Source organism: Ahaetulla prasina, chromosome 1, assembly GCF_028640845.1.
Source record: "Ahaetulla prasina isolate Xishuangbanna chromosome 1, ASM2864084v1, whole genome shotgun sequence".
NCBI lineage: Eukaryota > Metazoa > Chordata > Lepidosauria > Squamata > Colubridae > Ahaetulla > Ahaetulla prasina.
The window spans coordinates 321,118,629-321,402,996 of record NC_080539.1 but is presented as its reverse complement, the minus strand read 5'-3'; the positions used below and the strand labels follow the sequence as shown (position 1 = coordinate 321,402,996).

Genomic DNA, 284,368 nt, shown 5'->3' with positions numbered 1-284,368 from the left:
TATCTAATCAGTGTCCAGTCCATCCCGAATCCGAGCGATTTTATCCGACAGATACTGTACAAAATCCTCAGCAGGCCCCTGTAACATTTTCATGCTTATGCTTATATATACTGTTGTGACAAAATAAATAAATAAATAAAGCACTCACACTATCTCTGAAGTTGTTCAGAGCAGTTTATTAATAGCACCTGCATTATTTGTTGTTGTTTTTTCAGCCAGATTTTGGAACAAGCTCCATAGGAAGGTATTTCTTCTTCTTTGTGCTATGTGTTCAAGCAGCAACTATAGACCTGCCTGTCTCAGAGCCTTAATTTGCCTTCTGCAATGGGCTGGATTCAGTGGCCCAACTGGCCAGTTTCAACTTTGTGTGTCTCTGTTTCTATGGCATCAAAAATTTTCATTCATGCTGTGACAAAATCTGATTCCTTCTGAAGATAACTATTGGAAGGAGACTATTCCAGATTGTCATAATGCTAATAATTAAACATATTCTTGGAACCAAGTTTCTGGTTATAGAAAACTTTCCATTTCCTCCCATTTCACCGAGTTATATTTTCCCACTTCTATCTGTTGTTGTTAAAGGGAGGTTATCCCATCTAGAGTACAATGATTAGAAATTGTTAACTGTTTTGGACTTGCAATTTTAGATAAGAAATTAGCCACTTAAACACTTTAATTTATAACCATTTTTCAATAGGTTTTTTAATGAATCTAAAAACCTTTTAGTGGTGATGAGCAACATAGAAATTTAATAAATAAAATAAAAATAAACATAGTAAATAAATAAATAATCAGACAATGATTTCTCTTCATATCAACCTAGAAAAGTCCTTCTGATTTCATTGCAATATAGGTGGATGCATATGTGGGTTACAAACATTGATTAATTATGTGCCATCAAATCCTATCAACAGTTAGATTACAAACATAGAATGTTTAATATATTTAGAATTTAGTTTCATGGGTTTTTTTTGTTTATTTTACAAAGAAAGGGGTAAAGGAAAATCTAATATGAGTTTTCCTGTTTCAAAAGCAGGCAGAAAACATTCTGATGATAGCCATAATAGCTTCTTTTCCTCCCTTCCCCTCCAGTCTGCTCTTTGCATCTGTGGAGTCTCCAGCTTCATTCCCATCCCTCTTGGAGTTGACACATTTCATACTGGACTCCTCAATCTTCCCCATTAGGAGAGATTGCAGGTTGAAGGGACAGACATAGGCACCTGTCACAGCTGCTGCATATCACCTCCCAGCCCAAGCAATGGCCTCATCTTGTTCAATCTATCACCCCAGCTACCTGCCACACTCACTGTCATCCAAGTGCTGTGAGGTTCCCTTGAGAGCTTCCAAGGATCTGCAAACAACTCGCTCCTCTTTGCTCTTAGATTGATCCTCTCCAGCCTTATGGCAGGTGGGGTAGATTGATGAGAGGGAGGGATTCAGGGGTGACTGGAGAAATTGCTGACTAGCTGGCACAAAATATGGTGGCACAACAATGACAATATTATGCAGGAAAGACAACATGAGAAAACATGTTGCGTTAGGATACTATTTTAGCACCTATAAACTAGCCTGGGGTTTCTTTCCAGCAGGAAAGGTGAAGGTTTTTCCTCAGTAATGCTCCTGCACTTGGACTGTATAAACTTTTCCAGTCCTGTTACGTCCTTTATGTACCTGATATTAGACCATAATAAAGCATTGCTGAATATTAGTCTTATATAAGAGGATTGCAATCCTGAGAGTTTCCTTCTTTAAAAAAAACTTCACTAATAAAATTGATCAAAAGAGCATAAAGCACACTCCTGATATATTTCTTCATCTCAATGCCAGTTTAGATTTTGCAGGGTACATGAAGTTAGGTTTTTCTTTCTTTCCTTAGTGTGCATCATGTTACTAATTCATTGACACATGCAATTATCCTTTTGTTGTCCACCTACCAATCTGGTTTCTTTTAGAGCTCTGTAAAATCTGTTGGGCATGTGCCATCCTGAGTATTTTGATATTAATTATAAATGCTGTTCATTCCTAACTCTTAGACAAGTCATTTTCATTTCATCTTCATTTCAGGATGTTGAAAGTAGAGACCGGCGCTAAGGACCAATCAAAGACTTGGTGGGACACTGGCAAATCTTGCTTCACAGCAGCACCAAACGATCTCATCTGCATATAACAAAGGAAGGGATAGGCTTGCTAATGGAAATTCGTGTTGCTAGAGGGATCTGTCTGTGCTGCTGTTAGCTCTCCTGTCCGTCCTGAATTTCTTAGAAGGAATTTATAGATTATTTTTAACTCAGCGAAATCAAATACAATTTCTTCTCAATGGATGGGTTCAACTGAACGAGAGTTGTTTAGTAGCCCTGGAATTCAGCATTAAAATTGTGCAGTCATGCAGATCCAGTTGTTATATTCTTCATCAGTCATGGTGCACACAATATCTGTTAAGTTTCCATATTTATATCTACATGTTTCACTGAGCAATGCTAGAAGTAATGACTGAGCACTGGTCCCAAATCCCTCCGCATTCTGAGGGCTAAGGAAAGGCTGTCTATCTGCATTCTCAAGGTAGTATGTCAGTACTGGATTCCACAGATAAGAAATAAGCTAAGAAGCAACTATGCAGGCAACCTCTATGAGAGCCTTGTTCACCTCGTAGGCTGAGGTGGTCTTGGGAAATTCCGTGGCAATAGCACACAAAATGGAACAGGACATGCCCTATCCGTTAAGTAGCTTCCAGTGCTTTGAGTCACAGAAATAGACCCCCTCCCTACTGCCAAAGTGAGTTGGATTCCTGCTCTTGAAAAAGCTGTTAGCTGTCAGGCGCTCAATAAAGAAGTTATTGAGAGCAAGTGTATTTTTCTCCTTTTGCCCTCCAGACAAGAACTCAGTGGCCAAGAGAGACCTCTAGTGATGCTGGAGGGAAGCTGCTTCCTCTTCCACCAAGTTCCTTTAGAAACTGCACTGTACAAAAAGCACAATTTAGCACTGGGATTTTAATTTCTGCTCAAGAAAATGAGACTGGAAAGATCCTTAACATAACTAAATATCCCATTCAAAGTGACCGTTTCCTGATTGCTTTGGAACTACATCCTGAGGTTACAGTTGCTCTTTTCAAAAAAGAGTATTGATCTATTTTCATATTAGTTAAGCCCTTCTCTACCATACAAAATAATTTGTGTGAAATTTAAGCAGCCTAAAAAGAACATAAGGCTGGAGGACTGTTGTCAAATTATAATGCAAGATATTTTTGTGCATATCTGAAACTACTTCAGGCATTCAAATCTGGATTCAAATGTGTATTATCTAATATAGTTGATAGCTGCTGTATAAATAAGTAAGTTTCATCATATCAAAATAGTTAGAGAACTATAACTGCAGATTCCCTGGGCATATTTGAAGATTCCATCCCACAAATGGCTGTGCTTAGGTATAAACTTTAGTTTCTTACACATGATAGTCAGAAGAAGTTTCAGAATTGCTTCTGTCCACAATGATACCACTGGAAATTATTCTGACCCTTACAATCTAGTTGTAAGAACATGGGGAGATAGGTATGTGAACCATAAAAATTCAACCAGAGGCTTCTGCAGGGGGGGATATGAAAAAACTCAAGATGCTGGCAGTCATGTTCTATTATTTCACCTGTGAAGCACACAGCTGAGATTTTGCCACCCACATACACACTTTGACATTCTACCTGCACCCTTATATGTTTAAATGACATTGATAATAAAATAAAGGCGCTAATCAGTCTTGATTTAAAAAAAAAAAAGTCTAGTAAGTCTAGTATACCTGTGCTGGCCTTGGTGCTGATGTCAAGCATACATCCCAGGACTACTGTCATCAATTATTCTCTGGGTGCTTGGATGGCTGCCAGTTCCATAGTCAAGGCTTTACCAGATCACTGCAGATACTTGTATTGAACATGCTGATATACGTAAGGTGTTCCCATTTCTCAAGAATTTGATAGATCTTAAGATATGCTGCAAACAGCAAACTTCAGACCTGCAAAATCTGTATTTTTCCCCTAGAATGTTGAGATCCACCATCACAATTGCTTAAACAACTACCCATTCAAGAAGAGGTCTTGTCTCATAAAGCTGTTTCCTACAGAGCTCTAGTGCTGGTTATCTGTAAGAATAACAAGATAACATTGACAGAGGTATGCAGGAACTTTTTCCTAGGACAACAGAATAAGGGGCCTCTGGTGGCTCAACAGACTAATGCAGTCTGTTATTAACACAGCTGCTTGTAATTACTGCAAGTTCAAGTCCCACCAGGCCCAAGGTTGACTCAGCCTTCCATCCTTTATAAGGTAGGTAAAATGAGGACCCAGATTTTTGGGGGCAATAAAAGTTGACTTTGTATATAATATACAAATGGCTGAGACTATTGCTTAACACAATGTAAGCTGCCCTGAGTCTTCGGAGAAGGACGGGATATAAATGCAAATTTAAAAAAAATAACATTGGGAAACTGTGCAGGTAAATGCCTTCCGTCATCAGTGAAAGAGAAGTAGCACAATATGACTTGCAAAATTCTGATGCAGCCAATCTCAATAAAAGTAGTTTTAGCCTTCTCATGGAGGTGATTTCCTGGCTTGGTCTCACTTATGATATAAATTAAAAATTATTTATTTATAGGTTATTCTTTTTCAGATCTTTTCCAGATATTGTGACATCTTTGTCGTGCACTTAAATGATTATATTCTAAGTGTAATGTACTATCAGTTGATTATGAAAATTGTATGCATACCTTCAAGTTGATGTTGATTCCTGGCAACTACCTGGAAAAGTCCCTGCTGTTTTCTTCCCTATGTTTTTGTATTTACCATTGCTTCCTTCCTAGAGCTGAGAGAGAGTGGCTGGCCCAAAGTTACCTAAATGGCTTTGTACATAAGGCAGGACTAGAACTCACAGTCTCCTGGTTTTTTACCTGATGCCTTAACCACTGCACCAAACTGTCTGATTATGCAAAAATAATCTTTATTTAACAAAGTATTGATATTATGACAAGATAGTATAAAATATGTCTCTTTAAACAATTATAACAACACACTCCTGTATGCTTATGGTTTCTCCCAAGAATAGCAAGTAGTTGGCAAATAAAAATTATAATTTTTTAGGCTTACTCTAAAACAAAACCCATAATATTTCTTTTCTGGACATAAGACATCACTAAGAGCATAAATGTATTAGTTCCTGTACAATCTTATAGACCAGCTATGCACTTAATGCTTAACAATTTATTTATATGGTGCAAAAGTTTGAGCCCCTCTCCCCACTACCACCACCACTGCTACCGTTGCCCCTCTACCTCTACTTGCCATCTGGCCAGTCATTTGAAAATCGGCTTCACTTGACCGCTAGCTGACCACAGCTGCCCTGTTTCTCCCTCCTGCCACAGCTTCCTCCACATGCTCCCAGCTCACCTCCGGCACTTTTTGCTGAATATGCAAATTTTCCCCCAGCCAGCTGGCATCTACTGCCCAGAAACACATGTTCACAAGCCCACCGGACTGCTGGGGAAAAGAAGGGGGCACCCTCTGCACCCAGATCTGGCGGCTGTGGAAAGGAAGTGACTTTGGCACACAATTATGCAGAAAACAGATGGGAGAACAAACAAAGATCCAAGGCGAGAATGGGGGCAGCTTGTGTGCGTGAAGGGGCGTGTGTGGGTGCACGTGTGCTTGTATGTGTGTCTGTACACATGCAAACCCACAGCGTTTTGGACTTTTCCTATTGTGTGTGAATTAAGTGTCCCCCTCCCTATTTTTTAAAGGGGTGAGAACAATCTTGTTGAGAATAGTCACAGGCCATTGATGAAAAATGTGATTCTTTTTCAAAGCCAGTACAAGGCATAAGAGAAACAAACACGGACCTTTTGAAACATGAGTATGGTATTACCTTTTCCTACATTTGCCTGAAGAACAAGGATTTATAGGGACGTCAAGTTCTAAAATATAATCTGCTCAGTGGGAAACTACACACAAAAATTAATATAAGGTAAATGCATTTTTAAAAAAGTGGGAAGGAATCTCCCAATTCCTCCTTGAACTCCTGGCCCCACTCACTCCCATGGTTTACCATAGTTCCAATTCTTTTGATTGTGAACCTATCCACACAGCCCTTACTCCCATTTTCCATTTCTATCCCTACTATAGAATAAGAGCTGAAAGAGCTGCTGAATGCTTTATGTTTAGATGAAAAGAGCAGATGCTTTTCTTTCTGATCGGAGGCAAGAGGTATGAAATCCAAAATCTTCAATCACATCTACACGAAGAGACCAGGGAAATTGGACAAGAGGAAATAGAAGCTGGAAGGAAGCAGAGGGGTGTGGCTTTCAAGGTCTGGGTGATGTGCTAGACAAAGGTGGTATTCAGCCGGTTCATAGCGGAAATCGCCTGGCACTATGCCATCCTATTTAGCTTCATTTTCGAGGCCAGGCATATGCGCGGAAGGCACTTGTGCAAACAAAGCGCATGCACAGAAGGCTGGGCGCATGCGCGGAAGATGAGTGTGCGGGGCGAACCAGTGGTACCAATATGTGAAACCCGCTTCTGGTGGTAGAGATTCATTATGAACCCATATTGCTAATCAATCTGTTTAGCTAATAAAGATAGTTCTCAACTTACAAGCTACACTAAACAATCTGTTTAGCGGCTGTTCAAAGTTACGATGGCACTGAAAAAAGTAACTTATGGCCATTTTCACACTTATGACCATTGCAGCATCCCCATAGTCACATGTTCAAAATTCAGATGCTTGGCAACTGCTTCATATTCATGATACTTGCCGTGTCCCAAAGTGTTTTTGTGACCTTCTCACAAGCAAAGTCAATGGAGAATGGATTCACTTAACAACTGGGTTACTAACTTATCAACTGCAGTGATTTACTTAACAACTGTGGCAAGAAAGGTCATAAAATGGGTCAAAACTGAATTAACATCTGTCTCACTGAAAAGAAATTTTGGGGGTCTATTGTGGTTGTAAGTCAAGGACTACCTGCGATGGAGAGGATACAAAAAGAAACCATGTTTTTTTTTCTTCCCCAAAGGACAGACAGTAGAATCAGTGGCTCCATCAGATTGTGGTATTCTGAAGCTACAGCTATAGCAGGCAGATGAGCAAGCTGACTTAAAGGATGTGCACAGAGATGACCTGGGAGGTCATACTTCTCAGACTGCATCATGGTAAAATTTGCTCAGTTGGGGGTGGGGGTGGGGAATTAGAATAATTTTTCACTGCTGTTCAGGTAAGTTGACTTCAATTCCTAATGGGTATATAGACACATCAGTGTAACAGTCTTGGCAGCAACATGGAAGTGATAGCCTGAAGGGTGCTATTTATAGGCGAAATGACTTCCAAATAATGCCATGTGAGGTAATGAATATATGCTGACTTGCCAGCATACAGCCAACATCAGCACATATTCACTGTTCCATACGGCATTACTTGGAAGCTGTTTCACCTGTTTGGAAGTGGCCTGCCATTGCCTGCTTCTGAAAGACAGAGATGGAGACGGATCTGACCTTGCTTTTTCTTTCAAAATAGGACAAAGTTAATTAGCTGCTGTTTCCCAGCTAGGTACTGAAGTTTACAGATAGTCCTCAGCTTATGACCATTCGTTTAATGACTGTTCAAAGTTACAATAGTACTGAAAAAAAAATACTTATGCCTGGTCCAACCATTTCAGCATCTCCACAATCACATGAGCAAAATTTGGGTGCGTGGCAACCAACCTGTATTTATGAGAGCTGCAGCCTCTAAGGTCATGGGATCACCATTTGAAGCCATCCCAGGGGGATTCGAACAAGCAAAGCCAATGGGGGAAGTGCTGGATTTGCTGTAAGACTGCAGGAAAAAAAGGTTGTAAAATTAGGGTGCAACTTACTTAATGACTGCATTGTTTGGCTGAACATTCCAGTCTCAGTTGTGGCCATAAGTTGAGGACTACCTGTATTGATTGCCAAAACACTGAAAATTGTCCTATTTAACACTTTAAACCTTTATTCAAAAGCTTTAAAGGGAAGACATAAGAAGACTATTTAAATAATAATTTTATTCTTTTATTTTATTCTATATAAAATAATTTTATACAGTTATTTAAATGATTAATATGTCACAATCTAATATTTCTTCACCATGCTAGCTGGAGAATTCTGGGAGTTGAAGTCCACAAGTCTTAAAGTTGCCAAAATTGGACACTCCTGTTCTAGAATGTTGAAAGAAAGATAGGAAACGTAACTATACAAACAAGAAATCTTTTACCTGAAGCAGAGCAATCTGTACATAAAGCCTTCCCAACTTCTCAACACAGGGACATATTCCAACTACATTACACCACTAATGCAAGTGTCAGTTCCCATCCTAGGCTGAATTACAATTGCTGAACAATACACAGTAAATATACCATTTTTAACAAATTTGGGAACAATGGAAGAAATTGGCCTGAAGTTGAATTGCAACAAGTGCAGGAAGTTAAGGCAACTCCAACAGAGGATCTACAACAACTCGCTGAAGCTAACTTGCTGTGGCCAATTTGCCTGTGGCCAAGTACTGCAGGTTCTAGTCCCACCAGGCCCAAGGTTGACTCAGCCTTCCATCCTTTATTAGGTAGGTAAAATGAGGACCCAGATTGTTGGGGGCAATAAGTTGACTTTGTATATAAATATACAAATAGAATGAAGACTATTGCTAACATAGTGTAAGCCGCCCTGAGTCTTCGGAGAAGGGCGGGATATAAATGCAAATAAATTAAAAAAAAGCAACTCGCTGTAAAACAACTCACCACGGGAGAAGAGTTACACTAATAGTGAAGAAACAATGGAATAGAATCATTAAAGAAAGGATGCCAAAGGAGAGACAAAATGAAATGTGAATGACACAAATTAAAATACTTTTCATATTAGTGTTGGAATTTAGTGACCAGAAGATGCTCTTCCACTGTTATCTTGCTGGTACTCTTCACATAAGTCTTAAGAAAATCACTGTGGGAAAACGAGGTTCACAATTCTGAGAGCTGATCTTGCATGGTTCTCTTTATATTTCTTGTTTATAAATACAAATAACTGTGCTTCTAGGATGCATTATTTTGTATAACTCTCTGAATTGCCAGGTGGCATGGTAGCTCCAACTGCTGGGTTAGATGTGGGGAGAGGAAGATTCAAAACCCCGGGCAGACTTTAGTCCTATTACTGCCTCTCAGCACAATCACTTCATAAGGTTGTTGTAATGAGTACTTTGAGGAGTAGAAGAGGGAATCCAAGTAAATAGAAACAGAAACATTGACCTAAGTTGTGTGAGGTAGACAATATTATCTGGACCTGATATCATCTTGATCCTAGTACAGTTTTGGAGACCACTTTCCAAACAATGAAAATTCATATCCTTCCATTTTCTTAACTTAAAAACACAATTATTAAGATTTCTTTCAGCAATCACATATTTCTTATGGTTTTTTAATGTATTTATTAAATTTATTTTGCCACCCATCTTGTCACAAAACAATTCTGGATGTTTTCCTTCCATTATAGAAATTACAGTTTGGCTGAAATAATTTGGAAGGCAGTGGGAGGTACATTAAAAGATTTCAAGGGCTATAGGTTTTCTTCTGGTGAAGAAAAAAGGGGCATTAGTACAATATATAAAAATATATGATTCTTGTCCTTGTAACATCTTACACTATCTGATGCCATTCATTATATCCATCCAGGCATTGCATTGACCATCCAATTTCTTATTCAAAAATGGGCACATACGTTTGAAATGATCCTTCTGCCATCTAATCATACAAACTCACAAGGTCCAGAAGAGCAGGGTCCATAAAAGTTGGAAAGAGAGAGAGACAGAGACAGAGACAGAGAGAGACAGAGAGGGAGGGAGAGAAAGAGAGGGAGAGAGAGAGACTATTTCTATTGTAATTTCAATTACAAGCATCTATGTCATCTGGAATGACCTCTGCTCTTCAGACTGAGTCAGAGCCTTCAGGAAAAGAACATGTTTTGGAGTTCAGCAAGTCTCTCATTGTAGAGTACAATTCAGGCGCGATTCCTTCTCCCAGCCCTCCCTTGCTTCTCACCAGGGGAACTGTAGCAGATCCAAGTGTTGTCCCACCTCCCAGATGAAAAGAGAGCTCCCTTTTCAGGCCTCTCTCTTTTCCTCAGAAAAGGCTGTGAGGCAAGGGAGATGCAGACTGAGTTGCTGCAGCTCATGTCTCCTCTCCCTTTGTACGTACCTCCTGGAACGATTATTAAACGCAAATTACAGAAAGAGGTGACCCAAATGATCTTTATTTCTTCTTTCAACAAGTGCTACCCGCAGGGTCCTGATTCCAAATTCTGTTTCAATTATAGCTGCCATTAAAACAGAAAACAAAACAGAAACCTCACCACTTGTCTCTGCAATTACCAAAAGCAGAATCAAGAGCCCCGTGGCACACACACAAAGCTGGCATCTTTTCTGTCTGTGTGAAAACTTCCAGTTGCCAAGATTAAGGATAGAAACAGAGGCACTGCCACACTATGGTTCATTCATTTTATAAATGAAGTGCAGAGCACATCACTGCATTAACCTCCTACAGCACTATGTTCTCAGAGGTGTAGCTCAGAGGAACTGATGGCTCCCGCACTCTTTTGCACGTAGGTTCCTCCACCAAAAACACTGATGTGTCATAGGAGAAACACCTTTGACTTTTCCTAGCCTACAGAATTATTCCCTCATCCCGGAGGGAGTGGTTTCTTACAAGACAAGTGTCAAGATACATCACATTCCTTACTTGTCTGTCAAACATTTTTCTCTAGCTTAAAGAATCTACTATGCAGGTAGTTCTCGATTAACAACAGCAATTATGACTGGAATGAAACAATGTGGTCATAAAGCATGACAGCGCTGCTTAGCAATGGCAGTTTCAGTAGTTCTGGTTGCTATAATTAAATGAATCCCACAACATCAAATGTGACACCATGTGGTCAATATTTGTGACCACCTGCCAGCTTCCCCACTGACTTTGCTTGTCAGAAACCAGCAGTGAAGATCATAAATAACAACCATGTGAAGATGGGAGTCTGCAACAAAATAACTGCAAGCTCGTCGCCAAGTGCCTGGATCACAATCATGGGACTGCAGGGATGCTGTGACGGGCAGAACTCTGAAGACATAAGTAGCACTCCATTGTAACTTTCAATGGTCACTGAACAAGTAATCATTAAGTGAGGACCACCCCAATGTTCCTGCTGATGAACCTTACAGGAACGTGAATAGGCTGAAGTTTCAACAGGACTGGATATAATGATGTACATGCTTGGTAACATATATATTTTTTCATAATTCATATGTAGACCATGTTTTGGAACTAAAAACCAAATAATTCTGTTGGTTCATTTTGTTTTGTTTTGTTTTAATGATTGGACTAAGGCAGGGGTCTGCAAAGCTGGCTGAGGAACTCTGGGAGTTGAAGTCCACAAGTGTTAAAAGAGCTAAGTTTGCAGACCCCTGGACTAAGGGACTCTGAGTATCAGCAGAGTGTGGGTCTGTCAGCCTCTGCAAATGGTACAGAAACCTAGGACTGGTTTCTTAGTGAGAAGTTGATCAGTAGAACAAGGCAGGAACATTCAAAGTGACTGCTTAGGAAGCAGTAAAATGCCAGATTAAAGGCTAAACTTGGCCATTTTAAGAAACTACCCACATCAGGGGAATTTACCTTTACTACTGGTCTGCAATGGTTATTAATAGAAATCTCTCCCCCTCTGTCATCCAGCTTTACTTTCTTCATTCCCTCTAATTACAGGTTGAGACTTAAGAGAAGCATTGATGGCGCCCATTTCTGCAAAACCCAGTTGAAACATAAAATCACAGTGAAGAAAAAAAAGAAGAATGGCATAAATCTCGATTGAAATTCCACCCTCACTCTTTCCAGCATATCTTTCCAGATTCTGGTCTTTGTCAGTAAACCCATATATTTTTGTTTTGCAATTTAAGAACCAGTCTCTGTTAATATACCACCGTACGGGTCTGGATGGGGAGAAACAGACTCAAGCTCAATCCCTCCAAGACGGAGTGGCTGTGGATGCCGGCATCCCGGTACAGTCAGCTGCAACCGCAGCTGACTGTTGGGGGCGAGTCATTGGCCCCAACAGAAAGGGTGCACAACTTGGGCGTTCTCCTGGATGGACGGCTGTCATTTGAAGACCATTTGGCGGCCGTCTCCAGGAGAGCTTTTTACCTGGTTCGCCTGGTTCGCCAGTTGCGCCCCTTCCTTGACCAGGATACCTTATGCACGGTCGCTCACGCTCTTGTCACTTCTCGTCTGGATTATTGCAATGCTCTCTACATGGGGCTACCCCTGAAGTGCACTCGGAGGCTTCAGTTAGTTCAGAATGCAGCTGCACGGGTGATTGAGGGAGCCACACGTTGCTCCCGTGTAACACCGCTCCTGCGCAGTCTGCACTGGCTACCTGTGGTCTTTCGGGTGCACTTCAAGGTGTTGGTTACCACCTTTAAAGCGCTCCATGGCTTAGGGCCCGGGTACTTACGGGACCGCCTGCTGTTACCTTATGCCTCCCACCAACCCATACGCTCACACAGAGAGGGTCTTCTCAGGGTGCCGTCCGCCAAGCAATGTCGGCTGGCGGCCCCCAGGGGAAGGGCCTTCTCTGTCGGAGCACCTACCCTCTGGAACGAACTTCCCCCTGGTTTGCGTCAATTACCTGACCTTCGGACCTTTCGCCGTGAATTGAAAACGCACTTGTTTATCCAAGCGGGACTGGCTTAATTTTTAAACTTTTTGGATTTTAATTGGGGTATTTTTATGAATTTTATGGGTCAAATTTGACGGTTTTAAATTTTCGGCCATTTATAGAATATGTTATTTTAACTTTGTCTTAATTTGTATATTGTACTGTTTTTATTCTGGCTGTACACCGCCCTGAGTCCTTCGGGAGAAGGGCGGTATAAAAATCTAAATAATAAATAAATCAATCAATCTCGTTGTGCGGCCAAGAAATAGCTTGGGACTAACTGGTTTAAAGACTGCAAGCTCTGGATTCTGGCACCACTATGGACTAGGGTCCATGAGGGTCCTTTGGCTCCTGCTAGAAACTGAGGTGAACTTCAGCCCTATTCCAGCTTCCAATTGTCAACTTGAAGTAGGTGAGCAAGGAAGATTTACGGCCATGGTTCCCCAGCAATACGTGAGCAGTTTGTCACACTGAACCCTGGCACTTTGTCCTACCTATGTTGTGTGTATTTTATTGGTGTTGAACAAGAAGAGGTTGGAGCAGAAGGAGACTGGAGAAAAGCCACTCAGGTGAAAAATGAACCAAGTCAAACAGGATTGAGAAAGAGAGACGTGGAGGGGAAGTGGGTGGAAAGGGCCAGAATATAAAACACAAGATAAATGTCTTCACTGGCGGCAAGGATAGGGAGAGTTGGATGGGCAGACAAGATGGGAAATAGAGATGTGGCCTGCGATGGAATCCACTAATGGAAAAAAAAATTCCTTATTTAACAAAGCCAGAAGTTGTGGAGGAGCCATGGCAGAGACACGCGGAAAACTTGTGTCACAGACTAGCCTGGTGGGAGCTTAAGCAAAACCTCTCATCAAGCCCCATTCCCCATGGGAAGTGCTCCCCCTATCATCAAGGAGGGTGGGAGAACAGAAGGTCTTTTTAAAATCTCACATGCCTCCCATCTCCCAAATGCTGAAACTTCCAAGGCAAAAAGGAGGAGGGGAGGAAAACAACAAATAAGCTGTCTTTTATTGGCAAGGCAGATCCTGAGATTTTCTGTTAGGAACAAGAAAGGAAAGAGGGAGGGAGAGGGACGGAGGCTTGCTTTGTGCTGGCAACAAGCCACTGAAGGTGCATTTTTAATTAAATTTATACAAAATGTGTCAGTTTTATCTCTGTATTTCAAACCTGACTCTTTTCTATCAAAGTAAAGTATTGATCTTCAGTACCCTGAAGCTACCTGACTGAATTAAACAGAATAAATAGAAGGAGGACTGCAAGGGCTTAGAAACAACTGCAGAGACAGAGAGGCGCATGTTTAATGGCTCTGCAGTCATTTGCTGCAATTAAAAAACAAAACCATTTAGAGGAGCTGTTAACACCTTGAAGTCTGAAAAATTCTCACTTCAAAAAAAAACAAAAAACCCAAACAGCTCACAGGCAAAACATTTTAATTGCTATAAAAACTTCTAGCCACAGCCTCTCGCTGGTGCGTATGCACACAGCCGAGACAGGCAGGCGGATGAAGCCTAAAACAAGGGAGATTTGCGATCTGCAGAACCAACAGGAAGCAAAAAGTATTATTTTCCTCATGCAGTAGAAGAAAAATAATGGGGTCCAAGAAATGATAACCCACGTACACAAAAGACTTAAGTGATTACACTACAATGTGGGAGGTTATCATATGCTTACAACTGAATAGGCATGCATTTCGTCCCTAATAATGTCAAAATTATTTTGACATAATGAGAGGGATGTGTAGGGGTGTGTGTGTGGAAGGAGGCATTTTGGCATTAGGTTAAGGTTCCCCTCGTACATAAATGTTAGACGTTCCCGACTCTAAGGGGCGGTGCTCATCTCCATTTCTGTGGTCTTGTGACTGGCATGACTAAATGCCAAAGGAGCACAGAACGCTGTTACCTTCCCACCAAAGGTGGTCCCTATTTTTCTACTTGCATTTTTTATGTGCTTTCGAACTGCTAGGTTGGAAGAAGCTGGGACGAGTAATGGGAGCTCACCCCATTACATGGCGCTAGGGATTTGACCCGCCAAACTGCCGACTTTTCTGATCGACAAGCTCAGCGTCTTAGCCACTGAGAATAGAATAGAATAGAATAGAATTTTATTGGCCAAGTGTGATTGGACACACAAGGACACCACGTCCCATCAAAGACACAAGGCTAGAATCTGGGAAACCATAAGGTTTCCTCCTCTAGGTGGGTCACCTTGGGCTACTCACTCTTCCTCATCCCTTGGTAAAAGTCAGTAGAAATCACTTCTGAAAAACCTCCCAAGAAAGCTGCAGGGACCATCCAAGTACAAGTAGTTCTCAACTTACAACAGATCATTTAATGACCATTCAGTTACGACAGCCCTGAAAAAAGATGCTTATGACCCTTTTTCACACTTATAACCATTGCAGCATCCCTACAGTCACATGATCAAAATTTGGACACTTGGCAACTGGCTCATATTTATGATGACTTAAGCCAGATTCACTTAACAACCCTGTGATTAACTTAACAACTGCAGGAAAGGTTGTAAAATGGGGGTAAAACTCACTTAAGAAATGTCTCACTTAGCAACAGAAATTTTGGGCTCAATTGTTATCTTAGTTGAGGAATACTTGTCACAAAGGAGATGTGAGCTAGATTTCAGGAAGCACAGAGGGGAACCTGCCCCACTGTATATTGAGGGGGGCTGTGTGGAGAGGGTTTCCTCTTTTAAATTCTTGGGAGTGCTCATTAGTCAAGATCTCACCTGGAAAAGCAACACGTCCCTGGTGGTTAGTAAAGCTCAACAGAGACTTCATTTCCTTAGAGTTCTGCAGAAAAATCAGGTGGAACAATGGCTGATGACTTCTTTCTATTAGTCCACGACAGAAAGTGTCCTCACATACTGTATAACAGTGTGGCATGCTGGTCTAACAGCTGCGGACAGGAAGGCACTACAGAGAGTGATCAATTTGGCACAAGAAACCATCAGTTGCCCTCTTAACACCACTAGATGACATCACCAGGTCTCGCTGTTTCAGCAGAGTAAGGAAGATACTTACGGATGATTCACACCCTGGGCAGTGTCTCTTTTTGCTTCTACCATTGGGCAGAAGACATTGAAGCATAGCCAGCTGGAGAAACAGGTTTAAAAACAGCTTCTACCCATAGGCTGTCAGACTCTTAAACACAATCACAATCACTCCATGCACATACGGAAACGTATGACTAGTCTTTTTCCCCCAATTACTTGAATAGGGATTATTCTCTAAACTATTTATGTTGTTTTGTATTTTCTGTTATGGATTACACCAGAGAAGCTAAACCAATTCTAAACAGAATTTTGCTTTGCTGGAAAGAAATGACCAACTCAGTCTTAAAATACTTGATTTTAAAAAGTGTGTTCTCTCTTGGCCTTTGGATTGGCTCTTTATCAACACAATAAAAAGAATAATCAATGCAATGTTGTGTAGCCTCTTACTGAGTAACCATTGCATACCTATAATAATATATAGGTGTGTGGGAGTGGGTTTTTTTCTTTTCTGTTCATTTTTGGTTTTGACCCACAGTATGTTCATATTTGTATACTGTAGATTTTTTCTCCTTTGTATATTATAGCAATAACAATAAATAATTCAATTGTACTCATCATTTAATCAATGCTATTTTGCGTTTTATTCTGTTCACGTATTTTAATTTACACTATATATATAGTGACCCAGGGTAACACACGACACCACCACCAATCATCCTCCCTAGATTCAAACCCAAACCCATCCCACAGATGAAACACAACCACCATCCAGAAGTCAGACCATGCTGGCACCACTGGCTGCTGTGCCCCACCCCCCAATCCCCACACAAAGCAAGCTGACACACACCAGGAACACCTGACAAGACCTCGGACTTGGAGCCAAACCAAAACCCGGGATGCTGCATCACAGCCATCTGCTCTAGACATCACATCACAGAACTCCAGAAGCCACAACACCAAAGCTCAGGATATTACAACACAACCTACTACCCAGGATGTTACAGCACAAGACTCAGGAGGTCACATTCCCAGAACTCAGGATATTTCCAGGAAGCCCTTTACCACTACAGGAGGTCACATTCCCAGAACTCAGGATGTTTTCACACAGCCCATTAACCAGGTCGTCACAACACAAAAGACTAGGACCACACCCACACAGGATGCTATCTGCAAACACCCACTCCATCTACCAATCAAGATGCAACCACACAGCCAACCAACCCGCTCACAGCAATACTCCCCACCTCCCCACCAGTATTTATAGAGAGATGGCAGCTCCCACCACGCTTTGCTCGCACAAGCACAAAGCCGAAAGCACCAGCCTGAAGATGATGAGTGAGATGTCATCGAAATGTCGCCAAGATACTCTCAACCTTACATCGGAAAAGACCCGAATAACCAAAGACCTACATACAAACACCCGCGAAAACCTCAGAATAAATATATATATATATATATAAATATATATATATATATATATATAAATATATATATATATATATATATATATATATATGTAGGTCTTTGCTTGTTCGGGTTTTCTCCTGTGTAAAATTGGAAATGTCTTGGCAACGTTTCGACGAAGTCTCATTCGTCATCTTCAGGCTTCAGCTTCGTGCTTCTGGGAGCAATGTGTGATCGCAGCTGTTTCTTCCTTTTAACTGCTAGTGGGGGTTTGAACTATCCCAAAAATATCCACCATCCTAAGAAACCCCAAAGACAAAATTGAGTTAGAAAATCAAGGAGTATATGAAATCCCATGCACCGCCTGCCCCACCACATACATCGGACAAACCAACAGAAGAATAAGTGCACGCATTGAAGAACACAAGAACTCAGTCAAAAAAGAGGAACCAACTTCTTCCCTGGTCCAACACTTTAAAGTCACAGGACATGATATTGACTTTAAAAAGACCAGAACTATTGCCAAAACTGAACACTTTAACAACAGAATAATCAGAGAAGCCATTGAGATAGAAAAACGCCCACACAGCATGAACAAACGAGATGATACCTCTCACCTACCAGCCATTTGAAACCCGCCTTATTGACAAACGAGTCCCTAACACGAGGAATGACACCAGACCCACACTCACGAGGTCCACACAGGATGTCACCACCACACATCCACCCAGAAAGCAGACCCAAACACACACTGATCATGAAGCACGACCAAGGACCAGAAGCCAGACCGCAGCTGCAACATTAGCCATTTCAAACCCCTCCAATCCATACATGCAGCAGACTGACACCCACTATGAAGATGTAGCACCACCACAAAGCCAAACAACAGCTATGCAGCTCACCAGCTCAAATCCCCCTGCAACACAGACTAATCTGAGCACAACCAAGCCCCCACCCAAACAGGACACACACCCAGCCAATCAGAGCACAAAAACCCCATCCAATCAGAGCACAGCCAAGCTCCCACCCAATCAGTTCAACCCCCCACTAGCAGTTAAAAGGAAGAAACAGCTGCGACCACACATTGCTCCCAGAAGCACGAAGCTGAAGCCTGAAGATGACGAATGAGACTTCATCGAAACGTTGCTAAGACATTTCCAATTTTACACGGGAGAAAACCCGAACAAGCAAAGACCTACATAAAAACACCCGTGAAAACCTCAGAAAACAAATATATATATAATATAAATATATAATATATATATATATATATATATATATATATATATATATATATATATATATATATATATATATATAGAGAGAGAGAGAGAGAGAGAGAGAGAGAGAGAGAGAGAGAGTATACACATATACATATATACACTCTCTCTCTCTCTCTGTGTATATATATACACAGAATGAGCGACTATGCCTACTAGAAAAAATGTACAATAATTACATATTAGAAAAGCTCCCCTTGTTTGTGTGCAAGCTGTAAATGGCATTTGTAGAAGACCCTTTTAACCTGTAGGTAGCAGTGATTGCACGCAGGATTCTCACATGAATATGGCTGACCACACACAAGAGGTCTGATCCTAGTCAGAAGCCTCTTTGGGGTGGGGGTTAGCAGCAACACCCACATGACTGAAGTTGCCATCTTGACTTTTTTGACCCCTCTCCAAAATGCCTGGTTCAAATGGCAACTATCAAGATGACCTCTACTGTCAGGCTGTGGAAGATTATCTAACCTACAGCCTGCCGATCATTTCCTATCTATCAGGAGAAGCCATCAGCTTTTTCCTCACACAAGGAAGAGGGCAGGGCAGACTAGATTTCTTTTAATTAAAAGAAAAAGGATCAGATTCATTTCAGATAAGGAGCAGGATTAAAACAAGAGGAAAAGAATTGACAAGAGGCAGCTGTCAGCACTCTAACCAATCCAGAGTGATAATTAATAATGATAAGCAGAATAATAAAGGGATAATTAAGTGGTCTTGAAAATGACAGGAGATGGGCCTTGATAAAGGTCATTCAAAAGGCTTATAGGGAGAACTTGGGGCAAAAAAAGGGGAAGGTAAATGGAGATTTGAAAGGAGAGAAGGAATTGTGTCCATTGGTTCAATTTGTCATTGTTATCAAAATAAGCCTTGCTTCTGAAATGATAGCAACATTTTTGCCAAAATTCTCTCTATTGGGGTTACTATTAAAGGCATAGAAGCAGTGCCAACTCAGATGCTATTTGCAGTCCCCAAACAATTGAACTTCAGACTTGCAAACTATAGGGGTGGTTTATACAGTGTTTTTAATGTATAGTAGAGAATTCCTTGGTGCCATGCAACTCCATAGATTACATTAATGCAGACAAAGCTGCAAGCAAAAATTGCAAACCCATATACTGTATTTGCAGCTAATTGATCAAGCAGGATGACAACCAAATTCCATAGTCTATAAGTGGCAACACACCTTGGCTCTTTGGCAAACTTCCTGCACAATGTAATCATGAGCAAAAATATTAAAGAGTTGAAAACCTCAAATCACTCATCAACTCTTAGTTTCAAGTGTGAAGATCAGAGTTGGTGAAGAATTTATATTGTCCTTCTTGGTATTCTGAAGGGATAACCCGAGAACAACAAACTTAGGACTGGTACTTCATGTACTTTATTCCTTAAAGCTTTGTAGTTTAACCTTTCCCAGCCACATCTAGAAATTCAACTTCCAGAATTCTCAGCATAATTTCCTATGGGATTCTGGGAAGGTGCCCCAATTTTGAAGACTGAGCCCCTCCTAATCTGGGTTGTGGGAAACAATATTTACAAAGTACAAGATCCTATGACTTTCCTAATAATTAAAGAGACATTTGTGCAGTATATAAAAGTAATTCAATAGCCAGTTCTTTTCCTTACTCACAAATTGAGCTCCAGGGCACTTTAGATGCAGCAGGCACCACACCTGCTCTCCTGCCCAGCCAATGGAAACAGGCTCCTCGCCAAGCCAGAGAATAAAGGAAGGCAAAAGTTTGCCTCTTGCTCTTTTGCCCTGTGATCCTGCCATTGCAGGCCACAGCAACAGATGCTGGGAGCATATGCCATGAATTAATTTTGTTTTCCCTGAAACCCTCCAGCTTGAGGAATTGGCATAGTCTTTCTAAGTTATTAACATAGTAGCTCCACTGATCTCTAATCTCTTTGTCTCATTTAATAAAGTGGCCATTTCTGGGGCTTGCAGGTGGCAAGAGACTTTATTGTGAAAGTTGTTTAGAAAATCTCCCAGATGTTTTTATCCTTAATTAGCAGATTTCTTAGATTGATTGTTGTACTGCATTAAGTAGCATGCATGGCATTCTCTCCATGTATTGCCATCTAGATTTGAAAGGACAATTTTAATACAGAAAATTATGAACAATGTATCAGAGAATTGTGTATAAAGAGAACTGTTTCAAAAAAATCTTCAATGCAACACAGAAAAATTACACACAAAAAAGTGCTCTGTAGTTGTCAACAGATGCAATTAGTTTCCAGAGAAATCCCTTAGAAATCAGTGTTTGTTGTGCAACTCTGTCTCACCTATGACACCTGGATACATTCCAGCACACAGCTGAGAACTTATTTATTTTCATTGTTTCCATTTGATTATATAACAATCATGCACAGCTCATTCTGGAACATCAAGTTATTTGAAAGAGGAAGTAGCCACTCCTAGCCACCTTCCAAAAGGTATAAATGGAGATAAAAGTAGGACTTAAAAGAAAGGGAAATAAACTGGATAAATCAACTCTTTGTTCCTACTGATTTGCATAATTTCAGTTCCTGGTGTGGTGTTTCCAGGTGCGCGGCGCTGATTGGGGCGGCGGGCAGCCTTCGGCGTTTTCCCGGCGAGGCCAGTACCGCTGGCGGCAGTTTGTTTTGCCATCAGCGATGGCTGAGGGCAACTGGGGCAGCGGAGGAGGCTGGACGGTCGTGGATGAGCCGAGGCGGTGTGCGTGGGCGTGCCGAAGTGGTGAGCCGAGGCAGAGAGCTAAAGCAGCAAGAAAAGATCGGAATCAGGGCACAGAGGGAGGCTGCGGGCCTGTGGGCCCAGTTGGGGGTGGAGGCCGCCGAGGACTTCTCCCGGTTGTTTTGGCCCATGCCGGCATGTTTTGCTTGTCAGTGGTGACTGAGACGGCTGGGGAGACAGCAGCTCCCACCCCTGGGGAACCAGCAATGGCCTGCAACCCGGATGAAATGCGCCTGGAATTTGAAACAACTTGAAACAGCTTTTGGAAGTTGGAGCCCTGCGGTGTTTGGTTGTCCGGCGGATCCCTTTTGGGCCTTGGAGCCCTGTTGTTGGGGGGTTGTTATTTCGGGGTGATGGCTGCACTTTGGACCATCTATGATGCCGGCGACGATGATACCCTTATGGGGACGGCAGCGACAGTGACAGTGGCTTCCCCCCCCCCATGGAACTTTGGTGGCCCCTTGGGGATTTTGCTGGAGGGTCCCGGAGGGTTCCTTGAGTGATTGCTGGATGTCGAGGTGGTGATGGCGGCGATGGCAATTGCGCTATCGTGGATGACATCCCACGGCGGCGACGGTTGCTGCTCTTTCCCTTTCTCCATGGAACCTTCGTGAGAGCCTGGGTGGCGGACCATCTTAGTTTCACCCAGGTCCCTACCGTCTTCATCATGTACTATTAAGAACTTTCCGTTCTCAGCTGGTGGGCTGTCTAGCCTAGATACTGTCGTTTAACATCTCGACATTCCAGGACCCTACCATTCCTGAAGACTCTTATGACTTATACGTTAAACCAGCTTCTTGCACTGTGAGATGCCCCCCTCTCGCAGGTGTGGCCCTCCTCTCTATTGAGGGCCTACCTCGATGACGGATTTTGGAATCCCGAGAGGTGGCATGCTTCTAAGAGAGGGTTAAGGAGGTTTTTAAATGTATTTTTTAGAAAACTTTTAATTAAATCAAATAATGAGTTTAGGGGTGGGGTGGGTGTGGGGGGACACCCACAGGGGGTTAGGCTGGTCCCTTCTAAGGTTCACGATTTGGAGGTCTGCAAAACGGAGGTACTTGAGAAGGTGAAGACTCGACCATGTATGGGCATTCCTATCTGCACGGTACGAGGGAGGGGCAGATATGGCGGAAGTGGGGGCTCATATCATGTTCAGGGAGTGCGCTCACGCTGTTTGCAAGCGATTGCGCACTCCGGGGCCCCAGACTTTACTCGGGCCCTGAGTGGCTTTTTCCCTCGGAGCCTGGACCTTCGGCTGATGCTATGCAATGCCAGGTCTGTTATGAATAAGGCCCCCCTCATAGCTATTCTTATTCAAGAGGGGGGTGCGGACCTAATGGGCATTACAGAGACCTGGTTGGGCACAGAAGGGGGGGGTTCCCCTCACTGAGATGTGCCCACCAGGCTTCCGTGAATTTCATCAGCCGAGGGCCCAGGGTAGGGGTGGGGGGGTGGCGGTTGTTATTAACGAGAGTCTGGAACCGAAGGAGGTCGCTGTCCCGCAGATAGCCGGTTGTGAAACCCTTTTAGTGAAGTGGGGCTGTGGGGTGCAGGTGGGCTTGCTGATTGCGTACCTGGCTCCTTGCTACGTAATGGCAGCCCTGCCTGAGCTGCTAGAGATGATAGCCGGGACGGCAGTTGAGACCCCCAGACTTATGGTTTTGGGGGATTTCAACTTGCCATCGGCGGGCGACTCATCAACGGCAGCTCAGGAGTTCATGGCTTCCAGGACGGCCTTGGACCTGACCCAGTTAGTTACCAGTCCCACTCACACTGGGGGTAACACACTGGACTTGATTTTCATCTCGGGACAGTGGCTAAATGATCTGGAGTTAGGGGAGTTATTATTTAAACCCTTGTCATGGTCAGATCATTTGTTCCTTCAGCTAGACTTTTGAACCGCTGCACCGCACTGCAGGGAGACGGAACCAGTTCGATGGTTCCGTCCCAGGCGCCTGATGGACCCAGAGAGGTTTCTGACGGAGCTTGGGCCGTTTCCGAGGGAATTAGCCCATGGCTCGGCTGAGGAACTGGTCGCCGCCTGGGAAGAGGTGGTGGCTGGGGCTTTAGACCGTGTCGTGCCTTTGCGGCCTCTGACCCGGCGACGAACTCGACCAGCTCCTTGGTATAACGAGGAGCTGAGAGAGATGAAGCGCCGGAAAAGACGCCTAGAGAGCGCCTGGAGGTCCAGTCGCTCCGAACCCGACCGAACACTAGCGAGGTCGCATATTCAGACCTACCTAGTGGCGATCAGAGCGGCGAAACATAACTATTTTTCCGCTCTCATCGCATTGGCAGATAATCGCCCAGCCACCCTGTTTAGGGTGACCTGCTCCCTGCTTACGCAGGAGGCTCGGGAGGACCCCTTACAGGGGCGTGCTGAGGATTTTGTACAGTATCTGTCTGATAAAATTGCTCGGATTCGGGACGGACTGGACACTGATTGGATAGATCCGGGTGGGTTGGCGGGGACGAGTCTTGAGAGTTTTATCTGGGCTGAGTTCGATCCTGTGACTCCCGATGACATGGACAGGCTGTTGGGTAGGCTGAATCCCACCACATGTTTATTGGACCCGTGTCCCTCCCGGATGGTACTGGCCACACGGGAGGTTACACGAGGCTGGCTCCTGGGAGTTACCAATGCTTCTTTGGTGGGGGGCATTTTCCCCACCGCCTTGAAAGAGGCGGTGGTGAGGCCCCTCCTCAAGAAGCCCTCCCTGGACCCAGCTGTATTAGCGAACTACTGTCCAGTCTCCAACCTTCGTTTCTTGGTGAAGGTTGTTGAGAGTGTGGTGGCATATCAGCTTCCTCAGCACCTGGAGGAAACTGTTTATCTGGACCCGTTCCAGTCCGGTCTCAGACCCGGGTACAGCACCGAGACATCTTTGGTCGCGTTGGTGGATGACCTCTGGAGGGCTCGGGAAAGGGGATGTTCCTCTGTCCTGGTCCTGTTAGATCTCTCAGTGGCTTTTGATACCATCGACCATGGTATCCTGCTGCGACGGTTGGAGGGATTGGGAGTGGGAGGCACCATTTATCGGTGGTTCTCCTCCTATCTCTCTGACCGTTCGCAGACGGTGTTGGCAGGGGGGCAGAGGTTGACCCTGAGGTGCCTCACTTGTGGGGTGCCTCAGGGGTCCATTCTCTCGCCTCTCCTGTTCAACATCTATATGAAGCCGCTAGGCGAGGTTATCCGTGGTTTCGGGGTGGATTATCATCTGTACGCTGATGACACGCAGCTGTAGATTTCCACCCTGAACCACCCCAACGAAGCCATCGAGGTGATGGGCCGGTGTCTTGAAGCCGTGCGGGTCTGGATGGGGAGGAACAGACTCCAGCTCAACCCTTCCAAGACTGAGTGGCTGTGGGTTCCGGCGTCCTGGTACAGTCAGCTTACGCCATCGCTGACTGTGGGGGGAAATACTGACCCCCAGGGGAAGGGTGCGCAACTTAGGCATTCTCCTGGACGATCGGCTGTCCTTAGAAGAACACTTGACGGCCGTCGCCAGGGGAGCATTTTATCAGGTTCACCCGATTCTCCAGTTGCGCCCCTTACTTGATCGGGACTCCTTACACACGGTCACTCATGCCCTCGTCACTTCCCGCCTGGGCTATTGCAATGCTCTCTACATGGGGCTCCCCTTGAAGAGCACCAGGAGGCTCCAGCTAGTCCAGAATGTGGCCGCGCGGGTGATAGAGGGGGCACCACGTTGCTCCCATATAACACCCATCCTGCGCGGCCTGCACTGGCTGCCGGTAGCTTTCCGGGTGTAATTCAAGGTGCTGGTTACCACCTTTAAAGCGTTCCATGGCTTAGGACCGGGGTATTTGCGAGACCACCTTCTGCCACCGATTGCCTCCCAACGACCTGTGCGCTCCCACAGAGCGGGCCTCCTCAGGGTGCCATCGACCAAACAATGTAGGTTGGCGGCCCCCAGGGGGAGGGCCTTCTTTGTGGCGGCACCAGCCCTATGGAACGAGTTACCTCCGCCAACTCCCCGACCTCTGGGCCTTCAAATGTGAACTGAAGACTTTATTATTTCACCGAGCGGGACTAGCCTAAGAATGTATTTTAGCGAAATTTTAATGGGTTTTATTTATTTATTTATTTATTTATTTATTTATTTATTTATTTATTTATTCGTATTTGTATACCGCCCTATCTCCCGAAGGACTCAGGGCGGTTCACAGGCAAATAAAAACATTTATGTACAAATTAAAATAACCATTAAAAAACTTATTCTAAAAGCCAAATTATTAAAAAAATAATATAAATATTAAAACCAATTTAAAACCCCTATAAATTTAAAATCTAGTCCAGTCCTGCACAGATGAAGAAATGTGTTTTAAGCTCGCGACGGAAGGTTCGGAGGTCCGGAAGTTGACGGAATCCTGGGGGGAGTTTGTTCCAGAGGGTGGGAGCCCCCACAGAGAAGGCCCTTCTCCTGGGCGTCGCCAGATGGCATTGCCTAGCTGACGGCACCCTGAGGAGTCCCTCTCTGTGAGAGCGCACGGGTCGGTGAGAGGCATTCGGTAGCAGTAGGCGGTCCCGTAAGTAACCCGGCCCTATGCCATGGAGCGCTTTAAAGGTGGTTACCAAAACCTTGAAGCGCACCCGGAAGGCCACAGGTAGCCAGTGCAGCCTGCGCAGGATAGGTGTCATACGGGAGCCACAAGGGGCTCCCTCTATAACCCGCGCAGCCGCATTCTGAACTAACTGCAGTCTCCGGATGCCCCTCAAGGGGAGCCCCATGTAGAGAGCATTGCAGTAATCCAGGCGAGATGTCACGAGGGCGTGAGTGACCGTGCATAGGGCATCCCGGTCTAGAAAGGGGCGCAACTGGCGTACCAGGCGAACCTGGTAAAAAGCTCTCCTGGAGACGGCCGTCAAATGATCTTCAAAAGACAGCCGTTCATCCAGGAGGACGCCCAAGTTGCGCACCCTCTCCATCGGGGCCAATGACTCGCCCCCAACAGTCAACCGTGGACTCAGCTGACTGTACCGGGATGCCGGCATCCACAGCCACTCTGTCTTGGAGGGATTGAGCTTGAGCCTGTTTCTCCCCATCCAGACCCGTACGGATTCCAAGCACCGGGACAGCACTTCGATAGCTTCGTTGGGGTGGCCCGGTGTGGAAAAGTACAGCTGGGTGTCATCAGCGTACAGCTGGTACCTCACACCGAACCCACTGATGATCTCACCCAGCGGCTTCATATAGATGTTGAACAGAAGGGGCGAGAGGATCGACCCCTGCGGGACCCCACAAGTGAGGCGCCTCGGAGCCGACCTCTGCCCCCCTGTCAACACCGTCTGCGACTGATCGTAGAGATAGGAGGAGAACCACCGATAAACGGTGCCTCCCACTCCCAATCCCCCCAACCGGCGCAGCAGGATACCATGGTCGATGGTATCGAAAGCCGCTGAGAGGTCTAATAGGACCAGGGCAGAGGAACAACCCCTATCCCTGGCCCTCCAGAGATCATCCTGCGACCAAAGCCGTCTCAGTGCTGTAACCGGGGCGGAAACCGGACTGGAACGGGCCCAGATAGACAGTTTCATCCAGGTGTAAGGGAAACTGATATGCCACCATACTCTCTACAACCTTCGCGCGGCGGGTTGGAGACCGGACGATAATTACCTAAAACAGCGGGTCAGGAAGGCTTCTTGAGGAGGGGTCTCACCACCGCCTCTTTCAAGGCGGCCGGGAAGACTCCCTCCACCAAGGAAGCGCTCGTAATTGCCTGAAGCCAGCCTCGTGTCACCTCCTGAGTGGCCAGCACCAACCAGGAGGGGCACGGGTCCAGTAAACACGTGGTGGCATTCAGCCTACCCAACAACCTGTCCATGTCCTCGGGAGCCACAGGGTCAAACTCATCCCATAAAATGTCACCAAGACCACCCTCAGCCATCTCACCCGAGTCACCGCAATTTTGATCCAGACCATCCCAAAGCTGAACGATTTTATCGTATAGATAACCATTAAACTCCTCAGCACGTCCCTGCAGCGGGTCATCCCGCTCCCCCTGGTGAAGGAGGGAACGAGTCACCCGAAACAGGGCGGCTGGGCGGTTATCTGCCGATGCAATGAGGGAGGAGGCGTAACTACGCCTCGCTTCCCTCAATGCCACTAGGTAAGCCCTATTATAGGACTTCACTAGTGTCCGATCAGCTTCCGAACGGCTAGACCTCCAGGAACTCTCTAGGCGTCTTCTCCGGCGCTTCATCCCTTCACCGATTTTAATCGGTCTTTGACCGTTTTAGTGATTCGGCCACTAAATATTTGTTTTTAATTGTTTTTAAATAGTGTTTATTTATTATATTTATATTATAGTGGTATGTGTATTTTAATATTGGCTGTACACCGCCCTGAGTCCTTCGGGAGATGGTGCGGTATAGAAATGTAATTATTAATAAATAAATAAATAAATAAATAATGAATGAATGAATGAATGAATGAATGTTGAATATGTTACATATTCTTTACTGAGGTAATTGCTTATAATTGACATTGAGGCAAAACTATAATTTTTAGGAATAAATAAGGCTGGCTTTCTTACACCAAATCAAGACCATTTATCTAACTCGGGTTGGCAACTGGCAGCCTTAAAGCTTCTTGTACTCAAGTCTTTTTTTGTGCTCTCCCAAATTTCCCCTACCAAAATGTCAATTTTCAGCAGCAGCATATTTTTTTCTGTTCCAATTGCTGGCCATGGATAGTCTATCTATCCCAACCTGCAGTGGTGCTTCAGAGTTTCAGGAAAGAGTTTTTCCACCTTTGCTATGTTGAATTTGGGGCTACAGTATTTATACACCTTTGTTTAACTCTGAATAAAACATTTAGCATTTATGGCCTGGGAAGGTAGAATGGTAGGATGTTTTCCGTTCCTCTCTCAAAAGATAAGCATGTTCCTAGTCCCTTCCCTTAAACATTGCCACCTTGTAGTTAGGCAGTGTGCCTTTTCTGTGGTAATGGCTGCTCTATGGAACACTCTTTATCTCTGAAATTTGGCAGGCCTCAACCCACCTAGCCTTGTGCACTGAAAATGGCTTCCCCGCCCCCTCCACAAGCACTGGATAGGATGGGGTACCTGCATATTGGAAGCTTGATTTGGTGCTAGGTCTTGAATATTCTGGGTTTCCCTAAGCTTTATTTCAGTGGTATAATTTTGTCAGAGGGAGTCCTTTGGTGCTACTATTGTTGCAGTAACACTAAAAAAAATCTTTGCTGATCTGCTGCAAATTACAAAGGCTCTTATTAAGAGTCTCAGATATATCTGCTCCATCATGCTCTTTCTTCTTTTCTCTGTTGTAGCTGATTGAAATAAAGTGAGAAAAATTAACAGAATGACAAAATCAAGTCGAAGAAAGTTGCTGGATTCAACAGATGAATGCAACTGAAAAATATGCTACACATATCATTTATTAAGATCCTATTTAGGATTTTCTGTTTTCCTGCTCGTTCCTTGGCTCAAACCTGTGTCCTTGAAACAATGTCTAAGAAATTGAGTGAAATAATTCCTTTTCCTGATTCAATTTCAATTGCCCAGGTATTGGAGATCTTTTGTTTTCAGACTGAAATGAAATAAGTGTGTGCATCAGAAGGGAAAATCTGCATAGCTGGAAATATAGGCCAGGTAGTCTAAGGAGATTTAGGGTCCATGCATCAACCCAGCCCAGAGGCAAGATCCCTTCAGGTTTTAGAACACAAAAGCAAACAACAGCAAGACAGAAACACAGGACGCAACTAGAGGAAAGAACAGGTCCAAATTTGACCCTAACATCAAAGACAGAAAGCATCCTTCCCTTCTAAGTCCCACAGCTTGCAATTAAAAGTGAAATACACATTTTCTTTCTGTGTTTTTAGGTACCATTGCCTGCTATATTTAATCATCATAGGTCAAATTATATGTTTCATTAAATCCTTACATGAACAGAAGAAAATACAATCTGTATATGGTACAAAATTAAACACAACTTTCTGCAAATTTTAAAACATATAAATTCAAAATTTAAAAAATACTTAATATGGCAAGTGCAGAACTTTAGACACCCATTTTGGAAGTGCTTTGGACTGAAGAAACAAATATTGAACAGTTTGCCAAGAGATACTTAGAGAAAAAAATGACACAGCTTTTGAAGAGCACCTTAACAACAGTTAAGTGGTAATTCCCCATACCAGTTTCCAATTCCCATACTGTACACTTATAGTGCTAATGATTCTATGCAGAGATTTCATGCATGCAACGAGATATATGTATATTTCTGAGAGGAATTCTGCATTATTTCTGAGAGGAATTCTGCAAATGGAGCTGCGAGCAAATGCCTGGCTACGTGGCTCAGTGGCTAAGACGCTGAGCTTTCCAATCAGAAAGGTCAGCAGTTCCAATCCCTAGTATATAGGTCTCCTGTATGAGTAGGGGGGGTTGGACTAGATGACCTCCAAGGTCCCTTCCAACTCTGTTACTGTTAGGAAGCATAAGCGCCTGATGCTCATGCAAATGGAGCTTCAAGAGCAAGTACCTACCACTCTCTCAAATGGAAGCTTTGAGCACAATTGTGAGCACCTGACACTCATGCAAATGGAGCTGTGCATGCGAGCACCCGCCACTCACACAAATGGAACTGTGCCCTCACAGGTTCCAAACAGGCTGTGGCCTGGGGGCTGAGGACCCCTGGTATAGGGTTTCCTGTTTGAACAGGTTAGAGTAGAAGACTTCCAAGGTCTCTTCCAACTCTGTTATTCTGTTAGAAATCAAATGTAAATAAGTGTATATCATGGATGCAATCCAACTGCATTGCTTTATATCGGAAGGTGACTGCTATTTTTTCCCCAATTTACATATCTGCGTGCATGCTGTCTATGCAGCCATTGGTTCTATCCTCCACGACAGTCAGTTTCTCATGTGGCTTCTTGGGAAAATTAATTGACCAGCCCTGTTCTAAAGGAACCAGGAAAACCTGGAAAAAAGCCATGACCGCTTTGGCAATTTGAAACAAGGGGCTTCTTAGATGCTTTTACACATTCAGACAAACCTCTTTGAAAAGATATGCTCATCCCTGCTGCTTTCACTACTATTGTGGCTCAATAGTTTCTAATATTATGTTCCAGTTTTGGAGGGGAGTTAGACTAGTCCAATTCAAAATAAAAAAGGGTTTTAATTTTCTTGTCTTTGTGCTGCTTATGCACAAACATGGGTTTTGTTGTTGTGATAGCTCCATTTAACTGCTCACTATACTGCTAAGTGTACTATTAGCTTGGGTGATAAGCATAGATAAATTCACAAATTATGATATTTGGAAAGCAGTCAACCTCCAGCATATTTTAGAACAGGAAACTGGTACTCCCAGTTCACTTCCAAATTCAAAAAGCTCATGTGATGTATGGTGCACTTGTGTTGCTTTTTGTTTGTGTAGCCTCTTTTCTTTACACATTTATTATTCATGTACATTTAAACAAATTTGAATATGTTAGTCGCCACTTAAGTGAGGAATGGTAATAAATCAATTTAATATTCCAGACTATAATAGCTCTGAGGATAAAGCATAACATTTTACAAGGAGGCATACATGTATCTAAGAAAAAAACACACCTTAAAATGGGCCTGTAAGTACTTGGAAAAACATTACCTACTGAAGAGAATTGAAAGTATTGCCCAGTTATTAAAAAGTATAATTAATTAACTTGAATATCAATACAAAACTTCTTTTGAATTCTGTTATAGATACATTTCTGAAACAGCTATTGTTATATTGTGTAGACAAAAATAATATCTCAAATAAAAATCATACTAAAAAGGAATGTTTCTACAACTTTTATGCAATCAATCAAAATTCAAGCATTCTTGTTCATAAGGTTCTCTTCTTTTTCTGATTGCCCAGAGTCCCATTCACTTAGAAGTTCAGAGGCAACCTCTGTATAGAGATGGTTCCAGTCCCAGATGACATCATCCTGTCAAAGAACAATAATGTAAAATGTAAAACATGTACCAATGGGGGCAACATGTTTCTAAATATGATGTCACAGTTGAAATGGGGGGGGGGGGGAAACATTACAGTGAGGACCCAATCCCTAAGTGCTAATAAAAACAAATTGCTACCAACCTGCCTTCCATTGAGGACCTGTATACTGCATAAGTCAAAAGGAGGGCTGTGAAAATATTTCTAGATCCCTCGCATCCTAGACATAAATTGTTTCAACTCCTACCCACAAAACAACACTATAGAGCACTGCACACCAGAACAGCTAGATACAAAAACCGTTTTTCCCCAAACGCCATCACTCTGCTAAACAAATAATTCCCTCAACACTGTCAAACTATTTACTAAATCTGTACTACTATTAATCTTCTCATTGTTCCCATCACCCATCTCCTTCCACTTATGACTGTATGACTGTAACTTTGTTGCTTGTATCCTTACAATTTATATTGATATTGTTTCCTGATTGTAATTATGACTATCATTAAGTGTTGTACCTTATGATTCTTGATGAAGATATCTTTTCTTTTATGACAGAATATGCTGACAGCATATGCACCAAGACAAATTCCTTGTGTGTCCAATCACACTTGGCCAATAAAAAATTCTATTCTATTCTATTCTATTCTATTTCTGACAGTTAGAACAATTAATAAGTGGAACGACTTGCCTGCAGAAGTTGTGAATGCTCCAACACTGGACATTTTTAAGAAAATGTTGGATAACCATCTGTCTGAGATGATGTAGGGTTTCCTGCCTGGGCAGGGGGCTGGACTAGAAGGCCTCCAAGGTCCCTTCCAACTCTGTTGTTATTATTATTATTATTATTCTAAGGTAGCGGAATCACTTGTCTTTGCAGGAGAAGGTCAGAAGAACTCCTCAACTGGGTTTGTCTGCAGAGATTGCAACATCCCACTCCATGGGTTAAAAGAAATTCTGTCTTAGTGGGTTTACCAATGAAAGGTGATCTAAAGAGGTTGACTTCTGAGAGTCCCTTTGGCGGCCCAGGCTTGTCTTCATGAATGTTTGGAATGTAACAGAGGAAGAACAATTTATTTTTGCTATTATCTTAGTAACAGTCGCTGACTGTTTTAGGAAGATGGCGAAATAACAAAGTTTTGTAGTAACAGATATGGAAGGATGGATAGACTGGTAACCAGTCTCTTCCAAGTTGTAGTCTAATCAAGGAAATCCAGGTGACAATCAAAGTGGACCCGTCGCCCCTTAAGCTTCTGCTTTTTAATGCTACACCAGTTGCTGGTAAAACATTTATTAACCATGATTTAATTCTGAGTAAGTACTTGACATGGTATATATTTTAAAACAAGAGAGGAATGTTAATCTCTCTCAATTCTACCCTCTGGAATACTGTGTGATGCAGCAGGCTAGGGCCAGAAGGTGCAGAAGTGGGAATTCATCTCATTGACCAGAAGCTCCAACCAACAATCTTCTAATGTTGAATACTTGCTTCGGTGTTTAGGTGGCCACAATAATGGAGCAATACTGTATGAATATTGTCACCCCATCACATAATAATCTATCTTTTTAAGCTAACTGTGATGACTGCTGGTGCGTCAATGCGCTATTCTATATTTTTTGTCTTGATGGATTTCAGGCCCTGTAATAGGAAGAAGGAATAACCTTGAAGAACAGGAGGAAGAGCCACTACTGGTTAATAAAAGAAATATGAGCCAGAATTGTAATCTGAGAATGCACCTCAGATTAGACCCTCCTTAGAGAGAGGGAACACATCCAGACCTGCAAGATTCTGTTTATTATATTTTTATAATAAAAGTAATATTAGCCTGCATGATTTTGATTCTGCATGACTTTGGTTCCCTAGTCTGATCTACCTCGAAAGTCTGACATCAATCTTACATCACCTCATCCCCAGTCCTACACACAATGAAGTTGATCACCAGTTCAACTGATAGTGATATGAAAGTAAGCTTTCCAATGTCACAAAAATCACTCCCTGGTGTGTCTTAGATTGGCATCCAGCTCAGAAAACAAATGGATAGTTTCTGGAACATGTTAGCCAATAAGGAGTCCTATTGAATCCATGGCTACTCTGTTGAACATCATTTGAAACCATCACTAAGTATTCTTTTCCATCTAGCAGAGCTCAACTGGCACCAGAAAGCTGAGAGCAAGGAAGCAATGTACTACTACAGTGATGCAATGGAGGAATGTCTGGGTTGAATCAGACCAAACATAGATTGGGGCTCTTGCAGGCACAGTAGTAATCCTACTTCATGGAACTGGGTGCAGTGATAAGGGATCACTTCTTTCATTCCACTGCATTTGCACAAAAAAGTCCAACCATCTCCTTCATCAAAATACTAGGGGAAGGAGCACTGAAACAGTTGGGGATTTGTTGTGAGAATATTTTATCATTCTTTGCCTAGATGATCAATCTCATATCTGTTTGGACTTCCGGTTTATGTGGGTACTATCTGATTGCTTGATATGATGGTCCCCACCCCCAACAAAAAACAACAACACAGAGAAGCATTGTCCATGCTACGATTCCAATAAGGCAAATTCCTAAGGAAACTGAGAAGAACTGAAACAGTGGGGTGAAACAAACATTCTTAAATTGATGCTGACTTTCAGAGCAGTCCTAGCAAAAATAATCAGAACCAAACTCACCTCTCGTACTTCTTGTTCTGGTGCTAAGACTTTACTGAGCAATTTGAGATCAATCTCTCCATCCTATGAAAACACATTAAAATCATATTTGCTCGAAGAACAAGTAGTAGCAGCATCTGCATTTTATCCATGATAGCAGGACAGTCCCATTCCTTCTTTGAAAAACACATATACCCAGAATGGGAGCAAAGCAGACCAAATGCACTAACATCTCACCCAGAAAATCCTTTCAAAAGCAATCACAACATACATACATTTGGAGAATTGTTTTTTTTATCCTTGGGCGAGGCTCTCTGATGAGTGCACTGATTCCAAAACTCAGTGCTTACCTCCCAAATATAAATAAGCCTTGAAAGACATTCTGCCAAATGAATTATATGATTACGGAATGTCCAAAGATGATTAAAAGGAACATCAAAAATGTTTCATAGAAAATAAGAAAATAAACTCACTAGTTATTTATTTAGGCTTCCAAGACCAAGGGCTCTATCAAAGCAACAGTGAAAATATACATATATTACATTAGAATAAAAAGGGACATCTAGAATGTAACAAATGTCAATTTTATGTAGTACTGTATCAACAGAAAAGTCTTGCTGCTCCCTTCTTCCTGGAAGAAATATAAATAAATCTCAGTTTCCATCTGACTGCACTCACCAAGGTTTGGAATGCAGCGTACTTCATGAGATCATTGTCCAGGTCACGGTAGGTCAGCACTCTATTCACTTGTACACTGTGATTGGGGTTAGAGCAGAAATGAAATTAGCACTCTCCATCCTTCACTAGAAAGTCTAAAATATGGAACTGATCCTAATTTTAAAAAGTCTTTTATTAGCTTTACTCAGCAGCTACTTCCTCCCTTCAGAAGAGTTCATTTCCTCTTATTATAACATATGGCACAACAATCAGCCATGTGGGGCAGAAGTTGATCCCAGCAGGACAACTAACTAGTAGAACTAATTCTGGGGTTACAATACCTAGGGGGGGCTGCCACTTGCATGGCGAAGTCCTCCTCTTGTACTTCCTCTAAGTCAGGGATCACTGGTATATCTGCAAGAGATAAAAGATGAGTAAGAATGAATTACTACAGATTTGCAAAGTTTATTTTGGGAGAGAGACCATAGTTCATTGGTAGAATGTAGGCTTTGCAATCTGAAGGCCCCTTGTTCAATCCCTGGCATCTCAAATGAAAAACATCAGGTGATGGGGAAAGCCTCTGCTTGGAAGAGGTTCTATCAACTGGAGCAGACTATTCTGGATCAGATGAACAAATAGTTGACTTCAAAACAAGTACAGCACATTTATTTGTAGAAATTTTGTTTCTGCACAAAAAAATAACTTAATACTGGTATATGAAATGAAAATACTGGTATATGCAGTGGAGTACCCCAAGGCTCTGTTTTAGGCCCAGTACTCTTCAACATCTTCATCAATGACTTGGACAAGGGGATAGATGGGGAACTCATCAAATTTGCAGATGACACCAAGCTGGCAGGAATAGCCAACACTCCAGAAGATAGGCTCAAGTTACAGAAAGATCTTGACAGACTTGAACATTGGGCGCTATCTAACAAAATGAAATTCAACAGCGAAAAAAGTAAGGTTCTACATTTAGGCAAAAAAAACAAAATGCACAGGTACCGGATATGTGGTACTTTGCTCAATAGTAGTACCTGTGAGAGGGATCTTGGAGTCCTAGTGGACAACCATTTAGATATGACCCAGCAGTGTGCAGCAGCTGCTAAAAAAGCCAACACAGTTCTGGGCTGCATAAACAGAGGGATAGAATCAAGATCACGTGAAGTGTTAGTGCCACTTTATAATGCCTTGGTAAGGCCACACTTAGAATATTGCATTCAGTTTTGGTCGCCGCAATGTAAAAAAGATGCTGAGACTCTAGAAAGAGTGCAAAGAAGACCAACAAAGATGATTAGGGGACTGGAGGCTAAAACATATGAAGAACGGTTGCAGGAACTGAGTATGTCTAGTTTAATAAAAAGAAGGACTAGAGGAGACATGATAGCTGTGTTCCAATATCTCAGGGGTTGCCACAAAGAAGAGGGAGTCGGACTGTTCTCCAAAGCACCTGAGGGTAGAACAAGAAGCAAAGGGTGGAAACTGATCAAGGAAAGAAGCAACTTAGAACTAAGGGGAAATTTCCTGACAGTTAGAACAATTAATAAGTGAACGACTTGCCTGCAGAAGTTGTGAATTTTCCAACACTGGAAATTTTTAAGAAAATGTTGGATAACCATCTGACTGAGATGGTGCAGGGTTTCCTGCCTGGGCAGGGGGTTGGACTAGAAGGCCTCCAAGGTCCCTTCCAACTCTGTTGTTATTATTATTATTAAATCTGCAGAGACTGTATTGCTGTACTACAGTTCCAAATATCTTTCATCGTAGCCATGATACCTCTTGACATTAGGACATAAGTTATCAACATCTTTAGGGACACACAATCTCTGTCCCTGTCCTAACAATAGTCCTAACCTATGCGACAACTAATATCCTCCTCCTCGTTCTTTTTTAACTGTTTAAGCAGACAGATATAAGCTTTGTAAGAAAATTAAGTATATTCTACCATCAGGCTAGAAATTGGAAGTTATACTCCTGCTTTAGGCATGAAAGTCAGCTAAGTAAACTTGAGCCAGCCACTCTCTCTCAGCTCAACCAACCTCCCAGGGTTGATACTGTTGGGAACATAGGAGGAAGACGTATTATATATGTTTGTTGCCTTGAGTTATTTATAATAAAGGTAGGATAGGATAAAAGGTAGGATAAAATAAATATTCCAACAGATAAAAGCAAAAGAAAAATAGTTGGATGTTTGAATGGAAGAATAATCTTTATTTATCTTGTACAAAGACATGCACATGTCATAGAAACACAGGCTCCATTTACCTTCTAGTACAATGAATTCTTCCTCAATCACAATATGCCTTTTTTCAATAAGCTAGTTCTTGAATAGTTCAGTGCTAAAGTCCTTAAGCATTGAGCATCATTGTTCTCTGAGCTGTCTTGATCCCATTCTGAAATTTATTAAAGTGTCCCAGATAAGTTAGATGGCTAAGGAACTGGCAGGCTCAGCTGAATTTTTGATTGTTAATTTTAAAAATATTTTCAATCTGAGGATTGCTTTGTGGGTGACCTACCAGCGTGATTAATAAATAATGAATAAATCATGTACACACTATTTTAACTAAGGATGGTACCTTAGGATTGCAAAGCCCATTTCAGATTTTGTCTGTAGCTGCTTTTGCATCAAGCCATTTGGTTTTTTAAGCGCTGCCTTGTCTGAAACCTTGTCTGAAATTAACATTTAAGAGCAGGAAAAGTGCCCGTCCTATGACGTCTAGTACCCATGTCCAGGTCTTGTTTAAACTCCCCCCTCACAGTTCCAAATGCACCAGCCACATCTCCTCCTCCACATTCCTCCTCCTCCTCTGCAGATTCCTCTGACCTTGATGGAAGCAGGACTGGTCCATCTGCAGTAGGGCAAGGGTTAGCGTGGACTTTTGACAAGGGTAGTGTTTGGAGCAACCCACACAGTGGGAATTCTCTCTAATTGGATGCCTGGTGAAGAGGCTGAATGAAAGAGAGGCTGAAAACAGAGCCAAACCAAAGCAAGAGACAGTGACAGCTTGGACAGTCTCTGCAGAGTTATGCCTTCCAGCTCCTCAACTATCCAAGGACTTGCTGCCTAAAGCAGAGTGGTTTTTTTAGCTCATAGCTAAATGAATATAAAAGAAATGGGGCTGTTGAGATTCCTTCTTTAGCAAATCTATGCCATAGTGATAAAGTATGTGCAGTAACAGAATTGAACTTTTACAAAATTGCATTTTGCTCACAAATGCAACAATTGCAGCCTCCGGCCGCATGTAGACCAACAGGTTGAGTGCATTCTACAATGATTCCCTGCCTTTCCACAGCCTTCCCTCGCCTCCTACTCCCACTTTCCACTGTATTTTTTAACTGCACTCTTGCTATACTTCCCATTACCACATCACCTTTTTTTCTCTGTCATTTCTATTCTGCCTTTCTGTTGCTTGTAATTTAATAGCATTCAGCATCAGGAGAAATTTGATATGGCAGAACAGTATCAAAAGAGGTACACTTTTTTTAGAGTAACACATTTCATTAAAAGGCACAAGCTTTCATGAACTACCTGAGTTCACTCTACCAGATAGCACAGAATGTCTAAATGAACTAGGGTTTAAGCTGAGATGGGGAGAAAAGTGAGGGAAGATAGGATAGTTATGCAATACAAATTACTGTATATGTGTGACAGATTACAAGCACCATATTAATAATAATTTTAATGTGTTAAAATCCCACTATGTTTGTTAATAGCTTCTCTCATAGTATGAACCTTTTTGATGTACACTATGAGAGTCCATCGCTTCCTTACTCAATTGTGCTGAGGATGTTTCTTTGTTACAGAATTTTGAAATCTGCAATGGAGAGTCCTGGAGGATTAAAATGCTCCACTTTTACTTTGTCTTTTTTATGAGTTCTGATGTCAAACTCACGTCCATTAATTATTTTGTGCAGAGTGGCCTGTTTGTCCTACATAGATCCCAGAGAGGCATTGCTGGTAGAAAATGGGATCGATCAATTAAAGGAACAGCATGTGAAGACATATCTTATCTTGGGTACAAAATTGTTGGGACTTGTAATGGTGCTGTTGGTACAAAAAATGGTACAAAAAGATGGTGCTGGTAGTAGACATCTGTTCTGTTGCAAGCTCTAACTCCCATGTTACCATTATTTTCATGTTTCTTCAGACTGTCTGAGAGAATCTACTTCATGTAGGATGGTTGAATCTATACAAGTTTGGACCTACCAACCAATCCTGAGAAGTGCAGTACCATTATTCAATATGAGTTGTAAGTTATTATTAATAACATATTTGAGTGGCTTGAGTTTTGATATATGAGACAATTGCTGTTTTACTTTTCTGAACTGTCTTTTAATAGGTCTTTCCTGAGGACTGATCTGAATTACTGCTCTTCTCCTCTTCTCTATCTTGCAACATCAATCTGTCTCTTCCTGTCTTTTTTGTTCCCAAAACTCAGTGTAGTTTCCACTTCCTCAACTGTCTCCTTTTTGCATTTCCACCTGAAACTAAACCTATTTTAGCTTATTCTCAGCTTGCTGTTTCTCAGCCTTGATCATCAATATTGTTCCTTTGCTTTCTTTCTCTGGCTTGCCCCTTTCCAGCCTTTTTTTAAAAAAACAATTTTCAGACTTGAGAACATCTGAATATCAGCTCCTAGGTGCTGATTTAGCTCCCTCTACTGGGCTTGGAATGAATTATAAATGGAGAATAAAGTACCATTTTTTGCCAAAAGAACACAAAGTGTTTTCCTTGAATGAGAGGAGATTATCTTACAATAACTAAGAATAGATACTGCTATTTAAAAACAAACAAATGTAAAGAAGGAAAGTATATGGTATATGCCTTTGAAGATTAACTGCGCCTAAAATGGATTACCTGCCTGCTGACTTTATTGGATATAATTGGAGAACCTTATTTTAAAGACAATGAATTTTAATCAATAGTTATTAATACAATTTATATTTACACATTTTTGTTATAGCCCTGCTTTTTTTGGAATGTGGCTTCTAATACGTATAAATACTTTTAGACACATGTACATACAAGTACAACACATGTACTATATACATTTTTATGAGGAAGAAAATCTCCATGACAGTTTTACCTAGGAGGACAGGAGGGGTAAACTAATTATGATAAAATGTTTTTTTTTCTCTGTCTATATTTTCCTTTTGAGGAAAGACTTTTAACTTCAGGGTCATCTTCCTGTGGGGTGATACAGTATATTTCAGTTTTTACAACTTAATGGTGTGAGTGGCTGGGTGTGTTGGAGGATAGTAAGTAAATTATTGAAAGAAAATGATTTATTTAATATAGTATGATTCTATCAATATATGTATGTCTGAACATATGAGTGCATGAGTGCAGTTTTTGAATTAGGTGTGTACATTATTTTATAGCTGAGCTTGAGTGTATTATTTATATTTAACTTTTTATTTTATATGACTATATCCACTATGAAGTACACTCTCCTATACCGCTCAAAACTATATGTGGCCATTAGCTAGATGAAAGTTTTCTGTTCTAGCTGAATAAAAATATCAGTTGGCAGAAATAGACAACAGCAAAATTATTAGGATTCACCTATCCAATACACGTAGTCCTTGACTTACAAATCAGTCACTTAGTGACCGTTCAAAGTTACAATGGACCTCTGAAAAGGTGCTTAGGATCCCATTCTGATGGTTGCTCTCCCCTAATCATGTGATCACATTTCAGGCAATCACCAACCGGCCCGCATTTACAGCCGTTTGCAGCATCCTGTGATATGCCCATGAATTATGATGCTTTTGCTGAAAACCAGTGTTTAGTTCTGGTTTTACGCAAAACGCCACAGGGCAAAAATGGATTCGCTTAATGACTATGACATAACTTAATGACTATGACATAACTGTGGTATTTCTTATCAACCACAGCAAAAAGATAAAATCAGTTGGTCACATGAATGACCATCACAACTTACAACTGTAATGGCGGGATTCAGCCAGTTCGCACCACTTCAGGAGAACCGGTTGTTAACTTTCTGAGCAGTTTGGTGAACTGGTAGTTGGAAGAAATCATTAAGTCATAGAACCGGTTGTTAAATTATTTGAATCCCACCACTGGGTAGGTTCAATTACAGGTGTCAATTGAGGACTACCTGTATATAAGTCTTGAATAAGTCTGGTGTTTAAGACCCAATTCTTTCATAGAGAAACTTGGTTTCTGAATGCCTTTAAGACGCTCTGAGTGTCCAAAAATGCTGGATCAGAGCAGGAATGCCTGCACATGCTAAGAGCCAGAAATTAAAACTAACAAACTCAGCAGCTATTAAAGAAAACAGACAAAATTCACAGACCACAGGGCAACTTCTAATTTAAGTAATGAATTGAGGTCAATTCATACAACTCATTTAATGTTGCAAGGCCTGCTGTGAGCACTGAATACAGTGATGGCTACCCAACTGTTTCACCACAGGACTGAGACTGCCGGTTGGTCAAGGCTGAACTGAATTTATCATATACTGGTTATTCTAAACTAGTGGAATGAGTCCTTTACAATAAGCCAAGTCTCACAAAACATGAAATGAAAAAAAAAATCAAGAATAAAAAAAAGACCATGTTTACCTGCAAAATATTGTTTAACAGCTCAATATTATTATTTGGAGGCTTTTACCATTTTTTGAAGTCAACCATATTATTTAGTAAAAAAAATATTGAAATATACACTATGATTAGTCCTAAAATTAATTAATAAACCTACTGTATTTTTCTTAGTAATGATAGTGAAACTTTACCCTGATAACTGCTGAAAGGCAAATTTTGCATGATTCTTCCAGATTCTTTTGCTGGCAATTTTCTCATTCAGAAATTAATGACCAGTAGAAAAGACTTAAGTTAAGGAAGTAGAAACAAGAACATTGGAGGAAAATGACCATATAGTGTCGAGTCCTTGATTTTAAGGGAAATCAAAATAAAGTGACAAATTTGCAACATGGACATAAAATGAACCCTGAGCAATAATAATTCTAAAGTCCATTGCCAGAAAAACTAATGAGGAAAGGAATTCAAAATGGCTTCAAATGTTTTTAAAATCTTGCAAATGGAAAAAACATAAAAGCAAGAGGAACAAACCAACATGGCTGCAGATAATCTAGTTGATAAGTGCAGAACTGGTGGAAGACCCAATGCCTGAAATAGATAACATATGCCTACATATGGCATTCTAATTAACAAGCTAGTTAAGTGTGAGATGAACAGCATGACAATCAAGAGAATGCATAGCTGGCTCAAATCATATATTCAAATAATGCTTAAACATGTTCAACATCAAATTGGAAAAAGTATTCAAATTAGACCATAGGATTAAGTCAATGGCACTGTACTTTCTATTTTTTAAACAAATGATATGGAAGAAGGAATACTTTTCCAAATTGCAGCTGATACAAAATTGGTAGGACAGCTAATCTAGTCAGAAACAAAATTCTAAATGTTACTAATAAAGAAATGGGCTAAAAACAATAGGATTAAATTTAGCATAAACAAATGCAAAGTTTACATGGAAAGCAATAGTTTATCTTTCATTAGGCAAGATCCAATTTAATCTACCTTCCAATAAGGCAGGCAGATTCCAAATGAGTGGTAGAAGAAACATTTTCTAGTGATAACTTCTAACAGTTAAAATAAAACAGTTCAAAAATAAAATCAATCACCAAGAGAACATGTGTTTCACTTTACTCGATGTGTTCAAGTAGAATCTCTGTACTGAGTAAAAGAAAAAATTTGACTTAAATGGCTTTTTCCAACTCTTTGGAAGTTCTTCCACAAATTAACTCATTACAGATTAACTACACAGTTCAGACTCTGCATGCAGAGAAAGTAATCAGTACAAGATGCAAATTATCAGGAATGCTGATCTAAGGCAAAATGTTAACTTTCATATTTTTATTTAGTTCTCAATAATATCAATAGCATTTACTTCTGAAACCTTTGCATTCAAACAAATAAATAGCTTAGACAAGTGATTCTAGACAGAGGAACAGAGAAGTCTAAGAACTGCATCTCAAATATACGCATCTCAAATTAAGCATTCCAGAACTGTCTAGAGAATTTCTATTGTTAGGCTAACTATAATATATTGAACAATAATTAAAATATGGAAAATGGTACTTAGTTGAGCTTCTCTGAATCAACAAGTGTCTAGATTTTCCAACTATGGTTTCAAACCCTTCTAAATGAACTGGGTGACACATACTGAGTACAGAATAAGACTGCAAAAGAGGACTAGAGTTCCTTGGCAAAAGATCATTATGATTTATATTACTTCATTGGGAATGACTACTCTCTTTGCCTGAAGCTTGTTTCATGGCATATAATCTTATGTTAGGAATGGAAGAATACAGTACGGCTCTCCAAAACACTAAACTCTATCAGTCTCAACAAGGAAAGCCAATGGATTAATACTGTAACATCTACAAAGCTATAGATATCCCAGCCATATTTTAGGATGACAGGACACATCCAACACCCTATTAGATTAATAATCAAATTCTCATGTCATATATGTTTATGAACTGAGTATATTTATTTATACATAGGTTTGCTCATATTGTCATTGTTCAAATCAATTCCTAAGCAGTTATACTCCCACATAACATTCACAATGATGTTGATCTATGAGAAAAAGACAAAACCTAAATTATGTTTATATTTATATAACATTATTTTTCTGCCTTATTTCTATATCTTCAAATTACAGGATCGTTCAATTTTACAAGAGGTTGTGGAGCGATATTCAAAGCTAAAAAACTATTAAGTATCTTGCAGTACTTTTTCAAATTTTCCCAATAATCAAAGCCTGCCTCAAATAATTTATGAGATAGGCTCTGATCCTACTTTATTGACTTGCTGTTTTAAGTAGTCAAATTAGAATGAAAAAGTCTCTTAGTAATAATCTAGTTTTTATTATAACTACAGAGTGCAAGAATATAAATGATAGTATTTATGTATAGTGCTGTGTTTAGAATGTTGATGTACAAAACTAGGAAATCAAAAGACGTAAAATAAAGAGATTTGAAAAGTTAACTGGCCTGTTCTGTGCAATGAGAGTCTTTAAAACAAAAACTTTCTTTATCTAATTTATATAAAAGAACTTGATTTTTAAGACATGGAACTTCAACCACATGCAATTCTAATTTCCTTACGACTGCAAAACTTTTTTTTTTTTTACTAAGCACTGTTACCTTCTGCATCACGTTTAGGGAATTTTAAACAGGCAAATGGAAGAGGGTCTGATTGAAGATGAAGTTAAATGAAAGAAATTGGTCTCATTTAGCACATGACAGGATTCATCTGTGTTCTCAAGTCCACTGAGGTAGCATCATGGGCGTTTCATATTCATGAGCTGCTGCGACACTGTGTTCCTGCATTTACAAAGCACCATGTTCAGCAAATTCTGTCCCTATAGACACCCCATGCATTTCATGGTCCTGTCAGAGAGACATCAAAGACTACAGTAACCAAACACTAGAAAATGGTTTTAATTAGCAAATTTCAATCTGATAATTATTTTTCTTCTAAATAGATATAAGAAAAATAAAGCAGAACGCAACAGGCTATAGCCTTCATAAACTACAAGGAATCAGGAATGAAGGCAGACACAAATAAGGCTGCTCATTCAGTTTTGTAAGGATATTAAGGAAGCTGATGAAACGTATGTTCCATAGCAATTGTGTACTGGCTGCCATAACAGAAAATTGAGTTATAGTTAATTTTTCTGAGATCAGCCTAATAACTACTTTTGGAGTATCTGGGAAGTGGGTTTCAAATCTCTTCAGTAAAAACAAAGCCAAAGCTTTAGAAAATTCAGGAGATGACTAAGAAGTCTTCAGAAAGCTGGAACTATACTGCAACACATTGACTCCCTAAAGACAGAGATTAGTCATGTCAACATATAACATTAAATTATGATTTATATTAACCCTGGTTTTATTCATGAAATATCAACTCATTCTCAGCACCCCAATTGCCTTTCTCCCATCTCCTTTGCTTGTTTACCATTGAACTTAATACAAAAACAACCGTATTAACAGTATTAACTTTTAAACTTGAAGAGCCAAAGAAAAAGAGCCCCTCTCCCCTTGAAGCAGCCAAAAGAGGACTGACTCAGCATAAGCTGTATTTGACAGTTACCTTATTTTCATCTTTTTGCCTTTTCCCAACCTCTCAAACACATCTGCTCTGTACAGACAGAGCTATTCAGCTATTACAGCAACAAGTAATTTGGGTTTATTTGGATTGATAAAATTACCAACGTGCACAGTGTGGTCAGTCTGAACTATTTTTTAAACTGAACTATTTATGTAAACAAATTTAAGCATAGTACCTTTCAAATCCTGCTATCCTATTTCAAAAGTGTCAATTTATTTTTAAACATTTTTCCTTAAAATATCTTGAAATGGTATAGAAGCTCTCTGGATACTCCTTAGCACTTCCAGAAATCATCTTTACAAGCCAAGTGGGCTGCTGGGCAGTTCAGTAACAACTGGAGACCTACAACTTCCTCATTCTGGCAGAATATTTCTACTTTGTTGACTAATCTTATCCCAAAATGTATATTAAAAAGTTACTTCTTCTGGATTCACTGATAGTTTGACAGTGCACTTACAGCCACTCCTGTCTTCTCATGAATTAGTGCAACTCATTTGCTCTTTATTTGTTCTCCTTGGAAGCATAGCTACCAAAAAGACAGGAAAGCTTCCTTAACACAGCCCATTTCAACAGCACTGCTCATAAAATAATACTCCAAGAGGTTTTTCATACATTTTAATTCTAACATGTTTATGAATGCATGCTTGGTTTTAAATTATAAAGATTATATAGCTATCATTTCTGAAGTTTTCTTCCTTTAAGTAGTATAAGCATAAGAAATTTAGATATGTTTTTTATGATGGTTTGATGACGAGTAGCAAAAGTATACATGCTTTAAAAATTAATTGGAAGCAGTGTTTTAGAGGCCGTTCAGCTTTCAGGAAAAAAGAGCAAAGCATGAGGTTCAGATTATTTTCAAATGAAATTGTGTCCTAATATACTAAAGAACATAGCATTGCCTTCTTTTCTTGATCATAAATGCACTTAAGAATAATAGAGGCTGAAAATAGCATGACTCATTTTGCTCAGAGGTCCTTAATCAGATATAGTTAAAGTTTTGAAAACACATTCTAGATACAAAATACAGTAGTTATCATGGTGGGTTTGACCAATCACAAAACATTCATTCATTTGAAGGCAAAGTTGTCCATCGTCTTATACTAGTAGTACTTCTCTGTCTATGAAGGTTCATAGATATAGCATAAATAAAGATTATGCTTGAGGCTAATGTTCTGTAGCATGCTATTGCCCATGTAGAATTTCTGCAAATTCTTCCACACTGTAAAGTTCTTCTATTTATCATTTAGTTATTTGCTGTAGGAATGAAGTACCAGAATACAGCAACAAGCTAATTATCCCTTTCATTTTTTTTAATTACTGGAAACTGACTCTCTGGCACTAAGTACAGCATGTGTGATCCTTGTCCTCTTAGACTTAGGCAAATCTGAGACATAAAATTTCCTTCATGGCCAATTCAGAATTATAATATATCACTATTATGCTATTTATTGGAATATATATCTTCATAGACACTATAACATTTCAAGTAATCAGACTTCCTAAAACATACCTATTATAATTAACTGCACTCTTAATGGCCTTATCTGAGCAATGTTATATAGCCTTGGAAACTAAACTGGATTGAATCTAAGTGACTGCCAGGAAATCCCAAAGCTGTAGACTGAACTAAAAAGTAAAAAAAAAAAAACCCACAGAAGAAAGCAATGGCAAATCATTTCCTGAACACATTCTTCAATCATTAAATTTCCAAGAGTTGAGCTTAGTTTGAAGGAAGAATTTAGTTTAAGTCTCACTGTCAATGGGCATAATTTTTGCAAAGTACAAACTAATCCAAAAGCCTCATGGATCTCTGTACTTTTTTCACTTGTCACCCACCTACCTGATAAAAGGAAATCAGAAACATATGTGAGAATTGCAGCTAGAAATGTGTGTCTGAAAACTGAAATTTCATCTAAAGAAGAAGACTCAAATCCAAAGAAGATAACATGAAATACCAAAGAGAGAAACTGTAGCATCAGGGTACCAAGAGAAGCAGAAATAGATTTCCAATAAGATATGATGTGCTAAAGTGCAATTTATCTCTTTCTTCCTCCCCCCCAAATAAAACTTGTGAAGATAGTAAGCAAGAAATTAATTCATACTATTTCTGCCATTTCCAGTAGTTTGGGAAATTGATCACATCATATAAGCAAGGAAGTGGCTGTTTTTTCCTCTGTTCATGTGTTACAGTGAAGATCTCCCTTGGACAATCCTCTACACAACTTCAGCTTCTAGAGAAATTGTCATAGATTTGGGGTATGAGACTGAACTGGAGTTTCAGTCACAATTTCTAAATAGTGAGAGTGGTGAATAATTGTTTATTCATCCTGCCTAAGCAGGGGGTTGGACTAGAAGACTTCCAACTCTGTTATTCTATTCTATTCTAAATAAATTATTTATCAACTTTATTACAGTAGTAGAAAATTGTGGCTGAAACTCCAATTCAGATGGGAACTTACAGAAATTCCATCTAATTTATAGTTTGGTACGTTAGCAGTTTTGAGGTTCTAAGAACTTTGAGCTGGCAGTCAGCGACAAACAAATTTAATAAATTATTACTACTATTTCTTGTCTTTCACAATATAGTGAAAAATTTGATAAGATTAGAAAAAGAAACTGTTTAAAGAAACCAAGAAATTAATTGTAGTTTTAATTGTACAAGATACAATAAAAACTAAAGAGATTGGTATCATTTCTTTAGAGCACAAAGAAACATTAGTACAAACTATAACAAAACCTGTTTCAGTTCTGGACATACTGTTGAACTGACTGAAGCATCTTATTGTATTCCTTCTAGTTCTTCAAAGCCCCCGAACATGTTACTAATTTTTTTGGAGTTCAAATTAAAATAAAATATTGCAAGTATTCTAGAACAACAGCACATTTGGAATATGAAGAAAAGCAATTGATATTCCTTCCAAATCAACTTTACAAAATGAAACAGAAGCACGAAAGTTTCACCAAGCAGACCTCCAGATGAGGCATCAATAAATAAAATATTTTCTTATATTTGGATACTGGTATAAGGACATTTTGCAATCTAGAAATGGCTATTCATTACCACAAGGAATGTCTGACTATTCAGAGAATCACAAAAGGAGCACAACAATCTATCTAGAAACAATTCATTGGTTCGGAAGCTTGATGAATCTATCAATTGAACAAATTGGGGGTTTACTCCCTTTCTTTTCTTTTCTACCCTTCCTTTCTTCTTCTTCTTCTTCCCTCCAACTGTTAGCTAGATTTTAGGGAATGGAGGTTAGTTTACTTTTTTTAATTACATATTTAGAGTTCTGCATAAAGAGTTTTGTTAGTATTTTTGTTAGATACATTTTGTTTGGTGTAGATTAAGGTGCTGTCCTAGAAAACAGGAGAATGTGAATTATAGTGCCACCTTAGATATACAATATATCTAATTTAATATATATTAAAAAAACACTGTATGTAAAATGTAAAAGTCATTAAAACATAAAAACCCCAAAACTATTGAAATTTAAAAATATATAAGCTGCAGGAGAGCAGCATTCATTTTCCCAACAGTACAAACACTTGGCAGGTTCTTAACCAACATCACTGGATATCCAGGCCCGATGGCAATCTCTAGCTTCACTTAACAGACAATGGAAATGATAAAAACTGAAAGAGCGTTAGACGCATTTAAATTCAGGGAAGTTAGGAAACTGACACAAATAAAAGGGATTCTTGCTTTTCAACAGAGTAACATTTTTAAAGGGAAACTTGGTATAGAAAAATCTTTATAGGAAAGTAAGAAGACAAAAATATATGTTGTTCCAAGGTTTCTACTGAATAAACTATGTTACCATATATTTAAAGTACAGAGGAATAATATATAAATTCTTAAACTAAGCATTAATTCAAATTAATATTTGCAGAGGCATAAATCATGGAAATACATTTATATATCTAGGAAGAACATCAAAATAATATGTGTACAGTTACCAGAAATGAAACAGTTATTTTATATGTATAATTTTTGAGCTTACAAATACAAGTAATACATGTAAAATTGGTCATTTACTATTTGAATTGAATAGCAAATGCTACATGTATTAATTATGCAATTATAAAATTACTTACAAAATGATGAAAAAGAAAAACCAACTGAGTATGTAAATTGTGGTGTATTAAACAATTTAATAACTGTAAAATAATAAAACCTCATATTTGAGAAACCAGCTATATAAAATGGTTTCAGCCAAACAATATTCTTTGGCTTAATATAGCAAACATGTAAGAATTAATGATTGGCCATTTGCCAATAATGGTGATTCTACCCTGAAATGTTAACAGACTGCAAAAGTTTAAAAAAAGCAAGGCGATTCAGTTGTCTTCCTATTAATTCTATCAATGTTGCCTCAGGGCATGATACAAAAATGACATCTGTAGATGCCACACGTTATTGCTTCCTACAGAACAGATTTTAGATTTAATTGTACACTAGCTGTAAGTAATGCAAGAGAACTGAGCTTTACAATTCTTACATTAAGAACACCAGAGAACAGGATTCTAGTTTTTCTATAATATATATTTTGCAGATGGAAATTTCCTACAACTACTCAATTATAAAACACAGAATAATGCTTGGTAAAGGGAATAGATGAACTGAAGGAAAATTATTAGTTAGGAGGTTATAAAAACTACTAAGAACTTGTTTTATCCTAGGGACTTCAAATGTTCTGCTTCACGAGAACAAAACAATTTTTAAAAAGCAACAGCAACCAAAGTCAAAAACATTTAATTAAAAACCAAAAACAATACCCATTTAAACCACATTAATTGTATTATGTGGTTAAAACATCTTGTTCATAATGTTACACCACTGACAAGATAATATAACAAAATTTGGATCAGTTTTTATTTTGATAAATATTAATAGAAGCATAAGTTTTAGTATTTGTACTATGTATCATTCCTCTACAGTAAAAAAAAATGCAGCTGCAAAGCAGTGTAGCCTACCTGAGGAAAACTTCTCTTCAATGCAGTGTACCTGAGAAAAGCTTCTGACGGTAAGAAGCAAATAACAGAGATGGTATAGGAAGCACAGTAAAAAATCTTTATTGGATAGAATATGTTCAAAACTCAGAATGTGAATTAGTAGGAAAAACTAAGAAATATAGAAAATATAGAAAAAGCTACTTTAAATATATTACTTTCTATATTACTTTCATATAGAAAAAGCTACTTTGAAGTCATCAGGAAATATAAATATTAGAAGTAATACCAGTAATTATAAAGCTCTAAAATGTTTCTAAAATAAATAGTGATTGTTATCATGATTCTATTAAAACTACCAAAACTAAATAATATTAAATAATACTAGTGCCTATTTATATATAATTGTGTTGAGATATAGTCATATATTTCCTAAGTAGGGAGGGAAAGAAAATAGAAACTCTGTATTATTATACTATAATTATTAATGAGGACTATTTTAATATATGATCAAAAAGGAACTTCTTATAAATATCTTATTCAATACTGTTAGAGCACAGATATATCTGTTTTATTTAATCCTTTTCATAATTGAGTGGAAAAAATAAGACAAACTGATTTTCTTTATGTTAATTTTTTTACTGTGAATATGTATGATTTTATACATATATATGATTAGTAGAATTCATGACATTTTCATATCCAGAAACTTCTCAGAAGCCCCTTCATTGCACATGAAGCCGTTATAGCTGACAGCCACTGGGACTGATCACAGTCACTCAGAATCAGATTTTCATAATTCAGACAAGGACTCCAATTGCTGCTTTCTTTCGTGCTGCTATCAGATGAGAAATTGATGGGGGGAGCAAATCCTGAGGGAAAAACACTACAATTAAGGGCTGTGCAGTTCTCTTGCTGTCCCTCTACAGCTGCAATTTTCAAAGGAACTTGCCTTAGGCACTTTCAAATGATGGCACCTCAGTTCTGTAATCATATTTCAAGAGCTTTTCTTGAAGGGTCTTTTAGATAAACTTAGTCCATCAACCACACTTAAGGACTCAACAATCACAGCTACAATATGACAATGTACTGTTTTTCAGAATTTTGGCATGAAAATATCAAACATTTCAAAACACATGCACTTACCATTATCCAACACCTTTACACAAATGATGCACATTATTGCATACTGTTTTAACCATTTGTTTCCAGAGTCATAAAGTGTAAATTTTTTTTAAAAAGCATTAAAACATTCAGAAACAAACTTTTTTGATGCCTCATTGCTGATTGCCGATCAAGCCTACTGACTGCCGATCAAGCTTACCATATAAATTAGTAATTTTTATAAATATTTTCTTTGCTCATTTATAATAATTTTACTCTCTAGCAATTGCTTGACTAGTGCAAATCTATCATACTATCAGACCTACATAAAATACTAAGTTAAATTAAAACTTAAAATAATCATTTTTAATTTGTTCCTTCTGTTAGAAGAATAATTTGGGGTTCCAACTCAAGCTGTGGTTGTGCAAGTATAAACAAAAATGAGATGAAGACAGCTGTAAGGAAAGAAGAAATGTTTATTCCTAAAAGCAAAGTGTCTTTAAGGGCAGCTGCAGAGAAATGGGGTACAATGACACAGTTATATAGGAAGGTTTGTCCCGAATGTGGAAGTGTCTAGGTGCTGATTCTAGGGTGACACTTGAGAGACATGTGTATGTGTAGGTATGTCTATGATGTTTATTTTTGTGAACATGCAGTTCCACTGGGAGACCTAATTTAATTAACTCTATTTGTGTTTGCAGACCTTATTCTTTGATATGTGGATTAGGTCTGGGTAACTTTGGGGGGATTTGAGGAAGTTTGAATAAAAGATTTTCTGCCATTTGCTATTTTTAGTTGATTAACTTTGTTTCAGCATAACTGTCAATTATTTAGTGGAGACATCAATTTCAGTCCATTGTGGATTCTGGTAATGTTTTAAGGAAAGATGGAAACACTATAAAGAAAAAAGTATATTTTGATATAAAACTTCTCACACTTTCTCCTTTCAATCTTCATTTTATCCAATCTACAATGTCCTTCTTAAGCAGCTGCATCATATTTTCCTCACCGCTGACCATTAGAATTCTAAATATTCCATAGTTTTAGTGGTTAGTATTTGCAAAGACATCTCAGTTTTTTTGTTTTTTTAAAAATTTGAATTTATATCCCGCCCTTCTCCGAAGACTCAGGGCGGCTTACATTGTGTAAGGCAATAGTCTCATCCTATTTGTATACTTAAATACAAAGTCAACTTATTGCCCCCAACAATCTGGGTCCTCATTTTACCTACCTTATAAAGGATAGAAGGCTGAGTCAACCTTGGGCCTGGTGGGACTCGAGCCTGCAGTAATTGTAATTGCAGGCAGCTGTGTGTTAATAACAGGCTGCATTAGCCTGGTGAGCCACGTCCCAGCCCTTTTATTATAATGCAAGCACTTTGATCGGCACTGAATGCTCATGTTTAAAACTACAGTAGCTAAAAAAACAATATTTCATGTTAATTGTTTAGGCAGAATCAATTGTAGTTCTGTGAATCTCAAAATAATTAGTAAAGTACTCATCAGTGAGAAGGCCACATCCAATTTTTTCAAAAGAATAATGAACAGGAATTTCAGTAAAAAACATAGCTGGCATACAGACTGAAGAATAATGAACCCCTCTACAATGCAGCATCTAGTTTAAAGTCCTGTTACAAATAACAAACATAATAAACACACACACACACACACACACACACACATATATATATACACACATACATAAATATTTGTTTTCGTAGGTTTTCACAGGTATAGGTATGTAGGTCTTGGCATATTTGGATCTTTTCCTGTGTAAGGTTGAGAGTATCTTGGCGACATTTCAACAAGGTCTCACTCATCAGCACCAGCCTGAAGATGATGAGTGAGACCTCATCGAAACGTCGCCAACATACTCTCAACCTTATGCGGGAAAAGACCCGAATATGCCAAGACCTACATACATACATACATATATACACACACAAGCACACACACACATATACACACACAGACTATATACAAAGACAAAAAATATTTTCTTTCAACTCAGTTGTCATATAGATTGAGTAGAACTTTTGCCTTTAACTTATCCATGTCCTCAGGTACATATACAGGTCCTCAATTTACAACCACAATTGAGCCCAAAATTTATGTTGCTAAGTGATGTGTTAAGCTATTTGTTAAGTAAGTTTTGCCCTGTTTTATGACTTTTCTCACCACATTTGCTAAGTGAATCATTGCAGTTCTTAAATTAGTAATACAATTGTTAAGTGAATCTGATTTCCTCATTGACTTTGCTTGTTGGAAGGTCGCAAAAGGGGATCACATGACTTCAAGACACTACAACCATATAAAATGTAAGTCAGCTGTCAAGCATCCAAATGTAAATCATGTGACCATGAGGACTTATGACCAATGGTCATAAGTGTGAAAAATCACCATACATCACTTTTCAGTGCCATTATAACTTTGAATGGTCACTAAATGAACCATTATAAGGATATCTGTACAGCAATTAGATTCCATTTGTAGCAACAAGTAACACTGAAATTATGCAATTCAAGAGAAGTACTAGGTTGACCTACTCAGGACAATCAAATGCAGAGGAGCATAATTCCTGGTTTTTTTTTATTGTATAGTTAATTTCCTAGCTGTATTTCCCATAAACAGAGCTAGTATAGAAGTCTAGCTAGTCTTTAATTTAGAAAGAAGATGAATGAGGAGGACATGATTGAAGTGTACAAAATTGTAGATCAAGTGGAAAAGGAGAAGCTGCTTTTCTTTCCCCAAAATACTAGAACCAGAGTTCAAATAATAAAATTGAATACTGGAAGAATCAGGACAGACAAAAGGTGTCTTTATATATACAATCTGTAGCTAAGCTTTTGAATTTGCTTTCATGAGATGCTTAGCCTTGATGAAAGGGTGATTGCCTCTGAAGTCCTTCTGCTTGGAAATTGGTAGACTTCCTTGTACCGTCAGTTGGACCACTGTGAGAACAGACTGCTGAACAAAATGAGCCAAGGGTCTGATTCTGTAGGGCACTGCTTATGTTCTTAATAAAGAACTTAACAAATAAAATAAGGTCCTAATGAATAGCAGGATATAATTGCAGTCAGATTGAAGATCTTAATTAAGTTAGCAATGATGATATTGCACAGCTATAACTATACTCATTTGTTCTTAGCAAATCAAGAAAAGTGAAGAAATAAAATATTTCCAAAGAATAGGATACTACTTCTTGCAACTTGATTATTTTAAAAGACTTAATATTTTTTATTTAGACCCATAAAGCAGTTTGAGTTTGGAATAAGTGAAAATTCTTAACAGATAGCATTTTTTCAATTCCCATTTTAGCCTGGCATCTCCCATCTCATCCAGCTCTATTATTGAGCTGAGCTCAGTCACTTCTGCCCATTTTCCCTGTTGACATGGATAGAAAATTGAGCAATTACCCTTAAACGCTTTTCTCTTAGATCACCCAGATTGCTACATACACAATATTAAGTCCTCAATTGCCCCTGGCCAAAAGTGGTTCAACCAGGTCTGTCTTTTAGGAATTAAACAATTTTTGTTGCTTGCAAGAGTTTATTATTCCTAGGGTTGTCATCTACTAAATCCTATTAAAATAGCTTCCCGTGGTGCAAGCTACTCTGTCTCTAAGTCTAAAAACAAGATAAAAACAAGACAGAAATAACTTAAGTCATTCCACTAATCATTCAATGTACATTGGTTAAGTATATTCATATACATACATGTGCCACAAAGATATGCATTGATTAAACTCTACTATTTCATCTATGCAAACTTTGCAAATGAATCCCATAGCTAAAACAGAATTTGAATTCAGGAAATCTGTTGGATTTTTTTTAAAAGTGAAGTTTTGTATTTTCATAACTGTATTAGAGCTGAATGAAAAAGTGCAATAGCAATGTCTAGAAAAATATGAAATGTCAGATATTTTTCAACAATAGGGTTAGCTAGTGCCATTGTTATTTGTTTAAATATTTTCAAAAAGATACAGATACATTGAAAAGATGCAATAACAAATATACATGCAGTACATACAAATTTGGGATAAATAGTGTTATGCAATAAAGGGGATAAGAAAGAGTAAGCAAGCTACCATTAATTTTTTGACCTTATGTTTTATTTTACCACACACAATTCCCATTATATTTACTTTTATGTTTCTCTTAACATACCAAAGTCTTACTTCCATGTAAAAGAAAAGTAGGCATGGGGCCAGGTTCTCGGCAGGACCAACTCCCCATAAGGACATCTACCTGTCCTAACATGATCAGAAAGGATGGGCATGCTCCTAGACCCTTCCCTTAAACATTGCCATCTTATGAAAAGTAGGAAACGTGCCTTTTCCATGGTAGTCCCTGCCCTATAAAAATATTTTCTCTTGAAGTTTGTAGGCCTCTACCCCTCTAGCTTTCTGAAAAGCACTAAAGATGTGGTTTTTCCCAAAAGCACTGATAGGGTGAGGTGGATGAGAGATTCTAAAGAAGATCTATATGTTAACTTTAGTGACAGTTTTTTAAATGTTTAATTAAATATTAAGCATTTAATAAATGTATATATCATGTTGATTTATTATTAATTTTTTAAAATGTTGATTGGTAGCTGCCCAGAGTTCAATATAAGATGGGAGGCTATATAAATGTTTAAAATAAGAAAGATCAGCCATTTTTCTTCTTTCAACAAATTCATTCTTCACCACAGAACCCACATTTTTATCACCATTTGAATGTCTTAAAATGTTTTCTTATATTTCCCCATCTTTAGTGAGCATTTTACCAAGATACAAAAATTCAATTAGTTACTCTCATTTTTCATTAAACTGTATTTTATACTTTATATTTGGGGAAGCAGAGTACAAGAATTTATTAAAATGCTTGTCTTAAAAACATACGTTGAAGAAAAATTGGGTATTAAAATATTTAAAAAGTTTAAATTAATAATATACATTAATATTCTAATGATTTTTTATATCAGAAACAAAAACAAATAGAACAAAATGCATAACATACAAATTACATTAGAAAGATATCCTGAATTTCTTTGCTGCCTTCCAGCAAAAGAAAAGGTGTCCGAAACGTAAGAGTACCTTAATTTCAATTAAAAAGGAAATTTGTACCTTCTCCATTATCTGCCTCTATGCTCTGTTGTCTTAGACGATGACTGAAAAATATTACAAAGTGAAGTCACCATTAGCTACAAATTATTAGAAAAGAGAATGCATCTTTGCATATCTTTTTGCTGATATATATATATATATATATATCAGTGTTGGTGCTTTACAATTATATTGACTCCAGTAAAGACCATGTCTGAAGATTGAATCAAAAGTAATGGCTTCAATTCCATAATTTTAGCTTAAATAGGGATATTTTAATAAATGGAACAAGAAAAAATATATTTGAAATTAGCTCCAAATTTCAAGGGTTTAACAAGCTTATTTTGTAGATTTGATGAAAACATTTTCCAAGTTATTCTCTTAATTTGCCATTTATATTTCCCCTGTAATTTTTAAAACCTCAGCCATTTTCTTTAATATATTCAATAATCCAATAATAAAGGACAATAAAAATTTGTCCTTTTCTAAATCATTCTCTTGGCTTATCATTTGTAATTCCACTTACAGTACTTTCTCTGTCTTATCAGACAAAATTCATATCTATTGTTTCCTCCTTAACGTATTTTGGACATAATTGTCCAATGTTATGACATTTTGTGTCATTTTGTAAGTCCCAGTAAACCAGTACCAAAAGCAGGCTTGTATTTTTCCAATCGATTTAGAATGTTTAGTTGTCTCTAGCATCTAGTTTCTAAAATCATAAAGTCATTTATCTTTTGTTATAAACAAGGATAGTCAAAATAATTCTGTTTACATGGAAAAAAATTATTGTTGTTTTATTGTTTTATTGTTATTATTATTTAGCAGTTTTGAAGAGGCATACCTTCAGGCATACCAGCAGGTGTGCTGCTTAAAGTGTACTGACAAGTACTCTCCACAGGTTCATATGTCACAAACAATAGCATCACAACTTTTTCTTACAGAAAATTCTCACCAATCGAAGTGAAAGAACAGATGCTAAACTACACTTCAGAACTTCTATTGCATCTGTACTGCCATCTCTTGGAGATTTAATATTGTCAGTGCTACTTTCCTTTCATCCGGAGTCATGGGCAACCATATAAATTTAATGAACAAACAGATAGATAGACAGACAAACCATTGTAAAAATCCAATCCACAAGCATCAGCAATGAAAGCAGCTTTTTAAAAGAGTGGCTTCCAAATGTCCAGTTCTTATTTTAAATTATTTATAATACTTCAGATGTTAAGTTGAAGTTCTTTGGAAGATCAAAAGACTTCAGTCTAATCTATTCCTCTGACATTTAAGAAAATAGTTCATAAGATTGTACAGCAATCTAGTTTCCAAGAAAAAATGATTTGGAGCATGCATAGGTACATATCTTTGCACATATTACCAACCCTGTACCTTTTCCCAGGGTCATATAGTATTTGAACTTAAGCAGTTATCTTTGATCAAAGGATGAATATGCAGGTGCATCCATATGTGCTGTGAATCGCCTTTTCCCTTTTAAATTTAGATCGCTGCATAGCCCAACAGCTTATAACAATTTCAATACACGTGATCAATCTACAAAAATATTTATAGGGACAGTAGCCACAAACATAAAATGATGAAAATATAAAGTTTTTCTTAACATTTATGTGGAAACATAGTAGACAATGAGGGAGTCACTTACTCTTCAACTTCTTGTTCTACAGGTTTCTTTTTTGACCTAAAAGACAACAAAGGGCTACAATGAACAATGGAAAAAAAACAAAGCTCACGATATTCAAAGTTATTCAAAGTTTCAGGAGAAGTACATCTTGATTCAATGCATTTATCTGAAAGGAAATCTACATTTTCTCCAAATTATTCATCTTTCAAATAAAAAGATCATATTTGATTCATTGAGGGTATAGCAAAGAAGCCTGATCAGTTCTTTTTTCTTTCAGCTTCTTTTTTAGCATTGAGCTAGTCACTGTTCTGACCCAGCCTTAGTAGAAGCAAAAAACAGACTCCTTGTCACGAAAACCCCCTCTTTATTTACCTCTTGTGAATTAATTGCATTCACCCATCGAAAAGTCCAGGCAATAGTCCTTCAAGGAGTTAATGGCAGCAACAGACCTTATAAGTTCCTTGCGATAATTGCAAGGCTGTGAGCTCCTAGCTGAAAGGCTGAAAATTAAGTTCTGGCAAGCAGACTTTGTGGCATGAAACACGATGAGCAAAATCTTCAGAAATACGAACTGTTGTCTCCTACGACAATCACTCCCCTTTCCTGCTATTTCTTCCACAGCCAAGGAGGAGCCATTCAGTGTCCATGTATGCTTTGCTTCCCAAGTCAACTCCTTGTCCTCTGTTGTTTCCCTTTCCTAACTGCTCTGTGCATATGAGCATCTGGAACAGGCCCCAGCTGTTCTTCCTCCTCATTCATATCAGCCGCCAAAGGCAGCTGCCTCTGCGGTGGCTGGGAAATGTCTGACGGTCCTGGGTCTGACACAGAGCATCCATCAGAGCCTTCCCCAGACTCCAGAACTGGTCCAAGTTCCTTCCCAACCTCCTCATTGTCCAAGTCTGCCGCCAGCTCTGCTGGTGGCTGGCAGGCCACAACATCACTCAACTCACAGAGCTGCCATTGTGGGGGGAAACTGAACACAGTCTTAAGCTCATAAGAAAAGGCAGGATATAAAGGTAACAAAGAAACAAGTAAAATGATAAAACATATATAATATGTCACATATTACCCAAGTGCTGAGGAAGGCAACAGTTTAATAACTCTGGTTTTAATTCTGAGATCTTAGATTGTTTGGCTGAATGGAAATTTGCAAGTAGGATGTGATCAACGTGGTATATGGTGGCTTGGTCTCCAATGATTCCCACAAAGGTTCTCCTAACTTTCCTCCAGCAACCGCCTGTACTCTCTCTTTAACACCTGGGGATTAAGTGTGCTGCTACCAGTTACTTTATCCCAGATCAATGACCTCTTTGTCACTGATTTATCAGAAGAGGAATAATTGGGAAATTCCCTTCCTTCATATCTATAAAAGTCAGATACCTTTGCTAGAATGCACACCACTGGCTCATTAAGAATTTTAAATCTTTATTACATTTTACAATGTAAAAGACCTAGATAGAGCTGAGGAAAAAAATAAGAGGAAAGGAAAGAAGAATGAACAATTGCTTTATGGAGAACCTGATCGCTGTCAGTTGCTCCTTCCAGCCCAGGAACTTATAGAAAAGCATATATTCAAACACACAGCCTGGAGAAGAGTCCACAAATTAAATTAAAACATGAACTCTACTGCAACTAGCCTTACTGATCTGAGCTGGCTGTCCAAATTCACTACATTTCATTTGATTCACTATTGACTGTGGCTTTGTTCTTAGCTGCTCTTATTTGGGGTTAAGTAACCATAAGCAGGTAAAACCCAACTTTATTCCTTGACTCCAGTCCGAAAAGAAGATATTAAGAAAGCCTTGACCCAATACAGTGACTGTAGGCTATTTAGATGGGGTGAACTTTTTAAGAAGTACCCTGATTGTATCATCACTGTCTATTTTATTCTATGTCACTAAACATTAAAAAGCAAACAGAATCCAGTCTTTTAGAGAATATTTGTACTTATCTCAAAGCAGCTGCAGTTTTGTTTTACTCTTTTTTTAGAGAGACACTGTATCAATGAGATGGGCAGCACAGAAATTTAATAAATAAACAAATAAATATAATTTTAATATCTATTGCTATTTGATTCTATAACTTATTTTTATCATCTTATTGATGTTTTGACTCTTAAGTTGTTAATCATCAAAAATGAAAAGATTAAAAGATACAGTTGAGAAAATAATTAAAGATAAATAAATTAAAGATCAAACACAAACTGACACAAAGCATCCTCAATGTTTTGCTTGTTTTTCTTCTCAACTCATCTGTACCGATAGGTCAGCAACTTTTCTTTAACCCTTTTAGTGCGAAATCTCTTGTAATGGAATTTCCCCACATTCACTATAAGAATCTGCATTCATATGATCTCCATTCATATATAGCTTTATGAAAGAGATGCAAAAATTCTCATAGTTCATTTTATACAAGAATCAAGTGAAGACACACAAATTATTCACAATATCACTATTACTATTCTTCTGCAACATCTGAAATTGCTCTCAAGGTTGAATTGAATACATTGAATCATGAGACAAAAATAGGTCCTGGGGAGATATTTTTTAACACTATTACGTGAAAAGGAGCCCCTGAATATTCTTCAAAATTAAAGCAATGTAAGAATAAAGCTTTTTTAATTCTCAGAGGAAGATTATGATACAACTTTACCTTTGCCCTGCTACTTTTAACTATAAACGATTATTATTAACCCCAGCTATCTCTTATAATCCTGGAAGTATTCATTTTAGGTGCCCTGGAGATCAGGCAAAATCTGGTTGCATTACTATCAGTTTTTAATAATCTTTAAATGTTATTAAATGAATATTAAATATTATTATTATTATTATTATTATTATTATTATTATTATTATTATTATTATTATTATTATTATTACTATTGCTATTATTACTATTATTACTATTTAATGATATTGTGAAGAATGGGGCAGAAGAAGATACCAGACAATTCACTTGTTCTTCACCACCCCAGCAAGCCCAGAACTAATTCAGATCCGATTAGGAGTCCTTGTTCAATATTCAAAATGTAGAACATAGAGGTTGCTGAACCAGCACTTTGAAAAGTTAATTAAATGTCAGGTTTCTTTTTAACAGATACTCCATCATTTGCTGATTGCTTTGACTGTTTCACAAGATGAAGTTTTTTAACTCTGCACATTGGGAAATACTCTTTCCCCACTCCCTGGAGCAAAGAGCACAGCATGACAAGGTACATAATAAGGCTGTACTCTACCACCACATGTTCTGCTTTTACAAAAAAGAGATCACTGAAAATTTCAGAGATAATGCCTATTTCTTTAAGTCTGTGGAAATTGTCTCATTCTCATTTTTAAAAAAGCAGCCTTCATTTTCAATTATACAAACAGTGCAAACTTTTCATGTTTTGGTTCAAATCATTTGGTACTAGTCTAAGAGACATTTGAGGACCATCATAGAAAGTATACATCACCTCAACTGCAGTATCTTTTACTACAGAAGTCAATCAAACAAACAAATATAAACTATTTATACAGTCATCTGTGAGTCAGTTTGGCAAAGACAGTTATTCTCACATGCACACAAGAGAGAGAAAAGTAGGAGAATGGTACAAAAAGTTTGAAATCAGTCCTTTACAAAGCATGTTAGTGTGAATAAAGGCCTCTTCCCTTAACTTTTAAGAAGACACAAACTTTTAAAAATCTTGTGTGATTATCTGAAGCCTGTCCCCAGATGTTTGTCCCCAAATGAAAAGTACTTCTTGCAGATCAGCTAAAAGTGTGAAACATAACAACTGAGGATAGACACACAAACAATTATTTGGGATACCCCACAAAACCCCTTTGCAAGCCTTCCTGAAAATACAGTTCTTTGCTTGAGGGAGAGCTCTGTTCTCACATACTACTGTATTTTGTGAAGTATCGCTTTTGAATAATTTGTACGGCTGTGATTCAAAAGCCATCAAATCTAATGATAAAGTATTCTGATTCTAACATCACATATGTAAATTTCTTCCCTCACAAGTGGTATCTGTTCTGATGGCAGAGAGACATAGGAAAGTCTTCCCAATTTGCTCAGACTAGAGTTTTTTTTTTTTTTTGTTTTTTTTTTGCATTTATATCCCGCCCTTCTCCGAAGACTCAGGGCGGCTTACACTATGTCAAGCAATAGTCTTCATCCATTTGTATATTATATACAAAGTCAACTTATTGCCCCCCAACAATCTGGGTCCTCATTTTACCTACCTTATAAAGGATGGAAGGCTGAGTCAACCTTGGGCCTGGTGGGACTTGAACCTGCAATATTGCAAGCAGCTGCTGTTAATAATAGGCTGCATTAGCCTGTTGCGCCACCAGAGGCCCTGGAGGTTAACTCCCCAACCCTTCCCTAAGAGTTTCAGAGAACTCAAAAGCTTATATCCTCTATTCAGCCCTTTGATTAATCTTAATATGAATTAGAATCCACAAAAATTGTTTTATAAGTCAGCCACGATATAATGGTTTTAATGTGTATATCATATCTATTTCATAAAGAAAATACAGATAGTCCAGTTCATTTAGTGACCATTCAAAGTTACAATGGCACTGAAGAAAATGAATTATGACAGGTTTTCACACTTATGACCATTGCAGCATTCCCATAGTCACCTGTTCAAAATTCAGATGTTTGGCATCTGGTTCATATTTAAAACAGTTGCAGTGTCCCGAGGTCATGTGATCACCTTTTGTGACCTTCTGACAAGCAAAGCCAACGGGGAAGCCGGATTCACTTAACAACTTTGTTACTAACTTGAAGAGCACCGGGAGGCTCCAGCTAGTCCAGAATGCGGCTGCGCGGGTAATTGTGGGAGCATCACGTTGCTCCCATATAACACCTATCCTGAGCGGCCTGCACTGGCTGCCGGTAGCCTTCCGGGTGCAATTCAAGGTGCTAGTGCTCACCTTTAAAGCGCTCCATTGCTTAGGACCGGGCTATTTACGAGACCGCCTTCTGCCACCGATAGCCTCCCAACGACCTGTGCGCTCCCACAAAGCGGGCCTGCTCCGGGTGCCATCAGCCAAACAGTGCCGGCTGGTGACCCCCAGGGGGAGAGCCTTCTCTGTGGCAGCACCGACCCTATGGAATGAGTTACCTCCAGGGTTACGCCAACTTCCCGACCTCCGTACCTTCAAGCGGGAACTGAAGACTCTGCTATTTAATCGGGCGGGACTAGCCTAAATATTTATTTTAATTTAATATTTTAGTTTAACTTAATTTTAATTGAATTTTAATTGTATTAATCTATTTATAATTTTATATTCTAAGGGTTTTATATCGGTCTCTGACCGTTTTAGTTTAAATTGGCTGGTTAAATATTTCATTTTAAATGTATTTTAAATTTGGGATTTGTATTGTGTACCTATGTGTTTTAAATAAGGCTGTACACCGCCCTGAGTCCTTCGGGAAAAGGGCGGTCTAGAAATCTAATTAATAAAATAAATAAATAAATAAAATAAACAACTGCAGTGATTCACTTAACAATTGTGGCAAGAATAGTCGTAAAATGGGGCAAAACTCACTTAACAAATGTCTCACTTAACAATAGAAATTTTGGATTCAATTGTGATTGTAAATCGAGGACTACCTCTAATCCAGGAGAATTATTAAAAAGAGAGAAAGCTATGCCATGGATTGTCCTGAAATGTCAGATAAAAATATAAATATTTTGTAGATATAGAATATATCTTTAGAACTCCTTCTTTTTCAGATACGTACTATAGGACAAATGTTTGAAATGGAAGCAGCTTTCCTATGTATGCAACAGAGATGTTCAGATTTTCTTCTCTCACCGCTAAGCAGCTTTCTAGATTTGGAGTGAAGAAGCAATTCTCCATAAATGCTATATCTCTGAGGTTAAGTGCTGAAGGGTGAAAGACAGCATTAATGTAGACATCCTCTTTGTTAAAACATTTTATTCCTATTTAATGGAATATTGAAAAGATTTAATGGAGATAAAATAGCTAAGCTTCAAGAAGAGCCAGGATACTAAATTCATGCAGGATGACAATGTTCAGCGGTTAATTAGACACCGTTAACCTGTTTTAACAGGTGACATAAGTGGGATAAATGTGGGCAAATGCCCTTGAAATTCGTTAATATCTGTAGCCCACAAAGGCTAGTTTTTTCTTGTACTTATATTTCATGTAGCCGCAAGTCAGTCTACTGTAAAAGCATATAACAGAAAATGAATGTATTTCATATTGTTCAGGGAAAGAAGAAAAAATAACACAAGGTATTATGAGGAATACTGGATAAAAAAGCATGAACTGAAAAAGACTATGAGAAAAAAAAATTATTAGATCATACTAAACAATTCGGGGTGCTAACTTTATTTTCCTGAAACTTGCTTAAGAACTAATTATTTATTTTTAGATCTCCTTAATACAAAAGGGATTTCAGGGCAGTTTCTAAGCAAGAGAAATAAAAAATACACATTTACTACCAATTCCAAATATTAGGCGCAAAATATTAGCCTGGTGACACCTTTACACAACAGCCATCTCCTAAGGAAATGTATGTAAATAGCATCATGTTATTTATTGTCTTGGCACAACCAAGTGCAATATGTCACCGTTGGCTAAATGCTGAAAACACAGTTAAATAGCACATTCAGTTCAAAGGAAGGAAAAGAAAGTAGAATAGGCAAATAATCTATAAGGTTAAAATTAACTATGCAAACAATGTGCAGATGAGTTTTGAGGAAAGCAAAAAGCTCCATTAAGGTGATTTTCCTACAAAGTGATCAGTTTGGTTTCTCGTTCTTCATTAGACTAACATACTTGGAGACCCAATCTGGCTTAGTGGTTAAGGCACCACTTAGAATAGAAAGCAAAAGACTGAGTTCTAGTCCCACCTGAGCCATGAAAGCCAGCTGGGTAACCTTGTGCAAGTCACTCATTTTCAGTCCAACTCACCTCACAATGTTGTTGTTGTTGGGGGGGGGGAATAAGGCGAGGAAGGTGTGTTGGATATATTTGCTGCCTTGAGTTATTTGTAAAATTAAAGGCGGGATATAAATAACAAAGTAAAATAATACCCTAGCAACACATTATTCTCCAGTTCTATTACAGACTGATATTTTCTGATCCCATTTGCACAACATACTTACTTAATCAGCTATTAGTATAATGAAGTCAAACCTCCTTACTGGAATTCTACTGGCACTCAGGCACACTGAATAAGACAGAATCACAATTTTAAGAAAAGAGGAGCCTCAACTATTTTCTCCAATCTTGGCTGTAATCAATGAGGAACAGAGAAATACAGGCAAGCTTCATGGTATCACCAATCTCTTTTTCATTGATCATTTTTTTATTTATTTGTCACAACATTATATACAAGCACATATAATGAAAGAAAACAATAGGACAGGAACGGTAGGCATGCCCCTTATAGTCCTCTTAGGAATGGGGTGAGGTCAATGGTAGACAGGTTTTGGTTAAAGCTTTTGGGAGTTTGAGAAGAGACCACAGAGTCAGGTAGTGTGTTCCAAGCGTTAACAACTGTTACAAAAGTCATGTTTTCTGCAATCAAGATTGAAGCGGTTAACATTAAGTTTGAATCTATTGTTTGCTCTTGTATTATTGTGACTGAAGCTGAAGTAGTCTTTAACAGGAAGGACATTGCAATAGATGATTCTGTGTGTTAAACACAGGTCATGTTGGAGTCGGCAGAGTTCTAAGTTTTCTAATCCCAGGATTTCAAGTCTGGAGGTACAAGGTATTTTGTTGTTTACAGAGGAACGGAGAACTCTTCTTGTAAAATATTTCTGGACTCGTTCAATTGTATTAATGTCAGAGATGTGGTATGGGTTCCAGACAGGTGAGCTGTATTCAAGAATGGGTCTTGCAAATGTTTTGTACGCTCTGGTTAATAGTGTAGTGTTTTTGGAAAAGAAGCTACGCAAAATTAGGTTTACAACTCATAGAGCCTTTTTTGCTATGTAGTTGCAATGAGCTTTGGCACTTAGATCATTTGATATGAAAACTCCAAGGTCTTTTACAGGGTTGGGGTCATCAGTAAGTTAATGTCCATCAAGCTTGTACTTAGTGTTTGGGTTCTTTTTTCCAATATGTAAGACTAAGCATTTGCTGGTTGAGATTTGGAGTTGCCAAGTTTTAGACCAATCAGATACAAAGTCAAGGTCTTTTTGAAGGGTAGTAGTATTGTTGATGGTGTTAAATAGTTTAACATCTTCAGCAAAGAGAACACAATAACTTGAGATATGGTCGCAGAGATCATTTATGTATAGTATGAAGAGTGTTGGTCTGAGAACGCTGCCTTGAGGAACGCCACTTTTGACAGGAACAGGATTTGATAGAGCATTGCCAATTTTGATCACTTGTTGTCTGTTTGATAGGAAAGCAGTTATCCAATTGTGAAGAGGTCCTGAAATGCCATAGGATTTTAGTTTTAGGAGAAGTTTATTGTGTACTACTGATTCAAAAGCTTTGCAGAAGTCTATGTAGATTGCATCTATTGCTTTGCCTTGATCAAGATTAGTAGTCCATATGTTTTTGCAGTGAAGAAGTTGTAAGTTACATGATAATTTTTCCTGAAACCAAATTGTTTATTAGAGAGTAGGTTGTTTGTTTCTAGGAGGAGGGTAATGGATTGGTTGATGATAGATTCCATTATTTTGCAGGTGACGCAGCATAGAGAGATTGGTCTATAGTTTTCAACAAGGCTGGGATCTCCTTTTTTGAAGATAGGGATGACTGTGGTTAGAAACCAAAGTTTGGGAAGGGAACCAGTCGTGAAAGCGTTATCAAAGATTATGCTTAGGGGTTCTGCTATATTAATTGAAAGTTTTTTTAAGAAGTATGCACATAGTCCATCAGGCCCAATAGATAAAGATGGTTTCAGGTTGTGAAGAGCTTTTTCAATATTATCCTCTGTGAAGTCATATAATCATACAAGCATTAGTGTATGAAAGGAAGATGAAAAGAGTAATGGGGAATAGGCAAGCCCCAGTTTACAAAAACGCTTACAATTTTCTCTACTTGTCTATCCCTGCTGTTTGCTTCCCTTGCAGCAACACCATCCTTCTCTGTAACACAAAATCCTCTTAGGGAGTAGAAGATCAGCTATAATGATTCCTGCACAAGTAACTCTGACTGACAACTAACACACACACACACATACACCATGTGAAACTCATAAGAAAGAAAAATTATTTCTTTCTGCAAGGAAAACAAAACTAATGAAACAGAAAAGTAACAGAAAAGGAGATAAGCCTTTATAGAACCCAGAAAAGGGACAAAATGGACGTGACAGAATTGCCTTTAAACCGTTTAGAGCACATCCTGGAGATCCATAGCACCTAGTGAGGGAATATGGTGTAAATAGTTTCAGATTTTTGGCATAAGAGCCTCTGATGAGTTTTTTCCATTTGGCAGTTCCCACAAAGAATCTCACTGAGGTAGATAAAGTAAGTAGCTTGATTGACTTCTACGGCCAATCGTTGTCAAAGAATTGTTCAGCAGCGAATAGAACTTGACTTTTCCAATGGGTCTGTGCCTTTTACTCAGAGGACTGAATAAATCGGACTGGGCAACTACCTCACTTTGAATAGGGTAACCAATGTTTGCATGGGGGATGGCATCTAACCCCAACAAAATCTGGGACTATTTTGAATGAAACTGTTATCGTTAGCATCTCTGATTTAATCTTTAGCTGATTGGATTTAGGTGTTCACATAATGGTTCCTCCCCAATTAAGCAAGTTGTGCAAGCAAAGCTTTTGTTTATACTACACAAACCATCACAAGACAAATTAAATGAGTAGAGAATGGCATGGGGCATAATTCTGAGTGCCACTGAAACAAAGACTGGAATGTGTACTTATTTCTGTGCAATGTTTGCCCCCTTCTGACTAAATTTATAATGGTATTTATTTTTCCTTTTTTTCCTTTATCTCCACTTTAAATTCCTCACTACTGAAATTCTGCTTTAGAAAAAGCAAAAGCAAAAACCTAATGTACCAGTTAATAGGAATCACACAAATGTAAAGAAATCTCATTTTTGCTAAATATTTATCCAAATTGTCATTTAGCTGAAAATTCTTGTTCAATTTTAAAAATCTATATAATACAGAAGGTTTGCATTCAGTGAGTGACTGGAATGATACGGTTACTATACTCTGCAAGCCTTAACAATGACTTTTAGCTGAGATTCTGAATACTGAAGACTTGACTGAACTCAGCAGCAAGCAATGTTGTACTCAAGGAATCTTATTACTTTGAAAATTTTCAGAAATAAAAAGCATATGAATATATGTTCATAGAAATACACTGCTTGACTTTTTACTTCTGGAAAGTAACAAATAAAAATTTCCTCAGTGCTGCCACTTATGAAGAATGGGACCGTCTGAGCTCTGCAGGAAGTCAGTGAGTAGAATATCAAAGATATTGAAGGTCCAAATGCAGAAGACCCATCACAGCTGAAGGGGATGTTTCCAAATGGAAGTGAATGCACTGCTTAGCCTAAGCTGTTTCTCTTTTATGAATGACCTGCAAAACGAAAGCTCCTTGAAGATGCCCTCTTGCTAGAAGAACAGAAAGGAAAAGAAAGTACTGATGTTCACAGAAATTCTATTTTTGAAGAAAGGATTCATCAAAGGAAAGGTAGACCCAGTTGCTAGGCTTATCATATTAAAAATCCCTGCTTTTGAACAAAACTACTGACAATATTAGGGGTATGCACTGATAACCCCCTACTCAAGGAATTTGGGGGGGGGGAACAATTTCGTCTCTGGTATAAACTACAATAGAACAATTTGCAAGGCCAAAGTTTTTAACTATCATGATACACAATCTGGGCAGTAATTTACTGTACATTCAAACTAAAGAATCAGGGCAGGATTCCCAATACCTAAGAGCAGGAATACTGCACTTAATCTACTTTCTAATACTCTCCAGAAAATTATTTTGGCCTATATATACATGGATTTCCATTTCTACTTATAAACTTCATATCTGCTAAAATTTCAAACGTCTGGCTATTATACACTATATTTTTATTTAGGAATGAATGAAATAATATACATAAAATACATATATACATAATTTTTACTGCAGAACTGAATACCCTGCCAGAGCTGTCTAAACTGTGCAGGATTTCTTGAAATATCTCTTTTTATTGTGTTTGCTTGAGTTTCAGAACAGAGAATAACATCATGGATGGGCAATTTCCCCCCCAAAAGTTATATTCATGATTTTTATTTGTATTAAAAACTAAACAGAAACAGAAAGGATTGTTCATTTTTAGATGGGATTATTATAAATTTATGAAAGATAAGACATGTTAGCTCTACCTTAATTGTGTATAAGTGATGTCATTCAACAGAGCAATGTATTATAGTCTTTCCAACAAAAATTGTAATCTCTGTTCTATTTGAATATTACCATTCCTAAAATCTTGGGAAGGGAATGCTGATTACAAAATTCAGTGAATAAGTGATAAGAGCCAGTATGGTATATGGGTTAAGTGTTGGACCACTAATGGTGTGGGCCACGTACTAATCCACTTTCAGTGGTGGCAATTCTCTAGTTGACTTTCTGACAATCACTATCTCTCAGCCCAATCTACATGCAAAGTTGTTCTGAAAAAAAAAATAGGAAAAAGGGCAGCATATACCACCCTGAGCTCCTGGATAAAGATGAAGATAAAATTTAATAGCAATACCTTAATAATACTTAGTTCCTTATTAGATTTAACTTGATGAATTGAAAACTATCTTTAGATAGATTTTTACTCCAAAAGCATTTTATTAAAATAAATTTGATAAAAATAAAAAAAATACGATTTAAATAAAAAAATACAATTTATTTATTTTTAATCCTATTTTTTTATTTTTTTAAAAAAGCATCAATTTTTATCCACTTCTGGGACTTTAGAATTCAAACAGACAAGCATCAGGGTATTGATTGCTGGTGAGGAGGTGTTTTGGTCTTTTTGTACCCTTCTTGGCTTGTTGATTGTCTCCTGCACAGTATGTAGATGTTGCTTATGTCTATGTATCCCATTGATGGCCAATTTGTCAGAATGTCAAGCTTTCAGAAGAATTCAAATACCTCCCCAACAGCAATCAACACCCAGATAAACATAGATTAACTCCAAGATTAATATCAGACCAATAATCATGAAGTAAATAATATTCCAACCAAGGAACTGCTTAAGAAGCTAACAGTAAACAGCCCAAGCAAAGAATTTCCAACACCACTCCCATCAACACTGACAGGCAAGCCACTAGAATAAAAACTGAGAGTAAATTATTTTACTAGCATTGATAATGATACCTACTTAATAATATAATAATAATAACAACATCCCTTCCAGAGTTGGAAGGGACCTTGGAGACTTTCTAGTCCAACCCCCTGCCCAGGCAGGAAACCCTACACCATCTCAGACAGATGGTTATCCAACATTTTCTTTAAAAATTCCAGTGTTGGAGCATTCACAACTTCTGCAGGCAAGTCGTTCCACTTATTAATTGTTCTAACTGTCAGGAAATTTCTCCTTAGTTCTAAGTTGCTTCTTTCTTTGATCAGTTTCCACTCATGGCTTCTTGTTCTACCCTCAGGTGCTTTGGAGAATAGCCCGACTCCCTCTTCTTCGTGGCAACCCCTGAGATATTGGAACACTGCTATCATGTCTCCCCTAGTCCTTCTTTTTATTAAACTAGACATACCCAGTTCCTGCAACCGTTCTTCATATGTTTTAGCCTCCAGTCCCCTAATCATCTTTATTGGTCTTCTCTGCACTCTTTCTAGACTCTCAGCATCTTTTTTACATCGCGGTGACCAAAACTGAATGCAGTATTCCAAGTGTGGCCTTACCAAGGCATTATAAAGTGGCACTAACACTTCACGTGATCTTGATTCACTTTAGGTAATGAAACATGTGGAAGAAAACAAACTAGCCTGAGCTACAAATATTCCCCTTTACTGAGATAAAAAATTGGAGAAAATCACAAAATACAAAGACCTACAAATAGAAATAGAATGACTGTGTCAAAAAAAGCAAAGTGAATAATAATAGTAATGGGCTGCAATCCCATTTTGGCTGCAATCCCAAAACAATTGAAGTTTCACTCGAACACCACTGGCATTAACAAAATCATCATCAGTCAATTGCAAAAGTCAACTTTACTTGGAACAGCTTACATCCTGAAACAATATCCTTAACACCATCAAACAAGATCTTCCTATCCCAGGTCCTTGAGAAGGACTTGATAGGTGGATAAAAATACAGAAGTTAGTGTAAACATCTGCCTAAATTATGTGTGCTGAACCATAATTTAATAAATCTGTATGCCACCCAACTTCCAATGAACCTGGACAACTCAACAAAGAAAGAAATTAAAATTTATTTTTTTATTTTTCACATTTTTGAACCACCCATCTCCCTCAAAGAGGGAGTTTATTAGATTAAATTAATAGATGATAAAAAGATAAAAGGTGGCAAGAATGACAGACCAAGTGGAATGAAGCAAGGGGTTTCATTCTCCCTTATCAAAGGCCTGGATGAAATTGGCATAGTTTTTCAGTTATCTAGCATAGTATTTCAGTTATCTAACAATTGTAAAATGTATAAACAAGATATAAAACTTACTAAAATGCTATTTGTTTCTGCAGGATAAATCACATTCTTAAATGGATTAGAAAATGTTAACCAGTCCTTCCAAAACTTTTATGAAAAGGCACGCTTCAGAATTATGCCTCTATTTGTTAACACATATTGGCATGCTAGTTCCTATAGCTTGCGTTCACCTTGACATTCAGTACTCTTAGTCTCAAAATTTAGTTGATTAATCTTTTCTTATTGCTATCTGGAAAACCATAGTTTGGATCAAAGATATTCGTTAAATACAATTTCTTCAGGCTTTTTTAAAAAGATAGAAAAAAAAACAAAAGCTTACAGTCATCACTGTACTTTTAGGAGCACCTTAAGACGATGTTTCTTTTTCTTGACTCACAAAACCAACCAGCCTGGCAATGACAGTGAAGGAGAAGAGGACAGGAACTGGTTAACATTCCTGAAACATCTACTTTATAAAAAGAAACCCACAGACTGCAGCTTTATCGCCATCTTGATGTCCTTGATGAGTGCTGATGCTGTGGAGGCGGCTAGCACCAGAACAGCCCAAGAGAAGGAATGAGAGGCCAATGGAGATTTATGTGAAGAGAGTGAGATGGACAAGGTAAAATTGTCAGGAGGAGTTGTTAGAAAGTAAAATATATTGTGACAATTCCACTCCTGCCGTTCATCAATAAACTGACAGATCATTTAGTGTCAATTAGGTGTGATAGATGGACAAGTCCCCATGATCCCAGGCCAAAATTAATAGCTGGGAGGGAGAGGGTGATTGAAAATGACATCTGACATTGAGAAGAAAGTCCTGAAGGTCCCCAAGGGGCCATTACTTGCCTCATTCCCTTGCAGATCAATGCAGGAACAAACCCAAAAACTGACACTTCAAGCCAAAACTTAATCAGACTTCCTTTTTCTCAAGTTTTGCTTCCTTATACTGCTTCCTCTCTTCTCTCTCACCCATCAGGTGAACAGAGCAACAGGTCACAATGAAAAGTCCAAAAACTCTCTTTCAACATTTAAGAGTTTAAATTCAACAATTAAAATTCAGGCTTTATAGATATACTACATCAAACCAGTTCAACTAGTTATTGTTTCCCATTTAAGGAATTGGATGAAGAAATTATGTATGAACCAGCGTGTATTCATATGGAGTATTCTCCTCATACTTCTTTATATTGAAAGATCCTGTGTGGTTAGAAATATAAACAATATCCAAGTTCCACAGATGAAATAATCCTTACACTGACAATAAAATGTTTTGTTTCCATTATACCTCTAAGATCTTTTAAGATATAGAAGATAGAAAAGTACTGTGTTTATGAATAATTAATTGTTTTGTTCAAAACCTACATTATGTTAAAGCTGTAGGATGGACAATAATATAAATTAGAATTTGTACTAGTTTAGTCAATTTTTCTTCAATAATGTAATTAAAATTATCATAGCCCTTAATTGGAGAATTCAGTCTCCAGGTATTATATTTCTAGTTCCTGGATATCAGTTTTAAATGATAAACATTCCATAAGTAGTTGAGTTAGGGAACGTAAGCAGCAGATTGGTTATCACTTAGGTGGGAGACACTACAAAACCCCAGGACGTAAATTAGACTAAACTTTTAAAAAATCTGGAAGAAGGCAATAAGAAACCATTCTATACCATTGCCAAAAAACCCCAGACAGATGTTTTTATGCAGTCACCAGTCTTAAATGTCAGTTTTTACTTTTGTAGAAGAGAACTGTATCCCAAAGCATATACTGCCATGTAATATTCTAAGGCAGGGCTCCTCAACCCAAGGGTCCATGGAACGACATCAGTCCATGGCACTGATCTTGAAACAGGGCCATGCAAACAAGTGAAGCCCCATCCACAGGATGCAGGCAGCACGTGAAACCAGCCTGTTTAATTCCTGATTGGCATGCAAATAATGGAGAAACAGGAGAATCTGAAATTTTAGGAAGATTAGGAGTGAATAAACACAATCATGCAAGACACTGCTTAATAAAGACGCATTTAAGACGCATTTATTCATCTGTGCAGGACTGGCTTAGATTTTAAATTCGTAGATTTTAAATTTATAGGGGTTTTAAATTTGGTTTTAAGATTGATATTTATATTTTTAATATTTGGCATTAGAATAAGTTTTTTAATAGTTATTTTAATTGTATATACATGTTTTATGTGCCTGTGAACCGCCCTGAGTCCTTCGGGAGATAGGGCGGTATATAAATTTGAATAAATAAATAAATAATAAATAAATAAAGTTTTCTGAAGACAATTATTTTGCTAACACGAACGTAGGTAGCATATATGGACATCACTAGATGGACAATATCAGAATTAAACTGATTAGATAATACAGGAAAGAAGATGTAAAAAGCAAACCAGTCAGTCTGGATAAATCCAAGCATAGACTATGAAATCTCATAATTTATTGGTGTCAAATATATGGATTAAATTTGGTAACCTAGACAGACTAGATGCACCAAGCAGATTTAACCTGGATTACATAGACTAAAATTGGCAGATCAGTGTATTAGATTCAGTGATTTACATGAAAGAGAATCTGAGGAATTCTGAGAAAAGATGAAAGAAATTGGGATAACTAAAACATAAAAAATGCTCCCAAAATTTCAAAGAGAAAAAGATCCAAGTGCCTTTCAGAACAAATTATTATAAAAGCCAAGAAAGATAGTGATGAAAGCCTTGAGCAACTAGAAAGATGTATGATGACTGAAGACCAACTTTCAATATCAAGTAGGAAAGGATAAGGAAAAAAATTCAATCACAAATGTTAACAAATAGAGATAAATAATAAGAAAATGGTTATAAGATTAGAGAAAATTTTAAAATCACAGAAATATTTATAGATAAGCTATAAGCATTCAAAAAAAGTTACAGATGAGATATAATAGAGGCAAAAAAGGCTAAAACAAGATGGAAAAATATGTTGACACTTTAAAAACATTAAAAATGGCAGAAACATATGTATAGAAATCATATTCAAGAACAACTCCATTATAAAGTAAGGTATCAGAGACAAAGACAAGCTGTCAAAAAGGAAACACCAGGAACAAATGAAATACTCTGAACTGTTTAAAGCTGCAGAAGAAAAGGTAGTACCAGTACTCATAAGTCTATATCAATAAATATGAAGTAAGTTTGTGACCTAGAGATTGGAAAAGATTAGTACAAATGGCTATACTAAAAAATATAGATGGCAAGAGAATATGCATATTGCTGAGCTATTAGACTCAATCCTCCTATGAGCAAAGTTTTGCTTAAAATCTTAGGGGGGAAAGTATAGCTATATTTTTTATTTATTTATTTATTTATATGACTGTCCATCTAACAAGAAGCAACTCTAGGCAGTGTACAATAATCAATAAAACAACAATATAAAATAATCATTATAAACATATAAAAAGTCATATTAAAATGAAAAATGCTATTTAAAAAATTAAAACATACAAGCCACATAGAAAGAGTAAAAAGTTCAACCGTAATGGAGCAATTTAAGAATGCTTCCAGCTCCCTGGCCCCTGCAGATCTGGTGATATAATCAGGTTTTGAGTCTTAACCACCTCCAAAATGATGACAGGGATTTATTTTTATTTATCTATTTCATACCGCCCTTCTCCGAAGACTTACCTGACTAACCTGACTTTGGGAGGGAGAATGTTCCCTACACCATGGCGGAGAAGGTCTGCTTCTGAGATCCACCAAATGTAGGTCCCTGGCAGATGGTACCCACAACATACTTTCTCTACCTGATCTAATGGGACAGGCTGATGTAATCATGAAGAGGTAGATCCTCAGATAACTCAGCCCCTTGCTGTGAAGGGCTTTAAAAGTTAAAACCAGCATCTCGAATTGGACCTGGAAGCACACTGGCAACCAATGTAGCCAATGTACCGTAGCTCGCAGAGCAGCTACTGTATATATGGATAGAGAAATAGCAAATAAATAGGGGCTTCAAACAACCAAAGGGACATAATACAAGATGAGTAATGCAAAGAATATGGAAAACTACATGGGAAATTTACCTCTTCTACAGTATATTGATTACAACAAGGCCTTTGATTATGTTGATAATACTAAAATATTCATTAAGAATAGCACATATGCTGTTATTTTTGGATATTGTTTATCAAAAAAATTTTTTTTAATAAAACCGCAAATATTGTAAAAACTAAGTTTGGAGAAACTGGTTCTGAGTACAGAATGGCACAGATGCATATTATTCTCATAGCTGCTTTACTTGTGTGGTGAATATATTACATGAATGGCAAAATTGGATAAGATGACAGCTTGAATCAAAACTGGATGTCGAAATACTTAACAATTTGAGATATGCATATGACACCTTTTTTAGCTGAACATAAAGAAGACTTAGAAGATCTCATTATAAAAACAAAAATGGGAAGTGAAAAAATGTTAATATTAAATAAGACGACAAAGATAATGTCAACCAGCTTGGTCACAATTGACCATGATAAAGTGAAGGTAGTAGATAGTTTTGTTTTCCTGGACTTAATAATAAATAAAGATAAATAGTATGCTAGAGCAGTAAAGACATTAATCCTAGGGAGGAAGACATTGACAAACTCAGAGAGGTCATGAAAGATAAGGGCATTTCTATGATAAGAAAGATCAGAATAGTTATAGCATTGTTTTTGTATTCAAAGTGTTCATCTATGAAACAATAAAAGAGCAAAATAGAAAGAAGATAAATATTTTAAAATTATTAATAGTTATTAAGAATAATATAGACTATAAGAAAAACCAGTCAATCGGTCTCAATAAAAAACTGATAGCTGCCTTGAAATCAGCAAACCAAAATTCATCTATTTTGAACACATGATGCAAGCAGATAATGAAAGAGGAAAAAAAATGATTAGGCTTTGGAAAGTTGAAGGAAGAAGTAGAAGACAACAGAAAAAAAATGGATAAATTGAATCAAGATCACTGAATGTCCTTGGAAGAGCTATGCATTATTATGGGGAACAGGGTGAGATAGAAGCTATTGTCCATACAGTCATCAAGGATTAGGCCCACTTCACTATCACAAATGGTACAGAATATTTATCTATTTTTTTTTGTCCAGCATTTGTTATAAATTGAATTATGTAGTCACATATCAACTTATGATTTGAACTTATGTAGGAGCTCTCAGATTTAACAGATAATAGTCAGACAAAAGTCTGTTTCGGTTCTGGTGTTATATCTTTGAAACACCCTTCTCAAAAGGTCTGCCTGGCTTTTTTGTTTTTCCATAGTCAAGCCCATAATAAAGATATTTTTCATTTTACTGTGCTATAAACTGCTCTTTAATCAGATTATTATTATTATTCTTATCAGTGAATCTTTTGTTAGTTCTAATGTTTACAGATAATATTTTTAAAATTATATATTATGATTTGTTCTGTAGTCTTCACTGTAATTTATAGTATAAACCATTCTGAGACTATTTCTGGCAAGTCCAGATATGAACTGAATTATTACCAATGTTCCAACAACTACAAGTCAGTGTGGGAATGTTCATGCAAATGTCTTTGTCCCAATAATGGTGGAATTTAGTCTCATTTTCCTTTTTCTTGCTCTCTTTCTTGTGTTTTCTATGAGGCATAGACTATTTCCACTCAATATTGCTTCTTCAAATTAATTATTACTAATTTCTGTGACCATGAAAAATAGTTCTTCTTCCTATAGCTTTCTTTTAGGTATCTGAACATCATGTTCTGATCATGATGCTACCTCAAGTTTTCTGTTCTTTGGACGATGCATTCCAAATTCCTTCAGTCTATTTTCATGGAGTATGTCTTCAAGTTCCCATATCATCTTCATTTCTCTGATCCATCTCTAAATCTGTCATTATCCTTCTGAAAATGTGATTAGAATTGTACAACTTTCACAACTTCTGGAGGCACTGGTTAATTGTTCTAACTGTCAGGAAATTTCTTCTTAGTTCTAGGTTGCTTCTTTCTTTGATTAGTTTCCACCCATTGCTTCTTGTCTTGCCCTCAGGTGCTTTGGAGAATAGTTTGACTCCTCCTTCGTGACAATCCGTGAAATATCAGAACATTGCTATGTCATCCTTAGTCCTTCTTTTCATTAAACTAGACATACCCAACAACCATTCTTTATATGTTTTTTTATCGTTCTTTATATGATAAACTGTTCTTTATATGATTTTCCTCTGATGCGGGGTAGAACATCTAGCAGTCGTCTCAGACTACTGACTCATGCTCATTTTGCCAATGGTTATACCCAAGTCATGTTCAGCTATGGTATTTCCAAGCCATTAATTTCCCATCTGGTATGTTTCCCATTTTTTCTCTTCTCCCTGTTTAAAGGGCATCTTGTTCCTCTCATCCCAATCTTCAAACCTGTCCAAATTATGCTGCAATTTCATATAATTAGTCTTGTGAATTGATCAGACTCCTACCAGTTGTGTAATTTGTGATATGTGTTGAATAGTACCTAGATTCTAATTATAAGTGTTTTGAATATCAATTTTCATAATCATTTAAAATGTGGTGACCACTTAAAACTTAAAATGTTTACTCTATTTTGAAAAAAATCTGCTATGCTAGAATTCTGGAATCTAATTTTCTTACTTCCAAAGGAAAGACAAGATTTGACTTTAACCAAGAAGTATAGACTAATTTCACTGTTGAATAATAATTACAAAATATTTACAGCAATATTGGATGATTAAAGAAGATTTTGCAGGACTTTATTCAGGATTATCAATGTGGATCATTTCCTAAAAGACAACTAAAAAACAAAGAACTGTATTGGTTGTAATACAGTATTTCAACAACACAACTAAAAGCAAGTAACATTTATTTTTCTTGATGCACAGAAGGCTTTTGACCATTTGAACTGGTCTTTTATGTTTAAAGTTTTGGAAAATATGAATTTGGGGGAAAATTTATTCAAGAAATCATATATATACAACCCAAAAAGCACATATTATTGTTAATGGTGACTTAATCAAATCATGTGAAATCCAGAAGGGACAAGACATGTCATTGTTAGGTAGAATTAGTGATTAAGAGGAATGTGTTATTTTTATTAAACACAATATCAATCTTGACTATTGATACACCATTCAAACAATGGAAAAATATATTTCTAAGTCTGTATGGCTGGACAAAAACCCAAGAATTAAATATATATTGATGCAAGATGCCAAAAGGATAGGTGGATTTGGTCTACCAGATTTAAAATCATAGTTCGGTGCTTGTTGTTTGGTATAATGAAAGATTGGATGTCTCTGAAGAATAGGAGCTTATTAAAGTTGGAAGGACATGATCTGAGGTTTGAGTGGCACTATTTATGTTATGACAAATTCAAGGTTAACGTAGATTTTCAAAAATATTTTGATAGGAGTGCCATAATGAGGCAATATAATATAATATAAAGCAAGATATCCTAAAATTAAAATTCCTTTAAGGTAAACCCCTCCAAAAGTTTTTTTTAAAGAGAAATGATAACTACACAGTTTGGTTGACCTATGCACATTTATTGACTTTCTCTGAAGGAGAGCCTAAATTAAAAACTAGCGAAGAATTGGAAAGGGAAGGTCATGTTTGTCAATATTATGCTTATGCCCAGTTGACAGAAAGATTTAAAATGGACAAAAAGAAATTTGCTTTTATCAATGAAAAAACTGATTTTGAATTGGATTTATGTGCTAGTGAAGAACATATTATTGCTAAGATGTATGAACTATTATTGGAAATGAATTTTTAAAAAGTGTATGATTAAATGGGCAAAAAACTTGGGATACACCATAATATTTGATCAATGGGAAAATATATGGAATAAAGAATTGAAAGTTACACTGAATTATAATATGAAGGGTAACTTTTACAAGATGATGTATCATTGGTATTTAATAATAGACAGGTTGTCAAAGATATATAAGGGTGCCAAATATATGTTGGGAATGTAAGCAATCTAAAGGTATATTTTCTCATGTTTGGTGGACAAAAAAGGAAGCTAAGAAATAGTGGAATCGGATACGTATTTTAATTCAGAGAATTCTCAAATTGTATGAACAATTGAAACTAAGTTCTAAACCGAATTCTAAGTTTGATGGATAAACAACTTGAAGCTGTTTTTATATATGATAACAGCAGCAAAGTTTATTTACATGCAGAGATTGAAAAACTTGCAAATATCCACAAAGAAAGAATGGATGGTGAAGTTAATGGAGTTGGCAGATATGATAATATTGATTGTTTTAGTTTTTTTCAAAAGGCCAAACCACTTTTGGATTTTTCTGCTTCAAACTGAAAGAAATGAAATCTTAATCTCGGGATTTGATGACTAGAACTGTTTATGACTATAGAAGTATTGTGTGCTATGGTTTGCTCTAGTTTAAAGAGTTATTATATTTTATGTTGGTATCTATAACAAAGAAAGTCGGAACTTAGTTTTTCTATAGCTTATGTTCTTTCCTGTCTGAACCCCCTAATTTTGCTTTTCCCCTGCTTCACCCTTTAAACCCTCTTCCTTGTTCTCTGTATTTTTCTTAAATTTAGTAAAATTGTAAAAAATAAACCTAAGTAGATCATCAATTCTATTACCATTAATAAAAGTGTTAAATAAACCTGCCCCCAAGACTGATTGCTGCATAATCCCACCCCTTATTGCTTTTCAACTTGACCCAAAGCCTTTAGGACTGACTCTCTAAGTATGATTGGTCAAACAGTTTTAATCCCACTTTACTGTAATGCTTTGCAAACCACATTTTAATGTCCCTTCCAGTTCTATTTTGATTGATTGATTGATTGAAGTTATATTATATCCACAACATTCACCTTGTCCACTATATTAGCTATTGTGTCAAAAAGGGAGACAAAATTGTCTCATGGGATTTATTTTTTACCAAGTCGTGCTATCTTTTAACAATCATGACAATGTCTCCAAAATGCTTACAAATGGCCAGTTCAGAAAATAAGAAACATTGATCAAATCAAGTGTCTGGTTCAAGTATTAGCTAAGTTGCTCAGGATGCTAATATGAAGGCTTGTAGATTTGCATGTTATTAGCATCATTTTGAAAAAAATCATATCATTATTGCTTCAGCTACCCAAGCAAATATAGAGAGAAAATATATTACTCACATTTTAAGATTCTTTTTCAGGGATAGTTATACTAGAGAATAAAATAAAAAATACTGTTTGTATCGGGGTGAAATCCAGCAGGTTCTGACAGGTTCTGGAGAACCAGTAGCAGAAATTTTGAGTAGTTTGGAGAACAGGCAAATACCACCTCTGGCTGGCCCCAGAGTGGGGTGGAAATGGAGATTTTGCAGTATTCTTTCCCTACCAAGCCACACCACACCACACCCACAGAACCAGTAGTAAAAAAAATTGAATTTCGCCACGGGTATTACAAAACATTTATGATATATGTGTGTAAATGTACAGAAAAAAACTATATAAATTGCTATGTGTTAATTTTATAAACAGAGACAAAGACATGTAAAATAGAGAATATAAAATAAATCTCTGATAGAAGCAGTATTTATTAAGTTTTTAAAAGAAGAAATTGGCAATTCTCTCATCCTATCTCATTCTACCCTCTCATCTCTCCAACCTTCATTCATTTAAATTCCTTAACACATGAAAATAAGTGCCTCTTTGCCATATGACTGGTGATTTCTTCAGCAAGCACAGGCTCCTTTCCCCTTGTGTTTTATAAATGTAATGCATGAGCTAATATAAGGAGCCATTTACCGTAAGTCTGTTTATCAAAAGGTAAATGATGTCATAAAATAACTTTCTACAATTTTCAAAACAGAACTTGAGTGCCCTCTGCTGGTTCAAGAAGTAATCATGCAACTGAAATATATCTACTCAGAGTTCAATATATTTTGCTATAGAGCAATGTAATGAAAATGGTGACAATACTAAGTATATAGAGAATGCAAATACACTGTACGTATTTGTTCATATCCCTTTCATATTCATCTTGGGTTAGTCTTCCTTTCTGATACACCATGATCTATCATGCCCATATTATTCCACCAAGATCGTCCTAAGATTCCAGAGAAAGCTTTTGTGGGGGTTTGAGCCTTTCAATTTCATTAACAAAGCAAGCACCCTATCTGGAATTCCATTACTCGAATATCTTTGGATGAGAGAATATGAGCTTCTGGTGAAAACATATTCATGGTGCTACTACCATTCCTTCAACATTTCTTTTATAAACATGGATTTTTCAACACTTCAATAAACCATATGTCAAAAGATGATGAAAGATTCTGATTCTATGCCCCTCCTGGCCTGTTCAGACATCTCATTCCAGAAATTGGTGGAAAATGCCATAATGCACTGGGCAATTTGCCAGTCTCTTTGCAGACAAATATCGTCATAGCTAGACTCCAGTGGGACGGAGACATGTGAGATGACAAACACAATGTCTTATGATTACCTTGGATTCTTCCTCATAAGATCATCTGGCACTGTTTTGGAGCTTATGACATCAGTGGATGTAGACAGGTTTCTTTCTAGGATGAACTCAGTCATCAGTAGATTAAATCTATGCCCCTCCTGGCCTGTTCAGACAGCCAGAAAGGGAAGACAGTTGGATGTAGGAGGTGGTGAATGTGTCTGTGAGGAAGGGAGAAGGGGGGGGGAAGTTGCTTCTGCCTTGAATGACATGGTGATGATCTCCCTTCTCAAGAAACTATCATTCAATTCAGCCATTTTAGATAAATATAATCCAACTGGCAACCTCCCCTTTCTAGGAAAGGCTAGAGAAGTGATTTGGCAGCAATTACTGAGTATTCTGGATGATACATATTATCTGGATCTCTTCCAGTTGGGATTCAGGTTTGAAAATATTTGAGCTACACTGATCTCCAAAAGGATTCTGGACCCAATTCAAGGGGCAGGTTGTTACTTAAAATTCGTATTAGCATTAGAATCACCAACTGTAGGTGGGATCAGTTCACACAATATGAGATGGCCAAGAAGGGATGTAATGAAAACCCACCCACTGAGACTGAAGAATGAATTTCTTGGTAGCAGCTCCCTCACTTTAGAATATTGCCCCAATATATGAAATCCATTCTTATTAATCAGAAAGGTTGTAAAAATTTCCTTCTTCAAGGTTTTTAGATGGAAAACTCTTAAGGTTGATAGCTGTTGTGGGATACTACACAGTCCATCCACATGCTATCATAAACTTACAACGATTGTAAGAATTGTTATTTTCTTTCCCTTCAAGAAAAGTATAGTGTGGGTTAGTTTTCTAAAGAAATGGCAGTGCATCTCAGAAGATCTACCTCCTAAAAGAACCAAGAGCTGACATAAATTCTGCTATTATAGTGCTCTCTTCCACTAGACCCCCATGACCTCAAGCTCTTCTAGAAAAAATGCATGTGAAATGCATTATTGGTTTTTCACAAAACCAAAAAGGCTGAACCAACATTATAATACTCTAAAAGGTTTCCATTGCCATTTTCTAGGAAGTTACCTAGATTACAGTGACATCATATTTTGAATACTAGTTTATTTAAACAAAATTGTACTTACTTAGACACATTTACACCAACAAAGCCAGACCACACTCCTTCGCGTATATGTGGTTTAGATGATGGACGCTTAAGAAGTAAAAAAACAATATAAAAGAAAATAAGACTCCAATTATTATTTGTCAACATTTGTATTCTACATTTGTGACCAAAGGGAACTTTTGTAATGTTTAATAATTATAACCAAATCAAGGATTGTAACATAAATATTTTTACAGTCTAAATCAGGGGTCCCCAACCTGTGCCGCAACACATTACCAAGCTGTAGCCTATTTGTAATAAGCAGTGGGTTGGTGAGCACACAAGCGACAAGCTAAGCTACACAGGCATGCGCTGGCCTGCCGCTTGTGTAGCCTGCTTCCCCTCTTCCCCCCAGCCAGGGTGCCAAGCCTTAAAAGTTGGGGACTGCAAGTCTAAATGCTACAATTTAACCAATTGAGTGTTATTGTATGTATTGGAAATCTGTCAAGTATGATTTCATTCATTGTCATGTTTTTCTAACTTTATATTAACCTAATATTTAAAAACTTAAAAACCTTACCTCTTTCCATGCACATTTTTCTAAATGTATGCATTTTAATTCCCACTTTTTCTATTACATCTTTTTGCACTTTCTGTAATACAGGAGTGGGCAACTATTAAAGGAAAAATTGAATTGGAGAAAGAAGGTAGAGAATGTAACTCTGATAGTTTACTGAAATTTATCAATGGCTTTTGACATAACTAGCTGGGGAATTTTTCTTCATTACCTAGTCTGAAGTAGAGGGCTAGCTGAGAAAAGTCCAGTGATTCCAATTCTAATCTAATCTAATGTCATTACTAAAAATATGGACCATTGTTCTAGCCTGGAGTACACCAGGTATATAATTTCATTTCTGCTTATTAATATCAATTTTTAATAGTTAATAAGTCATCTGAATGTTTGGACTAAGGTCCTGTTACTATACGAACAACATACTGTAAAATATCTTCCATTTCTACAAACTGGAACTGTTTCAAGGAACTGAAGTACTGTGGATGGAAAAAACCTGCTATCCAAATAAAGTTGTGAGAATATGCTGAAGAAAGAATGGAAAGAATTCTTTTGGTCTCAGTGCCATCTTGGATGTATAGATGCATTGATTATTATGTCCCATTTGCAGACTTTTAGTTGGTTACTTTGAAATCAGGATGCTCATATAGAGAGTTCCATGGTCTGATTCCGCAATGCTCTTATTTTTTAAGATGTGATTTCCAATAATGCTTACTGTTTAAAGTGATACAGTTTGAATTGGCTGTCAAGCAGTCAAACAATGTTTGTAGATTAATGTTTCTGTAAGTTTCTTCAACAATAATAAGGCAAAAAAAATGGGCAATCTTTTTAAAAAATCACAAAGAATGGAAAACACTCCTGAATATTAAATCCTGGGGGGAAACTCAGCATTTCCTATAGATATTGTGATAATTGATTTTTAGGTAGACTATAAGTGTGGAAAATAGACAATATTTGAAATTGGAAGCTGTTGCCTGCTGGAAGGAGGAGGCATGACCCAGCATAACTCCCTAACAGGAGCAAAAACAGTCATTCTCCAAAAATAAACAGGGAGAAGGGACAAGCCAAGTGCTGCAGTTTCAACATACCAGATTTCTTCAGCAAAGGGGGCGCAGAAGGGCAGAAGGACAAACAGAGCTTAGGAAGCAGGAAATAGCTTCCTTATATGGGCTTATCCGCAAGCGACAGAGCTCAGTCGACTGGAATGACTGTGTCACAAAATGTGAAGCCTTCAGGGGCTGCAGTGAATGGAGTTTTCTGATCTTTAAATTATTTCTCCAGATTCTTAAGATGCCAAAGCCAGGAGACTATAGTGCCAAAAAAGGAGCATTTTGAATTGAGATGCTTTAGGGAAACACACCACATATGGATGTAAAAGACTACATACACAGAAAGACCCCATACATATTTTTGTCACAGAATATACTGACTTCCCAAACACTGATTAGATGCATTCCCAAAAATTGATTAGATGCGTTAAACCAACATATTTGAGCTACATATATGTACAACCTCTCATTCATTACACTTTTTAAAAAATTCGTATCTTTAATAATTTTTTCCTAACCTGAAAGTAGTTGATACTGTATCTGTATATACCATTATGAAACTTTCCTCAAAGCAAAACTCCCAATTTGCTCCTATACTTTATAGGCAAGGTATTTAAATGAGACATGTTGCTAAGTGTAGACTGTTAACGTTTTCTTTCAATAAAAATAGCAATTACGTATCCTTTAGGAATATTCAATGTCTATATTAGTTAAAAACAACTATATCCTAACTAATCAAATGAGGCCACTGTTTCCATTGAATCTGTAACATATTTAATAGCTCTCTTTGGGTGTTGTAAAGAAATATTAGGCATGCTGAGGGAAAGAGTCATGTTTGAAGGAAAGGGTCATTAGCCATGAGTGGCTTGAGGATCGATGAAGATCTTAACCTTCTTGGTCCATTCCTCCACTGAGTTGGGTGTTTGGAAACATGTCAGTCTGCCATTTTCTAGACTCCTCCCTCACTTTCTCATTTTGTGGCTGAACTAACCCTATGCTTGATTTTAACAAAAATGCTAAATCACATAAAATATAGTTTTGAAGTATAGAATAGCTTGGAGGAATAGCTTTGTTGTTAACAGAGTTGATGAATTATTAGACTAGAAAGATGGATTTAGTAAATATCCCAGAACCATAAATAAAAATGTGTATATGGTGTGGATAGACAAAAAATAAAGACAAAGAAGGATACTAGATTCAAACTTTGTGGGAGATAAGAGTTGCAGTCCTGGGCAGGCTTTTCTTAAGAATAAACATCCCATTAAATTTAGCAAGATAACTTTCACTTAAATATAAATTTCAGCTGCAGATTAAAACATTAACAAAAAGAAAGTAGTTAATTAATATTTTTAACTTACAAAAAGTAGAAGAGCTTGAAATAAATGGTATCATGGCTGTTGAAGGCAGAAGATTTTAAATGTTGGCATAAACTTTGCAATAGCAGTTACAAGAGTTAAAGGGTGAGTAAAAATGAGATTGGACAAAAATAGATTAGTCAAGAATAAAAATGGGAGGATAAAAGTAAAGAATACCTAATGGGCTACATCTTTGCAAAGTTCAGAGACAAAAAGGAGACATACAGTACAGTGATAACTGGAAGGAAATGTAGGATCAAAAGGAATTTCCATTGCAAAAGGTATTCAATCATTTTCAATGTCCCATCTGATGGGACCATGAATCGGGCCTTCTCTGTCATAATACCTGCCTCCTGAAATATTTCCCCCAGAGATTATTATTAAAATGAGCACTCAAAACCTGGCTTTCTCTTTGGATTGCAAGTGACTAGAGGATTCCTTAATGGACAACTGATCTGTGAAAATTTGTATGATGACATTATGTTATTTATCAGAATATTTGTGTTTCGTATTGTATATTTTCTATTGTTTAACATTTATATTGCATGCCATATTGGAATTGGATGACTTATTATTTAATTAATTAACAATACTGGATGTAAGGGAAGTACAGTATATTCCTTTACTGATACTAAACAGGTGTCAAGTGTTTCATCCGAATAAAGGTTGTTTTATATTGCATCATGACAATATATTCATTCCAATGGAAGTAATTTATGAAACCATATGGATCTTTTTTTGTTTTGTTTACATTTATACCCCGCCCTTCTCCGAAGACTCAGGGCGGCTTACAGTGTATAAGGCAATAGTCTCATTCTATTTGTATATTTTTACAAAGTCAACTTATTGCCCCCCCAACAATCTGGGTCCTCATTTTACCTACCTTATAAAGGATGGAAGGCTGAGTCAACCTTGGGCCGGGCTCGAACCTGCAGTAATTGCAGGCTTGCAATAATCTTGCAACCCAATTACCAAGTATGTTCATCCTACTGAAATATTTATAAATTGCTACTATGTCTAAATTCCCTATTTATCCATAGAAGTGTTTTGCTTAATATAAGCGTAGAACCTCGTAAAACTAACCCCTACTTGAAACATTTGAAAAAGGTTTTAAATTTTCAATATCTCTTGTACTTGGTTTGTCTCTTGTCTTGCTTAACTCTAACTACAAAATATGTTTTATTATCCTTATATCCATGACCATGTTGTTAATATCGAAAAATCCAAACACTTTTAGGGAGACATAATCCATGGCACAGTACTGTAAAGTGTATCTCAATAGTTTTTAATGCTGCAGGACCAGCCAACGTGAGGAAAAACAGCATTCAAATAATAGCCATTTCCCTCATCTTTTGGTGGGGTCTGGTTAGAAAGAATTCAAAAAATGAAATACATGGTAGAATTAGAATTTTTATGTAACCTTTCCCATGCGCTTGTGCTCAACACTAAGCAATGATCAGTGCACTAACAGTGAAGACCAAAATGAAAAGTACTGGGAAATATAGATGCTTAAAAGAGCTATTTTGAGGAGAATGCTGAAAAATGTAATTGAGGATAAGGAGATAACCCCAGCAGGCCAAAAATAACTAGGCAGCTATTCAGGGCTCTACAGGCTAAATAAAAGACCTTGGGGAGCTTCAGGCTGAATGAGGCTACAGCTCATTTTAAGAAAGCTGACCTAATTAGGGAACATGAGTTCAGCTACATTTTTTAGATTCCTATTGGAGAATCTGGCAACATTCCAAAGGAACAGTTGGAAGTCCAACACTTCTTGTACAGGCAGCTGGATGGCTTCAAAAGAAGAAACACTGATCCATTCCACAAAAACTTCCATGGGATGGGCAATACTAGTCTCCTTTGATGGAAAATATATTTATATATTTAATGTACTTGTTTTGAAAAGAGTATTCAAATAGAAAATCTCTGTAGATTCTCCATATTTCTGTGACATGTTATTCAAAGCACATTGTCTTTCCACATTTCCGCATTGAGTTTTATATCCCAAAAGTACATGATAATATGCTTTGGTTAATCTAACCATATGCCCTGAATTAAGTAAAAATCCACAACTAGGTAGAACAACAACAAAACTGTAGCACTACTGAAAGTGGACAGTTCCCATCAATGTTGCTTACAAGAATAATGTCTCAGTTTTGCATGATACAATAAATAGAAAACATATTTATTTCTATGTTTGCTGACTCTTTCTGCTTTAAGTTTTTATGATTTTAAATTTGCTTGTTATATATAATTAATATATAATTAATATTAAAACATTTTGTCACTTTGGTTGAATCAAACCACAATTTAAAAAAATCATTTGAATGTCTCCTTCTCAATCACATAGGAAAAGGAAGACATATGGAGGAATAAAGTCCAAATTTCACTGCTCATTTCAGCCCATTATTATGATAAGAATTTAATATTACATGTGAAAATGAAAAATGTCAAGTCATAGCATACATCTTAAAGCAAGAAGAAGCTGGCTAAAATTTTTTTTTGCAAACATTATCTAATTTCAGCCTAAAGAGATCATTTGTTCATATCCCAAGGTTAGAAAAAGTCTGGCAACAAGAATATGATTCTCTCTAATGCTGTAGTTGGGCTTTTCAATTTTATATCCTCAGAACATCTTGGTTATACATGCCAACACTGCATAAAATTGTATAAGAATATCATTTGAACTAATGTGCCATCAATATAAAGAGAATAGTACTCTTGAAATTTGTCTATTATCAATAATATGTAGAACGAGAAAAAAATAAACTGAATTAAATTAGGTAAATTAGATGTGCTGCTGGTAAATAAGAAATGAACTCAGGTTCAGCATCTTTTAGACAGGGCTGCACTCCCCATAAAAGAGCAGGACCTTGAACTTCAGCTGTCATTGGATGTGCAGATGGCAGCAATGGCAAAGAAGCGTTTTTTGAACAATTATACTTGGTATAACTAATACAACACTTCCTGAGCTGGCAAGATTTGACCACAGTTATTTATGCCTAGATTATACCCTATCCTAACTATTACATGCTCAGTACATGAAATATGCTTAAAAAGTGTCCCCAAGTTGCAAATTATAGCACCTAGGATGCTAACTATTAAAAGAAAAGAGATTGCAAGATGCCCATACTGAAATATCTACGCTTTTGCTCAATTGCTTATCAAGTATAATCTAAGATGTTATATTAATTCTTAAAGCTCTATACATTTTAGGGCATGACAATATGAGAATTCATGAGATCTGTTACAAATTTATTCATTCAGATTTGCTGAAAAGGTCCTTCTATAGATGCCCATGCTATCAGAAAATTGTCTATACATGTTGATATACTTTTGTATATAAATGAACACTCAATAATTTGTCATTTAACTGAAGTAATAATAATAAAATATTCCAGTCTGCTATTATAATTTGCAGTAACTTTGAGGACATTATGATATACAGCAACCAATCTGAAATATGCTAAGCCAAGTAATACTATTTGATAAAAATTATACCAATGACCAACTTACTGTTACTAAGTATTTCAAAACATAGTATTGCAAATGATTACTTGGTAATGGTCACCCAGAATTTAACAAACCAGCTTTTCCAGATCTTCTCTGGATGTATGTATGGAAATATAATATGTAGTGAAAAGCTATATTTGACAGCATGTCCCAGAAGGACAAGATTTCTACAACCAGCAGGTCTCACAATTAGAAAATCTCACTATCTATGGCAGTAGTGGGTTTCAAAAATTTTTACTACCGATTCTGTGGGTGTGGCTTGGTGGGCGTGGCATGGCTTGGTGGGTATGGTCTGGTGGGCATGGCAGGGGAAGATTACTGCAAAATCCCCATTTCCTCCCGATCAGCTGGGATTTGGGAGGCAGAGAAGAGATGGGGGTGGGGCTAGTCAGAATTTTTACTACCAGTTCTCTGAAGTACTCAAAATTTCTGCTACCGGTTCTCCAGAACTGCTCAGAACCTGCTGAAACCCACCTCTGATCTATGGGTACTATATCTGGGCTGCAAAAATACAGACAACTGCCCAGATTCACTGAGGTGAAACTGTGTAGAAATTTGATAAATAAATACACAGCAGTTACTGTATGATATTCTTCTGTTTCTTCTGTTTTGTCAGCTGGAATTCTGCAGGAAGGGTAGTGTTACATTGTTACTTGAATATTATGTTCCATTTATCAGGAAAGTCAAATCCAAGCCATCCAATGTTGCTCTATTTAGTTATACCCACCTGTGCAGCCGGAGAGTTCGTCTGGCTAAGATGATTTTCTTCTGGGAAGAAATCTTGATGAGCACGTCTACCCATCTTTACTACCTACATGAAGAATATTACTGTAGTTATTCAAAAGATCTGCCTCAGAACAGCACATAATAATGGAATGCAGGAATAATCAATTTGTGGTTAACAGACTATTTTAGCCTGCAGCCATTCATGCATGATGACTTGTGAAAAAATGATTTTACATCAGAAAAATTAATCCAACAATAAGCATGTGCTGTGAACAAAATAGGCTATCTTTTTTGCTCGAAAAACTGAATAAAGTGGCAAAAATAAAGGAAAAAAAGCCATTGCAGGATGGGAAGGAGGAAAAAACAGGAACAGTTTCATGGGAGGAAAAGAAAGTGGAAGAAATTAGATTCAACTACAGAGCTATGTTTGACTTGTTTTACAAACTCTTTGTTACATTTGAAACATTAAATTCTTTCGAACAAAAGTTTTCTGTCCCCAAAATACTAAAGGGTAAGTTGCACTGGATACAGTATAGTTTACTTCTGAAAAAGAAAACAAGCATGTAAATTCCCTTGCCCCTTAAATTTATTGTGAGAGTAACTGGGGATGAAGTTTTGGTTTGTTTCATTGTCCTTTCTCTTTCACAACATTTTTATTTTATTTTATTTTGTCACAACAATATATATAAGCATAAGCATGAAACAACCATACAAAATACAAGCGTATATATAAAGAAAGGAAACAATAGGACAGGAACGGTAAGCACTTTTGTGCTCTTATGCATCCCCTTATAGTCCTCTTAGGAATGGGGTGAGGTCAATGGTAGACAGGTTTTGGTTAAAGCTTTTTGGAGTTTGAGAAGAGACCACAGAGTCAGGTAGTGTGTTCCAAGCATTAACAACTCTGTTACAAAAGTCATATTTTCTGCAATCAAGATTGAAACGGTTAACATTAAGTTTGAATCTATTTTTTGCTCTTGTATTATTGCGATTGAAGCTGAAGTAGTCTTTAACAGGAAGGACATTGCAATAGATGATTCTGTGTGTTAAACACAGGTCTTGTCGGAGTCGGAGGAGTTCTAAATTTTCTAATCCCAGGATTTTAAGTCTGATGGTATAAGGTATTTTGTTGTTTTCAGAGGAGCGGAGAACTCTTCTTGTAAAATATTTCTGGATGCGTTCAATTGTATTAATATCAGAGATGCGGTATGGGTTCCAGATAGGTGAGCTGTATTCAAGAATAAGTCTAGCAAATGTTTTGTATGCTCTGGTTAGTAGTGTAGAGTTTTTGGAAAAGAAGTTATATAAATATAGCTATACATTGTATAGAGACCATTCATAACCATCAGGTTTTCCTACTGTTTCTTTCAATATGCCTTAATGTGTCATCAGAAAGAATTCATTAAGGAGGGAAAGATGGACAAGCTTCACATCAATGCTTATGGAGCTATCACTCAGGAAATACCTTTAAGGATAGTTGATGTATGATGGGGTGAAAAGTCAAAAAGCTTCACCAAGAAGAAGCTTTAAGAAATGCACTAACAAGGGAGATCAGAGCAGCAAAAAGAAGCTAAAGAATCAGTTTTCAGCAAATGAACCAGCAAACATGTGGAAAACTCTTAAAAATATCACCGGCTATGGCAAACCTCCTTCCCAGGCTGAAGGTAATCAACAACTGGCAGATGACCTGAATGAGTTATACTGCAGGTTTGAAAGGAAACTACAACCACCTATCTCCACAACCCCCATCTCAGACACACCAATAACAGCCAAGCCTCCTACATTGACCCCATTTCATTGGGTTCACAACCCCTAGTGATCACAGAAAAAGAAGTGCAGGACCTATTTCACAGACAAAAGCCAGGAAAAGCTCCAGGCCCAGACAAGATAACTCCTTCTTGCTTAAAAGTCTGTGCTGACCAATTGGCCCCCATCTTCACCCATGTTTTCAATAAATCACTAGAGATGTGTTATGTTCCTTCTTGCTTCAAACGCTCTACCATCATCCCAGTGCCGAAGAAGCCCACCATCAAGGAACTGAATGACTACAGACCAGTTGCTCTAACATCTGTAGTCATGAAAACCTTTGAAAGGCTAGTGCTTTCCTACTTGAAAACCATCACGGATCCGCTGTTAGACTCCTTGCAATTTGCATACCGAGCAAACAGATCAACAGATGATGCTGTTAATATGGCTCTGCACCACATCCTACAGCATCTTGAGTCTCCAAAGACCTATGCAAGGGTCCTTTTTGTAGACTTTAGTTCAGCATTCAATACCATCATTCCAGACATTCTTCTAACTAAGCTAAACCAGCTACAGGTACCGGAACAGACTTGTAAGTGGATCACAAGCTTCCTAACAAACAGGAAGCAGCAGGTAAAGCTAAGCAAGATCACATCAAATACCTGTACAATTAGCACAGGGCCCCCCCAAGGCTGTGTGCTCTCCCCACTTCTCTTCTCTTTGTATACCAATGACTGCATCTCCAATGATCCATCTGCTAAGTTACTGAAGTTCGCAGATGACACAACAGTGATTGGTCTCATTCGAGACAATGACGAATCCGCATATAGACAAGAGGTCGAACGACTAGCCTTGTGGTGCAACCAAAACAATCTGGAACTGAACACACTCAAAACCGTAGAAATGGTGGTAGACTTTAGGAGAAACCCTTCCATACTTCCACCTCTCACAATACTAGACAACACAGTATCAACAGTAGAAACCTTCAAATTTCTAGGTTCTATCATATCGCAAGATCTAAAATGGACAGCCAACATCAAAAACATCATTAAAAAAGGACAGCAAAGAATGTTCTTTCTGCGCCAACTCAGTAAGCTCAAACTGCCCAAGGAGCTGCTGATTCAGTTCTACAGAGGAATTATTGAGTCTGTCATTTGCACCTCTATAACTGTCTGGTTCGGTTCTGCAACCCAACAAGAAAAACACAGACTTCAGAGGATAATTAGAACTGCAGAAAAATAATTGCTACCAACCTGCCTTCCATTGAGGACCTGTATACTGAACGAATCAAGAAGAGGGCCGTGAAAATATTTACAGACCCTCGCATCCTGGACATAAACTGTTTCAACTCCTACCTCAAAACGACGCTATAGAGCACTGCACACCAGAACAACTAGACACAAGAACAGTTTTTTCCCGAAGGCCATCACTCTGCTAAACAAATAATTCCATCAACACTGTCAAACTATTTACTGAATCTGCACTACTATTAATCTTCTCATAGTTCCCATCACCAATCTCTTTCCATTTATGACTGTATGACTATAACTTGTTGCTGGCAATCCTTATGATTTATATTGATATATTGACCATCAATTGTGTTGTAAATGTTGTACCTTGATGAACGTATCTTTTCTTTTATGTACACTGAGAGCATATGCACCAAGACAAACTCCTTGTGTGTCCAATCACACTTAGCCAATAAAAAATTCTATTCTATTCTATTCTATTCCCAGTCATTTTATTTTGGCTGTAAACCGCCTGAGTCCTTCGGGAGAAGGGTGGTATACAAATTAAATTATTATTATTATTATTATTATTATTATTAATAATAATAATAATAATAATAATAATAATAATAATAATAATAATAATAATAATAATAATAATGATAATAATAATAATAATAATTCAGGTCACGGTTGTCCCAAAAGTGCTTTTTCAAGAGGCAACTGGTCTTTCTGGGTTTTCTTTGAAGACGTTTTGTTTCTCGCCCAAGAAGCTTCTTCTCCCCACCATCCAGCCAGAACTGAAGAAGCTTCTTGGATGAGAAGCAAAACGTCTTCAAAGAAAACCCAGAAAGTCCAGTTGCCTCTTGAAAAAAGCACCTTTGAGACAGTTAAGGGATCAGTTAACCTAAAATATATAAGATATATAAAATATTAAGCGCTTCCCCGCTTGCGGATGTCAACTTGTAGCAATGATGGAAGTGCGTTTCTGCTGACCCTCCGAGAAAAACCTTCGCCCGGGAGGCTCTGCAGCAAAGTTTCCCGGTTAAAGCCTTTTTAAACGACTGGCGCGCCGTATCTGAGTTTTTCAACGGAGCTGCGCGCCTATCCAGGGAGACCTACTCGGGAGCTTGGAGAGGGGGCTGGGCTGGGGATTTGTGGAAGGCTGGGCGGGGGCAAGACCTCAGCCGCGAAGTCCGGCCAAATGCCTGAGGAAGGCGAGTCTTCGCCCGCCAGAGGAAATCACGCAAAAGGCGACCTGCAAAATGGGCCGGGGGGAGGGGAAATGTCCGTCCATCACCATGGCAACCATGTCCTCTCGCTCGCCTTACCCCCTTGCAGACCTCCTCATCCAGCTCCAACTCGTCCTCCATCCCTCAGGCCCAAAGTGGCCAGGAGCGCGAGATTGGGAGCGAGGAGCCGTTTACTTCCGGAAAAAAAGAACACCCGCCCTTTTAAAGCGTCCATAGCAACCACGACTTCCGCTTAAACGGTCCGCGGTCTTCTGGCCGGAGGATTCGAGTGAAAGGTGCTGACCTTACAGTATTCTTTGCTATCGCCCTGGAGCAGGGGTCGCCAACCTTGGTCCCTTTAAGACTTGTGGACTTCAACTCCCAGAGTTCCTCAGCCAGCTTTGCTGATATGCGGCGTGCATAAGAGCACAAACGTGCCTACCGTTCCTGTCCTATTGTTTTTCTTTTCTTCTTATATATATATATGCTTATAGATAGAATAGAATAGAATAGAATTTTTTATTGGCCAAGTGTGATTGGACACACAAGGAATTTGTCTTGGTGCATATGCTCTCAGTGTACATACAAGAAAAGATACGTTCATCAAGGTACAACATTTACAACACAATTGATGGTCAATATATCAATATAAATCATAAGGATTGCCAGCAACAAGTTATAGTCATACAGTCATAAGTGGAAAGAGATTGGCGATGGGAACTATGAAACGATTAATAGTAGTGCAGATTCAGTAAATAGTCTGACAGTGTTGAGGGAATTATTTGTTTAGCAGAGTGATGGCCTTCGGGAAAAAACTGTTCTTGTGTCTAGTTGTTCTGGTGTGCAGTGCTCTATAGCGTCGTTTTGAGGGTAGGAGTTGAAACAGTTTATGTCCAGGATGCGAGGGATCTGCAAATATTTTCACGGCCCTCTTCTTGATTCGTGCAGTATACAGGTCCTCAATGGAAGGCAAGTTGGTAGCAATTATTTTTTCTGCAGTTATATTTCCTAATATTTCCTCATATATATGTTTATATACTATATAATCTTTTTGTGTGATGCTTTGATATATTGTTGTGACAAATAAATAAATAAATGAGGACAAGCTGTGAATGTTAAGAAAACTAAGTTAAAACTAAGGTCTAAATTAAAACTAAAAACTAATAAAAGCAGAGACGAAAGTTTAATGCCTAAGAGGTCTGTGCGTTTGTGTTTCAGATGGAAAAAATCTTTCACCCTGAACCAAATGCTTGATTCTCAAGAAATCGAAACCCCAGAGGATTTCTCATATTAGAAATTTCCATACAAATATTATCTTTCCATAATTTTACCTGTTGGGAATGAATTGCACTTATATGCTAGCAAAGCAGTCACATGAATACTCTTTCTTATAGAATTTTTGCTCATTGTTGAGCAATTTGCATAAAATGTCTTTTATTATAGCATGCAGATAGTGAAGGTTGATCAATGCATGTTCTTGTAGCTTCTTCTATTGCACTGGAATATGTAACGTTAATTGGATTCATTGGGCACTAATGACTCAATCTTTATGAGAAAGGATGAGTTCCTTATTTTCTAAGTATTTAAATTGCTACTTTCTATGTGCATTGTCTTCTTCTTTATACATTTGGAGAACTGTTGTCATTGCTTTATTGTACTTATATTGATATATTGACCATCATTTGTGTTGTAAATGTTGTACCTTGATGAACGTATCTTTTTTTTTATGTACACTGAGAGCATATGCACCAAGACAAATTCCTTGTGTGTCCAATCATACTTGGCCAATAAAATTCTATTCTATTCTAAAAAAAATTCTATTCTATTGTACTTTGGTTGCTATATTTTATATTTTGAATATTATTCTGTAACAGAAAAGTAAAGTACATATTTAACATTAAATCAATTAAAATACTACCTATGGATGTAAGGAATGGCATATTTCCAACAGGCATGTTTTATTCTAAGAGCTACTAAAATAAAAGTGGAAACAGGTTGTCACAGGAAGAGAAATGGTTTAAAAAATAGAAAAGTCGCATTAGGTACACTCTGCTTTAAGATTCAGATATTGTTTAGCAGCTGGAAATAATTGGGAAGAGAGGATGATATATACAATAATGCCAAAATATTCAGTCCATTCTCCTTTTCCGTTTTAGGAACAAGCTTCCTTGAAAACCATTCCAACAGGAGCTTCTCCTAAAAGTGAAGAAGAGAGCACTGTCCACCAGAGGGCATTATTCGCTTCCTTGGCTACACTTTATTCCTAGTCTGCAGCGATTTATGTAATAAATAAAATTAATGAAGTGGGGCGGGGTCACAACATACAGCATAGTTCTTTTTTATTGTTAATTTTAAAGATGCTTAAGAAGAAAGCCAGTTGGGGGGAAATAAAAAAAAGAAATACAAAAGATGATTTTACAAATTGTAAAAATTAAATTAAAAACAGAACACACGGTGATTCCAAGCCACTTGCTAAATCAGTTCGCAACCTCACATTCCCAATATTTTACAAACAAAACAAAACGGGAGAGATCACCCAGCTGTTCAAAATACAGCATAATTGCTGCTGCTTCTTTTTTTCCTTCTCAGGGTCAACGTCTTGTCATGACGCTGTTATGAGACTGAGCTTTTCGACGCTGTAATACGTTCAAGCCATAGTTAAAAATGAGGATCTTTATTAGAATTCAACCGATCTGCCAGATTTACTTGGAAGAAATCATTCCACCAAACTTTATATTTGAGTATGGCTGCGGGATCGAATCAGTTCAGTTAGTCAAAAGCGTTTAGTAATACTGGGGAATGATTCGAGTGCAGGATCATACAGGTGTGCCAACACATAGATTCCGCTTGTTGGCACCACGGGTGATCACGAGATCGTGGCAAAACACCAGCACGCAGAAGGGACGCTTGGGATGCTTCGAGGACGTCGGCTGTAATCGAAAAAGTTTCCGACCAACTTTCCCTATTTTATCTCACGCCCCTGGATTTTCGGGCCCGCCATTCTTCTAGGGGTGGCGGGGAGGGAGAAAGAAAGAGAAAGGAAAGACGACACAATTCATGAGGTGAAACCTTTCAGCTCTACTGATAACTTCGTCGAAGCTCGGAAGCCGAAGCTCCCAGGCGCCACCGCCTTTCCAGAGCCCGAAAGCGCCCACTGAGCATTTGCGCTGGACGCGGGAAGGCTGGGCTTGGAGAGAGAGAGCCCTCCGTTGCTCCCCCTGTGCCCAGCCTGGTCTCAAAGACGTCATGAGAGGGAGGTATAAAATTTCAAGCGAGAGAAACAGAAGCAGGCAGTGCGCCTGGCGAGAAAAGGCAGAGGAGGCGACGGCGAAAGGGGGCCGAGCGGAGCTCGACGGCGGGCGAGAGCGGAACGGCTGAGTCTCGGCGGAAGAAAAGAGGCGGCTTCTACTAGAAACTGGGCAGGCGGGCGACGGCGGATGAGCTCCGAAAGCCGGTCAGGAGGCACCGCTTGCAGCTTTGCCCGTCCGGCCGCCCGCGCCAAGCTCAGGAGCTCTTGAGAAAAACAGCAAAGGCCATTCAGGCGCGTCTCTTGAGGGGAGCCGGTCTCGGCGCAGTTCCCACCGGTATGGCGAGCGACGAAGCAGCATGAATGGGCAGCCACAAGTGAGCTCTCGGTCCCTGACACGTGCGCTCTCCGTGGAGTCTCCCCGCCGCCTGCCTCCTCCGGACCTGCCCAGCGGCGCTGCGGGATTGGGAGCCCGGGCGAGGCGGTGAAGCCAGCAGCTCGGGCCGATTTGCCACCCCACCCCCGCCCTCATGGAGAGGAACCCCGGCGGGGCGGAGCGCCCATCCGCTTCCTCCTCTGCCTCGACGGCGGCCGTCGGTTCTTCCTAGGCTCGGAGTCCAACCCGCTCCCGAGGCCGGCGGGGAGATCCTTCATGCCCCTTCTCGCGAAGTGCCAAGGATCTGCTTGGTCGCCCGCAGCTTTCCTGCGGAGTTTCCCCGCCGCTCTTTCCCCACCTTGCGCCACGCCTGAAGATGCACTTGCGCGGGACTTTGCTGCTCCTCTCGCTCCTGAGCTTGGCCACCGTCAGCCTGTCGCTCTCCTCCTGCACGACGCTGGACCTGGAGCATATCAAGAAGAAGAGGATAGAGGCCATCCGGGGCCAAATCCTGAGCAAGTTGCGCCTAACCAGCCCTCCAGAGAGTGTGGGGCGAAGCCACGTGCCCTATCAAGTCCTGGCTCTATATAACAGCACCCGGGAACTACTGGAGGAGATGGAAGAGGAGAAGGAGGACAGCTGCTCTCAGGACAACTCGGAGTCCGAGTACTACGCCAAAGAGATCCACAAGTTTGACATGATCCAGGCCTTTCCCGAGCACAGTAAGTCCTTGTTTCTTCTGGGTTCCCGGGAGAGCAATTTAAAAAGTGGGAAGAGGTGGAAGACGTTGCCTGCTGATCCTTTATTCAAGGGGGGTGGGGCGGCAGAAACACAGCATCCCGTGTTGGGAATGGGAAGAAAAAGGCAAACTCACCAAGCAGTTAAAAGATTGGAGTGTGACAACAGCTGAGTTTTTGTTGTCTTTAGAATTATTGAATCCTCATGTAAGCTTAGATCTGAATCCAAGGCACAGCAGTCTGGGTTCTCTGCAATTGCTTAGCCTTTGTAAATTCCTGGTTGCAAAAATAAAGAGCATTTCTCTGCCAGGTCTCTTGAGAGATCTATCCTGATAATTAGTTCCCCCCCTCCCTTTTAGGATGCAGAATCTTGTCTGGCCCAGAAATTGGCAATAACTGTTCATTGCGGCATTATGTATCAGTGAGTGCCTGCCAAGACACTGATATTTATGCAAATAGATGAGGGTATACTTGTATGCATGCATCACCAGAGCTGATTGGCTGGACATATATTAGATGCACAAGTGATTTTGCAAATATTTTTGTGTTTGTGTCCCTGTGTGAGTATCCATATCTGTGTATATGAGCAAATCCAAAAGATGTGTGTGTATATGTGTTTCCAACATAACCAGAAATGTTTAAGTATATGTGTTGGATGTGGAGAGAACATTTTGAATATGAGAATAAAGTGTATCTGACTTTAGAAGTGGCATACAAATTTAACTCATGGATGAAAGTTGCGGGCCAAACAGATTCGTACAATGATTTGTTAATACCTATCTTTACCAAGCATATTTCAGATTTGGGTCTGGTAGTGTGCTCAGATGGGTTTTCTAATAATGGAAGAGTCAGAGAAAGAGGCTGCGAGTCTCTGGCCATAAGTACTTTTTCCTTGACTACCATTAGGTGTCCTCATGGGCTCTTGAATTAACAGCAGAGCTGAGTGGGAGGTGAGACGGAAGACGTGGCCAAGTATCCTTGAGGGAGGGGTAGAAAAAGCAACAAGAGAATAGAATGGCAAAATATCTTCCAGGCTGTTGATGATGACTGAAGAGGCCTGAAGATAGAGTGAATGATGAGGGTGAGAGCTTAAACAATTCAGGCTGCAATCTCTGTACCCTTTCTTGAAAGTAAGTTTTTACTAAGGAAAGTAGGGGTGGCTTCTGAGCAAACACTGATAGCCTCTTGGAAGCCTGCAGCTGGCCTCTCTGAACCCAACAGTTACAAACCTCATTTTTAAAAATGTTGTGTAGCCCCTCTTCTCATGGGTAGAAAAGTTTTAGCATTGATAATAAGCAAGCTCAGCTAGCTTTCTGTGCCTTGGAATAACATCATCCCCAAATCCAGCCAGTGTGAGAAGAACCACAGATATCTACAAAGCTTAAGTAGGTGGGGGGGAAGAGAGAGCAACAAAGAACATGAGTGGGTGGGAGCTATGTACTTCAGGACTGAGAGAGCAAAAAGTGTTCTGATGCTTTGAAGCCAAAATTATTTTTGAAGGACAGAATAGATATATTAATATGTTCCATATGTGACTAGCAGTCACTGCAGATGCTGGGGAAGCTTTTTCCTACAGAGTATACATAATGTATATTCAGCCACAACTGGCGTGATAAGATTTGGTTTCTGTTTTGCATGTAATGAAGTAAATTGTTCAATGATCAGCAATCAGTATGACTATTGAACCTGCACTCAGGAGCAAAGATGGAATTATAAAGAAAGTATTTGGCAAATTTGGTCATTCAGCCACTTAAACCTTTTGCCAGTTCTGCAAAACTGTAAAAATCTCCTTATCCTCCTCTCCCCCCCCCCTCCTTATTGTGATGGTATATCTTGATTGTCATAATAGTTTTGTGGCCAGGTTATTGTTAGAAACCAAAAAGGTGCTGCTGCCTTTCCATGCACAGCCTTGGCTTTCTTTGACTGGATGCAATCTCAGATCTGACTGCATAGTCCTTACCTTGGCAACGAGGATCTAAGTTAGAAACTCAGCCTATGTATGGGCAGCTACCCTTAAAAAAATGGCTTTCCTTGTGAGAGACACCAACAGAGTTTTTTATTTACATCATCACATCATTTCCCCTCCAAGAAATTCATTAAATTGAAAAATGCAGACATGAATAAGAGTCAAAATAATAGAGGTGGGACAGTAGCTTCTTCATAATGCAGAGGACATTATGAAAATGATACAGAACAGATATTAAGCAAATCGGAGGAAAAGAGGATTCTGAGTGGCCTTCACAAAGGTAAAAAAGAACCCCAAAGATACAGATGTTGTACATCTGTGCTTTCTCTTGCTATGAAATAATAGAAATATGGAGCCACGGAAGATGAAAAACAATAAATGCCCTGAAGCTAAATGAAATATAAAATAATATTTCTGAGTTTCAGCATTTCACTGTGGTAGTGTAATAACAAAAGAGGAGTTTATAATAAAGTATTGCAGTACCTAGGCTGTGGCATACAATTATGCTTGCCTCATTTTTACTCAGTGAGAGAAATTTCAGGGGTTCATTGCTTAACGGTACTGATGTGAATTTATGTTAGGAAAATCATAAAAACATTACGGAATTATTCAGTATTTGAGTTTAGTTACAAATATAACTAATTATATCATTTAATTGCAATGTTTCACATTCTGTTCTGAAAAAGAAGTAACCAGTAGAACAAGATGCTTCTATAACTTACTCTGTTCAGCCAACTTACTGATTTTCCTGCAGTGAAAGCCACTGCGGTCTCAAAAGTTGCTTCTATTGTTCCTGTGCTGACTTAGATTACATCAGCCTTAGCTGAAAGAAGGCCCCACTGCCCTGTTTGGAAGGTATGGGGAGGATCCAATTATTGAAAGTATTCAGTCAACAAACTCTTTAACAGAAGATATTGCTTGAAGCTTGTCACCACCTTTTAAATTCTGCCCCATTCACATCTCCTTATGCAGTCCTATTTTGAGGCACATTTCCCTGAACAAATACCACTTGAAGAATTAAAAAAAAAAACCTTCTGCATCCTTAGTCAATATGGTTATATTAAATGGGATCATAGCAGTTTTAATTCAATAAAGTTGGCACTTTATAGTTACATATTCAATTTTTTTCCTGATGCATATAGACACTAACTGAACAAATTGTGCAGCAACCTAAGAATGTTATTATTCAGGAGATAAATGAAAACACAAGGAAGAGTTGCTTGAAATGTTATTTAAGAAATAACATGAAATATATGTTCTGTTTCTGTTCCTTGCTACAAATTGGCAAGGAATTTGGTGGAAACATTCAATGCTCTACATAAGAGACAGCAAAACAATTAATGGATATAACATATACCTTTCAAAAGTTTTCAAATACCGCAACTGGAAAAAAGTAATCCATGAATGACCTTTGGGATTCCTATGTCTACCAAGCTGCAACAAATGATGAGATGACGATGCAAATGTCTCCGTACATTTGCATCGTACTTTGACTAAACTGTTCCATAAAAATATATGATCCTTGCCAATAGCAACAATTGTCAGAACCACATCTTAAGGTACAGAGAAAGGGAAAGCAGTCAACATTTAGCTTTAGTTATAGAACAGTGATGAGCTACATTTTGTTGATGGAAAGAGGGAACTGCAAATGAACTTAGACAACCGAAGTGGTGTCTACAGCCCAGTTGCATGATAGTGGATGCTGCTAAGGGAACATCAGGAACAACCCAACAATCTATCTTCTACTTAACAGGGGATTTGTGATTTCCCATACCATGTGTTATGAATAACTATTTGGTGAAAGTGATTACAAATTACTCCTAAACTCCCAACTTCCCAAAAATTCTCTATTTTACAGTAGGGGAAATGATATTTAATTTGAAGTATGTCCTGGAAAGAAATTTAGCCAAAGATCTGTGTAAGTTTATTCAGGATGCAAAGTCAATGTATTTGGGCAGGAAGAGAAACGTCAGGCCAAGATAAAGTCAGTAAGAGCAGAGGTTGGCTGACATCAACCCCAGACTCAACCAGGTAAGGTCTTGCTTACAGTGAGAAGTTGAACTGTGGAGTCTCTGGGAGGAAGTGTTGTTTTGACTTGTCTTCTGGGACCAAACAATTTGCATTCCAAGGGATGCCATTGAAGTTAGATCATGATGAAGAAAGTAAGAGTGCAATTTAAATTAACCCTGGTGAAAGCAGAGGCCTGCCTTGCTGAAATCTGTGCCATTTCTCTCCCTTGCCTGGATGATGGATTTGGTCCCATGTCTTCAAAAGTGGCCAGTATTCAACTTTTCCCTGGCTTTGTCTCTCTGCCAGGTGGTGATTCAGAACAAACATAGAGCCAAACCCACTCTCCTCCCCCACTCCCCACCACCCAAGGAAGTGGGGCGAGTCTTATTCCATTGAGGTTTCAGTGCTGATACAGACAATTCCGAACGGCACACACAGGAAATAGTCCTGGCTCCAAACTGTTCACCAGATAGCTGAAAGTATTTGTCTTGTTCCAGGACTTGAGCCCTGAAGAGGAAGCAAGATAGCAGGAGGAGGAGAGCTTTCGCTCCGATAGAAAAGCAGACAGTCCCACATCCTGGTTCCAAATGATGACAGGCAAAGTAGATCCTTGCAGATGTACACCCTGCCTCCCCAACATTTCATCTCTAGGACAGGAGGATATATGGCCAAAAAAAAAAAAAACCTCAAATCCAGTGGCTCCTGTCCACATGACGCCATGTGGCAGGCTTCCCAGAGCACTACATCTTTGTTTCTTGTCAAAAGCAGCGGACAGCGCTGTGTTTTGAGGCTTGGGGGAGTAGTCTGTGCATGTGGGCAAGGAGTTGAGGAATTAAAGACTCCATCTAGCCCTCTCCTGGTGGTCTGGTTTTTTGGGCTTAAGGTGTGAAGTCAACTTCTGTGGAAAAAATACTAAAGCCTCTAAAGAGGAGACAGAGGGAGAAAAGGAAGCACAAGCAACTAGGATATGTAAGGAAGCACTTGGGGCTGATTAACGTAACCCTATTTCAATCTAATCTTGACCTATGAATTGGTATCCAATCCATTCCAGTGGTCTCAATGAATTATTTTTACCGGGAGTTGATTTGCTTGGACTTTTCAGTAGCTTTTGATAACATAGTTCAAGAGGGGACAGCCTAGAGCCCCCAGAGTCCCCTCTGATCATATCACTAAATTTGAATTTCCTGCCATTTTTGAGGTGAAGGGCATCCAAGAATTGCAATAGAAACCAAAATATGTGCAATGTAGGGTTTTTAAAAATGTGTTAATACATCTATTCTATGACTAGTCATGGAAAAAGAGGGGAAATCACAATGTCAAATATGTCATCTGTTGTCCAAGGCAGTGGTGAAATTCAAATATTTTTACTACCGTTCTGTGGGCGTGGCTTGGTGGGCATGGTGTGGCTTGTTGAGCGTGGCTTTGTGGGGAATGTCCATTCCCACCCCACTCTGGGGCCAGCCAGATTTGGTATTTGCCAGTTCTCTGAACTGCTCAAAATTTCTGCTACTGGTTTTCCAGAACCTTCAGAACCTGAATTTCTCCCCAGGTCCAAGGGCTTCCTCAAGATTGCATCAACAATTTTTTTTTTGTTTACATTTATATCCCGCCCTTCTCCGAAGACTCAGGGCAGCTTACAGTGTATAAGGCAATAGTCTCATTCTATTTGTATATTTTTACAAAGTCAACTTATTGCCCCCCCAACAATCTGGGTCCTCATTTTACCTACCTTATAAAGGATGGAAGGCTGAGTCAACCTTGGGCCGGGCTTGAACCTGCAGTAATTGCAGGCTACTGTGTTCTAATAACAGGCTTCTAACAGCCTGAGCTATTACGGCCCTTCCGTAATAGCAAAACAATTGAATAAGTGCCTTTTGATTTGGGGTTTTTTGTTTATTTATGAAGAAATAAGAAAACTGATACGTGAATCTTTAAACAATTGAACACAGCTATTTTAATTATAAAAAGAATTACCAAATTACTAATTTCCTAGTTGAGAATCTGTTTGAAAACAATATATTTTTAAAATATTTTTTTGGCTTTAATGGGCCAGTTTTAGCTGGTTATTCTTTATAGTGACTTTAAACACTTGTTCTTTATCCAGTTTAAGATTGTTCTTTATCCTGAATATATGGGACCAAATAAGCTTAATGGATAAATTGTTAAAAGATGGCTATTTGAAGGTAGCCAACTTATTGATTCGTACTAGGCCACTGTTTCTTTTGCTCTTAAATCTGTCTAAGGAACAGCATCTGGGTAGAAAGTACTTCCAAGGAGGAAAGTAATATGTTAACTGTGCCTTGATTTTTCTACCTAGATGTAAAGAGTCATGTCAAACTGTTGAGATGGGCAGTATATAAATTTAATAAATAAATAAATGAAATGCTTTCAATCCTGGTTGGCTTATGATCTCCATCCTCAATGCCATCCCAGCTCTTTTGTCATTTTCTTTTAGATGAGCTGCCGCTCTGCCCCAAAGGAGTAACATCCAACATGTTCCGCTTCAATGTGTCTTCAGCAGAGACAAACATCACCAACCTCTTCCGGGCAGAGTTTCGGGTCCTTCGTTTGCCAAACCTCAGCTCCAAACGTTCTGAGCAGCGTATTGAACTCTTTCAGGTAATGCTGCTTCCTAGCAGGGCCTCCAGGGTACTTCAAGGGACAATCTATTATTTCTAGTGGACATGTTTGCTTTCTTTTCAGTCCCCCACACCCTGGTCCATGACTACTAACCTTTCCTCTCTAGTATCTGAGCTTTTTCTCCCCACAGAAGGCAGGGATGTGATGAATAATTATGAAATTATTTCATCATTTTATAGACAAGGCATGTTATGTGCTTGGATCCCTATGCCAAATAAATCAATAACTTATCTATTACCCAGCAGTGCAAACGTAGAGAGTGACTTCTCTTGTCCTTTGTTGCTAAAAGGCACATCTTCACATCCTCCTACATTCATCTTGAGAATGCCTGTCTAACCATATTGAAAGATCATACACACATAATGCCGCTATCTCAACTCTAATCCATAGGCCAAACCAGCTGAGCCGAACTGAAATTGAATGTGGGTTTTCCACCTTCCCCTGGAAACCAGGCTATTTGCGGTGTGCTTAGTACTTTGGCTCATACTAAGTTAATGATGCAAAGCAAAAGGATCATTCCAGCAACTATTGGCCACTTTGGGCTGGTATGGGCATGACCCCTCCCCTCTGTTCTTCACTGTACAATGTGTCAGCCGGCTGCCATGGCTGCCAATATATTGCGCAGGGATTCCTCACTGTTCAGCAAGCCAACACAGCTGCTGACTGCTTCTGCCAGGAGAAGGTGGAAATGTTTCAAATCCCAGCACCCCCTACCCCCACCTGCTGATAGCAGCCCCCATTATCACCACATGCAACCGTCTAGCGTGGATGCCAATGCACCATGTGGGGGGAATCTCAGGGATAGCCCTGTGATATGTTGATGGATAGCTGGCTGATGTGAACGAGTTCTCCCCTTCCAGGCAATGCCCTCTTGCAGTTTTCATTGTGTATCTGGAAAGCAAGAATATTATTGGGTGGGGAGATACATGGGGTAGTGGTTTCCGGTAAATCAGGAGAGGAGAGCACTGAAAATTTCCCTTCCCGCAAGATCAGGTTCTAAACAAAGCTAAACCTATCACTCTACTTGTCTGCCACAACTTCCCTCCCCCACTTCACATCAAGAACAGCAACAGATGGAAACCAAACAATCTTAACATTCATAGCAAAGTCTATGGTGCCTTTCATAGACACTTTGTAGGCACTAATAACATGGTGTGCTTTCTTTGAATATTCCAAGGGCTTAACATACATATATCTCATTAATACTTTAGATAAGATTACAGAAAATGTGGGAGCAGAGGGGATAAATATGAGGAACCCTAGAATGAAAAAAAAACCCCTATAAAGCATAATTATAGGCTCAAGGAAGGTTTAACATAAACTTAAAATAATTTTCTTTACTTTTTATTGTAATGTTATAAATCTTGATGTTGTATAATCTTGTATAATTTCAATGTAGATTTCAATGCAGTAATGTTTATATCATATGATTAAAAATTATTAACATTCTATTATTTTAAAAGTTCAAAATAGTAAAAAAGATAAAATAAACTGATTCTATCAGTATTAATTACCATTTACTATGTCAGAATTACAGAGTTGAGTATTACATAGTATTAAAAAAAAGAATCACTGCAATTCACATCAAAGTATTAGTTATAGGACAGCTTCAGTTTTAAACTAATTACCGTATTTTTCAGACTATAAGCCACACCTAGGTTTAGAGAAGAAAAAAAAGGAAAAAAAAGTTTTTGGTCTCCGTGCATCCTGTTTTTGCCCTTCCCGGCATCCAGAAGCAGGGAGGCCAAAAACGGGACCCAAGGAGGGTTTGGGAGTCCAGAAACGGCCCCGTTTTTAGCCTGCAGAGTGCTGCTGGATGCCAGGGAGGGCAAAAACAGGATGTGTAGAGGGTTTGGGAGGCTAAAAACGGGCCCTTATTTGCTCTATAAAACACACAGACATTTCCACCCACTTTTTTTGGGGGGGGGTGTCTTATAGTCTGAAAAACATGGTACTTAATATTAAGTTCTCCATTGTATTGTCAGTTTATGTATGTGTCCATAGTATGTACATTTCTCTTCAGATTATGACCACTCATCCAGTGACTGTTCAAACATGCAACAGTATTGAAGGAGAAGGATTTTTAATGGGTCCTTGGAGTTTTGTCCATTGCAGTGAATTGCAGTTATGTGATCTCAGTTTCTCATATTGTCTGCTGGATCCCCATAAGCACTCAATGGAAAAGCAGGCAAGAAGTTGGAAGATACATTCAAATGAGATCCTTGCTTCTTGGTCCTTGCTTAACACAGTAACTGATATTTATATGTTAATAAAAGGAAATAAAAATAGATAAAGCAAATTGATCAAAAAATTAAAACAAAAGGTAAAATACCTAAAAAGTAGAAAAACAATTGGTTGAAGAAGCTTCTTGGGATGAGAAGCAAAACATTTTCAAGGAAAAACCCAAGAAAGTCCAGTTGACTTTTAAAAAACACCTTTGGGACAATTAGATTAGATATTAAAAATATTTATTAAATAGCATTTTAAAAAGTGCCTAGAAATTGTTTTATCTAGTGGATTTGCTCTTGGCCTTGTAACTTTAGACCAAACAAGGTGATAGCAGTAAAACTTCTATGAAGAGAGGCCCATAGGCAGATCACTCTATAAATAAGAAACATATAGAGCAGGTGTGGGATAAAAGAAACAGACTGTCAGGGGTGGTTATTGGGTGAAGAAGCCATCTTTCATTGCATTGTCAAATACTACTCCATCTTTCCCTTGCAAACTGAAGACAGACTCAGTGTCAGCTTGTTGAGCCACCTGCTTCTCAGGAACATAGTGGGCAGGGGACAGGCAGGGTATGCAGCAACAAGAGTGTAGTGCAGAGCATTCAAGCCATGGCCTTGTCTATCTCTTGATCATGTTAACTGATTGTTCTCTAGTTGGATAACTCCCCTGGCCTAGTTTTTTTAGTGATTATAATCCGGCAACAAAAAACAAATACTTAGCATAAGGGCACTCAGAAAGCTCTCCATTTAAATCAAAAAAATCCATTTGATTCAGTATAGCATAATGCAATCCTTGTGCCTATTTGAATGATTACATGCCCTCAAGTTGTTATTGGCTGTTACCGAACACATAATAGATTTTATCCATGATGATCTTTCCCTAACCTAGTCCTTTGGGTCTTCCAATGATGCACTCATTGCCACTGTAACCGAGTCTACCATTTTGCTGCTGGTTATCTTCTTCTCTTTCCTGCCACCTTTCCCAAAATTACAGCTACAGATCTAACTTCCAGAAAGCTAGATCTTTACATAATGTGTCCAAAGTAGGATAATTTAAGAGTAGTCATTTATCCTTGAGTGAGAATTTTGGGTTGAATTGTTTGATTATCTCTTTGCTTTCTTGGCTATCCATGGCATTCTCAGTGCTTTCTACTATTACAGTCCAATAGCATGATTATGCTCTTTTTAGGTGCAGAGATCTAATGGCACTTGAATATCTTTTCAAAACTCTTCTTGGCTGCTCTACCAAATACTAGCCTGCAGTGTATTTCTTGATTGCTTGTTTGATCTTAAAATACAGAAGCTATCCACTAGTTGAATTTCTTCGTTGTAAAATATGTCTATTTACCTGGGAGAAAGGCCTACTGAATAAAGATCCTCCCCCTTACAAAGGTTCCCTCTTATGACTCCCTCTTAAATGTCATCCAGGACATTTTGAAAATCTAATTGTTTTCCCAAGTCTAGGGATAAGATGATCATGGAGCCCAATTTTGACTGGTTTTTAGTTGACCGTCTCCTAGAGTCATTTAGGATTTGGGCAGCCTTCCAAACAACCAAATAAATATAAGCAAATGTACATATTCCTAAGTAGAAGTGAAAGTTCATACTGTTAATCACTTACATTACATACTTACATTCAATAATGTGAATAAGCTTATTGAATGGAAGATGTATATTTGAAAGCTACTAATAATTTAGGAAAGTATTAATTCTTTGAACTATAGCTTTTGTCCATATTCCCTTTCAGTTCATGGCCAATGCTTACACAGAGCTGCTTCCAGGAAGATATAAAGCAGTTTATGTATCTAGGCTTGTATTGTTTCAAAAATTCATAGTAACGGTAGCATATGAGAAGCTAAGCCCTTCATGTGGAGGCATAAGCATCTCTCACAGTCAGGAGAATCGGGACATGGTTCTGACAAGTAGTTTTCTAGTGAAACCATGGGACAAATTGTTGTGCTTCAGTCTGTACCTTCATCCCCTTGTATTTTATCATCCTCTATGTCAGTTTTTAAAGGGACGCGGTGTTTTAAAGGGATGCGGTTTTTTAAAGGGACGCGGTGTTTAAAGGGACACAGTTTTAAAGAGATGCAGTGGCTCAGGGGCTAGGACATTGAGCTTGTCGATCGAAAGGTCAGCAGCTCAGCGGTTCGAATCCCTAGTGCTGCCATGTAACGGAGTGAGCTCCCGTTACTTGTCCCAGCTTCTGCCAACCTAGCAGTTTCGAAAGCACGTAAAAATGCAAGTAGAAAAAATAGGGACACCTTTGGTGGGAAGGTAATAGCCTTCCGTGCGCCTTTGGCATTGAGTCATGCCGGCCACAGAGTCATGCCGGCCACGGAGACGTCTTCGGACAGCACTGGCTCTTCGGCTTTGAAACGGAGATGAACACCGCCCCCTAGAGTTGGCAACAACTAGCACGTATGTGCAAGGGGAACCTTTACTTTTACCTTATGTCAGTTTTTATGTGCATGTTTTCCTGTCATCTTCTATTCTTTCTTTGGGTGACATGGCTGGAATTTGCTCAGATGAATCACATTAGACATTTTACATATTACAGAAAACCAGAGGGGAAAAACATAACTCAAGCATTCTTACCCAGAAGAGTTGGACTTATCAAAGGAAACTCAGGAACTGTCCTTTGGGACCTAAACAATGCCTGTGTCATCTGCTTCTTGTAGATCCTGAAACCTGATGAGCATATTGCAAAGCAGCGGTACCTAAGTGGCCGAAATGTACTGACACGGGGCTCTCCTGAATGGCTATCTTTCGATGTCACAGAGACTGTCCGTGAATGGCTTTTGCATAGAGGTGAGTGGCACGTAAAGTAAGTTCGATTCCTCTCTGTTAGCAAGTTGCATGTGTCTGCTTACATAGAGACATATAGGAAACCCCCACTTAATAGGCTCCATAGGTATTGGACTGCAATTTCTATCATGGACAATAAGATTTAAGTCCAATACACTGGGAAATTCCAGTTTGGAGAAGTCTAGTGTGAATTGATTCTAGTATTGTTTTTATATGAAGTTTTTTCTCATGTAATTAGTAATGAGAAGCACATCATAGCATGATTTACAAGTTAGTTTCTTGGTTGCTGAGGTTCACAGGAACATTAGCATCTGGGCAGCAGCCAAAATTGAGATATAGGAAAATGATTTTAGCAGAATAGTGATCATGTGCCTGGATTGTTGGAATGACCAAATTCAGGAGATCTTTCCCCCTAACCTGTGGTGGTAATGCTGAGAGCTACAAATTGACAGAGTTCTACCCTGGAGTCTTATAGCTTAATGCAACACAGCAGTTGCTACAGAGATTAGCACTCAGCAGAGAATAATAGAACAAAACACAGGCTGTGAGATTCAGCAGCTGCAGCTAGCTTGGAAAACTGGACAGGTGTTAAAATTCAGGCTTGAACCTCAGACTATACTTTTGGCCACAGACAGAGATATGCTTGTAACTCTCATGTTTCGTATCTCCAATAATTCTGCCAAAAATGTTCAGATTCCATGACAATTAAATGCAAAGCAGTGTCCAAATATTATATGTAAACTTAGAATATTCATTTCCCGTATAAATCCTAATCGTAGTACAGAAGGCCTTTTCTTGCTGGATTTGGGGTTTAATGGTTTAGATCTCCAACAGGAAAGTTACTCTAGTTGTTTCATTTATAGAATGTGGTTGGGAAAAGGTATTGTATAAAAATACAACAGCCAGCCCTCTTTCTATGGAAGACAGATATACTGATTTCTGTGGTATTGCTCCATCCAAATAGTTAAAGTTTGGAAATCTTGAAACTGGGTGTCACTGATCTCTAGACTTTTTATCCACATTATTCAGGCAAATTCTCTTTTTTAACCAACAGCCCTATCTATAATAAAATAATGAGGACTTGCTAATTTTTTGAGGAACTCAATAGTATCTTAAGGTTCAAACTATTATGGCAAAACCCATTAAGATCCCTGTCAAAAGTTGATAGATCAGTCCAGTCTGCTCCCAAATATTGTCATAGTACATTATATATAACTTGTTTTTGTTGAAGGTTGAGATAATTTCAGATTAGCAATTCAGAACAGGACAGAAAACTCAATATGGAGCTATTACTGGACAGAATCTAGTATGGTTTGCACATATATAGTTCAGTTTCTCCTTCTGGTCTTTTGTAATCCTGAGAGAACATCAGTTCAGGATCCCCACTCTTAATTCATTCCACTCTTTTTCTATTAAGATTCAATTAATAGAAGAAAAGAAATGAAAATTGCTGAATCATTATTTGCTTTCAGGAATATTGGTTGGTAAGGGTTTTTTTTAATTCTTCATTTTTTTACAGAATCTAATCTAGGACTGGAGATTAGTGTCCATTGCCCATGTAACACCTTTCAATCCAATGGTGACATTCTGGAGAACCTACATGAGGTGCTGGAGATCAAATTCAAAGGTGACAGAACTGAAATTGGAGAGGAAAGTAGAATAACTCACCTAAATTTGAGTATTGTTATTGCATTCATTGTATGCCATTACATAGCAGTGTGTGTGCTTCTCTATTAGCAATTGTCAGATATTTGTTTATTTTTTTACATTAGGGATAGATAATGAGCGTGGGCATTTGTACATTTACAAATTGCCTTAACAACAATCCTCTTTTCAAGAAACTCTAAACCGTGTGCTTTGAACCGGCATTTCATAGTAGAATTCTCAATGTTTTCACACAACTTTGGGGAAACCTATAATGGTTAAACTCAGTGGTAGGTTGCTACTGGTTAGCCCCGGGTCTGGCAAACTGGTAGCAGCTGCAGCGGGAGTCTCCACCCACCTGCCTGGACACTTCTGTGCATGCACAGAAGCATCGCGCACGCACACCCATGAGCAAACCACTAGCGACGGGTTTTGAAACCCACCCCTGGTTATGCCCCTGGCATAAAACTGCTAAGTGTTATAGACATTACCTGTGTTAGGTAACACATACATGCTAGTCGTTCCTGACTCTAGGGGGTAGTGCTCATCTCCGTTTCAAAGCTGAAGAGCCAGCACTATCCGAAGACGTTTCCGTGGTCATGTAGCCGACATGACTAAATGCCAAAGGTGCATAGAACACTGTTACCTTCACATCAAAGGTGGTCCCTATTTTTCTACTTGCATTTTTTACGTGCTTTCGAAATTGCTAGGTTGGCAGAAGCTGAGACAAGTAATGGGAGCTCATCCCGTTACGCGGCACTAGGGATTCGAACCGCTGAACATCCAACCTTTCGATCAACAAGCTCAGCATCTTAGCCACTGAGTTATAAATACAACTTTGTAAATTAGTATACATCCAGCCTTTTAAAAACTTACCCCTGCTGTGCTGCTGCAATGTGTGGGCATAGAGATTAGGAATGGTTTGTAATGTCATAAGAATCCAGCAACTTTTGTAATCTCAGTATTAGTAAGTGCTTGGCTTTGGGTCTTGCACTGTGGGCAATAGTATTCAGGAATTTTATAGCTCTGATTTTTTTTCCGGTCATTTGGTTCCAGTTATCAGGTATCATCCATTATTAAGTAATTTATCTCTTTTGGACTGTTCAGGAACTGATTGCAAAAGCAAGAGATAGATTAAAATGATCTCCATAATCAGTCTGCAAATTATAAAACAAATGATCTTCAGGATTTTCTGTCAGATGTATTTATTCTGGTAAAACCACAATCCTTACAAAAGATAGATTTATGGATTCCAAGATTTCCTAATGCACTTCTAAAGTAACTATGAGATTTGATGTCTCCTTTTTCTCCATGCTTCTCAGGGATAGACGGTGAAGAAAGCCATGGCCGTGGGGATTTGGGGAGCCTGAAGAAACAAAAAGATCTGCAAAACCCCCACCTGATTCTGATGATGCTGCCTCCACATCGTCTTGGAAGTTCAGCTGTGAGAAGCCAGAGAAAGAAACGAGCATTGGACACCAATTTTTGCTTTCGGTAAACTAAGATTCCTGAACCCACCTTCCTCTGGAAATTAATCATCTTTCTGGCAAAAAAAAAAATGCTCTTGAAAGCAACCTTGGGATGACTTTGGATAATTATGAAATTTAAAGTTAAGTGCAACCGATTAGCCCCTTTGGTTAAAGTACTGTCTCTGAGAACTATAATTCCTTCCCAGCTCTAAATCTTGGCAATTTATTAATCCTCACTTAAAATGTAAAATTAGTATCCAAAATCTATTCTCTGGCTGAAAGAAGAAAAATTCCACTTTGTGTAGGAAGAGCCAAGTCATCCCTTTAGAAAAAGAGAAGGCAAATTCTTTTTTTTGCATGTTTGATTCACAGCAATGGAAAAACAAAACAATTAAAAACAATATTTGGAAAAAAAAAACCATACCTACCATTAGGGTCCAGCCTCACCTTATCCCAATGCCCGGAGGAAAAGTCATCTTTTTAAGTTCTTTTGGAAGTTCAAACGGGTGGGGCCTGCCAGATCTCAGGGAGAAGGTATTCCACCGGGTGGGGTCCTCTATTGAGAAGGCATGCTTCACGGGTCCTGTTAGATGACAACATTTGAGTGAAGGGACCTGGAAAATGCCCACCTTATACAGCCTGGTGCAGCAGGTAGATATCCTTGGGGAGATATCCTTGGGTCTTGCAGATAACCTGGCCCCGTGCCATACAGGGCTTTAGAGGTGACAATCATTTTGAATTGTACCTGGAAAGAAACTGGAAGCTAAAACAGCTTGAACAACAGTGGGATCTAATATGGGCAAAGTGAATGGTGGTGCCTAAAACTTCAAACACCACTGCATTCTGAACCAACTGCAATATCCAGACAGTTTTCAAGGACAACCGTATATAGAGTGTTTTGTAATAGTCAAGCTGGGAAGTGACCAGGGCATGAGTGACTAAAAGCAAGGTGTAAGGTCAAGGAATGGGACCAAGATTAATTTATATAAAAGCTCCCCAAACCCACCCATGGCTATCATCTTCCTCAAGCAGGAGTTGCAAATCCAGGAGACCATCCCAAATTGCACACCTGCTCTAGCTGGACAATGCTAGCCCATCGAGAGGTGAAGGTGACATCCTTCCAAAACTAGGGGAAGCAAAAACTCCAAGCTACTCCATCTTGCTATAGATATGAGGCAGTATATACCTTTGCAGCCCAAACTTGATATGCACTGTCTGGATTGCAACCATACTAACATACCAGGTGCAAGAAACCAGGAATCATGGAGACAGACAGAAAGGAGAGAAATGTTCCTTTTAAATGATGCATTCCCAATGATACCAGGAACCAAACAGGTTCAGTAAGGCTCAGAATAAGATGAACTTTTTTGTGTGAGTTCTTTCACATAATTGGTGGGCTGCATTTAGCTTGATAGATGCAGGGCGGCTTTATTGAAGTCTTGGGATTGTTGTTAGAGCAGGTGTCCAAAGCATGGAGTCAGGGAAACAGAAGAGCTGCATGGATTAAAGGATTATCTATAGACTAAACTCTTTTCATCCTCTGCTTCTTCCTAAACTATGACTTTTAGAATGTAATATGAAGAGGGATAACACAAGTGGAGTTGAGAAATTTTTTTCATCCATTGTTCATAATTCTCTTATCCTGCTGAGCAGCATTTTGGGGATCATGTATTTATTTACTCATTACAGCACCAACTATAAGGGTGTCACACTGAGTTGAGAACAATGCTAGCTTGGAAAACCTGCTATTCACCTAAGAAGAGTAATATACTCCTGAATCTTTTGTCACTTACGTAGGGCAGCCCCAAGGTTTGTTTTCTCTACAAAGCCAAACGAATTACTATGGCTGCTTTGAAATATTTATAGCAGCTTCCCTGGGTCCCCCCCCCCAATTAAAAGAAACAGCCCTCTCATTTCAGACTGATTTCCATTCTCTTCTTCATCTGTATGAAGTTTCATAATAAACAACAACAACAACATGAAGAGGAAGAGAGCTTAGTAGATTTGTACTGTTTGCTCAATTTTTTTAAAAAAAACTTCAAGCCTTAATCAGACACTGTCATAACTTTTTTTCTGGATTATCTTTTTGTGTATGTTTTTGTGTATGTTCCAAGATGGTGGTTGCCAAGCTCTGTGTTGTGACTGAGTGAATGAGTCAGTCAGTCAACATCGTATAATTCATTATTAATGCAGGTGTCTACATTTATTTAAAGACTAAAAACATCAAAAAAACAAAAACAAAAATAGGCTCTCCTGGCCACATCTGCTGCCTGGTCTTTAAGCAGGAGCTGAGAGTCCATTAGGATCTCCAAATTACATACATGTTTTTTCTGGGGAAATGCTGCTCTCTTTCATCTTAATGAAAGATTTGAATGTATTTAATATCGGCTCCCTTTTGTTCTAGGAATCTGGAGGAGAACTGCTGTGTACGTCGTCTCTACATCGATTTTCGTCAAGATCTGGGCTGGAAATGGGTGCATGAGCCGAAGGGATACTTTGCTAACTTTTGCTCCGGGCCATGCCCTTACCTTCGTAGTGCAGATACTACACACAGCACGGTAATCAATGTTTTAATATGAGTAAAGAACGTACAAGTTAGGGCATCTTCTCTATCTCTACATTCTCTCTCATGGATAGTTATGTTTTATGAGTTTTTGTCATTTATTGAGGTTGCAGTCTTGCACCTAGTTTCCTAGGTTCTTATTAAACTTGGTGGAGCTTGAGTTAAATATGGGCAGAAAAACAGATAATTTGTAGACAAAGTTTTTGGAGCACATAGAAACCTCACCTCCTTTAAAAAGTTTTTAAAAGTTAAACAAGAAGTTGATGGCATCCTAAAAAGGAAAACATTGGTGTCTTAACATAATTTTTATTTACAAGAGCAATTCTGAATACTACATAAGGTCTACAGATCAGTTTTCCCCGGCCTTCATACCCTCAGGTTGTGTGGAGTACAACTTCCTGCTCCACCAGCCAAGGCTCTGCTGGTTGAAGAATGATGAGAATTGAAGTCTAAGGTCAGAAAAATACCTGTTTGAAGAGGACTGCCATCATCATTCACAGTAAATAAAAATGGGGTAGAAAGTGCCTTCCTTGGTAGTCTGCTTAAGTGTCCAGAAAAAAAGCAAAGAAAACTTGAGGCACTTCCCCTCTGACAAACTTTTCCTCTTCATTTTTGGGTGAATTGGTGTTTTGGGGCTGCCGATATCTACCATAGCTGTTTTGTGAATAAACAAGCCTCTTTCCCATGGCAATCATTTTGCAAAACCAACCACAACATGGTCTCAAAATTCTGAGCCTGTCTCCACTCTACTCCCCAAATAAACACCCTGGGAAGTTTCTTACTGCTCACAGAATGATTTTCCCTTTTTAACTATGAAAGCTGCTAAACACGGGCAAATATGTATAGTTAAGACACGCTTCAAAATCCCTGGTTGCTGAACGAGGCAGCCATTCTGCTATGTCTGACTTTTCTTTACGGGAAATAAAACAGTTTGCTTTGACAGGGGAATATTTTAGATTTGGAAAATGGCATAGAGCGTATAACATTTCCAAACACTGTGGCCTCCCTCCCTCCAGTGCCACTTGGTGTCTGGTTTTTACTTTTTTTTTTTTCAAGAGTGCGAAATCCTTGTCACGACTTTTCCAAGACTGTGTAAAGAGAGACATTATTCAAAATGGAATTAAGATGTAGAATAAAGTTTGAGTCAAAGGAAACAGCATATAAAAACTTGAAATGTTTCATGTGTTTTTAATTACTTCTACACAAAGGAATGGAGTAAAAATAGCATTCCCTAACTCTCAGATCAGTCTTATTCTGGAGGCATTCACTGCCCACTGAAGTTTACATGTAGATACACCTGATGATCCCCCTCCCTCCCCCCAATCCATGGATAGTTTTCTGACAGCTCTGATGTGTGTGATGTCTAGTATGATGACAATTGCATTGGAAGAACCTAAAGAAAGAACTCCTTAATAAGCTCACACTCATCATTCCCCCTCTAGTTTTTTCCAACTGAAAAATACTTATGCTCCAGCTGAAAAGGAAATCGGGGAGAGATAGTTTGCAGCTATATCACTGGGCCCATTTTGTTTAAACCATATCTGGTGATGACTGGTATATGATTACAATCATTATTTTGCTCCTGGGGCTTAACTACATCTCCTTAGGCACAGTATCTTGTTTCTTTTCCCTCCAAGTCAAATTTTAGCGCAGTGTGAAGTGGCTTACTATTCTGCATTCTGCTCCAGAATTTCTGATGAGCAAAAATTAGACCTAGCACTGAGTTCTATACTTTGTTTGCTTTCTACTCATTTTCTGGGCCTTGGGCCAATAAAAATATTCTTTTTTATAAAATAAATGTAATAAGGGTTTGCTGAAAAGGATCTTCCCCCCTCTTGCAACAGTTATGGAAGTCAATAGTTAAACCATTGTGGTTGTTAATGCCTTTGTAAGTATTTATATGGCAAAATACTGTAATAACGATTAGCTTTGGCTATAGAGGAGAATTTTCATGATGGAAGACAACTATCAGCATGGATAGGAAACACCCAATGAAACACTGTAGCAGTTGTTCAATCAGAGTGTTGTCTATGCTGCAATTATTGTGAATGTAGACAAACTGATTAAATATTTCTTAGCAGTGCAGCATTTTAAACAGATCTGTTTACTGTTTGGTTGTGCATATTTTAAAATCTGCATGATAAGAAATCCATGACTTTAGTAATTATACTAAATCAGTTTTTTAACCTCCTATGCTACAACTGACCACATTCACAGAAAATGATAAATCGTAAAACATAATCCTGTGGCTGGATTCATAAAAACACACTAAGAATCAAACATATTATAGCTTATATATTGTGAAAACTCAATGTCAACTCAGTGTCTCTTATTAAATGGGGTCTAAGGAGGAGGTGGCTCAGGGGTTAGGACGTTGAGCTTGTCAATCGAAAGGTCGGCAGCTCAGCGTTTCAAATCCCTAGTGCTGCCGTATAACGGGGTGAGCTCCTGTTACTTGTCCCAGCTTCTGCCAACCTAGCAGTTTCGAAAGCACGTAAAAATGCAAGTAGAAAAAATAGGGACCACCTTTGGTGGGAAGGTAACAGCGTTCCATGCGCCTTTGCCGTTGAGTCATGCCAGCTACATGACCACGGAGATGTCTTCGGACAGCACTGGCTCTTCGGCTTTGAAACAGAGATGAGTACCGCCCCCTAGAGTTGGCAATGACTAGCACGTATGTGCGAGGGGAACCTTTACCTTTACCAAAGGAGGAGGTATACTTCCTCTACTTGGCAGTTCTACGATAGTACGTAGTAAATAGCAGTCTGTCTCAACCTAGAAAATTTGGAGCTTACAAACTATTTTCATAATTATTTTCTGTATACAATATTTTGTTTGAGGAGAGGAATTGATAGAATAATTTGATGGGCCATGAAGAAGGCTGATAGAAGGAAGACTTGCAGTATCTGGACATACTACACACCCTGAGCTTGAAAAATAGACAAATACTAGTTTTCCTCAGTTGTCTTCTGATCTTGTCTATAGCGATATGTAGAAGGAAGCAAAGCAAGTATCTCACTTGGACTTGTAGAGAACTGAAACAGTTGGGAGGTGAATGTTGATACTTGAGAAGGACTGGATTAAATCCAGTATGATTTCAAAAAGCTGGCCAAAGTAAGTTGATTTTTTTCAGCTGTTTTTCTTGAAACTTTTAGCAAGACTGTAAGCCGGTTACACCCAGTTTACTTATTTATTTTTAAAGAGAAGAATATGCTAAAGAACTATATTTGCTAAGACAGAGGGTTTGGGTGTTACACGACTTACTTAGCTGCTCCAGATGAAAAATCATTTGATCATTAAATTGTTCAATATATTGACCCAGTGGTTGAGCTAGAGGTAGAAGCTGTAAATGTTGGCTTTTTGAAATATGTTCCCTGCCTAACGTTAATTTAAGCAATTAGCAAGTGCTTAGCTAAGATCCTCATATACTTCTTGGTTGTTTTTCCAGGTTCTTGGTTTATACAATACTCTGAATCCTGAAGCATCTGCTTCCCCCTGTTGTGTTCCTCAGGATCTGGATCCCCTGACTATCTTGTATTATGTTGGAAGGACCCCAAAAGTGGAACAGCTGTCTAACATGGTTGTGAAATCTTGCAAATGCAGCTGAAAAGGACCCAATGCAATTCCCAGCGCAGAAACAGCAACCACTACCCTTGATCCCAGAGTAAAACTCAATCCTAAACCCATTTCTGCCTTCCTGACTTTATCACTTTGTTTCCTTATGAAGTTTTTTTTTCATCCATGTATGGATATTTGAGGAAATGGACACAAGACAAGCTAGATTTTTAATGGATAAAGGCCACCAAATAAGGATTTTCCCAAGGAAGAAATCATGAGCAGAGCCGGAGCATGCAGAGTATATAGAAAAACTAGACTTCTTTGCCCATCACTAATTGTTCCATCGAGCTCAACCTTTTTTGCAAGAGGAGGATGGCTGGTTTCCTTTTAACTGGACATACTTTATTAGCATCCATACCATAATGGAAGTCATTATTCTGCAGACAGTGAGCAAAGGAAATTTGTGGTCCAAATATGAATCTTCTCCGTTTTCTCTTTCCTCCTGGAACACCTGCCGGAGGGCTTCTGCCACAGCGGTTGGCTTTGTCCCTCTATCCCAACCCTGTTCTTTGATATCTTCAAAGAATCTTGAGGCTGTTGTGGTGGTTGAGATCTTCTTTAAAAAAAATCTGCCCATCCTGTACAAGGATTTAGCCTAGGCCACACCTGCCAAAATTTTATACAAAATGTTAATCTCAATATTGTAAAAAAATAAATATTTTTCTTTTGGATATTAGAATTTTATGTTCAAGAAAGTTGTTTTCATATGGAAAGGAAGAAATACTTCTACAGCTGTGGAAGAACCCACACAGGTCAATCTATAGCACTTATTGCAGCAAGAAGCCACCCTTGATTAAAACCACATTTTCAGGGACTGAGAGTCATGAAAGAAATGGCAATGCTGAAATGAGATTTGCACAAGCCAATGGGACCAATTTGGTTCAGTTGTTGTTAAACTCTTCATTTGGTGATGTTGGATTAATGTTTAAATTTTCCTAATTTGTTTTTAAAGATGTGTTAAACCTGTGACTGAACTTGTAGTACTTATATTATTTTGAACTAGCCCCACTTAAAAAAAAAAAAAAGGAAAAACCATTCTATTGTTATTTGCCATTTATGTTCTCAAGGGACTAACTTGCAGACATACTAAAATTATTATTAGTTTGTCCAGAAAGTAGATTGACCAATCTAGATAACCTTGAGAGACATGTAGCAGGATGAAGGATTGGTTTCAATTGTTATGAATAGAGGTTAACGTAAGTATCACAGTGAAAAGGGTAAGCTCTCTGGTTTCCTTAAGGCCCTTACAACTGAAGAGAGACGGCACTTTTAAAATAATAGTTGTTTCAATTGCTTCAACAATGAAATCAGCCATATTCAAAAAGCACTACATTTGTCAACCTGACTGCTGACACATTCTCCCTATTGCTTACATGTCAGTTTCACATAGCAATAGCACTTAAGACTTATATACCGCTTCACACTCCTTTTACAGCCCTCTCTAAGGGGTTTAGAGAGTCAGTCTATTGCTCCCAACAATCTGGGTCCTCATTTTACCGATCTTGGAAGGATGGAAGGCTGAGTCAACTTTGAACCTGAGATTTGAATTGCCAAATTACAGGCAGCTGGCAGTCAGCAGAAGTAGCCTGTAGTACTGTATTCTAACCACTGCGCTACCGCAGCTCTTATTTAGACATTGGGTGGATAATTTTTAAATAATTAACTACAAGGATCTAGACAGGCTGAATGAGCAAACAAGTATAGGGTGGTAAGAGACTTCTTCTCTTTGCCCAATCACTGTGGCTCTGTCCTAACTCCCCTGTAGCCTGGAAATAGTCACCTCATGCAAATCAGGACAATAACAAAGGTGTTTTGTCCCCTACTTCCCCTACCCCACCCCCATTTTTGGGTTCAAATTATATTGGATCTTTATTTTAAAAGGTGTTTTTTTTTTTAGATTGCTACTGAAAGAATTGTGTTGGAAGACCTGAAGGGCCTGGTTAGAGATAAAGTGTTCTAGAGAAAATCTATGCGGAATGCTAAGAATCACACTGATTAGGTGGCACATAATCAATCAATCAATGAAAGCATAACAGATAGTCTTCAAGGTGAGGAAGAACACATTTGGCTTCCAAACTACATGGAGGCCCTTAGGCAGGGAAACAGAAAATCACTTTTTTAGCATTTTTTTGCTAAACAAGACAAGTGGGCTATTGGGGTTTGCCAGTTCAAAATCTGACATTGAATTGCATATTCCTCTTCTTTATTTCTCTTAAACCCTAGCTAGGCCTCTCTCTAGCACAACCTTATTACTGTTCACTTTCTATCATGCTGTTCTAATTGCTAATAAGAAACATTTTTTATGAAACATGAAAAATTCCAGATACAGCAGCTGGGGTTGTGTCAATCTATCATATCAACTCTTTGGCTAAGAGCCTGTGGCAGGAAAACTCAAATTCAGATAAGAGGGCACTTCCCACTCATTGCTTAGATTTTAGCCTTCTCATTTTTCTCTTAAGATCTCCTTGATATATAACAAGTTAAAAGTAAGGCAAGTAAATGTCCCAAGGACATACTTTGCTGTGTTTTAACTTTTGTGGACAAGAGACATCTCTTGATTTCTGAAATAAACTATACAATTTTGAAGTGAAATAGTTATAAATAAATCACAGCATATAAATTTAATCATCTGGAATTTTTCTGCTCTACAATTACTTCCGATGCTCCTTAAAAATAAATACAGGTGAATGCAATTTTTTCCCAGCAAGATATATTCTTTTGAAAACTGAGCTAGGTTTTGATTTTCATATGAAATTTCTGCATAATTCCACTTCTTTGCTTAAATGTCAGTCTCTTATGTAACAGCACATTCGAATATCAACTGCAGTCTTCAAAAGTTTTAGACTTAATTATAGAACCACCTTTACAATAAAGAACAAAACATCTCATTTTATACCTTTCACTATCATAGTTCCTTTCTGCTGCACAAAGTATCTCCGGTACAAAATATCTCTAAAACATATATTAATAATTTTGATCAAAATTAAGAATGAGGACAAGCTAAAGAAAATTGCCGGAAGATTGGAAATATTGCCACACCCTACAAAAGATGCTTTATTTTCCTTAATGTGGCATCTTATTTAATGCCTCTAAGATAATGTAATAGAATGATATAATTACTGAGATGTGGGGAGATTCTACCTTCCATTCTAGAATGCATTTTATAGATCAGACAAAAGCTTAGTCTTATGCTGACGATCAATTGTGAACAGCATTTAGAACTGTTTGATGTTCAACTTCCATTATTTCTGTAGATGAACAGGAGTAGAACAAAACTAAAAAAAAAATCTGAAACACTTGAGATGATGTTTGGCATGAAGGTAGCACATATTTATAGAATTGTCTTAACATCATGAAAGTATAATTCTGGATCAGATGGTAAGGATCACAGAATCACAGCTACTTTATTAAGCAGGGCATATCTGGGGGACTTAAGGATCTTTCTTGGATGGCATCTAACAAGCTGGTTTTGATTTTCAGTTCTAGCAAGGATATATCAAGAAAATGACCTTAAGTCAGAGTACTTGAAAAACAAATACTAAAAGCAATTACTTTTTAATCTCAAAGCTCTTATTAGTATTTGTCTGTAAACCCCTTTCCCCCTTTCAGCGCAAAGGCTCCAAATTCATTCAACTTCTTGGGCCTTGTGAAATGTCAATATAAGATGCATATGTTCATTGTCACTGAAATAATTGGAGAGTTTGAAATTCTGATTTTAAATTCCCTAATTAGTTTTTTTCCTAGATGTGAGAGTACCTAGACACAATGGGAATTATTTTATTTAGAAGCCTTGAAGCAAAATCGGGGGAAACAAAATGGTGTTCAGTAGCACTCAAAATCTGTTACTCTCAGCTGACATTTGCTCTTTAACCAGCATTAAAGTTGAACTACTTCTCCTTATCTTGTCCACTAACAGGACAAAATCCACATATGTGGATCAAAAACCATTACTTTCTCTGTGAAGTTCAAAATAAACAGGACAACTCCTTGAAAAGTTGGAATAGCTGAGATATGCAAAGAGCCACAAGTAAACCTCAGAAATAAAGCTAGAAAGCCATCTTGGTGAAAAAAACAAAAAACAAATAAAACTATACAGCAAGTGGAGAAACAGGCACACAGTTCAAAAAATAAAAAACTTTCCCCCATAAAAAAAGAAGAAAAACCCCTGAAAACAGTCCTGTATGTATGCATGATGTATCTCTACCTATTTTCCATCACTGCCTAATTCAATGTAGATTTTGTCACTCCTCCACTACCCTAAATATTAACTCTGGCCACCTGCCATGCACATGAGTCCTGAGATACCCACTTAAAAATTATGCATAGGACATAACGTTTTGCAAAGCAAAACATCTGAATTGCAATGATAATGTTCTGTGTTTGCTTTGCAAATCTTTCAAAAGTTGAATTACTGATAAATAAATGAAAAGCATTTAGAGTGTTAAATGAAGCTATAATGATAACCGATGAAGCACCTTTGTTCAGATTCATCATCTAAAGGATGATATTATCTATGAAAGGGCCGAGTCTTGGAAACACAAGTTATTAGAATATCAGCTTATGAAATGTAAAGAAATGTGAGGAAGAACATAATACAAGAAAAAATGCTGGAATAAATTGTCAACTAATTGTGGAGAATAAATTATAAATTAAACGAACAAATGATTGACTTTATTCACAGACTGAGAATTTTTATGGCTTCTTGCCAACATTGAGAGCATCCAGCACAAGTGTCTATAATCAGTCATCATTTTAATCACATGCGTTAACTGTAGTCATGTTGTGCAAACTGTGTCCACCATCTAGTAGAGAAACTTCATCATGCTCAGGGGAAGCCGAAATGTCTAACTGGAAAGAGAAATCTGGGCCCGGTATACATAATATAGACACAACTCAGAACTTCTATCTTATGAGCCATAACCACAATTTAAAGGCTATCTGGTAGAAGATGTGATATAAAACACAAAGGAAACCCTGAGACTTGGCAGCAAAAGCTCCGTGGAGTAGAAACCTCATGTCAGAGCTTGAATGCTAATTCCACAAACACTCGGCTGTTTTTCTCTCCTAAGGGAAAATTCTGGAGTCTGAGACAAATCTTGTTATCAATCTGGGTGTAGCCAGGAACGTGGAATGATGAACAGTCATTCCTGCTTCATTTCCTCCTTGCATGCTGAAGCACTGAACTGATTGTTTGTTCATTATTTAGGAAGAATCCTTCTTCAAAAAATAATCACAAACAGGAGCTGAAAGAAACACACAAAAAACATACATAACAGTTTTCAAAACGTGTCCACTGACTCACAAAATGCAGGAGTTTCTCTTAATACAACTGAGGAAACTGAATGGACAATCCACAAAGCTTTAATGGCTGCCACTGGAAATGCTGCTGTATTACTTCCAATCTCTTTTTCTGGGCTTCTCATCTATCAGAGATCAGAAAAGGCTCTGCGATCATCTCCTTACAAAGATTTTGGGTAACTTATATGGAAAGAAGTCCTAGTTGCTCACTACATGATATCTGGTGTGCTCCAAGTTGGACCCCAATATGCCTGAAAATAGTGGATGTTTGAAAATATGAACAATACATTAAAACAAACTCTTCACCTAAGATTACCAAACGTTGCTAATACATGTTACTGAATTTGTGATATTATTTTTCAGTCTAATCAGCTGGCATTCAATAGTTTTATTCTTATGAAAAATACATATACATATCTGTTCTATCTCCAGATTATAATATTCTTATCCCCCATCTCCTTCAACAATGAGAACCTTAATAAAGATAGAAGCAAATCTGAAAATAGATGATGATTTACACTGCTTTCATAAAATATTTCATTTAAATGCTTTTCTAACATACTTTCTAAATTCCCATCACATTACGTTGGAAGACGTTTTACGGTTAATTGTCTCTAATGGTAGTACCAAAAGTATTTAGCAGCAATTTATCAGAAGAGACCTTGTCCTGGGCTTTTCATGAGTTTTCTAGATTTGATGAAAGACATAATGCAAAACATCTCTTGAGATTTTATCTTCTCTTTAATTAAGACAAACAACATCTATTTTGAGTTGTATTCCTTAACAAGATTAATTAAGGTAGAAAAGCCAGGTCTGAGCTCTCCCACCTTCTCCTGCCCATTTTTACTGATAACCAGCAGGAAAGAAATGAAGCCATGGACTGAGATTTAAAATGTACTGGAACAGGAGTGGGTTTTTTTCTTTGCTGAACATTATGCACCTTAAGCTCCTTATGCATTTAAGTTCTTCAATGGCATATGCATGCATTCAATATTGTTGATTTAATCTCTAAATAATGTCCTATTTCTGAGACAAAAGATACTGGCAGTATTTAGGCTGGCAGCCTTTTGGCTGGTAGAGTATAGTCTTCTTTCTTTCTGGCTTCCCTCAGATCCGCCTTGCTGGGTAATTTATGTTCCGTGCTGGGCCCCACTTTTCTTTAGTGTACTTTTCTGTATCATGCTCTTGTCCACTTCATGATTTTGTCTTGGCTTCTCCTCAACTTTTACTATTAGTAAAACACTGCCCAGCCCAACTCAGGATCTTCAGCCAATACTGCTCTTTACTAAAGCCAATACCCAATGTTCAACAGCAAACACTACCTAGGAAATTTTAGACTGATTGGTCTATAGCAATGTTGGCTGAAACAGAAGTGAGCACACGCGTGCACACACATACACACATGTGCCAGAAACTGGAAGAGCAGCCATGTGCTCATCTGGCAGCTGCTCTTCCAGTTTCCAGCACTCCCATGTGCATGAAGACCAGCTGCCATAGATTCGCCATCATGGGTCTATAGTTTCCTTGGTCTGTTATCTCCCCCTCCCCCCCCTTTTTTTTTTGAAGATAGGAACCACATCAGCTCTTTTCCAATCCTCTGGTAGTTCCCCTGTTCCCCATCTTTTAAGGATATGATAAAATGGTTCTGAGATAATATCTGTCAACTCCTTCAGAACTCTGGGATGTAATCCATCAGGTCCTGGTCATTTATAGTCATCAAGATCAGAAAGGTGTTCTCTACCATTTTCTTGCTTATTTTCATTTTTATTTTTAATCTGTCTTTTACAGTTATGTTTTTGGTAGGCTGAGCTCTAGTTTTTGTGTGTGTGAAGACTGATGAAAATAGTAAGTTAAGCAGCTCTGCTTTCTCTCTATTACCTGTTACTTCCTTGCTGTCTTCTCTCTTTAGTGGGCTGACTGTTTCCTTGATTTTTTTCTTATTATTTATATATTGAAAGAAACTTTTTTTATTATCTTGGACAGTTGTTGAAAGTCTTTGTTCATTCTGAGCCTTTGCTTTTCTAACCATCTTTGCAATTTTGGGCCATCTGCTGATATTCTGCCTTAGTTATAAGTACATTTTTTGTACTTATCCTTTTTGTCTTTCAGTTTATCAGAGAGATCTTTGTGCAACCATGCTGGTTTCCTTTTGGATTTCTTGTTGTTCTTTTTCAGTGGTATTGTGTTGGACTGTACTTTTATAATGATATTTTTCAGTGTTTCCCATGCTTCTTGAGTTGTTTTCCCCTTTAGAATTTTTATCCATGAAATTTTGCTTAGGCTCTCTCTGAGTTTATTAAAATCAGTTCTTTTAAAGTTTAAGACACTGGTTAGATTGCATTCTATTGATTGTGTTTGCATTATATTGAATTCCAATATGACGTGGTCACTGGCAATTCCCTCTATCAAGGTTCTGGCAATTCCCTCTATCACTTCTTCTTCTCTATTAGTAAGAATTAGGTCCAATATATAATTTTTCCTCTAATTCCCTCCTCTATCTTTTGGATGACAAAGTTGTCAGCTTAAATCTGTTCAATCTCCCACTTTTTGCAATTTGTCTTCCATTTGATATCAGGGTAAAGTTTACCATTACTACTGTGGTATGTTTCCTACATACATTTATTAAATGATTAGCAAAGAGTTCATCTATTTCTTCTGCTTGGTTGGGTGGCTTGTAGTATATGCCTATAGCAATGTCATTTCTCCCACTTTTATATTGACCCATATAAATTCTAGGAGGTTTTCATCAAAATGCTAAGAAGCCATGCATAGTATGCAGGCTATCACAGACTTCTTTTCTTAAGCTAACCTAACCTTAACTGTAATATTTGGAATTTAACTGCATTTTTGTGAACAATTATGGAGAATTCAACAGCACACCATATAAGTCATTTTGGGGTATAACATAAGGTAATGCAAAGATGGGCCATTAAAAGGAAAACTCTGAAAATTATGCATAGAACAAAATTCTGTGAATTTCTATTTCCATGAATAGATTCTAAAGTTACTCAGCCATTGAGTACTATAACATGAAAAATTGTATATAAATATGTATATAAGTTAAAAGGAGGGCCCAAATTGTTGGGGGCATTATGCGGACTCTGTAAACTGCTTAGACAGTGCTATAAAGCACTATGAAGCGATATTAGGGGGTCTAAATGCTATTGCTATTAAAAAAAGTTTTGGTTTCATATGATGAGTGGAGTCAAAATAAATATTTGTACATCACTCTTATATAACTTCAGTGTCGCTGCATAAATTGGATACATCGTAGGAAGAGATTCATGCTAGTGTACGGTAGCCAAAACTCAGAAAGACTCTGGCACTGATATATAAATTATGAAGAGTTTATATGAACAGCTATGAACATCGGTAATTGAGACCTTATTTTCCCCTTCTGTTGATTTCTGCTATGCAACAACAATTGCTTATTTAAGTTAACAAATGATACTTTCCTCTTTGCTAGGCCTACTTAATTTATAGTCTTTGGATGCCTAGGAGTGTCCTGGACCCCAGGGCCCACTCACATACTGCCTCTTATCCTTTTATACTCCTAAACATTCCTCTCTCACACTTCTGTCTCTTTCATGCATATAGTTCAAGAATCTACATATAATCAAACACAGGTACATGCTGAATTATTTCCAGATGTTCAGATCTTTATATCAGGCCTATGAGAGAAAAGATATATGTAACTTCTCTTCCTTTACTCCTGTTGACATTTTGAACACAAGAGTGAACATTATTATGAATGCAAAAAGCTTGTGAGCATCTGAGTCACTATTAGCTCGATTTCCTTTTCTCCAATATCCTCACTTGTATTACTTATTTATTTATACTCCGCCTTTATTATTTTTACAAATAACTCAAGGTGGCAAACATGTCCGACTCATTTTCTCCCTTCTATTTTCCCCACAACAACAAACCTGTGAGATGAGTTTGGACTGAGAGAGAATGTCTGGCCCAAGATCACTGCTTCCCAAGCACATCCAGACAGGCCTATAATCTATAATGTCTTAATCTATAGAAGCTTTAGAAAGTGTTTCCCCGCTTTAAGAATTGTAGATTTCAATTCCTTGAATACCTCAGCCAGCGGTTCCCCCATCAGACTTCTCCATTGATTTTGCTTGTTAAAATAACACACAGGGTGACAAGACACTGCAACTGTCATAAATATGAACCAGTTGCAAAGCATCCAAATTTTGATCACATGACCACAGGGATGCCGCAAAACAGTTATAAGCCACCATTTTCCAATCCTGTTGTAACTTTGAATGGTCACTAAATGAACTGTTGTAACCTGTATAACAAACCTAGGAGATCCTCCTCTCTCAAGTCCATGGCATAGTGCAAAAAAGGAAAATGACAAAAAAAGAAGTCAAAACCAAAGCCATAGCAGCTACAAGCTATAGGAATATCACCTATTCCTGTATAGTTCCAGCTCCTGCTGCCACCTCAAATCTAAAAGCCTCCAAACTTCTGGTACAGTAAAGTTGGCAATTCCCTGATGACCATCATCAATGGAGATTACTGAAAACTAGCACACTTGAGTAGTCATCACCAATAAGCTGTCACTGGCATCACATCCAACATAAGAGTTTTGCAACCAGCCTTATCCTCAGGAAGATGACTCTCCAGCCTGGATCATCCTGTGGCTGGAATTCTTGTGCTGCCATCCAGCTTATCAATGATACTAAATTGGCTATTGCCTGCTCTCTAAGGAGCTACTCGCACTGCTTTGCCAACTCTGATTTAAATCCACCAACTTTTCATGGCCACCTGACCACACTCTAGTCACTCAGCAGGTCATTCCAGAGGACTGGCTCTCTGCCAGCCCCCCCAAGCCACTGCTGCTGTTTCTTGTATTGCACCAAACCAAGAAGGTCTTCACAAGCCTCCAATTATCCCAAACACTTCATACATTTAGATAATTGCCAAATCCTCTATATATCATTCTCCTGACATCCTAATATCACCTGATATCTGGATTTTCAGCAACCAACACCTTATGTCCTATTCCTTATGTCCATGCAGGCTAAAAATCTACACAACCACACAATCAGGTGTGACAGAAGGAAACGTGAAAGTGAACATTCTCTTCCTGTTTTATGGAGCAGTTTTCTTCCAGAAATAAGAATACTCTATTCCTTTTAATATTTCATAACTTAGTAACACCTTGATTATTTTGTTATGCCTTTGGAAACTGAGGAGAACCACTCTACATTATCTGGGATAAATTATTTATTTATTTATTATTTATTTATTATTTAGATTTTTATACCGCCCTTCTCCCGAAGGACTCAGGGCGGTGTACAGCCAGATTAAAACAAAATTACAAAATACAATTACAATATATACAAAATTAAAACAACAGTTAAAATACATATTCTATAAGTGGCCGAGAATTAAAACCGTCGAATTGACCCATACTAAAATACCCCCATTAAAATTATTAAAAATTCAAAAATTTTAAAATTTAAAAATCAAGCCAGTCCCGCTTGAATAAACAGATACGTTTTCAGTTCACGGCGAAAGGTCCGAAGGTCAGGTAATTGGCGCAAACCGGGGGGAAGTTCGTTCCAGAGGGTAGGTGCTCCAACAGAGAAGGCCCTTCCCATGGGGGCCACCAGCCGACATTGCTTGGCGGACGGCACCCTGAGAAGACCCTCTCTGTGTGAGCGTACGGGTCGGTGGGAGGCATAAGGTAACAGCAGGCGGTCCCGTAAGTACCCGGGCCCTAAGCCATGGAGCGCTTTAAAGGTGGTAACCAACACCTTGAAGCGCACCCGAAAGACCACAGGTAGCCAGTGCAGACTGCGCAGGAGCGGTGTTACCCGGGAGCAACGTGTGGCTCCCTCAATCACCCGCGCAGCTGCATTCTGAACTAACTGGAGCCTCCGAGTGCACTTCAGGGGTAGCCCCATGTAGAGAGCATTGCAATAATCTAGACGAGAAGTGACGAGAGCATGAGTGACCGTGCATCCCGGTCAAGAAAGGGCCGCAACTGGCGAACCAGGCGGACCTGGTAAAAGGCTCTCCTGGAGACGGCCGCCAGCTGATCTTCAAACGACAGCTGTCCATCCAAGAGAACGCCCAAGTTGCGCACCCTTTCTGTTGGGGCCAATGACTCGCCCCCAACAGTCAGCTGCGGCTGCAGCTTACTGTACCGGGGTGCCGGCATCCACAGCCACTCCGTCTTGGATGGATTGAGTCTGAGTCTGTTTCTCCCCATCCAGACCCGTACGGCTTCCAGGCACCAGGACAGTACTTCGACAGCTTCGTTGGAGTGGCCCGGGGTGGAAAAGTACAGCTGAGTATCATCAGCGTACAGCTGGTAACTCACCCCAAAGTCACTGATGACCTCGCCCAACGGCTTCATATAGATGTTGAACAGGAGAGGCGAGAGAATCGATCCCTGAGGCACCCCACAAGTAAGGCGCCTCGGGGTCGATCTCTGCCCTCCTGTCAACACCGTCTGCGACCGGTCAGAGAGATAGGAGGAGAACCACCGATAAATGGTGCCTCCCACTCCCAAACTCTCCAACCGGTGCAGCAGGATACCATGGTTGATGGTATCAAAAGCCGATGAGAGATCTAACAGGACCAGGGCAGAGGAACAACCCCTATCCCTGGCCCTCCAGAGGTCATCCACCAACGCGACCAAAGCTGTCTCCGTGCTATATCCGGACCGGAAGCCGGACTGGAACGGGTCTAGATAGACAGCTTCATCCAGGTACCGGGGGAGCTGCCATGCCACCACACTCTTTATAACCTTCGCCACAAAGCGAAGGTTGGAGACTGGACGATAATTACCCAAAATAGCTGGGTCCAGGGAAGGCTTCTTGAGGAGGGGTCTCACCACCGCCTCTTTCAAGGCGGCAGGAAAGACCCCTTCCAACAAAGAAGCATTTATAATTCCCCGGAGCCAGCCTCATGTCACCTCCTGAGTGGCCAGCACCAGCCAGGAGGGACACGGGTCCAGTAAACATGTAGTGGCATGTAACCTCCCCAGTAACCTGTCCACGTCCTCGAGAGCCACAGAATCAAACTCATCCCAAACAACATCAACAAGACGCGTCTCAGTCATCTCATCCAGATCATCGCAATTTTGGTCCAAACTATCCCGAAGCTGAGCAATTTTATCGTATAGGCAGGTAGTATCATGTTCTTACTGTATGTATCATAATTTTTGCATACCTAGTTCTGATACATTTTTTTATTAATGAATTTGTTTTATATCACTTTTTATTATCATTGTCATAATCAGTGTAAAGTCTTGCAAGCTGCCTGGTACAGAAGCAATATAAACAAAAAAGGGCAAAAATGATAAAAATTTGATGAAGAAATACTTAAGCAAAGACTGAATACATATTTATCCATATGATAAATTTCTTCAAATTGATATGATAAAATTCTTCAAATTTCTAGGTTCTCTCATATCGCAAGATCTAAAATGGACAGCCAACATCAAAAACATCATTAAAAATGTACAGCAAAGAATGTTCTTTCTGCGCCAACTCAGTAAGCTCAAACTGCCCAAGGAGCTGCTGATTCAGTTCTACAGAGGAATTATTGAGTCTGTCATTTGCACCTCTATAACTGTCTGGTTCGGTTCTGCAACTCAACAAGAAAAACACAGACTTCAGAGGATAATTAGAACTGCAGAAAAAATAATTGCTACCAACCTGCCTTCCATTGAGGACCTGTATACTGCACGAATCAAGAAGAGGGCCGTGAAAATATTTACAGACTCCTCGCATCCTGGACATAAACTGTTTCAACTCCTACCCTCAAAACGACGCTATAGAGCACTGCACACCAGAACAACTAGACACAAGAACACTTTTTTCCCGAAGGCCATCACTCTGCTAAACAAATAATTCCATCAACACTGTCAAACTATTTACTGAATCTGCACTACTATTAATCGTTTCATAGTTCCCATCACCAATCTCTTTCCATTTATGACTGTATGACTATAACTTGTTGCTGGCAATCCTTATGATTTATATTGACCATCAATTGTGTTGTAAATGTTGTACCTTGATGAACGTTATCTTTTCTTTTATGTACACTGAGAGCATATGCACCAAGACAAATTCCTTGTGTGTCCAATCACACTTGGCCAATAAAAAAATAAAAATTCTATGATTTCATTTGAATTCCTGTACCAAACAAAGGATTAGATTAAATCCATATATTTTCAACTCTATGATTTTTCATGTTCAAGATCTTCAGTAGTGGGGAAGGGTCAATAAATGTAATCCATTTTTAAAAACTGAAGATTAACACCAAATGAATGCAATGCTTAAATAAAAAAATAATCAATTTAGTCAAGTGATTTTGCTGCGTTGATCAATTATATTGTAGCCTTAATCTAGATATCATATGTATTGCATGCGCATATATATATATGCAATAAATAAATATATACATACTGTTTATTTCTATTAATTACCATTTGCCATTTTTAATGAAGCGTTGTTGAACATAGTTTTGTTCCATCAATGAAATATTTTGCCAAATATTTATGTTTCAATTTAAAATAATAATAATGTAAATTGTAAGATAATAAATATGCCTATTGTAATCTGTAACATTATATAAAAGAGCATTCTCAAAACTCAGGAAAATTAACTTTTGAAAGATTCTATTCTATTCAGTGACAATTCATTTTGTGTAGACTAAAATTAATTTTGCACAAAGGTTCCACTGAAACAAGTGTATTTAATGTCCCTGGCTTTTGTTATTTCAATTGCAAAATAGAAAGTGGGAAGGTGAGTTTAATTCTTTCCTCCCACATTACTGTGCAGAAGAAAGTCTGTCTCCCAAATGGCATTTGCCTATCAGGCTGGGAGTTTCCACCGATATCTTGCAACAGCACTATTTGCATTTCCCCCCCTCTATATATCCCCCTGAATGTGTATGTCTTTGACTGTACAAGTATATACTTGTCAACTGAATATAATGATTCATATATAAGATAAAGTAGGTTTTAATTTATGAATGGTTGAACCACAACAAATCTGTTGATTTATTAAACCTGGAATCATTAAGAAAGGAAATGGAATGTACTACTGACTCAATAGCAATGTCCTTATATAACTCTAAGATTGACTGATTGATGAGATTTAAAGACCAAGCACCTCCACAATGATCCTGGCAGCTGACACTAAAAAAAAACCCAATTTGTGTCCAGACAATAATGCTCCTTATAACAAAAAACATAACTAGCAGGGGGTTCCACAAGCACCTTGCTCCAAGGCTTGGGAGAATATTTTTTTAAAGACTTCTGAAATTATCATGAGATTGGGAACCAATCAGAAGGGAGATGATGGTGGAAATATCATTGCCGAGAGCAGATGCGAAACTCTTCTTGACTCCTTATAGATAGCATTGTTTGATAGATGGCCATGCTACTATATAAGTCTACCTCTGGAATGTCTTCAAACCTCAATAATATCATAAATCTGAAAAGAACAGACAAGAGGGAAAGAGCAGATTCCTCTGAGGAAAAACTACATTGATTGGGGGTCTTTTAACCCTAGAGAGAAGATGGTAGTCATTCTAAGGATAAAGAGCCCATGTGGCATTGTGTTTAAGATATTGGACTAGAAGCGACATCCAATTCTAACCTCTCAGCCACGGAAACTCACTGGATGACTTTGAATTCTCTCTCAGCCTAACTACTTTAAAAAGTGTTTAATAATTGTGGGGGAAAATAGGAGGGAGTGTTATGCCATCTTAAGCTCTTGAACAAAAGGCAAGATATAAATCAAATATATACATAAAATTTAAAATACGAATACAGACATATCTTTGTTTCATTCCTTTGGAGGTTGGAACAGGCATAGTCAATTCTCCTTTGTTCATTCATGTAATCTGCAATAGTGGTGACATTATTCAGTATCATCATTAGTCAAAGAAGGTGATGATTGGTGAAATAACCTGTCAATTTTTGCCACAGTGTCTCTCAAAGAAATTGAGTTAAATGCCACTTTCAAGTCTACAAAGGAAGAATAGGGAGAGCCTCCTGATAGGTGTACTTCACTGGCAACTGAGAATTTTTTTCCTAGGTTCATCCAGTGAACTTTTGATAAAGATATTTCACAAACTATTTGCTGATTAGGCACATTAAACTGTTTGGATGATAATTGGCTGTGCTAATCCTAGCATTTTTTTTTAAATGGAACTATTATAAAGTTCTTTAGGAATCTGCAGTGATTACCACTCTGGTGAATGGGTTCAAAACAAATGGTGGAACATATAAATGACTGAATCAACAAGTGTCCACCATACACTAACAGTTATTGAACCCCATTTGTGATGTAATTATTCCACATGAATGAAAAATTCTCAAACAGTATGGGCCATTAACAGTTACTCTAATGTAGGAGTTCCCAACTCCTGGTTTGTGACCAACTACTGGGCCATGGCCCATTTGAAACCGGGCCATGCTAGCGGTGGGCAAGAGTGCATGCATGCGCAGCTTACGTGATCGGTGGGCGTGCTCGCAAAGCTCCATTAGCATGAGCAGCGGATGCATATGCTCATGCATGAAGCTTCATTTGCAGAAGCCCGCCACTTGCACAAGCTCACGCATGTGCCTGCCGCTCACACAGAACCATCCCTCCTCCCCCTGTGCCGGTCCACCAAGCCAGAAAGGTTGGCAATCGCTGCTCTACTAACAATGTAATTTCTCTATTGGGGCATATTCACAAGAAGGTATTTTGCAGTGTAATACCTCACTTCCATAAATTCAAACTAAAACTAAGGCTGGGTTATCTGAGGTACTCTTTGATGAAGAACTATTTCAAAGTTAAGGCAACATGTACAATTGATTATAGTAAGATAGTGAACAAAAACGGGTATGATATTAATGCCATTGCTTCTCTGTAGGACAAATTACTATCAGCAAGTAAAAACTGCAGGGATTTTTATTGTGATTGATTATTTCACTCCCTGACTTAAGGACAGAATGCCTTTCTAAAAGGAAATGTACCCTTATGTTCATGTTCTTACCACAAAAGATTAATGTGTCACTAAGAAAATTACAGAATATCCTGGATTCATCCTGAAACCTTAGTCATTATATAAACATACTAAAAACTGCTTGTAATATCAGTGATAAATATTAATTTTCTTTAATTTTCAATATGCCAATTTAAGGCGCTTGAAATTACCAATGTAAAAGTCTACCTAGGGCATAAAAAGGGTATGGCTGAAAACAAAGATAACAAAGAGAAACTTAGGTATTATTTAAAGTTGTTATCTATCTTCCATTATTACAAACTCAGACTTATGAAAAATCTGTGTCCCCCCCCTTTTAATCTTTACTTTCCTGATTAAAACTTGAGGTTCTGGCTGCTTACCTCAGAAGTCTATAGTAGAAAAACAGACAAATCTTATTTCCTTCTTACAGTACTCAACACTAGGAAATAGCATGTTATGAACAGACTTCTGGCATCCATTTACTATGCTAGTCTCTCCCTTTCACCAAAACTCCATTTCATGAGATTTTTGCAGATAGATCTTTCCCCTTTTTTTCTTAGCATAACTATTAAAATTACAGTGTTACCAAAGGAAAATTTGGGGAAAACAGAGGTGCCTATTGTTACCTTAGGCTGGCCCTCCCTCCTCTGGCCTTTTCTTTCTTTGCCCTAAAATTGTGTCAATGGCTCGGGTTCGGCTGTACAAAGGTCTAGCTCTGGCGAATATAATCTGAGGGCCAGCTTCCAAGAGACCTGGAAAACGGAAAAAATGGCTTAGCCTAAAGGAGGTCCCTTGACTATTTTATTTTATTTCGCACTGAAGCCTTTCTTCTTAACTTAAGAACATCCCAAGAAAATTGGTATCATGAGAAACCAAACATGAACACATTTGCTAATATGGCAGAAATACACAAAAATGAAAGCTAATTTTAAAGTGTCCACTGGTATTGGTCCTTTTCATGTGTGAAAAAGATAGTTCCAACTCTAAAATGAATCCAGTACAAGCAAATGTGAAACCAATGTTTGCTTTAAAAAACAGAATGGTCATTGGAAACAGAGGGAAAGAAACCTCCATAGCAAAATAAGTGTGCATTATAAGATGCTACAGCTCTTTCTGATGAATGTGAGATACAATCATCCTTTTTCTCTGGCCTAGATATATTTTTCCTCCATTAACCATTTCTCTTTTCACCATTTCTAGATTTTTCATTTAAAATGTCATAGCAAGGCACCTTTCCGACTGTTCAGAAGTAAACAAGCTTTTCTTGGTATTTCTGGTTGCATCAAGGAGATTTTATCTGATACTAGTAAACGAATTATAGGATAAATAAAGACGGATGGTACTGCAAAAGTGAAATAAAAGGCAGCATTTAAATGAATTAGTGATAGCAGAGTCTTAGTTCACTCACCTGTGGAGTTTGCAAGTGGCTCACAGGATGCAGCACTGTTAAGGCTATTCTGGAATCCATTCAGCTGCCTTTCTGTAGAGGTTATCCTGCCAGACAAAACACTGAATTAGAAGGCAGCACTGAAAAAATATCATCTGAGGGGGAAAGTCACTCTAACGTTCTGAGACAAAAACATCAACCTTTTTCCAGACCATTTTTCCATGTAATAAATGCGTAGCTGTTAGAAATGTTAGAGTCTGCCTTCCACCAGGTCAAGTTATTTTTTCCATTTAGCCCCCTACCGTCTAGTTGGCATCAGTTCTCTAGAGGCTTTGGGGGAGGGAGTTCTTGTTTGCTGCCTTTTTTCTCATGGAATTTATGTTATACAGATGAAGCATTTTGCTCATTTCATATCAGAGAAAAAACCTGAAAATGTTCAGTGCTATGAAGTACAAAGGTAGCATTTTTGTTTATCGGTTTATACCTCACCTTTATTACTTTTACAAATAGCTCAAGGCACCAAACATATCCAACACACCTTCCTCCCACTGGCCCAAATGACTGGCCCAATATTATTGCTTATATTTAGTTTAGGCACCAATTCAGGAAAGAAGCACCTATTATAATAGCTCCTAGGCTATGGGTGCCTATAAAATTTGCATGGATATAATCTAGAAATGTTTACCTTAATTAAAAGAACTTAAATTTTTATTGCTAAGGAAAGAAATATTCCTATGCAACATGCTCATTATAAGGCTATCAAAAGCTGTAGAAGTTAGAGAAAAACTCTTGAGCACCTTTTAGTCTCCAGATGTCAATATCCAAATTTCTTGGGAATGGCTCTATTGGTAAATTGGTTGGGGAATTCTGGTAAATAAAAACCCACATGTTTTTCCCCAAGGACACCCAGATTGGGGAAAACTGATGTTTAAAAATATATACAAGGTGGGTAATCACAATAACCACTTGCAGTTTTGGTGAGTTGTATAACTCCCTAAATTAGACTAGACTAGACTAGACTAGTCTTGACTAGACTAGACTAGTCTTGACTAGACTAGACTAGACTAGACTAGACTAGACTAGACTAGACTAGACTAGACTAGACTAGACTAGACTAGAATTCTTTATTGACCAAGTGTGATTGGACACACAAGGAATTTGTCTTGGTGCATACGCTCTTGGAGTACATAAAAGAAAAAATACATTCGTCAAGAATCATAAGGTATAACACTTAATCATAGTCATGGGGAACAAATAAGCAATCAAATCATATTAGGAAACAGTCATTATAAATCTTAAGCATACCAGCAACAAGGTTACAGGCATACAGTCATAAGTGGGAGGAGATGGGTGATAGGAACAATGAGAAGATTAATAGTAATGCAGACTTAGTAACTACTTTGACAGTCTTGAGGGAATTATTTGTTTAGCAGAGTGATGGCGTTCGGGAAAAATCTGTTCTTGTGTCTAGTTGTTCTGGTGTGCAGTGCTCTATAAATAAGAAGTAATCAAACCCTGGAAGCCAGAAGTACACATTAAAAATGGCTTCTAGTCCTGTAGAACTTCTGAGGGAATTTGAGAGGCAAACAGATAACTTAAGCAAAAGACTGGGTCAAGAAATAGCTAATTTAATTTACCGTATCTTAAGTCTTTTTATTAGTTTTCCCTATTTCCTCAAATACATACTCCTTTTAATTTTCTTTTACCTGAATGGCTAGTTGTTTCAGATCATTTTTCTGTTATTTAGTTTTATACACATATTACATCTGAGTTGTCCTTTGAAGAGTAAAACTGTTCCTAATGAACTACCATGATTAGAAAACATTAGAAAGTGGCTGAAAACCTATCAAATACAGCCATCTGCTGCAAAGTTACAAATCAATCCAGGCAGCAATCTTAACTTTTCACAATGAAAAAGATGCTTTGCAAGGACTGTTTCACCCTATTTTGCACAAACTACACATACACATACTTATATAATCTGGAAACAGAGGAGTACAACAGTGTTCTTCAATTCATCTGTGCTATAACATCAATATGATTGACTTCAATCCCAAAGAAACATAAAAAGCTGTAGTAGCTGCTTTCATATGAAATGGAGAGATACATCTAAACCACATCATTCTGAGCCATGCCAATCAATTATTTAAATCATCTAGTAGTGTCTTAAATCCTAAACAATATCCAAATATAATATCTAATATTTCCTATTTACACATATAAGTTCTTCCACTTTGATAGACTTGGTTAAGAGAAAAAAGAGATAAAGAAATTGTTTTTAGAAAGAAGAAATTTGTCTTAACATATGAAATAAACAAAGACTTTAATGCTATTTTGTCTTTCGTTTTGTTTTTTTTTGAACTTTGAATCCTGTGTGATATTTGACTCTTAGCATTAATATCTCTTATAATTGTCTATACGGTTCCTCAAAGTAACATGAAGAGATCCTAGTTGTTGCTGCTGATACAATAATCAAAACAATGAAACCTGGTTTTTAAAAATTCCCAAAGGATGTATTGATTTCTTCATCATTTATAAACTCTCATACAAGGTTAAAAGTCCTGGTATGTCCTTCCCTAGGCAGAAGGAAGCTCCTGTTCCTACACCGGTACTGAAAAAGCAAAACAAATGCTATATGTCAAAATTAGAGGGTGAAAAATTGTTAATAATGTAACTGGAAAAGAGACAAATTATTCTTACAAATAAATGGAGAGGCTAGTAAAAGGACTTTCTCCTTAGCTCTTAAGTGACTGGCAAGAAAAGTAGTTCAATAGAAGAAATAATCTGTACCTCAGAATAGAACTACGGAGTTCTTGTTTTTAATATATGAAAACTTCAGTGAGACTATTATATATATAAGACATATAGTGTATATGTCTTATTGTTGGGGTTATTATGCTGACGTTCTAAAGCAGGGGTGTCAAACTCTAGGCTTGGGGGCCAGATCCAGTCTGTGGGGTGCTTAGATCCGGCCTGCGGGGCCGCCCTGAAAAGAACAAAGGATTGGCCCGTGGTGCCTCTGCCAGCGAAAACGGGCTCCCAATCTCCATTTTCGGCTGGCAGAGGGTTACAGGATGCCATCCCAGCTGAAAATGGAGATTGAGAGCCTGTTTTCGCTGGCAGAGGCACCCCTGACACAAGTGATGTCAAGCTGTCCACACCCACCCTGGCCATGCCCATCCTGCCCCCTAGGTCAACCGCAACCCTGATGTGGCCCTCAATGAAATTGAGTTTTACACCCCTCTTCTAAAGCATATACCAGAAGTGGTATATAAATCGAAGTGCTAGTGGTATATGCACAAAGATGGGACAATTTGACATTACCCACAATGGAGGAATGGATAGTGAATATGATGGAACTTGCTGAAATAGCTAGTCTGACAGCTTTGCTCACAGAAAATTTATTATCCAAATTTAATGCTGACTGAAAAATCTTTTAGAGACTTTTTGAGTGAAACAAAAAAAAATGAAATTATGACATATGGTTTTAATGATTAGAAAAAATAGATAATAAAAAATGCAATACTTCACGTAGTAGAGTACGAGGATAATTTACACTTATATCAATAACAGCTAAAAAGAAAATCAGAAGCTATTTCTTTATTTTTTTATGGAGTTTGGATTTTCTTTTTTCTCTCCTTTTCCTCTACAGTAGTGTAATGTTAGTTTAGTTTTAATGTTAGTAGTGTAGTGTTAGTTCTTGCTAGTTTTCATCATTTTTTTTAAAAAAAAATAACCATAAACATATAAAAGAAATCTTGGTGGAATTCAAAATCAAGCTGCAAATAGAAACAAAAAAAATTTGTTCTAAATGGCTGAAGAATGGAAAAACCATGGTCTCAAACCATTCAGGAAATACTTTCTTCTGAAGTGTTTTGAGCCAGTGGAAATCTCTCCTGTATGCAGAATGCAGAAAACTTGATTTCTATTTTCCTCTTTTGAATCTGTTTTTTAGTTAAGAAATATAGAAGGATACATAAATCAATGAATCAGATCCCATAAAGAATTTTTGTGGAATCAAACTCAGTTTTGTGGGAATATATTAGGAGCCCCAATCTCTATACACTATTGGAAGAAATATCGATCTGGGTTAAGTTCCAAGTGGGAAGAAAGACACTGGAAACATGGAGGCTATTCGGAAGGATGATTTTAATGGTGAAGCAGAACCACCAAGCACGTGTGATTCTGGGTAGTTGACCACATGGAAGAGAGAGAAAAAAAGAGATTTATACCTCTTGGGCTTTGAATTTGAGCTTCCTGTTCCTGTAGCAAGGGATCCTATAGGAACCAATCCTATTGGTTGCAGTCAGCCTCCCATGGGGCTGTGCAGTCATAGCTGAAGTTGTCTGTGTCCCAGGCTTAGTTGAATCTTGCTGGGTGACACAATGAAGGGCAATTTCCTATTATGGTTGAATGGCTTTGCCCTGAAGGATAATCCCATTATCCTGGAGCTGAGGTCTTTTGTTTTGTAGATAGACTGGCCCAGTCTTTTGTCTCGTAGATAAGCTGGCACCAAAATATCTGTGGGGGGCAGGGAGCTGGGATCTCTTATTTCTGTTTCCTTTAAGATTTTTATTTCTCTTTTAGGAGAAATATTCTGCCTTTTTAATATTTCCTAGAATATTTCATTCTTCTACAGGAGGGGTGGGTGCTAACTCTCTACAATACCTCACATGGAAATCACTATGTAATTCTATAAATGACCAAGAGAGACTTGGAAACTACTATATCCTGACAAATAGCTCAGAAAGTATGTCTAGAATGACTTCTGGTACCCTCTGATAATTAGACCGTGTTCTGAAATTGTGTTCTTTGTTCTGAAAAATTGTTTTTTTCCCAAAGTGTCTTCCTTCTTCCCTCTTTTGTGCATTTTTGAAGCCAAGCTTTTTCCAGCTTTCCCACACTCTTGCATGTCACAGAGTAGAAACCACAAAAACACAGTTAAATAAAGTCTGTCCAGGGAGCTGCAAATCTATCTCAAGAAGATAAACATACTCTTTGCCAATAAGTGAGTACAGCACACCGGCATCTTCAATTATACATCTTATTGCTTAGCAAGCACCAGAACCCACTGAAATGGCTTGTCACCTGAACTGACACATACATTCCTCTTCCCAACAGAGGAAAAAAATCACCCATCAATTTGATTGGAATGTCCACTTGCCAAAGTTACCAAGTAGTTATCAAATTTGTCTGAAAGAGGACTCAAAGTATGTTGATTAGCAGCTTAATTTATCTCAAAGATCATGATGGCTAAGAAAATTTTAGCATAGCTGACCAGAAAAGGCCCATTGATTTAAAACAAAGATTGACTGGCTGATAAGCTAGGCATAAATCCAGGACAGATGCCTCCCATTAAATATGTATATATAATAAGGCCAAAGGTCTTCTGGCAGTGGCTGGTGACCCAATTCTTTAACAGTGTGAATCAACAGTGTGAATCAAAGAAAGTGTTGAATGAGAGAAGTTGATTTCCCCCAGAAGGGATTGGTATCATTCTACATCAGCTAAAATATAAGGCCATAAATCAAAGAAATTAATTTTGAACATAACAAAATATTTCAATAAGGAAAGATACTTTTTTAACCCAAAATGGAAGTTTGAAATCCTAAAAATGATACAGTAATCCAGCGGGCAAAAATGGAAGTGATGAGTGAAAAGCAGAAACAGTTGCAATGTTCATCCTAACAATAAAATCCATTCTTTGTGTACTGTGAAAGACACTGACTATAACAAAGATTCTATAGTTAAAATAATTTGATGATGCCCTCTGGCAGGGCTCAGAGGATTTCTTACACGGGATTTTTTTAAATGTTCTAAACAGGTGTGATGAAGCAAGTGTGAGAAACCACAGTGAAGAAATTCTTTATTATCAACCCAGTAATAAACATGCTTGGATAAAATTAATTTTGAGGGGATTAGTTGCCTGATCACTGATACACTGATACACTGAAACATCAGGACCATCCATGTTTTGGCAACTTATTTTCTATAGAAAATAAAATGGACTTGCTTATTGGCGATTAGGAACTTTTACTCACTTTTCCCATGTCAATAAGGGCCTCTTGTGGCTCAGGCTGTTATGACAGTCTGTTATTAACACAGCTGCTTGCAATTACTGCAGGTTCTAGTCCCAACAGGCCCAAGGTTGACTCAGCCTTCCATCCTTTATAAGGTAGGTAAAATGAGGACCCAGATTGTTGGGGGCAATAAGTTGACTTTGTATATAAATATACAAATAGGATGAAGACTATTGCTAACATAGTGTAAGCTGCCCTGAGTCTTCGGAGCAGGGCGGGATATAAATGTAAATAAAAAAATATATATCAACATCAACAACTGCATTATAAGCAACTGCATTATAAGCATTGCAAGGCATACAGTGAGGAAACACATACATATACGGTATGCAACTTCCATAAAGTTCATCCAGTATCCTGAGTTTGAAATGATATTCTGAATACCTGTCCATCAATCACAAAGATCTCTTATATTTGTCAAAATGTCAAAGTGTCAAGGAACTGATCAAATACTGGACTTGATACAGATAATTCCAGATATTGCCCATCTGTGCAATATCCTTAATATATTTAATATATAGTTTAATATATTAATATATACTAACTAGCTATAAGATAGCAACCATTTTGTGGCTGGTACACACATTCCGGTGTGGGTTTTTTTTCAGCCTCAAAGGGCTTGATGCCACAAGGGGCTTGATAGTGATATAGTATCTCCTGTTGCGTAACCAAGAACTTTTTGTTTTTTGTTGAGAGAGTTGGAAATTTATATTGAAAATAGCCACTGTAGCCACAAATAGCCACAATAGCCACAAAATTTCCAACTTTGGAAAGGCATAATTGAGTATAGTATTCTATGTAAGATGAACAAAGCATGAAGCTAGTGGGTCACTGTTATCCATCCAGGCTGTACTGTCAAAATGTTTGAAGCTAATATTTAATTAGTGAACTATTAGCACATGGATAGTTTAGATAAGAAGCATAATGTTTCATATTTACTGCTTATTTGAATGGTGTGCATACATGTGCTTTCCTCTAGGTATTACATGTAGATACGTGTATTTCACCTAATCCACAAGCAGGTGTAAGTGATATATCCTTTTATTTCTCTCTTCTCTATTCAAAATCTACTGGTTAAGTGTATAGAATAGTTTAATATCCTCCCTCAATATCAAAGCCAATTTTTGTCCTCTCAAGCCTTTGGTGTCCTGATCTCTTCCTATTATGTATTTGTTGCCTATTACCAAGAATTGTTTCAGAATTAATAATTAATTAAAACTTAATTTTAAAGATGAAGGTGTTCTCAAGTGAAGCTTTACTCTTAGAAACTACTGTACATGGATATAACCACATGGTTTTCCACTGGTTTCTTATTGAATTTCTTGTCTGTTATTTAATGTTCTTTCAATTTCCAATCCTACAAACATAGACCTGACCCTGCTTAGTTTACAAGCCTTCAGAGAAAGTTGGCCTAGAGCCATCACTTACTGACATTAGGGCAAAAACAAGCAGACAAAGATCTATAACAAGCTTAACATCTCCAAAGATGAAGGCACAATTTACAATAAACTTAGGGAGGCATCTGTTTAAAGAGAATTTTAAAAGGCTGACACTATTTAGTCCAGGGAAAAAAACAAGACCATTAGATAGTCCTAGCTTCACAAGTGCCCTGTTAAGCAACTATCTGAAGTTATGACAGTGCTGAAACAGTAACTTTACAACTGGTTCTCACACTTAGGGCCATTACACCATCACCCTGGTCACGTGAACGAGATTTGGGCACTTTGCAACTGGTGAATGTTTACGACTGTTGAAGAATCCCATGGTCACGTGATCATCATTTGCATGCTCAGCAGCTGGCTTCCAACAAGAGGAGCGGCAGTTAAAATCGCAAGTCACAAAATCATGTGATATCTCACTTAATGACCATGGTGATTTGCTTAAGACTACAACAGAATTGAGATGATAACTCCCTCACAATTACATATCTTGCTTAATCACCACATCACTTAGTAATAGACTTGCTGGTCCAAATTGTGTGGTCATTAAACAAAGACTACCTGTAACAACTGAACGTAAAAGAAAATAAGTGAGATTTCACTTTAGTTTAGTTTAGTTTAGTTTTATTAGATTTTTATACCGCCCTTCTCCCGAAGGACTCAGGGCGGTGTACAGCCGGACTAAAATACAGAGTATATACAATTAAAAGAAATTAAAAGAAACTATTAATAAATGGCCAATAATTTAAAAATTTAAAAAATTTACAAATGTTTAAAATCTCTAAAACCCCAATTTAAAATCACTATTTATGCCAGTCCTGCTTGAATAAATAAGTATGTTTTTAGCTCACGACGGAAGGTCCGAAGATCAGGAACTTGACGTAAGCCAGGGGGGAGTTCGTTCCAGAGCGTCGGTGCTCCCACAGAGAAGGCCCTACCCCTGGGAGCCGCCAGCCGACATTGTTTGGCGGACGGCACCCTGAGAAGGCCCTCTCTGTGAGAGCGTCTGGTCGATGGGAGGCATACGGTAACAGCAGGCGGTCTCGTAAGTACCGGGTCCTAAGCCATGGAGCGCTTTAAAGGTGGTAACCAGGATCTTGAAGCGCACCGAAGACCACAGGAAGCCAGTGCAAACTACGGAGCAGAGGTGTTACGTGGGAGCCTCGGCGGCTCCCATTACCACTCGCGCAGCTGCATTCTGGACTAACTGCAGCCTCCGGGTGCACCTCAAGGGCAGCCCCATGTAGGGAGCATTGCAATAATCCAGCCGAGGCGTAACCAGGCGTGAGTGACCGTGCATAAGGCATCCCGGTCAAGGAAGGGCGCAACTGGCGAACCAAGCGAACTTGGTAAAAGCCCTCCTGGTGACGGCTGCCAGATGTTCCTCAAGGACAGCCGGCCATCCAGGAGGGCGCCCAAGTTGCGAACCACCTCCTTTGGGGCCACTAACTCGCCCCAACAGTCAGCTGCGGATGCAGCTGACTGTACCGGGTGCCGGAATCCACAGCCACTCCGTCTTGGAGGATTGAGCTTGAGTCTGTTTCTCCCCATCCAGACCCGTCGGCTTCCAGGCACCGGGACAGCACTTGACCGCCGTTGGGGTGGTCCGGGGTGGAAAAGTACAGCTGAGTGTCATCAGCGTACAGATGATAACTCACCCGAACCCACTGATGACCTCACCCAGCGGCTTCATGTAGATGTTGAACAGGGTAGGCGAGAGAATCGACCCTGGGGTACCCCACAAGTGAGCCCCCCCGAGGCCGACCTCTGCCCCCCTGTCAACACCGACTGCGACCGGTCAGAGAGATAGGAGGAGAACCACCGATAAACGGTGCCTCCCACTCCCAATCCCTCCAACCGGCGCAGCAGGATACCATGGTCGATGGTATCAAAAGCCGCTGAAAGATCTAATAGGACCAAGGCAGAGGAACAGCCCTGTCCCTGGCCCTCCAGAGGTCATCCACCAACGCGACCAAAGCCGTCTCCGTGCTATAACCGGGCGGAAGCCGGACTGGAGCAGGTCTAGATAGACAGCTTCCTCCAGGTGCCGGGAAGCTGCCATGCACCCACCCTCTATACAACCTGCGTAAAGAAGGGAAGGTTGGAGACTGGACGATAATTTCCCAAAATAGCTGGGTCCAGGGAAGGCTTCTTCAGGAGAGGTCTCACCACCGCCTCCTTCAAGGCGGCGGGGAAAACCCCTTCAGCTAAAGAAGCATTTATAATCCCCTGGAACCAGCCTCGTGTCACTTCCTGAGCAGCCAGTACTAACCAGGAAGGACACGGGTCCAGTAAACACGTGGTCGCATGCAACCTCCCCAGCAACCTGTCCACGGCCTCGGAGCCACAGAATCAAACTCATCCCAAATAACCTCAACAAGACGAGTCTCTGTCACCTCAGCTGAATCATCGCAATCATGGTCCAAACCATCACGAAGCTGAACGATTTTATCGTATAGATAACCGTTAAACTCCTCGGCTCGACCCTGCAAGGGGTCATCCCGCCCCTCTTGTTGAAGGAGGGAACGGGTCACCCGAAACAGGGCGGCCGGGCGGTTATCTGCCGACGCAATGAGGGTGGAAGCGTGGGCGTTCGCCTCCCTCATTGCCACTAGGTAAGTCCTGGTAAAGGACCTCACTAGTGTCCGATCAGCCTCGGACCTGCTGGACCTCCAAACACTCTCTAGGCGTCTTCTCCGGCGTTTCATCTCTCTCAGCTCCCCGGAGAACCAGGAGCCAATTGAGATCTGCGCCGGGTCAGAGGCCGCAAAGGCACGACACGGTCCAAAGCCCCAGCCGGCCCGATCCCAAGCCGCAACTAGTTCTTCAGTCGTGCCGTGGGTAAGATCCTCAGGAAACGCCCAAGCTCCGTCAGAAACCTCTCCGGGTCCATCAGGCGCCTGGGACGGAACCAACGCATCGGCTCCGTCTCCCTGCGGTGGTGAGCAGCGGTTCGAAAGTCTAGGCGAAGGAGAAATGATCCGACCATGACAATGGTTCTTTCACTATATCTCCTAATTCCAGATCATTAACCCACTGACCAGAGATAAAAATCAAGTCTAGCGTGCCTCCCCCGATGTGTGTAGGGCCATCAGTTACTTGAATCAGGTCCAAGGCCGTCATGGAGGCCTGGAACTCCTGAACCACTGTTGATGACAAGCCGGCCGATGGCAAGTTGAAATCTCCCAAGACCAAAAGTCTGGGGATCTCAACCGCCACGCCAGCAAGCACCTCCAGTAGCTCAGGTAGGGCTGTAGTCACGCAGCAAGGAGCCAGGTACGTGATCAACAACCCCATCTGATTACGATGGCCCCACTTCACAAGGAGGATTCACAGCCAGCTATCTGAGGAACAGTGGACTCCCTTGGCTCCAGACTCTCTCTAATCACAACCGCCACCCCGCCACCCCTACCCTGGGCCTCGGCTGATGGAATGCACAGAAACCCGGCGGGCACAGTTCTACCAGGGTACACCCCTTCTGTGCCCAACCAGGTCTCTGTAATGCCCATAAGGTCCGCGGACTCCCCTGAATCAGATCGCAAATCAGGGGCCTTATTAACCACGGACCGGGCATTGCAGAGCATCAGCCGAGGCCCGAGCTCTGAGGATCTTGACCATCCGGGAGCAGTAGGGACTGGGGGCGGAGCACGTGATCGCCTTTAAACATCGACCACGTGCTCCCAAAGAACGACACGCCCCTGCCTCCGCCATATCTGCCCCTCCCACTTACCGTACAGATGGAATGATATTCTCTGCTCTGTTCAAACCCCTCCCTCCTGTCTTGGACCAGCTAAAATAATGTCGTGAGCGCTAGGACTGGACATACCCTCCCGACGGGTTTCCCCATCACCCGCCTTGCCCTCCCCTTTAAAATTCCCTATTTAAAAATCCCCAAAGGCTCTTCCTCGACGCATGCCACCTCTGTGGGTCCCAAAACCCGTCATTGAGGCCGGCCCTTGGTAGTGCAGAGGCCATTCCTGCGAGGCGGGGCACCTGCAGGCAGAGGAGTTCATGTGCGGAGTATCGCATGTTGAAAAGTAGAGACAGCGAGAAAGTCATTTCCTCAGAATGGACAAGGCAAGAATAGCTGGTCCAACCAATGGGAGGCCCTTTGTCCGATGGAAAGTCAAAGTCAAAATAGGCCAACACCCATATGGCAAGAAGGTGAGGCGCCATCGTCCCCAACCATCGCTGGCACTGTCAATTCCCGGAAAGGGAAACCCCGACAGCTCTTACAAAACCGGTGGAATCCCTCCCCACCTCTTCAGACAAGGCGGGGAGTTCAAAACCCGTCAAGCAACAATGACCCAGCAAGGAGCATAGTATATGGGATCGAGAGGCGCCGTTCTCAAAGCTCACCCCAGCGGCCTTATGTCCATGCAGCGGTCTCGTCAAACTTCCGACACCGATGATGAGGGTGGGCGTAGATGTAAACTCAGCAGACCAGGCGCCGATAGACAAGCGGGCGGGGCCGTGTCCTTCCACCCGTCACCCCAACAGCCCGCGCCATGGCCGCCACCATCTGCAGACTCCCAACAGGCCCGGTCTTCGTGTCCACCACCTCCGCGGACACAAACCTCAGCAGCCCAAACATCCGGGCTGCTGGGAAGATGGAACCGTCCGGTGCCAAGGACGCCAGTATGTCCAAAGACGTCCAAATCAGGAAGCAGCAGGTCGCCAGCAGGCCACAGGCCGGAAGACAGCCGCCCGCTATTTTCACGGGCCGCTGTTTTCCCGGGCCGAAAAACAGGCCGAAAAACAGCCGTCCGACCACAGACCGCCTGCAGCAGGCCGTTCGCAGCAGGCCGCGCGCCAAACGGAAGGGCCGCTCGCCGCTCGCCGCATCGCCCCCCCCCTGCCCGTTCTCCGCAGCCGCTCACCCGAGAGGTCCAGAAACCCTCCTACGGCTGCTGGGGTGACAATCCAGCGGGTCAGGGGGTATAGGCGGCTCGGCGAGTCTCAGGAAGCCTCCATTCTCAGGTGAAATGTCCCTCGCTGTCTCCCGACTCAGCCGCGAGCCTCCATTCCCCACGCATGCGCAGAGCATCTTTAATAAAATGGGTAACAAATTTATCAGATAGTAGTAACTTAGAGTCATGCAACTGAAGTAACTTAAAAGTTAAGTAAGTACATAATACATACATAATTAAACACAACTATAGTTAATACCTTTCAGAAACGGGACCGCCTGCTGTTACCGAATACCTCCCACCGACCTGTATGCTCGCACAGAGAGGGACTCCTTAGGGTGCCGTCCGCCAAGCAATGTCGGCTGGCGGCCCCCAGGGGAAGGGCCTTCTCTGTGGGGGCTCCCACCCTTTGGAACGAACTTCCCCCTGGTCTTCGACAATTGCCGGACCTTCGGACTTTCCGCCGAGAGTTGAAGACCTATTTGTTTGTTTGCGCAGGACTAGCATAGGATTTTAATAGGATTTTAATTAGTTTTAACGTTTTAATATTTTATAAATTGGGGTTTTATTTTTAATTGTTTTAATTCGGCCATTTGTATAATAAGTTTTTTAATCATGTTTTTATGTGTATTTTGCTGTTGTTTTATTATGGCTGTAAACCGCCCTGAGTCCTTCGGGAGAAGGGCGGTATAAAAATTTAATTAATAAATAAATAAATAAATAAATAAATAAATAAATAAATAAACAAATAAACAAATAAACAAATAAATAAATAAATAAATAAATAAATAAATAAATAGAAAGCAATTATTACAATATGTAAAGAAATCTGCAAAGTACAAATGAACAATGTACAAAAGCATGAAGCATCTATAAATTAATAGATCTGGTTGTTATAAGATGCAAAGGTAATAAAAAATCCACCGTATTCAGGAAATAAACCATATTATTAAAATCCTGTAGGGCAAATCCCAGATCTAATTGTACTCCTTAGATCAGTGTAGAAACTTTCTTATATCCACAAGAAGAAATCAGGGACACTTGCAAGTTAACCTTTATTCATCTAAAATTTCAGGACTACTTCTGATTGAGGAATACAAACTTACTTGGATATTCTCTGAGATGCTACTTTCCTGATATTGACTGGGGGCTTAGGGACCAAATGTGAAGATGCACTCTGGGATGACATCACTTTGTGCAGACTAGATGCATTCTGGGCTTCAGAAATGGAACCTGATGCTCTGCGGCTACAAGTATTAGATGACAAGGCCGTAGAACTGAGACTGGATGCAGAACTGATATTTGATGGTGGGAAGCTGGCAAACAAAGCCTAATAGAAAAGAAAGGGGTGGGGGGAGGAATAGAATTTAATTTTTAGGATTAAAAGAACTACTCAAATGTTTAGCTTTCTAATAGGATATTTCCTCTTCTGAAAATAACAAAATCATTGTTTTGTACAATACTAATTTCACATTTCATTATATAATGGAGAAATGGTTGGATTTGTAACCCTCCTGTTGTAGATGCCTGGCTTAGCTCTATGTTCCTTTCTGCAAGCTCTGAGCAAGTAGCTCTGTCACCCAGTGGGAAGAGTCAACAAAGCAACGTTTAACAGCATAATTGTCAGAGGCTAAGGAAAGGTCAGAACTGTTTTTCTTGGGGGTAGCAGATATCAAAAAATCTTTTCTTTGTTTGTTTGGTTTTCTGGCTGCTGTGTGCTCCAATCAGCATACAGGGACTGAGAATTTTACACTGACCCAGTCTTGGATTCACCTTCAAAGAAATCTACCCTGCTGTGGTCCCTTATAACAGATGCTGAGAAGACAGGAGAAGTCACTGGGGGCGGGGTTGAGAGAGACAGCAACGATTAAAAGTTTTGATTACAGAGAAAAGATTGACTAGGGTAAATATCACAGCAAACACAAACTAAACTGAACTAAAAACATTAATCAGACATGAATCAGCTGTAATTTGAGATGGAAGACAAAGGAAATTCAGACAAATCTCCCTAGCAATAGTTTAAAAGCCAAAAAATCTGTATTGTTTTCTTAAGTGGAGAACATTCATTATTTTACAATATTAGAAAACCAGAAAAATCAGAAACTTGTTGATGACTGAAGTAATGCATTTTCTCACAGACAATCCTGTATGACAAAATAAGCATCTCAAGGTCAGCAAATATAAACTTTGTCTAGCATAGAAAAGTGCAATTAATACATCTGAAGGAATCGGTGAGAGCTGTTAAATGTAGAGTGAGCCAAATAATACGTACACAACAGCATGAATTGTGTCGTATTCAATATAAACATTTCCAACAAGCATTAGCATTTCTATAGGGCTGCTTGCATGGTTTTAAATTCCATTATTTCCCATGTGAAAAGTATTCTAGGCCTTATTATTCAGATGTACACACTAGAAACAGACTTAGTTATGGAACAAAATTTCAAAAGAACATATGATCCTACTAGCTAGAATGGATTTTCCCAACAATCAGTAAATGCTATTTGTGAAATATTAGCTCAATACAATTTCAGTTGAATTTAAGCCACAAAGAATACAGCCATTAGTTTTATTTAACATCAGTTTTTTAAGGGTTGTTTTAATTGTGATGTATTTCTGTCTGTATTTTATTTGCCTGTTCACCGCCCTGAGTCCTTCGGGAGAAGGGCGGTATACAAATTAAAATATTAATATTATTATTATTATTATTATTATTATTATTATTATTATTATTATTGTTGTTGTTGTTGTTGTTGTTGTTGTTGTTGTTGTTGTTGTTGTTGTTATTATTTCAGATATTCAAATAATGTATTAGGGCTTATATATACAGTATTCTTTTTGAAATACTGTTAGTTTTCCATTATAGCAATGTTTCTGATTTGACAACAGTCAAACTTTTCTCTCACATTTTATGAGTCAAGATAACCACAATCAAAGCTTAAATTCATATAAAGAACAATTATTTTTATAAATTTATCTAATTTATGTGTCCGCTTGTCTCATAAGCAAGTGACTTTGAGTTAGTTATGTAGAACAACAATAAATATCTCTTATCTTTGTCATTAACAAATATTAAAACATTTAAAACTATGAAAACAGCTAAAGCAAGAATAATAGACAAAGGGATGTTAATAGTAACATGAGCACCTCACTAGTTCATGCATTCCCTGCTGTTTACCAGGTTGTGAGGGACTTTTAGAAGCTTAGAAGCAATGAAAGTACACTTACTTTGGGCGGGGCAAGGAGAGAGATTCCACAGCCCAGGGCCACTGAGGAAAAGGCCTACTGCCTAGGGGCCACCAAATATACTTCCTTAGATGACTGATTCCATAACATGCCCAGTCTGTTAAATCTGGTAGATGAAATTGGGCAATGATGGTCCCTCAAATAACCCAGTCCACGTCATGTAGGGATTTAATGGTCAACACCGATACCTTGAATTGGATCTAAAAACAAACTGGTAACCAATGTAGCTTGTGCTGCAGAAAACTACAAAAACACATAACTGGTCACACTGTTGCATCTTCCACCAGCTGAAGAACTCCTCAAGGGCAGTCCCATGTAGAGTGCCACTCACTAGTCCAACCAGAAGGTGATCATGGCATGAGTGATCATGATTAAGGCCACTTGATCCAGGAATAGATGCAACTGATGCATAATATACTACTTGCTCATGAATCCTTGAGGACCTTCAGATTGCACACAGTACTGGTTTCGGGCAGTTCAACTCCATCTAGCACCTCAGCGTTATAATCCTAGAATCAGAGGACCTCAAAACCCCAAGCCACTCAGTCTTGCCAGGATTCAGTTGAAGCCTCTTGTTTCCCATCAAGACACTTTCAGCCTCCAGACACTGGGATAAGACAACCATAGCATTGCTTAATTTGCCAAGAGCACAGATGTACAGTCCAGTATTACCAACATACTGATATACTGTACTTCACTGTCTAGCAATGGATAAGATTACCCAGCGGTCTCATGTAGACGTTAAACAGAAGACGGGAGAGCACCAATCACTGTGAAACTCCAGAGTGGGGGGCCGGGGGCAGAATCTTTCCTCCCCGATCACCATGGCCTGGAATTGACTCCAGAGAAAGGAAATGAACCAGCACAAACTCATGCTGCTCACCCCTAATCCTCCAAGCTGATCCAGAAAGATACCACGTCAATACTATAGAAAGCCACCAAGGGGTCAAGTAAGGCAAGGATCCCATCCATGCCAGAGATCACCCAAAAGTGTTACTAATGCAAGTGTTATTAATGCTTTTGAAGTGAGAAATGAAAATTAAAATGAAAAAGGTAGAAGAAATTCCCTACCTTCTTGACAAAATAAAAAGAGGATGACCTATGTACACTGTAATACGAGGTACCTCACTCAATAGTAGTAACTGTGAGAGGGATCTTGGAGTCCTAGTGGACAATCATTTAAATATGAACCAGCAGTGTGTTGCAGCTGCCAAAAAAACCAACACAGTTCTAAGCTGCATAAACAGAGGGATAGAATCAAGATATAATGCCTTGGTAAAGCCACACTTAGAATACTGCATCCAATTTTGGTCACCACAATGTAAAAAAGATGTTGAGAGTCTAGAAAGAGTGCAGAGAAGAGCAACAAAGATGATTAGGGGACTGGAGGCTAAAACATATGAAGAATGGTTGCAGGAACTCGGTATGCCTACTTTAATGAAAAGAAGGGCTAGGGGTGACATGATAGCAGTGTTCCAATATATCAGGGGTTCCCACAAAGAAGAGGGAGTCAAGCTGTTTTCCAAAGCACCTGAGGGCAGGACAAGAAGCAGTGGGTGGAAACTAATCAAGGAGAGAAGCAACCTAGAACTAAGGAGAAATTTTCTGACAGTTAGAACAGCTAATCAGTGGAACATCTTGCCTCCGGAAGTTGTGAATGCTCCAACACTGGAAACACAGGAAGTCACATAGACCTTAGGCCAAATAAGACAATTAATTTCTTTAGTGTTTTCTAACACATCATCTTAATCAATGAAATCAAGCCAACACATTTGCCTAGGCCACATTTTTCTACAGTTTCAATCAGTCAAAGACTGCTTAAGGGAGGAAAGGAAGACCTATCAAATTAGTGTTAGGCAAATTAAATCAAGATATTAAACCCAGAAACAGAATCTGTATTTTTTTTAAAAAAAAGAATGCTTCTTTATTTATGTTGGAAGAAATTGTTTTCTTCAAGAATGATTGATTCTAGGTTGAAAATAGTGCTATGCGATTGTTTTAACAGCAGATATGTAAGTTACAAACTACCACACATACATACAAGCATTTCAAAGCCAGAACAAACCCTGCTTATACTCAAGAAATATTCACAAAGTTGCATGTGTGTATGCGCACCAATTTTATGAAATATGTCCAAATGATTAATCTAATTTAGTAGTTTGGCACAAGCCAATAAGAGGCAACTTCTACCACACTCTTCTGAGCAAGTAATCTTTAAAATGTCTGTTAGAATAGATAAATATAAGGAAACATAGCAGTTTGCACAATGTTGGGTTCTATGATTTATTCAAGAAATGGTCGTGAAAAAGTCCAAACCACAATTTACACAAATAAGAGCTCATAATATGCTATACCATTCAATATAATGAAATACCAAAAAACAAATAAAATAAAAAATCATCAACAACAAAACTCTCTAGCATTCAGGGAGCAGGAAAAGAACTGAAAATCTCATTTCCTATCATCATGTGAACAGAAATATAATTGTCCGTGTATTCCAAAGCGAAAACCATGTACAGGATTTTGATTCTCTTGCTAAAGAAAAGTCTCTGGTCTTTGACATCTCATTTTGTAAAGAGGACTCGATGTTGATTCGGAAGTAGACAGAATAGGTCTACAAATTGTTTGAACTTTCCAATATCTCTGTGGAAATAACTGGAATTATTATTCGGGAAAGAGAATTAGCATCTTAGCCTAGAAGACCTAAATGGAGCACACTTCGTATCTTTGACCTCCACCTTAGGAAATTCCCCTTTTATGTTGTAAACATTTGGTTGAGAGAGTTCTCCTTTGAGAATTTCTGCTCTGCAATAAAAACAAATAAATAGTATGATGGTTTAAGATTTTGGTGGTCTGTTTCAAGGAGGGCTAAGTAATCAGTGAAGGGTTTTCTCAATTAAGGTTCTCACTGTCCTAGCCAATATGATTAATGGTTGGATGTAGGAGGCTCTGTAGAGAGCCCTTTCTTTCCCATTCCTGTTTTAAAGGAAGTGACAGAGATCAAATGCTGAGAACTTGGAACTGGATGAGAGGGATTTGGTTCAGTGTTGATAGTTTCTTGTACTATTGCAGCTTCTCTGCATCTGTAGTTTTCTTTTCTTTTCTTTTTTCTTTTCGTTTGCTGTTGTTAAGGGAGATCCTTCAATGCAGATAGTCCTCGGCAGTGGTGAAATCCTCCGCAGATCTCCACCAGTTCGCTGCCTGTGCATGCACAGTGTATGCCAAAAGCACACTGCGTGCACGCATGCACACCACATACCAAAAGCATGCTGCACACACATGCATAGTGCACACCAAACGTGCACTTTGCGGAGAAAAAGAAGACTTCACTAGGTAAGTAGAACAGCAAGGGGGGGAACAGCTGTGCCGCATGATTTAATAATAACAACAACAACAACAACAACAACAACAACAGCAACAGCAACAGAGTTGGAAGGGATCTTGGAGGTCTTCTAGTCCAACCCCCTGCCCAGGCAGGAAATCGTACACCATTTCAGACAAATGGTTATTCAGTCTCTTCTTAAAAACTTCCAGTGTTGGAGCATTTACAACTTCTGCAGTTACTTGCCTGCAGAAATTGTTCCACTGATTAATTGTTCCACTGATTAATTGTTCTAACTGTCAGGAAATTTCTCCTTAGTTCTAGGTTGCTTCTCTCCTTAATTAGTTTCCACCCATTGCTTCTTGTTCTACCCTCAGGTGCTTTGGAGAATAGTTTGACTCCCCCTTCTTTGTGGCAACCCCTGAGATATTGGAACACTGCTATCATGTCTCCCCTAGTCCTTCGTTTCATTAAACTAGACATACCGAGTTCTTGCAACCGTTCTTCATGTTTTAGTCTCCAGTCCCCTAATCATCTATGTTGCTCTTCTCTGCACTCTTTCTAGTCTCAACATCTTTTTTACATTGTGGCGACCAAAACTGAATGCAGTATGCCAAGTGTGGCCTTACCAAGGCATTATGAAGTGGTATTAACACTTCACGTGATCTTGATTCTATCCCTCTGTTTATGCAGCCCAGAATTGTGTTGGCTTTTTTGGCAGCTGCTGCACACTGCTACAATTACTTGGGGGTGGGTGGGAGGGAATTGTGTTACTGCTTTTCAATTCCATCCCAAAGTCTCAGAAACGTTAAAATTCCACTTAGGTTTTATCATGAGAGATCACCGAAAAAGTAATTTGTTCATTAGTTGTAAAGGGAAAAATATGAATGGATACAAAATTTGGAACATTTCAGCATATAAGAAAATATCTGTATATGATATAGATATATAGAATATACATTGTTCAAGGAAGTACAAAATATACATATATCTCTATGCATTTTATCTCTAGTAAAACTAGAAAGGAGAATCAAGTTGATAAATATTTATTTATAGAATACTTAGTTTAGCTTCAGTTGATTGTAAAGACCATCACCAATTCAAATTATTTTGGAAGTAAATTGGAGAAAAGATTAATAGCGATTGGACAGTAATTGGAGTGTATTAGAAGAGAGGATTTCCCGAGACACATTCTTGACCAATGCACAGTGCAGCATGCTGGATCAGATAAATCTTTTTTGTCTTAGCCAGGAGATTCTTCTAACTAACATGATACCGGTATCATATCATGAATAATAACATGGCCTACATATGCCTTGATTGACACTTTCTACTCAATTAAATTTGTTTTTTGAATGCTGTGCATTGTATCTTTAATTAAACCACTTTGATTTGTATCTAATCTCTCAAGTTTGGACCTCTCAAGTTGCTCTGAAGATACAGAATTTATGTGACTTTCCACTTGGTCCTTATTAGAGGTTTCATTAGGGTTTAACAGGCATTAACAAGAAGTAACATAATAAGGCTAGTAAATGTATATCTTCACTCTCAGTGAAAATACAGCTCCAAAATAAAATATAATAAAAAGAAAAAAATAGCATAACAGATCTAGTACAATAAAAATCATATCCCAAGAAAGGTACAGAGCAAACAAAAAATAGCTTCTACACCTTTCATTCATAGGGAAGGATGACCATCCAGTAGTCATTCAAACTTCCAAAGATTCAAGTACTTCAGTATTTATATGTCTGGAATTGCCAATGTGTATGCTTATTTCTTTGCACTAATACAATCCTGAGAGGATCTGACAATCTGTCAAGATTTTTAGTGCATGCAGACAATTTTGTTTATCTCAACTTCCTCATTTGTAAGTCTGCATGGACTATCCTCCCAGAACTTCCAACCAGCAAGTCCACAGGCTATGTAAAGCTAATCTGTAATTCAGTTACCATGTTTCCCCAAAAATAAGACCCTGTCTTATATTTTTTTGAACCCTGAAATAAGCACTTGGCCTTATTGCCGTGTGTGCAGAAGCCCAATTGTGCTTATTATTAGGGGATGTCTTATTTTGGGGGAAACAGGGTAGTAAAGAAGTAAAAATTAAAGATTTCAGAATTTACAATCTAGAATTACAATCCTAAAGATCTACCTGCAAATGCCAAACATTGAATCATTTTATCATTTTCATACAAAACATGTGCTCTAAAATGGAATTAAACACCTTTCTGTATAGCAAACTGTATCTTAAATGCTTTAAAAACCAAAACTCTGGGAGAGAAATAACACATAGACCCTTTTCTTGGCAAAATATATGTTAAAAAAAGTTAGCAAAAAACCAATGATTTTAAAGGCTTATTATTGAAGCAATCCAGATTCCTTCTCCTTTACCCAGATAACCAGTTTAGAGAGAGCAAGTTCTCCTTGCTACAAGAATGTAAATCAACAACTCTTATGAATACTATCTATCTCAGATTACATGCAAGAATTATTAAAATGTATGTCATACACACTATACAAATACTCTTTGAAGATCACTGATTCATGAAGGGAAAAAAAGCAAGAAAATAAACAGAAAGAAGACTCAAACTGAAGAACAGAGGGAACCAGAAGTTCCTAAACTATGAACCACAGAAGCCAGATCCAATTCCTTCTTCTCAGCTGTTACACTAAAAATACATTTAATACATTCCTGGCATGACTTTTGTATGTGGCCTACAAAAGTAATTTCCAAAGTAAGTTATAGCAGAGTGAGCCAAAGACAAAAGAACCTGAAAATAATGTAAAGAACCAAAGACAGTGAAACAAAAGGGATAAGCAAAAACCAAAGATGGTATATAAAAAGCTTGCTGTATACAGTATCAAAGAAATAAAGAATATTAACTATTTTAAAAAGTTGTTATTAAGAATTACATCATGACATTATTTCTTTATTCCGATAGTTCAGAACCATCCCTTTTAATTGAAATATGCACTTTAGGAGATTTTCCACTTTTAACCATGCTTGCGGGTGCACTTCCCCAATCAGAGTTAGTGTGCACTTTGGCCATCTTCTTACTCAAAAAGGAGGTGGGAGCCATGAGCTGGGGAGGGGGGGTTGTACAGGTTCCACTTCTGCACCAATTGCACCTTTTTCTGGACCAGCAGGCCCTGCTCAAGGTGACTCGTGCCTTAGTCACCTCCCAATTCTACACTGAAACATTTGTTTTATATTTAATATTTAAGTGGTATTTCAGGAAAAAAATCCTATATTTAAAATGAGAAAGGGCCATAAGCATAGCTATTTAGGTAAGCACCATGCTTAATTTCTTATAAAGACCTGTACCCTATTATTCAAATGACCAATTAATTCACTGTAAAATAATACTTCATTTTAGTGTGTATGTGTATGTTGTTTTAATTATACACATCTAAATTAGGATCTATTATTTTCAAATGCAAAACTGTTCCTGAATTGAAAATCCATGTTAATTAATATCATGCAAGAAAAAAAATAATAGTATGAAATTTTTAATAGTTCTCTATAAGCTGTTCTATAAACATTCACTCACAAGGGAATAGCCATTATTATAGTCTAAAGAACTGAGATTATACTACACAGATATGCGGCCTAAGCATAGAGCATAGGGGGAACAGGAGAAGTCTCAAATTCTGTCCTTGTTCAAATATATTATGAATAAGACCATTAAATCTATTCTAGTTTATTTAAAGTGCAGGTATATCACAACGACAACAAAATATATATTGTCAGGACAATGTTTTTTGTAGTTGCAACATTTGGCTCTGAAAGCTGGACCATTAGAAAGACTGAACAAAGAAAACCTGATGTCTCTGAATTACTGACATAAACTGCTGAGAAAACCTTAGAACTTAAGAACAAACCCCTCAACGCTAGAGGAAGAAAAACCAGGCAACTCATTGCAAATCCTAATGATGAAATTATAGCTGAAATATATATATATACATAGCTTTCTCATAATACTGAGAAAGCAAGAGTTACCGAAGACTATCCTGATCTTGGAAAAATGGAAGAAAATTGAAAAGGGCTGATAGAAGATGAGATGGCTAGAAATTACCACTTATGGCACAAACGTAAGCTTTTAAGAACTCAAGAGAAGCAGTGGTTGACAAACAATCCTGTCAAAATTTATTTATTTATTTAAAATATTTATATAGCTGCCCACCTTAGAACCAACTCTGGGCATATCCTAATCAAATGTTAAAACAGCATAAAAACCGTATTAAAACTATAAAAATGAATACATTAAAAACGAAAACTTTTACACCAAATCAAACTTCTGAAGTGCAGTCACCTAATCTTATCCAGCCCTTGGTGAGGAAAGTTTCAAAGCTTTGAGGAAGGCTAGGAGTATAAAGACCTACTGAACTTCAGGGAAAGAGTGTTCCATAGGGTAGAGGCTGTCACAGAAAAGGCATGCCTCCTGGCTCCCATCAATGGCAATATTTAATGGGAGCTAAGGGTAGGAACCAGGAATGTGTCCACCCTATCTGACCTGACTGTATGAATGGAAAAACTTACACAAATTAGTTAGGTAGACATTTGTTTCTTATTCCCTAAGGTTAGTAGGAAATTTAACAGTAAACTTGCTGATTACTGAGGGCAGGAATATCCAGTTATAATCCTGGTGGTTTGTTTTTTTTTAACGTTTAAATCATTTCAATCTTTTATTACTCCAGGCAAAGCAAGAGCTTCTGCATTAAAGCCCTTTCCTTTAATAATGGAAACTTCAGTATTTCCTGTGCCTGCGATGTGGCAATAAGCTTTGTAAGTTTTACCACAGAACGTCTGTGCTGAGAGGGCCTGAAAGAGGGAGTGCAGGAGATGCAAACAGAAGCTTAACAAAGGATCACTTGAAGAGAAACTCCTGAGTAATGGCTTTGCCCCAAGCCAAGAACAACATCATCTCCATGTCAGCAATTAAAACAGCCAAGCATCGTGGCCCCCTTCACACAAGTTAACTTACAAGGTTACCCAAGCAGACTCCCCTTGCATAGACATTAAAAACATGCCTAGTATTTCTCCTTCACTAAAAGTTGGAAAGAGCTGAAAATGAAGGGAGAAGCTATATGAGCAGACCTCATAGAAATTATCAGTCTGTTGGAGGTTTCTTCCTCTCCCCCCCCCCTACCCCCTTAGCAGTTTTCTGTCCAAAATGTTTTAGGAAACCACAACAGGAGTTCATTTTTGGCTTTCTTCTCTACCTAATGCTCATAGTTTGGGGTAGAGCATTTTTTAAAACATAAAGCTAAGAAAATAGCTAGAAAAACCATACAGTTGCACAATAGATTCAAGTATGATCTCATAAAGAAACAAAGCAATTACTATGCCATATTTCCTTCATGGAAATAAACTGTGCAATGTTAGGCTTTAGCTAAAGTTACTACTTATTACAAGCTAAGTAGGGCTAGCTAACATGAAGGGTAATGTTGATTATTCTAGGCACAATGAAAAAAACATGCTTTTTAAAATAATTTCATGCGTACTTAGTAATATATTTTCCAAGCTTTTAAGTTATTAAAACTAAATAATACATGAAAGAAATTAGACAGACTGTAAATATATTGGGAAAGAAAACCTATTTTTACAATATTGATTAAGGTGTTGGATTAGGAATCAAGAGATCCAGGATCCAGTCTGCCTTTGACAAAGAAGCCCAATAGATGACTTTGGATAGTCATGCTCTATCAGCCCAGCCTACCACACAGGGTTGCTGGTATTGGGGGGGAAACGGAAGAGGGAATATCCTCTTAAGCTTCTCTGAATGAAATGCAGTGTATAAATTCTAATAAATATAACCCAAAGAAAAAAGAAATTTGACACTAAAAGATACAAAATCCAATGCATTGATCAGTACAAAAATCTACAGGGCTGTGATTCTGACAGAAAACCCAGTTTTGTTATTTTAATTTTTAAAACTAACCTGATTAGAAATAGTACAAATTTCTGTTCAGAACTATTTGTCCCTATACCCTTCTGTTGCTTCTTGACTTCTTGTGCAACCTAAATGCTGTTAAGCTTTCTTTCTCTCTTTCCCCACTCTTTCTTTATATGCCGATATAATTACAATGCAAATCAAAATACAGGTAACCCTTGCTTAATGACCATTCATTCAGCGACCATTTGAAGCTACAATGGTGCTGTAAAAGGAGACTTACAAAAGGTCCTCAAAGTTCCAGCCATCACAGCATCCTCGCTGTCATGTTATTGCGATTTGGGCACTGGGCACAGTCAGATCTCAAATGGACAGCTAACATCAAAAACATCATTAAAAAAGGACAACAAAGAATGTTCTTTCTGCGCCAACTCAGTAAGCTCAAACTGCCCAAGGAGCTGCTGATCCAATTCTACAGAGGAATTATTGAGTCTGTCATTTGCACCTCTATAACTGTCTGGTTCGGTTCTGCAACCCAACAAGAAAAACACAGACTTCAGAGGATAATTAGAACTGCAGGAAAAATAATTGCTACCAACCTGCCTTCCATTGAGGACCTGTATACTGCACGAATCAAGAAGAGGGCCGTGAAAATATTTGCAGATCCCTCGCATCCTGGACATAAACTGTTTCAACTCCTACCCTCAAAACGACGCTATAGAGCACTGCACACCAGAACAACTAGACACAAGAACAGTTTTTTCCCGAAGGCCATCACTCTGCTGAACAAATAATTCCATCAACACTGTCAGACTATTTACTGAATCTGCACTACTATTAATTGTTTCATAGTTCCCATCACCAATCTCTTTCCACTTATGACTGTATGACTATAACTTGTTGCTGGCAATCCTTATGATTTATATTGATATATTGACCATCAATTGTGTTGTAAATGTTGTACCTTGATGAACGTATCTTTTCTTTTATGTACACTGAGAGCATATGCACCAAGACAAATTCCTTGTGTGTCCAATCACACTTGGCCAATAAAATTCTATTCTATTCTAGATGAGCATAATTTGGTCACTTGGTGATGCAATTGTTAGAATGCAATATTGCAGGCAAACTCTGTCCACAGCCTGGAATTTGATCCTGTTGGGCCTCAAGGTTGATTCAGCCTTCCATCGTTTGGAGGTCGGTAAAATGAAAACCCAGATCGTTAGGGGCAATGTGCTGACATTGTAAACTGCCCAGAGTGCTTTAAAAGCACTATGGGGCAGTATATAAATCTAAGTGCTATTGCTATTGGTGACCTTCCCTACCAGCTCTCTATAAAGAAAATTAATGTGGAAAGTCACAAGTCACTCCGGTAAGTTGCTTGTATCCCTTTCCCACTCTGGCTCCACTGTATTCGTCACACCTTGCAGCCTTCTATGCACTCTCCCCTATTTAGCATTCCTTCTCTGCCTTCTGGCCTGGTTGCAAACTACATGGGACTAGTTTAAGAACCCCCAATCCTCACTTTATGACTGTACTGCTTAGTGATGGAAGTTCCAGCCCCAATACCATTGTTACTACTTATATATCGAAGCAAACGTAGAATACCCGATTCTAATTTTTGCCATATTTGGCTCAACTCCAGATGGGATTATTTTTGCCTATATGTTTTCCAAATAATATGTAGCTCCATGCATGCATCTTAGTCACCTGATGCCGTGCTCGGCTGTGGTCCAAAAGCTGCCGTGACTGAAGCTTCTGTTGTTGGAGCTGCTGCAAGGCAAAATGGAGCTGATAGCTGCCGAGGCTTGGCGGGGTCTTGGGATGCACTGGTTGGCTTCCTATCAACTTACTATGTATGGTGTTCTCTGTATCCCCTTCCCAGGCAAAACTGTCAGATTGTAGCGATCTGTAATGAAAACAGTTTCACTTAAATGTTTACAGTGACAATGTAATGTCTGAAAACTAAGAAACAGTACCCCCAATTATCTTTTTTTTTTTACTTGCTGACCTGAAAGTTATAAAAATGTTGCCAGTCCCACAACAAAGAACATAGCCTTCACCATAGCCTGCTAATCAAAGAAAAAAAATATTATATGGGTTATACCATGAAACCTCTTGGGTAAAGATATTTTTGTGCTTATCATGTATTCCTGTTTTTTGGGGGGATGTAGGAAATAACTCATTATTTTGGAAACACAGCCTCTTTTTTAGTCAGGAGGCAGTGTCTACTGCAGCTTTGTTTGTAGCTTATTTAGGGATCATTACCAAGGAAGTTTAATTTTTGAATTGTTAGCAGCTGAATGTATTGTAAGATTTGACAGTATATCAAATTATGATACACACCCAAATCCTGCTCCTTAATACTTGGAAAAAGTTCAGAAACTTATGAATAAGTGTCACTGGAGATTCTCAATCATTCAGGTCATGGTTGTCCCAAAGATGCTTTTCCAAATGGCAACTAGAATTTTTTGGTTTTTTTCTTTGAAAACGTTTCACTTTTCATCCATGATCAAATACTAAAAATGTATTGTATTCCAGGAGGTCTCAAGAACAAGAAACTGTTCAGATTTCTGGATTGTAAATTTACTCAGCCATGCTTTCATATTCCATATTCCTGCCAGATGTTCTGCCCTAGCTGATCCCTGTTTGTCTGCTGTGGCTCAGAATATACAGGCCTATTATTGTAGAAATCATTTTATCCCTGACCTTGTAATATAGTTTTGCTGAGGAAGTATTTCTGCAGACAAATACACATTGATTCTTCTAGAATGTCTGAAACAGGCAGTTTTTTTAATAATTCAAACCAATTGATGCTTCCTTTGTTTAAGCTCCAAGTGCTTAAAGTATTCTTCTTGAACATGCCTGTCCAATAGTTTGGATCACCTCAAGGATAACCTAGAGTGACCTTCTTGGCAACTGTTTCTCTTCCAACCATTATATTAATTTGGGGATCTGTTATTCAGCTTGTGAGGTTACCATGCAATTGCCTTATATAGTAGAATGGCATACCATACCTGTATTAAATCAGTATCAAGATATGATGTCTGACATGTTAAAATGTTAACCTAATCAGATTCCTGTGAAAAAATCTGTTTCACAATTGAAAAAGACATGGAACATGACAGTGTTTTACGTAAAATACCCTAAAGAGCCATTTTTTGTTTGGAAATTACTGAGTTTTCAGTAAGTTGTTATATCAAGGTGTTTGTGTGTATGTATGTGTGTTTTTTCTTAAGTAACAGTATTCTGCCAGCCATGACACTAGCATTAGTTTGGAACTTATTTTTAATTAGTGTTGCAAAATAAATTACAGTACATTCCTCTCTCCCTCTCCCCTTCTCTCTCCCCCTCCCATTTTCTCCCTCCCCCCCTCTCTCGTTCACACCCACCCACCCACACCACAAACACACACCATGCAAAGATCCAAACTGCAAAAGCACAGTTTGGAGATTATAGATGTCTGAATGAGATTCAAAAGAATTTTTAATATTTAGATGTGGATCACCTGGATATATTAGGATGCATAACAAATAAAAAAGAGAACACCAGGATAGAACAAAGAAATGTGTATGTAGGTATTCAGGTTATGAGGCCTCAGAAAGCTAAACTTGAATTTGTCTCATTCATTATACTAGCATTAACATTTTCTCAGAAAAAGATTTTCAAATAAATTTATTTTTTCATTAATTTTTTTTCATTAATTTTCAAATAAATGAAAAAAATATTTCAAAAAATTGAAATATTTTCAAATAGAAAAGCAAAAGTCTTTTCTAAAGATAAAACCATTACAACCTTGCTCTCTGGAGAGGGAGTCCAGCTATACAATGCTATACATCAGTGGAAGTTTCACTGTATTGCTTTGAAGTCTGACTTCATGAGCCTTGCAGTGGTATTACATTCTTCTAGAGCAAGCACATTTGTTTGCAAAACAGGTGGTAGATTGACAGATCTTGCATATGAAACTGATTATAAGATCCAGTAGTTCCTGGAATGCAATCCAATTTTTAAAATTGTGACTCCTTCTATTGCCTATGTATTGTTGTCCTTTTTTTTTTTTTTTTTTGCTGTTATACTTTTTATTCTTGCTTTTTAAAAAATATTTTCACTGTAGATATTTGTTTTCTAATAGGCCAATAGATAAAGTTAACATTAAGACTTATAATACTAATATTAATATCAATGTGGTTCTCCCATTGGGCCCTGTCTATCAAAACACAGATCGCATAGGAAAATTCTGTTCACTGTAATGTCATCCCCTCCCTCCTCTTGAGAGAAAGTTGCACAGGATACAGAAAGAACTGTGGCTCTGTATAGGTAGTCCTCAACCTACAATAATTCGTTTAGTGACCATTCAAAGTTACAATGGCACTGGAGAAAGTGACATTTTTATACTTAAGACCTTTGTAGCAGTCCCATGATCATGGGATCAAAATGCAGATGTTTGGCAACTGGCTCATACTTATGACCGTTGCTGTGTCCTAGGGTCATCATGCGATCACCTTTTGCAACCTTTTGAGAAGCAAAATAAATGAGAAAGCCAGATTCACTTAAAAACCGTGCTAAGGTAAAGGTTCCCCCGCACATGCATGCTAGTTGTTTCCAGCTCTAGGGGCGATGCTCACCTCCATTTCTAAGCCAAAGAGCCAGAGCACTGTCTGAAAACGTTTTTGTGGTCATGTGGCATGATTAAACGGCGAAGGGGCATGGAGCATTGTTACTTTATTTATTATTTATTTATTTATTTTATTAGATTTCTAGACCGCCCATCTCCCGAAGGACTCAGGGCGGTGTACAGCCAAGATAAAAATAAACAATGTACAATTAAAAACTAAATTAAAAAACTTATTATACTATTGAGCCGAAAAATTAAAATATTTAAAATCTAAAAACCCCAATTTAAAACTTAAATAAAATTTAAATTCAAAATCTAGACAAATTAAGAAAGCCCCACGCAAACAAACAAATATGTTTTCAATTCGCGGCGAAAGGTCCGAAGGTCAGGTATTTGGCGTAAACCAGGGGGAAGTTCATTCCAAAGAGTAGGAGCCCCCACAGAGAAGGATCTTCCCCTGGGAGCCGCCAGCCGACATTGTTTGGCGGATGGCACCCTGAGAAGTCCCTCTCTGTGCGAGCGTACGGGTCGGTGGGAGGCATGAGGTACTTTCCCACCAAAGTGATCCCTATTTTTCTATTTGAATTTGAATTTTCTATTTTTCTATTTGAATTTTTTACGTGCTTTCGAACTACTAAGTTGGCAGAAGCTGGTATCTCACTCCATTACATGGCGCTAGGGATTTGGACCGCTGAATTGCCGACCTTCTGATCGACAAGCTCAGCGTCTTAGCCACTGTGCCACCACGTCCCTAACAACCATGTTACTAACTTATCAACTGCAGTGATTCAATTAACAACTATGGCCAGAAAGTTCGTAAAATTGTGCAAAACTCACTTAACAAATGTCTTATTTAATAACAGAAATTTTGGGCTCAATTGTGGTCGCAAGTTGAGACTACCTATACTTGCAGTGACATGGAAATTGAAACTGTGAGTCATGTGTTGCTGGGAAACTAGAAAACTATGTGATAGATATACTTCCCCTATATATCATGCAGTAGAGGGGTAGGCTGGAAGCCAATTACTGTACTCTTATTGCTAGTTGACCAGTGGTAGGAATTTCACACAATGTAGCCCATTTTTGTGTCAGAGCCATGATTAAATGTAAACAAGCCCTTCAAGTGAGGTGATGCTGAGCCTTAACTGGGGTTCTATAACTCAGTATATATTTTTCTTTTTCTCTCTCTTTCCTCCTACTTTTTTCTCATTTACATTTAAATATGCATATATCATTCTATGTTTTACTTTGCTATTACTTGGTTAATAACTTCCATTTGTCAATTACAAAAGAGCACACTGCTTTGATTTGTACAAATGCTACACAAATATATTGAAAAATCCTAGGTTCTTGGGAAGAGCTCAGTGCAGAGGAAGGCCAACACCAGCTAAAGAACTAGCAGCTGATGATTTTACATAATTGTGCATATAATAATTTATTAAATTTATATGCCACCCGACTCCCAGAGGCTAGGAGATTTACAAACATTTTAAAAAACAGAGAGTACCTAAAACACAAAAGCAGCACAAGGCAAAGGGACAACATGGCAGAGAGGAACAGAAAAGAAGAGTGGAGGGGCATCAATTATCCTCTCCAAAAGCCAGGCAAAGAGCCAAGTCTTTAAGGCCCTTCAAAATCCCAGTAAGATAGAAGCCATTTAAATTGGTTGAACCATAATTCTTTTTAATCCAACAAACCCTAGCATAGCTTCAGCAAGTTTTAGTTTTAATATAGCGTAGCATAGGTTTGCATCTTCATGGCATTTTATAATTCTAGTATTACTTACGGCTATCTATCCTAAGAATGTATAGCATTTAGCTTTATTGTAAAATTAATTGTAATTTTATAGGATTCTGTTGTGTTTCAATTCCTGTTCTTTGTAATTTTCCCTTAATAATTTTAATCTTTACATCATTTTATTGTATCAATATGACTTATTATATTTATTTCTATTTTAGAGTAATTGTTATGTTATTAATTCCATGCTGGTCTATGACCAAAATAAAATTGTCTCTGTTTTCCCCAGGCCTTTATATCTTTAGTTGAGACCTAGAACAAAGGTCCCCAATCCGTGATCCCTGAACTAGCAATTGGGCCGTGCAAACAAGTGGAACTCCATCCACAGGATACAGGCAGCACGCAAAACCACGCCCACGCCAGTCCATGGAAAAAACTTTTGTCAGGGTTCCAAGGAACACCCCCAACGAAATAAAGCTCCAAGGCTTGAGGTTCCTCAAAGTTCCAATTTATTAGGGATGTCATGTTGGCACAGCTGGGAAAATCCGAATCTTGCCTTGAAATTGCCTTCCAAAACTGACACCTTTCTCCATAGAACCAGTTTCTGGTGCCCAAAAACTGGGGGCCATGAACTAGAAGAAAGAATATCTGTTACTATACCAGATATTCTTAATTAATTGGGCAAATAATGTATGCTACTTCCTTTTTCTTTATAGCTCTTGCTCTACCCTTAAACCACATGTGAAGGAACTTATGACCCTTCAGTGCTGTTAATTTCCTAGCTAGGGCTGGTGGGAACGGCAAGGTATCCTTATTCGGAAGACCATAATTTCCTGTGTCTATCTTAAACTTTAGAAGAAGGTATCTTTTTAGTTGTTTCTATGAATGCCTCAGTCTATGTCTAATAAGTCTGAGAACTTTGTAGGAAAACAAAAAATATCTCATAATTTGATTTCTGAACTCAAATATGTAGGAGAAAATCTGGCAGAACTTTCTTCCTCATTCAGAATCAATTCTAGATAGCATTTAAAACTTCACTTTTTTTTAGAGATCATAGCATTTCAGCAAGATGTGAAATCTCCTCATCATGATAGATAAAAGATGTATATTGCTAAGATCACATTGTAGAAAACAACAAACTGTGAGTAAAAAATCTATCCCCCTCTGTAAAGCTTGAGGAGCCACAGAGTGATAATTATAGAAAAATAAATAAAGGACTATATTTCCTACCATAGGCTGTAAAGGAAAAAAATCAGTTACTGTAATTTATAAATCCTACAATAATATCAGGGACAAGCCTACAACAGGCACTAGTCACAATGCTGCGCTGAATATTGTAATGAACAAATATATCCACTGTGACAGAATTTCCACTAACTTTTGTTTATGCACTTGAAGATCATATAACATTTTCTTGGGTCAAGCCCACTCCTTCTCCAGGCCAAACACTGGGATGTGACTTCAAGCTACTGGAAAAATGACAACCAAATAAAATCCCAATGGGATAGAGTCTTTGTCCCTGAAAGCAGGCCTTCCACTTGAAGACATGAATTTTGCTTCAGTTACAAAAAGAAAGCCAAAGTTTCCCCAACTTTTTGTGGGATACCTGAAGTTCAGCTTGTCAAGATGCTATATAACATGAAACAATATCCCACAGCTATGAATGTACTGAAAATAGGCGTGCATGCACACCATTTGTAGTTTTCTTAGTGCATAGCATGAAAATTACCAAATACCTTTACTAAAGAAGGAAGATTTGCAAAAACTATTCTCCTCAGTTCCAGACAACAACATACTTTTGACATATGGGCTATGAAGAGGCTGACAGGCAAAAAAACCCAGAAAACAAAACCACATTTTACTGAATTTTGAAAAAGTAGAATAGCATTTAAAACTCTTTGGGATATATATACTTCATACAACATACATCATAAATCTTCAACATTAATTCATTTCCTTCAGGGTAGCCAGTATAGATCTAACATAATGCAAGATGTAAAATACAAAAACCAAGAAGCATTTTTTTCTACTTGAAAAGGAAATTGGACTCCTTGCTAGAGCTCCTCACATTGAGGTGGTGCTCCTTTCTACCAGGACAAACTGGAGGGAACAAGGACTACTATAGCCCCAGCAAAACAACTATCAAAGAGCCTAATTGATAAGCAAAACAAGAAAAAATCCTTGACACCATGAGCAAAGAAGTCAAGCTAACTATAACATTTCTCTACGTATCCCATAAGCTCAAAGGATAAGACAATGTTACCACAAGATTGACTATCTACCAGAAAGATATGTTAAAAACAAGAAAAAAGTCAAGGAAACAATTGGCCCATTGCTGGGAGAAAGTGGCAAGAAGATGACAAACAACAGGGAGAAAGCAGATCTACTTAACTCATATTTTGCATCTGTCTTTACACAAAAGGAAAAAACAATCCAACCTATCAAAAACAGCACTACAAAAAACAGATTAGAAACACAAGTTAAAATAGGGAAGAAAATGGTAAGTGAACACCTGTCTACCCTAGACGAGTTCAAATCACCAGGACCGGATGGATTACACCCCAAGGTTCTGAAGGAACTGGCAGACGTGATCTCAGAACCACTGAACTATATCTTTCAAAGATCCTGGAGCACAGGGGAGCTGCCAGAGAACTGGAAAAGAGCTGATGTAGTTCCCATCTTCAAAAAAGGAAAAAAAACAGATCCAGGAAACTACAGACCTATCAGTCTGACCTCAATACCGGGGAAGATTCTGGAAAAGATAATCAAGCAACGAATCACCAAACAACTAGAAGCAAACAAAGTAATAACCAAAAGCCAACATGGGTTTGTCAAAAACAGATCATGCCAGACTAATCTTATCGCATTCTTTGACAAAATGACAAAATTAGTAGACCAGAGGAATGCTGTCGATATAATTTACTTGGACTTCAGTAAAGCATTTGATAAAGTAGACCATAACCTACTACTAGATAAAGTAGAAAAATGTGGGTTAGACAGCACCACCACCAGATGGATTCGTAACTGGCTGACCAACCGCACTCAACGTGTAGTCCTCAACGGAACTACATCCACATGGAGGAAGTATGCAGTGGAGTACCCCAAGGCTCTGTTTTAGGCCCAGTACTCTTCAACATCTTCATCAATGACTTGGACGAGGGATAGATGGGGAACTCATCAAATTTGCAGATGACACCAAGCTGGCAGGAATAGCCAACACTCCAGAAGATAGGCTCAAGTTACAGAAAGATCTTGACAGACTTGAACATTGGGCGCTATCTAACAAAATGAAAATCAACAGTGAAAAAGTAAGGTTCTACATTTAGGCCAAAAACAAAATGCACCAGTACCGTATATGTGGTACCTTGCTCAATAGTAGTACCTGTGAGAGGGATCTTGGAGTCCTAGTGGATAACCATCTAGATATGAGCCAGCAGTGTGCAGCAGCTGTTAAAAAAGCCAACACAGTTCTGGGCTGCATAAACAGAGGGATAGAATCAAGATCACGTGAAGTGCTAGTACCACTTTATAATGCCTTGGTAAGGCCACACTTGGAATATTGCATCCAGTTTTGGTCGCCACGATGTAAAAAAGATGTTGAGACTCTAGAAAGAGTGCAGAGAAGAGCAACAAAGATGATTAGGGGACTGGAGGATAAAACATATGAAGAACGGTTGCAGGAACTGGGTATGTCTAGTTTAACAAAAAGAAGGACTAGGGGAGACATGATAGCTGTGTTCCAATATCTCAGGGGCTGCCACAAAGAAGAGGGAGTCGGGCTGTTCTCCAAAGCACCTGAGGGTAGAACAAGAAGCAATGGGTGGAAACTGATCAAAGAAAGAAGCAACTTAGAACTAAGGAGAAATTTCCTGACAGTTAGAACAATTAATAAGTGGAACGACTTGCCTTCAGAAGTTGTGAATGCTCCAACACTGGAAATTTTTAAGAAAATGTTGGATAACCATCTGACTGAGATGGTGTAGGGTTTCCTGCCTGCGCAGGGGGTTGGACTAGAAGGCCTCCAAGGTCCCTTCCAACTCTGATGTTATGTTATGTTATGTTATATATTTCATAAATTTTCTAATCATGCATTTTTTTAGTATATTTGAATGCCAGCAAAATCAAAAAGCAATCCCTAGCGATTTGTATCATTAAAAGATAAACAGAATAAGACACTAACCTTTAAAATAATCAGAAAAAATACTATAATGCAATAAGCACGATGACCATTCATTCTCCAAATGCTCTCCAGAACTAAGGTTGAGTAGCCTCCACAAGGCCAACAATGAGGCCAACCTAACAACCATAGTATCAGTTGGCATTTCATTGGACTCAAATCTCAGGAAGGGTATCTGCATAAGACAGTGAATATCTCCATGAGGAGCAACAGGTGAGGCTGATATCTTGATTGATTCTTCCAATGGAGAGGCCATTTTGTCTTCTCATATTAAACTGGAAAGCAAATGCAATGCCTTTAATCAGCAAAACTCAGCTGATTCTACATCAAAGGATAGCACCATAGATTGTAACCTCTGTTAAGGAAATGATCCTTTTGCCTGGTTTTTAGGAAAAAGTGGAGACATGCCCCAAGTAAGTTTGCTGGATGTTATATAATCTATCTTCTATATGGAAATAATGATGGATTTTGCCATTTCCATTCTGAAGCAATTCTTGCTAAGTAGTTTAATAAGCTATTCTAGATCCAGGATTGCTTTTACGTCCATGTTTCTTGGGAAACAAGGAAAATATTGATCAGATTATAGAAATTTGCTGAAAACGTGGAACTGGCATAAGTCTTTAAAATTTTAAGTGCACACATGCAGATTTCACACTTCGTTTGATCTCTGCTTGTATCTTGGCTTACCCCAAGAAACATCTTGTGTGGGATTTTCCATATGAAGAACTCATTCTGAAACAACTTTTCAAAGTATAATCTATTCCAGAAGAGGTAGAAATAAGGACTGTTGCTGAGAATGCCATAGTTCTACTAGCCCTAGTAAGGAACGGAGATTGATATGATAGCCATCTGCTTGCTTCCTTCCTTCCTTCCTCCTTTTCTTCCTTCCCCCTTTCCTTTCCTTTCCGCTATGATACTATATGGAGGAAACAGATAGAAATATGTGGGAGATCAGAATTCATATCATCCCTCTTTAATTGCAAGCAAGAAAAGCTAGACCAAAGACATACTTTTTCTCTTGCAGGAGACAAGCTGCTGAAACATGTTTAGCTTTAACACTTGTTCCAAAGAGAAACGTCACCAAAAGAAATGCTCTAGAAGTCTAGGAAGAACAATCTTATAACAGATTCCTCCATCAGGAATTTATCCTGAAGATCCAAAACAGAATACTGGCACACATGTAGTGTTAAATTTGTGCTTGCAACACTGGATCAGTAGCTTGAAATAAGGAAGTGAAACATTACAAAGGAAGCCCAAAGGCAATCTGATTAAATGATTTTAGCACTCAGTTCCAAAGTACATGTGAATCTGAGGTGAAGCTGCTAACTTAATCTCAGGCAGTATACTTTGGAAAGAGAAAAGGCAGCTGAAGCTCAGGATCAGAAGAACTAAGAGGTTCAGGAGAATTTTGTAGGGGAACGAATGAGCTGACTTCATAATTTGTCTAAAACAGGGGTCTCCAACCTTGGCAACTTTAAGCCTTGGCGGACTTCAACTCCCAGAATCCCCCAGCCAGCTTTGCTGGGAGTTGAAGTTCAACTCTTTGCGGGAGTTGAAGTCCGCCAAGGCTTAAAGTTGCCAAGGTTGGAGACCCCTGGTCTAAAGGATGAATAGCAAGTTAACAGAGACGACTTTCCAAGCGTATGCTAATTATACCTGCTGCAAAGGCAAACTTGTCTTTTTGCTGGAGAGAAAATGAAAGCTTTTAAAAACCTAATTAGATAAGGGGAAGAGTGCACGGGCAATGCATGTGATACGAAGGGGAGCAGAATGAGAGCTCAGGAGTTCAGAACATCGTAAACTGCCACGGAGTAGAAAAGAAAGGGAATGCCAAAAAGGAAGGAGACTTTCTACTCAGCCAAAAGTATGTATCTGGACTTATTTGAAGAGCTTTACATTTTATATTGGTCTATATGAGTTAGAAAATATTTGGCTTGCTCCCACTCCAAAAAATATTCAGTTTTTTTTTAATTTCATAAAAAATACAATTTCAAGACCAATTATGAAAACATTACAGAAATCAAAGCAAGGGAAAAGTGAGAAATCATCTGGTTTAAGATGTTCGGTGTCCCCATCCCATCATTGACTGAATCAGTGGAGGAGAGATAGTAATGGCAATCACTCTTATGGTGTTGATATGTTTAGCAGCATTGATACGTTTTAGCAGAATCACACAGTAAACAGCTGTTTTTCTTTTAACTAGCAAAAGCCATAAAACAAAATGCACAAAATAGGACTTAGTCTTGACTACTAAATACCTGTTCAACTTTCAGTAATTGCCCACTGACCCATTCTGATGGAACATATTAATTACTGAGATTACCTACGATGAAACACATTTCATTTCTCAATAATTTTTGCATCCACTTATGAAATTTGTTTTAAAAACTCCACAATGAAAATTCATTCCAACTTTGGTACATCAGTTTCACACATAAATGTTCATTAGATCAAGGATTTGCCTATTAAATTGAGTATTTGTTCATTAAATCCAAACTGTATTGTAAATGATGTTATTTATGTCAGTTGATTGTGCAAATTATGAAAACTGAAACAGATGCAATAACATGAATTTAATGGACATTTCAATTTAACAGACTGTTCTGTCCCCAAATAGTCCATTAAATTGGGTTTAACTACTTCAGGTACCAGTAAAAGTGTTGTCTATACATTTACAGACTTGTATAGAAAATGGGAAGCACTTTAAACAACTATACGAACCTTCCAAAAGATGTGGCTGTATTAAAGCTTTGAAGAGAAGTCCTTTGAGACTTTTGAAGAGAAGTCTGTAAAATAACTTTCTGTACAATTTGCCCAGTTTTCAGATACAGTACTGGGATTTTTATAACCTAAGTATTTTTGTGTAAAAATATTGCCTTATAAAATTCAGACATATGAATGAAAATCATAAGAACATTCCACTTCATATAAATGCAAACCAGTCATTTTTCATTAAAATACACAAAGACTAATTTTCTCTCATACATAACTATCCATTTGTTTTTCACCAGGATTTCAATGCTTCAGATTTCCAGAAGTAATCAACCATATTCCACATTATAATTTCAGATCTACTCCTGTTACAATTTTTAAAGTCTATCTTACATTAAAAATGCACAATTTTATACTTTGTTATTTATTGGAAAACATGAATGAAATGTAAGAAAAAGGTAGAAATTATGGAGATGGTGCAATGGTTCAGTGGTTAAAGACACTGAGCTTGTCAGCTGAAGAGCTGATAGCCTGGTTCGAGACCTGAGCGCTGCGCAACAGGGTGCACTCCCGTTACTTGCCCCAAACCCTATCCACCTAGCAGTTCAAAAGCATGCAAATGCAAGTAGCTTAATAGGTACCACTTTGGTGTATAGCCATGCTGGCCACATGACTACAAAAACTGTCTGAAACTGGTTCCGTCAGCCAAGAAATGGAGATGAGCACTGTGCCCTTCAGTTGGATATAACTGACAGGGAAACCTTTACCTTTACCTTAGAAATTATGGAGGCCAAACTAAGGAGAGGTAAATTGAAATCACTTTCCATCTTGCCTCAAAACACAGGTGCAGCAGACAAGAAGCCTAAGGCATCAAGCATATATTCAGCCTTTCCCAGAAAGCATATCTGGCATTAGGCCAGCCCCAGAATTTTCAGAACTCTGAAACATACCAAGAAGCCTGGATTTTCTCCACTAAGGCCAGCTCCCAGCTGTTCAGTAAGACAGATCCCCTTTCTTTCAAGAGATTTCAGGGTTCAATTTACAAAATGCATTGTGTATTGAGGGCAAAGAATGAAAACACTAGGCTAGAAAATCTAAGCTGCACAACAGGGAAAAGTGGGATATCGTTAAGCAAAAAAAAAAAACCAACAACCCACAACCACCAAGTGGTTTAGGATGAGTCATACAAAAAAACTGAGAAGACTTGTCCCAAAACAAATTTAAATAATATAAAAGTGTGTAAAATACTTTATGCTCTTGACTAATTATTTTCTTCCTTTCCCCCTTGCACAAACACTGGCATGCAGAGTGAAGAATGCAGCACTGGAAGACTTGGTTCAGAAAGACTACGCAGAGCTGAGGGAAAAATACCTGGCAGCTGCTAAAACGAAACTTCAAAGAATCTGCTCACTTTGAAATCCCATCAGGCAGGACCTGCCTCTCCTCCCTGTTAACTTTCTAAAAGCCTGTGGGAAACTTAACCACTTCAATGTGCTTAGGAGTTTTCAGGCCTTTCCAAGCAGGTAACAGTGGGAAACTGAACGATAACAGGAACATGACACATCTCTATTTTTCTCTTAGTAAGAAACAATGTACAAGCACCAATCAGGCATAGGGTTGTTGCTTATAATAAGGTGATAAAGCCCAGGAATTAAAAGATCTGCCAATAAAGCTAATATCTTGATGCACGTTTTCCACTTGCATCTTTCTGGATTTACCAGATCAGGTCTTTTCCTCTTATGACCTGTTCACAGTATTCTCAGTAGCCAAAATAACTTGCCAAGACAACTCTGATCTTGCAATTTCCTGTACTGCCTCAGTAGAATTCAGTGAGTGATATGATGAAGCTCCATCAACATGTTGATTCAAATCCACCTCAGCTAAGAAATTGCTAAATAGCTTTTTGTAAAGTACCAAACATCCTGACTCATTTTCCATCTTTATAAGAGGCAAAGGGGTCTACAAGTGACATGTTTTTCAACTAAAGCAACAACCCAGGCTTTAGGTCAAATACTGAGGAGCCAGGAAGGTTCTTTGGGGGTGAAGGGCGGGGAGACATCAATCATGAATAGCTTTTCAGTATCGACCTCTTGTTTTTCTTCTTTAGGAATTTTTTCCCCACTCCCACAATATTTCCTTTGCGAATGAGAAGGAATTCCTCATCAATACTAATCACCATGTTAGGAAGTACCAGCCTTCTCTACAAGCATGACAGAGAAGAGATGGTTTAATTAAGTTCAAGCAAGAATGGCTTGCTTACATACAATATATCACACAGCAAGGCAGATTTAGCTGTCAGGAATGTAGTTTTGGGATAGAATCTGGCAACAAATAAGAACATTTGATATAAAGTTCAAATATCTAAACCAGGGGTGTCAAACTCACGTCATCACATGACATATTGGGACTTTTTCCCCTTTGTTAAACTGGGTGTAGGTGAGGTCAGCATGTGACGCATCCGGCCTGGAGGCTAGGAGTTTGACAGCCCTGATCTAAACCATGGCCCATGGTTGCAGATGCAAATGAAAGAAAAAGGGAGGGTGTAATCCATGTTTTCTTTTCTCATTCTAGTTTTTATTTTTTAATTTAAGACTGTTTTCTTTGAATTCCAGCATTTTCTTTTTTAAGACTATATGCATTTCAATACTTTACTAATACATGTTTTTTCTTTAAAGAGAGAATAAATAGTGTTTCTTTTCTTTGTCAGTTCTGCAGCTATCTTGTTTATGTTCCCTGATTCTTCTTATGAGGAAGGATCTTGCTCAATATTTAGTAATAATCCAATCATAATGTATCTATATTTGGCCTATAAACAATGCTTCAAATTTAATGCTATTAAATGTTGCAAAGGTCTTGTCACAAAAGTAGGTTTCTTCTCACCAGTAGAGATATTGGACAGATCTAAAGAAATGCATGTTTCAGGGTTTTTTATCTCTAAAGTAAAAAGCCACCCTGGAGGAGGCAGAAAGGTAGAATATAATTTCAAATAATAATCACAAGGATGATGATGTGAAAGCAAACTATAATGTTGTGCAAATGTAAAAGATTAATAAAAGCCAGGTATATATAATAGTTGTACATTTTAAAAAATAGATGTTAAGAGCATATGCTATAGACAGACAGACCACAGATAATTTAGATATTGTATACAGGGGCAGAGTATTTCTCATTTAGATGACTATAAACATGATTATTTTCTTTTCTTCTGTTCAATCATGTCTGATTCTCAGAGACTGCCTTGACAAATCCCTGCAGTTTTTTTAGCAAGGTTTTTCAGAAGTGGTCGGTCATTGCTTCCTTCCTAGGGCTGAAGAAAGACTGGCTCAAGATCAACCAGTTGGCTTTTGTGCCTAAGGCAGGACTAAAACTCAGTCTTCTGGTTTCTAGCCTGAAGCTTCACCACTGCACCAAACTGGGTCTCTGAACAAATATTTTAATAGTATATAATTTTTTGAATATTTCTGATTTTAAAGATTATAAAAACTAGCAAAACAAATAGTAACAGAATAAAATTGTATTATATCAAGAGACTGAAAATAAGTGTCCAAGATCATATTCCCACAGGATCTTTTTAAAAGGAGGTACTTGTGATATCTGCCACTGCTCAGGTACAACAAAAGACAGGTGAGGTTGGATATAGTGGACTGAGCTGATAGGAATAAAGCAACTCAAAGTGGTTTTTTTTTTTTAAAGGTTGGACTCCTGTCACAAACAAAGCTCATTGACAAATTACAAATAGTTTTTTCCAGAAATCTATTGGACATAGAGGCAACAACTGAACTGAAGTTGGAGAAAATATCTGGATTAAAATTTAATGTCCCCTGGTTTGCAGCATCGAATACATTATAAATGCTTGCAAATAAGATGTACATTGACCAGGTGCAAGTACCGTACATTTGAGAATGAAATGTGTGGCAATTTAGGGCAGAATTGGTCGTTGGGAACATTATACAAAGTAGATGACAGTATTCCCTTGATATCAACATACAGTTAACTGTAATAAGATTTAGTAGCTTTCGTTTTAAAGGAAGATACTGATAATAAATTCTAATATGAAACCTTTAAACTTTTATAAGTCCTGGTGACCACATGGTCCAGAAACAAAAGTCTTACTGTGAAAAGATGAATGATATGTCTTTGAAAGCAACACAAAGAAATATATTCACTAAACTGTAGAGTGAGCATATTTTATTACAGTTCTTTTGGCAAACGTCCATGGTCATTTTATCCAAAGTTCTTTGTTTATTTGACTAAAGTAATACCTTCATTTATAACTGAGGATAACGAATGGAAAAACCACAACCTACAGTTTACTACGAGCAGCTTAACTCTCTCTTCAGGTAGCATAATTTTTTTTATGGTACTTGCATCAACAATGCCAAATCTAAACTCATAATATTGAATAATATAGCAGAAGAGTTTGTGTACAAGGAAAAAAAGTTGCAAGTAGGGGCATGCTCTAAGTAGATAGCTTCAAAAATTAACTGCCTTTTCCTAGAATTGTCAGGGTCTGTAATGCTTTAATAGATATAAAGCTAGTGTTTAACAAAATAATCTTTTGAGAATGGATTTGCTCATTGTCCATATAGAAGAAGTAACAGGTACTCAGCCAAGTATCTTGGCTGCCATGTTGCCAAGAGGTCAGGACACAGTTCTAGCCTGTAGTTTCCTATTCCCTTACAAATGCAGAGCCAGGACAGGGGCAGAGTATTTCTCATTTAAATGACTATAAACATGTTTATTTTATTTTCTTCTGTTCAATCATGTCTGATTCTCAGAGACTGCCTTGACAAGTCCCTGCAGTTTTTTTAGCAAGGTTTTTCAGAAGTGGTCGGTCATTGCTTCCTTCCTAGGGCTGAAGAAAGACTGGCTCAAGATCAACCAGTTGGCTTTTGTGCCTAAGGCAGGACTAGAACTCAGTCTTCTGGTTTCTAGCCTGAAGCTTCACCACTGCACCAAACTGGGTCTCTGAACAAATATTTTAATAGTATATAATTTTTTGAATATTTCTGATTTTAAAGATTATAAAAACTAGCAAAACAAATAGTAACAGTATAAAATTGTATTATATCAAGAGACTGAAAATAAGTGTCCAAGATCATATTCCCACAGGATCTTTTTAAAAGGAGGTACTTGTGATATCTGCCACTGCTCAGGTACAAAAAAAGACAGGTGAGGTTGGATATAGTGGGCTGAGCTGATAGGAATAAAGCAACTCAAAGTGGTTTTTTTTTTTTTAAAGGTTGGACTCCTGTCACAAACAAAGCTCATTGACAAATTACAAATAGTTTTTTCCAGAAATCTATTGGACATAGAGGCAACAACTGAACTGAAGTTGGAGAAAATATCTGGATTAAAATTTAATGTCCCCTGGTTTGCAGCATCGAGTACATTATAAATGCTTGCAAATAAGATGTACATTGACCAGGCACAAGTACCGTACATTTGAGAATGAAATGTGTGGCAATTTAGGGCAGATTTGGTCGTTGGGAACATTATACAAAGTAGATGACAGTATTCCCTTGATATCAACATACAGATAACTGTAATAAGATTTAGTAGCTTTCGTTTTAAAGGAAGATACTGATAATAAATTTTAATATGAAACCTTTAAACTTTTATAAGTCCTGGTGACCACATGGTCCAGAAACAAAAGTCTTACTGTGAAAAGATGAATGATATGTCTTTGAAAGCAACACAAAGAAATATATTCACTAAACTGTAGAGTGAGCATATTTTATTACAGTTCTTTTGGCAAACGTCCATGGTCATTTTATCCAAAGTTCTTTGTTTATTTGACTAAAGTAATACCTTCATTTATAACTGAGGATAACGAATGGAAAAACCACAACCTACAGTTTACTACGAGCAGCTTAACTCTCTCTTCAGGTAGCATAATTTTTTTATGGTACTTGCATCAACAATGCCAAATCTAAACTCATAATATTGAATAATATAGCAGAAGAGTTTGTGTACAAGGAAAAAAAGTTGCAAGTAGGGGCATGCTCTAAGTAGATAGCTTCAAAAATTAACTGCCTTTTCCTAGAATTGTCAGGGTCTGTAATGCTTTAATAGATATAAAGCTAGTGTTTAACAAAATAATCTTTTGAGAATGGATTTGCTCATTGTCCATATAGAAGAAGTAACAGGTACTCAGCCAAGTATCTTGGCTGCCATGTTGCCAAGAGGTCAGGACACAGTTCTAGCCTGTAGTTTCCTATTCCCCTTACAAATGCAGAGCCAGGACAGGGCAGAGACCACAATGCTTCCTAAGCTTTGATACTGCAGGCTCTTTGTATGGCTACAGCTTATATGCCTCTCTTCTTCTTTTCCCTGTGGAAAACAACAGAATTGCAATTTCTCAAAATTAATCAAAAACACAGGCATTTTCAAATAACCAGGTTTTTTTTCTTCCTTAATTCAGAACTCCTTAAATAGCATGAAATATATTGATTTCCCATATTCTCTTCTACCTGGAATATGACTCTGGATCAAGTTATTATATACTGTATAAACAGGAACACTTAAATTATCATTGATGTTTTATTTTTTTTGTCTTTCCTCCAATCCTCTCAAATAAATTTTTGGTTTATGCTGGAACTCTGTGGATGTTTGCCTATAAGCTGGGGAAAAAAATAACTGCACCACCAATATAGTCCAATATAGTCCAAGTCCACAAGTTACAGGTTAAAATGTTCCTTTCACTATAATCAATTAAATATATGAACATATTGGCCAAATATGTTTCAAATATCAAACCCAGTTCAAGGTATACATTATAGTAATAGTCTATAGTTTTGAAACACAAGGTCTCTCTTTGGGAATGTATAAGAATAAAATATAAGAATTCTATTTATATCAATGAAATAAACAGAAGGTTATGCTGGTCTTAAAATGTTGGGGGGAGGGAAATCTCATGGACAGTTCATTTATTAATTTATTACAGTTAATCACATTGTGTTGAAATTATTAATATTAGCATGGAATATATTTATTTCATTCATTTTATCTGAAGCATAATGTCCTTTAACCAGAATCTCAACAAAAGTTTAGCAGCCTCATTGTATCTTTACTGTGGAAGAAAATACTTGTTACAATATACTCACATTCTTGTATGACTCTCATATGCACATTTGAAAAATTCATCTAGTTAGTTCTGGCCTTAGAAAATTTTTGCTCTAGAAGTACCATATTTAATAGTGTGACTTTATTCTAATATGGCAATGTAGCTTTCTTTTATCAATAAGTTGTCAGTTCCTGGCCTTGTGCAAGGAATACATAGGAAGATTTAGAAGAGATTGTGAGATAGCACCGATGTGTGCATACAATGCACACAGGAAAAAGCCAGGCATCTGAACCATGCCCTGAAAGTTCAACTCAGAAGGAAGGGTTGGGCTGGAAAACTTAAAACTATAAATTCCAGCCAAATTGTCTGAGGCACTCCTTTCCAAATCACTTGAATAAACAGCCAAAGCTTCTGACCAACCATTTTATAATTCATCTCTGGAAGACAACCATTTTGGATGTCAGAACAACAAGCACTAAGCAATTAGCTTTCTCAAATTTCTATACAGCATAATTATATAGTTTAGTTGAGTCTAATCAAGACTTGGGAATAAATATCCAGAACTTTAAATCTGTTAAGGATTTAATGGCTAACTTAAGTCCATTTTTGATATCCATCACAAAATCTCAAGTTTTTCTGAGTTTTGTCCTTCAAAATACATGCATAAATACATCTGCAAAGGATGGGAAAGTGAAGGTTGATAATGATTGGGTCAAGCAAGAAATAAAGAGGTTAAAAACATTTATTATTTTGCTCTTAGCTCTTACACACATGCACATAGACACATATTTGCTCTATGAACAAAACCATGCATGTATGGAGAAAAACTTTTGGAAATGGAAGTTATTTAGAGTAGGTAAACTGCTTTGGTGAAAAGGATTAAGGTATCAAATCAGTAATGCCTTCATTTGATTACTGACTATATTTTTTTTAAATATAGCAAGATTGAGTGATCAGCCAGACATTCCTTGGCATAGCATAGAGTCTGGTACTTATTCAAAACATTTTACACTACAGAGTAATGAATATGTATAAGGAATATTTATTAACAGAATGAATTAGTCTCCACAAACACATATTAGTAGGCTTCATAGTTTATTAAGAATATCAATGTCATGCAAAGTGGCAATTGGAACCTAGGATTGATTATATGCCTACGGATATAATGAAGACACTTGTGTACAAAAACTTAACCGTTTAAAAAAGCAATAATATTTCATGATTTCTGACTTAATTTAGAAGTTGGCTGAGCAAATGTTTGTAAGGTGAATTTCTTCAAGTATCTCCCTCCTTTCCTCTTTTCTGCATCCCTTCACACCAATGTCATCTGCTCTAAGACCTTCTGTGCCAACATTGTCTTAAAAAGCAAATTCTAAGCAATAACAGCTGAACTATTAAATACAAGGGAAATACTTTAATTATAATGAAGCAACTGCCAACCTAGAAGAGTCAATGAATTATGAGTTCTTTTTTCCTCCTATTTCTTTTCATGATTTTGGAGCAAATGATCAATAAAACCATTTTTTTTGAAGATGTTAGTACACCCAACAAAAAGTGGATAAATTCTTGAAAATCTTTACCTTCCTTGCAAATGCAGAGAAATTATGATATAGGAGTGACTGTAACACTGACAATTTCTGTTCTACCATAGAACATACTAAAAATTTTCATTTTAATTTATTCAATGTAGGTACTGCCTGACTTCAAACTGATTCTAGCCATGTACAATAAAGCCAACAGACTAAAAACAGATTAAAATAATTATGAAAAATCAATAAACCTTGCAGTCATTTGATTTTCCACTTAGTGACTGCTTCATTTAATCACCAAGTTGATAGTCCCAATTGTGGTTGCTAAGTAAGAACTACCTCTATGTATACAACTGCATCATAGGAGACAGAGCACATTTCAGTTTGCTCTCTGATCCAACTGAAGACCTTTATTGCTCTAAACCAGGGGTGTCAAGCTCGTGTCGTCATGACATCGTCACATGACGTATTGGGACTTTTTCCCCCTTCGCTAAACTGGGCGTGGGCATGGTCAGCGTGTGATCCATCCAGCCTGCAGGCCGCGAGTTTCACATCCCTGCTCTAAACTTATATTGTGCTCCCCCAATCTTTACCCCATATCTTTACTCAGGTACACAGAAAACATAACAGTAACATACTTAATGTATTTATAAGGTCGAAGCCTAGAAAATTAATTCAAATTGAATCAGTTTTCTAAGATCACGCAATTATTCAGGCAATACGTTTTAAAGCCTCTATATAAGTTGCCAGTTTCAATTGTGGTTGATAAATGAGAATTACCTATTGATAGGAAACAGGATTCAATAAAGTAATTTCAGAACTCACTGATATACTTGATTAGGTAATCAAAACAGATCTGGATCTCAAGATAAACCTGCTCTTAAAGAGAATGCACAGCTCATGAATAATCAGGCTGATAATTCAAAAATACTTTTTCAGTGCCCCTTCCCAACAAACAATTCATTGTCCTGAAAGAAATTCCAAAACAAGTCAAACAAGAATCATAGAGATTTGATCCGTATCAATCAGATTTGCTAGTAACTTGCAAATTTTTCATTTAGCTAATCTTGCTAATTACTTCTCTTGTAACGTCAGTGTTTCTTATATATAAGTATGAATATAGGTAGTTATCGTTTAGAGACTACAATTGGGAACAGAACTTGTTAATCAAAGCAGTTGGTACTGAAATCACCACTATGTTAATGATCTTACTTCATCTTTCCTTTGCTATAGAGACCTGAAAAGATTATAAATGCAAAGTCTGGTCATAAAGTTACTTTTTCATTAACATCATAATTGCAAACCATTGCTAAATGAGGCAGTCACAAATTGATGACTACTTTATTAATCTCTTCTTGACCAGATCTTTGCTCTGACCTTGGTTCAGAAGCTAAGAATTGCTCAGAAGTTGGTTACAACTTGTTTGAAAGGTTATCAGTGAACATCAGGGCTTTAAATTAAATTGGAAAGTTGAAAATCATCCTGGAAGAAGCCTATGGCAGATGTTAGAATAAAAGCTATAATTTAATGGTAGTGTCTGGCATGCAGTGAGGCCTCAGATCCACTCCCTAGCATCCCCAGTTAAAAGAGTTTTAAATAGATAGATGGGAAAGGCTTCTTTATGACATGTTGTCAGAATAGCCAAAACATTATTTTTACATGAATGAGGATTAGCAAATTGAACCAAATCCAAGTGACTTTTGGATGGATACTTTTTCTGAAGAAATAGAAAATGAGTTTGGAAGCACTCCTGTTGCTGTTTCTGAATTCAAGTGATTTTTAACGGTCATGAAAGTTTTTATACACTGTGTCTGGTTAAACAACTGTAATTTTATTTGAAGGAACCATACTTAGGAGGCACTGATCTCAAAAGACAATTTAGAACTTTAATACATCTGGAGTAATATGCTAAATTGTAATATGATATTAGATTGACCACATTATATCTCTTTGCTGCGTGGGCTGCAAATACATTTCAGGGTCTAAGTCAAGCCAACCAATTTCAGCCTTTAAATACTTAAAGGCATCAGGATTAAGTTTTTCAGAAACCTCTTCCTTACATGTTCATGTTTTAAACTTTCTGCTTGGGATGGAGGAGAGGAAGAGAGACATAAAAGAGATCCTTGGAAATTGATTTCAATTTGTTGATAGATAAATTTAAAATCTATATCTACCACTTACCAAAGTTAGCTCTCATATACTGATTAATTTCCACTACAGTATTCCATATTAAAGGAGGGGAAGCATTTACATAACTGCTTAGGATCACAAAAACTACAAGGAAAAGTGTCATTTGTAGACAGAGAAATCAACTTCAGACAAGTATGCCCAGTCCTATTGGCTGCTCTTTGAACAAGATACCCAACTGATGACAATGTGAAAAGGCAAGATTCTTGTTTGATTATTTGTTTCAAGTGACTAGATTTTATATCTTGAGGAAAATACATTAATACCAACTTTGCTTTTTTTGTTATTTATATAATGAGCAAAATATATAATTTCTATATAATATCAGCAAAAAAACAAATAGATAACTCTAATATCCATGAAAGAATTAAAGACTGCCTACATACATCAATTAATCCAATTCAGTCATAGTCTTGCAAAAAAAGTAATATTCAGAAACCATAGGTTTTCATGGCTATTTATTGTTAAAATTCCTTCTTGGTGGTGCCATGTGAGCCAATATATGTGTACAAATGTTTCATTACTTATGTTGCTAGCTTCTTCAAGAAGTTAGCAGTCAGCAAATAATCACATTCTTGCACAACATTATACAAGCAAAATGCTAATAGGACGTGTGGATATGATTCTAAAACAGAGATATTTTCAGTCTAATTGTTTCTCTTACCTCAGTGTTAAAGATGCAGGTCTAGTATCAGGAGTGCTGCTGTGCGTTTGAAAAGCCCAAAATGAACCTCCTGGGTTGAGTGGTGGACGATAACTGGAAGCAGTTGCATTTACTTTATTAACGGCTCCATTTATCATATTTAAATTTGTCAGCTGAAGAGGAGAATAAGCAAATGGAAGCTTTTTAAAAGATTCAACAAGACAAAAAAAGTATCTCATCATGAATTTTCACTGAAGGATTATAGAATTAATATATTGTTAAAGAAACAGAGCCAGTTTACACAGCAAAGTATAGAGACTTTCATTCCTGCTGGTTTCACACCCACAAAAAAAGTGTCTAATGAGCCATATGAAAGTTACCAATCATAGTGTGATGTGTGAATATATGATTTCATCATCTCAGAAGAAGCCAGCAAATACAAGTCATTAACAAACTATGGTTATTTTCTGGAGTCTCGTGGACTCACAAAAAGGCAGACTACTGTATTTACAAGTGACATCAAATCTGGCTAAGCAGTAGCAAAAATATCATTAGCAACATATATTCTTAAACAGAAGCAGCATATGTGGGCTGGCACGAGTATTTTCAGTATTTTCATTAATGAACAGAAAAAAGTTCATGTACACATATACATGGTCTATCAGCCAATCAAAATTAATGATGATAATCTATAAAATTTATGATTAGTATAATCAGTATCCATTTCTGGCATTTGTTCCAAAGTATTTTCTTGCCCCTCAGTCAACTTCTCTGGTTCCATCATCCCAGGTTCAGAAGATTGATTTGTTTAATAGTTTGTTTGTTATTTTTTATTTATTGGCTGCCCATCTTACCGCAGGATAACTTTGTGCTGCTAGTTAATAAATATCAACTATCTGTTGCCATTGATCACATATAGATTTTTCCTTCCAAAATTGTATAATAATTCTTTTATCCAGTCCTCATACTCTAAATTCTTCAGTTCTTGATATCTTCATAAATTTGGTATACTAGAGACATACCCAAGAATACACTAACCATCCTGTTGATTTCAGTCCAAACTGGAAATCATATGAGTTAATATTTCAATTCCTGAATTGCAACTGGAATGAACTCTTTTTAAACACAGGCGTCCAATATACATAAAATATATTTTTTGTATCAACTTTATTTTAAATTAAAAAGAAATTCCTCTCATGTTATTAAGGCACTCTTCCACTGTTTTATTAGCAAAGAAGACTCAAGTTTGTTATTCCACATAACATCTAATGTCAACTTCATCAGCTTTCTTCCCGTCTATAAAAATATGATATTGGCTTAGGAACCACAACTTTTTCTTCAAACGTCCAATCACTGTGGAACCTCAAAAATGGCAAATAACAATTAACAACTCCATTATTCTGTTACTTGAGATTAAAACACTATAAAGAAGCATTCTGAAGTAAATTAAAATTAAAGTTTTTTTTTTAATTCTAGAGTTTTAAAAACTCTTCTTCAATTGAGTTAATTCAAAATATGACAATGAAAGCAGAACGATGAAATACATTCCAATTTAATAGTACAATATTTATCTCATCTGAACAGGGAAAAGATGCACTCATTAGTTCTTCCTTTCCTGACTAGCTCCTGTTCCTTTCCCAAAAATCTGCTCTAGAGAGTTAGAGGACCTCCTAAATAAGTGATATCAAACTCACGTTGTCACCATGTGACATATCACGACTTTTTTCCCCTTCGCTAAACTGGGCGGGACCAGCATGTGACACATCTGGCCCGTGGGTTGCGAGTTTGACACCCCTGTCCTAAATGGTATGTGAAGAGAGGTTGGGGAATCAAGAATTGTCAAAAATTGTCCTCCTCTCCCTTTTATGCCAGAAGAAATTAGAGCAAAATATCACCTGGAAACACTATTGTGTCAGAATAAATCTTGCCAATGCATCTTGAAAAATATATTTTTAATTTTCATTATATATTACTATTATATCAATTACAATTATGTATTTATTCTAGTCCAAGCCAAGGAATAAGAATATGGGATTTCAGTGCCTTACCCAACTCCTTACTTTTACTACTTTTCAAAAAATGCTAAGCTTCTTGAAAACATGATAATAGTAATATTTAAATCATAAACCATACCACCCTTTGGCAATATTTCTGAATGAAAATCAGATTTTTTTCCTGCACTGTACATTTGATCATGCACATTGTCTTCTGATTTGGTCATAAAGACCTCTATTTCCAGTAAAAAAAGAAATGCAGCCATCTCTTTCTACATTACTTTCCATTGTTAAAATTCTGTTTGTCTTAAAGCTATCTTTCACACTGGAACAGGTGTGTAAACAGTTGAACGTATGGTGGGTAAGGATGTTTCACACATTCCACACAGACAGGTGTTCAACTTACAGCAGACTTAAATACAGTCACTGGAATCAAAAGCAGGCATCAGAGCATACTGGCTTATTTAAACCAGCCCATCATGTTTCTTCAGTGTTGATAGTTATTCTTCCACTCCTTGATTTGTTTCTGCTGCTATAATTAACCTGCCAGCTCAGTAGATTCCTCGGGGAACCAGTAGAATAATTCACATCTGTACAGCAGAGCTCTGCTTTGCTGACTGTGACTTTCCATCCTCACCATTTGATGTGCCTTAAGGTATATAATGAGCATATCATATTTAATATAGCTTTGCCTGAGTTTAAATGTAAAGGAAGAGTACAAAATCAAGACAAAAACAACTTTTTTGCATGGGGAAAATAAGATTTATAGATTTAAATATTTATTTGTGTTTGTTAGATCTCTATCCAGACTTTTTTCCAGGAGTTCAAGAACACTAACATACTTCATTAGACACTGTAACAACAACCCTGTGACCTCAGAACAGGTAGTCCTTCCTTACCACTTATTCAACTGTTACAACGGTGCTGAAAAAAAAAACACTTTATGGCCAATTTATGACCTTTGCAGTATCTCTCAATCATGTGATTATAGTCAATACACATTGTCCTGAGCGCCCCCCCCCCAATACTTTTAGAGCAAAGTGATTGGAGAGGAAAGAATTGGAAGAGAACAAGATGTTTGCAAGCAATTTCTATAGGCCACCTCTCTTTTGTTTGACCTTTATCTCCCCTTGCAGAATGATGAGAAGAAGAAGGGATTAAAAGAGAGTAAACTGTTTGCTTTTCAACATATTGAAAGTAATGTTGTCATATTGGAAAATTTTATAATTTTTGTATTCATTCGTTTCCTTTTGTGTAAGAGTTCAATAATGGACTTCCAAAATGTTTTTTTTAAAAACTGTTCCCAACCAACAGAAACCAAGAATTTACAGGTAGTTCTCACTTTTATTATGAAGCTTATTCCAGTAATTAGGACTGGAATTGCCATTGCTAAATAAAGCGATTGTATCATTTAGTGACAGAAATCCCAGCAGTCCCCACTGTCACTGTTAAGTGAAAATCACAGGTTGTTAAGCAAGGATCTCCATGCAACTTCCTGCTGCTTTCCAGCAACCAGGAAGTCAATGACAGGATGTCACAAGTCCTGGGTGGCTTACAAGCAGGCCAGCATGTGAACATCGTGAGGTGGGGAGTGACTGTTGCTGGGCATGGGAAGCTGCTACAATGCCGCATGAGAATGGCCAAGCAGATGCTTCAGAGTGCAGGCTGGAAGGTGCTATGGATGGACATGCACTATGGAATACAAAATCCCCAGGTTCTCTGTAGCTGGACTCTTTGGAGAAAAAAAGCAGCAGAAACAGGATTGACCTGCAATCTACCCTGCCAGTTTCCCTACTGATTTTGCTTGTGGGAAGCTGGCAGGGGAATTCACAAATGGTGATCACATGACCACAGGTTGCTGCAGATGTCATAAGTGCAGGTGGGTTTCCAAACATCTAAATCATTTGCTGTATCCATTATGGGCAGTACTGAATGGCGGAATCCATCAGCCAAACTTCCACCTTATTACCCTTACCGGGCATTTGGCCCTGGTTTGTGACTGTCCTGACTTTGTCCATAGGCTACGATAACATCAAGTGGCTAGGGAACACCTTTTTTTCCCCCCACTGTTATTTAATCTTTTAGCATGAAATATTCGTCCGCTGACCTCTTCCGACTGCGAGGTTCCCCCGCCTCGCAGGAATGGCCCTCCGGGTTATCGATGGCCGGCCTTAACGAGGGGTCTTGGGACCCGGAGAGGTGGCATGCGAGGAAGAAGAATCTGTGGGGTTTTTTAAACCGTTTTTTAAATAAGGGTTTCTTAAGGGGGGGGAGGGATTCGACGGGTGGGGGGGAAAACCCGTCGGGGAGGGATCCAGCCCCTGTGCTAGTTCGCGACACTATTCCATCTTGTCTGGAGGCAGGGGGGGAGGACGTTCCAGGTTTAGAGGGATGTTCGATCTGTACGGTAAGTGGGAGAGGCAGATATGGCGGGGGGGAGGGGCCGTACCGAGTTGCGGGAGCACGCGTTCGATGTTTGAAAGCGATCGCGTGCTCCGGCCCCTCTGTCCCTACCCGTTCCTCGGGTGGTCGTGATCCTCAGAGCTTGGATCTTCGGCTGATGTTATGTAATGCCCGGTCCGTGGTTAATAAGGCTCCTCTGATTTGCGACCTTATTCAGGGGGAGTCCGCGGACCTTATGGGCATTACGGAAACCTGGTTGGGCCCAGAGGGAGGGGTCCCCCTGGTTGAGATGTGCCCTCCAGGTTTCCGAGCATTTCATCAGCCGAGGTCCAAGGTAGGGGTGGGGGGGTGGCGGTTGTTATTAAGGAAGATCTAGAGCCGAGGGAGGCCACTATTCCTCAGATTGCCGGTTGTGAATCCCTTTATGTGCGGTGGGGTTATAGGAATCAGTTGGGCTTGGTGATCGCGTACCTGGCTCCTTGCTGCGTGACCACAGCCCTGCCTGAGCTGTTGGAGGTACTTGCTGCTGTGGCGGTCGAGTCCCCCAGACTTATTGTCATGGGGGATTTCAACCTGCCATCAGCTGGCTCGTCATCGACGGCAGCTCGGGAGTTCTTGGCTTCCATGACGGCCTTGGACCTGATTCGAGTAAATGATGGCCCTACGCACACGGGGGGAGGCACACTGGATCTGCTTTATATCTCTGGACAGTGGTTAAATGATCTGGTATTAGATGATTTAGTAATGGAACCAATGTCATGGTCGGATCATTTCCTCCTTCGCCTAGACTTCGAACCGCCATTCACCACCGCAGGGAGGCGGAACCTATACGGTGGTTCCGTCCCAGGCGCCTGATGGACCCTGAGAGGTTCCTGACGGAGCTTGGGCCATTCCCTGAGGATCTGGCCCACGGCACGACTGAGGAACTGGTCGTGGCCTGGGAACAGGCCGCGGCCGGGGCCTTGGACCGTGTCGCGCCTTTGCAGCCTCTGACCCGGCATAGATCTCGACCGGCCCCGTGGTTTTCCGAGGGGCTGAGGGAGATGAAACGCCGGAGAAGACGCCTGGAGAGCACCTGGAGGTCCACTCGTTCCGAAACTGATCGGACACTAGTTAGGTCCTATTCTAGGACCTACCTAGTGGCAATGAGGGAAGCGAGGCGTTCCTACGCCTCCACCCTCATTGCGTCGGCAGATAACCGCCCGGCCGCCCTGTTTCGGGTCACCCGCTCTCTCCTACATCAGGAGGTGCGGGATGACCCTTTGCAGGGACGAGCCGAGGAGTTTAGCGGTTATCTATACGATAAAATCGCTCAGCTGAGGGACGGTCTGGATCGAATTTGGGATGATCCAAGCGAGGGAGAGGAGGCACGTCTTGTTGAGTCCATTTGGGATGAGTTCGACCCTGTGGCTCCTGAGGACGTGGACAGGTTGTTGGGGAGGCTTCACGGCACGACATGTTTACTGGACCCGTGCCCTTCCTGGCTGGTACTGGCCACTCAGGAGGTGACACGAGGCTGGCTCCAGAGGATTATCAACGCTTCTTTGTTGGAAGGGGTTTTCCCTGCCGCCTTGAAAGAGGCGGTGGTGAGACCCCTCCTTAAGAAGCCTTCCCTGGACCCAGCTGTTTTGGGTAATTATCGTCCAGTCTCCAACCTTCGCTTTGTTGCGAAGGTTGTAGAGAGTGCCGTGGCGCGACAGCTACCTCAATACCTGGATGAAGACGTCTATCTAGACCCGTTCCAGTCCGGCTTCCGACCCGGATACAGCACGGAGACAGCTTTGGTCGCATTGGTGGATGATCTCTGGAGGGCTCGGGACAGGGTTATTCCTCTGCCCTGGTCCTATTAGACCTCTCAGCGGCGTTCGATACCATCGACCATGGTATCTTGCTGCGCGGTTGGGGGATTGGGAGTGGGAGGCACCGATATCGGTGGTTCTCCTCCTATCTCTCTGACCGGTCGCAGACGGTGTTGACAGGGGGCAGAGGTCGACCGCGAGGGCCTCACTTGTGGGGTCCCTCAGGGTCGATTCTCTCGCCTTCTGTTCAACATCTACATGAAACCGTTGGGTGAGATCATCAGTGGTTTCGGGGTGAGATACCAGCAGTACGCTGATGACACCCAGCTGTACCTTTCCACCCCCGACCACCCCAATGAAGTTGTTGAAGTGCTGTCCCGGTGTTTGGAAGCCGTACGGGTCTGGATGGGGAGAAACAGGCTCAAGCTTAATCCCTCCAAGACGGAGTGGCTGTGGATGCCGGCACCCCGATTCAGTCAGCTGCAGCCGCGGCTGGCTGTTGGTGGCGAGTTATTGGCCCCAAAGGATAGGGTGCGCAACTTAGGTGTCCTCCTGGACGATCGGCTGTCGTTTGAAGATCATTTGACGGCCGTCTCCAGGGGGGCCTTCCACCAGGTTCGCCTGGTCCGGCAGTTGCGCCCCTTCCTTGCTCGGGGTGCCTCCTGCACGGTCACTCATGCTCGTTACCTCTCGCTTGGATTACTGTAATGCTCTCTACATGGGGCTCCCTTGAAGTGCGCTCGGAGGCTTCAGTTAGTCCAGAATGCAGCTGCGGGGTTATAGAGGAGCTACACGTAGCTCCCATGTAACACCGATCCTCGCAGGCTGCACTGGCTGCCTGTGGCTTTCGAGTGCACTTTAAGGTGTTGGTTATGACCTTTAAAGCGCTCCATGGCTTAGGACCTGGGTACTTACGGGACCGCCTGCTGCTACCACATGCCTCCCACCGACCCGTACGCTCCCATAGAGAGGGACTTCTCAGGGTGCCGTCCGCCAAACAATGCCGGCTGGCGGCCCCCAGGGGAGGGTCCTTCTCTGTGGGGCACCCACACTCTGGAATGAGCTTCCCCGGGTTTCGTCAAATACCTGACCTCCGGACATTTCGCCGCGAACTAAAACACATCTTTTATCCGCTGGGCTGGCTTAAATTAGTTTTAAGGGAAATTTTATTAATTTTAAATGGGGTTTTTAGTACGGAAAATTTTAATTTCAGGCTAATTTAATAAGTTTTTAAATGGTATTTTAATTTGTATATTGTGTTGTTTTTACTTTTGCCTGTACACCGCCCTGAGTCCTTCGGGAGAAGGGCGGTATAAAAATTAAATTAAATAATAATAATAATAATAATAATGATCATATGATTGCAGGGGTGCTACGATGGCCAGAACTTCAAGAACCATTATTAAGTATTGTGTTATTATTAAGTATTGTGTTATTGTGTTACAAGTTATTGTGTTCTCTTTGCTGATGATGTCAAACTATTTAATACCACTAATAATACTTCTACCCTTCAATAAGACCTCAACTTAATTTCCGATTGGTCTAAAACTTGGCAACTCCAAATCTCAACCAGCAAATGCTCAGTCTTACATATTAGAAAAAAGAATCCTAACATCAAGTACAAACTTAATGGACATTACCTAACTGACGACCCCCACCCTGTCAAAGATCTTGGAGTTCTCATATCAAATGACCTTAATGCCAAAGCCCACTGCAACTACATAGCAAAAAAGGCCCTAAGAGTTGTAAACCTAATTTTACGCAGCTTCTTTTCTAAAAACTCTACACTACTAACTAGAGCATACAAAACATTTGCCAGACCTATTCTTGAATACAGCTCATCCGTCTGGAATCCATACCACATCTCTGACATAAATACAATAGAACGAGTCCAGAAATATTTTACTAGAAGAGTTCTTCACTCCTCCGAAAACAACAAAATACCTTATACCAACAGACTTGAAATCCTGGGATTAGAAAACTTACAACTCCATCGACTTCGACATGACCTGTGTTTAACACACAAAATCATCTATTGCAATATCCTTCCTATAAAAGACTACTTCAGCTTCAATCGCAATATTACAAGAGCAAAAAATAGATTCAAGCTAAATGTCAACCGCTTCAAACTTGATTGCAGAAAATATGACTTCTGTAACAGAGTTGTTAATGCTTGGAACTCATTACCTGACTCCATAGTCTCTACTCAAAATCCCAAAACTGTCTACTCAAAAACAACCAAAAACTGTCTACTATTGACCTCACCCCATTCCTAAGAGGATTATAAGGGGCGTGCATAAGAGCACAATAGTGCCTACCATTCCTGTCCTATTGTTCCCTTGATTATATCAAATTAATATAGTTGATGCATATATTTTTTACTTATATATATATATTCTTCAAGATGTTGTTTTATCTATGACAATTGTTTGTGTATACTGTTGTGACAAAAAGAAATTTTAAAAAAAGTACCACTTATTCAGTGACACTGTAACTTTGAACAGTTGCTTAGTACCATTAACTGAGGACTATATTTCTGCTCATTTTATTACTTGTTGTTCTTTTTAGCACATCATATCTACTCACTGGTCTTCCCACATATTGTTATCCATTAACACTAAATGTTCCACATTGTTACTTTATTTTACTTTTCAGCTATCATGACTGACTGAGTTCACTTACACAAACTATTTGTCTAAACATAACTAGGTTGGGGTTTAGACAGCAATAAAGTATATAGTAATTATGCAGTATTTATTAGAGCCGCTATTGCTGTTTACAGAAGAGCACTATACCATCAGAATAAGCAAAGTAGACTATCAATTTCCATTTCTTTTATCTCACTTCTGCTATCAACGACCACTTTGAACCTATGCTTCTCTCAAATTAATCTTCCTAGTTCAAAAATGGGTTAAGATTAAATACCATCATTTCTGTCCCCTGGAAGTGTGTGTTTGTGTGTCCCTTCAATTATAGGGAGGGAGAAGAATAGAACCCACATTGAAAGTACTATTTGTCTTACCATTCGTAGTTATCTACCAATAAACAGGACACCTCTAGGAAGGAAGGGAGCCGTGTTCTGCAGTTAACTGAGGTCTATTTCAACCACACCCCATAGATAAATTACCCTCAGGCAAGTTTATCTGCATGCTTGCATTTATAGATATAAGACAAGAAGAAAAAATATAGATTAAGGGATGTGAGAGGTGTGAAGTCTCGATGTACATCAAAATTGATTTGGCTCAAGGCCCATGACATTCCTACCCTGCTTGCTGAGTTTACCAGCTCACAGGGTATGCACATAAAAAGCGTAAGAGCTCCAGTCTCCAGAAAACATTCCAGACAAAACCTGCCACAGACATTCCTGGGAAACCTGACAAATTTGCAGATTTGTTTGTAGTGTTTCCAACACATGCATCTTTTTTTTTAAAAGAGTCTGTATTGTAGTGGATTATTTGCTTTCCATTACTGGAAGAAATCAGATTTGGAATTAAATACTCCTAAGAGTTTTAAAACTAAAACTTCACTGGGAGCTATTTCAGTAAGGCTTAGATGTGCCAAACGTTTGATGATCAGAGAATAACCCTTCCCACAAAATAGTTCCTTGAAGTTCAGCTTGACTCAGCTAGCAGCTCCTTGAAATCCTTCAAGACTAAATCCAGCTACATAAAAGCCTTTAGAGCACCAGGAATGATGCTGTTTCAGGCACTCTTTTTACTTCTATATTGTTTTCTTCTATAATATTGGTGTACATCAGTTTTCAAATGACTCACATTGTATCTACTAAAGAAAAAATGACAAACAAAAAGAAAAGTGAAGCAAAAGATGGGTGGAAAAAGTAGGGGTGATGGCTAAGAAGAATTAAAACAAATTTCCTGTTTCAGCTTGCAGTTGAATGGAAGATCCAGGAGGAAGAGGCTTAAAAAATTGGGCCGCGGTGTGGCTCAGGCTGTAAGAAGCCTGTTATTAAAACACAGCTGCCTGCAATTACTGCGGGTTCTAGTCCCACCAGGTCCAAGGTTGACTCAGCCTTCCATCCTTTATAAGGTAGGTAAAATGAGGACCCAGATTGTTGGTGGGGGGCAATAAGTTGACTTTGTAAATATACAAATAGAATGAGACTATTGCCTTACACACTGTAAGCCGCCCTGAGTCTTCGGAGAAGGGCGGGATAAAAATGTAAACAACAACAACAAAAAAATAGATTGGGTAAAACCTTCCTAACATTGAGTATATTACAGATGAAGTGATAAAACCTTCCTAACATTGAGTATAGTACAGATGAAGTGATAAATCTCTGTGCTTTAAAAGCATAGATAATTATATGCAGTTTTTGTGAGAAGACTATGATAGAGAAAAAGAGGGGAGGGGAGGGGAGGGGAGGGGAGGGGAGAGGAGAGGAGAGGAGAGGAGAGGAGAGGAGAGGAGAGGAGAGGAGAGGAGAGGAGAGGAGAGGAGAGGAGGAATTCAGATGCGAAATACATAGACTGGGAACTTAATCTCCTCTCCATATTTTTCTACCACAGCACTGTAAAAAACAAAAACAATTTCAGATACCCTTAAAAGCAGAACTTGTTCATATTTCCTAGTACTTGATATAAAAAGATTTACTGTCTCTTACACTGGAGGCAATACATCATCATCATGGCTAGCAATCACCTACAATTTTATCCTCCTTATGAAGCAGGTACTGACTAGTTCTTGAGGTGGCTGGTGCCAAGCAGAGTGGTGGTGTTTTTTAAAAAAAACAACCCAGAAAAAGCCCTGTACTAGATATTCGTACTTCTTATTCTCCACCAAATTTTACGAGGAATGCCAGCTTTTTGTTAAGGACCACCTTTCCAATGAAAATATGAAATAATATGCCCTACCCCCTTTCTTACAATGATATATCTTTACATTTGTAGGAAAGTTGCTGCTAGCTTTGAACACTGGCTGACTCAACAGAAGAGACAGATATATCTTGTTCCAGCCCTCGCCTGGGTGGTCTGATGTTATCCTTAAGATCAAACTCTGAAGCTGGAAAAGCTGGAGCTGTTGCTAGTGAAAATCAATCCATGGATTTGCACATTTGTTCACAGAGAAATGCAGAAAAGAAGTAACTCTTCTTTCTATCAAGCAGGGCAATTCAACACATTCTTTTATTTACCATCAATAGCTACAAAGCACTGAAGCCTAAGAAATGTTTGTAACAACCATTGCTTCTGTTCTGCCAAAAGCATTCAGGCAGGCACCAATAAAGACCTCACACAGAACCAATACCACCTCACAGTATATTACATAGGGAAAAAAGTTCTATCATTTTTCAAGATTTTTTTTCCAGTTTCCCATTGGAGCCCATAGCCCAAACTTTCACGGTGGTCTCCCATTCAACTCTACTTAGTTTCTGAGCCTAGACAAAAAGAATGGTGATAATCACTATAGATTGTCAACCAACTTTTCTATATATATTTGATTTTATTTCAAATGGCTAGAATTGCTTTTAGCAATTCTGGAAGATTCCCTGAGTTGTCATTTCATAAATAAAAAGAGGTTGCATATCAAACTGATAACTAGAAGAAGGCCTCTTTTAATGGGCATGGACAATGTTCAATGTGCAAACTAAGAACCAGTTAGAGTTTGTCATTAATAGAAAGAGTAGGTAACACTGAGCATTTTGGGGGTGTAGAGAATACATTTGGAATTGTCACAATATTAAATAATAATACAACTCCCCATGAGTTAGTGGGGTCATTCCTAAAATTGTTCTGCGTTTCCTGTAACTCAGAGGAGAGGAGGCAGGGTTAGCATCAACCCTGCTGTACTGCCTGTTCCTATTTAATATTATTTCTTTATCAAGGTGGGCAGTGGGAAAATGGTATAAAATTAAGAAGGGATAAATTGTGATGCAGCAAAGATTTCCCTTTATAAAGCTCCAGTTTGCATATAAACTAGCTTGCAGTAGCTTCATCAGGGTGCCTTCCACTTATTCTATGCTCACTATAACAACAGTGCTTTAACATTATTAATATGTACAATATATTAGAAAAAAGTGATTGCAGTCCCTGTGATCAAGCACAATTCAAGAAGATCCATTAAGATTAATTCGTACTTATCAAACACATCTTAATCACTGTTCGTTTTTCTCTTTTGTGAATTGATACTAGCATCAAATGCTATTTCTATTCAAAATGGAAAATATGTTTTTTAGATACCTGTTGTGTAAGAAGGCTGATGTGACTGGGCGGTGAGTACTGTCTAGCTGCCTGCTTCTCTGCCAATCTCTGAAGTTCTGCTGCAATATCATGATTATTACGCTTGTTGTCTTCTGCATCCTTATTCATTCTGGCAGATACACCACGCTGTCTGCTTGGGCTGTGACTTCTTGATCCTGCTAAAGTGAGTGAAAAGTTTTGTTTTGCCAAGATTTTTTTCCCTAGCTATAACAAATATGCCTTCTGTGCAAAAATTGGCAAGGGACAGAAATAAAAACCAAGTATTTTATATGAAAGATACTAATAACAATTCTCAATTACAATATGTTTAATTCTACAGGTAAATTATCTCGCAGTTTTTTGCTCTCTTTCAAAAGTTTTATAAAGAACACCAACGATTTCTTTACTAAGTAATGATAGAGAAATTAATTTACTGAAAAAAGGATATTCTTCAATATTCAGAAAGTCAGCATGAGATAAGGAAAAAAATAAGGCATAAAAGAAGTTTTTATTCCAAAGAATAAATATTTGGTTAGATATTTATTAGAACTATGTCAACTATTTGGAGGGATACCTTAAGAAGCCTCTTCAAACCTACTGCTCAGAGTACCAAGGCCCCATGTTGTTGTTTTAAAGCACAACCAAAACCCCAGTAGAATCAGAACTGATACTGTACACATGCTCCTTTCCCTGCAATTCCAGCAAAAGTAAAGGGAGGGGGGAAGTCCTTGAAATGGCCACCAAGAGCCTTTGAGAGAGTATGGAATAGGTTGAGAAGAGTATGAAGTAGCCCTCATACTTGGAGCAATAGGTTCAGAAGAGTATGAAGCAGCCCTCCATGTGGTTGGCATCGTCCAAATAAATTAGCATAATACTAAAGAAAAGTGAAACAAAATGCATTACTTGGAAAGCTATTCTTCTATGAATAGAACAGTTCTTTTCAAAGTCTTAAAAACTTCATGAGGATTATCAGGAAAACTATAATACAACATGTGACACATTAAAATTTTGAAATACCCTACAATGAAGAATAAGTTTACTCACATCTGGTTATAATTTACTGCATATATTAATAATGTTTTTACTTCTAGACTACCTTTTGTTGAACTCATGTCATTTTGAACAGAAATATTAGATGTTTGTTGGTGATGTTTTTTTATATTTCCCCAATAAAATAAAATATAAATTTAAAATATTTATTTTTGAACCATATAAAATCCCATAAACATGGACATTCTCAGGGTTCCCCCCCACTTTCCCCCCCCCCGTTCCATAGTGTTTATATGTGCCATTTATTTCTTTTCTTTTTCAATTCTGTATATTTTTATTTAATTTATGCCATTTGGGTTTTGCCAAACTATTTCTAAAAAGCACCTGAAATCTAAAGAAAAATAAATTTAAAGTCGCACTGAACCAAGAGTGTATTTTCAAAAATGTAAAAATGAAAAATACTGCAATAGCTGAACTTCTGAAAATAATCCAAAAAGTTTATATGCTACACAAGAAAAAAAAATACTGCAAAGAAATACAAATCTGATGTCAAATGTTGAAAAACAGATGGTCTGGCAACTGCCTACTTCAATGCTATAAACAATTACAGTGGTAACTTGGTACTCAACTGCTTTGAAACTCATTGAATTTGATACTCAATGCATTTTGACATGAAAATTTTGTCCCTGTCCTCATCGTTTGCTTAGTACTCAATGCATAAGATAGAATTTGTCGGTGTTGGTTGCCTTGGGCTTACTACGTTATTCCTTATGGGAATATTTGTTTGGTACTCATCATTTTTGGTACTTATCATGCCTCCAGGAATCAACGATGAGTACCAAGGTTCCACTGTATTGCTACTGAAATCCGTCACTGCCATGTGAACCAATTGATTGCTTAAACCTGACACCTATGTCAGCAGTGCAGGCCTTTGAGAGCTCATTCTTATTTAGACCAATCTGACATTCATTTCAATATTTGACATTACTGGGCTGTTTGCTGGTCTTTCCATATCCTTTCTTAAAAAAGGGCTAAGTAGATGAATGAACACCTGCCCCTTTAAATGTTGGATTTCAATTCCTAGCAGCTCCAATCAATAAGAGTAATAGTTGGTAATGATTTGAACTATAATCCAACAATATCAGAAGGGCCATGGACTCCCTACTCCAAGGGAACAGGAGTTATTATTTCTTGGAAAAACCGGTAATAGTATCCAACAGTCAAAATAATATTTTAAAGAACTGTTCCAGTATTATTTACAGATAGAGATCTGTACACCAATAACATGGAAATCTTGCAAAACCTAGTGAAGAAAAACTAAGTCAAAGTGGAAAAGATAATCTGATGGCAGACCACATTGTTGCAAAAGAGACACATTCTATCCTTGGCATTGCCAGATAAAAATGCTAAAGGCTGCTATTGGAAACTTGGGGAGCTTCTCCGTGTTAGCATGTAAACAATATTTAATTAGATTAATACTTTGATTGAGTATAAAGTTTCTTCCTATGTTTCTTTGAATTCACAAGCACTAGGATCTGGTGAGAAACCCACCAACTTTATAATGGGGCTTCTAGTGAGAAGTTCAAAAGCCCCTCTCTTTTTTACTGCCAATGAAGAAAACACTGCTGTGCGTGATATTCTCCATCTATTGTCCAGTCACTGCAATAATGTTCACAAGCAATTAATATTCCAAGGTATTAATCTTTTTGGATGTCAGTCCAGTTTATTAGTTGCTGTCAGATACACAGTTTCATACACGTGAACTTAAATAACCACTACTCAGTCCATTGGAAACTGCTGCCAAATTGTGTCATGAGAAAACAGCAAAAAAATTAGAGAGGCATGATCACCCTATTCTTTGTTTCTGTAAGTTGTCTAAGAATCAACAACATAATCTCTTCATACATGCCTTAATACTCTAGAATGGAGGTGGAGAACCACAGCCCCTTTATGACTTGTGGACTTCAACTCCCAGAATTCCTGAGGCAGTCATGCTGGCTCAAGAATTCTGAGACTTAAAGTCCACAGGTCATAAAAGGGCCATAGTTCACCATCCCGACTCTAGAATATGACGTAATATTCTTGACGACAATTCTGAATTAGATTGGATATAGTTCTTTTTCAAATAAATATCTCATAAGGAAAATACGAACTTATCCAACTCAAAACTTGCACAATTAATTCAAATTGTCTTGGATATTGCAATAATATTTTTTAAAAAAACATAACAATAGTGTGCCAGCTGAGCATCAGCCTACCTGCTTTTGCTGAGGAAGGTCGGGTCAGTCTCTGGCTGTAGATTTGCATGGCAGTCTGAAAGGAAGAGAAGGGGCTGACAGTGTAACTGCCAGACCGACAACGGTGTAAGTTTGTACTGTTTGAGGATGGGCGGGACACATTTTTTGCTGTATTAGACAAGTTGTCAGGTGCTGCATTTTGAGAAGAAGGGGGAAATGTTGCTTTAGAACCTGACGAAAGGGAAGGGGTTGAGTGATAATCAGGCAACTGTACATTCTCACAGGCAGCAGGTTGCGAGGACAATGGCATGCTGATGCTTTGTGGGAGTGTGGTACCATGAGTAAAGGAAGAAGTGCTAAGAACACTGAATTGCGGCGTATTCTCTCCATCTTCCATTGAAGAAGGAACACCTAGCAGAGGGAGAAGAAAGCATCAAGCCAATCAAGGCAATTCATATTTTTCAGTTGGACAGATAAACACTTCTACAATTGCACTGAAGTACCTTTTACAAGCTTTAGATTTTTTTTATATAGCGTCTGAATTTTCAACAATTTCACAAAAGAGCTCTAATAGTCAATAAAAATATATCTAAATACATTCTACCCAGTTTGTATTTATATTGTTAATTCTATTATTTTACTATGATGTTCTCTACATGGATACTCAGTTTTCTATTTAATAATAATTCAAATACTCAAAGGTAGAACAGTACTTATTCCCAATTATTTGATTTTTGCGTGTAATATTTACAAACAGTACCGCATCAATTACATTTGTTCTTTACAGTAAATTAAAATAGTATTCATAAAGTCAGTCTCATACATGAACCAGTCTATGATGCTTTTTAACTACTGTACAACATTTCTACTGGTTTTATATCAACAGTATAGTCTACTGCTTAGCACATTAAAAATTCCCAAAATAGTTTTTTTCTATTCAATGTTCATGAAAATGTTTAACTTAAAATTGACTGTGGAAAAGATTAAAAATATTAGAGCCTATTTCATAGACCCATCCATTTGTTATACTAAGCAGTATCAATACAATAAAATATAGCAAAGAAACATATTATTAACTCTAAATTAGATGTTTGAAAAAACTATAATTGTTAGCATCTTGACTGACAGACTCACTATGTGAGTCTAAATTTAGTTGAATACTCTGTCTCTAATCTAGTCTAGTCTAATCTTATCTAATCTACCTTTTTTAGACAATGTCACTTTGAATGTACACTAATCGGCATACATTAAAATGAAATTTCATTGCATACAGCTCTCAAAAGGTTACCACCTCCAATATACACTACATAAACATGTCTAAATAAAGAAATGAATGAATGAATGAATGAATAAATAAATACAAAATTATGCATATACCCACTTATATTATATGACACAGAGAAACAACAGTCTAGTAGAAATGTATACATGGATATTTCAGCCAATTTAAAATTAGTTTTTTTTTTAAATTTGTCTTAACTTTTGTATTATTGTTTTTTACCTGGCTGTAAACCGCCCTGAGTCCTTCAGGAGAAGGGCGGTATAAAAGTCGAAATAATAAATAAATTAAATAAATAAATAAATAAATAAATAAATATGGCTAGAAAACTGAATATTGCGAGTTTATCAAACGGATGGCACATAGGGAACAAAGCTGTACAGAATCTGATAATCCTGCTAGAAATACTTCAAAACCTCCTCCCAGAAGGGAGCAACAGAAACAGACCAATGCTTTGAGCTTTAAGCACATAGCATTTATAAGCAGTATACTGAATAATTTCGGCTGTATAATCTCGGCTGTCCTTACCACTCTCTGTATGGACTTTCTATCTGAGGCACTGCTGCCACCAAACCAAAAAGTGATGCAGTTTGTTAAAATGCTCTCAATTGTGCTTCTGTAAAAAGTGGATAGGACAGGAGGAGAAACATGTGCTCTCCTCATCTGATGCAGGAAATGCAGATGCTGGTTTGCACGCTTCACTAAGGATGACGTGCAGAAACCAGTTCAGATTGTTAGTTATCTACACCCCCAGATACCTAATACTGTTGACCACATTTTTACCACATTTCTAAAGCTGCCATATATCCAGCAAAACGTAACATATAAAACATCAAGAACAGGGAAACACATACAACACACACAAAAACCTGGGTCAAGACCCCCTTATAAAAATATCAGGACAGCTATATCATGGGAAGTGGCAAGTCTTCACACACCTTCTCTGGGTGGAAGTTGTTCCATAGGGAAGACACCATGACAGAGAAAGCCAAAAAAAAAAGCCATTAAAGTTTTGTCAGAGTCTAACTATGCAAATTTACTCTTTTTCCAATTTTCTTACTGGGTAAACTAGTTCCTTTGGGTTGCTCAACTCTCGGCTGCTCTACCACATTTTCTTTCTCCACTGGAAGTTGGGACTGCTTTTTTTCATTTTTTCCTATCTTTTCTGAGTGATCTGAAAAGAATTTTCAAAATTAGAAGAAAAATAAGCAATGTACAATAATGATTTTCAGTATGACATTTTCTAATACAGCAAATAATCTGAGATTAATTGCATCTTCAAATAAAAATCCATCCTAAAACTTAAATTCTTATGTATCTAAAATATTTTGATATTCCATATATCCATCAGAAAGTCTAAACTATGAAACATGTTGGTTGGTTTGATTTGGAGCTCTGAAGCCCAAAAGACCCTAGGCAGCTGACAATGCACACAAAGAAAAACCAAACAATAAAATGAATATGCATCTGGAAAGCAACTAAACAAACTGGAAACCAACGTAAAAAGATAAATAAAAGCTTGGCATCCAACCAAACCCCAGGTTTGGGAACAAAGTCACATTTTCAACAAGTTCCAAAACAGAACAGAAAATAGGGAGGTGGGAGGCATACAAATTTGCAGGGGATGCTGTTCCAGAGGGCAGGTGCCACAACAAAGAAAACATACTACCTAGGTCCTGATAAATAATATTAAAGCAACCTGAAGAATGCTCACTCTGCTCAATCTCACAAAATGGGCAGATATAATCCCTTAGATAACCAGGCTCTATGCCATGTAAGGCTTTACAATGATAACCAGCACTTTGACTTGCAACCAAAAACCATTTAGCAGCCAATGCAGATAACAAAGCATGGATGATATACAAACATAACATATCATGCCTATCACTGCCTTGTTACTACATTTTGCAACAGCTGTGGCTTCAAGGTCAGCTGGATGTAGAGTGCATTGCAAGTAATCCACCTGAGAAATTATTGGGCATGACTACTTCAAGGGTTTTCCATACTAAGAAAAAGTGCAACAGGCACACTAGCTTGAGCAAGGGCTGTGATTCCAAGAAGAGCCCCAGGAGGGGGTACACTAATCTTAAATGGGGAAGTATGATCCCCATCCAAGACCAGAGATGAAATAATCACAGATTCAAGAGATTCAGATAATAACCACCCAGTCTGAGCCCAAGTCTGTTCCTCCCTGTCCTCTAGACAGCATCTAAACAATGGATCAAGTCATTGACATTGCTTGGATGTCCTGGGATCAATATACACAACTGAGTATCATCAATGTATACTGGATTTCAAACTGAGGTATGATATCACTCACCTGTTTCCCTTAAATATTAAGAGGGATGAGGGGTCTCAAAATCTGAGGCACCCCAAAAGCAAGGGGCTAGGGATGTGACCTCTCTCCTCTTGTCAACATTGATGGGAACTGACCAAGGAGGAAGGAGAGATCCATAATAAAACAGTACTTCCCATCTCTCAAATCCAAGAAGGATACTGTGATTGTGAGTATCGAAAGTCAATGGAAAACAAGGAGCACAAGGATGGATGCATCCCAGCTCTGTCAAATATCATTAGCAAGTGCCACCAATTCTGTCTCTATACTGTACCCTGGCCTGAAACCTGATTGAAATGGTTCCAGATGATCTGTTTCCTCCAAGATGTTTTGCAACCACTGTCTGGCCATCATCTCAACTATCTTCTCTGAAAAGGGAAGATGGGACACAATAGCTATCCGGCAGTGTTAGATCCAGCATGGGCTTCTTCACAAGGAGGAACACTAGAATTTCTTTCAAAGAGAGGAGGACAACCCCCTTCTTCTGTGATAGCATTACATGGACCAAGTATAGGTCATTTTCTAGGCAGCTTTAATAACCCAGGAAATCCCAAGATCTAATAAGTGGGCAAACTCATAGATTGGAAGACTTTGTCCACTACTGTACCTCTGGAATCACAGGCTTAAACTCAGTCCAGATGATCCCACTAGCTTGTGCCCCAGCCACTTCAACAGGAAGAACCCAACTCTGAGTGAATTCAAGTAACTTTATCAAGAAAAAAAAAGAATATTCCTCATTTGCTTCTTTACAATTATACTGAAGGTATCAGAAATGGATACTCACTGCCTTTGTTCTTGTTTTCCAATTGGCTATTACTATGCTTAGTAGTTCCAGGATTTGTTCCCAGGAAGACACTTGCTGATTTATTCTTATGTGTGTAAAAAGTCAGTACCTCCTCAAGATCACTTTCACTAAAATGAGAAAAGATGCATACAAGAATAAATGGCCTAAATTTATAATGTGGTGATGCAGCTGCAATAGCTACTATAAACATGGAGTGGGGAAGGGGAAAGAAAGACAAATTGGAAAGAACTGAAAGAAAAAATGATGTTTTTGTTAAGCTTGGTAAAAGCCATGGTAGCACAGTGGCTAGAATGCAGTACTGCAGGCTACAACTGCTGACTGTCAGTTGCCAGCAGTTTGGCAGTTCGGATCTCACCGGTTCAAGGTTGACTCAGCCTTCCATCCTTCTGAGGTTAGTAAAATGAGGACCCAGATTGCTGGGGGCAATATGCTGACACTGCAAATCACTTAGAGAGGGCTGTAAAGCACTGTGAAGCGATATATAAGTTTAAGTGCTATTGCTATTGCTAAAATTCCATGCTGCATTACTCCTAGCCATCCAAAAGCTAGTAATATAAATAATGTTAGCTATTCTTTTTATAAAATTTATAGAGCTACTTTGCTGTAGTAGTTAAGGCACCAGGCTAGAAACTGGGAGACTGTAATTCTATGTTCACTTTAGGTGCAAATCCAGCTGGATGACCTTGGCCAGTCACTTTTTCTCAGTCCTAGGAAGGTAGTAAGGGCAAATCACTTCTGAAAGACCTACTACAAAACCTGCAGGGGCTAATCCAGACAGCTGTCCAGAGTCAACACTGACTTAAAGGCACCCCTTCCCGCAAAATAGAACATTTCTGATAAAAAAATTACTGTCAAAAATTCCATAGCCAAGGTTCCTATCTCCGTAATTTGAACATTACCTCTTCAGAGCTACGGTATATTGTACCCATCTTTGTTGCAAAATGGATTTTGCTCCTTCTTTAGGGCTATGCTACAATGAAAGTAGAGGAAGAAGGAAAATCTCAGAAGAATATAATCCTTGTATCCACACTGGAGTACATCCAATTCTATTTCCCTTTGAAAAATTACAATACTTTATTTTCACCACTAAACAATTGTATTAGCCAGCAGCAGAGCTCAGTATAGATTAGTATACAAAGCAGACTTCTGGATCTGAAGAATCAAGATAGGTTTTTGCCTAGCATTCATGAAAAACACAGAGATAAATACAATAATAATCTCACATACAGAAGAATAAAAAAGCAATACCTTAAAAAGTCTCAAACTGATCTCCAGTAGGAGGCTATATAATTATTTCTCTAAATGCCTTCGAGTAATTCATACCTTGCCTTAGTGATAAACTCATGAAAGCCTTCTCCATCTACCCCCTCTTCTTCCTCTTCCTCCTGTTTCTTCATTGACTTTTTCTGAGACATTTGATCTGTTTCCTAAAAATCAGCAACAACAGAGTAATCTCTCAAATCACCTTTTCTATGAATATGTTTTGTCGTACTAGGATGCTTGGAGGAATACTTAGGGAAATGGTATTCAGTGCAAATATCCTTTTAAAGCAAATAGTTACTCTACCATACACTATTCATTGCAAAGCCTAAATAACAGCATCAGTAAGGTGCCTACAAGCAACATGCCCACATTTCTAGTTTTTAACCTACATGAATAAAGAATAGTAGTTTTTAAATGATATCCCATCATATCATCTCAACTTCTCTCCTGTACGCTAAAAATGTCAAGCTACAACTTATTGGATCTAATAGGTAATGAAATAAATATTCACAGGCAACCAAAAAGATTTAATCAATATAACAAAAGAAAGAGGTTGCTCATCTTATTCAACACAAAAAAGACTTTAGATGAAATCTCAATATTTAAAATATACATTTAGTTATCACAATTTTAGCACTAAAATACACTAAAATACTTCAAGAGATAGGTAATTGAATGATTTGTTGTATTTCTAAATTATTTTTTGCTCAAAAACTTAGTAATGGCAGTAATTATTGGCCAATAAACTATACATATTTGTAAAAGATATCAAAAGAAACCGGTTTCTTGTAGGATTCAGATATCATATGCTAATCCCCAGTATGAATGAAGCACAATTTTAGATTGATACAGAACTTGCATATGTGTACTTAAATATCCAGTTTTTTTCAATTAGAGGAGTAAAGTATTGTTCCATTGTGAGATCTATTTGGGCTTTGCATGCATTTTGCATGTATTTTTTATTCTGCATCTACAGACTAATGAATATTAAGCCAATTTTTTTTTATAAAGTCATTTTTCTAGTTCTGTTAATTATGGAGGTTATAAATTGATAAAAAAACAATTACTGAATACTGTAACAATTACTATGAAACACATACAACATACAAACATTGCAACTGAATAAGTATTGTGACATCAGATACAAATGCATTAAGTCACTGCATTTCTATCATATCATTTGTGTCATTTGTCCTCCTTACTCTCTCCTCTTCCCAAGATACCATTGCACGGAAGAAGATATTAGTAATGCCAATGGAATCCAATATTGAATTTACAAATATTGTGCATCACAAAAATTTTGAGCATTAAATTATTTTTGAGTAGTATTACTCAATAGTATTATTGAGCCGTGGTACCACAGTGGTTAGAATGCAGTACTGCAGGCTACTTCTGCTGACAGCCAGGGGTTTAATCCTCAGCTTTCCATCCTTCAGAGGTCAGTAAAATGAAGACCCAGCTTATTAGAGCCAATATGCTGACTCTGTAACAGCTTAGAGAGGGCTGCAAAGCACTATGAAGCGGTATATAAGTCTAAGTGCTATTGCTATTGCTGTTCTTGTAAAACATGTAGTTAGTCATTATAACTTCTACTTTCCCTCAAAGATCTATTTCTAAATAACCCTGGCCATTCCAATTAGTTTTTACTGGAGCATAATCACATTTAAAAAACCAAAAAAAAAAAAAAATAGCAAAATGACTAGACACATTTTGACCAATAGTTTCAAAACTGTCATGATTTTGTTTCCTTATAAGAGCAATGAATCTGAACATCAGTTTTAGTAAACAAATTCTTTGTATTTCAAAAACATAAATGAAAGTTAAGGCAAAGTTGTTGCAATAAAAACATCCAAAAATATTACTAGTTTGTCCAAGGAAACAGGTACTTCAGAGAATGATTTTGTTAATTATGCAATCAATTAAACAAACAAAACATTAATACTTGTTTGCACGTTTTGGAGTTACTACTATTTATGCCAAATCACAAAGATGCAAGAAAAAAAAACTTAAATGAAGAACCTTCTGCTTTCATTGCAATGGTTGAAACAGAATTGCATATCTGACATTACAATGTGCAAGTTCCAGAAATTAGTTTCTCTCATAAATAACTTGCAGATTAGGTTTTTAAAAATTCACTCCATCAGTGCACTAGACGTTTGAAAAATTGAAGAATGAAGTACTTATGCTGCTGCTCTTTCTTCTTTGCACATTGGATACAATGAGATGCATTAAAGCAAAAAAATAGAACGATGACCTCTAGAACCTGTAAATTAATATTGTGCGGGTGCAACACCACTCAGCTAGCACAGTCAATACTCACCCTGTTATAGCAGATGATGAATTCACCCAGCTGGTGAGCTAAGATGCGCCTACGGTCATAGAGAGCCAGGCGTCGACTTGGAAGTAGCATCCTCAACGATTGTTGAAGATTACTGGCTGCTCGTTTCAAAAAACGAACCACCAGTTCCTGCCGTGAAGAAACAACACTGAATACAGAATCCAAATATTCAATTTTATTAAAAGTATATCTAAATTTGTTTCAAAGAAACCACATTGTAAAGAAAAATGTGTGATAAAAGGGATGGTATGTGCGATCTCAATTATTCTGTCATTACATAGAAAAGCTGGGCATGCTTTGAATGTATCTTGGAAGAACTGCTCAAGAACATGTGAGGTACGTCCCTTCTGTTCATTCAAGTACTGTGTCTTTTTTTTCAGGCTTCCGTGAGAGCCTGAAAAGAAACAGCTGCTTTGAATTTCACATTAAGTCTAACAGTTGCTTTAATGAGTCAATTCATTAAACCAGCCTCTTTTCTTCAGGCTTGTGTGGAACGGTAGAGAGAAGACATGCTCCCATGAGTTCTAAAACAGTCTTCTAAATCAGGGATGTTTTAAACTTTAAGACTCATGGACTTTGACATGACTGGTGGGGAATTCTGGGAGTTGAAATCCACAAGTCTTAAAGTTCCCAAGGTTGTACACCCGTTCTAAATCATTTTAATGCTAATGTACAATGTACAATGCTAATGTCTATTATTGCTGTCCATCAACCTGCCTATTATATTATTTTATCTGTCTGTTAGCCACAGATAAAAAGCACACAACTGAAGGGTCCAAGATTTTTGCAAGTCAATTTGGTTAGGTATATTTTTGCTGCCATTATTCATTACTTGAATCACTTTTGGTCATACTATCTTACTTTAAGGGCTGCATTATTATTATTTCTTCCTTCTTTGTCACCAGATAATGGTAGAGAAGAAATACTCTCCCTGAAAAATAAATATTAAGCTGTCTGCTACGGTATTTGATTTCAAACATATCCTGTCTCCAGTTTGGATTTGCTTTTGGCTAGATGCCCTACTAAACATGTAAATGAACTGCTTCATAGCCAAACCATTACATTTCACAATTTACCTCTCATTAGCATTATATTAGATTGGTCTGAACTGTTACTCTAAATATTATTTTTCAAAGCAGAGCAGACAAAGTAGCTCTTAGAAAGCCAGTTTTAATTTTCCACTTGGAAAGAGTGGGGTAACATTTTCCACTGAGGCAAACTGATTATTCCTTATTTCTGACATAAGGTTTTTAATCTTTGAGCTATATTGGCTCAATATGCACTGCCTGTTTTCACAAAGTCTCCACTTGGGCTAAGACGACAAAGACTAGAAATGTGGAGCAATCTCACTAAGTGCTATAAATCCAGTACTTTATATAAAACACCCAAAGTGATGTGATTGGGGGAAACAGGAAAAACAACTCAGAGATATGTTTAGTAGCCAAGTTATATACGGATTTTAAGAAGAGGTAATGGGGAACTAAATGCAAAAGAAATACACCACTCTAAACTGGCTATCATTTTAGCCGTGCTCTATTCAGCTAAACCTAATCTCTATCAGACTCCAAACACACTTCTACTTGTTCTGCACATCAATAAACTAGACAGGGTCAAAGAGAGGCATTCAAATTGTTTTAAATTACAGAGAAAGGTAAGATGTATTAACATTGCAAATGGTTAAATGTTCAGCAGTTCTGCTCAGCCCTAGCTGGGAGGAATCAGCTCCATACTGACTATGATTCAGGAATGCTGAGTAGGAACAGCTGGGTCCCTTCCTGAAAAGTACTGGGCAAGCACACCATTTCTTACCATCTGCTCATCTTCCTTGGCAGCCCAGACTGGGTTGTGGACCTCATCCCCAGCCTCTTTCATCAGACGCAGCTGGACACGCTGCAGGTAAGCAGAGAAAGCTCTGCGAGCCTGAACTTTGCTACAGGAGAGAGGTAAATGCAGCCATTAAAATACTGCTTTTACTCTTCAAGACCTTTGCCAATCATTATTAGCTGTTAAGAAGGGAATAAATAGTTGAGAATCTGGATCAGCAAAGACTGGACAAGCCTGATTAATCCAGTAAAACTGTATAACTGCATCACAAAGCTCCAAGTGAAAAGGATTAAATTTCTAAATTTCCAAATTGAAATTTCATGCTGCCAAAGCTTCCATGTCTCCAAAATAAATATGGAAGATGAGTGCAAGTTTAAAAGAGAAAACTCTCCTCTCAAACACAACCTCGGAATGCAAAGTCAACATTTGCGCTTTCTCAGCATATTCATGCAAATCAAGATGTTTGCTGCATATTAATTATTCTCTGAATACTGTGGGAACTACGGATCTTATTCAAGCTAAGTGGAGAGGATAAGCTCTTAATACAATTTTCACTGCTCTTCGAAGAATGTTAACCAAGAACATGACCATTTTAAAAACTGCCATATTTTAATTTTGTAACCTATATATTTCATTCTACAAATTAACTTTATATTGCCTCAAAAAAAAAAAAAGTTAGATTAATGGCCAAAGCTTTTAATAACTCAGCAACACAGCAACACATTTTACTTTTGTAAAATGCTGGCAGTAATTCTTCTCATTGATCAATGGTTTACCCCATCCCCATTTGTCAATGGTTTACCCCATCCCCAGTTGTCTTATCTGATAGGGCCCAGGAAGAGAGCCTTTTCTGCTACAGTGCCCATGCTTTAGAACACGGATGTCAAATTCGCCACATCACATGATATATCAGGGCTTTTTTCCCCTTCACTAAGCCAGATGTGGGCATGACCAGTGTGTGACGCATGCAGCCCATGGGCCACGAGTTTGACAGTTCTGCTTTAGAACATCACACCCCAGAGATTAGATGGGTCCCAACCCCCTGCTGGTTTTCAAAAGACTCTAAAGACATGGCTCTGTAAATGGGCCTGGGGGATCCATTTATGGCTAGATGTAGGTCTATTGATTGATGCATGAGTTGCACTTACCCGCTTATTATACCTTTTGGTTTTAATTTGATTTTAATCTATTTTAAATGAGTCGTTTTTACTGTATCTTGTGTGTTGGTTTTCTTGCTGGGTTATTTAATTACTCTATGTGAGTTGCCCAGAGTCACAAATGTGTGTATTTATACAAAATACAAAATTTTGTATTTATACACAATAAATAAAATTTTGCTCTTATATTTTTCAAGGCATACTATGGGAACTAATATTCTAACCAACTGCATTATCCAGTTACGTGTTTTCACTATTGCAGAAAATAGACAAGCCAAATTATAAGGTGAGAATTCTATCACCTACAAACTGAAAATAAGAGATTCAAACTTTGTCAGACTAGATGATAGGAAATGGTTCTCCATACATAAAAGCTGTATCTATACTCAATCATCCTTTATTTCCATTAAAAATAAATAAAAATAAATTAGTTGCTTGACAATGAGAACTTAGTATCTGCTCAAAAGCCTTCCAGAAATTTACTACCGTTGTTCCAACAGCTTGCCTACTAAGAAAGAACCTGGCAGTATCTCATGAATTCAGTAGCAAGTAAGTCCTCTGTCGAAACAGTAAGGCAGAGGTTGCTCAAGTGTTCCATCAAAGGTGCCAGTTAGTAATAAAGGATCTCCTGGTCCAGAGCCAGTTCCAGGCTGGAAAGGATACCACCTTCAAGCTGGCTCTGAACAATCACTAGTAAAATTGTTTACAACATACCTGTTCTTTGTTTTTAAACTACCTTAAGTCAGAGGAAATGTTTGAGGAAACTGAGGGTTTCAATAGTTGGACCAATGATGCAAAATAAAATGGACTGGACCTGAATGTCTGGAGAGTTTGAGGTGACTTTTTAAAAAATATATATTTAGAACTATTACTATAACTTGGGGAGTTTTATGCCTCAAAATGGTGAAAAATTGTGCTATTAATTTTCAGTAATATTGGCTGGAGGAGGTTATAAAGATGGAAAAAATGGATTTCAGAACCTAGTAAGGAAGTTTATTACAGCCATAGGCCAGAACAAATAAAAAAGCACTCAGTAAATATACAATTAAAAATTCAAGAATAAAATAATATATATATCAAATAAAATCTATGATAAAAACCAATTTCAGAACCTGCTGAATACCTTTTTCTGCTTTAAGGTCTAGACAGTAGCTTTCAAAGAGGAAAACTGCTGACAAAAACACTGGCAGCCATCCATACATCTTATACCACTATTTTCTATTATATTCCATATTTAGATATTCCAGATCAGGGGTGTCAAACTTGCGTCATCATGATGTCCTCACATGATGTATCATGACTTTTTTCCCGTTCGCTAAACTGGGCATGGGCGTGGCCAGTGCATGACACATCCAGCCCGCGAGCTGTGAGTTTGACACCTCTATTCTAGATGTTCTACCACAACTCAGCTATTTTCTATTTCAACTTCCACATAGCCCAGTGAAACCAGCAATATGATACAAACAGTGAAGAAATCACAAGTCTTTTAGCAAATCAATCCCATGAATTCTCTTACCTTAGATTCCTGTTCTCTTGCAGAATCTGTAGCAAATTAAATGGAGGATCAGCATTCTTTGGCACTGGTTCCAGTTTCTCTTGAGGAGGTGGCCCTTCATTTGCAGCCTTCTCTTCAGGTTCCTTTGGTAATTTGACTTGGTGAGGGGGCTTCACCATCTCTGTCAACTGTGGCTTAAATTTCACTGGCATATTTCTGAGAGAGCCGACGGTTTCACCCTGGCATATTTCTAGTTCTTCATCTTCTATTTCCTCCTCTTCTTCACATTCTGTTTCTGACTTGAGGATAAAATCAGCTGATTGTGATGTACCTGTCAGAATCAGTATATTTCCAATTCTCAACATTTTAGCAAACTAAATTTGAGGGGGGAAAAACAGGCTCTGTTGTATACCATTCAGTGCTTACATCTCTAAATGGGCAATAATGGATTATATTATAGCACTATGTAAGCCAAATGGGAAATCTGTACAAACTTTTTTTCAAAAGTTTTTTCCAAAGATAGCTTCTTCACACATAAGATATGGTTTTTCTCCATTAAACCTGTATATCCACACTACAGGAAAGTAAGCAGCACAGGTATGTACCTGACAACCTTGCCAATCTTCCTGGTCTCAGTTTGCCAAACCGTCGCCTTTGTTTTCGAACCTCTAGTGATAATAGTTTCCGCTCATACAAAGCAGCATGAAGTTGAGCGTTACAATCCACAATGTCCAGACCCAGTTCAGCAGCAAGAGCTAACCTGCAAAAGATAGGAACAGAGAAAACCCTTCATGGCTTTTGTCCCAACATCCAGAGACATCTAAATGATCTTCCCACTTTGCCTATATTAGGGAAAAAAAGGACTCAATACACCGTCACATCTAAAGCCATCAAACCAGTTTGAACAAAGTTACCTAGCTGTATCTACTTTTTGTTTAAAGTGAGACCTCAGCTTTCCAGAAAAATGAAACAAAATGTATTAAGGATTTGAAAAGCAAATCAATGCATTTTAAAACATTCTACTACCCTCATTAAATCTTATTGGGCTGATAAAACAAAGAGAAATTATTAATTGCCCAAGATTTACCTGTAAACAAGTTACCTGTTTACAGACCTCAGATCACCAGTCATCCTTGGGATGGATGAGAGAAAAAGAATAGCCTAAAATCATCCAGCATATTCCATAGTCTGGAAGGGATTTAAATGACCTCTCTACTTCCACGTCAACCCCAGATAGCTTCCTATGTTAAGTGACAGGAGTTATTATGGGTTTGGTTTGTTAAGATTTCAGAATCCAAATAATTTAATTTTAGTCTTGATCTATGAACTTTCTGCATCAGCACTGTTAAACCCTTCAAACGTCAAAATGGATATGTTCATATGTCTACCTTAAAAATGAATGCACGAGTATCAAATGCCAAATATTAGGTAGAACTGTGCATAAAATCCAATAGAAAATTAACTAAAAGCAACACAAATTCAATGGAATATACAGTATTAATATTGACACAAATTGGCTGTAGTCTGATCTATTTATTCCTAATCCTACATAGGAAACCTAGGAAATGAACATTACAGAGAGAATACTAGTCAACTAGCTAACATTAGCCAAACTCAGCTGTTCATTTAGCAACTTTTACTGTAGAAATCAAATCGCTGACTACAAAGTTGTAAGGTAATAATGGATTAAAGTAGCAAAATGTATCTGAGATAGTTATAAGTATTTTACAAATTATCATACTTGTCTTGCCTTAGCCTCATCAGTAGTTATTGACCATATGTTTACAAAATGGATCAAATGTTTAACTCAAGGAAGGAGTATTACATATACTAAATGAAATGAAAACCACCAATCCAAAAGATTACTAAAATACGAATCTGACCTGCTTACAATTGGAACACATTTTAATAGATAAAAATGATAGATAAACAAATATTTAACTAGATAGATAAACAAATATTTAAGTAGCCTGCGAAAACTAGGTAAGATGAAAACAAAAGTTATATAATTAAGACCTTGTGTATTTAATAATTTTCCTCTGCCACATTTAAAATTGCATTTTGACAGCATCTTTTGGGAAGGTTCTATAGATCATCTTGAACATGGCTATGGTCCACAGTTCATGTACCATTCTTGACAGAGCTAAAATGTTCAGGAAGGCCTATTTACAAAATAATAGAATCCTTTTACATGACATCAGAAGCCTCATTTCAAGCCTTACCGAGCTCGTCTAGGAACTGGTCCTTTCCTTGAATTTCCTCTATAAAGAAATATAAGTGATTATGTTAGTTATTTGACAGGTTTACCTCAAAGCGCAATAAATCTATAAAAATACTGTTAGAAAAACAAAACTGTTTGATAAAAATGGCAACTTAGGTCAAATTAAAGACAATTATCACTGTCTTGCTAGATCAGAATAATGTCCGTGTTGTGCTTTCAAAGACAGCAAACGCAGAAACCAAAAGCTCACTGTTGATTCATGATGATGCCCAAGTTTAATGTTGCCGGGGAATAATGGCAAGAGAGAAGTTCATGTCCCGCCTTTGAGTACCTAAAAAATTTGACAGACCACTATGAGAAACAAAATGCACATGTCTTGTTCTAGTAGAACTACCCTTACATTCTTACCCATTCTTCATCCCCAGGATTCAAAAACATATCCTTTGCGTCTCCACTGTCAATATACATAATCATTGATAGATCTGCCCTCTATGAATTTGCTGGATAATTTCAATGTGAGCATACCTCAACAGTCAGTACACAGGCACAACAGCCAGATTCATACACTCCAGCAACTATCCTGAGTATCTTTACCTGGCCGAAGCATTATGGTAACAAAAAAATGGTTTTGGAGCACTGCTTGATTCCTGGCTTACCACTAATGAGGATTAAATGGTTAACCATTGTAAAAGACATGTTCTACTGGCATGGGTTTTACCTTAGATTCACAAAGCAATTCTATACCATGTATTTCTTGATGCGGTGCCCTGAAGCAACCTTGGTTTATTAAAGAGTATGAAATGCAAGCATCTGAAACATTTTGAAAATGTTTATGCAAATATCTTTGTTTGAAATGTCTTACATTCTACTTCATTTCCAAATATATATTTTATAAATAAATAAATAAATCACTCAAATCATTCCCCCTTTTAGGAATATTTCATTTTCATTAAAAATTAATATTAAACAACAGCAAGGAGAAAGGATTTATTCTTTGGATCAGCCAAAGGACTACTGGTAGGTGATTCCCCCAAAAGTTCAGCAAACAGCAACTGTAGGACATGGTATTCTCAATGAAGCAATAGCCTATCGTGTAATCAACTGGTGAGCATGCAGCAACATAGAATAGCATACATTGGACAAGGTTGGATTCAATATCTGACACTTCTAATTAAAAGAATCTGGGGCAATGAGAGTTAGAAAAACTTCTGCATGAGATTTTGGAATGTTCAATAATTTAAGAGAAGGGTAACACTGAGCTAAATACACAACTAATGATTTTTGGATAAGACAGCTTCCTTCTTCAAAATCCTAATATGGATGGAATGATGGATGGATGGAAAGAAGGGAGGGAGGGAGGGAGGAAAGAAATAGTGTTTCTAACAACAGACTATCAATTATATAATTCTGTATGTCATTATGAATTACAGTTTATATAATAATGGTATAAAACAAAAATTGAACTTTTAATCCTAGCGTATCAGCAATGAGATATGGCTCAAAAATTATATCAAACTAGTTTCTAAGAAAAATCATGTATCAAAAGAAGTTTTCAGATGGAAGTATTCTAATGTACAAATATTCCCAGACTACTTGGGTACAGCCTAGGAAATCTATAAATAGTTCAAATATATACTGCATTATATAAACAGTTATACATTTTTATATTTGGTCATTTCCAAATTTTCACATAGAGAAACATACTTATATATATTAGCTGTTCCCACTACAAGGACTACAACTCTTAAGAATTTCCAGCATGCATAGACAATAGCCTTGCTGGCTAGGAATTTTAAAGACATGTTGTAATTGAAGAACACTAGGAGGTTTATATAATAAAACTTCAATTTATAGGACTTAGGTTTAGCAGTCTCCAAATTCAATATAAACCCCAGTTTATGTATGCATAATGTCATTTTATTCATGCATAGAATGTCATTCATCATTTTACATATATTGGCCTGTTAAATCAAGGTTACATAAAATGGTAGATCAACCACAAATTTAAAAACTGTGTTCAAGGTCATTAACAAAGATCCTTAAAAACCTAATAATTACTGGATAAAATGACAGATGTACTGCAGTTTTGTAAAAATAAAACAAAAATTATTTAAAAATTGGTAGATTACCACAAGATCTTACATTAGAATGGTTATATTTGACTAAATTATTTTGAAGTCAGTAATGACTTCTGACTTCAATAATAGCTGGATTATTTGGTGATACTTAAATGCTGGCACATAATAAAGAATCCAAATAAAATGCCACTGAACTAAATAAATTAACAGAACAGTAGAAGACATTCAATTAAATGCAATGGTAAAGTTGTAGAGGCATTTGGACAGACAACTTTTGGGAAAAACTGTTGGGAAAGACTTTGTTCTACTTCAGAAAGCCAATTCTTATGTTCTTGGGAATCTCCTCCTCTTATTTACATATGAATTATTCTATGACTTCCTCAGCTTATACAGTAGTCATCAACAATAGCTCAGGGCCGTAATAGCTCAGGCTGTTAGAAGCCTGTTATTAGAACACAGCAGCCTGCAATTACTGCAGGTTCAAGCCCGGCCCGAGGTTGACTCAGCCTTCCATCCTTTATAAGGTAGGTAAAATGAGGACCCAGATTGTTGGGGGGGCAATAAGTTGACTTTGTAAAATATACAAATAGAATGAGACTATTGCCTTATACACTGTAAGCCGCCCTGAGTCTTCGGAGAAGGGCGGGATATAAATGTAAATAAAAATAAATAAATAAATAAATAAATAAATAAATAAATTTGAATATTCCTAACTGTCATACAGTTTCAGTACTATGTTTATAAGCACTCCTTCTCTATGTTCACTATCATTTATCATATTTTCTAGCACTTTTTACTATTTCAGCATCTTAGATTCAATTTACATAGTTTACCTTGCTGATATAATTTCTGAACCACATGGCACACAGTGAAATCCACATCTTATATCCCAGTGTTATTTTCCTTCAATATCCCAGTTTTTCGCAGGCTGCTACCATGACTTTCTTTTGATAACTGCAATTGCTATGCAATGTCAAATATAACATCTTTTAATATTACAGTGTTGTAACTCTTATTGCCTGGAATGGTTTCAAATTCTGCTGCACTGATATACAGAATGACTAGGATAGACACATACCGCATACCAATGATGTAAAAAGGAGTTACTAAGAAGTGAAAATATAAAAAGGAACCGAGATTAAAAACAAACAACTATGGAACTATCTTTGTCCCATTACACCAGCCTCTCCCACCCAGTCAAGCAGGGAAGGTATGTTGCAGACCTCATCAGTTAAAGAAATTCAACTGGTGGGGTCCAGGAACAGAGCCTTCTCTGTCACTTCCCTTACCATGTGGAATATTCCCCCCCTCCAGGCAAGACAGCCCCCCTCTCTCCTGGCCTTACAAAAAGGAGTTAAAATTAAAACTCTGTGGCCTCACATGGGTAGCCCAAAGAAGCATGCAGCCGTAGGACTGGCTAGTGCCCTGAAAACCATCCCTTCAACTTTTAATTAATTTTAGTAGTGCTTTATCATTGCCACCATCAAAGCTGACACCAACCAGAGCTTAGAAAAATTCAAGGAAGCAGTGCAAGATTGGAAGATATGAAGAGACCTGGGTCCTAGAATCGCCAAATGTCGGACTTGACTGAATGGATAATATCATCATATTGCTTGACATAATATTGCTTGACATAGTGTAAGCCGCCCTGAGTCTTCGGAGAAGGGCGGGGTATAAATGTAAATAAATAAATAAATAAATAAATAAATAAATAAATAAATAAATAAATAATTATCCTTGTCTCTATTTTTTTTAACTTCTATATATACTGTTTTTATATTTTAAAGCTTTGTTCTACATACTGAGTCCCTCTTTAGGGAGCTGTGTAGTTCACAGATGTGAAAAATAAATAAATAAAAATAAGTAAATATCCCTTCACTCAGCATAGCCAAGGGAGTTATTTCTAAAAGAAGAGTTGGCACTGCTTTCTGGGTATAGTGAGTAAGAAAAGAAATTGGGACAAGGGAATTAGTTTTTAGTTTTTTAAAGAGATGAAGGGTGTGATTAATCAACTATTGATTTTTACTTTTTAAATTTCATTTTTGTCCCTAGCTGCCCATTCGTATATACTCACTCAAGTGCATACAGCAACATTGCTTATAATTGCCAATTTTTAAAAAAATCTCCTGCTGAGCATTGTTTTGTGCCTCATGCAACATTTTAAGAATATGTGCATTCTGAGCTACGCTTGTATTTCAAAGAACTACCACCACACTGCGTCTCCTACAAAAGGAGCCCCACTGTACATGTTGCACTATAACAGCCTTCCTACCTTTCTTGGAAAAGACGAGTAGCCAGCATATAGTTCATTGTTGTCTTATGTTCCAGAAAAGGCCTAAGAAATCAAGAATAAGAGAGTTAAAGTTCATCATGAAAAAGAAAAGTATCTGAACAGAAGAAAATCTCAAAGATTATAAAAAACAAGAAGGAAGAAAAAAGTCTACATTATAAGTTTGGAAGGAGAAAAACCTAAACCTAAACCTAAACAAGCAAGGATATCTACTAGTATCTACTGATCATACAGAAAGATACTATCAGTAGTAAGTTTTCATTCTACTACACATGATCTGAAAATGTAGTTTGAAATGACGAAATCGGTAATGAGAACATAGGAAAAAACAGCATTTATATCTATTACTTCCTAAAAGTCTTCTACAAAGTCCAAGATAACAGAATTGATTTCTTAAGTTTTTCTTACCCATAAACATCCCAAGTTAATGGTGTAGGGAATATACGAATGAACCCGCCTCTTCTATCGTATTCATCCTTCACTCGGCGCAACACTTTTATCTAAAATCAGAAGGAAGGCTAGAAGTCACTAGGGCAAAAAATGTTAAGCTAAGGAAAGAATTTCATTTCATAGAAAGCTTTCAGATTCCTCAGCACATGCCAAAGTATATAAACGTAACCTTTGCAAATAAAAACCACCTAGTTACAGCACCAATTTTAAGGCTTCCAATGTACAATGTGGATACTTTGTTCTTTTGACATTTGCTGTCCACTGTATTTCCAAGATGTCAATCTGACAAAGATATCTAGTTATCAAACACATCAACTTAAAAATATTATTCTCCTTTTCCTTTTACAAGCATTTATATACAAGGACTGAATACAGTATTGCTGGACCCAACAGTCCTGGACAATTTCTAATTGGTGACACACCACTCACTGATCACACTTGTTAATGACTTCTGGAAGAGATGCGAGTGCTGTGGTGCAATTGTCCTTTTTCCCCTTCATTTCTTGGTAGCATTCAAAGCCACTAATCATGGTGTTTCTTCTGGACTGCCTATGGGGATTAAGAGTGAGGGCAGAATGTGGTTCTCTTTTCTCTGTATTAGGTTCCAATATGGAGAGGATGGTAGGCTCTGACAGGTGGGTCCCATAGGTCTTGATGCTAAGAAATTACTTGTCTCCTGCAATTTCTCCCAATGCTGCATGATTGTACAAAGTTCACACAGCTAAGATCCCATGAATTAAATATTTGTTTGATGGGACCCAAGACTTAAATCTCCTTGTTGCAACATCTGCCTTCTGAAAAAGTGCATGTGATTTCTACAGTTTCCACCCTAGCCTCATTTAAACAAGTCTTACAAATTTTCTCATGTTTTTGGATTAGAGTGCGTGATGTGCTTCTGTTGAGAAACATTTGTATCTAACATTTGTAGACTATGTTTTATTGCTGTCTCTGAACAATTACCATTCTTTTTAAATTGTTATATTGATTTAAATCTCTTTTTAAGATTGGACATTGCCCAGAGTTTTTAATGGAGTTGTTTGGTCTTAACAGTAGAAATCTGATAATTAAATAAATCATGTGCTTTACCTCTTCCATAGAGAGGCCCAGCATGGAGCCAACATGCCTTCCTGCAACTTTCTCTTTTGCAGAGGGAATAAGGTTTTTCATCTCAGCGTCGCTGGCAGAGAGGGGCCGGGAACGCTGTAGGATCACAGTAAGAAGTCAGTTTTGGCCTTTTTTCCCCCTCCTGATTTTATTCCAATTATTTAAATAGATTTCAAATGCCAAAAGCACTTGGCTAACAAACACTAATAGGAACAACTCTTGCCAGGCATTGAAGCCAGGAATTATGCGAAAGTCAGAAAGATCCAAAGGCACAAATGCCAGGTTTCATACTCTTTGCCTCCACGCCCCATTAGAAACCAAAGCCAAACTTTATATTCTGTGTTTGATACACACCCCAAAGGAAGTGCCAGCACTGATGATTGCTGACTCCATGGGCAAAGCATTAAACGTATTTCTTGTTACTTTGCCTATGGCCAAAATTCTCAGTTCTCACTTGATTCTCTAATACCAGAATCAATGATCTTGGAGACAATAGGTTCCTAAAGAGACACACTTCTAAACAACACAATACACAACAAAATATGAATTAAAAATGAAAAATCAAATATTAATTATAATACACAATAAATAAAAGAAATGTCAGCAATGAGCAAGCATTCTAAGACCCTCCAGAAAAGTTGAATGTTCCCAAACTCCCAAGAACTGTCATCAAGAGAGCAATTTCTTTAATTTCTTAATTTAATTTCATTTCTGGTGGAGTCTGGTCCATGATCCAAATGTTTTCTAAATTGGAGAAACTTCCTTTCTGTCCTTAGTCATCTCAAAAAATCAGGCACCACCACCAGTTCCTCTCAGAAGGGTCTCCTGAGGTGGAGACTTAGCTTGAAGCAGCCAATCTTGCAGATTCCTTGGCACCAACTCATTAAGTCAAGATTAAGATCTTTGATTAATACCCAGAAATCTGCTGGTAACCAACGCAAGAGCATACAAAGTAACAATGTGATAATAACAATACTGGCTAGTTAACATGCAGCCCCCTATATTTGAACCAATTGCAGGTTCTGAGTGAATTTCAAAGGCAGTTCATGTAGAGTGTATTGCAGAAATTTAACCAGAGATAGTAAGGGTATGAATAACTCCTCCAAGTTCAGGGAAGTGCAACAACTGGTGCATTAATCAGAGCTAAGCAAAGGTACACATGGCCATGGCCTTCACCTACCCATCCAGGAGGAGTCATGAGTCTAGGACGACTCCCTGTCATAGATCTGATCCCTCAGGGAAAATGCTACCTCGTTAAGAATCAACAATGAAATTGATAAGAGAACTCTGATATACCAACTGTAGCTCATCTTACAAGCCCTTAGGCATTGGCTAATTTATAATCTTCACTAAACATTTTCATTTCAGAAACATCTTGGAAATATATTTTATTTTGTATTTACACTACAAAAAAAAATCCAAAATACACATCATGTATACAAAAATTATCTTATGTATCTTATACAATCCTGCAACCTAACTGGGTCATAATAGCCAAGAAAGTCAGGAGAAGACTCTGATAAATTTGCTTCTTATGTGCCTGCCATTACCCAATACATTCTTGTGTCTCCAGGTATCTCTCCATCTTTTCCTTCTGAAATTCATGGAACGTACTGCTTTGCACCTGATACTTTCAACATATTGAGAAAATAGCTGTAGGCAACAGAAATATTTAATATTGTTTTCAGCCACAAAGTGCACAGCACACAGACAGGTTCCCAGTGTGGCACTTAGCAGTCTCTGTTGCAAGAGTGAGAAGTAGTTTTCCTACCCTCAGAACCTGGCAGGAACATGAGCTGCATTCACTGGAACATTCCTTTTCTTTGTTTAGGAACTGGGGCATAGAAAACACTGTACAATCCTCAGATTAGAACAGGGAAAGCAAAAAAGAACTTGGTGTTGCAAGTATCTTGAGAAGAACCACTGTTCCAAACTATGTTTCTATTAATGAGGTGCAACTGTCATTCTGATATGTAACAGTTGCCCTTCTTGTTATTTCCTGCTGGTTCCCAAAAGCAGTTATTTCCAGAACTACTAGGAAAAAATGCATGTCAGAAATCCAATAAAGAATAATATTTAATTATGTAATATGGTATTCTTGTTAATTCTTCTGGAAGGGAATTACCAAAGTTTTCAATACTTGATCTGTTATCTTTGGGCAAACTATTGTTATCATATAATTTATGATTGTATTTCTTTCTTTCTTTTTTGATATGCAGCACTTATTAACATAAAGGAGTTTGCCAAATTAATTCCAAGGTCCATTTCGTTTAGACCGCCTTCTCATTAATCAACAAACAATATAACCCATGCAGCTAGTTCAAATATGGATTTCTTCTTTTAAAGGAAAAAATGAAAGATTATCAACATTTTTTTTCCTCTTGGGAAAGACAGGCTTGGATTACTGGTTTCCTAGTGTTTTAGTTTTCCTTAGATTCTTGAATGCTTGCTGTGTCCTTTGTGTGTATGCCACTGCCACTACAGTACTAAATTGGTCTTCAAGATTATATTTCTTTTCTTATCACCTTCAGGTTTGAATACTCAGCATAGCTTTGTGCTGGCTTTCTTTTTACACTGGCATTTTTCTGTGTTTCAGGAATGTTGGCAATCTGGCACCTTTTGCAAAATACTAAAGTGGTATAAGTACTACCATACTTGTGTACAATCTTGTTTAATCTCAAAACAGGATTTCTCTAGCGTAAGTAGCAATCTTAGAAGAAATATTAAAAGAGGACAGACAAGCAGACACATTTAAAGTAGTGACAGAAACTAACAACAGAAAATGCAGGATATAAAAATCTTACGTAGGATTTTTGTATACAGAGTCCATATTCCCACAATTAACAAAATTTTAGAAACTAGGTTCATCTAGAATCTAGAGAATATTTCTAAAAAAATATTTGGAATGTCATATTTCCATAATTAATCATAGTCTTGGACATGTTGCCATTAGAAAAATATTTTTTATTCTTGTCCAATGTCCATTAGCCTCTTTGCAACAACTATTTGCATCACTTTAAAGATTACTGCAAACATATTTCTTTAAAAATGCAAAATACACTGATTAAATTTCTAATGATGAATGAAGCAATATAGAGCCCGATATTTACCAATTTGGCATTTGATGATCGAGACTGTGCAGAAACAGGGCGCTATAAAATAAAAAGAATAAAGATTTCATGTTCTCTTTCAAAATTACCAATTGTCTGAAGTTAGAGCTTCATTTCTGATGTACATAAAAATGTACCCCATTTTTGCTTCATCGTCCAATTTACATCTTAAATATTTCATTCAAGAAATATAGAACCCACATATACAAAGCATGCAACACCAAATCTGAAGTGCCCCATAGGCTAAAAGAGGATTATCCCCTGGGCAAGGCCATTTCATGGATGGAATTTCTCTCTCTCCCTCTCCCCCCACCCACCTTTTATTTTAATACCAGGGAAAGGCAAAGAAATAACAAATAAAGCAAAATACATTGCTGATAGGTAAGGAGAAGAGAGATCAGGCATTTTGTGCCTGTCTCCTTTTCTGGTTCTTCTTTCATTCCAGACAACTAACTATACTAATTTGCTCTCTGGGATGTTGGCACTGTTTTTAAATGTCAGGCTAATAAATGAATAAGATCTCTCTCATCTATGATTTGGCTGTGGATGAGAGAAGCACTTAATTTATATAGCTGACCACATCTTGGAGATTTGTGAGATGATTTTTGAACAAGCCAGAGGATCAAATACAGAAATGTAGATGCTTACTGAAATTCCATTTTTCTTTCCAGTCTTCCTGTCCACTTTAATACCAATATATGGTGCTTTTTCTGATGTTGGGCACTCAGGAGGCAACTGTATTCTGTTGATATATCATCTATTTAGCTACCCAGCAGTCCTCGTGTCTAGGGTGATCCTGGATTGGGTGCCAAGACTTCTAAAATGATGATTCTAGGGTATTAAAATAGCCATGCCATACACCAAGGTTGGAGTTGCTCAGGGTTTCATGGCAGCAATTTGCATTCTGTTTCTTTGTTTGTTTTCTTGTTGGTCACAAGGTTTAGAATCTGGAGCTGAAGAATGCATTTTTGTCAAGAGTTTGACCACTTCTTGTTGAGATTCAGACTTCAAATCAATATTCCTTTCTGCATAGTTGGGGATCCCTTAGGAAGGTCCATCTGCAAAGGACAACAGATTCCAGAGGATTTTGAAAGTTTTCCTGGTGTTTATCTGGGTGCTTTGAGGTCAGAACCTGGGTGAGACTATCAAATAAAGAAAAATGACCCAGGCAGTTTTCACAATTGCTGCTGAGCATCCTTTGTCACTGTGCAGGTGCCCTTCAAAAACATGGTAGGCAGGCACCTGAAGATAATGGCATAAGCTGAGAAACATCTGGAATGCAGGTGAAGGAAAACTCATTCTATACAGATTGAATGCTAAGAAGAGTTCATTATTGAACCTACTCTGTGGTGATGATGAAAGTGAAGAAGTAATTTTTCTCCTCCTACATAACCTTTGGGAGAATTCATCCAAGTTAGGTTTGACTTGAACAGCTCTGCAGTGTTTCCAGTTTTACCCAGAGGCTATCTTCAAAAAGTGACGCTGGGGGACTTTTGCTCAGTCCCATGGCATTTATATTTATTGGGTTTTGCAGTATTATATTCTATTTCCAATCATATTTGACATACTATAAGGCCGCATGATTGAGATCATTCTGAAATCTGAAGTGGTATCATCAGTATGCTGACAACATATAGGCCTCTTTCTTGTTTTTTTATAAGTGCCAAGAAAAATAGTGGAAATGCTGAATCAGTCCTTGGACTGGATGAGAGCAAAAAAAAACCTGAAGCTCCATCTGGAGAAGACAGAAGTGCTGGTAATGGATGATATGCCTGCCCAGGAGGGTTCAAAGATGGATTGCTTTCCTCCTAAAGGATAGAGTTTTAGTTGAGAGTGCGTCTATATCCATTTTTACCGTTAGATGTACAATTGTCTTCTGTGGAGTGATGCACCTTATGCCAATTTAGGATAGCTGTTCTACTATAATCCATGCCTTGGAACTATCCTGCAATGTGGTATTGATGAGGTTTCCTTGAAGATGGTCTAGAAACATCAATTAACTGCTGCATTACAACCAGTTTAGTACAACTTTTATTTGCTTTTAGGATCTGGTATTAACTTCTTAGGATTTTCATAGTTTGGGAGCAGTTACCTGAGAAATCTGTTGCATATATTTTTATACCCCAAATTCAATTTTGGAGGCTTTGCTTTGAGTACTCTCCATACCAAGCCTTCTGTGTCATGGAACCATCTCTCTGGAAAAACATTCTCCCTAATATAACCCCACAAACACACTTGGCCTTTTTTAAACAATCCCTTAAAACCTGCCTCTTCCAGGCCTTGAGCTAGGGTGGTAGCAGGCTCCTTATAGAATGAATTGTTTATTGGGTTCTATTTTTCCCTTTCTGGTTATTTCTATTTCATTGTTTTACACTGCTTTATGTATGCACCCAGAGTTGCAGAGTGAGGCAGTCTATAAATCAAATAAGTTAGCCTTTTTTTCTGGCAAAGGCTCTAATGCTGGGGAAGGTGGAAGGAAAATGAATGATCAGCAGCAAGATGGATTGATTCAGTTAAAGTGGCAATGGATAAACCACCACCGGAAGACTTGAAGGATGATTTTAGGGACAGACGGTCACGGAGAAAATCCACCTATGTTGTTGCAAAGAGTTGACACTGATTTCATACTATATAATTAACCAAAGTAAGTAGGTAAATAAATGATCATCTAAATAAATACCAAGTGGCTACCTGAAGGCAAGTCTTGTCAGTGATAACCCTCCATACTGTATACCTGGCAGTGACTTTATTTTTTCAGCACTAGGCAAAAGCATTTAATTCTCCCAGACATTTTAATAAATCAAGGTTAATTTTACACTTCTATGCTCTTGCTGGTATTTCATTATTCTTTAATTTTCAAGTTTTGTTGTGTATTTTAACTGTTGAGAACTGCATGGTTTAATTTTAATGGATTGTAAACGGCTCAGGGAAAGCATAGTTAGCATAGATAATATAGGTAATGTATGTAATAAATAATATTACTTTCTTTTACAGGTTCATATGATAGCTAACGGTAAATCCTGGGTTACAAATAGTATTTGAAACATTTGAAACCCTATTAACAAAAGGCAACTTAATTTAGATCACAAATTAGGTTCAGACTTTGGGAAACATAAAAGACTTCACACCGCCTTGCAGCGCTAAACAAGCAGACGGTAGATGGCAGCAATTATGGTGCCAGTATCATTTTACATGGTATGAAATACAGCAGAAATCGAGACTCACTAGGGATAAAGGGAGTTTCTTTTCAGGAATTCTACCCAATATTTCCCACAGGGACCCATTCGATTAAGATGCTCCTCTGCTACCCCTCCCATACACAATTGAATCCAGGCCTCTATTAAACCCAAGGCCATGTGACCGACTCAGCTACACAGTTTGTTACTTCACTGCTTACCTTGACTCCTTTTCCCTCCCTCTTAAATGTCATAAATATTGAGAGCACCAAATAAAGAAGTAATAATACCCTCTCAGATACACAAAGGACTTCTAGAGATCACTTTACTTCCCAATAGAGTAGAAACAATGCATGACTAAAGTGTTAAGAAAAGAGAAGCTCTATATTAAAGAACAGCTTAAATGTAGAAAGAAAAGTAGTCAGAGGAGAAAAAGTATAAAAAGATCATCAAGCAAATGTAATTCATAATTAAATAATATAATCGCAAGGATCATTGTTTTAACTTTTTTTCTCCTTACTTGAGTTTTTTGGTAGGGATTTCTCCTTATCTCAGAGGAGTAATAAGATGTCCGATTAAGCCGCTGACCTGGATCCTGACAAACAAAGCCTTGGAGAAAGGAAGGGAGGAAGATTTGTCACGTGAAGGACATCTAATTATGGATCAACTGCTCTGATAGCATCTATGTACCACCTAAAGACTAGGGATATCATAGATGTTTCGTAGGGCACTGCTTAATAATAGATATTGTTGAGTAACAGAAGTGGGTCTCCTTTGCAGAAACTATGTCACTATTACATTTACATAATAACAAAGGACATTTATTCTCCAAATGTAAGCATGGATTTGTAAAAAGAACTATTATGTTGAGCTGTGAAACACAAAAGGGAGAAACTAGATGTGATTGACATGAGAAACAAATGTGATTGACATAAGAATGTATATGTATGTAGATTTGAGGGACAGATATTTCTGAAGCTTGAATGCTGTGACAGCTCTAAAATATAACTTTGTTGATATTTAGTTCCCATTTTATAGATATTTTAACAGCAGTCATGGCAGATTATGTTTTGTAATGTTAGGTATTACTGTAATGGTTCAAAACTTGGTTAATTCAGAAAAAAAGCAGACCCCCACATGTACAGGAAAATGCTAGGAGGAAGAAGAAAGTAGAATTATCACATCTGCCACATTTCCAAAACATTATGAAAATGTTAATCTTAAATATATAGAGACACAGGTATATTATACCATTTATTCAATTTTTTTTAATGTACATAACTTAGTGCTGTCATACTTTGCACAAATACTGCATGTGCCTGTCACTAATTATTTTATTTTACTTTTCAAAATAATTCCAAATACTACTACAAAGCATTTACCAGATTCACACAACAGATTTTAACATGGCCTGTCCAGTACTTTGTCTTAGAGTCTGGAAGGGAAACTATAAAGTGACTGCTTTGTTCCTAGTATACATTAAATAAAACTGATGTTGGTAGGGAAAGATTCAGTTTCCAACAAACTCCTCTATTGGGGCTAAAATGAAACTCTTAAGTGCCTTAACTGGGTTAAGGTACTTGCATAACACGATAGTTAAATATATGTAAATAGAGCTAACCTGACACATATGGAACATAATATAAAACATTATTTCAAATCAGCTCTGGACTATACAATATATTGACTTTTAAACACAGTCACCCAAAACAATAAAATATTGAAAAAGAATTGACATAACACTCACCTACAAGTGTGAACATATCTGAAAGCATGCTAGCTTTAATTTTCAGATCCAAAGGAGCATCACTAACAGTATGGAACAAGAGAACAAATAAGACCAACTAATTAATCACTTTAATCTGCATTTTTGAGGAAAGTTTAATCAATATGTACAAGGCCTATCATTCTAAGAATGGAAAGTCCCATTCTTGGAACTGCCAAATCAGAGATTTTGCATCTATTTAAGCAAATAATATGACATAACAATAATAATACACACACAAGTTTATGAAAATCCTTCTGCCTTGACATTCTGGGCAGAGGTCAAAGAAATCTTAGATTTCCCTTTATCTAATGTTCCAGTATAGGGATGCCCAATCCCCGAGCCACAACCCACCTCCAGGCATTGAGCCATTCAGAACTGGGCCCCAGAAGTGGTGGGTGAAAGCATGTGTGTGTGTTCCATTTGCAAGAACAGCAGGTGTGCATGCTTACCACTCACGCAGAAGTATCCCCTCTCCTCTCCCCCTCCACCCCGCTGGTCCACAAAGCCAAAAAGATTAGGGAATTCTGTTCTACTAGACTGAAAATCAGAATTTCCAAACTGGAAATATTTCTTACAATATCTGTGATAGAACAGTGCTCTCTGAACAATTTTCTGTGAGTTCCTCCAAGATTCAGGGTATATTTTTTAATGTTTTGGATCTTTCCAGTTTCATTCACTTATTCTTGAATATTGAGACAATCAAAAATAGATTCATCACTAAACAAACATATAGGTGAAAAGTGAATTTTTAACACTCACTACAACCAGGACCAAATGAAGTCATAGATCCAATTGAGATTTATACCTTATAAACCTCCATTCAGAAAGAAATTAAACCCGAATGATCTCAGATAAAAAGACTTTATTGAATGCTGTCTTTTCCCTCTTAGAAAAAAAGAAACTGTTCACTTTTCTAAGTTAACGAAATAGAAAAAGGACAGAATATTATTTGCACATTGAATCTAATCCCTTTCCTTCTTTAAAAAATCCTTTTTTTTTTGCTTCGACATTTAAATGAAACAACACTAACTGTTTTGTTTATTAATCCAGAGATGGTAGGAAAATAATCTTATCCAAGCCTGCCCCCCACCCTTGCTCACAATCAACAGATAAGTTATTGAGAAAGGGTCAAATATGAACACTGTAGCTATCCAACTATTTCGGCTCAATCCTGCCTCTTACCATTTTAGCCAAAAGGAGATATGGCAGGTAATAGAAGTATACACAACACTTTGAATTTGAAGCAGCTGTTTCACATCAAAACATATTCTCCTAGACATGATGGTAGTATTCAGATGGGGGGGAAAGAACAGCCCGTTTCAAACTAAGAATGCTTCTGATAAGGTCAGAACAACCATTTCAACCTCAATCCCAGGCATTTTAAATTCAGAAAAATTTGTAAATCTCTAATAGGTACAGTAGTATCTCCTTGTGACCTTGTAGTTCAGAGACCAAAAACAAAATTTAAAAACATTCCTCCTTGCATACATAGACTCCCCTCTATGTCTGATGCACAAAACAAGGGAGTGGGTGTTACAGGCTAAATGATATCCATAAATTATATCCCTCAACTTGAGAAATAAAAAAAGTTAATCAGAGATATAGTCAGTTTGCAAACAGTTCTTCCCTTCCCTTTATCCAAACAAAGACCCACTTAAAAGCATCAAGAATATTTCCTGCCCCGCAAAGAAAATAAATTCAGAAGAAAATTACTTAGGTGACAATCATTTCATCCTATCTTCTGCAACAGTTCTCTTACCAGGCCAGGGAAGGGGACAGATTCACCTCCAGCAGCCAAGGCTTGAGAGTAGAATCAATGAGAACATCAAAACCATAAAGCTCTGAAACAAATCACAAAATATATCAGATGATAGCATAACAGCATTTCTAAACAAGGCTAGAATATAGATTTATAAGATCAGTTTACCCTATGAACAACGTGACAAGGTTTGCTAACTCTGCAACTTGTATTACTTCAATTTTAATTGAATTTCTAATTTGTCTCATGGTTTGAAGTCAAGGCCCTGATAAGTATTTTTTTGTATTGATTCTTACCTCTTTGTAGATCTCTTCTTTGTGGATCATTAATACTGTGTTTAAAACTTTACTTATGTTGATACTGGCATTGGTTTACTTTTAGGTGATGTTTCTGCACATAAGTGTATATATACATTTGCTCCAAAAAGTGATGTTACTTTACTCAAATAAGAGTTTTTGTGTTTTAAAAGTGCTCCTGCCATACATGAACGTGCAGTACATTTGTCCTGTTTCCATGGCAGATATAAGACTCAATTTTCTCACTATACATATTAAACAAATTATAGTAAAACTTCACTAAACACAGTTAAGGAACCTCCCAGTATTGTACATCAAAATATTTTCTAGAGAAAAAATAATAAAATTAAAGTTTCTTCTTTTCCAAAGTAAATAAATATTTGAAAGTGTGTATTTTTTCAACAGGAATACCCAGGTCACTCAAGCTTTATTCAAAAGAAAACAGCCATTAGATTTTACTTCTTAGACAATATCTTGGCAGCTGTTGCCATGGATTAACAGACATCATTCCAACCAAGCAGGAAAAATGAAGTAATCAGACCACACAAACAAAATTTATGTCTGTATTACCAAGCCACCACATGTCAGAAATGACTACTTTGCTGTGCACACCCTGTCAAAATGAAAGTTGAATCTGAACTATGTGCATATTATCAAGTGAAAACTCGGGAGAATTCTCAGTAAAAGATTAAGTAGCAAGAAAAAATACAAAAATAGATAAGATTTAGAAATAGATTTTCTTAAGGAAAAAGTAAGTAAGGAAAACGGAAATATAAAAATTAAGCCTGCGATGTGAAAGGTTTAGCCAGTTCATCACATAGTTGTTTCAATCTTTAAATTATTTATTTTTAATAATAGTTAAAAGAGTTAATAGTTAATAGTTAAAAAGAAACTAAGATACAACTGGTCACACATACTTCTGCAAAGGGGGCAAGGAAATGGACAGAAAGAGATGTCTCTAATATGTGTGGAGTTAAGGGTGAGAATGAGACCAGAAAAGTTCCAGGAAGCAATTCACTATCATTCCCAGCCTTACAATCTCTCTCCCTCCAGCCCCAATCCCAATCTAAAAACAACACCAAAATTTAGTCATTTTGCCATCAATGTAGTACAGCCATGGCAAAGGTTTCCCCATTTCCATTACAAACTGGACAGAGGGGCATCTCCTCTATTGCTTCTTATGGAGGTAGATTTCATAATGTCAACCCATCCACTAGCCCTCCTTTGTAATAGGATCAGAGAAACCAATTGTTTTAAGAAGGTCAGTTATCCAGGATGGATCTATGACAATTCACTGCAGCCAACGTGCTGTGGCCAGCTCACCACGGCCAACTAGCCACAGCCAAATTGCCACGGCCAACTTGTTGTGGCCAACTCTCTGTGGGACAATTCGACACGGTCAATTCGTAACTGTACAACTCACTGCAGGACAAGAGTTACACTAATATCAAAGAAATGGTGGAATAGAATCATTAAAAACAGGGACAAAATGAAATGTGAATGACAATTTTTTTTTAATTTTAAATTTTAAATAATTAAATTGAATTGTTAAACTGCTCTGCAGCGAGTTGTCCCACAGTGAATTAGCCCTGGCAAGTTATCACACGAGGAGCTGGCCGTGATGAGTTGACTGCGGTGAATTGGCTCTGGCAAGCTGACCATGGTGAGTTGACCGCGGCAAGTTGGCCGCAGTGAATTGTCCTATTCCAATCTGGGCTATATCTCCCAGCAAGCTATGCCAAGTTTGGCAGCTCATAGTGCAGATTGTGCAGAGAAAATTGTATGAAATCCAATGAAGAATTGGATTTCCTTAGGTGTTCTCCTAGGTTTCCAAATCTGTATTTCATCTTTATAGCTTTTTTTAAAAGTTTAATGTAAGCTTAGAAGTTAGTAAAAGGCAGCTCCTTCTCCTAGATTTTTATAGCCACAAATACTTAATGAAAGTCTCTTGCCCAATAGCAAGACAGTTAGATATTTTGGTCAGCTCTAGTAATCTCATATATAGAAAAGCAGAGTAAAAGAATTAAGTATCAAGTTTTCATGATATTTGTATACCAATATTGAAGTTCAAACTTGAGAGTATTCAAAGAAGGAAAGCATAATCTCATAATGATTTCATTATTTTAAATAGATTTACGGTAATCTAAGTGCTAACCCAAATATTAAGTAGAAAGACTAAAAACAATATGGTACAATTTGATCCTTCAGTCACATTATTTATAAACAGAGAATCAGGATGGAGAAAAAGTATATAGAAGAAATGGGTTCCAATTAAACCTCCCAAAGTCCTCAGTGACAAATTTGCGTATCTCTCAAAAACATTTTAACATTCTATTCCTGATCTTCTAGAAACAAGGGCCATACTATAAACTGGGAATTCCCAACTTTTGGTGGTTAGATGCACATCTGGAATTTTGAAAGTACGTTACTTTTATCATCATAAAATGACAAAGCTGATATAAATCACTATGGAAAATAATTCCTTCTTAAAGGTTTCCCACTAAAAGATACTCAAAATACAGTCTTTATCACTGAGGTTGAATCTCTTTACGCATTCTCATCTGCCCAGATTGGCCTTTTTTTGCTCTTTCACTAATATTTCTCTTTAGTCCAGCTATAAGACAAATAGAAAGGAAGATGCTGTAGAGCTTTCTGCCAAAACCCTGAATTACAGAATCTAGCAAAACATACCATTCCTAAACCACAGGCAGATAGCGGTGTAACCATTCAGTTCTTGTGCATTGAGAAACTAATGAATCCAAATCTCTAGAGTTTTGGGGGAAAAGAGAAAACAGAGAGAAAACAAGCCAAGGCAACCAATACATACATATAGAATTCCAAATAAAGTTAATATAATTGGCTTAGTTAAATAAATTACTTATTATCTCCTTGAATAAGATATTGGATTTCAGCAAATGTTCAGGGATTATTGCAAGGAGTACAACTGAAATCAGATTGTATAGTTTGCTACTTGGATGTTGATAGGCAGGTGCTCCCTTTTCAGTCCTCCCCATTTCACCTTCCTTTTCCTCAGCATAATGTTTAGCATAGAATGTGTAGGATAACTGAAAGCCAGACTCTTTGGACAAAGCCAAAATTAAGTCTTTTGCGGAAGAAAAAGAATACTTCTTATCTCTGATTTCCTGAGTTTAGCCAAATAAATGCTAATTTCCATATATTCTCTCAGTATGGGTTCCAGTATCAAAACTCTGTATAATCTAGTGTAACATACTAAAAATGACATGAGGTATACAATTTAAATTTCAAACTGAATCTCGAATTTCTCTGCAAATGAGAGTGAAAAATGATTAATTGCTTCAATAAACTTCCTAGTGGTTTTATGAGGAAATCGTGTTTTAAGGGGAAACAATGCATTAGATTATTCCATTTACTCTTGTAGCTGGAGAGGGGTCTAGGACAACTCACCATGGCCAATTTGCCACAGGACATTCACTGCGGCTAATTTAATTATGGCAGGACAATTCAATGCTGTATTAATCATTTCGGTTACTTTTATTTTTGATGACCACATTTTCATTGAAATTATTGTAACTCTTTTATTTCTGGATTGACTCATTTTATTATTATTAGCCATGGTTCTACTGAAATTAATTTAACTTTTGCATTTATTGAATTCTCCTGCAGCAAGTTGTCCCACAGTGAGCTGGCCATGGCAAGTTTGCCACGTGATGAGTTGCCCTATTCCTCTAGACAGGGAGAGAGAGAGGGAGGGAATGAGGGAGCTTCAATGATCATGGCACAAATCTGTAAGCCTACCGATCAGTGAAACACAGGCAGAATTAATTACTATTCCAAAATCAAAAAGCAAACAAGCCATAAGACCATTCATTCCACAGAATAACCAATAACATACCATGGTGGTAACACAGTTCTCAAGTTAACCTGCCATGTGCTCTTTCAATTTGGTTAACAAATAACGACAATGGGATTAAAAATCTAACCAGAGTCAGTACTACAAAATGCTTCCTTCATATTTAGGGGTTTACCTACGCTAGAAAATTTCCTAGCCTACTCAAACACCTCATCTCTTGTATTAAAACTTGGCCCTGCGATGCAGCACTCTAATATAATTAATCCCATTCCAGATGTTTCTTTCAATGAATGCAGAGAAGTGTAAATGCAGTCATGAAAAATAACTTGAAAAATGTATTCTGATCCTTCTCACCTTTCCTGTTATCCCCTGGGAAGGGTTTTGTACTGCTTCAAACCTTTGGTATGTGTTATAACGGGGAGGGGGAATTCTATGCCCACCCAGAAGCAGACTCCCAAAGTCAAAACAATGAAACCTTTATTAGCTTGAACCGGAATATACCAGTCTCCTTCTTTCTGTCCCTCCTTTGACTCACCTATGTAATGGTTTGCACGGAGTGCTGAAAGCTCCCACTTTCCCTCATTTAACTCGTAGATGACTTTGCAACTCTCTCTGAATTTGTATTAATGGTGATAAGCTAGCTACATTTTTCCAGTATTTTATATATATATATATATATATACACACACATATACACACACACTGTATATAAAAGCATGTTTTCATATGCCAGACAGTATTTATTACATATACTAAATGGATTTATCCTATGTGAAGCTGGTTTATATTGACTTCCTGTGCCTGTCACAGGAAAAGAAAGTAGCCAGTTTTGTCTATTTTCCTCAAAAGTGGGCCCCTTTCCACTCAGTGCAGATGCTATTCAGTCTTAACATCAGAAACCAAGCAATGGCATTTCCCAGAGATTCTGCCAGATTACCGCTTGATCAGGAAGCATACATAATGCCTACAGTCTCTAGAGAGCTTAGCATTAGACCACCTAAGTCTACAATTTAATTCCAACTCCCAATCTCAAACTGGAAAATGAGGGAACAGATTATCATAATATAGATCATGCTCTGCTTTTCCTTTCTCTCAAAATGTTACCCTATATATGAGAATTTGTTATGGACTTCCATAATTAAGGATTAACAGTTAGTATGGATTCCATGCCATTGGGAAGTAAGACTAAATAAATGCTACACTGCTCATAAATACCATAACATTTTGCTCCTATATATAAAAACTACTCCTAGAATACAACTGGTAGAGTTTAGTGTTCAGTTCTGCTGACAGGACTTTGATCAAGGTAGTGGATTCCTCCCACAGTCTAACAGCATGTCTATGCAAGTTATAAGTAAAAGTAGCACAAATGGGGTGCATTTTTATCATCTCAGGAAGGATTGCATGATTAGTTCAAGGAGAAAGAAGCAGCTGAGTGTGTGCAGACAATAAAAGACAGTAACAGATAAGAACTAAAGAATAGTTTGAGTGAATACTGGGACTGTGATTGAATACATATTTTGCACGTATATTGTAAAGTTTTAAACAAAATCTTAAAGATCTTTTAGAAAACAAATCTGGAAACATTTATAGTTCTCCTCGTCACGCAAAAAAGTACAAGTATTTTTTTAAACCTTTGAAAAGCTAAATATCAAAAGGCAACCAGAAATCCCACTATCATGGTGCTATATATTCCAGTTTCATACCATGCAAGTGTGGAATTTGACGTGGGGTATAGTCATCAACAGCAAGAGGATTTCAGCACATATTTTTAAAACCAATCATAAGAGTTCTATGAAAAGACAATTAAAAGCACACAGGCAATCCGTGGTGTAATCCTCAGAAGCTAACAGAGACATTCTAAAACAACGGTCACCAACCAGTGGTCCCCAGGTGGAGGAGCTGCTCTGGGATAAGCAATGGCCAGTCCTGTGACTAGAGCTCTGGAAGATGGGACTGGCCAGGCAGCTCATGGTGGGGCTGTAAATCTCCGCCTTTGAGGGAGGTTTGTGCAACTCTGCAGCGCAGCCCTCGTCGGCTGGAGTGAGGTAATGGTGCAAGGGGGGGCAGTGCAGGTGGGCCAAAGCAACGGGTGGCAGGAACCCCGGGCTGCTGCTTCCCCCTGCTGTAGCTTCCGGTCAACTGAATCCACCAGTGGCTGTCCCCGCCCCTTGCCCTCCCTTCCCAGCCTGGCAAGGGAAGGGGAGCGGGGGATGAAGATTCGCTCCATATTCCAGAATGGGAGCAAAGCTTCGTCCCTTGCTGGATCTCACAGCCGTTTCTTCCATTCCTTGTTGGTGCACCTGCACCTCAGTCTCTCGGGGAAACGACTGACTTCTTCTCAGCCCCAAGACACTGGCTGGTCCATGAGAAAGAGTGGGAGAGAGAGAGAAAGATCTAGCAAGAGATGAAGTTTCGCTCCCATTCTGGAGTATGGAGCAAATCTCCATCCCCACCTCCCCTTCCCTTGCCAGGTGAGGAGTGACTGGGAAGGGAGGGCAAGAGGCGGGGACAGCCACTGGTGGATTCAGCCGACAGGAAGCTACAGCAGGGGGAAGAAACAGCACTGGGTTCCTGCCACCTATTGCTTTGGCCCGCCTGCATCGCCCCAACCCCTTGCACCATTGCCTCACTCCAGCTGGCGAGGGCTGTGCCGCAAAGTTGCAAGTTTTTTCCATCCCTTATTGGTGCTCCTGCAATCGTCCCCTTGGGGGGGACGATTGACTTCCTCTCAGCCCCAAGACACTGGCTGGTCCATGAGAAAGAGTGGGGGAGAGAGAGAGAAAGAAAGAGAGAGGGAGGGAGAGATAGAAAGAGAAAGAGAGAGGGGAGAGAGAAAGAGAGGGGGGAGAGAGACAGAATGAAAGAGAGAGAGAAAGAGACAGAGAGAGACAGAATGAAAGAGAGAGAGAAAGAGACAGAGAATGAAAGAGAGAGAATGAGAGAGAGAGAAAGAAAGAGACAGAGGGAATCAGAGAGAGAATGAGAGAGAGAGAGAGAGAGAGAGAGAGAGAGAGAGAGAGAGAGAGAGAGAGAGAGAGAGAGGAGGGAGAGTGCCTGAAGGACCCCATCCCGTCACTGGGAGTCCAGGCCCTTCAGCAAGCAGTGCGCTGGATTCATATTAGTGGTCCGCAGGATTTAAAATTATGAACTTGGTGGTCCCTGAGGTCCAAAAGGTTGGGGAGCCCTGTTCTAAAACCAGAGGTCAGAAGATAAAGAATCAGTTCATGCTTATAACTTTCCATTCCTCCTAATGACAAGCACAAACAAAATGAAGCAGTGTAAAAAATCCTGCTGCATCATGTATTGGTGAATAGCGTATTCAAGAGCCGCTTTGGCTCTTTTATTTACTGTAGTTATATGTTTTTTTTATTTTTTCTAAATATACATGTATTATATACGTATAAATATACATATATTGCATTTTAACTCGTTAGCCACCCAGAGTCTTATTGGTAAGATGGGTGACTATATAAATAGATATAAATTAAAAAATGAAAAATGTGATGTTGCAGGCTTTAATTTTTAGATTATATGGTTTTAAGTAGATGTTATGGTATGTCATTCTTTTCTAATCTAGTCTCTAATTGTGTAGGACTTCACCTCTCACCATCACAGCCACAAACAATCAAACTGAAAAAGTTTATCATGTGTATAGTATTTCTTTGAAAAATATACATCAACTCTATAGAGCTTGTGCAAATTATATAAAAAATTCATATAGCAGTTATAGAAACCAATGCTTAGCAAGCTATTCAGATATTCACATATATAGAGATATGCCATCAAACCAAGACATTTGAAACATTCTAGACAATCGATTATGTCAGTGCAAGCAAGCCAATTAGGCTACTGGCCTCCAAGTTCTATAGCCGTGATGGCAAACCTTGGCACGCATGCCACAGGTAGCACATGTAGCCATATCAGTGGGCACGTGAGCTCAGCTCCCAGCTGATTTTTGCAGCCTACTAGAAGTAGGGAAGCAGGCTGCTTCCTGCCTCCAGAATGCCTGGGGTGGGGGTGGGAAGGGCCGTTTTTCTCTCACACCTGGCTCCAGAGCCTCTCTGAGTCTGGGGAGGGTGAAAAAAGCCTTCCCCCACCCCCCAGAGGCCCTCGAGAAGCCAGAAACTGCACGTTTGCCAACTTCCGGTTGGACAGGAAGTGACTTTTTTTGCTGTCCCCAGCCTCAAGAGATACCATTTTCGGAATATAAGACACACCAGAGTATAAGACGCAGCTTAGTTTTTGGGGAAGAAAATAGGAGGAAAAAAATCTGCCTACCAGGTATTCATCTGGCTAGCGTCCTTAGTCTGGTTAGAATAGAATAGAATATCTTAGAATAGAATAGAATAGCTTCAGCACATGAGTGTGAGCTTTTTATCCCCTGCTTGGGGATAAAAAACAGCTTCTAAAGCACAGCTGATTTTTGGAGAGAGAAGCAATGAGAAAAGCAAGCGAAGCTCGGAAGATAGCTTCACTCGCTAGTGGTGAAGCTTAGGGCTAAAAAACAGCTACATTTGAAGTATAAGACACACCCAAATTTTTAGCCTCTTTTGGGGGGGGGGAGTGCATCTTATACTCCGAAAAATACGGTATACAGCTTTCTATTCTAGATATGTAATTAACAAATTGATAATAAGATCCAACAGCCAAACATATGCCTTTAATAGCCTTGACACAGTGTTTAGTCCTTCTCATACTAAACCTGTGATGACGAACCTATGGCACGTGTGCCACAGGTGGCACGTGTAGCCATATTGGTGGGCACGTGAGCTCAGCTCCGGCACGCATGCACACACTGGCCAGCTGATTTTCGGGCCTTCTGGGCCTACCGGCAGTAAGGAAACAGGGTATTTCCTACTGCCGAAAGGCTTGGGGGTGGGTGGGGAAGGCCTGTTTTTTCCTCTCCTCAGCCTCTCAGAGCTTTTCTAGGAGACTGGGGAGGGCAAAAACAGCTTTCCCCACCCCGGAGGCCAGAAACGGCCCGTTTGCCAACTTCTAGTGGGACTGGAAGTTGGCCAATGGGCCATTTCCGGCCTCCAGAGGGTGGGGAAGGCCACTTTCGCCCTCCCCAGTCTCCTAGAAAGGCTCTGAAGCCTGAAGAGGGTGAAAAACGGGTCTACCAGGTCCACCGTGCTATCACGTGCCGAAAGTGGGGGGAGCATGAGGGGAGGGGTCGTGCATGCATGCGCGGGGGTGGGGCGCATAGGATTATGGATATGGGCACACGCGTGTGCAACTCCCCCCCACATTTGGCATGCGATGGCCAAAAGGTAGCCATCACTATACTAAACCTTATTTCTTCAGATACATTTCTACCTAGTCTACTGTCCCTAGTTGGTACATTTAATATAACTGATATTACTGCACTATTAATGTAATGTTATCAAGGATCTCAATTATAAGGTTTGTATCATGAGATGCCACTTATCCTACTAGGCCTGGCCAGCTTTAATATTAATTCTTGATAAGACCAAAGCCATAAAAAGCTTTTAGTCTGCATTTTCTAATTTTGCTGCTTCCATCCTGTACTTGTATAGAGAGCTGAAGGAAGTAGTAGGTGACTGCCAAAGGAAAACCTTTAGAGCAGGTACTAGAAAGCAAGTGAAGGCACTCACTGGTACTAACCATTGTTTCTTGGAGTCATTCCCATCTTCCTTGCCAGAGAAGTCTCAATTCTTTGCCAACATCTTTAAAGTTCTTATATCAAGGTTTTGCTGAATGTAAGCTCTATCGCCACTATGTGGTACAATCAAGAAAAATACAAGCTTAAAAAAAAAAACCAACCCTCACCAACATGAGCATACATACAGACTGAGATATAGATATAGATATAGCAATAGCACCTAGATTTATATACTGCTTCACAGCCCTCTCTAAGCGGTTTAAAGTCAGCAATCTGGGTCTGCATTTTTCCCACCTCGGAAGGATGGAAGGCTGAGTCAATCTTGAGATTGACAGAGATAGATAGATAGATAGATAGATAGATAGATAGATAGATAGATAGATAGATAGATAGATAGATAGATAGATAGATAGATAGATAGTCAGTCAGTCTACATCATATAAATGCTCAGAACATATCCCTAGTTAATCAGTTTCATTTGTCAACCAATTATTTATTTGAGGAAAAAACCCATATCAACCTTTTCATGGTTGATCAAAAATCTGAGGATTATCTAACAAATATTTTGTAAGCCCATTCAATGGAATTGTAAGAAGAGCTTACATCCTATATAGTTTTATATATAAGAATTTGAAAAAAAGGACCCTGCCTCACCAAATGAGACTTATATAAATTGTTATTCTGAGAATAAAACCTCATAAATGGTGCAAGTTACCATTTAATATCTTTTGTTAAATGCAGCTGGCTAAGATTCTGACTATTGCTTTGGCATTATTGCAAAAGGTATTACTATCGATCATCCTACACAAACTGGTTTTATGAAAGGGCATCAGGCCACTGAAAACATTAGATTATTTGTAGATATCTTAACAGGTAGTGGAAGAAGTAAACATTTAAAATATTACACTGATGTTCAGTTATATTTCTAAAATTTGGAACTTGTCTATTTATCAAGAGTGTCCTGGACAGGAACAGTGCAAGGGCCAGAAGTGGCCCATGGGTCATATTAGACAATATACTTCTATGTTCTCAAAGTTTTTTCTTGCTTAGAAAACTGAGTTGTATAAAGTTGTATAAAGACATAACTATTACATTCTATTTAGAAAATAAGAAAAATTCCATGATTTTTTTTCTTTCTCCCTTTGCATTTGTTTTTATTTCTATTTACATTTTATATAGTTTGTGTGAATTGTATTTAGTTTTTTTAATTATCACTAGTAGTTTTAAGAATATTGGTGACTATGAAAATAAGAGGTGGAAAGTTGCATTAATTGATTGTATGATATAAATGGAATAAGATGAAGACAATGTTAATAACTAATAATGTTAATAAAATATAGGAAGGTTTGAGGTTTGAGAAATATGCATAATAAATGAGAAAATCAGGGTTGTCTGGACACCAGAAATATTGAAAATAAATACAGCAATGGAGAGATATAAGAAGAAGGAGAGAGATGGAAAAGGAGAAGGAGGAAGAGAGAAAGAAAGGGAAGAGGAGAGGAGGAAAGGTAGGGGAAATAAGAGTAGGAGAGAAGGTTAGATAGGGAGGAAGTAGGGTGGAGGGGGAGAAAGGAAGGGGAAGTAGAGAAGGAGTAGGAGAGGAGAGAAGAAAGGAGGTAGGAAGAAAGAAGGGAGGGAAAGGAGGGAGAGGAGAAGAAAGGATTGCTGTGAAAAGAAAAAGATGAAATGGAAGAAAGGCAACCCCGAATATATTTGAATATATTAGGATAAAAATTGAAATAGTTAAAAAAAAAGAATGAAAGAGAATGAACACAAATAAAAATGGAGAAATTAGAACTTGAGGGCAAAAGAAGATGTGACTTAATAAAATGAGCAAAGAAATATTAGGAAATGAATAAAAACTATGAAAAAAGAATATTTTGGCAAAAACTGTAACTAAGTAAAATATATTTGAATATATTGAATTGTATAAGATATGATATGGCCAATACTCTGTTCATAAATCATGTATGTGTGGGGGGGGGATTAAAAAAATCAATAAAAACTTGTTCTAAAAGAAAGAATACTGGCGACTATTATTTAAAAAGACTAATTACAATTCCAAAATCCTTTTAAAAACCCCAGAACTTGCCTCCCATGAGCTGTAACTAAAGTTCATTTAGTCCTTTTTCCATTACAAGGACTAGTATTTCAGAACATTTATGAATTACAAATTTAGGGAATATTTCCATTCATAGCTTCTCAACTACATAAGTGGTTAAATACAGCCAGACAGTAACAAGGTCCAGATGCTTCATGAAGTTTAACCGAAAGGGCTACACGTATTTTATTCCATACCATGAACTTTTATATTCCTGTAAAGATTCAGGCAAACTCCTTATTCTTGGGGACTAATACTCCAAAGGTTATTTGCATGTGATGTCAGAAACAATTTATCCTGGATTAAAATGTAGAATGTTTCATACACTATGAAGTATATTAAAGAAATGTTTCCAAACCAGCTAAACGGCCAAACATACGGAAAAATATAATTACATAAATGAGGGCAGGATTTTTTTTAAAAAAAATTATATATATGAATATAAATAATGTGTCCATCATTTTGGAAACAATTCATAGCACAGGAAAAGTCATTCTTCAGTATACGGTAAAAACCTTGGCTTAAATAGGCTACTTAAGGATACAGGTGTTTTAAATCCTGTAAATTAAATTATGATTACTGTCAATGTATCTTTGCATCATATCCAGTAAAACCATCTTTTAACATTTAAATGAACAAGTATGTTTTTAAAGCTGATTAAATTGTTTGCTCCTGTGAGCATGAAAATTAAGAAGGGACATAATGTCACAGCCTGTCTCACATCTTTATTACACAAGAATTGTATTGTACACTACATTTTGAATATTGCTTGCTTTTAAAATAAAATCCATACAGGAGAAAATATTGATAGATGGAACATATTGGAAAGTATTGGAATAAAGGTAAAGGTAAAGGTTCCCCTTGCACATACGTGCTAGTCGTTGCCGACTCTAGGGGGCGGTGCTCATCTCCGTTTCAAAGCCGAAGAGACAGCGCTGTCCGAAGACATCTCCGTGGTCATGTGGCCAGCATGACTCAACGCCAAAGGCTCACGGAACGCTGTTACCTTCCCACCAAGGTGGTCCCTATTTTTTCTACTTGCATTTTTACGTGCTTTCGAAACTGCTAGGTTGGCAGAAGCTGGGACAAGTAACAGGAGCTCACTCAGTTACACAGCAGCACTAGGGATTCGAACCGCTGAGCTGCCACCTTTCGATCAACAACCTCAACATCCTAGCCCCTGAGCCACCGCGTCCCCCTAGTATTGGAATAGGTAGCCTTATAAAGAAGCATCTAAACCAGTGGTTCCCAACCTTTTCTTGTTTGAGGCACCCTTGGAAAGCCTTTCAAAAGTTCCCGGCACCCTTATAAGGAAATAGAGTCTAAACCCTAATAAGAGTTGGAACTTTAACTTAGAAGAAGTCGTGGGCCCAGCAGGGAAAAGGCCGTGTCAACTATGTAGGCACGGCAAAATTCCCTCCTGGTTTCTAGAGTTAGCAGTGGTGCCTTTGTTTCCAAAATGGATTTATGGCACAATTTATGACGAGCACTTAGCTTTTCAAATTTTCTTCCCTCACAGTTGTACCAACAATAGCCGGGGTGGGGGCAGAGAACTTTTGGGCCACAAGTGACTTAGTATTTGTGTGAATTAAGCTACTTGTGACTTATTTAGAAAATATGTTTAAAACAGATCTAACTTAACATACCATGTAATTGATACTCAACAACCCTCTGAGATTTCAGAGAGTAGCTTCTTTTGGCCCTACAGGATCTAGGGATGCCAAAGATTAAACCTAAAATAGGTAAACATCTAAACCACAATCCTTTGGTTACAGTTAGGATCATAGCTTGGCTGTTGAATCCTGTTAGATACCAGGCTGGAAATCAGGAGACTGCGAGTTCTAGTCTCAGTTTAGGCATGAAAGCAGATTGGGTGACTTTGGGTCAGTCATTCTCTCTCAGTCCAACCCACCTCACAGGGTTATGTTTTGGGGGGAAATAGGAGGAGGAAGGAATATTAGGTATGTTTGTTGCCTTGAGTTATTTATAAAAATAATAAAGGTGGGGTAAAATAAACAAATAACATCTGCTTAGAATAGCTGTAAGAAGTTGGTTTTTAGAATTGACCTGAAAAAAAAACCAGGATGACATCAGATGGCAGCAAGGAGATTTTTTAAAAAATATATATTTTTGCTCCTATTAGTGATTGCGTGATTACTGAAAATCAGCTACTACATTAGTATGTATGGAGCAATCATAGGTATTTCTCATTAAAGGAAATGCTTGCATGCTGCAGACTTAAAGATCAAGATGACCTTTTAAAAGCAGCAACAGATCCCAGATACTTCCAAATGACTAGAAGATGTAAGCCATCTTCAGATAAACCAAACCTCAGGAAACTCACAAATAGTGCAGGACAACTTGATCCTTTGGCAACCTTGCAGAATTCTGCCTTTCATTTCAAGGCATTTCCTGTGCTGCATTTGAGGTTTGTGCTGTTAAAAGTTGCAATGGCGTGCATAAGCGCACCAGCCTGCCTACAGTCCCTGTCCTAATGTTTTCTTTTATTTGTATCCTTTACCCGTATTTATAATTATGTTTGCACTTGTATCTGTCATAAAATACATGCTTGACGAAATAAACACAATAAAAATAATATAAATAAATTCACATGAGCTCCCACAAAAATAGATTTAGGAAACAAAAGGTCCAGCAGAAATCAACTAAAAGTGGTATCCAAGGTGCATTATGAGCTGTACGCCTATGGGCTATATGCCCTTTGGCATTTCCCATCTAGCACTCCTTTACTACCCCTTTCCTTTTTAGTCAACCTAACAAATTTCCCGCTTTAAGAGTGGAAAGAAAATCTGACAAACCGACTGCAACGACCATGACTTGGGATCGAACTTGACCACCTACCATTTTAGACAGTAACCGGGAAAAGGTTCTAAAATAATGAAACTAGCAAAATGAAGATGTCAACCTGGGTGTACGTCTCCCATCCTCCAATGCTTTGCTAGTTCATTCCTCCCACCCCACCCACCCCAAACTGTGGATTAAGAGCAGCAACAAAATCCGCCCAACCCCATAACTTAAAGCCAAGCAATGAACTTCAGAGCGAAAGCACGGTGGCACCTCTGACAAATACCGAAAGAGCGAGACTCGCTTTGCAAAAATAAACGAGCCGCATACATTATATATCCATACTTTCTCCACCAGCAGCGGCTGCTTACAAGCGCTTCCGGAAGGACGCCAGAGGGGAAATCGAGGCTGGCTGGGAGTCCAAGGGGAGCGCGTAAGGGAGGAGATCGGCAAGAGGCTGAAACTGGGGAGGGGAGAGGGAGAGGGGGGGAGAGAGAAAATCGACACGGGGGCGCACAAGACTTTGGGTTGCTCTCCTCCCTCGGCGAAAGATTTCTCTACAAGCGAGAAGGGGGGAGAGAGAGAGAGAGAAGCAAGAGAGCCAGCAGTCCAGATACAACAGCTCGCTAAGTTTTGAGAAGTGCTTATTTGCTGCCGGAGGCAGCTCAAAAGACCGGTAGGAGTCGCCGCGCTCAACGGACTGTCCATGCTGCGAGGAGGCAGCCACAGCCTCGTCCTGGTGGAAGCCAGACAGCCGCCTCCACAAGTCGGACCAACAGCGGCGGCTTCCACGAAAGAAAGAGAGGGGGGAAAAAAAGAAGAAGAAGGACGGACGGGCGGGCGGGCGGGAATGAGGCACGCCGCCAGGGAGAGAGCCAGGGGCTCATCACATGATGCGCCGGAGCGCCCGCCTCTGCCCGCGCGTCAATCCACAACCCTCACTGAAATTTTGGCGGCACCCTCAAAAGATCTCACGGCACCCCTTAGTGCCGCGGCACACCGGTTGGGAACCACTGATCTAAACACTGACACATTTTATCTTTCAAAACGCTACAGTTCCAAATTATTCACTGCAACAAAAAGATTCTAACTTCAGAATACAAACATAAAATCCTCCTTTATGCAATGTGTAATACACACGATTTAATGCTACAGAAGCTGCAAGTCACCAGTTGACTCAATTTTCAAAATGATTAAGTAATTCGTGGACAGTAGCCAAAGCTGAAAACCGAGCTTTTTCTGTCAAAAACGGTGTGCTTGATTGTAAACAAAAGAAGAGATATTCTGCTTCCTACCTGCCAGGGATGTCTGGTTATTTAGTACAATAAGAGAGACAGAATACCAGAATACCAAATTTATCCTTAATAAAATCCAGCCAGACATTCTGGTTTTATGTTTTACATTTGTACAGTATATTAAGGACAGGGGTTGGCATATTTTAGCTGAACTTGACCTGCTTGCCTGCTTGCAAGCATATTGTGTCCCAATCTCTGACTGCATTTCTGAAATGAATTGTATGGACAAAGGCAGCCTCCTTTCTACTGTCCATTTTAAACTTCAGGGGCATCTAAAGATTCTATAGTCTCCAAGAAGCCATCTGGCTTCCAGTACCAACTCTGGATAGATCATATAAAGGCTTGTTTTAGCTCAAAATGCCCACCAGCACAGAAACATCTCCCAATCCCCCCACCCACCTAACAAGATATATCAGAAGAAGGCAAGTCCTACTGGATGGGTGTTCCCAACCGCAGTATCTTAGCAGGTATACAATTCTCACAAGTACAATTCCAAAGAACCCTCCCAGTTCAGAATCAGAAAGGAAAGGCAATGATTTGTTCTGGCTCTACGGGGGAAACAAATTTTAAGCATTTTCTCAGTATTGCAACTGGAATGGTAAGAAGGGTCATGTGAAGTTATTGTGACAGGAAAAAGGCTTCTGGATCATCATTTTCCTCATAGACTATATGAACGATCATGATCATGATCATGATAACAATAATGATCAAGATTGTCCAATGCTGATACATTGTACTGTAAGGAGACAATCCAAAAAGCTCACAACCATTATCAATTCCATTTAGCACACCTAGGGAAAGTTTGTTGACTCCAGAGTGCAGCTCTGCTCTGCAAGTTCCAGAATGGTGGCAATGCAGAGATGAGTCTTCACTGAAGTGGTGCCAATTCTGGGGAATGACATCCCTTCAATGATACAAACTGATTATATTATATTGTGTACCAATGCATTCCCTGAATGTGACGAACAACAGAAAATGTAAAAATAAAGATGATTTACCAAAGCAAACACCACGGTGTGGGACAAAGGCTTTACAGGCTGCTGCAATAGCCAATTCAGCTGAAATTACTGTCTTAATTATCAGTTCCTCCACGCTGGCCATCAAAGCTAAAATAAAAATGGAACAGAAAACAAAAGCAATAATGTTAATATTTTAATAGTGAAAATAAAATGTAGCTTCAGATGCAAAATGATGTCCCCTGATCTTTACAACCATACAACATTTAATCTTTTTATTGGATGAGTTTGGCATACGTAGCATGTGTTTTAGTGACATTTGTCCGACTTTTCCATCTTGTTTATAGCTTTTATTGTACTTACGTACCTTATTCCATTTGTAGTTCACTTTTTGTATTGCAAACTGACTAAAATTGGTTTGAGTCAGGTGCTGTCAAAATCCAAACAACTAAACAAATTTGGAACTCTTTTTATTAATGTGAAATATTTTATATATCTGAAATAATTTTTATTTAAAAGATTCTGAAATGGTTTATAGAAATAAAACTTTGGTTTTATCAAATGTTTAAAGAAGGCATAACATATTCATCTTCTAGTTTATTCCAAAAGTCTCTTCATGAAAAAATATTCCACAAGTTAAGCATCTAACTTTTTCTAACTGTCAAATAGATTTTGCTCTATTTTTTGCAATGCCATGTCCATTAATTAGTGATCCTGAACACTGTAAGCTATTAAAAGGAAGTATGACCCCAGATGACTGTCAGAAGAAAATTTTCTATGACACTCTCTGTACATTCTATAAAGTAGAGGAAGGAAAAATTGAGTGCTTGGATCTATTTGGGGTTTTGAGCTCTACCACTTGGAGCAAATTGTCAAAAGGGGGGCTGATGATAATTCAAGAGACTTCCACTTTTCAGTAAGAATCAGAATATCTTTGAGAATATGCCTATAAAAATTGATTTCATGATCAGAAGCAAACTTATGGTTCCCATATAAAAAGTACTTCTGGTCCTCTCTACAATGATCTTATTTACAACAAAGAGAAATACATTTCTTGCTATTCCTGGATTAGCTACATTCAGAAATTCTCATGGTTACACTGAAGGTTCTTCAAAGTTATCTTTGGTTTAAGATCAAATATCCATCCTTCAATCTTATGACATTCTTTCCCACATAGATATCACAGAAACTGAATCTTCAACATTCTCATACATTTCCATTTCATGAGTTTGCAAGCATGTTTTTAAAAAATCATCTTAATTCTTGGTTTCAATATGGGCAAATAAGTGCTAGATGGAAAGAAGATCAAAAAATTGGTATAATGCAAAGGGAGGAAAATTTAATAAAGCAAATTAGAAATCAGACCCAGGAGCATATAAAGAGATTGTATAATGTGTTGCTTGAAATAGATTCGGAAAAGGATTTGGTAAAGGATTGTATGATAAAATGGGCACAGAATATTCAGGAACCAATAATGTTGGAAACATGGGAGAAAATCTGGGTTAGAAATGTTAAGTTTACACAAGCACAGAATTTAAGGGAAAATTTTTATAAGATGTTTTATAGATGGCACTTAGATCCCAAAAAATTATCATGTATGTATCCTAATATCCAAGCGAAATGTTGGAGGTGTGATTGTGATGACGCTACATATTTTCATATTTGGTGGACTTGCAAGAAAATTAAGGTCTTTTGGATAAGAATTTGGTGGATTATTCAAAATGTACTGAAGAAGAAGATAAAGTTCCTGCCACAATTTTTCCTTTTGGGAATTATAACGGATTGTACAGGGATTGAGACTAAATTGATTCTGAATTTAATAACAGCAGCAAGACTGTTGATTGGACAATACTGGAAGAAAGAAGAGGTACCTACAATAGAAGAATGGATATTGAAAGTTATTAATTTGGCTGAGATGGCTAAAATCTCAGCTTTTTTGAAAGACAATACGCAGGAAAGATATTTAATTGAATGGAAAAAATGGATTGATTATCTACAAAATAGATATCAGATTAAGAAATATCAGATTGCCTTTGAATAATTAGAAAGTTATTTTATGTAATGGGAGGGGTTGGGAAATGAAAAGCTTTGGATGTGGTTATTTGGATTGGAAGGAAAATTTTATTCTATGTTTGGTTTATGTATAACAATACCTTGTGATTGACCGGGAAGCCGGGGAAGGAGGGGAAGGGGGTTTTCTGGGAGGGAGGGGGGGAAAAAGGGGCGAAAATGTCTTTGTTTTTTTAAAAAACTCTTTCAATAAAAAAAAAATCATCTTAATTAACTGGTCTCAAGCAGACATAGAGTTAATTCATACTTAGATGTGCCAATGAAAGTCACATTGATAAAGAATTTTTTTAAAAAGATAATGAACAAGGACCTATTCTGCTAGACAAGTCTTCTGTCACCACTGATAACATTAAATGCTGCAAACTAATTATTTCAAAGACAGGTTGAAATTTCAATTGTCAATTAACCATGCTATCAGTAGGCCAATCAAATGTGAAGAACATAAGATCTCCTACAGAATATAAAATTCTTGAATGAAAGGCATTCACCAGAAGAAGTACAGTAGTCAAAGAACTGTTAGTAACAGTTTCAGATAATAAGATAATTAAGTCTACTAATATTTATGAAAAACAGGCAGTTTGGTACAATAGTTAAGGTACAGGGTAGAAACCGGGAGATTATAAATTCTAGTCCCATTTTAGGTACAAAGGTCAACAGGGTAACTTTGAGCCAGACACTTTAGGAAGCAAGCAGAGGTAAACTACTCCTGAAAATGTTACTAAGAAAACTGTGGAGACCTGTCTAGGTTCCAAGGATCAACACTGACTCAAAAGGACAAAAAAATAAAAATGAAAAGGTGTTCTAAAGATGATTCAAGGAAACAGTAATAGATATCTGCTCACCAGTTGTATCTTTTCCTTCTTGTTTCAGGTATCTCAGCATTGCACTCATACTCCATTTGTTTCCATAATCCTCTACTTCAGGATCATCACAACTAAAACATAAGAAATACCTTTTATCCTGACCACCTGTGATAGAATTCTACCTCCAAATTCTGCCTGGTTAATTTATATTTTCATATATTGTTTGATTGCATTTAGTATTATTATTATTTATTAGATTTTTATACCGCCCTTCTCCCGAAGGACTCAGGGCGGTGTACAGCCAAAAATAAAAACAGTAACAAATAAAATTAAAATAAACAATTAAAAAACTTATTATAAAATTGGCCAAAATTTAAAACAGATTAAAATTTAAAACTCATTAAAATACATCCCAAAAAAAATTAAAATTTAGAATTTAAAATTTAAGCCAACCCCGCGCGAGTAAATAAATACGCGCTCGCGGCGAAAGTTCCGAAGGTCGGGCAATTGGCGCAAGCCAGGGGGAAGTTCGTTCCAGAGAGGAGGAGCCCCCACAGAGAAGGCTCTTCCCCCGAGTGCCGCCAGCCGACATTGCTTGGCGGACGGCACCCTGAGAAGTCCCTCTCTGTGTGAGCGTACGGGTCGGTGGGAGGCATGTGGTAACAGCAGGCGGTCCCGTAAGTACCCAGGCCCTAAGCCATGGAGCGCTTTAAAGGTAGTGACCAACACCTTAAAGTGCACCCGAAAGGCCACAGGCAGCCAGTGCAACCTGCGCAGGAGTGGTGTTACACGGGCGGCTCCCTCTATAACCCGCGCAGCTGCATTCTGGACTAACTGAAGCCTCCGAGTGCACTTCAAGGGGAGCCCCATGTAGAGAGCACTGCAATAATCCAAGCGAGAGGTAACAAGAGCATGAGTGACCATGCATAAGGCATCCCGGTCGAGGAAGGGGTGCAACTGGCGCACCAGGCGAACCTGGTGAAAAGCTCTCCTGGAGACAGCTGTCAAATGGTCTTCAAGCCGTCCATCCAGGAGAACACCCAAGTTGCGCACCCTTTCCACTGGCCAACGACTCGCCCCCAACAGTCAGCTGCAACTGCAACTGACTGTACCGGGGTGCCGGCATCCACAGCCACTCCGTCTTGGAGGGATTGAGCTTGAGCCTGTTTCTCCCCATCCAGACCCGTACGGCTTCCAAGCACCGGGACAGCACTTCAACAGCTTCGTTGGGGTGGCCTGGGGTGGAAAAGTACAGCTGCGTATCATCAGCGTACAGTTGGTATCTCACCCCAAAGCCACTGATGATCTCGCCCAGCGGCTTCATATAGATGTTGAACAGGAGAGGCGAGAGAATCGACCCCTGCGGCACCCCACAAGTGAGGCGCCTCGCGGTCGATCTCTGCCCCCCTGTCAACACCGTCTGCAACCAGTCAGAGAGATAGGAGGAGAACCACTGATAAACGGTGCCTCCCACTCCCAACCCCTCCAACTGGTGCAGCAGGATACCATGGTCGATGGTATCAAAGCCGCTGAGAGATCTAATAGGACCAGAGGAACAACCCCTGTCTCTGGCCCTCCAGAGATCATCCACCAACGCGACCAAAGCTGTCTCCGTACTATATCCGGGCCGGAAGCCGGACTGGAACGGGTCTAGATAGACAGCTTCATCCAGGTATCGGGGGGAAAAAATCTAATAAATCTAATAAATAATAATAATAACCGCTTTAAGATGCTTTTGTTTTAAAAGAATTAAATCAATATAGAAACAGACATTTATTTCCAATTCAGGCTCAAGAACTCTTAAAGAAATCTAAGTACCTGACATAGTCACCACTCTTCTTGTTGACACTATAATTTGTAAGATGCATGAATTGGTTTTTAATATTCTTTGATCCCTGGTCATATCTCACAGTTGCAAACCTACAAAACAAAAATGGACATAACAATCTTTAATCAAAATAAAACTGACCATTTTTTCAGCAGACGTTTGTTTCTGAGATAGCTTCAAAGGTAGCCTGATGAAGACCATGCTGAAATAATCTACACATGAAGTGACAAGATCATAAATCACATTTGTCAGGGCATTCTGGTCCAAAAAAGTCTACAACTGGTGAGCCAGCCGAAGCAGAAGTCCTTCCTGGCCACAGCTTCCAGCAGGAGATGCAAATGCATGAGGATCATCACCATCACCAAATCTCAAATTTTCAGGTCAAGCATGACAGTCAAAACTGCAACTGAAATAAAGCCAGACCAATCACCAACAAACAGCAGCTCCACCTTGCAGGGATTTAATCTGACTAGATGTCTCTCATCAGTGTAGTTCAGTGGTTAAAGTACTAAAGTAGGAGTTGGGATACTCAGGTTCTAACCCTCCCTTTGGCATGGAAGTCAGCTTGGTGACCTTGGGCCAGTCATTTCCTCTTAGTTCAGATGAGCATCAGACTCTAAAATAAATCAGCTGAAAAACAAAAACCGGCATTATAAATCAACAGCTTCACTGGAAGAACTACAGAGAAGGCAATGCAAGCAGAACCTGTAACCAAGTGGAACAAACACTAAGTACTACGACGACGACAATACTAATGGTTGTTACCATTAGACATGAACATTCAGCAGACTGAGTAATCTAAGCAACAGAAATCAAAATTCAAAAAGGAATTCCTTAAAACAAAGATAGTGACGGCTTTCTGTTACTGACACAATAAGGCCATCTGTAAATTCTCATTCTCAGAGTATTTAACAGCAGAAACATTTACTGCATTGTATTACAATCACCCCCTTAGCATGAAACAAGAAAAGCTTTATGCAGCACTATATTCAGTTAAATATATATACAGTTAAGTGGAACCTGAAAACACACTTGCAACAGCTATCCTCTTTTTTGCTGCCTCTTCTCCTCTACCAAGTCAAAATGCTTGTTTGCAGCCTTATTGAAGTGAGAAACATACATGCCACAATCAAGAGAAAACACTGAGAAACAGAGCATTACCGCATTCATTATTTTGTTCTGTTCAACCATAGGCAGGGATTACTATTGAGTCAATCTCTTGTGTCACATTCTTATCTCAATGTAGGAAATGTTTCAAAATCACTTTTAGCAATTGAATACAATGAGGATGCACAGATTATAAATGAGTGGCAGAATGTAAAGTTTATTGAGGCACCAGAATATTATTCTGGTAACTGAATGGCTCGAAGTAGTAACTTACTACTGTAAAATAAACACTTTCCAATTTTGAATTCTGCTCCCTGCCCCCCCAATCCTCTATTCTTAATCACAGTCAGATCTGCCTCATCTCACAACGGTGATTACTGTCTTGACTCCTCTTCCAAATTCCAACTATCATTCCAGCTTCCTTTCTTTCTCTTTTTAACCCATCAATCAAAGGTGTTCCTACATCTTCACAGTAAACCTGACACTCTGATCTTGGTGACCAACAGCTGCAACCAGTTTAATCCTAATATAATTAATCTGCATTAGAAAGAAGTACAAAGGATTGCGGTTCAACGGATACATTTGCTTTTTTTTTTTTTAAAAAAGCCATTGACCATGGAACCTGTTGCTATTTCCCCACTTCCTAAATTATATCTACTCCTAAACTATCAAGAGCCTGCCAGGCAGGGGTTACTGTGAGAAGGACTGGACTGCTATAACAGACTCTGGCCACAATACAGCCTATGAGGTAATCTGAATTCCTTGGCTCACAGTAAGTACCTGAATTCTTTGAAAACCACAGGAATCCATAGAGAAAAGGTAAATATCTCCACGGAGCCAGCACTAATTAGCAAGCAGGGTAATGAAAGGAGAAGCCAGGAGGAGGCTCAAGAAAACAGGAAAGCCCAGTGTCAGACATGACAAGAGGCTGCTGCTGGCTCCTTCATTTCAGAATGTGAATGACTGCACAGCCACATCCATTTTCCACCCACCCTCTCTCCTTCTCTGGGCCCCTCAGAAGCACATTTGGTTTTCTGCTCAACCAGCTGTACTTCCACAAACAGCTCTGTGTTTTCTCTAGCTTACCACTAGCTTAACTGCAAGTGTTTGCTCAAAAGATACTAGGCCCCAAATTGCCACCACTTTAAAACTTTTTCTTAACAGATGAAATTTTCTCCTGATTCCAAACAAAGAAAAACTGATTTGAAGCCTGAAAATAATCAACCTTGTGCCTGACTGCCCTCTGCTGGGATACTATTTTTGTGTAAAGCTTGCATATCCTCCAAAGCAAACTTAAAACAGGCCGATTGCAACTAGGGTAAATATAAATATTTATTTAAGAAAGCAGTAATAACACCCACTTTCCAAAGATATATATTTTTTACAAGATTGACAAGTCCAAATTTTAGGTGATTTTATCTGGCTTTACAAAATTGAAAGCTGAAGATCCAAGAACATTGTCAATTATGCTAAAATATTCATATCAAATTGCATTTCTCAGTATCAGGATAAAACCAACTATGAGATGGCAGCAAAAGGTTTAATGCATCTTTTTGTTGCCATCAAATGATCATCTGAATTTTTGCAGCAAATACATGGTAGGTGTCTGAAATTATCTACTTTAATGTCAACTTTTGTAAAGGATGTAGGGACAAAACAACATTTTCACAAATTAACCTGCTAAATTATATTTATCTTCCTGCCTTTCTTTCTCTTAGTTCTATTTCTTTGTTTGGAATCAGGAGAATTACAATTACACCCAAGAGTCTTTAAAAACATCACAAATATCACACCAAAGCTCCTATTATGGTTTTTGAGAAATTTTGAACATAATCCATAATTAAAGATTAAAGAAAGACAAACGGTTGTTTCTATCATCAAAAAGGGACCAAAAAAGGACCTGGGTAACTATACTAGAGGCTGCTTAGGGTGAAGCTGATACTGGGTAAAACTCTGAAACTAATTATTAAGCAGTTGATTTGTAACCATATAGAAAATAACCCATTCCTTGGCTGAAGTCATCTAGGATTTATCATTGATTTCCTTTATTGCAAAGTGAACAATTTAACTGACCATGGAAATGTAATGAATTCAAGATATGACATAGCATATCACAGACCAGCCCACATTGTTAGCTTTGCTATTAATATTTCATAGAAGACCTTGCCTAGTGCTCTGCTGAATTCAAGATATGACATAGCACAAAATATGACAGAGCACTAGGCAAGGTCTTCCATGAAATATTAATAGCAAAGATAACATCATGTGGGCTGGTCTGTGTTATCAAAACTGAATTAAACATCATAAGAAATATCATCAATGACTCCACATCAAGCTGGACAGAAGTATCAAATGACATGCCATAGGGATTCATTCTTGGCTCTATACTGCATATTATATCTATGAATAATAAGTTAGAAGACATTATCAAATTCATGTATGATATAGATCAGTGATTCCCAAAGTGTGAGCCCCCAGGGAGCGCTATCATGAAGCGCCATGAATATCTGCGCCCGCTGGGTCTGGCGCTGATGCACCATTTCTGGGGCGTCTGGTGCGCATGCGCAGTTGCAGGTCGGATTTCCGGGGGAGCCGCGGGCGAAAAAGATTGGGAACCTCTGCTATAGATATAGGGAAATTAGACAATTTCCTAGAGAAGATTTTCAGGATTCAGAAGGAATCTTGTTCAGAATTTCTTATTCTTAGCAGTAAGATAAATTTCAACAGGCACAAATGCAACTTCCTACATTTAGACAGGAAAAACAAAGTCATGTGTAAGGGAGATGGGAGTTTTCTAAATTAGAGACAGACACACAAATAGACAGGATTGGTGGGATTAATTAATTAATAGACAAATAGACAGGATTGGTGGGATTAATTAATTAATAGACAAATAGACAGGATTGGTGGGATTAATTAATTAATAGACAAATAGACAGGATTGGTGGTAAAAGAAGAAGGGAATCATCCTTGACAGCAATACATTTTAAAAGATTAAAAGATTAAAATAGTCAAATATGATCCCATCCAAGAAGAATATCAAGATCAAGAGAAGTCATCATTATCTTCTATTCTGCACTGGGAAAACAGCATCCAGAATATTGTGTCCTGATTGGAGAAATCCATTTTAGAAAGGAACTATGTCCAGAAAACCGTAATCAATTCCAATTCTTACTTCTATAATTCTATAAAATTTAGGAAATGCAAAAATATCAGCAAGCAAAGAATCTTTAAAATTTGCTATTGTTACCAGAAGCGAAGAACAGGAAAATATACTAAATATTGAATATAAAATATATATTCAAAATTTCTCCACCACTACTGGAATGCCAGTAGCTCAGCATTTAAATAGTTAAATTCTCTGAGATGAAGGTAGAAGACCGAGTAACTCAAAGTAAGAGGTACTAACATATTTAGAAATTATTCTTCATAATTTTCAATTTTCAAAAGTTCAGAAGAACTATAAGATTAACCAGTCTCTTGCTGTTCCTAACTTATACATAAAAAGAAAGCTTATGACTCCTGCTCTGCCACTTCACATGGTAAGGCATTATTCAGTTTATATATCATAAGACACAAAATCAATACTTACCGAGCCAAACCTTCTTCATAGAGATAGATGACAAGGGGGTCATAGGATGTCACCAAAACATAAAGCCGCACATCAAATTTGAAATCTAAAAACAGGCCCAATGATAATTAGTTGTCAGAAATTATTCAGAACGGTGAATCTACTTAAGGATTAGTTAGATACTTTCAAGGACCATTTAATGGTCAAGTGCCAGTAAATAGAAATATTTCCTGAGCTTGGATAACAATTATATAACATTTACTACAATAACAACAAAATAGAAAACAACTCTTTTCTTATGGTTCATTAACTCACTCTCAATTATTTTCAAATTTCTAAAAAAAAAAAACCCTAAAATTTTAATATTAACTCACCATCTATGAGAAGTGGATTGTTGATGTAACGGGAGACCAGGATGTTTTCCTCAAGGGAAATTTGATTCGGCTACAGGATGAAATAGAAATTACAATGGAGTGAAGAACTGAAAAGTTGAATGCTGATTTTACTAAATGACTTTGTCAGTTACCTTTCAATGAATATTTATTGGATTAATAAACTCCATGGTGAACCCTAATATTTTCTCCCTCTTTTTTTTCAAAACTTTTCTACACCAAAAAGGGCAATTATAGTGTTGTTTTCATCAGCCTCATCATACGTAGACTGATATGGATCCAAATTAATGTAATATATCTAGAGAAACCACATGTATAACATGCATAAACTCCAGATTATATATGAAAAAAATCTTAGAATTCCTTCCTTCCTTCCTTCCCCTTTGAATGTTAACTCCTGGCAGTTGCCTGAACTAGTCCATGCAGTACTGTTGACAAGTTTTCAGAATTTTTTGCCATTACCTTCTTCCTAGGGCTGAGAGTGTATGACTGGTCCAAAGTCACTCAGCTAACTTTGTGAATATATATATATAATATACATAACAATAAGAAAAAATTGGATCAAATATGATTTTCTATTGCAGCAGCCATCATTCCAAGAATCATGTGCAACAATAAGTCAAGTTAATTACAGTTACAAAAGTTTGTTTTTAGCAAGTATGACATACATACACAAAACATTCCCTAATTACAGAAAACTAAGTAAGCTGCCCTTAAGAATGTTTGAGAGTGCTCCCTACATGGAACAAATATGACATATTTGTGAATTTTGCAATCCTTGATGGAAAATGGTTTGAGAGCTTTTTCCAGGTTCTGACCTTTTGTTCACATATTACTTTTTCTTGAAGCAGACCTTGTCCAGCTTTGGAAAGATTTGCTTCATTCACTTGGCCAGCAGTTCTTTAATTCCATGGGAAACAGCCAGGCTGAGAACAGAGGAGGCAAATTGACCCCTTCCAGATGAGATGGGGGGGGGAGTTTTCACTAACTGAAAGTAATGACTCGCAAACAAGTTTTATCTTGTATCTATTCCAGGAATACATATATGCCTAGCTTCAGGATAGATACACAATATAACTTTTTTTTTTGCTTTTTAGTTGTCTGAAAGAGTCTTATCGGAATTAGTTACTTTAGTATATTATATACCTAAAACCACCGCAATGTTCTTATGTGGTTGAGTTTATTTTGCAGAATACTACCATACCAGAATGATTAAAGAAATCAGTTACTTTTCCATACTATTTATAAGGTATATAACTTCCAAAGTATCTTTAGTCAACAATCCACAAAGTGAGGATGCACAAAAATATACAAATTTCATGCAACCATCTGAGCATAATTTTAATTTTTTCTTAAAAATTGTACTCCAGTCACTCTTACTCGTTGAATACCTCCCAGAATGCATTTTCATAAATTTCTGATATAATACACGTATATGTTTAAAAACATTTGCATGCCAGCCCCATTTTCAGCTTCTATTTTATATACCTGACTTCTTTGGAGTGTAAAAGTACAATGGTCCAATTCCCACATCATATAAAACCATAATGTGAGTTATTTGCTTTTAGCTTACTGTAATATACAAAATCACCTATTGTGGCTTAACATTAAATATGAATAGGGTCATTATGCTATGTTCAGAGAACTATGGTTAAAAACCCCTATTCAAAGTTAAGCAGGTTTAAGTTTTTAGTAAAAATGGGAGTAGTCATTCATTTCCTCTTTTTAAGACTATAATTTTTACTGCAGATTTAAGCAAGTGACAGAACAGTAAATTGATTCAAAACTGCACATTCGTTTCTACTGCTAACAGTCTATCATATTTTGGCAGAGAAAATATACAGAATGCAGGAGGCGGTGAGTCATCAAACAAGCCATATTTTGAAGTTGTTAGTTTCTTAATGCTTACATTATTGATCAAATAGACACCCCGTCCCCTAGAAGAAGCCACTGGTTTTACTATCCAAGGTCCCCTGTCCTTTGAATAGGAAGCTAGTTGAGAGGGGGGAAAAGAAATATATACTTCAGTATTAAATTTTCTACAAAAATGTCATCAAACAATGATAGCTTTGGCCAGTAATACTTGAGATTAGTTTATTAGTATATATCACTCAGCTTTGTTACCAATCAATTATAGCTGAAACAGTGATGTTCTTCTTTTTTTAAAAAAAATCATATATTTCATATTCAGAATCTGGTCATAGTCACAGACACATATAAACAATTCTATGAAGTCTGGATGGCACAACACTCTAACTTGCACCCTTTGAACAGGCACATAATTTGTATTTCAAGTATTAACTTTTGACCATTTTTATTCCCAGGTAAAAATGCTGAGGATTTAAAATCTGATTCTGTTATTATGAAATCCTGTTCTGGTCTGAGGAGAAGAGCAAAAACGTACTAATCCAACCCTTGTTTTGAAACAGAAATATCGAAAACTGACGGCAGAAACAGAACTAGTGGTACATTGAGTCTGTCCATTGAGGGGTTTTTCCATTTTTAATTTATTATTTAATCATTAGTTTTACTTTTTATTTATTTTTATTTTATTTTTTAATTTCTGACAGATTGAAAAACAATTCATTGACAGGGAGCACTCTAGAAAAATGTGGAAAGCCCATTGTAAAAGGACTATTTGTGGAGTCTAGACTTCTTTCAAGAATCTTCCCTCTCACCAAGATTCAATTTGACAAATATTAAGATGACCCCCAGTTACTTATTGCAGGGCATGATTGTTCTTAAATTTCCCATTTTAATTTTACTTATGAACTGGTAATCCAGGTCATGAACTTACTGCAAAACTCCTGATATTCAGCTGGAAGGATGAAGGTCTGAGGCAAAATATGGAAGGTCTTGAATCCATAAATCTGTTGCATTCGATTAATGTTCTTGTATAGTCTATCCTTCCGAGTTAATTCATATGACCTAAAGCCATGTAGATATAATTTGCTGGTGTCACATTGTTTATGAGGATTTTTAAGAATTCACCATTACAATTAAACTTTCATTCTCCTGACTTCCATTCAGCAGACTTTGGATGCAACAGACAAAATTTTACTTCAGATTTCACCCCCCAAAACAGGCAATTGTTTCTAAAGCATTCTGGACAATTAAAAGTAATTTGCAACAATTTACATTATGCAAATGATATAACTTGATACAATTACTTTGAAGCACTATGTAATTATGCAAATGTAAACCATTACCTCAATAATTTCAGATTTCACATAATGTTGGATTTAACATGTTGGATATGCTTTTTCCAAAAATGGTGCTTTAAGTCGAAGTTTTACTGTGTGATTTCATTCACAAGCTTTATGAATCATTTAATGCCTTAACATGACATTGTAATCATTTCATTACTAAAAGCGTATGTGCATGCCACTCTTCTATTCCCTCAACTGAAATCACCTCTAAATAGAAATCGACAATCTTTTTTGAGTCAAGTATTACAGTCTTTCCAAGATAATCTTGGATTCAATTTGAACAGCCACATTCTGTTACTCTTAAAATCTCCATTATCCCACACTCATCCTTTTGCCTGTTCAAATATACACATTCACACGTAATTTATCCAACCTCTGTTTCATCATCTTATGCCTATCTTTAATAGCTCACTGCCTTGTCAAATGCCTCCAAACCCCCCACTTGAAGAAAACTGGGGATAGGTGAATGCCTACTCATGCTCAGAGCCATCAATAGCAACAGCTGAAGTATAGAATGCTCCCATTCCTTGGGAATAAATCTCTGGACTCATGCATACATTTGTCCACCAGTCCCTCTTGTTACCTTCAAGGACATGAATATGACAAATTTTTAGAGTGGTTTGTGCAAGGGAAAACAACTTGCAGTATCCCAAGATAAAGCTGGGCACTTGGAAGAAATGTAAATGATCTGCAACTTTTGACAGATAGAGCATCACTCTTCATAGAATGAGTCTCTGTTCTGTATCATAACATTATCATAAGATTCCACTTCTTACCTGGGAAAGTGATTCACTTTTTGAATATCTGTGAGAGTTCGCAGAACATAGGGTTTTAAATGTGACCCTGTCCACATAAGATTATATTCATTGCTGCTGGGATGCACCTGGGAAAAAACATGGTTGAACATTTTAATAGCTAACCAGCTGAATAACATTTTATTACCTCAGAATCTATACCTATATCGACAGCATTCAGTTAAGAGAGAACAATTTCACTCAAGAACTTGTCAATTTCCTTTCCCTATTCACAAAATTCTCTCAAGGGTCTTCCACCCAGAGGAAAGGAAATTATTAAAATGTTAACACTATCAGAAAAGCATAATCAGCCAAAAGAATTCCACTGGATTTAAACAACTGTAGTAAAATAAATGATTATTAAAAAGTAGGAGCAATCTGACTTCTAGTCCAGAAAAAATGCTGTCCACTTATGAACATTTATAATTGTTACATATTGCTATTTATTCTATATTGATGATAGACTGCACATATTCTTTGCAGAAGAAAAATACATACAGTCATATCTGCAAATTGAATTTCCTCGGGAATACTATAAGTGCACCAAGAACTTCAAGTAAAATCTCTCTTAAACACATTATATAAGAGAAATAAATACAATTTATAGCATTACAATGCTAGACAAGATACCAAATTAAAGAAAACACCTTTTGCTTTTTTTGATTAGTTTCAGGTTACTCTGTACTCTGATCCATAGTGAGCTTTTGGATTAAAAGCAATGGAAACAGATTTAATCTTCAGGGCCATGAAATTCACAAAAATTAATAATAAACATACCTCCCGAAATCCATGAGCTGACAGAATGCTGCGCACCAAGCGACTGTCCGTTCTCACAATTTTAAAAGACAAGTGATAGCGCTCTGGGAACAGAATTATTACATAAAAACAATCATAATCTACTTTACCAGTTGCAAAAAAGGAGAGATTTTCTCAGAACACTTTCTTGTTTATTCTATTCTGCATAAGAACCATACAATGGACCAATCTACAACCTTCCCTTATGTATGTACATTTATTTATATGTTTCCTTGAGAGACAGGGTTCTCTCTTCACATGAATGCATTAATGTAGATAAAGATATATGAATTATTCAACTATATTAAATATGTATGCAGTTGTCTTTTATTATGGCATGTGGCAGATACATGCATGCAGACATGTATACTGTATACAAGTAGGTCACATGGGACAAAAAGTTTGGTTAAAAAGTTTGAAAAGCTGAACACTGTACAGATGCTTTGTATTTATGTTCTTTTTTCTTTTGGTTATCTTAAATTCAAAGTCAACATTTCAGGTAAATATAACATATGAAAGAAAGATTCTTAACCCTTACAAGCTTTAGATAAAGTGGAATACTGTATTTTTAGGTCTTATAACTTTCAGTGGTTACATAAAGAATATTCTTTAAAATTTCTTCTCTTAAAGAACTCTTAAAATCATAGCAGGTTTTTAATTTTAGAAGACATAATACATTTTTATTTGAAAATATGTGAAAACTCTAGCTCAGTGGTAGTCAACCTGGTCCCTACCACCCACTAGTGGGCGTTCCAGCTTTCATGGTGGGCGGTAGGGGTTTTGTCCAATACTAAAGCACTTTCCTTTTTTTTAATTTAATTGACTTTTTTTAAAAAAATTCATAGCATTATTTAAAAACATTTTCATTAGGTTTTCATAAAATTCCCCGTGACAATTTAAATTTCTGAAAATATACTACTTGTATTGCCCGCGCATAAGTTTAGTTCACGTTATGTAAGTGAAACTAAATGGCATTATAGTGCGACCGCAAACAAAAGAGCCTCATCCCAGAATAGCTCGCACATCTCCCCCCACCAGCTGTAACAGACAAGCAGAGCTGGTAGTCAGCGCCCCCCCAACCCAATCCACGATGCGCGAGAGGCATGCGCAGACGAAGATACACTTTATAAATCACCATTACTGTGGAACCAGTGGGCGGTTAGAAAATTTTACTACTAACAGAGATACAAAAGTGGGAGGTAGGTATAAAAAGGTTGACTATGCCTGCTCTAGCTCAATGTATTAAAAAAAACTCTTTGCAAAACAGATTATCAGTATGCCAAGTAAATCTTGTCTTTCAATATTTCTTTTAAGCTACTCTAGATGATGTAAGTACTTGAGAAAAACAAGATTTACCTCCAATCAAGCGGATGTAATTGTCCTTGGTTAGAATAGCTTCAGCATGAAATACCATGATTGGAATCCTCCTGAATCCACCTGTCCACATGATACATGGGTGCTCCCTAAAAAAAAGAAAACCCTTTTTAACAGATAAGAAATAATACCTTAATTATATATACACAACCTCATTTCAGAAGACAAGTAGTCTCCAAGTATTCAAGTATTTAGGCGTTATCCTTAATTCAGACACTTTTTTTATTACTTTTTCTCCATCCAAGATTAAAAATTCTTGTCTGGGAAAGAGCTTTTTCTTCTTTTTAACATAGTATTAGAATAAATATATATAGGACAGACACTTACATTTTCCTCATATAGTTCTTTGTAAATCAGGACAGAATCTCTGTATGTATTGTGGCAACGTATACTACAGCAACGCCTCAGCAAGCATCATGTTGCTGGGCTACTATTAAGCCTCACCCGAAAGCAGAAATGTTGAGAACTGCCCAGACAGCACATAGCAAACCATATAGCAAATACATATTACACACCCACACACAACTTCCCACATGTACTTAACATTTTTTCTCTTAATATTAAAAACTGAAAATTAAAATTCGACAGTATTCTTTGGGGATTTCTGGTGAATTGATCAGGGGTGTTGTAAGTCATGTACAACTACATTAACAAAAAGTGTTTCTTCCAGAGAGTTAGATTCTTTTTCCTCTTATCTTCTGACTCTCTAAGAGCAAATCTGGGAGATTGGTGGATTGCCTGTTGAAGATTCACAGTATGCTCAGAAAAACAGGGAAAAGTAAGCCCAGCTAAGTTCTATTTTATAAGCTATTAATCACTTCCCATGTTATATGAACATACCTGAATTTGCACACATATGGAAGAAATTATTATATGGGATCTTCCACTGTTATATCATTAGTAGAAAAGTCAATAAGATACTAGAGAGATAAGAACAATCCTACCTCAAAGCAATGCATGATTCAGGACAATAATGAAAAAAAAACAAAATGTTAAAAAGTTATGATGTTTATGTAGTTACTTACCAGGCAATCTAAATTATATTAAAGTAACCAAAATATCTTTATAACCTCCAAGGCATGTCAACTTTTGAGCATCCCATGTTTAGAAATTGAAAGTGGAAAAATTTGACACACCCTAACAATACATGCGCAATCATAATTGAGGTAATACTCAACTTACAACAGTTCATTCTGTGACCATTCAAAGTCAAAATGGCACTGAAAAAAGTGACTTACGACTGTTTTTCACACTTAACAATCATTGCAGTATCCCCATGGCCATGGGATCAAAATTCAGGTGTCTATAACTGACTCATATTTATGATGGTTGTAGTATACTGGAGTCATGTGATCACCTTTTGCAACCTTTTGACAAGCAAAGTCAATGGGGAAGCCAGATTTACTTAACAATTGTGTTACTAAATTACCAACTGCAGTGATTCACTGAACAATTGTGGCAACAAAGGTCATAAAATGAGGCAAAACTCACTTAACAAATGTCTCATTTAGCAACATAAATTTTTGGCTCCATTGTGGTTGTAAGTCAAGAACTAATTGTACTCCTTTCAGAAATTGGGCAGAAGAAAGATATTAAAAATATAAAAATTATTTCAGAGCTCCATCTTAATTCTACCATATATTTGCAAATATTGTGTTAAAAATAGCAGGCAGAGCTGGCAGGCAGAGTTAAGCGCATCCTTAATTTAAGAGTCCTTGCATTCCCACAAACATTCCAAGTCCAAACTCTCTTGAATTCCACTGACACTTATCTGCCACCAATTTAGTGTTGAATTGTAGTTGACCAAATTCTTGTGTGTAGTTTTAAATAAATCTTCTATGATGCAAACTAATAAATAGTCCTGATTCTTTGCACCTGACACTGTCCCTCCAAATTTTATTTATTTACTTAAAAGATTGTATGGACACACTTCTTAACCTCTGGTCAGCCCACAGTAGCAATAAAATCCAGTAACTATAAAACAATCATATCATAAAATAATTGAACAAAAACTAAAACCTATTGCCTTAATCCTCCCTTTAGGATGCTCCCACAGCAAGCCCCAATTACCCTCATTCCATTCTCTCTATTCTAGTCTACCCTATTCCTCAGTAAAAATCAAGAGTTGATGGTCTTCCAAAAGGCTAAAAGCCTGTTGAATTACCTGGAGTCCCACAAAGTAGGAGCAGCCACAGAAAAGGCACACTTCTGAGATCCCACTAAGTGGCAGGATATCAGGGAAGGGATCTGGGGCATGCCTACCTATCCATGGGGCATGCCTACCTATGGGATGAGCAGATATTCTTAGGGAGAGGCAGACTCACGAATAACCAGGTCCTGTGCTGGTAATAACCAGCATCTTGAATTACGTTGGAAAGAACCTGGGAATCAGGGCAGCTCACACAATAAAAATGTAATTGGGGCAAACCTAGGAACATCCAATATTGTGCACACCGATGCATTTTGGATCAGCTGTAACTTCCAAGTGATTTTCAAGATCAGCCCCAGGTAAAGTGCATTGTAGTACAGTTAGTCTTCAGCTTATGGCCATAATTGGGATCAGAACCTCCATCATTAAGCAATGCAGTGGAGTATAATCATCATATGATATACTCATTTTATGGTATGGCCATTAAATGAATCCGGCTGTAAAAATGACATACTTCTCACTTTTATTTTATTTTTTTGGGAAGTTAGCCCCAATTTTCCTACATAAAAAGCTACGGGCCCTTTTAGAACAAGGTATAATAAGGTGATTGAAAGAAGATAATTGCAGATTTGCTGTATTAGAATCACAAGATAGCAATAAATAATTGTAACTGAAATTCAGTATAAAGGCAAGAAAATGTTCTAGATCTTACAAAAGGAAGAGTATTTCATATGTAAGTCAACCCATATGCTTACAGGTAATCCTGTAATAAATACTTAACAGTTTAGTTTATTATTATTTAAGACACAGATGCATTGCAGCTCCTAAAATGCTTGGGTGGAGTCTTCAGAGAACTCCTCCCAAAAATTGGAACCAAACCAAACTGTAAAGTTATAGAGAGAAAGGAAATGATTAAAGACTACAGAGAACTCATATCAACTAATTGTCAGAAAGTAGAGCATAGTATAGTGAAAATTCAGACAAATGTTAAATAGGGAGTTAAATTTTAACATCTGCCAGGATTATCTATATGATATATAAATTAATATACATGCAGCAAGCTGCTTAATCTCTGTGTATTTTCATTGTAGGATTGTACAATGTTATCTCTTTTAAAGAAATAGTAGCATTTTGTGCATGTGAATACCATCTAAATTTCAGCAGATGCAACCACTTTTTCTTGAAACATCATATATAACAGGCAATACTGCAGCAGTAGACTTGCACATAAGGCTCTCAGTTTAGTCCAAAAATATAACGATCTTAATCTTATCGTAGTTAATCTCTAAGGCTTCCTCTTTACAAGGCAAGGAAGCACAAAGCTCTTCATTATGAATGATGAAAAAAACATTTTTCAGTATCTTTACTTCACCTGATCCAAAAGGACACATATGCCCTATGAATATATAAATATTTTGCAATCTGCCTTCAACCAATGTTGAATACAGAATATTAAAATGGGCCGCTGTGAAAACCCTTTGCTGATTAAGAACTAAAATCTTTAAAAGATAATATCAAAATACAAAAATCATCTTCATCCCGAAAGTATGGAAAATGGGAATCATACTCATGTTTATTTATTATATGTTTATGCTGCTCATCTTACTGTAACAGTAACTCTGGGCAGCTTACAATAGCTTGTATATTCCAAACACATTTCTACTATATTAAATCATATCTTTTATAGATCTGAAACAGTCTGGCAAAAAAGCCAGACCAGCTGGAAAAAGGTATTAAGCCAAATATTAAATAAATACCACAAATCTGGAGCCTAAACTGTATTCATGTAAACTGTAAAACAATATTACAATAGATCACAACAATAAACTGTAAAGAAAGTTCTGGAAAACTTGGTTGGACTGAAAGCCCAGTGAGTGACTTTGGGCCAGTCACACTGACTCAACCCAACCCACTGCGGAGAAAACAGGAGGAGGAAAGAATATTGAGGATATATGCCACCTTGCGTTACTTATAAAAGTAATAAATAAGGGAAAAATATAATAAATAAATAAACTATTTCCAACAGACCAAATCTCTGCAGGCACATAATTGGGAACCATTTGGAGGTCAATCATTATTATATCTTGATGCATATCTTATAATTCATAAGGGTTATAATGACTACCATTAGAGCAGAAAAAGGTAAAATTACAACTGTACTCCTTTGAGCACTTCCTGCTCCATCTTTAGTTTTCCATGATTCCATAAATAAAGAAGACACCCAGCTATTCAAAGAGCCTAATGTCTTAGACTACTTTATGTGTCTAAGTAGCAAAGACCAAGATCTTTATTTTCAGCAATGAATAATATTTTGAGCAATGAATGAGTCAGAATACCTACTTTAGATGAACTGGGATCACAGAAAGAAGTACTATGGTATCTGTATATGTAGGATGAGAATGTCTACCTTATACACGGAAGAAAAAAATTCTACAAATAGCAGGCTTTAAACTTAGGTTAATACACAACCTGAAAATAAACAGACTAAAAAAAAGGTTCTCATTTACTCTTTTCTGGATTTGGATGAGTGTCATAGTTGCATCTTATCCACAATTTTTTTATTGTATTATTATGTAAATTTATATCACCCATCTTACTATCCAAAGCAACTCTGAAATATTATACAAAGTTTCTAAATAAGCAACAATATCCATCAACCTATGTTTATTAATTCAAGTGAGCTTCCCCGGAAATTCAGATGAAATATTGCTAATAATTTCATTGAAGGAAATAATAGAAAGACAGCAAAAGTCAAGAGAACTATATATTAAGCTTAGAAAGATTTGAAAGAGTCACACATAAGCAATAAAAAGAGGATCAGGTTATCAAGGCAGAATGCATAAACTTCTCAGCTCTAGAAATGGTTATCAGAAAAGGTAAAACTCAGAAAAGAATAGAAGTTGTGAAAGGAAATTGACATCAATAATAAAAAGAATAACAAAAAAAAGAGGCCCTTCAGATATATGTTCAAAATAATAAACAGGAAAAAACTAAAATACAGCTATTCCCAATAAAGATAGAAAATGCTAAACCAAGAAAAGACAGAATTACTTTACTTTCATTTTGGCTCAGGATTTTCCAACAAGAAGTATGTGTCCCACTAAGCAATTTTGAAGTGCAGGATGAACAAGTAGGACTGAAGGTTGAGACTAACAGAAATATAGGCAGGGAATTCTTCTCTAAATATGTTTAAATTTATAGAGCTATCTGAATTTCATCTTAGGATTCAAAAGAAGTTTGCTGAAGGTTTTACTAAGTTGTATGCACTGTTTTTAAGAATTCAACATAACATTGTATCAGACAACTGGAGGAGAAAAACAGTTGTCCTTATATTAAAAAAAAGAATAAAAAAGATCCAGGGAATTATCAATTAGTAACAAACCTGAAAGCAAATTATATATAAGACCTTAAAACAATGCAAAAATCATCAAAAATTGTGGATTTGACAGGTTCTCTTCTTGCCAGAAAAGCATTACCACATTTTTTTAATTTGAAAAACTTCCTTAGAATGTAAGACTACTAAGATGTAATGTATCTTGATTTCAATGAAACATTTGACAAGTATTCCATGGCATTCTGATTAGCAAGTGGTTTGCTCACTTCCCAATGGGATGCAGAAGAATGCCGTAGCCTTTAAGAAGGCTTTGAAAATACAATGTTTTTATTTCCAAGTGGCATGTAATAATCTCTAGCAGTACATTTTAACTTTTTAAAATTATAAATGCCTTCAAAGTATTTAGTAATGTATTTTTATAATGGGATTTGGTGTTTTGATATGATATAGCTGCAAACAAGCCAAATGCAATTTTAGGCTTCATCAAAATTAGTTCAGTTTCTAAATTGCAGGGGGGAAAAATTCATTTTGTTCTGTGTTGGCTAGAGACCACTTTTCAAGAATGGTAGCCAGGTCTGGGCATTATAATCTTAAGGACCAGATCAGATTTAGAGAAATGACACCAAGATTATTTACAATAAAGTAAAGAGAAGAAAAATCGAAAGAATTGGGACAGGTTAACCATGAGAAGACAGATTGTGAAAGTGTATATTTTAAATACCTTGAATTATGTCATTCAGAAGATTAAGAGCTTTGTAATAGATAGTTCAATGGTAGAAGCAGTTATCAAAAAAAGTAGGAATCTCCCTTCATTGAAAGTGTTCAAGCAAGGATAAAACTGCCATTTGTCAGGGATGCTTCAATTTAGATTCCTGTACTGAGTAAAGGATTAGACCCAATGACCTAAAGATCCCTTTCCAGTTCTCTTCTCTTATCTGTATTATCCCATTTGTACTCAAGTTTGAATATAAAATTGTAAACGTTTATAGACTTTAGACTGTTTCCTATCTTGGTCAAACTACAGTATAAGTGAAGGACATTCTGCCAGTTTTCTATGGCAAGAGAAATTAATGGGTAGGAGAGAACAGATTAAAAAGTCTGCTAAACCAAGTCCTAGTAAACCTTTGCTTATTAATCATAGCTTACTGCAGAGGAACAAGAAGCAGACTTTGTAAATGTGTAAATAAAGCGTTAATATCAAAGTAAGCTAAGAAATAACCCTCAATGATAGGAAAGGACAACTTTTCACCAGTACCACAATTCAAACAACACAATGCATGTTTTGCACAAGGCCAAATTCCCAGCTAACGGATCAAATAGACATGAAAGATCTCTGCTTGAGATCATGAAGAATCTAAGTTCTGACCTAGATGAACTGGTACCATGATCATAGACAGTTTCATACATTTACACAATAGTCACATTTAGGTTCCCTTGTAACCCACCAACCTACTTCCAGAATTACAAGGAAAAGTAGCCTGCTCATACAAGTGATAAACGTATAGTGAGAACAATAATGTGCATTTAAATCTTTTCCCTAAAACCTTAATGTGTCTAGTTCCTCTATTAGTCTTCAGATTGGTGCTAAAGTTTGCAAGGATAAGCGTGCATTTATCAATTTTCCAGAAATTTGGAACCTGCATGTGTGTTTAACTGAACATACTTAAAGCTACCTGCAGACCTTAGTGTTTACTTTAAGACCATTAAAGGCATCTGGTTACCTAAGATAACTAGGAACATGCCTTATATATGTGAACCCTCATCCTACGGATGAAGTTAATTCTCACTAATTCTGGCTGAGTGCCCATAGCAGAATAAGGATAAGTGTGTAGCAGATATGAAGCTACACACTGAACATTCACACTAACTGCAAGTTTTCATGCTCATTTTTTAAGAATGTTAGACTTACATTTCCATAGTAACTCTTACACAATATACAATTATAAATTTTAACTTACTCTGGCCCTTCCATTTCTTCCTCTTCCTCTGAAGATGAATCCGTTTCTTCCAAATCCCGAGCCATTCCAACTGGCATATCCTGTGTATGTTTTCACACAGCCCAGAAACAATGAACCCTTAATATTTTCACTGTAGAATCAGAAAATCTAACCAGTACTATATTCTATGAAGAAAATGAAAATGCAATTATCAGAGAAAAATGGATATATACAATAATCAAGCTTCTTAGTACAAAGCCACATACAGTTTCCAGACATTTTAATTTCTAATTCATCCAGGGGCTATCACTGTATTAGCTGGATGACATGAAACAAAACAATTATATATAATCGCTGAGTAAAACTATTGCCATAATGGTTAATTCAGCCAAGAAAAGGGGCCGTTAAGACACTCAGATCAGGGCATATAGCCAGGCCTTCAAGGCCTTACAAAGGGCCGACAAGGTTAGGGTGATCCTAATCTCTGAAAGGGAAATGCTCCAGTCCAGAGGGCAAGGGTTACAGCATGTCTCCTAATCTCTGCCAGATGATATTCCTTGGCTGGCAGGCCACAACATCCCCAATTCAATTATTTTAATAATTAGACCAGAAATGGTGTAAGGAAGGAGTGAAGAGCAATTTAATTTCCTTTCCGCAATCATTCTTCTGAGATCCTTCTTAGGAGCAAAATAGCTGAAAGGAAATCAAAATGGGAGAAGCAGCAGGGAAAAAAAAGATGGAGAAAAGATTCCACCTTCTCTTCCCATCCACTTTCTTGCTGCACAAGGTTGTAACAGTCTACTTTATATTTGGCACTGAATCGCATCTTAAGCTTGCCATCCTCTTAACAAATCTGAGTCATATATATAATCCAGCCGTAATAGAACAAAATATACCCAGATAGATGGAAAGTATACACGTGACCCACTGCATGAAATTGGATTATGTAAACATAAGGAGTCTAAAGCATACAGTTCTCAGAAAGAGTAATTGCTAAGGAATCTTAAAAACCTTTGCTAGGCTTGGTCAATCAATCTTCTATGCCATAAAATAAACAGCTCCTCCATACCTCAAAACTCCCAGTACCAAAATGATATTCAGCCACCTTTGTCTTAAAGACTGCCTGCCCTTTCTGTGACTCCCGGGGATACTTTTTCTGAGGGTTCAACAGCCACTTGCAATACTTTTTTTTTTTCGTTCAAGCACCGCGGTCGATTCGCCATCAAAACTTTTCTTTGCAGAATTTTGGCAAAGAAACGAAAGTAAGGCACGGGGAGGGCTGGGCCCGCGGCAGCAGGAGATGGCACTGCCTCTTAGCGGGAAGAGGCGGCAATCTTTGCCGGAGGGCTCGCTTGTCCCCCTTTTCGTGGGAATCGCACTCCTGGTCTTGGAGGAAGGAAGGGATCAGGAATTATGCCGGAAAGCTCCGGAACCTGGAAAGCATTGCCTGAATCCCGCGAACTTTGCGGTCGGTCGCCGAATTTCATGCCAGCTCCCTCCATCCCGTTGGATGCCGGTTACCTCTACCGTGAATGAAACGCTACCTTCCATCTGCGAGGCTCAACTTCTTGTCCAAGCAAGTTCTATGCACGCCGCAAGGGAGGCGCACTGCTCCCAAACTCCGCTCACGGCCATTACCTGCTGCTTCATCCTCTTTGGGGCCCGGCGAGTCGCGATTCCTCTACTCGGCGCTTCCCCTGTTACTACAACAACCAACAGGCAACCGTCTCCCCCTTTACGGGAGACACATTTGCGCAAGCGCCAATTCTCGGCTCCCGCCGGTGCCCTTCTCCACACGCATGCGCGCGTTTCCGGTCCTCTTTCAGTCGCCTCTTCTAAAACGGCGTCATCAGAATTCTCTTTTTAAAAAAAGGGAAGCGAAAATGATGCTCGGAGTTCTTCCACCCACATCTTCGAATTCTACGTCACAATGCCTCAGAAGGGTTCGGCGCATTTGATAGGTACCGCTGCCTTCCCATCCGTGTGACGGTTTAGAGAGGGTCGTGGAGACCAACCAGGAAAAGGCGACGTCTGACCGTGGACCAATCGCTACTCAAGCCACGGAGGGGGCGGGGCTCGTGCTCCTTAAGTTGGAGGTGAGCGGCGAATCTGGTCCGCCTGCAAATCAGGTGGGGTTGAAGTAAGAACTGAATGGCGGCGGTGGGGGTTGCATGGGGAATAACTAAAGGGGGGCGACGTGCATGGCAGGAATTGGGTGCAGGCCAAGATGGCTTGCAGTGTAAGAATCGAAGGGAGCAAGAAGACATTCGGAGAGCATTGCTGAAATTTTATGCAGGTGTCACCACTTGGTTCCATTTTTGCAATCCTTCGTAAATAAAACGGGAACCAGGCCCACCATTTAACATGCCGTTGAAAATTACAAAGGGAGAAAAGAAATAACTTATTCAAGGTTTAAAACGTGGTAAGGAGCCATAACTGATAGTTTCCTGACCAAAGGATCAGGCCAGAATGCGCTGCTCCCTCCCTCTCCCTGCTCAAAGCATTTATCAGGAGAAAAATGCAAAGCAAGCATCTTTGGGTTGTTTTTCTTTTGAATTAATGGATGCAATGAATTTGATTTCTGGTCCAAGGGACAGGCAGATATAGATATAGATAGATATGTAGGTCTTGGCATATTCGGGTCTTTTCCCGTGTAAGGTTGAGAGTATCTTGGCGATGTTTCGATGAGGTCTCACTCATCATCTTCAGGCTGGTGCTTTCGGTTTCGTGCTTATGCGAGCAAGGCTGCTCGCACAAGCACGAAGCCGAAGCTTTTATATATAGGGAAAGTAGAAAGGGAACAGTGAATCATGCTACCTGCCCTTGTTGAGTTATTTAGACAGAACAGTTATTAAATGTGTTCATAGAAGAATTGTTATTTTTGTTTTGAGCGACCGGCTGCCTTTTCCATATAAAGATTGCGGGAGTTAATTTAATGCAAGATTATTGCTTCAATTTAACCTTGATCAATTAGTTTTTAACCATCTGGTGTTTTTTAAATCCAATAGAACTGTAACTCCTAGAAATACTAGCCAATAACGTGATGCTTGGAAATTCTAGAAGCTTTAGCTTTATTATATCCGGAAAGATTAGAAGGAAGGAAGACTGTTATATGGATTTACCAGGAATTTGTATTTTTCTGAACTTGATTTGTTTGAAAGATGCTACATTTGCAACAGACTTTCCTTCTTCCTTTGGGCTTCAATCACACCAAACAACACTATTGCAACTTTTAAAATAGTTTTCCATTTTAGTTCCATGTTTTAGTTTTAGTTTGGAATATGGGAAGGCTCCCTTCTTGTCATTTGCAGGCCAGCAAAATGGCCTGATCTAATTGTTCCACAAAACTATACAACTTAAGAGGAGATGCTGCAAAGCATGAATGGCATAGCAAGCATGATTACAAAGTCTAAAACAGAAGAAGTGTTTTAAGCTCTTGATTCTTTATTTGTTCATATGACAGATTGTGTCTTGCTACTCTAAGATGAGCCGGTTCTTGAATGTACTTCGTAGTTGGCTAGTTATGGTGTCCATAATTGCTATGGGGAACACAGTGCAAAGCTTCAGAGACCACAGCTTTCTTTCTGAGAAACTGTATACAGGCAAGCCAGGCCTTGGTAAGATTTTATAAAGTGTCATTTTTGAAATCTAAAATTGGGATCTGTATTTTGCCTGTACTGCAAAAAAATGTTTAGTCAGATCTTAAAATGTTGCAATTTTGAAGTGTCTTTTTGCCTTACATATTGTTTATTCTCATTTTATCCTGAAGTTTATTGTATCGGTTTAATTTGTTTAGTGCCCACGTAGAGCAGTCAGGCTATAACTAATGCTTCAGGTACAGTGTAATTTATTTTCCATATTAGGCATTTCTCTACTGAGCTCCATTTCAGGACTGAAAACCCTTGATCCTTAGAATAATTTTCAAGGCCATTATATATTGTAGGCTGCTGAGTATATTGCTAAGTTCTGTTTGGAAACATATACATAAATAAATTGCTCTAACTTATATCTATTTTTTTCTATTCAGTAAATGGTCTCCAAGCTCGAACCTTTGGCATTTGGACCTTGTTGTCTTCTGTTATCCGCTGCTACTGTGCCATTGATATCCGCAACAAGACGTAAGTAAAATGAATACTAAAAATAAATAGTAAAAGGAACAATTTATTACTAACCCTCTTTAATAAACTCCTTTCCCTTACAGTCATAGTGCAGTTGATCATCCAGAACTTTTTTTCAACTTTTTTATTCCTTTTGAGAATATTATTGTCTCAAAAGGCTTGTTACTTATGAAAAATAAAATAGGCATAAAGAAAGAAGTGCTTAGTAGACTACTTATGTAATAATAATATTAGTCTGTAGTTTCTGTCTAGTTAGACCTCTGAAATCAAAAAGTTAAAGTTCTGGTATTTAATCCAATAAGGAATAATGTCCCACTTTTGTTAGTTTTACTCTTCTACTGACAGTTCTATACCACATATGGTTTACATTTTCATATTTTCCATCATTTGTAGTGTTTTCTGAAAGGATGTACATCTAGAGTGTTGTATGTTTCTTTATTATTTAGTTGGGTGTATCAATAGGAAAGCAATAGGTTTGGCACTGTATTAAGGCACAAACTTTATTTCTAGCAGTCAAGAGAAACAAGATGTAATAGAGTATCACTCTGCAATTTTATCTGCCAAAATGTCAGGTTTGAAAATCTATTCTGCTTTGACCCAAGCAATTCTAAACAATTAGAAGTTTTTAGTACTCTTCAACTAGCCTATGCTGAACCTATTAATCTGTCTACAGACTGGCATCTGTGGTGCTTATGGATGGTAGAAACACTAATTGAACATGGTAGAAGTAATCTTTGAGCAAGGGGGGGGGTACAGTACTCTCTCTAGTTTCCAAGAGATGCAAACACTGATGCCTGACTAAAGATGCAAAGGTACAGCATACTCATTTGGTTTCAGATTCTCAACTTCCTGACTCTTGATCTCTTTGTGTCATCTCTAAGCCACACAATAATCCTTTCTTTGTGAACTCTCTGACAGCCTCTATAACATCACACTTTTGACCTTCTTCATTGCCCTGGGCCACTTCCTCTCTGAGGTGTTTATTTATGGCACAGCAGCTGCAACGATTGGTGTCCTGGCACCCTTAATGGTGGCAAGTAAGTACTTACTGAGCTGCTTATCGTTTTCTGTTCCTGGAATTGTGTTTATTTCCAGGATGTTTTTTCCACTCTTCCTCCATTAAGTTTTTCAGCAGAATTTTCACTTTCAAACAGCCCTGTGAGGCTACTTAGGTAGAACAATAATTATTTCTTTAGAGTCATACTGGAAACTGAACCTGGAGCCAAATGCAATTAGCCTTTTTTTTTTTAGATATGAGATTTTTAAATATTTTTGTTTTCTGTTCTTCCTCAATTTTCATCTTTCAGGTTTCTCCATCCTGGGGATGCTGATTGGGCTACAGTACCTGGAGGTAGAAACCACATCACATAACAAGAAGCGGAATTGACATTACAACACCTGTCTTCCAATCTACCCTCCAGTCATCTTCCAGTGTCTACCATATTATCTTCCTGATCTTTTTTTTCGAGCGTGTACCAGACAGGGTAGTCAGAACATTCTTAGATTTCCCTATTGGTTATTTTAGTTCCCATTTGATTTTGATAATGAACAGATAATGGCAGAAAAATAGTTTTAGAGCAGTTCCTCCAAACTGGGTATAGGGAGCAGTATCTTAAAGCATCATAAGATGTAGTAGAAAAGCCAAGTGAAGTTGTGCCAGGGGAAGGTTATAAAATCCCTGTCTTGACAGTCTGATGGCAAATGATAGAAAAATTTGTCCAAAATTTGCTGAAAGTGGGGGCATGTATTGTCTCCATGGCACTCAGCATAGTTGTCCATAAATATGGCTTGCCATAAATGAAAGGGAACTGTGAAAACTTGTGAGGAAGAAATAACTCATGTCTGAGCTAAATCCAAAGTACCTTATAAATTCTTCTTTTTGAAGATTAAAGACTAAAGAGCAAAGCTTGGTCCTCTTTTGCCTTTAAGAGGCTACTTGTTTAGGTAACTGCTTTCTTCTATCTTCCAGGAACCCGTTTCCTTTTCTCTGAAAATGGTACAATTCATTTAACTGCTGTTCTTTTCTGAAGTATATATGGGAACTGGAATAGTCTAGCCAAGGCAAGTGCATAACAAGCCAAATATTCCTGCCTGAGCAGGGGATTGAAGTAAAAGACCTCCAAGGTCCCTTCCAGCTCTGTTATTCTGTTATTTATTTCAAAATAAAGCTGACAAACTTTGTAAAAAAAGGGGCTGCCAAGGCCATAGAACAAATTAGTAACTTTCTGCTTCTGTAAAAAGAGGCAAAAACTGTGACTTTTTCAATGTAATGACTGCTGCTATTGTGGTTATACAAAGTATCTGCTTCTATCCTTCCAAAATGGAATGGACAGTAGTAATGAAATGGATTCTCCTTCTGTTCCTATATCTTCCCACATAGTCCCCAAATTTTATTGTTATCTGTTTTTATTCTAATTTCTAAATTGATGGTTTTAATTGTTTTTATATATTATTGATTATGAATATGTATGCCACCCAGAGTAATTGTGTGAGATGGATAGCTATACAAAGAAATAGATAGATAGACAGACAGACAGATGATAGATATAGAAATATGCTTTGGACATCAGAGTATCTGGAAAAGATTTTGGAAATGCACAAAGAACTTGGAAGGGATTAATGGAATCTTGCACTGCATGGTCAAAAATATCATCTCAGATGACTGTTGCCCACAATTAGAATCTATCTACCTCTCTTTACCAGAGTGTCATATGCTAACACTGTCAATTGTGCATAATTTGGCTGTTAGACTGTCATCTGAAATGGCTAAATAGTCATTGAAGCCAATTATAACAGCTGTCAGTTTGCTAGCAAGACCAGTCAAAGTTTCAAATAGCTAAAGGAGTGGTTTCTCCTATGTTTATCTATTTGTGCATTATCTTCAGATGAGACCTTTCTCTTTCAAACCTAAAAAGATACATCGTACATTCACAACAGAGAGGGCCTTTTCTGAGATGGCATCTTTTCTGCAGTGCACTGTGAATGTACAGTTGACATTAACATGATATTCTTAACATGTTTTATTTCTCCAGCCACCTTAACTTGAAATCATTTTTTGTAACTGGTTAAATGTGCCTCTCAATCATATTAATGTGTGTTGCTTTAATATTGTATTGCATATGCGTTCTATGCTGACTTTTGTGCAAAGTGCTTTATACCAGTGGCCCCCAACCTTTTCGGCACCAGGGACCAGTTCTGTGCAGAGAGGTTTTTCCATGGACCGGAAGGGGCGTGGTTTCGCATGCTGCCTGCATCCCACGGATAGGGCTTCATTTGTTTGCACAGACTGGTTTCTGGCATGCTGCAGGCCAGTGCCGGTCCACAGACTGGGGGCTGGGGACCCCTGCTTTATAAATTTTAAAATAAATTTAACTCCCTTATAAATTATTTTGGGCTGGGATGCTCAAAGGCAAGTGTGTCAACCTCAGCCATGTCAAAAGTTTTGAAGATGATCACAGAAGCAGCTTAACCCTAACCTAGTAACCAAATAGTTGGCACTACAACATCCATCAGCCCCAGTTAATATGGGCAAGATAGTGGATTGGAGGGACATTAGCTGAAACTCTGAACATTCCAGGAAGCTATCTGAACTTTTCATTGGCTAAGTAGATCTTCCTACATTCTAAATTTCTTAGTAGTAACCAAGTCCTGTGAGGAACCATTAAAGGAAATCAGTATACTTAGTCTGCAGAAAAAACTGAAGGGAGAAAATGTTGTATAGAGGAGGGAGTGGACTTGTCCCAGAGGGCAGAACCAGAGCCAACGGGTTGAAGGTACAGGAAAGTAAATTCAGATTAGGTATTGGGCAGGAAGTTCCTATATACTCTATAATAAGTTGCCTCATGAAATGGAATGTTCACTGGAGGTCTGATGTAGATAATCTTGATTTTTCAATATCTCCCAATTCTATGAAACTCTTGTCAGCTTCCTCAGAGGATTGTTTATTTTCATTTTGTTGTTTAACAGAGCTTTGTAACTTAAATTATACTCACAGGATAGATAAGGAAAAGGAATGAAAACACGTTGACTTTTTAATGCATGCTGATAGGTGAAATAAGGACTTTATGGTACCTAGTATTTATTCCAGATGAATTACCTTACGGAACATGTTAAACCTCATGCCTCCCACCGACCCGTATGCTCACACAGAGAGGGACTTCTCAGGGTGCCGTCCGCCAAGCAATGTTGGCTGGCGGCCCCCAGGGGAAGATCCTTCTCTGTGGGGGCTCCTACCCTCTGGAACAAGCTTCCCCCGGGCTTACGCCAAATATCTGACCTTCGGACCTTCCGCCGCAAATTGAAAACACATTTATTTATTCGTGCGGGGCTGGCTTAAATTTTATTGGTTTTAAATTTTTTAAATTTTTATTATTAATTTTTAATGGGTTTTAGTTTTTTATGTTCCAAAGTTTTAGGCCAATTATGTAATAAGTTTTTTAATTCGTATTTTAAATTGTATATTACATTGTTTGTTTTACTTTGGCTGTACACTGCCCTGAGTCCTTCGGGAGAAGGGCGGTATAAAAATTGAATAAATAATAATAATAAAAAAAATAATAATAAACAAATGAAATTAACATATGGAAAAATGTAAATTAATTCTTAAACTATTCAACCTACAATGTACTAGCCTTGGTTCATACAGCATAGTAGACTAAAAAGTATTTGGCTGATTTATGGTTCAGAATGTTGTGCTAACTTAGCCGAGGTGATTAGTACTTGAAAAAACTGACAACGTATGAATTATTTTAAATTGTTTTATTTTTTAAATAATTATTTTCCTCAGAGTTTTTGTGGCTTCACAGCTCTGTAAACTCAAGTCAAAAATAAACTAATACATCAATTACATCACTTGATTTGTCATTCTTTTTTTAAAAAAAATATATCGTGTTAATTACTGCAGTGGACACTGGGGATCTGAGCAAAAATCCCATACAGCTGTTAACAAAAACAATGTACATCAAATATCACATTTTGAGTTGATAGTTGTTTTTATCTACCCCTGGAATTTTCTCTGGCAATCTTAAATGCATATGTAATTGGAAGGACTTATATCAAGCATACAACCATTTCATACAGGAATGTCAGGATTGATCATACAAAGTATAACACAAGAAAGTACTTTTCTTATGAATCTTTGATTTTTTAAAACATTTTTGGCATATCAAGGATGAAAATGCAATTGTTTTCTTTTTCCTTCTTTCCTGGCATCTGCCTTCGAATACTTACTTTATGTATTGGATAATACTTATTTTATGACCCAATTGCTCTACAATTGGAAGTTAATAATTTTTCTGCCAGCAATAATACTGCTTCTACTAAAGTATTAGTGAGTCTCCTTTAAACTAAGGACATTACATTCCCCAGAGAGTTTATCAGAGGTTTGTTATATTAGCTCACAATCTCATGGTTAGCAACACCTGGATCCTGTTTCTTGTGCCTTTTATTCCACTTCTCCTCATGAATATCTATCTATCTATACAGAACAACCAGATTCCACACTGCATCATCACCATCTTTGAATAGCAATTCCTATACTGATTCAAGGTGGTCCTGAATCCTCCTGGAACAAGCTTCTCTTCAGCAGTCCAAGACAGCTTAAATCCATCTTGTCTGCTAGTAATTCTTCCTGTTTCTCTTCAGTCAGCTTCTTCCTACAAGTTTTTTAGCCATTTCAGCCCTCCCTCGCACCCAACCCCATGGGAAGCAACACTTGGAAAAACCCTTATCACTTCTTAGCTATATTGAAGTATGCTTTATATCTAGGTAGCCAGAAGAAAACACTTGAAAAACACTGCCCTACATGGAAACTAGTGTGACAACCAAGTGCATATATCTGGCAGGGCATTAAAATTCAGTGGTACCCAAACTACTACCATGGCATTAAAATTATACAATTACATATTTGTGTCACATTTATTGCAAGAAGATAAGTTACAGCATTTGCATGATCACATCATGAGCATGTCATCATATGTCTCCCCCGATGGATGCCCATTAATATTTCTAAGGCTCCAAGTCCAATATGTTCAACCCATTGCTGAGTTCACACATCCAAGTTAAGTCCCAATGTGTTTTGATTGGCGTGTTTGGCTTAGTGTAAACTAATTCAGCATTCTCTCAGAATTGTTCTATTAAAATTATGAAAGTAATGTCTGGTTGGTTTTCACTGTAATTTTCTCAATAAACCCACCTAGGACTGTTAATGTTTAGGAAGCAATAAAAAGTCAAGAGTAAATATATCACTTTCTGTGGTACAATTAATCTACAAGTTATCTGAAGAAAATTGAGACAAATTCAACTATGAAATATAAAGTAATTGCAATAACACAATGTTACTCAATCTATAACTTAGAATCATATCACTGTTCACTTGAGACTTTGTGCATTCCAGTGTTTTATTTTCAAATGTTTTCTGCCTTTCCATATAAAAGTTGAAAGGAATCACAAAGAATATTACTATAAAAGTCACTTTTGATCAGTATTATCTACTACTAAGCCAGTAATCTTATGAACCCAAGCAAATTGTTTGCTTGCTCGGAAAATAAGCATTTATTACATTCATTACATTAAAACAGATGGGTTAATTTGGCATAATGTCATGCAATAGTAATAGAAAAATTGGCAACTAGAAAACTTTGAAAACAAGGAAATAGAGACAGCATACATAAAGTAGGGAAGGAGACAGCACTGAACAATGATTTCTTATGTCAATAAATGAATAAGCCCAGTGCTAACTCCATTAAGAATGTCTACTTACAATTACACTAAGGAAAACTAACAGATTAGAATAGAAATAATAAAATCAATAAAATTTTCTATTAGAAAATTAATAGGTAACACTTGCCAACTTGATCAACAACTAGAAGACAAGCTCTGAAAACAGCAATCTGCAAATCTCAAAAGCAAAAACTCATTTCTTTTATTTCATTTGTATCCTTTATACCAGGGGTCTGCACCCTTAAACACTCAAAGAGCCATTTGGACCCATTTCCCACAGAAAAGAAAACACTGGGAGCCACAAAACCTGGGTGGGCATGGCAAACTCAACTTCACTTCCACCCAGTCACATGACACATGACACCCACACAGCCACGCTTACCCGGGTTTTGTGGCTCCACATGTTTTCTGTGGGAAATGGGTCTGTCTCTCCCTCCCTCTTGTTTTTCTCTTTTTCCTGTCTCTCCCTCCCTCCCTCCCTCCCTTTCTTTCCTTTCTGCTTCTCTCTCATTTCCCACTTTTCCCTCTCATTCTCTCCCTCCAGCTCTCTCATTTGTGTCCCTCTCTCCCCTTCATTTGTTTCTTTTTCCCCTCTCTCATTTTCTCCCTCCATTTTCTCATTCCTTTTTCCCCTTTTCTCTCATCTATCTCTCTTTCCCTCCCTCTCTCTTCCCCCCCTTTCTCTCTCTCTCCCTCCTGTGTGTATGTGTGTGTTCCCTCTTCAAACATTTCCAAAAGCAGGTG

The 284,368-nt window shown here is 38.2% G+C and overlaps 4 protein-coding genes across 22 annotated transcripts; 2 read left to right on the top strand and 2 right to left on the bottom strand.

Moving 5' to 3' along the window:
- Positions 1 to 30,265: 30,265 nt before the first annotated feature.
- Positions 30,266 to 94,122, bottom strand: IFT43 (intraflagellar transport 43). Its single transcript, XM_058162406.1, has 9 exons — positions 94,009 to 94,122; positions 89,704 to 89,787; positions 82,532 to 82,599; positions 57,385 to 57,420; positions 55,746 to 55,789; positions 34,754 to 34,826; positions 34,434 to 34,509; positions 33,777 to 33,839; positions 30,266 to 31,095 (listed from the first exon to the last, which is right to left on the bottom strand). The coding sequence occupies exons 1-9, from the start codon at positions 94,048 to 94,050 to the stop codon at positions 30,979 to 30,981; spliced, it is 603 nt and encodes a 200-aa protein (XP_058018389.1). The 5' UTR covers positions 94,051 to 94,122; the 3' UTR covers positions 30,266 to 30,978.
- A 2,369-nt stretch (positions 94,123 to 96,491) lies between these two features.
- On the top strand, positions 96,492 to 119,886 carry TGFB3 (transforming growth factor beta 3). Its single transcript, XM_058162405.1, has 7 exons — positions 96,492 to 98,254; positions 104,701 to 104,864; positions 109,795 to 109,924; positions 111,441 to 111,548; positions 112,888 to 113,059; positions 115,439 to 115,592; positions 119,046 to 119,886. The coding sequence occupies exons 1-7, from the start codon at positions 97,909 to 97,911 to the stop codon at positions 119,202 to 119,204; spliced, it is 1,233 nt and encodes a 410-aa protein (XP_058018388.1). The 5' UTR covers positions 96,492 to 97,908; the 3' UTR covers positions 119,205 to 119,886.
- On the bottom strand, positions 113,066 to 274,564 carry TTLL5 (tubulin tyrosine ligase like 5). 15 transcript variants are annotated; one of them, XM_058162389.1, is made up of 34 exons: positions 274,425 to 274,564; positions 272,808 to 272,971; positions 265,349 to 265,455; positions 263,975 to 264,057; positions 263,180 to 263,286; positions 261,992 to 262,122; positions 261,104 to 261,186; positions 259,177 to 259,246; positions 258,824 to 258,908; positions 254,115 to 254,216; positions 252,336 to 252,427; positions 249,466 to 249,573; positions 232,516 to 232,597; positions 230,736 to 230,797; positions 229,509 to 229,597; positions 225,813 to 225,854; positions 222,685 to 222,798; positions 221,557 to 221,648; positions 221,131 to 221,193; positions 216,782 to 216,820; positions 215,165 to 215,319; positions 214,581 to 214,890; positions 211,893 to 212,013; positions 210,066 to 210,212; positions 207,806 to 207,909; positions 206,462 to 206,589; positions 204,403 to 204,516; positions 202,085 to 202,474; positions 198,837 to 199,015; positions 186,468 to 186,619; positions 163,491 to 163,689; positions 150,428 to 150,651; positions 136,914 to 136,999; positions 113,066 to 113,617 (listed from the first exon to the last, which is right to left on the bottom strand). In XM_058162389.1, the coding sequence occupies exons 2-34, from the start codon at positions 272,882 to 272,884 to the stop codon at positions 113,478 to 113,480; spliced, it is 4,077 nt and encodes a 1,358-aa protein (XP_058018372.1). In that variant the 5' UTR covers positions 272,885 to 272,971; positions 274,425 to 274,564; the 3' UTR covers positions 113,066 to 113,477. The 15 variants fall into 15 exon arrangements, 13 of the variants coding, with proteins under 13 accessions (XP_058018372.1, XP_058018374.1, XP_058018376.1 ...); XM_058162391.1 differs by having other exon boundaries at positions 198,837 to 199,012; XM_058162393.1 differs by having other exon boundaries at positions 214,581 to 214,854.
- A 192-nt stretch (positions 274,565 to 274,756) lies between these two features.
- ERG28 (ergosterol biosynthesis 28 homolog) lies at positions 274,757 to 281,750 on the top strand. Of its 5 annotated transcripts, none has more exons than XM_058162412.1 (5): positions 274,757 to 274,882; positions 276,250 to 276,403; positions 276,814 to 276,904; positions 277,823 to 277,941; positions 278,212 to 281,750. In XM_058162412.1, exons 2-5 carry the CDS (start codon positions 276,271 to 276,273, stop codon positions 278,289 to 278,291), a joined length of 423 nt encoding a protein of 140 aa, XP_058018395.1. In that variant the 5' UTR covers positions 274,757 to 274,882; positions 276,250 to 276,270; the 3' UTR covers positions 278,292 to 281,750. The 5 variants fall into 5 exon arrangements, with proteins under 5 accessions (XP_058018395.1, XP_058018392.1, XP_058018394.1 ...); XM_058162409.1 differs by having other exon boundaries at positions 274,767 to 274,915; XM_058162411.1 differs by having other exon boundaries at positions 274,860 to 274,926.
- The last annotated feature ends 2,618 nt before the right edge of the window (positions 281,751 to 284,368 follow it).

Bases quoted from the DNA above. Each gene is read 5' to 3' on its own strand.
- IFT43 (XM_058162406.1), bottom strand. From the start codon at position 94,050: ATGGAGGACGAGTTGGAGCTGGATGAGGAGGTCTGCAAGGGG. The intron at 34,510-34,753 runs GTATTGTAACCC...CCCCAATCACAG, and splicing joins CAAGTGGCAGCCCCCCCTAG to TGTACAAGTGAATAGAGTGC. The intron at 33,840-34,433 runs GTGAGTGCAGTC...GTGTTTTCATAG, and splicing joins ACGCTGCATTCCAAACCTTG to GATGGAGAGATTGATCTCAA.
- TGFB3 (XM_058162405.1), top strand. From the start codon at position 97,909: ATGCACTTGCGCGGGACTTTGCTGCTCCTCTCGCTCCTGAGCTTGGCC. The intron at 98,255-104,700 runs GTAAGTCCTTGT...ATTTTCTTTTAG, and splicing joins CCAGGCCTTTCCCGAGCACA to ATGAGCTGCCGCTCTGCCCC. The intron at 115,593-119,045 runs GTAATCAATGTT...TTGTTTTTCCAG, and splicing joins CAGATACTACACACAGCACG to GTTCTTGGTTTATACAATAC.
- TTLL5 (XM_058162389.1), bottom strand. From the start codon at position 272,884: ATGCCAGTTGGAATGGCTCGGGATTTGGAAGAAACGGATTCATCTTCA. The intron at 258,909-259,176 runs GTGAGTTAATAT...GCCTGTTTTTAG, and splicing joins CAATCCACTTCTCATAGATG to ATTTCAAATTTGATGTGCGG. The intron at 254,217-258,823 runs GTAAGTATTGAT...TTTGTTTTGTAG, and splicing joins TATGAAGAAGGTTTGGCTCG to GTTTGCAACTGTGAGATATG.
- ERG28 (XM_058162408.1), top strand. The intron at 276,404-276,813 runs GTAAGATTTTAT...TTTTCTATTCAG, and splicing joins TACAGGCAAGCCAGGCCTTG to TAAATGGTCTCCAAGCTCGA. The intron at 277,942-278,211 runs GTAAGTACTTAC...TTCATCTTTCAG, and splicing joins GGCACCCTTAATGGTGGCAA to GTTTCTCCATCCTGGGGATG.